The sequence below is a fragment of the Micromys minutus genome, assembly GCF_963924665.1.
Source record: "Micromys minutus genome assembly, chromosome: X".
In the NCBI taxonomy this organism is placed as follows: domain Eukaryota; kingdom Metazoa; phylum Chordata; class Mammalia; order Rodentia; family Muridae; genus Micromys; species Micromys minutus.
The window spans coordinates 126290005-126549042 of NC_137970.1; the positions used below are offsets into that span (position 1 = coordinate 126290005).

Genomic DNA, 259038 nt, shown 5'->3' on the forward strand with positions numbered 1-259038 from the left:
CATAGACCCAAAAATTGCCCTCTGCAGTAGCATGGATAAAGGTTTTATCTTAAGGTAGATAGTGCATAACAAATATTAAATATATGGACAGTCTTCTTTAAATGAACATAAATTTATTTTGGTTCCAATGCAAAATATTAGTATTAATAGCATCATGTAAAATCATGGCAAATTTCTGTCATAGTCATCATTTGGGATTTCCCTCTTGTTCTTGATTCACCTTGGCTGAGCAAAATGTCAGACAAACAAAGACAAGCTTTGTTTATGCTTTCTTAATATAGAGCTTTTCCTTGATTCATTATTCCCCCTCTATCTTTTTGGTTACAATACCACTAACACTGCAATAGTTAAGATGTCTTCTCCTGAACCACTGTGGTTAGCATAAGCTGAATTTATAAAATTATTTTCGATAACATTTTTAAAAGAAAGGCTGTAAAAGTATGAGTGCCTAAATTCACATCTCCAGGACCCTTGTCAAAAATATCTTGGAGCCCCAGTTGAAACCCTGTCTCAAAGAGTAAGGTAAAGTGTGGTAGAGGAAGGCATCTGACATTGTCCTCTGGCCTCCACAAACATATACATGCACTCATTCATGTATGCACACTTCTGCATATAAAAACACACATATATATACACAACATACACTATATCAATCAATCTGTATGACAAATGTGAAAGAATGTGTCATTATGTCTTGTCTAAATGAACCAGCTACAATAAGGTTCCCTGATACAACTAGCAGAAGTGCGCATTGGGTAACATTAAAAAATTATTTTGAATATTACACACCAATATTTGTTTTTCAAGACAGAGTTTCTCTGTGTAGTCCTGACTGTCCTGGAATACACTCTGAAGACCAGGCTGGCTTCAAACTGAGAGATCTTCTTGCCTCGGCCTCCAGAGTGTTGGGATTAAAGGCACATGCAAAGCTGTCTGACCATGTTTTAACAATTAGGTACACCAGCTTTCAACACAGGAGCCGCCGAAGAGCCACTTTAGATTCCATGCATAATACTGACGTTGTATTGATGTTAGTTTCACAATTGTGACAAATGCACCATGGAAGTGTTAGAGGTTAACATGAGGGAGACAGAGTGCAGGCCTATGGGAGCTCATTGTGCTATTTTTGTGGTTTCTCTATCAAACTAAAATTGTTTCATATCAAGCATTCATTGTTTTAAAATACTCTAGGGAAAGAGGAGAGAATAAATAGAAAGAACAGGTAAATCAGGACAATTAAAAATGATGCTTGGCGGTGGTGGCACAAGCGTTGAATCCCAGCACTTGGAAAGCAGAGGCAGGAAGATCTCTGAGTTCAAAGGCAGCCTGGTCTACAGAACAAGTTCTGAGAAAGCCAGGGCTGTCTCAAAAAATAAAAACAAAACCAAAACACCAACCAACCAACAAACAAAGAAAACCCAACAACAACAAAGACTCTGTAAGTAACAAATATGTGCATAAAGCGACACTCTGTATCATTAGCTATTAGGGAAATGTAAATCAAAACCATAATGAAGAATCACACCTCTCAGAATGGCTAGTACAAAAATAGTGACAGTAGTAAATGTGGGAAGAGATTGGTGACACTTATAGTCAGCATGGAAAATGGGGCAGCCAGTCTGAGAAAGACTGACAAAAGGTTTCTTATAAAAACAGACATGACATTGCTAGGTGGTGGGTTTGGCTCTGTGTCAGAGAGCTCAGCTAGTATGCATAAAACCCTGGGTTTTATCCCCAGTACTACATGCCTAAAAGAAAACAGACAGCTATGAAGAAATAGTTCCAAGCCTTTGGAGTGATGAATAATTAAACACTTTGATTGCTGTGTTGGTTTAATGAATCTATGTAAATAATGAAATTGCATAGAGCACACCCGAGAGTGCTTGAATGACAGAAGACTCTTGGAGTGGCTCCCCAAGGGTTCTAATACTGTGTTACCAAATGCTCATGCTGGTCAACTCCAGGGAGGAGTCACCAGTGTTCTCAAAGTTCCTCCAATGTATTCAGACATGGAATCCCAGAACTCAGGAGACAGGCCGGAAGATCACTGAATGTTCCAGGCCAGCATAGAAAGTTCCAGAGCTACATAGTGAGACTCTGCTTCAAAAATACAAAGCAAAATGGAAAAACAACCACAAAATTTTTTGAGAAAATATTCCAGACAGAAGATCACATTTATGAAAAATGTGAGTAAATCACTGAAAAGTGTTGACTCTACCTGATTGATCCATGGGCCTTCATTAACTATTCTTTACTTTTGTTTATGTTTGACCTTTACCATGATAAACTGTTTTCTTAAGAGTCACTGCTAAACAGATGTCTGCTGAATACATGAAGGATTAATGAGTAACCGTAGTCCAAACCTGTCCTTCTATAGATAATGGAAGAATCTAAAGGGGAGGTACTACTCAAGGGCACACAGAATACTCAAATTTCCTGATTATTACTTTTTATCTACATCTTTTAAAAATGTAGATCTTAAATTTTACACATGTGGTACATTTTTTTTGAAATAAATAAAAAGTGACTATTAACTGAAGGGTTCTAAAATAGAAGAGTAGGTCTTCCCAGGAGAAGAAGGGAGAGACTGAGGATGTTAGCTATACCCTGGGTAGAGGCTGGTGGGCCACTTGGAGCAGGTCAGGGGCTGTACTGTTAGGGATTTACTCCAGGGTGAAATCACTAGAATGCCTGGTGTATTTGAATGTCTTAGGAACATTTACACACCCAGAGGAGAGTATAGGGTTGAATTAGCGATAAGTGCGTGGGAAGCTAAGCAAACACCAGCCCAAAGGCCAATGATTAACTCCTGGGAAAACAGAATGCTGTTCAGGGAGAGAAAGCGCCTGGTCTACATGGCTTGCCTGTAAATGACATTTACAGGGCTGCATAATTTTCAAGAAAGAGAGAGCAATTTTTTTTCATAAAGAAGAACCTTGGAGGGTACACCCTACCTCTCAGTGGGGCAACTGTGAGCAAAAGCTAGGATCCAGACTGCGTGGTTACCACGCGGAGGCCCTGGTGGAACATACAGCTTGGCCTATTGCTCTGCACTCTGATTTAGCTGCTTTCTCCCTCAGAAAAGTCACCAGCACCTTTGCCTTTGGCTCACTCACATTTTAGATTTGCTTTCCAGTGCCTGGCCCTTCAGTTGTCCTGAGGAACATCTTAAACCTCAGACAACAACCTGCAGATGTTCCTAGCCATAAACACACCCTATCCACTCTGAGATAGGGACTCTTGCTCAGCCTTTGCTGTCAGAGGCTAAGTGACATAGAGAGAGGAAGATATTTGGCTTCTTAGTGTGAGCGATGCTGTAAGTTTTGTGTCTATTAGAGCCCAGTCTCTTCATAATTCAACTAGAATCAGACACTAACCAACAGCCCACAAAGTTGTTCTAAGAATTACAGTCCCTACACTGTGTGTGAGGTACACCGTGGTAGAAGCAGTAATGCCTAAAAGATCTGCTCATGTCCTGGAGTCTGTGGGGGTGGCCAGATGAAAACAAAGAGGCTGGAGCCATGGGTCAAAGATTAAGAGCACTGCCTGCTTTTCTAAAGGACCCAGTTCCATTCTTAGTACCCACATAACCAGCTTAAACTCTAGTTATTGAGGATCCAACACCCTCTTCTGGCATCCTTGGACACTAGGCACACATGTGCTATACAGACACATCTGTAGGCAGAACATCTATGCAGACTTTTTTTTATAAAGGTGGTTACCCGTCACAGTGGCACACACCTTAATCCCAAGACTCAAGAGGCAGAAACAGGTGGATCTCTGTAGGTTGAAGACTAGCCCAGTGTACAAAGGGAGTTCCAGGCCAGCCAGGGTTACACAGTGAGACCCTGACTCAAAATAGGAAAGTCTTTGCAAGTGTGTTTAAACAAAAGGCAGTAAAGTGATATCCTCGAAGCGGGCTTAAATCCAATGACAGGTATGATTATAAAAAAACAGAAGGAAGACAGAAGAAAAAGTCCACATGAAGAAGGAGACAGAAATTTGGGTAGTTGGGGCCACAAACAAAAGGATATCTAGAGCCTCCCAGGAGCTGACAGAGAGAGGAAATTTTCCCCTCTAATACCTGAAAAGGTAGTATAGCCTTATCTATACATCAGCTTCAGACCTGTGGCCTTCAGCCCAGAGGAGACCGTATTGTAACAGCTGTCCAAGGACACCTGTCTAATGGGAAGGACAGAAAGAGTGGAAACAGAACTGGAGTACTACATGTCATGGATTGTGGACCATTAACCACAGTCAACTCCACTCAGTGGTTTATGGCCAAGCAGCACAGGCCCTTACAGAACTGATCCATCCTCCAGGAGCTCCTGAATTAGAGAACAAACCCTCCAGACATCCTTTGGTAGGAGCATCTAATATTATTTTATTTCACACATATTATTTTACATAGGCCTTCTTTAGTCACTAGAGCCAAGCCAGGCTACAGAGAAAGGGTCTGGGAACACAGCTAGGGTTTGCCCTTCATTCTCTACCAGTCTACTCATAGGCTAATTCTCCAGACAGACTTCAGAAAGAATCATCTCCACATACAGACCCCATTGCTTCAGTGTTTTCTCAATAGTTTCCCGTTACCTGGCTCATTCCACACCTTATGGTCTTCGCTTATTCCTTTCTCTGCTGTGATCCTCCTCCAGGGTTGGTGCAGTTTAAGCTCTCTGATCCCTGACTTTGACCAGAAAAGGCAAGGGTACCAATAGTCCACCTCTATCCTTGGAGTTGTCCTTGGTAAAGACAGAAGGATGGCCCCATAGACAGCATTGAATGTAAAACCAAGAGAGACCCATACATGGAACTGGAGAAATGAGAAGATGGGAAAGCCATGGCTAAGCCAAGGTGCTGTTGGACAAAGGGCTCCCATAAACCATATACAGTGACGTTTAGCCAGATCCTCAAATCAATCCCTTGGGGGGTGAGTAGCCAAGGAGAAGCCAGAACTTCTAGTCCCTGGGATGGCCTCCAGGTGTGCCAGCAGTGCCATCTAGGGCCTGCTGGATGCCAAGTGAATAGGAAGTTGGCAAGTCAGGAGCCTTCTACCCCCATGCTGTCTCAGAAGGGTTTAGAGGTTGCTTGGGCCCAACTGTACATGGACTCTAGATAGCTTGCCTTTTGTATCAGTGCCTGGCTCCTGTACCTAAGTGTTGATGCTGTGGCAACAGGTCCTTGATTTTGTTAGAGTTTCTATTACAGCACCTGGTGTAACATTGCACATATGAGAGGCATTTGCATTTGCTGAATGAAAGAGTAGACAACTGAAAAAAACCTATACTTACTGTAAAAGCAGCGAATTAGCCCAGCAATGCAGCATTGTCACTGAAGTCTGCTGTGCCTCAATCCCTTTAAAGGGTAGCCTAAAAGAGAGGGGCGTGTCTGATGGCACATGGGAGCAAAGGACCAGCCACTCAAAACCAAGCATCCTGATGCTTAAGTTCCCCCAAGGTCAGACACCATGGGCCCCCATGGGGCACAGGACTGTCCTCTAATAATCTTCCCTGTGCATGGAGGATACATACAAACACTAAGGTTGCCCCTGAACAGCTGGGAAAGGAGAAATGGAAGGGCAGGGGTGAGGTCACAGTGTCCTCCTCGTGGCCATTGCTGAAGATTGCTACCCAGTTTGTCTGCTGCTCCCCAAATCAGTTCTTCATTTTTCAAGGCTAGCGTCAGACCACTGGAAAACATTGCAGTGCAGGGAACTGGTGCTGTCCTGGGCCAGTTATAGGTGCATGCTTCTGGGCTACCATGAAGGATAGGACACTCTGTCCCTTTCTCTTCTAGTAGCCTCAAGAGAGCACGAGTGAGGATTAACACACAGATACATAGAACTCACATACGTACACACACCATACACATGCATGCTTATATACACTCACACACAAGTATGCACACACCTGGCACTCTGCACACATATATGCCAATCCATACCACTGAAACATGTATGCACACATTGGCTCCTACCTTCCACAGTGTGTGAAAATCATTGATTCCAATGTACACGATGGCAGCTGAACTCTGAGCCATTTACATAACCAGGTCTTGTAAGGGGACAATTCTCAGGATTGTATGACTTATTCAGACTGTCCTTTGATTGTTGCTCGAGGAAGTGACTAGTCCCAGTGCCAGCATGGTAAAGAACAATCCTGGAGAGCCTTGATGCACCAGGGAAGGGGGATAGAACTCTTGGAGGGGGGACTAGAAATGGAACAACATTTGGAATGTAAATAAATAAAACAAGTTAAAAATAAAAATGAACAAGCACTGGGCACTTGTGGCTTGGCTCTGAGTAGTGCAGGTCTCTTTCCTTTATGCTACCAGAGTCAGGACTTCTGGGTCCTGCCCTTCCTCAACTACATTCCTACACTTACCACTTGGAGGCCAGCCTGCAAAGAGGAGGGTGGGGATGGAGGGAGAGGCAATGAAAGGGGATGCCACCAAGGACTGTCATGGCTATCTGTCACTCAGCCCAGACACAGTGCTCTGTATGTGTGAGTGTGTGGGCAGAGTGTATGAGTGGTAGCAGCAAGCAAGCAAGGTAGCATGTGTTACGTACACAGTCTGAATGGAGGACAGACTGACTGTGACTGCATTGTGGTAGGCAAGAGAACATCTGTGCCTGGAAGTACAAGGTCTGTATCTGTCAGTCTGTCTGTCTGTCCACATATGTACAAGTGAAAAGCCAGGGAATAAGCATACTGTGTCTCAGGGACTCCAGGAGCTGAACTGGGATTTGGGAAGTATCTACAGGCCTTGAACAAAAGGGACCTCTCGACTGACTCCTCCCCACACTTGCACAATACACAGAAGACCTGTGGCACAGTGCACTCCAGCCATAGACATATGCCGGATGTTTGCTATCTGCGCAGAAACATTCTGATACCTCCATACTCTTACTAGGTATGGTCTTTCTGCCTGATATGACTTTCTTCCCTGAGGCAGTTAGTGAACTGCTTCAACAGGAAACCAGGTGGACCACCTTCTGGGGCACTTTTTTTGGCCTGGTGGGGGGAATGTTACAAATGTGGGCGGAAATTGGTCATCAACTTCCCGGGTCTTCTTGTGTCCCAGAAACTACATTCAGACCGGGATTGATAGGAAAGTTGTAATTGAGGCAGCTTTTTTGTTTTGTTTTGATTTTTCAAGACAGGATTTCTTTGTGTAGCCCTGGCTGTTGTGGAACTCATTCTGTAGATCAGGCTGACCTCAAACTCAGAAATCCTCCTGCCTCTACCTCCTGAGTGCTGGTATTAAAGTTATATACAACTACAGCCTACTTTATACCCAGCTTTTTAACTGGGTACCAAGACTTAAACTTAAAAACAATGAAGCAAGCACTTTACTAACTGATACAACTCCTCAGACCCAACCTCTGTTATTTTTTTAAAATAATAATAAGACAGAAAATCAAATAAAATACAAAATAACTCAATGACACCATCAACAAATAGGATCAAAATATTTATAAAGATAATTATAAAGTACAGTGCTCAATAGTAGAATACAAATTGAAAAAGACCATATCCTAGGAAAACCTCAACAAACATTTTAAATTTTTAAAAATTTATTTATTAATTCACTTTACATCCTAATATCAGCTGCCCCTCTCCTCCTAGATACCCCCTCTCAAAGCTTCTCTTCACATTCCCCCCTCTCTTTCTCCTCAGAGAAAGGGGAGCCCCCAGTTTCCCATATCTGGCACCTCCAGTCTCTGTAGGACTAGACACATCCTCTCCCACTAAGGTCAGACAAGGAAGCCCAGTTAGGGAAACAAGATATACAGATAGGGATAAGATTCAGGGATAATCTCCACTCTAGTTGTTGGGAGACCTGCATGAAGATCAAGCTGCACGTCTGCTGCATGTGTGTGGGTTGGCTAGATCGACCTCTTGTATGTTCTTTGGTTAGTGGTTCAATCTATGGGAGCCACCAAGGGTCCAGGTTAGTTGACTCTGTAGGTCTTTCTGTGAAGTCCCTATCCTCTTCAGGTCCCCCAATCCTTTCCCTAACTCTTCCACAAGACTCTCAGCTTAATCCAACGTTTGGCTGTGGGTTTCTGCATGTGTTTCCATCTGTTGCTGGATGAAGCCTCTCAGGAGACAGTTATGCTAGGCTCCTGTCTGCATGTATAGCAGAGTGTCAGTAATAGTGTCGGGGCTGGCCCTTGGGATGGGTCTCAAATTGGACCAGATATTGGGTGGCCATTCCTTCTATATCTGCCCCGCACTGGCAAAAAAATGAGGACCCAAGGGAGGCAACCTTGGGTGTTGAATTTTTCTCAGAAGGGAAAATAAAATAGATATTGGAGGTGTATGGAGAGAGGGAACATGCATAATAAGTTTTTTAATTGAAATATAAACTCCAAATATATTGAGAATCAGGAATCTTCAGATGTTTAGAGCTCTTAAATTTCTCCAGATCTACCATAAAGTCTCAAGGGTTGAATTCAGTTCTGGGAGTACCTCTGGTTGATTAAATAACCCTGGCAAAAATCACTCAAAAGTCCTGAATCACAATGTTTTCTTCTATAGAAAATTAAGATCACCTACTTCATATAGATATTTTAGAATTAAGTGATATCATATATAAAAAACATTTTGGGAATGGTTTTCTAGAGTGAGGATTGCAAAATACCACCCACAAGGAGCCTTGAAACAACAGGCATTTATTTATTTTTCCCCTAGTCCAAAGGACAGGAGTCTGAGACATGGGTATTGACAGGACCTTCTGCCCCCGAAGACTCATGGGATGATATGTTCCTGGCCTTTGCTTGGATTCTGCTGGTTGGTCTGTGACCTTTGTTCTACTTTGTCTTGTAGATCTTTACCTTCGTCTTCTCACCTTCCTGTGTTTGAGTTCAAATTCCCCTCTTTTGTAACACTGGTCTTAATGGATTAGGAGCCCACCACCTTCCAGTCTGACTTCATCCTGCTGACTTTATCTGCAAAGAGCTGATTTCCAAATAAAGTCACATTCCCAGGTACTGGAGTCAGGACTTCAGTATATGAAAAACAACCCATGATAAGTTCCCTGTGAGTGTTATACTAGAAATGTTTGGGCTATCACTGTTATTGTTACCACCTATGGTTAGTTTAACCTCCTTGCCCACTTTCCCTTACCCACTTGTCACTATTCACTCCCAGCTTCCTGCTGCTCTGTTCCAGGCTTTGTTTCTGGCATTTTTCTTCCCAAAATGCACCCCAAGTGTTCTGTCAGATCCCTTCTGTTTTCTCTACCCCAACTTCCCTCTCCCACAGCCTCAGTGTTCTCAACCAGGCAACCTCTTTGTCCCTCAGTGGGACAGGAAGCATATTATTGTCTCTGTACAACAGACATGTGTGGTCATGCTATCATTATCTGGCTATAGGTCTCGTGTTCTTTAGTAAAACACACCAATCCCAGAACACTGGACAGAACCAGCCTTGTCACAGTATTCTACCCCATACTTCCTAGAGACCACAGCTCTTGGTGCATGTTTATGGATCTGTCTGGTGGAGTTCTGTGCTGCTATCAAGGGGCCCCATCCCTCACAGAGACATGTTCTCTCTCTTCCCTGATAACCACTCACTATTGTTTCCTTAGTAACAGAACAGAGGTCTGAGGCTAACTGGTCATGGAACCTGTGGCAGAGGTTTCCCAGGGACCACCAGCAGTTTGCCCTCCTCCTACAGTATCTGGGGGTTGGCCAGCTGAAGAGGGAAGGGGAGGCCTGTGGCCAGCAAAACCTTGACAAGCACACACTTGCCTCTCAAGACAGCCCCAGTCATCTGAAGTGCCCTGAGGTCCCAAAGAGATACCAGGCACCAGCTGAAGGGGGTAGAAGGTGAAAATACTGGGGAGGAGGAAGCTGGGGCTGGCATGAGGTGACTGAATATTTTCTGAGAAGGAAAGGGGCAAAAACAAAGACAGGAGTTCTGCTGCAGAGAGTAGTAATGGTAATAACAGGTGAGGGACAATGGGAAAGGAGCCTAAGGGGAGCCTTGACTGGGAGGACCAAAAGAGGCTGGAGCCTCTGAGACTGCCAAGCAGTGCCTTCAGGCTCTGGGGCATACCTGGGAATGAGGAGACAGAGATTTGAAGACAACCATCAGAACCTACCCCAGAGACTAGGAATCCTCGCCTGGAGGCCACAAGAGTTAATGAGGCAATTGGGTGCCTATTGACTGCCTGGGCAGAATTGGTAGCCTCAGGTAAATGACAGCAGCTACTGAAAGCAGCTGTCCTGTGACTGTGCTGGAATTGCTATTTATGGGCAGAGGTCTCCTGGAGGTGGGCTCCATTCTTGGGTTCCTCCATATTCTGGCGACCTAGTTCAGGCCTAATCATAGGGTACAGTTATGTGAGGTCCACTCTCTTTTCCAGGAATGGTGGTAGGATGCAAAGCAACACCTTGTGGTCCCAGATCCCGGGCCCTGCCTGAAACCAGCTGTTCACTGCCCTGTCCAGCTCCACACAGCATAAGAGTCCTATAGGGCAGGAGTCTCAAGCTTCCCAACTCTTTTTATTCATGGTCTCTACCCACCTTGTTAGAACCCTTCCAGGAGCCAGAATGGCTCAAGATACTAGAGACAGAGTATGGCCCTTTCTCAGGGTTGATGCAGGTAGGGTTTAAAAAAGAAGTGAACCATTTTCTAGAAGACAGGCAGACTGTGTGAGGATTGACAGGGTAGATAGGAGGGATGAGGTGGAATAAATGTGTTTTCTACATGCTGTTGATGTGAATTTGTGGGTCAGGAAGATGAATGACTAAGCTAAATAGTGGCCTCACAAAACATGAGTCCACCTGAAGCCTCAGAATGTGACCTTAGGTAGAATAAGGCAAAAGGACACTAAGTATCCCAGTGTATTCTGGAAACTGCAAATAAAAAGCTGGGGCTGGAATGTGGACAGGGAGGAAGTGGGAGAGGGGAGGCCAGAGGGGCACAAGAGCCAGGTCACGTAGGACCTGCAAACTGAACTTTGTTCTCAAGGCCACAAGAGACCATTGCGAGGCCCAAAAGGGAGGAGTGGCTTAGTATCTGTCTTAAGACAACCCCTCTGGCTTTGGGATGTGAATGGGGGCTGGGAAGAAGCTATTCTGAAGACAGAACAGTACAGGTCAGGAAGCAAGGAGGCATAGGACTTGACAGGAACCAAGAGGATATATGTATACATTTTCAAAGTCTATAACAGTATGTGGAAGTCATGGGGAGAGAGATCAGGCTGGAGGAAGAATTACCATGGACCCAATTTTGAACGAACATCTGAAGTGCCATGGGGCTTCCAGGTGGCAATAGCCAGGTGGAAGTCAGTGCTAGGACAAGATACTCAGAGACACTGGTGTCACAGTTTTTACCAAAGAAAGGACCTGAGATCATTCCGTGAGGACATGTACAGAGACATTAGAAGGCACAGAATGCCTAAAAAACAGACTGGGGCAACTGGCTAGGAGGAGGGAAAGCAAGAGAAGTAGGAATCTGCGAGGGAGAGACACTGCAGCCAGAGTATCAATGCAAGTGTAACTGAAGAGGTCCTGCCCACAGAGCTAGATTGTGGGAATCTTGGCAGGTAGGAAGATGGGTGGCCCTGCGTACAGTGGCTGGACAACAATACCATCCAGGTCCCAGAACTGCTGGGAACCAGAGTGAAGCAGCATTCGGGAGATTTGATGAGGGAGATGGTATGTGTGCATGTTGATGGGAAGATAGCAGGGTGGTGTTGCCTGTGCTGGTGGGCTGTAGGGCATGAAGAGGCTGACCTGAGACAAACTAATGGCTCCTGTGAGTCTAAACACCAGGTGGCCAGAAGGCAAACTGTTGCAATGCTCTGAGATATCCAGACCTCTCCACGCCCTATCCCTCCTGCCTATCCCTTATCAGAGCCATCTACCCCAGGGATAGACAGGGAGGGAGGGAGGCATAAGCCCAGTCACTGGGAGGAGCAAATCTGGCAGCCAAAGGTAGGGAAATGTGCCTCCACCACCCAGCAGTTTGACCACAGGGAAGGAGTCCCAGAAAGAAAGGTAGCTAATGCTGCCTGGCCTGGACTCTGAAGAGATGTGTGCAGGAAAATGTATACTACCCAAGGAGGACAGGCTTTGAATGTTACTCTTACTTATAGACTTCAGAGCCTTTATCAGACAGCCTAGAAACAGGTGGAGCTGTCACTGGGAGACAGTACATGAGGTACTCCTCTGGGACACAGAAATCTGAAATATGTTATGAGTGACCCAAAGAAAGCCACGCAACTGGGCCCAGTATGTCTGAAACAAAGACCTTAGGCTATGGGTCAGCATGTGGACATTGGTCAATGGCATAGGCAGAGAGGTATCCTTGAGAGTGTGAGAATGGAAAACAGACCCTATACCATGATACTAGTCGGTAAGAGTGATGTCCCAAATACGGAAGACATGATTTACCAACACTGCTTCTATAAACACAATTCGACAACCACTTACAAGCCTTGGTGCAAAACCTTCCACTGGTTAGCTTGTGTCATTCTTCTGGCAGCTCTGACCATTAGGAAGTCCTCCCAGGCTTGTAGACTTAGAAATTCTGTCCTTGACCCACCTCTTCCTCCACCGAAGCTGCAGAGACCAACTGTATTCAAGCCACACATGTTATGAGACACAGGCCTCATAACTCTGGCCAGTTCTCCACCTACATTACTCCAGAGCTGAGCTTTGCAAGTTTAAAGACTGGGTCATCCTCACAGTCACATCCCATGTTACTCATAGCAGCTCTCCCCAGAGGCTTCCACAGCTAGAAAACTAAGTCTTGGGTCTCTGTTCCTAGTATAACAACCAAGCACACATAGCCAACTGAAAAGATACCAGAGTCACCATGTTCTCTCTTCTTTCTATTAATTCTATCCCCAGTTCTTTGTAGCCAGGAGCAGAGAGAGCTAACTTCTTCCCTATCCTGATGGCTGAGTAGGGCCTTGCAGGATGCACTGAGACCTCAGGCCACTCCAAAGTCAGTTGGAAAGAGTGATCCCAGTCACTGAGTTCAGAGGTTACTTCACACTATATAGGCTGAGACCCAACTGATGAAGGCTGTTAATTTGGCATTGGCTTCTTGATTGGTAGTAGTGAAACTAACTCCATCACTTCTTCCTGTGCTCTAGTAACCTCTACCAGCTAATGTCATTGCTTACCCTCGTGGTCATCATGACTTGAATGTAACCTTCACACAAGTCCCCCAAGCTGCTCATTACCCAAATGCCTGTGGAAGAGGACTTCCTACACCCTGGGAAAGAGGGATAGCTGGAGCCAACAGAAAAGGCAGTTGGGATTCTCAGTGCTGCACAGGTCTCCCACAGTCTCCCTATGAGTCCTCTCCTCTTGCAACTGACATCAGAACCCTGATTTGGGCTGTCCATGGTTGCCTGTTTCACATATTGTCTTGTTTCTTGTGATGACAAGGCCTGACTGGCAAGGCACATTCCTGGCAGGGAATGGGAAGGTCATCCAAAGATGAGGCCAGAAAGGCTACTCACAGAGGCCTATCTCCTGGCCTAGGCAGAAAGCAATGGTTAACAGTGTCTAAACCAAGGGAGCTGGCATCTGTGTGTGCAATCTATTCCTTCTACCCCTGGTAGCTCATCTAGTTGCTGGTCTCCTTCGGTCCTTGACATCCCTTAAATAAGCCTAAAGGCCTTGTGCACAAGAACCACAGCTTCTGTTCATTCTCACCTCCCTTTGCCTGCCCAGCCAGTGGATGTGGGCAGCTGGCTTTCTCCTGATAAAAGGATTATATCATCTGTAATGTAGATACAAACACACTCAATACTTCTCTAAAGGGTATGACAAAGGGCGAGAGCATAGCAATTGCCAGAGGGAGTTGAAAACTGAACCTGGCTCCTGAGGTCCTGGCCTAGAAATCAACCACGATACAGACTGACTCTCCCTATCCCACACTCTCTCTCTCCTGTTCTCTCATCTCTCCTGTTCCTGCTTAGAACATGTACATCTGGAGCCCTAGGGCTCTACTATCTGGTTAGGCTGCTTTTGACCTTGTCTGCAAGTGCAGCTTGGGGAGCTGCCATCAGAGCCATTTTGTTTAACATGTCTAGGTATGGCCCTAAAGGGAGCCACTAGGCTCAGGAGCTTCTTCTAAATGGGACTATAATGTGCTTTTGAAAGTATTGTACATGGTTAAGGAAGGGATTGAGCTGAGCACAGAGCTAAGGCTGTTTATTCATAGATGGTGCCATGGTGGACTGGGACACATGTGATAGCAGATGGCTTCAGCCACAGGCATTCTTCTCTGTGTGATTCAAAGGTTTCCCAGAAATAAACTGCAGGGGTGCACACACACACACACACACACACACACACACACACATAAATCCAAAGAGTGCCCCAAGATGTGAACAGGGTGTCCATGTAAAAAGGCTTCCATCTGGGCACAGCACTCAGAGCACAATGCCATGAGGCATAGAAGGGACTATGAAGAGCTAGGAGGAGGATGAAACTCTAGGGAAAACAAGAGCCTTCCTCTCTGCCCAGCTTGGAAACCCTACACCAGGCCTGAGGCTTCAGTAGCCAATACTTTTCCATTCCTCTCCAACAGTTCCACTAACTTGGAGAGTGGCCTGCCATCCTAGCTCTTCCACCTTGCCTCGATCTGGAAGTTCCTGGGACTATTTTCAGTTTGGGGGGAGAGCAGCTGAGAGATTCAAGAGAGCATAGGGTCTGGAAAGGCAATAACATAGCCTCCTCCCAAGAGCTGTCTCCAAGCAATGGAAGAGAAAGGTGTGCTGATGGCCCTGTAGTAGTCCTGAGTGCTTTAGCCTTTTAGAAATCAAAGGGACTGAATGCAATAAACTGAGGAGGTGACAGAGAGAGGGCAAGGGATAGAAATGAGCAATCATCTTCTCCTAAGGTTGTCAGAGACCACCAGGACCTAAGCATGTAAACCTGACTGCTACAGAAATGAAGGCCAGCTGTGTTCCCAGGTCAGCAATGGGAACCTACACTCAAGTGTCTTGTCACAAACGCTTTAAGTTTATTTCTGCAATCTTAACAGAGAATAGGCTGGGCTGTGCTACTTGAGAAAAATCCCTAGAGATAGAAAGCTGACTATTTCCAGAAGCCAAGCAGACCTAAACATTTCAATTTCCCAGACATCTTCAGATCAGCCTGGCCCTTGATTTTCTTGTCTTACAGCAAAGAGTTGTTCTTGTTACCTAGAGAGCAGAGACCACTGTGGGAAGTCTGGGTGGGTGCTCTTCAAGGATGGGCCAGCAGAATCAATACAGATATACCCTCCCCCAGCCTCTCAATCCTGAGTCACTGATGTAGGGGTTGTTTCAAATCTGTCTTGAAACACATCTGAGTCAGTTCATCAGATGAGTGCCCAAGCCATATACAAAACTGCCCTGTGTCCTCTGTAAACAGAGGCAGGGAATGGCTGTCCTCATCTTTCCTGTTGTGTATTTTCCTGTGTTGACAGATAAAAAGATAAGAGTCCCTTTCGGTACATCACAGCTTTCAGCTTCTTAGGTTTCTAAAGAAAGGTCCCATAACCTTATAATAAGGCACAGTCAGGACTAGCAAAGAGTCGTGGGTCCAGAAGTAGGAAGGAACCAAAGGCAGGCCTGTGTGCCACCATTTTGGCAGTTGCAGCAGGATCCAGTCTTGAGCGCATAGGCCAGAGTGGAGTGAAGTAGTCTAGAGCGCAAGCTAACAGCCAGTCTGGTGTCTCTCAGGCAGGAAGGGGGTAATAATGCTGGCCTCTGCCTAGAAAAGGCTAACCTTTTGCTGAATCTGAGGTGAAGAGGGGCAACCAGGACACAAGAGCATGATGGTCATGCCAGGCTCTGGAATCCACACTCTGCTCTGGCTCACACATCAGTGTCTGATACTGCTGTATCTGGAGATTTCAGGATCTTGCTTCCCTTCCCAAACATACAGACCAAGAAACCAAATCTTAGAGACGGGAGACTTGGTTGCTGGAGGCCAAGCTTCTACTTTTCCTCTTCTGCAGGGGTAATGACTAAGGGGAATTATGCTGCAGACATGAGCCAACTCCCCAGCAGCCCAGCATCAAGGCCTCTCTTGGCTAACCCTCATCCATGAAGCTGCTGGCATCCCAGCATGCCTGGCCTCACTGGATTCTGCTCCTCATGAGCAGAGAAGCCAGCCCTTGGCAGTGCCTGACCAAAGACTGGTTCTAGTCATCTCCCCAATGTAGAACTTCCTGAGCTCACCCATGACGCCCTTGTGAGCTCTGGAAAGAACAAGCCCTTTTGAGTCCTTCTCCCCCAAAGCTAGAATTGAGACCCGGAACCAGCTGGTATCCTGTGCAAATGTTCTATGGTGGCTCTAGACTTCTGACTCAGTCAACTTGAAGCTAATACAACTTCACCACATTACTGGGCGGGCACCCCTTTCCAATCACTGCCTCAGTTGACCTAGCTGTAACGTGGGAAATGCCTCCCTTGACTTCCACAAAATTGATAGATGAGAATAAAATAAAGTCCTAGATGGGAATGCTTAGGACCTGTGATACAAAACAAAGTAAATGGGACCTAGTGTGAATATCCTTGTCCCCATAGGCTCCCAGGCCTCCCCCCAATGTCTTAGCTCCACTCTTTCCAGGCACTGAGGCTCACACGTTATTCATATTAGACAAAATTTGTCACATGAGAATAAAGGAAGACAGTGACAGGGGACACTGAGTAGAGGATTTGCAGCACTGTCATACCTTTAGGCCCACTTCATTGTGGGGACAGGAGGTGGTCCTGGAGACCAAGCTATGTCCTTTCCCTCTTGGGCCCCTTCATTCTGCTAGAAGCAAGGATGCCAGACTATTGTGTAATGGCTGCCCAAAACAAATGCAGACCGCTGTCAAACCTCCCCAAGATGGGGTTATGGGGATAAGTGTGCTTTGGTCGGGGTGGGGGCGGGGTATGGGACCACAGGGCCCATCATCAATCAAGCAGAAGTCGAGGAGGGCAAGGGCTTGCAGGTAGGTGGGAGGCGGATGGAGTATGGGAGGCAGAGAGAGACTGGACAGGCCTGGGCCCCTCCCTGATCCTTCACAGCGCGCGCAGCTGGCGACAGAACCCCTCCTGGGCAAGGGGCGGAGAAGGCCGCCACTGGAGGGGAGGAGGCGGCCACCGCGAGGCTGTGGTGGAGGCGGGATTTGGAATTTCCCTCCGCAGCTGCGGTAGTGGCAGCAGCCCCTAAGCTCCAAACGTGGCCGCCGCCCAGAGCCCTGGTGGCCTTTGCCTGTGACAGCGGAGCTTCTTACTGCCTGAGCTACGGAAACTTCCTGGCCACGAAGCACAGAGCCAGGGATCAAGCTGACACTAGCAGAGGTGAGGAGAACATGAGGAGCCCTGCCCTCCCCCACCTCACCCCCATCCATCCTTGCTGCCACCCCCCAAGTATGTTTCTCCACCGTGGACCCCCATAGTACGGTCAACCACATCCCAAAGACCTCGAGGCATCCTGGGGAACAAGAATCTACATTTCCCTGCCACCCTGTCCATGTGTCTTCCATGTCTCCTGCATTTCCACCAGCCTCATAGTCGTGGGCACACAGGTTTCTGTACTGTACATATCAGCAGCCCCCAACCTCACCACTATTCCCAACTCACCAACATCATCCCATCCACCCTGCCATGCCCCAGCACACACCCAGGTGCTGACACAGAGCCAACACATCCCTCGATGTCTGCACTAGCATAGTGCGCTCCCCCCCCCCAGTTCCTTGCTCTCGATCTCACCCCCCCAACTCCCCTACTGTCACAAACTTCCCATATGCCCATTACAGAACCCACCCACGTCCTGACAGTCCAGAGACACTGTAATCCACCCACTATAATACAAATGCACACCCCAGTGGCTGACACTTCCCGGTCCCCAGAAGGACACCTCCAGCATTCCCAACACCCCAACATACAGAAGCACCTGCTAGATTTCTAGGGCTTCAGCATCCTGCTCCACCCCCATCACAACTAGCCCTCAACACCCCCTCCATGACTCTGAGTCCCTCCCACCACCACCACCCCCCTCCCAATGCCTGGCACACAGGCTCTAAAGGCTGCAGCATTTGGTGGCATCCCTGCAAGGCAATGGCTCACTAGCTTAGGACATCCCTCCAGGTGCCTTCCTAAAAGGCATTGATATTCCCCCCAGAAACTGACTTGACCTCTTCTTCTCTAAGAAATAAAGAAGGCACTCGAGGCCCAAGGTACAGTACTTAGATGTGGAGGCAAGGGGCCGCTGGGATTGAAGAACGGGGGTGGGGGGTGGGAGGTATGCTGAAATGGAGGAGGCCTAGCTGGGACCAAAGGGGTCCAGAGCATAGTGGGTTGTTTCTTCAAGAGCTGAAGTCAACATGCACTATTTGTATCTCATCTTGCGCATATGTTTTAAGAAGTACTATATGTGCAAGTGTGAGAGTCTGGGAGGAGTGTGTGCTCGGTGGAGGACAAAACAGGAGCAGCACCCTCCTGGGCTCCCCCTGCAACGATTGGTTTCATTCATTCATTCATACCTTCTTTGTTAATGAGCATTTTTTCTGTGCGTGTACCAAGACCTCACTGGGGGTCTAGGGCCCGCTTGGGACAGGACACATGCTCCTTCCTGCCTTGAAGAAACTCCCAGTCCCGCGAGGAGCCCTACTAGGAAAATGATAAAGCCATTCCCAGCAGAAAGTGGGTTTTGTGGAAAAGACACTGGATTTTGGTAGAAACGATGTCTCTGGGAGTTGTGCTCCGGGCCATGTGACCAGGCAGCGACAACCGAAATCCTGCCACGGGGCTGGGGACAGGCAGGAATCCTGCATTTTGCTGCGATCAGTGCCGCTCTCGGTCATCTCGGGGGTGGGGGGCGGGGAGGGAGACCTGAGAGTGCCCACAGCACGCAGTGGGCCTGGGGGGGGGGTCGTTGGCCAGGCCAGGTCGGAAGCCTTGGGGTTCCCAGCCGGGACGACAGTGGGCTCAGCGCCCAATCTGCAGGGAGTGGTGAGTGCGTCGCCTGACTCCACGGGCCAAAGGGGGGCGGGGAGTGCCCCAAGTGCAGCGGCCTCCCCAAATCCTGACCGCTGGAGAAGTGAGAAGTGGGAGGGGCGGGGCCAGTGCTCAGGCAGAGGCTGCGGGAGGGGCGGTTAGTGGGGGAAGGGGGAGCTTGGCTGCACCGAACCCTGCAGTGCGGGGGTGGCAACAGGTTCCCATTTGTCCTGTTTGCTGGCACTGCGGTGAGGCAGCCATTGGGCACTTAGTACTGACTTTGGAGACTGGGCATCAGTCATCCTCCTAGGGTTGTGGCCTTGCCAGCAGGCGCCTAAAACTGGGTGTAGGGAAAGTACTCTTCAGGTGTGGACAGTAGAGCTGTTTGTCAACGCCTAGGCTTCCCTTTCCTTCATGGGGAGGTGCCTCTCTCCCATGCTCATCCCCTTGGCAGTTCCTACCACTTCCTCTAGAAAATCTACTCCTGAGAGCGCACCTAGATTTCTGGGACTACCAAAATTTTCCTCCGGTTGGAGATTCTTCCTCCAAGCACAGAGCCTCCAGGACTCGGAGGGTGGGATACTGTCTCTTTGGCTGTCTGCATCTGTGCCTCATGCCGCCACTACCCTGTCCACAACATAATCAAGCCCCAGTCAGGCCAACTTACAAGTGTGACATGTTGCAGAATTTCTTTGTTGTCTTCAACCTCTGCCCTACCCAAGGCCTTACCTACAAGTACAGTGGGGTATGGAGGAAGGACCCAGTCTAGATATCCATGCTAGGCAGCACCAGATGTTCACTTTTGACACTGTGGGACTAAGGGAGGAGGAAAAGGTTGAGAAGAATGAAATGAGCCCTGCTACAGAGCTGCTTCTTTGAGGCCACTGAAAGAGAATGAAGCTTACAGGTTTGCCTATGATACCAATGGAGCATATATAGGTGCTGGGGCATAAGCAGTCAGCAGAGGAGACCTGGGTTGGACTATGTCCATGAGGCCCCATTTGCCCAGAACCCTTGAATATCAACATTGGATCATCTTAGAAACAGGAATATGATGAGGCAGGGCTCAATATTCTGAGCTTAGTGGTATACTACAGTGGTAGAGAAAGGGGTTGTTGTTTTGTGTTGTTGAGACAGGGTTTCTTTGTGTAGCCCCAGTTCTCCTGGAACTAGCTCTGTAGACCAGGCTGGTCTCAAACTTACAAGAGATCCGAGTACCTCTGCTGATATTAAAGGTGTGCACCACCACCCCCTATTTCCAAAAGGGTGCCACCAAAACAAAATCCCCCCTAGGATAAGAACAGCACACATGAGTCACAGCAACTGTGCCAACTCTTGGTGTTCTCATTTTGAGAACATTCTACTAATGTAGTGACTGGGAAATATTTCCTTTTTTTTTTTTTTTTTTTTTTTTTTTTTTGAATTGGCTTCCCTTCCATGCCTGAGCTTCAACCTTTCCCCAAATATTCTTACCCCATCACATTCCTTCCTTCGGGCAGAGTCTGGAGTCCTTGAGTTCCTTACTCATTTATCTACGGGGTCTTAACCCTTTGATTATTTTGTGCGAGCTTTATCTTATCTGTTGTGTGTTTTCCTTTAACACTGTTATTTGCTTTTCTTGAGCTTTTAGCAGAGAAAGGACACATGGCCAGATGGGGCTTTTTTAGAAGCCTCCCCTGACTCTCCTTTCATTGTCAGCACTTATCACCCCGATATCTAGCCCAGTGCCTTTGCTTATTGTTAGTGTGTCCTCCTGGGCTGGAAGACCCAGGCAAGGAGAGCCTTTGTGTGTCTTTCCTGTTCATCACCTGTCTGGTGGGCTGGTCGGAGGCCATCAGCCTTCATAGACTGAATGGTTCTCTGGAATGAGGCAGGGTGGAGACAAGCTGAAGTTTCAGAAACGGGGACAGTAACTTGTATAGTCATGACCACTGGAAAAGCCAGAAGGAACATGGGGATGGGGACATATTGCAGTAAAACGACTTCCTGCCACGTGGATCCATCCAGGGGATTATAGGAAAGAGACTATGGGGAAGCGCCCGCCTCCATCTGATAAGAGCACAGTGTCTCAGTTTAGAGTTCAGTGCTCAGAATTCCTACGTACCTTCAGCTAGGGCTGTACAAATGAAGCCCAGATGGGAATAGCGCACCCAGGAGCTGCCTTGTGCCTTCAGATTTTTAATGGCATCTCACAGTAGAACACTTTAGAGGGCTCTGATTAGCCCATTATACAGATGGGGGCCATCTAGTTCCAGATAGTTCAGGATTATTGAGTTGTTTGAGACAGTTTCTGGTTCTGGGGCTCTGGGCTTTTGTCCCCACCCCTCTTCCTGCTTCCAGGGACCAGACTGGCGCCAAGCAGGGGCAACTGCAACATGTCCCCTGCTGGGCCCCCGACCTGCCCTTGGCCTCTGCCCCGACCCTGTCCCGCCTGGGTAGAAGTCCTAGCTCAGCCTGCGGTTTGCAACTCCCACCAGGCTATTAGTTAGCGCTGGTTGGCTCGCCTGCCCCTGAGCCCGTCCCACCGCCCCGCCCCGCCCCGCCCCGTCCCGCCCCTTTGAGGGGCTACTTAGTCGGTCCGAAGGCAGCGCCTTCCAAGGTGGAATCTGGATCCGGCTGCCAGGAAGCGGCCAGCGCACGAGTGGCGCGAGGCTTGGCTTCCACGTGCGAGCCTGCTCCACCACCCCGCCCTCTCCGATCGCCGGAGCCCGGGGACTCCGTCTCCATGAACGATACCTACGCCCTGCCGTGGCACTAGCTGTGGCCAGGACGTCCGCGTTTGGCTGCCTGCCTCTGGATCTCGCTCCAGGTCTCTCCTTTTGTTCTCTCCTGGGGTGGGTAGGAGTGGGGCCGAGTCAGCTCTTATGGACTCGCCAAGGCTTATCACCTCGGTGACCCTCTTATTCTCTGGGTCTTCCGGGACATAGAGGAGAGCCGGGCCTTGAACCCAACTTCTCTACACATCCAAAATCGAACTTCGGGAGTGATGGAGATCGGAGTAAATGAGAAAGTCAGAAAAGGGGTGTGGAGGGAACTGGTTTTACTCTTCTTAGCACCTCAGAGAACGCTTTCATTCAAGAGGTCGCTAGACGCCCAGCTATCTTCTGGGGTATGTCTCTTGGAAACTCCATCTAAGCGGGGCAGGGAGCAGCGCCCAAGTGGCGGCAGCCTCCGGTCTTTTTCCTGGGGGCGCCTTCCTTGGTGTTCTCACTGTGGGTGGAGCGCGGAGAGAAGCAGGCGGTAGAGGAATGTCCCTGCGGGGACACTGAGCTCCTGCCCTCAGGACAGGGGTTGACTTCCCGCCTCCGTAGCCTGGTCCACGCTGCGGGAGTAGAGACTAACTTGCCCTCACTCTGCGCCTTGCCTCTCTCCACAGCACCCGCTGCCCGACGTGCAGGACGGTGCGCGACCATGGAGAGTCTGAGTCGGTCATGCCTGTGGCTGCGTCAGGAGCTGTCGTCCCCGCGCCCACAGCTTCTGCTCCTGGACTGCCGCAGCCGGGAGCTGTATGAGTCGGCGCACATCTGCGGGGCGCTGAGCGTGGCCCTGCCCTCGCTGATGCTGCGCCGCCTGCGGAGGGGGAGCATGTCTGTGCGGTCGCTCTTGCCTGGGCCACCGCTGCAGCCTCCCCCACCGGCCCCTGTGCTCCTCTACGACCAGGGAAGTGACCAGTGCCAGCGTGAAGCAGCGGAGGCTGAGGCGGAGGCCGGAGCTGGGGCTGAGGCCGGAGCGGGAGCTGAGGCCGGAGCGGAGGCCGGAGTGGAAACTGAAGAGTGGGATGCTGACTCGGTGCTGGGCATTCTACTCCAGAAACTGCGGGATGAAGGCTACCCAGCATACTACCTACAGGGTAAGTGAGGGTCAGTGGTCTGAGAGAGGGAGAGGCCTCAGGTTAGGAGAAAAGGTCCTTTCCAAGGGGGTTTCATAATTTCTTTATCCGTCAGCGAACTCAATCTTACTTTGTCTAAAATGTAGGATAAGAGCCTGCCTCCTGATAACCTGCCAGACAACTTTTGGGGAGGCAGAGCTGAGCGTGACCTTGGGCAAGTCCTTCATCCCTCCAAGCCCATTTATAGGTCTGCAAAATGGGAGAATAGATCTGAAACAACCTGGTTCACAGAATACTGCCCCGGGACTAAGGGCTGCATTGGGCACTTACTATGCAAAGAAAAAGTCACAAGTGCTGAGTGAGGGTGGATGGGTGGCCATAGCACAGCACGTGTAATGCTCTAGTTTACACGAATCTGCTGGCTTGCGTGTTCCCTTTGGCAATATCTGCAACCCCCAACCCAGGGAGCTATGTAGGGTCAGCTCCCTACCTAGGGATGCTCGGCTGCCCAGAGGCTATATTAATAAGACCTCACCCTTCTTTCCTGACAGGTGGCTTCAGCAAATTCCAGGCAGAGTGTCCTCACCTGTGTGAAACCAGCTTCAGTGGTCGTGCTGGCTCAGGCCTGGGCTCAATGTCTAGCCCAGTGCCTGTGGTGGGGCTAGGTGGCCTGTGCTTGAGCTCTGATTTGTCTGATGTAGAATCTGAGGCTGACCGTGATACCTTGAGCTGTGGCCTAGATTCTGAGAGCACCACCTCCCCTCCAGCTGGGCTGCTACCACCCTTCCCAGTCCAGATCCTGCCTAATCTCTACCTAGGCAGTGCTCGAGATTCAGCCAATTTAGAGAGCCTGGCCAAGCTTGGCATCCGCTATATCCTCAATGTCACCCCCAACCTTCCTAACCTCTTTGAGAAGAATGGTGACTTCCACTACAAGCAGATCCCCATCTCTGACCACTGGAGCCAGAATCTGTCCCAGTTCTTTCCGGAGGCCATTGCATTCATTGGTGAGTCCTCCCTACTTTCCCCACCCCTCCTCCACTCTCTCCACCCACCAGACTGCTTCCTGGACTCCTCCTTACTCTGCATTCCCAGAGCCCACGTGACACTTGGGGAGGTGGGGGTAGAGTTCAGGTCAGCTGCCAGAGAGGCCTCTCAGATATGTTCTAAGCAGGGTGGGGAGGCGGTGATGATGATGACCCCAGAATTTACTTAGCTTTGGCCTCACTCATGTTGACCCTTAGGGGGTGTTTCTGTTCTCCCCTGTTCTACCTAGATGAGGCCTTGTCGCAGAATTGTGGAGTGCTCGTCCACTGTCTGGCAGGGGTCAGCCGCTCTGTCACTGTCACCGTGGCCTACCTCATGCAGAAGCTTCACCTCTCACTCAACGATGCCTACGACTTGGTCAAGCGGAAGAAATCTAACATCTCACCTAACTTCAACTTTATGGGGCAGCTGCTAGACTTTGAACGCAGCCTGCGCCTGGGGGAGAAGCGCTCTGGGGGGCGGGGCAGTGGGGGGCCAGAGTCCACTGTCTCAGACCCACCTTCCTTCTTTACTACTCCTACCAGCGATGGGGTCTTTGAGCTGGACCCCACATAGAGCTGTATGGAGCTGCTGGGCTGGTCCCTACTTATAACCCCTAGTATTAGCAGGGATGGGATGCAGCCACAATAATCAGGGAGAGGGGAAAAGGGAAGGGGGGGAGGGAAAGCTCAATACCTCATGTGGGGATGGTGGAGCAAGGCAGAAACTTGCCCTACCCACTCAAGGCAAGCCCCAGATTCTATTACACGTGCCTATGGGTGGGCCCGTGGCTACGGGCCTAACCCGCACCGCTCCAGGGCGGGACCATGCTCCAGAACCTGCCTCTTCTGTGACTGTTACTTTATTTTTTCAGGGTGGGAGTGGGGCTTCCTATCCAAGCGAACATTCCAGATTGCTGCCCAGGCCCTGGCTCTTCTTGCTGTTTCATACTTTGCCACAAGAACCTGCTCTTGTTTCCATACCTGTCCCTAAATGTCCACCTGTGGGAACAGACCTGACCACTTTGACTAGTGTAGAATCCTTCCTGCTTCTAAGGCTTAGACCTCTTGGAGCTGTGGGGTGTGGACCCAGAGACACACATCCACAGGGACAGCCTCTCTGGGTGGCTTTTTGCTGGGCAGTGTCACATGGGAGGGCATGGGCCTGGAAGCCAATGGGCGAGATCCCAGCCACACATCTGGTGCCCTGACTGTTTCTTTCCTCCTCCCCCAGATGTCTTGAGAGGATCACTGAGACTCTTTGTGACTGAGGGTGGTCAAACTGCCACCGGAGGAGATGGGGTCTCAGAGCGAGAGCTGAGGGGGAGGGAGGGAAAGATGAAGGCCTCAATTTTGCTGCTGTGTGTCTCACACAGCCACTGTTGGTTTGGGGGGCAGGGAAGGGGCCAAGCTGCAGACACACATGGTCATTCATTGCAGTCCACACCCCGTTGTAGACTGTGTGTGTGTGTGTTCACACATGCACACTAGCCTACTCACATACTCAGCCTGGAGCTGGCAGTACCTATGACAGCAGTACCATCTAGTCTTTGAGCCTGGAAAAAGTTGTGCTTCTTTGGTTTTGTAATTCACATCAAAATCACTTTCATTAATTGTTCCTCCTGAATAAACAGTTTATTTAAGGTACTGAACAGAGCGGTTGCTGCTTCTTGGGCTCCTTGGGGAAGGGAGGGAAAGGAAATTGGACTCCTTGGGGAAGGGAGGGAAAGGAAAGGGAAGCCTGCCCCTCACCGATCCATCCATCCATCGTTCCCCATCTGTAAACACTGCCTTTTGGCTACCAGGTCTCTCTCAACCCATTTGAACTCCTATTCTAGCACACACTTCAGGGAGCTAGGTACAACAATGAGCCAGACATGAAGAAGCTGCATGTTTGCAGCTGAATTTCCAGAGGGGAATGTGAAAAATGTCTGGCCAGTACCACAAATAGAATAGGGAATCAAATACCTCAGATCATTTATAAAGTTGCAAGTGACCCCCAAGCTGTGAGTCAAAGTTGGTGACCTGTATATTTTGCTGAGGGTGCCTAGGACTTCAGAAAAAAAAAAAAACATGGGCTATGTGTATCACAGTGTGGAAGAGACAAAGTGTAGGGAGAGCCCTAAGACTTCACTGGCCCATTAGAAATGTTAGGTAAAACCTACATATCTAAGTTTCAGGTATGGCTCCACTCAAAACTGCTAGTACCTTCCTCATGCATGAAAGCTGTGTTTTCAAAGCTTAGATATAAAGCAGAAGGGAAGCGCAGAGGGTGAGCAGGGAGGATGTATAGAGGAGAATGTGATGGAGGCTTGGTTGCTTTAGTGAGGTTTCCAGTTAGCACTAGGAATGCATGAGGCAGTATGCTTGTAGAGAGAGAAGATTGATTTCTGGTCTCATTTCAGGGTTCCAGGACATACCTGAAATGTGGGTGAAATTTAAAATCCTGTGGCCAAATGGCTGAGCTGATAAGAAAATAAGAGAAAGGCTCTGAGACAAAAGGAGGGGGAAAAAAAGTCACCAGTGAGGACAACCAGCTCAAAACTGCCTGGGGGCACCACCTGGGACCAGGAGCCTCTGCAGGAATGTAGCCTCCCATACCTGTTAAAACTGTGAAATTTTTCTTGTTCCTCCCCCACTCTCTCTGGCTTAGTCAAATGTAACCCTACCTGGCTTCAAATTTACTTAGTTCACTGTGAGACCGAGGATACCTTTGAATTTCTCCAGAGTGACAAGGAAGTACTACCACCACAGTAGACAAAGTGTTGCTCTAAGTCACTAAATTTATGGTAATTTATGACAGCAGCAAACAGATGCAGTAGATGACCTTGAAAAATATCCATATAGAAACAAGTGAGTATGCATACTTATCTTTAATTTAGATTTGGGTCAAAGTTGAATGAAAAGAAAAATAGCACCCCCTGATTACCAGGAGAAAGGAATCACTACAAATCTCCTGTAGTATAGTAGTGAAGTGGCAGGGAGAGGCCAAGTTTTATAGTGCTCACTTTTGGGGAGTCCATGCCTCTGGCCTGTGCGTCTCAGATTCTGTTTCCCCAAAGATGAGGCAGGATAACCACAGAGGATTCCCTTCCCCATTCACCCACAATACAGGTAGACCTTGCCTCAGCAGATTTTTTTTTTTTTTTTTTTTTTTTTTTTGAGGACAGGGCTTGTTAAGAACAGAATGCCTGGGGCTGGAGAAATGACTCGGCAGTTAAGAGCACTGACTGCTCTTCCAGAGGTCCTGAGTTCAAATCCCAGCAACCACATGGTGGCTCACAACCATCTGTAATGGGATCTGATGCCCTCTTCTGGTGTGTCTGAAGACAGCTATAGTGTACTTATATATAATAAATAAATAAATCTTTTTTAAAAAAAGAATAGAATACCTAGTTTCTCTTCCCCTGCTAGAAGCATGAGCTTGTTCTTTGTGGGAGCCCTATGAAGCTTATAAAGAAAAAGCTCCCAAGAGCACACAAAACTGCAAATTTTAATTGTCTGGTCTTTCTACTCTGGGCCTTTGCAATTGCACAATTTCTGTGGACCACATCTTCAATCGTTCTGAATGGAACAGAAGTTCCTTGGGTTCCTATGTGTGCCTTCCCCCCACTCCAACCTAATGAGGATGATTGATGGATTTGGATGAGTGCTTCATTTTCAGCTGCTTTGCCTTTGTATAGCATGACGTTAACTTCCCAACTCCTTCTGCAATGGACCACTCACGAGTTTTCTAAGACAACTTCTAGAGAGAATACAGAATACACTAATTCCAGACTAGAGGAAGAAAACACGAATGATGAAGAAAAAACCTCCATTAATGCAGAAGTCAAGAGAGAAATAAAGAAATAGAAACACTGGAATAAGTAGAAAGTGTAACATGACTCATGGGACAGCATTAAGCATCCAAGGTGTATAACTGGAGATATAAAGAATAAGAAAGAGAAACAAGCTACTGATGACTCTTCCTAGGAGAGATGGGAATAAACATGTATTCATCCCCTGACAACATATCAAATAAACAGTTTACCCAACTCTAGCTTAGTAAACCAATGAGCTTATTGGAGGTAACTTAAAGGGACATTGGTGACAGGTTACTTACAAGAGCTCCCTGAACAAGTTGCAGGCTACTTGGCCTACTAGAGAGTCTCTACTCAGACACTGTTTGCTGCTGAAGCTGGAGAGATGTCAGTGGGTAGGTAACTCTTGCACAGGACCTGGGTTAAGTTCCCAGCACCTACATCAGGGAACTCACAACAACCTGTAATTTTGTTCCCAGGAATTCAATGCACCCTTCTGGCCTCTATGGGGCATTTTATGCACATGGTACACATATATATACTCAGGCCCATACACACACACACACACACAAAACAACAAAATAAATCCTTGGCTGGATGGTGATGACACATGCTTTTAATCCTAGTACACAGAAAGCAGAGAGACAGATATATCTCTGAGTTGAAGGCCAGGCTGGTCTACAGAGGGAGTTACAGGACAGGACATCCAGGGCTACACAGAGAACCCTGTATCAGACAAAACAGAACAAAAATCAAAAGTGTTGAGGAGTGGAGAAATTGATCACTGCTTATCTAATCTTGGGGAGGAGCCTCATGAATTTTATTTCAAGAGCTTCCTAAGCCTTCTACGTTTTGTGAACTTCCTGAGCCTTCCAAGTTATCTTAGTCCTCTTGGAAGGAGTGTTTTCTATTGAACTATACTACATGAGCAGAATAAATATTTGAAAAACTACTAAGTTTTATTTTAAAAAATCAGATGAAAAAACTCAATAAACCCTACTAAGAAAAACTGGGTATAAGTTAATGTTTTGCTATAAAGACATACCTTGCAGAGGTTAATAATGAAGCAAAGAGGTGAATTTAGGTCACAGTTTTAAAAATTTAAAGTAGAAAAAACATAAAGAAGACTCTGAGGCAAGGGCCACCACTGAGCTGCATTGACTCAGAGCAGAGATAGCAATAGCACAAGTGACTATCGCATATCAAATCAGAAACAGAGAGACTATGGGTGCTAACCTTTTTAATTTTTATAACAGCCTATGCTAGATTTCAAGGGGTCACACAGAACTACTTCCCAGAAACACACCCCAAATGACCCAAGGACTTCTAGCAGGCCCCATTTCTTAAGGGCTCTACCACCATCCAGTCCTGCCACCCTGGAATCCAAGTCTTTCATCACATAAACCTTTGAGGGGGACACAATTAAACTATATCCCAATCATAGCAAACACAAAGAGATCCACTCATAGATACTTCACATTCACTGTTTAAAGACAAAGATATTCAAATTGAGAAAGTAGCAAGTTGAACTTTTGCTTTGGTCTGTCAGCAATTTCTTGTCTTGGGTGAGTAGACATTTGTTCATGTATACCAAGGAAAAAGTGTCACACAACATATGTACACATGTACATGCATGTGTATGTATGCACACACATAAATAAGAAACTGGGCCCTAACATCAAGTGATATACAAAAGTCAACTCAGAATATATGTAAGGGCTGGGGAGATGGCTCAGTGGTTCACAGCACTGACTGCTCTTCCAGAGGTCCTGAGTTCAATTCCCAGCAACCACATGATGGTTCACAACCATCTGTAATGAGATCTGATGCCTTTTTCTGATGTGTCTGAAGACAGCTACAGTGTACTCATATACATAAAATAAATACATCTTTTCTAAAAACTACTGTTTTGGGGTGATGGCCTCAACAAGATGTGGTGTTACCATATTGAAATCATAGCAGCTGTGATTACAGCAAGAAAGTCTCTAGATTAGCCCCCCAACAATTCCCTCTTAGAAGTGGGGATCTTCTTTGAAGATATATAAAAGTCTCACAATTTCTAAAGGAGGAAACATTCTTCATTAGTGTAGCTGCTGGCAAGTTACCCATAATCCTTGTAGGTAACCCCTCACCTATTCTCCTGTAAGTAACCCCAATTAAACTTACATTGCCCCATTGGTGGAATAATTCCTTCCACCTGTTGGTGCCTTATTTGGAGTGAATATGTGTTTATCCATATATTCTCAAAATAGTAATACTACCACATATAAGAAAATATGAGCATTAACTTTGTGATCAGAATTAGACAGTAGTTCATATATGACATTACTGTATAGCTATGTCCTCCAAACTGAAATATTACCTCCCAAAGAAAGGAGAGAAGCTCATGTAACATATTAGGTTCCGTAAAATAAATTTCTAAGGGTTTGAGAACTCAAAAACTTACAAGATTCTTTCCCCACAGTTAGAGAAGCAGCAAACAACTGTAGGCTGAGCTGCCAGAAAATTATGCAGGAAGCTCCAGAGATGTAGCTTTCATGAGTCATCCATCATCCATGCTGGGATGGGCTTTGCAGAGATACAGCTGTCTTTGAGTCACCCATGCTCCTGTAAGTAACCCTTCACCTGTGATCCTGTAAGAAACACCGGTAAACTCAGCAGTTTGTTGAGCTACAGTTGGTGGAATCTTTTCTTTAGTCTGTCATCAGTGCCTCATCCAAGATGAGCAGACGTTTGTTCATATCTCCCTCAGGGAAAGTCGGACAACATACATCACAAGCACAGGAAATGAAAGAAAACTATTGGAGTTTATCACAAGATTAAAACATTTGTGCATCAAAGAGTGAAAAGACAGCCCATGGAGTGGGAGAAAAAAACCTACAAATTGCATATCTGCTAAGGATCTACTAACTAGAAAATATAAAGAACTCATTAACATAAAGACAAATGATTAAAAACATGAACAAGTAGAGGACCAGAAGTCCAAGGCTAGGTAGGCTCAGTCATGTAACAAGTTTTGGGCCATTAGACTGACATAAGACCCTGTCTCAAATACACACACACACACACACACACACACACACACACACAAATAAATACATGAAAAGATGTGTAACATCATTGATCATCGAAGATGTGCAAACCAAAGCCATGAAATGCCCTTAAAGGACTGGGGAGGTGTGACTACTAATGGGTATGGGGTTTCCTTTTGTAGTAATTAGACAGTAGTGATTGTTGTGAAACTCATTGAACTGTACATAATATTGGGACTGAGAGTGAAGCAATATCTCATGTATCCCAGGATGAGTGCTAGAATTACAAGCCTATGCCATCATGCCTAGCCAAAATTTAAACTTTAAACCATTGAAATTTATACTGTGTGAGTGAATTCTATCCCAATAAAATTTAATTTTTATTTTCAGAAGGCTCTCAATGTATAGACCTGGTTGGCTAGAACTCCTATGTAGACCAGGCTGGCCCTAAACTTTCAGAGTTCTGCCTACCTCTGCCTCCCAGGGGCTGGGATTAAAGATCTGCACTACCACACTCAGCTTTTTTAAAAAAATTATTTCAATTTATGTGTATGAGTAGTTTGCCATCATGTATGTATGTGCACCACATACATGCCTAGGACTCCTCTGGAAATGGAGTTACTAATTGTTGTGGATCAGCTATGGGTGCTAGAAATTGAGCCTGCATCCTCTGCAAGGGCAAGTTCTCTTAACTGCTAAGCAATCTCTCCAGCCCTATAAAAATTTAATCTTGGAAAAGGATTTTTTAACTAGTAGGAAAACATCAACAAAAAGTAGTATTTGCTATATTTAATATCAACAAAGTGGATTTTAAGGCAAAGTCAACCCTACCATTTTTTAAAAATAAAGCATTGGACCAACCTGAAATGCAGAACTGAAAAGTAGATAAAGCAGCATGCCAAAAAAAAAAAAAAAAAAAAAAAAAAAAAATGCAAAAACAGTCTGGGAAGATGGCTCAGTGGTTAAGAGCACTGGCTGCTGCTGTTCTTCTGTAAGAGCTGGGATCAATTCTCAGTGCCCAAATGATGGCTAACACCCATCTATAATTCTAGTTCAAGGGATCTTTTGCCCTCTTCTGGCCTCTTCTGGCCTCTGAGAACACCAGGTGTGCACCTGGTGTGCAGATATGCATGCTGGCAAACACTCCCACACAGAAATTGATTTTTAAATATTTATAAAAGTTTTGCAAGAATAATCTGGTAAAATGCACTTGGGCTTCTGCTCAGACGATCATTCAAGGTAAGTAAGATACAGCCCCTAGGGAAGGGGAGCTATCAAAATCTCCTTAGATAGTGAGGGAGAAGACCTGAGGGTGAGGTTTTAATATTGAGCAGAATAGTCAGATAGAGTTGAAAATATTGAAAAGTACTTTAAAGAGGTAGTTTTGTTGGGCTGGGAAGTTGGTGAAACTTCCACAAGTTGTGAAAGCTCTAGCCATGAAAGTCTGACAACCTCAGTCTGATTCCATTACCACACATAAAGTTCTCACCTGGGGTTAGGTATGGAGACAGGAGACTTGGCTAAAGCTAAGCTTGCTTGGAGAATGTGGTTTCAACACAGCCTTTAGACATATGTGCCTGGCAGGAAGAAACTTGTGGCTAAGTTGCCAAGTCAGTCACTGTCTGTTCAAGGGACCTTCATCCTTAGCTCTTTCCTGGGCTCTTGGTCACATTCTTGACTTCCCCAGACCCACTCCTGTCCTTCCCCTGACAGCCCACCTTTACTGAGTACCACTTCAGTTAAAGGTTCTCTGTATCATGTGCCTTGTCCTTCATATGAACCCAGAAGTGCCCATGTCCCAATCACCATTCCTATTCCACTTCTGGGCCATTCTTCACCTAAACTCTAGAGGGATCTTATAGGGCCCAGATCTTATCACTACTTCTACCACAATTAGATTTTCTGGGTTTCTATTTAATGGCACATGAAGTCACAGAGGATGTTAACAGTTACACAAAATCATTTTCTTCTGTTACCCAATCCTTATGTCCCTCACACAGGATGATTCAGGGTGAGAGAATGGTTTTTAAGATTCTCACTCTGCCACAAGCTGTATATCCTTTGCTCAGTTACTCAGCTTTTATATTCCTCAGTTTCCCCACATTGATGTCAAGGGCGATGATAATGACAACAGCTGCCTCATTCACGAGTGAGCTTTAAGTGAATGCCCATTAAGCTTTCCAAAGGCTGGTATAATGTTAAGTGCCCAATCCTTGTCAGCTTCCTTTTTATTACAAGAGAAGCCTTCCATAAATATTAGCTTTCTAGATACATATGCTAAAAGAAGAGTGAAGCATAAATTGTATTTTTTCTCTACTTTTAGATCTCTCAAGCATCTTTAACTTACCATATCTAAAAGTGATCTCACTACCTCTCCCTCAAAGCCATTCTAGCTGAATCTTTCTCTAGACCTGTTGCCAAGGCTGTCCACCCAACTCCTAAAGAGCTCCTATCTCAGGTTGGGTATGAGATTCGGTTGGTAGAATGTCTGCCTACCATGTGCTAAATCCTGGGTTTAGTCCCAGCACCACATTGTACACCTGTAATTCCAGCACTCAGGGACAGGCAGAAATTCAGGGACTACCTCTTGTGTGTGTCATAAAAGAACATTGCCTTACCAGATCGTGGCCAAACAGAATTCATACAAATGTGAGTGACAGGGGTTTCAAAGAAGCTCAACTTGTAGGGCTATATATAGGAGCAGGTTTTGTTGTTATTTTGAGACTGTCCCTGAAACACTGTGCTCAGCCCCTGTTTTATACTACCTGACATTTTTGGAAAAAAAGAATTTGCCTTTATTTTATGTGCATTGGTGTTTTACCTGCATGTATGTCTATGTGAGTGTCAGATCTTGGAGTTACACAGCTATGAGCTGCTGTGTGAGTGCTAAGATTTGAACCCTGGTCCTCTGGAAGAGCAGTGAGTGCCCTTAACCACTGAGCAATCTCTCCACCCTGAGATTTGAACCCTGGACCTCTGGAAGAGCAGTGAGTGCCCTTAACCACTGAGCAATCTCTCCACCCTGAGTACTTGACTTTTACAGCCAGCTCTCACCCCAAACTGCTTTTGGAGAACACATCAGTAGCACCTTTGCTCACAGGCAAACCCCTTCCAGGTTTTGGTGTGGCTCCTTCCTCTGTTGACCAGCACCTGCAATGATGTCTCAGTACCCCTGCCTTCCAGTAATATACAGCGGAAACAGGCAATCCCTCTGCTAGGGGACCTAAAGCCCAACTCTCTCAAACTGCCCTCCTACAATGGGAAGATCTGGGAAAGATAAAAGACACACTGCCTCTGTATGACCCAGGGCTGTCCCTGGCACTTTACTCCAAAATGAGCAGGATGAACCTCTCTCCCCAGCTCAAATTTATCTAGGGCAAGATCTGGAGCCTTGGTGGGCAAGGAATGGATTTGAGCTGCTGCCTGGCACTAAAGGATTAAGAAGTGACTCATAAATGTCTAAACATGTGTCTGGGCGTCCCCTGCTGGCTGTGGGGCCATACTGCAATCTGGTCAAGGTCAATCTGTATCAAGGGGCCAGATGGCCTTATGCTTAGTCTGGAAGATCTGGTGGTCTGGACTGAGTGCTGATTCTTTCTGGAAGGCTGGCTCTGATGCTCATGTTAATGCCGCCAGAGTAGCTAGAATGCTTTTCCTGTGTATATTGTTCCCATAAAACTACCCTCTTCACCCACCAAGAGCCCCTTTGCAGAGTAGAAGTTCAATCAGTTCTGCATCAAAAAATTAAGAATGGATAGGTGTCCTACGTGACTGAAGGAACAAATGAGTAGCCAGGAAAAGGTGACCAAAAGAAAGTGAGGTCTCAAGACAGGTCACTGGATGTGAGTAAATCAAGATGTTGAGACCCATTTTTGGTACCAGATGTCTGGTTTCCCTCCACTGACCCCATAGGGGTAACAGCGGGACACTGGGCAATCGTGTAAGGATACATGGCCCAAAGCCTGAAGCACAGAATGGGCTGATGTGACCATGAGGATAGAAGAGAAAACTGTCTGCTTGCTTCCAGACCTCCTGGCTTTAATCCTGAAACCCAGAGTAGCCTTTGCCCCAGAAATCCAGGCCAGCACTATCTTGGGCCTCAGTGCCTCCCTTTGGAACTCAAAATTTGACAAAATAAGACTTCTCACACACATCCCAATCAGACTCTGTCATCCAGCTCACACACTGGAAGCTAGAGCAAGGGAGGAGGAAGAAAATTCTGGCTGAGGCCTACTCCTGACTGAGCCCAGCAAGACAGGCTTCTGGAATCCTGGCCTACTAGTAATAAATGGGGCTAGGACCACTAGAACCAGATGACAGCCCATAACCCATCACACTAGAAGCACCAGTGGAGGAAAAATTCCGAACTCTGGTCACTTTCAAACCCTTTCCAGCCCAAGATGGGGGAATCAGGAGTAAACTGCTGCTGCTGTTGAATTGTATGTGCGTCCTGCCATTGCCCCCTGCTGGCAGCCCGTTTTCTTGGTGGTATCCATTTTCTCTCACACCCTGGGCAACCAGGCAGCCAGGCAGCCAGGCAGCCTTTTGTTGGCAGTACTCTGAGGGTCAGAATCAGGAAGTCCTTGAACAATCCAGATTGCCTGTGCCATGATCCCAGCAAGGAGAAGTACAAGAGGCAAAGCACAAAAACAAGTGTAGACCCATTGGCAGCGAACTTGCATCCTTCATGTCCTTCCTTGAAGTGGTCCGCAACTCCATGTTCATCCCACACCCAGTTCAGCACCAAGGCATTGTTCTGTTTGTCTTTATTGGTTGGGAAGAGGAGGAACTAAAGGGTCACAACACGAGCAGGACCACCCACAGTCAGCAAAGCACAGAACAGCCACGCAATGCATATGTGCGTGCAAGGTGCAGGAAGGATGGCCCCCAAATCCACTTTTGAACACCTCCTCAGTTTCCATAGAGGGTGGTAGCAACATGGGGAAGGGAGCCTCAACCATAGGTAAGGATAGAGGTTGGGGGACATACTGGGGAAGCCCCATACCCCAGTGCCATGCATCACACCCACAGTCTCAGACTTTCTAGCAGAGGCCAGTTCTGGGACAAGGATTAGGGAAGGAGACCAAAAAGGGATGGAGGAAAGAAAAGCTAGGAGTCAGTCCACTTGGCCTTCCTTGGTATCCACCTGGGGTGGTGAGGAGGAGAAAGAAGCAGGGAAAGACAGGTTCAAGAGGTGCCCAGCTTTCCTGGATCCTTCCCAACATCTTATTCAAGCTTTCACTTCCCTTTCATAGAGACTCCATAGGGCCCTGCCCCTATCCTACTAGCATAAGAGGCCTGATGTACCCCTCTGCCCAACTTGTCCTTCTCTGACACTCTGCCCTTGGCTCTCCAGACCCCACTTAGTTCATTGCCACCCTCTAGGCTCCCTAAGAAGCTAGTTCCCAGAAGGTGCAGGGTACACACACCTGCTTGTCACCACTTGGGGGACTGGCTAGTCCCAAGGCCTGGGTGACTGTGACGGGTCATACCCTGCCTGGAGGCCTCCTCACCCTCTGGGCTCTGTCCCAGCTTACGGATGTGACGTAGAAATGATGTGGCATTGAATGCACGCTGTGGGAAAAGAGCAGGGTCAGGCCAAGCTGGGCCCAGCACCAAGACCCATTCTAAGACCACCATCAAGACTAGTGGCTACACCCCTAAACAGGTAATCTCTCTCTCTCTCCACACTCACCTTCCAGTGGGTCCTGGCAAAATTCTTCTGGATCTGCTCACTGACAGAACCCAGGATGTCTCTGTCCAAGGCTGCATCCCCAGAGATCCTAGAGGAAGGTTGGGAGTCAGCACAGGTGTTACTCTTGCCCCTGTGCCACATGCCAGGCATCCCACTCACCAAAGATGCTGTAAGGCCTGTTGGCAGGTGAACCTCTTCTGGGGATCACGTTCCAGAAGGTGCCGAATGAAGTCTTTGGCTGGAGCAGGGGCGAGGTCAGTCTGCCCTGTCCCTGGTCCCCTTTGTCAGTCCCCGGGATAGGGCCAGCCTTGCACTCACCTGATTCTGAGATGTCATCCCAAAAGGGGGAGTCAAACTCGTAGCTGGCCCTCAGAATCTGGCTGAAGAGTTCAGGATCGCTCTCATCATAGAAGGGGGGGTACCCACACAGCCTGGCACCCACAGATGAATCACCCAGTTGTCCACCCCTCCCCAACCCAGCAGGGACAGGCAGGTAGGAGTTGAGCCGTCGCAGCGGTCACTCACAGGATGTAGGAGATGACACCCAGGGCCCACACATCTACGGCCTTCCCGTAGGGTTTCTGCTCCAGGAGCTCTGGGGCTGGCGGCCAGAGGCAGACAGACAGACAAACATGTCTGCATAGGCATGCACACATGGCGTGCCCTTCAGGGCTACCTGATATACCTATTCAGCCCAAGGAGTAGACTGCCACGGGCAGCAGCTACCCCAGGTCCTGGAGCCTTGGCATCCCCTGGGTCACCAGCTCCCTCCCCCACAGTGAACCTTAGAGTGCTTCTCTCTTACCCACATATCCTGGGGTCCCACAGGCTGTGCCTAGCATGTTGCCAGCTTGTATTTTGGACAGGCCAAAGTCAGAGACCATGATCTTGGAGTCCTCAAAAGGTGTGGCATAGAGGAGGTTTTCAGGCTGTTGACACATGGGACCAGGGAAAGGACCTTTAATACTGAGAATGGCTTGAGCATTGGGATAGGGTGGGCCTCAGCACCCTTAATTTCCTCAGACCCAGATTGAAGTGAATGTTGAAAAAAATGACACTCGGGTCCAAAGATAAGGGTGGAGGCACAGCCAGGCACCTTGAGGTCCCGGTGCACAATGCCCAGGCTATGAAGGTAGGAGACAGCACCAAGGACCTGCCCTACAAGGTGGCTAGCATCCTTCTCGGTGTAGGAGCCCCGCTCCATGATTCGGTCAAACAGTTCACCACCTGTTACCCTGGAGGTAGAAGGAACAAGGCAGGAGGTCAACCGAACTAGGGATAGACTTGAACATTGCACCCTTCTGCCCAGCACCCCAGCAACCCTCCTTACAGCTCCATGGCCAAATAGAGATGGGAAGGGCTCTCATGGACGTCCTCCAGAGCCACAATGTTGGGGTGGCTAATCCTGAAACATAGAAAAGGCTCCTAATGGATCAAAGGAAACTCTTCATCTGGAAGAGCTCTGTCCTGAGCCTGCCCCTCTTCTCTTCCTTCACCTGGGCCCCTATTCCCTACCAGCCCCTGCGCTGACTAGCCCAGGCCTTTCTAGAACGCATACTTCTGTCGGCCATTTATAATGCACAGATGGATAGGGTGCCTCTAATGTTGCCATGGAGACATGCAGACTCAAAGGGGAAGTGATGCCTAAGCCCCTCCTGCAGATTGGCAACCAGGCCTAATGAGTCCAGAAGATTCAGCCTGGGTGGCTACAGGTCTCCCCAGCCCAAAGGGAAAGTGGGCACACCTGCGGAGTACCGCGATCTCATTCTCCACCAGGGCCTCCTTGCCCCGAAGTGCTTTCTTGGGAATGCACTTGAGGGCCACAAGGTGAGCAGAGCCCCTTTCCTGGGCCAGCATCACCTCGGAGAAGGCACCCCTGCCATAGAGTCACATGGTGGAAGGCAAGAAAAGAAGGAGAAAGTGCCAGTGAGCAGAGGATGAAGAGCAAAATGGAGGAGGTTCTCAGGCCATACCACCCACCCTAACACACACCCACAAGTGTGCACACACACATCTCCATACCACCTCACACAGGTTCACTTACACTGACACATTCACACACCACCTCCCACACAGAAAACAGCATACCTCACAATTTACCCCCATGTTCACACTCATACCACATACACGCCATTTACAAACTCCTTCGCACATTTTCTCACATGTGCACATGCCCCACATACACAAGCACTTATGCCCACAGCCCAGCATGCACACTCACGAGCCCAGCTTCTCCCGGATCTCATAGACACTGCTGATGTCCTCCGTCTGTTTCTTGAGCAGCAGCATGTCTGGGGGTGGGGAGATGGGGGATGGAGCGAGGCCCCTTGGCAACGTGCAGCTCCCTTGCCCACCAAGCCAAATAGTCCCCAACTCAAAATGGAGTCACCCACTCCCAAACCCAAGTACGCCTTACTCCTCCCCCATAGCCAGGGCCACACACACTCCCACTGAGGCAGACCACTGCATGTGGGCCTCCCACCCAGGTATGCTGCAGCCAGCCTGTGCTCCCCGCCCCAGCATCCTGAGCACACGTAGTGTTGGCCACCAACATTATGACACCCCCTTTTTCCACACATCGAGCCAGAACTGCCGGCTATTTTCCAGAAGGCTCCATACACTCCCATCCTGGTTCATCCGGCCCACCTCCACCCATAAGGCCCGTGCCCCTCCCCCACCAGACTTTCCACCATAGCTCACTCAGCTCCAGCACACACCCCGTAGGCTACCAACCCGCTGAATGCACCCGCGACCCTGCTTGCAGCCACCTGTCACGACCACAGTCACCCACGCAGCCACCTATCGCTGCTTGGGCCCTGCCGCCTCAGAGTGGGGGACTCCGCAACCTCGGCCGCCTGTGTCCAGAGCTGCGTGGGCCGTGCGCGTGCGGGCAGGGGGGCGCGCCGGGCGTCACAGGTGTGCGTGGGGGGGGTGGGCTGCGGAACTAGGGTGCCCTGGGCCCTGTACGCCCCAGCCTGCCCGCCCTGCTCGCCTGCTTGCCCCCAGAGCAGGGGTGCTGCAGACCTGCAGCTGCTGCCACCGCCGCCGCCTCTGCCGCAATGTCTCCTAGCGCAGTAGCTGTTGTGTCGCTGAGCCCCCCGCCCGCGCCCCGCCGGTCCCGCCCCCTCCGCGCGCGGCCCCGCGAGCCCTGGGCAGCAGAGCACGCAGTGGCTGTAGCCGCAGTACTGCAGGGAGCCTTGTAAGGCAATTACCGGGTTCTGGCCACCACTGTCTGACTCTTCGGTTATGCTTGCTGACTACTGGGTGCTCCAGTGCCCTGGTAGCCCAGTGAGTGGCCCCAGGGCCTTTGCACCACCGGTGACTTTGTCCAGAAGTGTTGCCATACATAGGCCTAGGTGTCTGCCTTCCTTGTTATAATATAATGTCCACAGATTATCCAGGACATTTGCTACGAAGGAAGCAGTCTCTTTTCCTAGTCCCTGCCAGCCCCTGAAACATTGATGCCAGCACACCCAAGTCTTCACCAGCTGCCTCCCTTTGCTTCAACCCTTACCTCCTGCCCCTCCTCTTTTGCATCATATCTCTCCCTTCTCTGGAGTTATGTGGCTCCCGAGACAGAGAGTAGGAGTCTTTGGCAGAGTAGGAATCTGATGACTCTGGCCCCCTTTTCTCCAACTCCCTTCCCTTTTTCAACCTCCTCTGCACCTGCCCTCTAGCCTTCACATGCACTGACCATCTTTGCCCAGATGTCTACTCAGCCCTTTCCATTAACTGGTCTGGCATACTACCTCTTCAGACAGGCCTCCCTTGCTTCTGCCTGCCAGTTCTCTAGCTCATGGCCCTGTCCTGTCTTCAGAGCACCTGACACTGCAAATCACCTTGCCAGGTCTTCTTCCCTAAAACAACTGACACAGCCCAGGTGAAGCACCCAAGAAATACTGGGGTCAACCTTCACCCCAAAATTTGAGGATCTCCCCACACCACTCTCACCCCATCCAGCCCTATTACAGTTCTGTGTCTTCCCTGCAGTGAGGGTCTGCTGACTGTCACAGGGGCACAATCCAGACAAGGCTGTGTGTCACAAGGCCTCTGCCAAATGACAGGGACTAAAGGTAACTTGTTGACTCTAGTGTTCTGAGCTCCTGCCTCCTGACCTTTTCCAGTTGCCTCTCTCAGTTAACTGAGCCTAGATACAATCCTGTCTACCTGATCAGGTGTCATGAAAAAGAGGGGAGCTGAAGGAGCACCACAGGACGATCTTCAAAGCCCTGATGATGAAAAGCAGAAAAGTAAAGTAACTGCTATTGTGAAAATATTAAATTTCACACACATACACTTGTTTCTGAATAACTGGAAACTGTCCACATTGGGCAAGATAAGGCTTAGAGACTCCTGGGGAGCAGCAAATGCCAACTAGAAGCCCTGTTTCCTGTTCTAGGGATGAGTATCTGCACATGTTGTGATTTTGTTTCTTTGGGGATTGGAATTTTTCTTTTTTCTTGTTGTGTAGTATGCTGGGTACTTTTATGTCAGCTTGACACAAGGTAGAGTTATCTAAAAGGACAAAAAGTTGGTTGAGAAAAATGCCTCCATAACATCCTGCTGTAAGGTACGTTCTTAATTAGTAAATGATGAGGCAGAGCTCAGCCCTTTGTGGATGGTGCCATCCCTAAACTGGTGGTCATGGGTGCTATAAGAAAGCAGGCTGACGGGTTGGAGAGATGGCTCAGCTGTTAAAGTCGAGGCTCACAACCTAAAATATAAAAAAGCTTCCACAGGAGGCCTACACGCCGCTGCTTGTGCCACTACCATGTCTCTAGTGATCCCTGAGAAATTCCAGCACATCTTGTGAGTACTCAACAACAATATCGGTGGAAAATAGCCTTCAACATCACTGTCATTAAGGGTGTAGGGCAGAGATATACCCATGTGGTGTTGAGGAAAGCAGACATTGACCTCACCGAGAGGGCTGGAGAACTCACCGAGGATGAGGTGGATCATGTGATCACCATCATGCAGAACCCACGACAGGACAAGATCCCAGGCTGGTTCTTGGACAGACAGAAAGATGGGAAGAATGGAAATACAGCCAGGTTTTGACCAACAGCCTAGACAACAAACTGAGTGAGGACCTGAAGAAAATCTGAGCCCATAGGGGGCTGCGCCACTTCTGGGGCCTTCTTGTCCGTGGTCAGCACACCAAGACCACTGGCCCCAGGGGCCTTACTGTGGGTGTATCCAAGAAGAAATGAGTCTCTGGGCCTTTGCTGTTAATAAATAGTTTATATACCATATATATGTATACACACACACACACACACACACATATATATATATATATATATATATATATATATATATATATATATATATATATATATGAAAGCAGGTTGAGCCAGACTCATAATAGATACAGCTGAGCATGCTTGCAGCTAACCATCAGACTGAATATGAGGAGCTCAATAAAGGTGCTAAAGAAAGGACTGAAGGAGCTGAAAGGGGTCGTAACCTCATGGGAAGAACAAAATTATCAACCAACAAACCCTCCACAACTCCCATGGACTAAAACACCAACCACTGAGCACACATGGAGAGACCTATGGCTCCAGGTGCATATGTAGCAGAGGATAGCAGTGTCTGGCATCAATGTGAAAAGAGGCCTTTGGTCCAGTGAGGGCAAGTTTTTGAAATAGGGGAATGCCAAGGCAATGGGGTGGAGAGAGTGATTAGGAGGGAGTGCACCTTCGTGAAGACAAGTGGAGGGGCATGGGGGGGAAGGGGATAACATTTCAAATGTAAATACAGAAAGTATCTAATAAAAAAAGAAAGAAAGAAAGAAGGCAGGCTGAGCAAGCCATAGTGAACAAGCTAGTAAGTAACATCCCTACATGGCCTCTACATCAACTCCTGCCTCCAGGTTCCTATACTGCTTGAGATCCAGTCCTGACTTCCTTCAGTAATGAACTGTTACCCAGAAGTATAAGCCAAATAAAACCTTTTCTTCCCAAGTTGCTTTTATAATGGTATTTTGTTGAAGCAATAGAAGCCTTAACTAGGATATGGGCGTTTTGTTTGTTTTTGAGATAGGATGTCATGTATTCCAAGATGACCTCAAACTCACCATATGAGTGAAGATGACCTTGAACCTCTGATCCTCCTACTTCTGCCTCCAAGTGCTGATATTATAGTCCTGTATCATCAGGCCCCTTCTTATGCAGTCTGGGGTTGGAACCAAGGGGTTTGTATATGTTAGGCTCAAACTCTGCCAACTAAGTTCCATTCTTAGTCCTTATGAAACAATTTGGATGTATGTGTTCAGCTTTATGTTAAAAATTTTACATGAAAGTGCAAGTGGCCTGTACTCCTGGCTACCTGGGAGACTGAAAAGGAGAATCACTCAGCCCAGGGTTTCAAGGGCAGTCTAAGCAACATACTGAGACCCCCATATACAGAAATGATTTCATAAGTTGGGCATGATAATACATCCCTGCAATCCCAACACTTGGGTAGTAGAGACTAGAGTTCCAGGTCAGCCTCAGTTAAATGACACCTGATAAAAAAATGCTATCCTTGATTTTGATTGACACCAGTTGTCTTGTGTTCTTTTGTATTACTGTAATAAAACACCATGACCAAGGCAACTTATAAAAGAGCCTAATTAACTTAGGACACATGGTTTCAGAGGGTTAGAGTCCGTGACCATTATGTTGGGAATCATAAAGGAGAGGGGCAGGCATGGAGCTGGTGCTCTAGTTCAGAGCTCACATCTTGATCTGCAAATAGGATGCAGAGAGAGGGAGAGTTTCACCAAAGGGGACCCAAGTATTCAAATATTTGAATCTATGGGGTCATTCTCATGTAAAATTTTTAATTATGCATTCAGTAATTATGGCCTTTGCAACTATTTAGATAGCCATCGAAGTACTATGTATGTCAACTTCAAAATACATATGTATGTGGTGACAGTGAATAAAGAACTTTGAAAATCAACTGAAGTTGCTGAAGAGATGACTTAGCTATTTTAAGGCTTGTTGCTCTTCCAGAGTACCTGAGCTCTTCTCCCAGTATCCACACAGGGTAGCTCACAACTGCTTATATATTCCAGCTCTAGATGATACAATGCCCTCTTGTGGTCTTCACAGGAACTTACAGGCATGAGCACAACCCACCACCATTCCATATTCATAATTAAAAATAAAATAAATATTTTAAATTATATTTTATGAATTCTTTGAAAATGTAATACATTTTGAATATACTCTCCCTGCCCCAAGTCTTTCCAGATCCACCCAATATTATTCAAAATACACTGAGAGCTCAAATAAGAAAATGAACAACGTAATTTTTAAAAACAAACGTATGAAGAGACAACTCACCAAACAAATGCAACAGGCAAATATGCATTTAAAAGGTGTTTACCACCATATCTCATTACCAAATTTCATAGTGTTTTTGGATACCTCTTAAAATGGCCAAAACCCGGAACACTGATATCAGGTAATGTTGTCAGGGACAGTGGGAATGAAAACTCTAACAGCCACTTTGGAAGTTTCTTTCTTTCTTTTAATCATTTTTACCTTGTTTGGTGCCACTCCACCTAGCAATTTTGTTGTTGCTTTTCTCAAGGCAGGGTTTCTCTATGTAGCCCTGGCTGTCCTGGAACTTGTGATGTAGAACAGGCTGGCCTTGAACTCAAGAGACACGTCTATTTCTGCCTTCAGAGTGATAGGATTAATGGCTTGTGCCACCACTGCCTGGAAGAAGCTTAATGATTTCTAATAAAGTTAAACTTGTTTTTACTGTATGGCCCAGTGATATGATTCCTTGGTGTTTATGACACATATGTGAAATCTTATGTCCACTTAAAACCCAGCAGCTTTATTCATAGTGAAGAATGGAAGCAAGCAAGATACCCTTTAGTCGCTCAAAGGGAAACTAGTCAGTGAGGAAGAAGAAAGAACAATGCCACCACACAGAGAAACTAAAAATTCTTCAAAATGTTTTGCTTATCCAGGCATGGTGCCACACAGTGGGGAAATAGAGGCAGAAAGACCAAGAGTCTAAGGTAATCTTTAGGTACACAGCAAGTTTGAGGCCAGTCTAAGATACATGAGACCTCGCTTCTACCCAGAAGCAAACAACATACTGCTAAGTGAAATAAACCAGTGGGAACAAACCACCTACAATAGACTCCATTTATAGAACATGTCAGAAAGGGCAAAGCTATTGAGACAAGAAACAAATCAGAAGTCATTAGGGAATGAGAAAGGACAGTGTTTTACTAGGAAAAAACAAAGGGGATTTTGAAAGCAGCAAAACCATTCTGTCTGGTGATGTCATAGTAAAGGGTTGACATTCAGCAGAAGTGTCTTGACAGTGGAGAAGGGAACTGTAGTATATACAAGCCCTGGTGATCTTCTAGGAGGTAGAGAGATTACAATATTGAGTGTAAATTGTGACAAAAAGAGCTTAAGTGTGTCATACATGTATAACATGTATATACATGTCTAAGGCATGGGAAAGGATTGATTTAAGTCACTGTACACAGGAATATGTGCATAAGACTAAGTGTGGCTGTGTAACAAACACAGGGCCCTGGGTTCCAACTCCAGCAATGCAAATTATGGTAGTAGCTGAAGGGAAGAAAATGATAAAATTATATTTTAATTAAAATTAATTCTAAAAACTAAAATAAATAAATACAGGTATTAAAACTTGAGCTGGAGAGATTGGTGAATCAGTAAAGTGCTTGCCACCCAAATATGAGGACCTGAGTTGTTGAAGTCCCCAGAACTCACTTAAAAAGCCAGTGCATGTGTTTAATCTCAGTTCTGGGGAGGCAAAGACAGGAAGATCTGTGGGACTTGATCACCATCAAGTAAGCACAAGTTCAGTGAGAAAACTTACCTCAAAAAAACAAAATAAATAAAGTGGAGGGCCAGCAAGATAGTTCACTAGATGCTTGATACCAGGTCCAATGACCTGACTTTCATCCCCACATGGTAGAGAGAACCAATTGTTCTATGCCTTCCATATGTTTGACGTGGCATATATAGACACAAAATAAATAAATAAATATATTTAAGAACTGTAAATAAAGAAATAAGTTGTGGAGTAAAATAGAAAGGAACACTCATAATTGATTTTTGGCCTCTGCGAATGCACATGTGCATTACACACATGCATACACACACACACACACACACACACACACACACAAATATAAGTACACATTAAAAAAGACTAAAATCAGATGGGCATGGCTGCACACATCTTTAATTTAGACATTTAGGGAACAGAAGCAAGCAGATCTTTTAAGAGTTCGAGACTAGCCTGATTTACATAGTCTTTTTAAAATACTAAAGGCAGATGAGGTGCAGTGGGAGGGTATGAGTTAACAATTGCAAGACCACTAGATCTTTATAGTGCAGTTAGAGAAGAAAAGGGTTGAGGCTAGGTTGATCTACATGGTAATGGATTAGAGTCAGAGACATCACTTTAAATTTCTATTTAGATTAATGCAGACACCAATGCATGTCTATTTATGGATAATGTACACAGTGATGACTTTTGCACAAGTCCAGAAACACTACTCCATAGCAATGAGCATTTCCAATGAATGACTCCTTGGAGAAATGGCTCATTCAAAATCCACAGCAGGAAATACATAAGCTGGGCATACAGCCAGAAAGCAAGCAAGTGCTCAAACAGGCATGTACATGCACACAAGTCCATGATACAGAAGTGGGTTGGGAAAAAAGATAAGTGGTATAGCACATGTCTGGCATGCATCAAACCATGGTCTTCCCCCTACAGAGCCAAGAAGCTATTTTTAAAGGTCCTATGTTGGCTCACAACTATCTGTAACTCCAGCTCCAGAGGATCAGATATCCTCTTCTGGTCTCAATCACACAAGTGGTGCACAGACATAACACCCATACATACAAAAATAATAAAACTTAAAAGGGCTCATGATAATTAACATTGGTTGTCAACTTGACGTGATCTAGAATCACTGGAAAAAAACAAGCCTCTGGGCATTCTTATGAGGTATTAACTAGATTAGGTTAATTGATGTTAGAAGCACCAATTTCATGGGCTAGGATCCAATACTGAAAAAGAGAAAAAAGAAAAACAGAGGAAGCATTCATAGATTCAAGACAAGACCAGCCTGGTCTACGTGTCATGTAAAGTTACAGACCAACTAGGGCTATGTAATTAAGACCCCATTTCAAAATTAACAAGTGAGAGCCAGATGTGGCGGCACACTCCTTTAATCACAGTGCAGAGAAGGCAGGAACAGGAAGATCTCTGTGAGTTTGAGGCCAGCCTGGTTTATATAGTAAGTTCTGGGACAGGCAAAGCTATATACAGGCCCTACCTAAAAACTGTAATAAATTATTTATTAACTAATAATATTATTAGTTAATATTATTGACTTTTTCTATCATGTTCACTGTGACTGTGAGGAGTCCTTTGTTTTGATGACTCTGATAGTTCTGAAGGAAGCTGATAGAGGTGGAATGCTAGCTAGGCCAATGTTGACAATGATGACATAATATCAGAGAATAAATAAAACTGCTGTGAAGAAGAATGTAATATAATCACCAGAAAGACTCCTGTCTGTTAAAGTTTGTGCTAACTGTCCATCAAAGGCTACAGATTAAAGGCTTGCTCCCCAGCCTATAGTGCTCTGGATAGGGGTGGAACCCTTAAAAGGTGGGGTTTAGTGAAAGGAAGTTAGGTCACTGTGCTATATCTTTGAAGACAATATTGGGGACCTCTTCTTATGGCTTTCTGGCCAAAATGAGACTGCCATGCTCCCTTACCATGGTGTTCTGCCTCACCACATGACAAACAGCATATTCAAGTGACTTTTGCCTGAAACTCCAAAAATTGTGAACTAAACTAATCCCACCTCTGTAAGTTGCTATGCCAAGATGTTAGTTACAGGAATGGCAAGTGACTGACAGAGTCCCAGGGAGAAAGAAATGATACTTTCCTTGTAAAAAGTGCAGTGTGGAAAGAGAAGGGGTCCCTTTGAAGAGAGAGAATCTGACACATCTCCACCAGACAGCCATTGTCAACATTGGCCTAGCTAGCATTCCACCTCTATCAGCTTCCTTCAGAACTATCAGAGTCATCAAAACAAAGGACTCCTCACAGTCACAGTGAACATGATAGAAAAAGTCAATGTTGTATCCTGGATGGAATCTTGGGACAGCAAAGAGACTTAAAAGAAATGCTGCAGAAAGCTAAATAAACTAGACTATAGTTAACTCACTAAGTGGGATAAGCATAGCATAAGGACTTTTGTGATATGGAAGAGGGATGTGAGAGTGCTCACTACTATCTCAGCCATTTTTTCTGTAAATCTAAAAAGAGTTTAAGCTGCATATAGTGTCCTGCATCTGGAATCCTAGCACTCTAGAGATGAAGACAGGAATATCAAAAGAACAAAATCACCCTCAGCTATACACTGGGTTCAAATCAGCCTGGACTAAATGAGATCTTGTCTCAAAATATTGGAATTTTTTCTCTAAGCCTGAATGTGGTAGCTCACATCTATAATCTCAGCACTCAGGAGGTTCAAGGCCAGCCACTATCCCACCCTGTGCCTCCCAAAAGGAAAAGTAGATCTTCAATAACAAAATGTGGTCTAATATTAAAAATTTATGTCAAAACATAAAACTTTAATCCTTTCAGATTGTCTGTGTGAGTGAGCACAGCTGGTAAACAAGGTAGGCTGTGCTAAGGAGGGGACTTCTGCCTTTCAGCAGTCCCTAGGCTTCTCTGCACCCCAGCTCCATGAATCTTGACCCCACCCCTATTTGTTCACCTTGCCCTACTGGTTTAAGAACTGGGAGTACAAAGCCCTGCCAGGTAGACACCAGCTTTCTGTTTGTTCCCAGCTCATTCTAATTCTAAAGCTTATTGTGCTGAACCCCCAGAAGAGAAGGTGCTCCAACTATGCCTTCAGTTGCCTAGCTTCTTACAGAATCATTGTAGGGGGTGATGACCTCTATTCAGCTTTCTCCCAGTCCATGACTACCTCAGGCCTGGACAGACTCTGGGTTCAACCTTAGTCTTGCTTGATGTTTGTCACCACTGGCCCATGGCAGCCCTCTCCCAGCTTGCTGCCTCCACCCCAGCCTGTTCTCAACTTCTACCCCAACTCCTAGAGGGATGTTCTCTGCACAGTTCAATGCCTTCAAGAGTGCTAGTTTGGAAGAGCCTATGGCTATCAGCTGAGATCCTGGGGAGAGTCCCAGCATGCTCTTCCCTAGCAACTACACTCTCCCTGACACCCCAGCAGGAGCATGCCTTGGAGACAGCCTGCCTAGGATCTGAAAGTCCAATGCCTTTATTTCCCCTAGTGCTCCACATCTCCTAGGAACTGTCCCTACACACACAAACTGTCCCCATCAGTACACACACTTCCACAGGTTGAAACACACCCCACAAGCACAGAGGCTGGTTGACTTTGGTTTTTGTTTTTTAGCTTCTTGGGAATGGCTCATGGGTAGCTAACAGGACAGTCATTTGCAGTGCCTCCTTTAGCGTCCTGACCATCAATTGAAAGTCAGTAAAGAAATGGAACCAATACCATTGCAGGATGCCAATGGGCAGGTGCTATGTCTTAGTTAGGGTTTTACTGCTGTGAACAGACACCATGATCAAGGCAGCTCTTAAAAGCACAGCATTTATTTGGAACTGGCTTACAGGTCCAAAGGTTCAGTCCATTATCATCAAGGCAGGAACATGGCAGTATCCAAGTAGGCATGGTGCAGGAGGAGCTAAGAGTTCTACATCATCTGAAGACTTCTAGCAGAATGCTGACTTCCAGGGAGCTAGGATGAGGGTCATAAAGCCCACACCCACAGTGACACACATACTCCAGCAAGGCCACATCTTCTAATAGTGCTACTCCCTGGGCCAAGCATACACAAACCATAACATGTGACCTAAGCCTGGGGCTAGTCATTAGAGTATGGACAGGTTCAGGCCCTAAGAAGATGAGGTAGTTAAGAAAACTGCTGCAGGAAAGACTGGCTGCAGGGAATCTAGCTAGGGTAACCCACAGACTGGAGGACAGCTGGAAGGTGGTGTCATTACTAGAAAAAGGGATAAGTGGGACTCCATGGAATCAGGTCTTGAGACCTGTCAAACTTATGCACCTGAGATGTAGAGGCCCAGTAATCCTCAAGGTCACATTGGTTATCCGCAATGCCCCTTCATTTCTGCTTCCCAATTGTCTCTACCCTGGAAATCTTCTGAACCCAGAAAAGCAGTGGCAGTCCCAGGTGCCTAAGCATGGGTGGCTGTTACCTTAAAGTACCTTTTTGTGCCTAGGGAAAAAAGATACTCTTTCCTTATGTTCCTGTACCTGGGCTTGGCACATGGCTCTTCACCTCCATCACAGGCCCAGGATGGAGGAATGCCCTTACTCTTGCACTTAGTCTTGACTTCTTGAACTCCAAACCTTCCCAACTTCTCATAGTGCCATCAGCTTACCCACATGTTTCTTGGGCTACTATGTTCTTTGTTTCCCATTCCTGCTCCCTGGACAAGCAGGATCTTAAATTCCCAAGAGTACCCACCCACACCCAGTTCCCACTTTTACAGCCTGATTTTCCTGTTATTGACTGGTCTCTGCCCATACCTGATCCAGATAACTGTTGCAGCAGCTCCTTTTCCTTTGCAGGTCTTTATTCTGCAAAGGTCTTCTGTACCCATTCCTTGGGATCCTCTTCTTTCCTCTCTTAAATGATCCTTTTCCTTGTTCCTTGGTTGGCCCATGTGTGCTATGAGTAACTCCTCTATAGCCTTTGTTTCTCCAGGAGGACTTTGGTCCCAAGCTGGGACAAAGATCACCCAAGATAGGGTTCTTTGATGAGCAAGGAGACTCTACCAGGACATAGGCATGTGACACACACGAACAGACACAGGGGGAGGGGAGGGAGGAGGGATATCATGCTCTTCCTGTTAGCCTGGGTGTAGATGCTGCCCCTCCCTCTTCCCTCACCTATCAGGCTCAATCTGGCTCTGGCTGGAACTGCTTTTCTTTCTAAAGCTGCCGGATGGCTACAGGCTTAGCATGATGGGATGAGCCATCTGGGGACTTTGGTGTCTGATCAGATCAAGGAGTTTGGGATTGAAATGGGCATGCCTCACCTTCCTAGTCCACCCCAGGCTAGTACTGGCTTTGGAAAATTCCCAAGTTGCTTAGCTGCTGATGGAGAGGCCTAGATGTCCCTGAAGTGCAGGCAGGTTACTGAACTTAGAGGGAGGGTCTGTACATCCACTAGGCACCAGGGGGCAGCCTTACCCTATTCTTACCCCAGTATCTATAGATCACACGCCCCTACCCACCCCCACATCAGGCGGACTGACCAGAGTTATCTTGAAATCTCCTTCTCTACCTTGGTGACAAATTGTAACTTTGATCTTAGACCAAGCTAAGCTACCCTTTGCACCCCCCCCCCCGAGACAAACAGAAATTGATCACACCCAGAGCTGACTCCTTGACCCTCGGCCTCTAGGTTGTATCTTTAAGGCCTAAATGTCTTGAGAAGACAAATCAGTGCTTCTGGCAAAGTTCCACAGAACTCCTGGAGGACATCTCCCCACTTCAGGCCAGCGCAGTGACAGCCCTACAGGAGGCAACCGCACAGGGCAATTACTTTGATGCAGGGACCAAGAAACTTGCACCTGGGTATCCAACTCTTCCTAGGTCCTAATTGGGACGTGAAGACAAAATATTAGGCAGGCTGGACGAACCTTGGTGAAGGATGGTCCACCAGGAAACGAGATTGCAGGCTAGAAAGAGTAGAGAGAAGGGAGAAGGACTAAGGATGTCTGGAGGTCAACTAGAGACTCCGTTTTCCTGGTGGTTCAGAAAAACCAGAGGGAACTTTGACCTGACCCGTGTCGGTGATCCGGGAATGAATGGCGGCTGGGACCACTGAAAAGAAAGTGCTGGCCAGCGCCCCAGGTAGCAGCCATCCTGCTCCCCACTGGAGCGGCGTCTCTTCCAGAGGAGGAGGTAGGCGGAGTGACAGGGAGGGCGGGATGGAGGGGGAGGGGGGACCAGCCGGGTCGTGGGGGTGGGGCGACAGTGACATCACCAGGAGTCGGTTCTTAAGCAGCAGCGGGTCGCGCTGGGGAAGAGAGAGACAGTTGGAGTGTCCTGGCGAGTCTCCGAGTCCGCCGCGGCCCGGAGAGCGGCTGTAGCCGCCGCCACCGGGAAGGAGGGGGCTAATCGTGCCCAGGACCACCGGAGCCGCCAGCGCCATCGGAGCTGCGGGCGAGCAGGACAGCCGCTTGGGGCTGGGCCGGGGCCGCGGGCCGCAGGCCCCTTGCTCCGGCCGCCGCTTGCAGACAGTGGGCGTCCGATGCCACCCGCGACGCGCTAGGGTGAGCCTCCGGCAGGGCTAGCAGTCGTTGCTGCAGCCGCCACCGCCGCCCGAGCCGCGGGCAGGAGTCTCGGGAGCCGCCGCCGCCCGGCCAGGCTCCGCCGCCGCCCGCGCGCTCCCGGGCCCCCGACACACATGAGATTCTTCAGGCTCACTTTCAAGTGCTTCGTGGACTGCTTCTGACTGCGCCGCCCCCGCCGTCCCGCACCCCTCCCGCCCGCCCGTCGCCCCGTCCCCCGGCCCGGCCGCCCCCGAGGCCCCCGGGCGGGCCCGCGCTTTCGGGGCCCTCTCTCCAGGTGCCACCGGAGCCCCTTGTCCGCCCGCCACCCTCGAGACGCCGCGACCCCTGGCCTGGCCTCGCGGCCCCAGGGGCCATGGCGAAGAAGAGCGCTGAAAACGGTATCTATAGCGTGTCTGGTGACGAGAAGAAGGGTCCTCTCATCGTGCCCGGGCCTGACGGTGCCCCGGCCAAGGGCGATGGCCCTGCGGGCCTGGGGGCGCCCGGCGGCCGCCTTGCCGTGCCGCCGCGAGAGACTTGGACACGCCAGATGGACTTCATCATGTCGTGCGTGGGCTTCGCCGTGGGCCTCGGTAACGTGTGGCGCTTCCCCTACCTGTGCTACAAGAACGGCGGAGGTGAGTGCCCCTGCCCCTGAGCATCCTGTCTTTTCATCAGAGATCAGTTCCCAACCCCAGCCTGCCACAGGCCCACCAGAGCAGTGGGGCAAAGTCCAGAGGGTAGAGAGGCCCGCCCAAAGTGGGTGGGGGCCGTGGTGCCCCCTGACCAACCAAGCGTTAGGTGACCCAGCACAGCAGCCTCCACCCCCCTCTCCGGTCATGTGCCTGGCAGTGTGGAGGGGAGGCAATCAAGGAGAGCTTCCAGATGAACTGAGGAGCTGCCTCCCAGACTTTCAGTCCAGATTGGGAGTGATTGGCCACTGAGGTGGGAAGGGAAGGCCTGCCCCCAGTGGAGGGGGCTCTAGGAGGTGAGGAGCCCTGGTTGCCCCCATGGGTCAGGCACACAAGTGACACATTGTGTAGACCCCCCCACGTATGCACCTAGGAATACACACACACAATGGGCCACTCTGTCCCTCCCCCACACTCTCCCCTCCCTCTTCTCCCTTCTCTCCTCTCCCCTCCCCTCTGGCCCAGGCTTGGAACACTGGGTGCTTGAGCCAGGCTTGGAAAGTCTGAGGCCTGGCCCGCCTGGCGCCGCCACTGGACAGGCTACATGCATATCCCATGCCCAGTTGCCTAGGCCCAGCTTAGCAACAGTAGTGGGTACCCGCCTGTCCTGGGACTGCAAAGCAGCACTGGATTTCTGGAGAGCTGAAGCAGCTCGGTGATGGGTGGGAAACTGAGTCCCAGAGTGGGGCCCCTGTCCAAGGTCACACATAGGTAGGATGCTGGGAGCAGTGAACTGCAGTTAACTCTGTCTCTGAGTAGCAGAGAGAGCTAGCTGATCATGTGCAGATAGGGGTCCTAGAGAGCAGAGAGGAGTAGGTCAGAACTGCTGCTCAGCTCTCCCCTCCTTCCTACCACTCCACATAATCACTGGAATACTGCCTCAGCCCCTTTCCTTGATGTGTCTCTCTTTGTTCTATACCAATACCCCCATAAGCAGAGAATTGCCACCTACCCAGCTTCCTCCTGGGACTTGCATGATTACAAAGTGCAGGGTAGTTTGGACTCACTGCCTTTGGACAACCCCCAAGCCTGAACACCCAGCCTCGCACACATGAACATATACCATAGCCATTCCTTCCTATTCTGCTGTCTGCCAGAAAGAACTGTGGCACAAGAGTTGGCCTATATGCATAAGCCTGTGTGCTTTCAGTGTCTGCTAGGTCACCCTAGATGTCTACAGGCTCAGACCTCAGTGAGCTAAGGGCTCCCCATGGTACAGGGAACACACTGGCTAGACACTGCTGATGTGCCTCCTTTCAACAGACCTAGAGCTCATCTCCTGAGATTGTTCACCTTGAGCCTCTGAGTCAGTGGCCACCCCTGCGCTGATTCACTCAGTGGAAAGTCATGGGACTGGGGTGCAAGCTGAAGCTGGGGCTCTGTCTGTCTGGGCCTTCTAGGACTTCTGAAGTCTGTGCTGGTGTGAAGCCTGGACAGCTTGGCTGATGTGTTTGGGTTAAGGCTCCTCCTGCTGCAGGAGGCAATTTGGACACATCCTGAGCCCACTCCATGTTTCCTCCTCCAGGTGTGTTCCTTATTCCCTATGTCCTGATTGCCCTGGTTGGAGGAATTCCCATTTTCTTCCTGGAAATCTCACTGGGCCAGTTCATGAAGGCCGGCAGCATCAATGTCTGGAACATCTGTCCCCTATTCAAAGGTGAGCTGCCCTGGACCAACTCTCAGTTCTCCATTTTTCAGACTACTGGGATGAGGGCCAGGGAACACAATATGGCTGTGACCCACTTGAAGAAGTCTTTTGATTCTTCAATGAACACTAGACTTGAGGGCTAGGTAATACCCCTCTGAGCTTAGGAGAGAGTCTGCAAGATACTGGATCACACAATTAATTTGAAGAGTCAGAAATTAGGGAGCAGGCTTGTTTTAAAAAGGAAAAGAATGGAGCAGAAACAGCTAAGCTTAGGGACAGAACCTGTTGGACACACTTGACTCACCTCAGAGGTCCTACTTACTGTCCTTGAAGAAGCTGGGCATACAGGGGTGAAGCAATTTGCCAAGGTTGCCTTCTGAAGGGGTATTTTCCACACTTCCTCAGGTTACTAGAAAGTTCTCCCAGCAGATGTATAATGGAGACTACTGGGTAACATGGGGTGGAGGCTGGCCTTCTGTGACTGCAGGGTGGTACTGGAACATGGGAAGGGGCAAGCATTTGAAACTGGATAGTCAACAAGATGTAGTAACGATCTAGGTAGGAGAGCTGCCTTTAGCTCTGGGCTAGGTGGAGGAGCTGAAGCACAGAGATAGTGGAGGAACATGGCAAATCTTAACTAGAGACAGACAGACAGGAAAGGTAGCCTAGAGTTGGGACACACAATTTTCAAGCCTAGAGTTGGGCTTGAAAAGCTTGGAGAAACAAACCTCTGGCTGGATGAAAAGAAGGAGAAGATACAGGGAGGGATGGAGGCATACAGGGAACAAGCTGTCAGGAACTTGGCAGGGATCAATGCCAGCTGTGGAAGGGGAGATAATGGAGGTGGTAGGAAATGACCACAAAGGAGCCCAGAAGGAGCAAAAGCTACTCACTCATCCTCAGGTCTGGGCTATGCCTCCATGGTGATTGTCTTCTACTGCAACACTTACTACATCATGGTGCTGGCCTGGGGCTTCTATTACCTGGTCAAGTCCTTTACTACCACTTTGCCGTGGGCTACGTGTGGCCACACCTGGAACACTCCTGACTGTGTGGAGATCTTTCGCCATGAAGACTGTGCCAATGCCAGCCTGGCCAACCTCACATGTGACCAGCTTGCTGACCGCCGGTCCCCTGTCATCGAGTTCTGGGAGTGAGTCAGGTGCCTGTGGGCCAAGCCCATCCTCTCTCATCCCTTGGGCTCTCCATATGTGGTCAAGCCCTAGGTGCACATGGCCAGAGATTCGAAACAAACCACTCCTGGGTTTTGTCTGTCCTCATCCTCCAGGAGTACCTAGGCCAGTCTTGGGGCTTGAATAGCAACATGACATTTGCTATTGTCTTGTCATGTTGATCTCATTATGGAGCTGAAACTACATATTTGTAGGTTGGGGTGAGGATGATGACCCAGGGTAGTCCTCCAGACACCTGATGGTAGGGCCTGGGCCAGGGCTGTGATGAGGGAGGACCTGCCAACTCCAAAGCAAATCCCAGTCACTGTGCCCTTTGTTGACATGGCCCTCAGGTGCCTTCCTTTCTTCTCTACCCTAGGAACAAAGTCTTGAGGCTCTCCACGGGGTTGGAGGTTCCAGGAGCCCTCAACTGGGAGGTGACCCTGTGCCTGCTGGCCTGCTGGGTGCTGGTCTACTTCTGTGTGTGGAAGGGGGTCAAGTCAACGGGAAAGGTATAAGTGGAGGCATGCAGGGTGGGGCAGCATTGCCTGGGAGGTGTACTTGTCTGCAAGGAACACAAATGACAATAGGAGGTGACTAGACTGAGGCTCAAACTTACAGAGGAGACAGGTTCTTAAACTCATACCTTTTCCCTCACCTGTTGGTGAGCATTCTTTCTCAATCTTCACCTCCAGGGACCTTCAGCCCTGAGAGTGAGATGTCCAGACAGTTACTACCCTTTCCCATCTGGGTTGGCCCTTTCCATTTCCTTCCTCTTCTACTGCCTCTCTCCTTCTGTTTCTTCCTACTCCTTGCCTAGATGCCTAAGTTGATTTTGTCACTCTGGGTGGACCTGATGTATGGAGGCTTTCACCTCTGTGATCCTCAGGCTCCCAAGGAAGACTCCTTCAGAGGTTTCCTCAGGTTACAGAGATAGATGAACCAACAAATTAAAATTGCTAATCCAGGGATATAGTCAGGTTCCTAGAGGTTCAAGCTCGCAGTGCATCAAGATTCCTTCACTGCAGGGTCCTCAAATGCTGAGTGTCTCCCTCCCTCCCTCCCTCTTTAGCAATAACACCAAGCTGCAAACCCAACTCTGTCTTTCTCTTGCCCAGCAGCCTACCAAGAATGACCTGGAGTTTGGGACCACAGGGCTCTGAGGGATATGTATTTATTATAATCCATGAAACATTGCTACGGGTTTTCTGTGCCCATACTTCCCATACCTTTCTGCCCCCATATAGGCATGCCCCATAGGAACAAACCCTGTGGACTGCTCTCCTTCATTAGACAGTAGATACACTTCAGGACCCTCACCTTGGAATGCTATGGCCCTATTTCTTCCCTCCTTTTACAGCTAACTAGAGCCTGCTATGAGGCTGCCTGGGCCCCATCATGGCTCCTAGCTTTCCTGGGGTAGACCCTCACTCAGGAATAGAATGAGTGCTACTGGCTTTCTTAATCCAAATTCTGAGCATGACTGCAATTTGGGGAGATGACTGTTGCCCATGTTATCAGCTCACAGTAGCACTGGAAACCAGCCACCAAGTTTAGGCAGGAGGCATCTTAAGGGGGAACAGGGATCCAGAGCCTCTCTGAGCACCCTGGCCCCCCAGATCGTGTACTTCACTGCTACATTCCCCTACGTGGTCCTCGTTGTGCTGCTGGTGCGAGGGGTGCTGCTGCCTGGAGCGCTGGATGGTATCATCTACTATCTCAAGCCTGACTGGTCAAAGCTAGGGTCCCCTCAGGTGAGGAAAGGTAGTTTGTGGCAACAGGGTTGGGAGATGCCACCTGTTGAGCAGGGTCCCTAGTGACTCTTCTCTTGACCCATCCCTTCCAGGTATGGATAGATGCTGGGACCCAGATTTTCTTCTCTTATGCCATCGGCCTGGGGGCCCTCACAGCCCTAGGCAGCTACAATCGCTTCAACAACAACTGCTACAAGTAGGCACCCGCCCCTGCCCTGCCTGCCCTGCCTTGCCCTGCCCTGGAGTAGTGAAACTGCTTAAACCAGAATATTCTGCCCCTCCACCCTCAGGGACGCCATCATCCTGGCACTCATCAACAGCGGGACCAGCTTCTTTGCTGGCTTTGTGGTCTTCTCCATCCTGGGCTTCATGGCCACAGAGCAGGGTGTGCATATCTCCAAGGTAGCAGAATCAGGTGAGCTACCTGACCTCAGCCAACCTCCAGAGCAGCAGAACTACTCTGACACATACACAAGCATTCTGACACGTGACAGATGAGTTCAGCTAACTCTGTGCAGCTGAGATGCATGACTCTATGCAGCAGGCAATTCTCTGGAGCTGGGGACCCTCTGTCACCCACCCCCAGGACTGCAGGGTGTATCCTCATGTTCATTGAGTGCTACAGAACAACCAGCAACTGCAATGGCTGCTGGAGCCCAGGGAGAGTAGTGTGAGTCAGGAGTCCTGCTAATACAGGGTGGGGCTGCCAGGGACCACAGCCTTTTAGAACTCTAGTGTGAGATGCCTGTAAGATCTTGATGGGCTTAGCTAGGCTGAGGCACAAATAGTCCTCAGATTTTTATTATTTTATCATCTGGGGGATGTGTGTGACCTTAAGCATTACGGTACTCAGAATGGTGCTGAGGACCAGTCTCACCCTGCATCTTTGCACTCAGGGCCTGGTCTAGCCTTCATTGCCTACCCACGGGCTGTCACACTGATGCCCGTGGCCCCGCTCTGGGCTGCCTTGTTCTTCTTCATGCTGCTGCTGCTCGGTCTGGACAGCCAGGTTTGCAGGAGCTCTAGGGCAGGAATGGGGTAGGGGCTGGTGGTGGTCAGGGGACTTGGCACATTGGGCAAGTGGTGCATGGGGACATGGAACACCTGTGCCTGAGATGCCTTGGTCACAGTTTGTAGGTGTGGAGGGCTTCATCACCGGGCTCCTGGATCTCCTCCCGGCCTCCTACTACTTCCGTTTCCAAAGGGAGATCTCCGTGGCCCTCTGCTGTGCCCTCTGCTTTGTTATTGATCTCTCCATGGTGACTGATGTGAGTGGGGGTAAGGTGGGTTACTGACAGTTTTCAGCCATGGGCCATCATTATCCCTGACCTGACTCTGTTCCTCAGGGCGGGATGTACGTCTTCCAGCTGTTTGACTACTACTCAGCTAGTGGCACTACCCTGCTCTGGCAAGCCTTTTGGGAGTGTGTGGTGGTGGCTTGGGTTTATGGTAGGTCAAAATGAAAGGTTGGGTTAGAAATTATGGGGTGGAATAGGAACGAATGGTCTCCAACTCTAGCCTTCCTGTCCACCTCATCCTGTTCCAGGAGCTGACCGATTCATGGATGACATTGCCTGTATGATTGGGTACCGACCTTGCCCCTGGATGAAATGGTGCTGGTCCTTCTTCACCCCACTGGTCTGCATGGTAAGGCTGGGGAAGTGAGCAAGTGGTGTGGTGTAGTGGGGCACCAGTGACTGCAGGCATCTGTGTCCACAGGGCATCTTCATCTTCAACGTTGTGTACTACGAGCCACTGGTCTACAACAATACCTACGTGTACCCATGGTGGGGTGAAGCTATGGGCTGGGCCTTTGCACTCTCTTCTATGCTCTGTGTGCCCCTCCACCTCCTGGGCTGTCTCCTCAGGGCAAAAGGAACCATGGCAGAGGTAAGGTTCCTACCTAATTCTTTCCTCAAAGGAACAGACTATCGCTCAGAAGCATGGCCAGCTCACATTGGAGGGGGTAATAGATGGAAGGAAAGCTAACCCATTTTTGCTTCATGTGGCAGCAAGGAAGCAAGAACCACCACTTACTTCCTTGACTCCACACAAGGACCACTTAACCCTGCTTCCCATTACAGGGAGCAGAGCCTAAAAAGGGTGCCCTAAGGGAAGCACACCTGCCTTGGGGGCAGATAGTAGGAGCTAGAAAGGTAGAAGCAGTTGCATGTGACCCATGGGAAGTTCAGCATACCCTCCTCTCTGACAGCGATGGCAGCACCTGACCGAACCTATCTGGGGCCTCCATCACTTGGAATACAGAGCTCAGGATGCAGATGTCAGGGGCCTGACCACCCTGACGCCCGTGTCTGAGAGCAGCAAGGTCGTGGTGGTGGAGAGTGTCATGTGACAGTCACCCCCAGCTCACATCACCAGCTCATCCTTTTGGTAGCCATAGCAGCCCCAGCTTTAGCCCCCACTCATCCCTCTGGGGGCTTGCCTTTCCTTAACAGTTTGGGGGTCTGCCTGCGGGGAGGGGAGGAAGCACCATGAGTGCTAACAAAAACAACCTTTTCCATTTTTAATAAAACACCAAAAATATCACAACCCACCAAAAATAGACGCCTCTCCTCCCCACCCCACAATCACGCTGGTATTTGCGTTGCTTCCAGGCCCCACCTCCTCTCCTTCTTCCCAATGCCCAGAACCCATCTCCTAGCCTTGCCAAGCCCACCTGCCTGCCTCCCAAGCTCTGCTCTATAACACACCTTTTCCCTAGAAATAACAGTGGCAGCTTGGGGAACAGGAGAGGAGGGAAAATAGGTAGGACAGGAGGGGAGGCAAGAGGGACAGTGGAACCAAGGTGAATATTTCAGCTGAATTAGACCCTTCCCACCCCTATTCTAGAAGCTAGAGAGCCAGTCAGCAATGGAACCTTGTGTTCCTGCGCCAATTGCCACCAATATTAATTGTGTGAGCTTGGGTCTGAGTGCATGTCTGTCTCTGTCTCTCTCTCTCTCTGTGTGTGTGTGTGTATGTGTGTGAGTATATGTCTGTAGATCTCTAATCTCTTAGTGAAGGTGAATACCAGAAGTAAACAGAGCCTCTGGGCAAAGGAGGCTTATATTTTGCACATTTTATAAAAAAAAAAAAAACTTGAGAGTGAGACTTCTGCTTGTATATTTCTAAAAAGCCCCCACCATCCCCACATTTCCACTCCTTTTCTTCACAGCTCCACCTTCTCTGATCCTAGCCAAGGAGTGTGAATTTATAGACTTAATTTTCATAGGCAAAACAAAAGCTTCAGGCTGTTGAGTATGTGAGTCTGTTTGTATGGATGTTCTGTACAGTCTCCAACCAGAGACTGGAGTGGGAAAGTGGGAGCCTCAATGGTGTCCCCACACCGTTCCTTTGCCTCTACATCTGTGGAGTGGAAGGCTGTAACATTGTCCCAGGGAATCTAGGTCTACTCACCTGACATGCTCAGACTTGCCTACACCCAGCTCCCTGGGCTGGGCATGATTGCAGGGATTTCCCATGGACACAACCCAGGGAAGGGATCCTGGGCATAGCTCCCACCTCCAAGCTAAAAGCTGATACTTTCGACATCTCAAGTCTTCCGTGTAGCAGCTTAAACCCATATCTGTGTCCCATCAAGCCTAAAACAGCCAAGTAGCCCTTAGAAAGGCTTCCTTCACAGAGCTGGACTAAACCAGGGAGGTGGGGCTGGGTAAGGGTGCAAGCCTTTGGGGACGTTCTTACTGTGCTAAAAAAGCCACTGCAAACATAGCAATAAAAACACTTCATTTTCCAGTTGGCTCCTGTTTCTGCTTCTCTGGAAGACGAATGAGGTGGGAATGCAGGTGTGGGAACCTTTCTCCTGCTCCAGCCTTGTATTCACTAAAGCCCATTCTGAGGGATTCTACACCTAGTACAATGTCATAAACTGGAAATAGAACAGGGAAGGAAGCCTCAATCCACTAGACTGAAGAGCATGGGGTGACAGTAAGTTCAGCAGGAACAAATGCAGCAGAAAAAGGCTGTAGCCAATGAGTTATTCCAAGAATTTTTCTAAACCAAGCATGGTGGCTCATGCCTATAAGCCCCAAACTTGAGATTCTGAGGCAGGGGGACCAAGAGAAGTATGTTTCTGAGCAAGTGGCCTTCTAAGATCTAAAAGTAGAGGGCACACTAGGATCACAGATAGTAAGAGGTAAGCTGAAGCAATGATTCAGGTAGGCATCAGAATCTGGACTTGTTTGGTGGCACTGAAGCTAGGTGGCAGAGGTTCTTTGGATTGGGGTCTTTCCTGGCAAGGCCAGAAGGGGCTGTGAATGACTACATGATGCAGGATTGAGGAATCAAGATAAACACTAGAGATTTGGCTTGAGCCACAGGAAGAACGGTGTTGCCAGGTCCTGTGATGGGGACAATTGGAGTTGGCTTTGGGCATGTCATCTGGGAAATGTCATCCAAGTAGAGATCTCTGGTTGGCAAATGGACACAGTACTTTGCAGTTCTACAAAGTCTGGCCTGGAGCTAAAACTTCTGAAGTACTTACCACATGAGTCCTGAGTCTGGAAGAGCTGGGGGTGGTGCTTTAGTGGGCACATAATACATCCTGGGCCCTAACTGGCCTTCAAGGGTCAAAGGTGATGGTGCTCTATGTATAGTTCACTGTGTGGCAGAGATTATGGGGACTCAGACAAGAGTGGTCTTGTGCAACTCTTATTAAAAGCCTCATCTTAAAAAATAGGAATTCAAACAGTCAGCTAGGCCAGGTTGCATCGGCCTGTCAAACTAGCTATTCAGGTGGCTGAAGCAGGAGGATCAAAAGTTCAAGGCTCTCTTACTAGCTGAAGATATGGTCAATGACAGCACATACAAAGCTCTCGGTTTAATTCCCAACATTGCTAAAGCTGGGGAGTGGGTGGAGTTAGCTGAGCCTGTCCATCCCAATGATTTGGGGGGCTATGGCACGGGGGAATTGCATAATCAGTTTTCCTGGGCTACCGGGCAAGTTTAAAACCATCCTGGACAACCTATGAAGATTGTTTCAAAACACATAAAGAGCAGGAGATACAGCTCAAAAATAAAACACTTGCCTAGCATGTGGAACACCCTGGACTCAATGCTAAATGGAGAAAGGGAGAGACCCAAATATGTACACAAATGGATGAACAAAGTATTGTTTATTCATAGGATGCAATTTTACTTAGCCTGAAAAAGGAAATTGATATATGCTGTATGGATGGTCCTGAAGGACATGATTGGAAAAATGAGCTACTTCTGAAAGAACATATGATTCTACTCACAAGAAACTTCTAGGGCAGTCAAATCTAGACCGAGTCGAATGATGAGGCTTAACCCCAGACCAGGGGCTGGGGTTTAGGGAACATGGTATCAAGTTCTACATGAGTAAAAACTTAATGGCATCAAAACTATGTGCTTAAAAATGGTAAAGATGTTTTAAGATGTTACAAGTATTTATGTTTTACCACAATATAAAAAGGTGATAGAGGACAGGTCTTGGAAAGGTGGGACCTAGTGCGCACAGGGCAGCCTCTGATGAGTAGATGGCGCCACAGGAGGGATGGTAACCAGACAACCCTAGTTCTGTTCTGTACAAAGTGGTTCTGTTCCATGAAGAACAGGAAGCAGTCATTGCCTGGTGCAGACTATAGCCTTCCTGCCCTCTTCTCAGCACTGGCCTTCAGTTTGTCTTCCTTTATGGGCCTCTGCTCTTGCTCAGAGTGCCGCTCCCAAACACTCATTTGCTTTTAACCCTCAATCTCAGCATGTTATCTTTAGCTGCAGATCTTCCTAAGGTTTACTAGAACACCCCCTGGCCTCACACCAACTAACTCCACCCAAGAGAAAGGAGCTCACAGCCTCAGGCTCTGTTCAGAATGAAAGCTCTCACCTCTCCTTCTCAGCAACCTGCCAACTTCAGAGGCAGAAAATGGTGACATCATAGAAGGCAACTTCACAGAGCTATGCTATTAAACTGGGTGCTACAACAATAGATTTCCTATTTACTCAGGAAACATGTTCCTATATAAAGGTTTAAGAAACTGAGATCAAAACATCCCAGTAGATTGAGAAAGTGTAATGGTAAACCATCAGGCAGGATGCCCCAGAAGCTGGGCCAAAGAGGGTAGTAGCCAGGGTCAGAGTGGAAAGGCAGGAGAGTTGATCTGGACTTTAGCCTTCCAAAGCACAGACAAGCGAGCTCAGGAAAACCCAAAGAGGTCCAGAACACTTCCTGAAAAAATAGACTAGTCCTAAGCCTTGGCATAGCAAACAGAGGGTGTTACCCAAATGTTCCTGTCCCCATGGGCACCACCACCTCTATCCTGCTGGGAAGGGGGTAGACTCCTCATAGGGCAGCCATGCTTTCAGGATGGGGAAGAATGACAGAATGCTTGAGAAGGCAGCTGCTTGGCCTAGTGTCATACAGGTCAGACAGGAGTAGGAACATAGTTAGCTATCAACATCTTCAGGAATAACTCCAATTCCAAAAGATACTTCTAACCTGCTCCCATAATTCCTCCTCCCAGTCTTCACAGACAGTAGGCATAGCGCACATCCTTCAAGGAAAGGCTGAGGGAGGAGGGTAGGGTGGGGGTGATAAGTACCTGATCAGGGATAGATCCTTTCTTGTGCCCTGCTAGAAAGGAATCTAGCTACAAGCTGATCTAAGGAAGCAAGCAGAGAGGTCATGGGAACTGTCAGCAAAGTAAGCCAAAGTGTAGAGGCAAAACCATATCTAGTAACTCTTCAGGGCTGGTGGGTAGTAAAGACCCAAGCACTATGCAGTTCTTTCTCTACTGCCTTGAAGCCCCTCTCCACTGCCTTGTTCTGCAGTAGCAAGCTCTAGGTCACTGCCAAGGGCAGTCTCCTTTCCCAGTCAGCATTAGTCAGAGGTCATGCTGTAAATCTTCAGGAGGAGGTTGGGCAGGGAGTGACTGGTGGCACTCTGCCACATTCTATCTGTCCTGAATGTGATGAATAAGAACTCAGAGAAGGCACCAGGAAGTCCTGCTGTTTTACTGAGCTTCCCAGACAGTTGCCAACTCCCAGGGAGACTGACAAGACAGACACTCCCCAAGAACCATAAAGTAAAGTTGTCCTGACTGAAAGGGGAAGGTAGGGTGGAGGCAGAGAGCAGGAGTTTTGAGTCCAAGTGTGAGTCTAGTCTTCAGGGGGTAAGAACAAGGAAAGGAAAAGTGTCACACGGAACCTCTGCAGCCTTCCTGGACACTCTTTGAGAGAGGAGCAGCAGAATCATCCCCAAAGCCTCAGACACAAACACTTTGTATTATAACAGTATTTATTCTCCTCAGGATAAAACAGTTGACCTGTTTCACAGCAGCCTCCTTTAGGACACATGGCAAAATAAAATGGGGTTCAACTGCAGGCCAGGCCACCAGTGGAAAGTGCCCTGGCCAGGCAAAACAGTGGCAAAGTTACTCTAAATGAACAACAATCAGGTCCCTTTTGGTATAAGAGCAGTATGTGTAATGGAGCCGAAATGATGATCTATAAGCCATGGAAGCAAACTGGGGAAGTAGAAGGGAATAAACCAAGTACTAGAGGGAAAGGCTGGGCTCCAAGGAAGCAGTAAGCATGGGTCAGGTAGAAGCCAGCTGCAGGTAGAGAAAAACCAAGCCTTTATTCTTCCTTCTTGTCTGAGGGACCATGTACCGATGCCTGGAAAAGGAAAGAAACCCCAAAGAACAAAGTTAGCAGGGCCTGAGCCCACCCCTTTGGCCTGTAGTACTATGCCCTCAAGCACTTGGTTCCGCACTCCTGTTAATAAGAAGTACCTAGGCTTCCTAGGAAAATGGATGCATCTAGAGAATATCATCCTGAGTGAGGTAACCCAGTCACAAAAGAACAGACATAATATGCAGTCACTGATAATTGGATACTAACCCCAGAAAGCTCTGAACACCCCAGAAACAACTCACAGACTGTGTGAAGTTCAAGAAAAACAAAGGCCAAAAAGTGAAAGCCTCAGTCCTTCTTAGGAAAAAAAAAATAAGTGTATAGCACCCTCTCAGAGTGGGGTACACCTAGACCTTAAATCATTAATAATCTAAGAGTTAGGAATATAGCCTTGTGGCAAGTTTTGGTATTCAAAGATCATTATGTTTAACCTATACACACCAAGAAAACTCTGACTGTTTTCATGTTACGTTCTGTCCTACATGTACTTTATGCTTATGGTAACTAGTGGGATTTCAATGCATGCTATCAAACTTCTAAAAGAATTAAGTACTGACAAAAGTATACTCATATAGTGTTATGCCAAAATGCTTTTAAAAATCTGTACATGTATCTCTCTTTTTAAAATAAAGTTTTAAGAAAAAAAAGTACCTAGGCAAACAAGGTGCCCTAATTTCAATAGTACCCTAAAGCTTGCCAGCCTATCCCACCCACCAGGGAAGACCCTGAACCTAATGCCAAGGGAGGACTAGCAGTTAGAGGAGTCCACTATAATGGGAACAGAACCAAGAACTCCTCCAAAGGACACAGTGGGCTAGTCTTTAAGTCTCAATTAGGGCCTTTTTATAATTGTTAACCTTCCAGTTAAAACCCAAATCCTTGGGGTTTGGGAGATAGCATCTGCCATAAAAGTATGAGGACCTGAGTTTAATCCCCAAACACATAAAGTCAGATACTCTACAAGTAGTAGAGCATACTTGTAATCCCACAGCTGGGGAGGCAGATTAGTTAAATTCCTGTAGCTAGGTAGCCAGTCTACTTTGTAAGCTCTAGGTAAATCAAATATCTGGTCTCATAAAATAAAATGGATAGCTCTTGAGGAGTCATACTCAAGGTTATCCTCTGGTGTTCATGATGCATATATGGACACACAGACCCAACTCTCAAGTTCTACCCAGATTGCCTGGTATATTCTAAGGGCCTGCAAATTCCCTGTGAGAATGGGCTGGTCCTCTTAACCACTACCGGACGTAAACCAAACAAATCTAGGGATCTTTTACTTGACTCCTTCTACTCACCTTCCTGACCACCTGAGCTTCCAGCTGTATCTGGAGTTGTGAGCCTAGCCTGAAAACTCTCCAGCCTCAGCTTCCTAAAGTACTGGCATTTTGGGTGTGGCCACCACACTCAGCTTTCCCAAGTATGTTCCTAATGAAACAACATACCACATCTGGGATGTCCTAGAATGTTAAATAACCCCTCTTTGGGGGTTTGAGACTAGATTTAAGGTAGGAAAGGTTCAGAGCAGTGAGTCAATCTACTAACAAGGGTTGCCCTTGAACCTTGCAGGTTCTAGCTCATGGTTCTAGTACTATACCACACCTCCTGCATGAAGGGTTCTGACAGCTACACTCAGCAACAAAGGAGGCAACAGGCTCCTTAGTACCCCTAGAAACTGTGCTGACCCTGACCCTAACCTGCTCTAACAGATAGAGAAACACTGACCTGCAGCTTGGCATGCTCTTCTAGCAGGCGGTCGTATTCTTTGGTAAGGCCCTCAGACTGCTTCTGCATAGCCAGGGCCTCGTTTTCAGCTTTCTCAAGTTCTAACAATACAAATGAATACAAGAAGAAATCAAAAGATTATCCAAGGGGGAGAAAAACCATACCTGCTTAAAACTGCTGTAAATCTGTCAGAGGTTATATAGATAAGGTTCTAATGTTTGTCAATGTTTCTGCCTTTATAAACCACCATAGGAGAGTTGTAAGGAAGAAATAACCCAACAGCTAGATGGAATGAAATGTCAGAGCACCAGCCCCATTAGTCCTTTAATGTAGGGACACTAACTGTTCCCAGTGAGAGGCAATGAGCAAAATCCTAGCATCAAGACCCCTAGTGACATTGGGCAACTTCTACAGTGCTGAATGAATCTGGAATTAATCTAGGAGTGAGGAGAGGGGAAAAGGGGAGAAAGGGAGAATAGACCACACAAATTTGTCCTGATTCTTTTTTGTTCTTGGCTCCAAGACATCTTGGGCCTCCCCCTGCCTGCCTGTCTTAACAGGAAACCCCTAGTGAGCACTACTAAAGCATGCACAGTAGCTGTTACAGCTTCTCCAAGGCCTGCTCAAATCACTAAGATGTTCTAGCAGTGAACTTGTTTGATCACATCTGGGTGTGTAGGTGCAGAGTGCTGTGCTATGTGTTAGTTTCCACCCAATTCTTGAGCATTTACATGAAGTATGCTATTAATACTTGATCCACAGGGGCATCAGTGGACAGTGGAGCTTTTAGGTGTAACAGGACAGCCATCCTCACTTTTCTTGGTGCTGGCCAGTTCATCTTTTAGCTTCTTCAGGTCATTCTTCAGGCTCTTGTTCTCCTCTAACTTTATTTCAGTACTTCCAACATCCAACTTGCTTCCATCCTCAGTAGCTCCCTAGGGAAAGTGCCAAGCACCTGGGTTATTCAGAAGGAAGTGAAGGTGAAGTTCCAGACCAGTGGTACTCTATAGAACACTGATTTCTCAAGCTACTCCAAGCAATTACTGTCCCTTTTGGAAATATCAAGATAAAACTGGTCCATTACAGAGCTCCAATGCATAGACCAGGATATTAGCTAGCTGCTGAGGAAAGGAACACCTGCTGCAAGCTCATTCACGAGCTATAAATTCTACCTACTCCGGTCCCTAGACTTACCTTCCCACCAGTAAAGTTCAATGGCTCTGTGTTTACCCATCTAACCAGTAACTCAACTTGCTGTCACCTGGAGCTCTCAGCCCAGATAAAGAACCACACCTATTCTTTTTCTTCCCTGACTCTTGCAGCTCACTACAGCCAATGACTCCAACTGCACCCCACCAATCTCTAAACCATCACTCCTTCGCAGCTTGGCGTACACTACACATCCTCTGCTTTTTCCCTAATACAAAGAAATCCATCAGCCTCATGTTCATAAAGGGTAGTAACTGACAACTAACTTCTAACGAATAAGGGTCTTCTTCAGCATAGGTCTCTGTTCCTAGAAAAACATTCTTATAAAACAAAACAAAACAGAAGAACTGCCACTGGAACCAGCATATGGAGACAAGGGTAATACCCTCTTCCTCCACTGTGTCCTCATGAAGAGAAGGTACCAGAGTTATCCTAGATCATTCCTACCCACTAAAAACTCCTTCATCAGGGACCAGCATTCTCACACATGCCCCAGCCTAATAGTCACTACTGTGGATCTTAGTGATGTGGCACTAGTATTGTGGTTCTGGGAATTCCACTCAGGTTTTAAGGACAGGCTTACCTTCTTTAGCTGATCATTCTCCTCCATGTATTTCTTGGCCGCCTCACTGGCACTTTCTGCTTGCTTTTTAAAGGCTTCATTGGAGGCCAGCAGTGTGGCCTGCTGGGAGATGAGAGTCACCAGGCGTCTAAGCAAGCTGCAATTGTTTACAAAAAGAAGGGAAAAGTGAGAAGCATGAGAGCAAAGGGCCTGGCAAGAACTCTTTTTGGCTGCTACCTGCTAGCCTGCCTCCAGCCTGGACCTGGTAACACAAAGTGGGGCTCAGGAACTGGCCTCTACCCACTCCCAACAGCTGCATTGGGCTCAGAGAATTATCTCAGGCAGGGATCAGAAGCAGGAGCACACCCAGGCATGGCCTAGCTATATAGCAATAGGTCTTGGAACACCAACACTTTCCAAGTGAGGGCCTAGATATGCTAGACAAGCCTCAGCACTCTTTTCCTTCCTGCGAGGCCAGGCTTGCCTCTCTAGGAGAACAATGTTAAGATAATAAATTTGGATACTTCCAACATGCCAAGTGAATTCCTCATAGCTACTTCATGAGGTAGTTACTACTAGTACTCTCATTTGACAAAAAAAAAAAAAAACAAAGTTTAGCAGGATGAAGCAATGTATCTAAGTTAAAGAAATGTCTAGGAGCCAGAAATACACATAGCTATAATTCCAACTCCCATCTACTGGACTCTAAAACCTACTTTGGGAAACATACTCTCTCAGCTTCCAGGTCTCAACATGAGTAGAAAAAAAAACCAACCAAACAAACAAAAAAACCCACAAAACTCTTCTCTAAATCTCCTTCCCAAACATAGCATACAACTAGGTGGGACAATGTATCTGTTATATAAGAGCACTCAAAGGTTTACATCAACTACTTGGGACGCAGGACATAGAATGAAGACATAGTTTTTACCTGTTTGTTACCTGTCTTTACAGCTGTAAAGGTAACCAGGTAAGTAGGTAGGGATAAGCACTGGACCCTGAACAATAGACTAAATGAGCAGAGAGAGGACAAAGGGACTTGCTAAAGCCTTGAGAAAAGCACTGCTCAAGCAGCCAGGAAAGGGGAGTACTTGCCCACGTGCCTTGGAAAATCTAGCCACAGTACTTAGAGTCAGGCAAAGTACACGCAGAGGCCTGAGAAAAACGGAAGAAAACATGCCCGATGCCTGTTCCAGGGCACTTAAACAAAAGTGCTTGCTTAGAAGAGTAGCAGCAGCCTTGGTGGCCTGCTCCAGGGCTGGCCTCTCTAGTCCCATCATTCATTGTCTGACTCTTGTCGTTCCCATCCGCAGCCTGGGCAGACAAGGAAACCAGAAGCACAGAGCAGGTGAGCTTTCTTCTCAGCCGCAGTCCATGCTCTGAAGGGCTCTAAGTACAAAGAACCCTTTTTGGGGAATGCACATGTGGAAAAGAGGGACTCTATGGGTCCTGCTTTGGGGAGAAGCTCCCAGGGGTCCTTGGTAACACAGAGAGAGCCAAGCTGCTGATTTCTGGCATGAGAGGAGAGTTTCCAGTGACATGTGCTCTCTAAAATTAGCGGCCCAGACCTCGTGGTCTAGAGCTCAGGTTTCCCTGCTGCAGCCCAGAGCTGCCCACCAGCCTGCCCCCCACTGGGTTAGAGCACTGAAAAAGTAGAAGCTACCAAGCAGCCAGAAAGAAGTCATGGGCACGACACATAGTGGCCAGAAATTAGAGAGACACCAGTAAGAAAGGCAAGTGTGACTAACCCTAAGTCCCAGCACAGAAGCTTCCTGGTTCCTGAACAGGTCCCTGTAAAGTTAAAGAGGGCCCTCCCCATAGCTAGAAATGAAGGGAGGAGCATGTGTGCCACCTGGTGGTAGAGATGGGACCGATGGGCACTGCTGGGCCCTAGCAAAGATGAGAGAATAAAACCAAGGTTTGTCACCCCTACCTGGCCAGGCAAATGGCTGCTAGAGAGTGTCCACAGCTGTCACCCTAGTTACCAAGGGAAGCCAGCCAGTTGGTAGATAACTGCCACAACCATAAAGACGGTCCCATCAGGAATGACAGTCTCAGCGCAACAACTCTATTCAGTCATATCGTAGGCCTTCCTCAGATGTTATAAACTAGGGTTTCTTAGATAGTCCAGAATACTCACAGAATACAGCATCAACAAAAATCCAAACATAAGACCATGAACAGTGTCTGTTCACAATTCTGGTGCTTGGTTTGCAGCCATTAACAAGACAATCACATTTGCCAACTTGGTCCTGATTTTTCCTCCTGTAGCCAACTGTCATGGACATTTTCCCCACCTCCCTCCCAGGGCACCCTAGTTGTCCACCAAGGGCAAACACTCTAATTGCACCTCCAACACATACACTGACAGTTCTTTCATACCATCTGTGTTGGAGCTAGGCCTCTAATCCATCCAGGATTTATTGTGGCTCGTTTTCCCTAGTATGCTGCATTTCTCACCCTTGTCCACAACTTCTCATCAACTTTCTTGTCATCCACCTTTTTTTCCTTCCCTGCTTTTGTCCTCTAACTGCCTCATCCTTCGAGCACTTGAGTTTTCAGAGGATATGCATTCTGTAATATATGCTGTTACTGTTGGTTTTAAGAGATCTCCCATTTGCTACATTCTTCTTCAGGTATCTATTCTGCAGTCTGTATTTTCTTCCAACTAGCTTTATCCCCTAAAGGGTCTATTTGCCACAGGACTCATAACAACAACCTACTACTAAACATCAGATTTTGATGTTACACAAACCCTCCAAACATAGCCTGCCAAGATGGGTCTCCCCTTACTCCATCAGAACCAGCTATCAAGTGTGTCTCTGAAGTAGAGGCTCTTGCTCCTTGTCCTTTATCCCAAGTCACTATCAATGCTTTCCTTGTCAACTCCAGAGGATGCTCTCTAGCCATTCCACAGTCAGAACCTGGTGTTTCCTCCCTGCTGGCATCTGTACAGCGTTCCCATCCACTCCAGAACTGACAAATTTGCTCCTCTGGTTGAACTACTGTTTGGGAGTAATGCCAAGCCCTTACTATCCCTATAACATGCCTATTTCTACATATTAGACACTATATCCTTCCTAGCCAGCTCAACCATCATCTCCCTCAGGAAAGCCTTTCCTGTTAAGGAGGTACCCTCTTACAGCAGCCCCCAATACATCATAGGCTCTGTATTCACTCTCTTTGGATATTTAGTCATCTGATTGTCCTATCAGGCTATAAACACCTTTAGGCTGGGCCCTATACATGTCATCTCTATTTCCCAGACTAGGTACAATGAAAAGAAACCTTCCAGGTGACCTAATTTTACTCCTGGAACAGAGAACACTCTCTGTTAAGTAAAGGAGTATACTTGAGAGGCTGCTTGTCAGGTTCAAGCCTGCCCCCTTTCTCTTGTTAAACCCATATCTACCTGGCAGCCTGGCACTGGGGACTGGGGGTGGGGCATAAGCTGATGTAGCACTAATCACCCTAACAGAGGAGACAAAAGACAACAGCAGGGGGGTGTTGTCTGAGACTCGGTCAATAAGCAAGCTGGGTCTGTGGCTGAAGTGGCAGCTGAGAAGCCACATGGGAAATTTGATTCACTACCTCAAGCTGATGAGAGACCTAAGATCCGGCTTCCACCCCAAACCTTAGTGACCTGGCAAGACAGATTAGGCAATTAGGCCCTTTCCTAGTGTGCTGCTCAGCATTTGCTAGCCCAAGAAACCAGACTTCTGGAATATTTTACTGCTTTTCCACCTAAAAATCTCTCAAGCACTCTCTACATTGTTCTCTATATGGCATTTGTTAGGCACCTAAAACTGAGTGAGGCATATGGTAAACAGGAACAAGCTTCAGAACTTCCATACTCTAATCCAAAAACACAACAGCCTACAGCAATCAGAAATGACCACTTCTTGGCCTATATTTCTGTATAGATAGCATCAATCTCTGTTTTATCTCCTGAAGATATGCCCAGATTAACTGCTTATGCCTATTCACTTAAAAAGCATAGATGAAGCCGGATGGTGGTGGCACATACCTGTAATCCCAGCACTGAGTTTGAGGTCAGCCTGGTCTACAGAGCCAGTTCCAGGACAACCAGGGCTACACAGAGAAACCCTGACTTGAAATACAAAGAAAAAACAAAAACTAACAAAGCATAGGTGAAAACCCAAGAGCCAAAGAAAATGCCTAAAGATCTAGAGTAGTTACTGACAATAGCTCAGGATTCATATTAACTGAATCCAAGCACAGATACAAAGCCCAAAAAACAAAACTTAACAGAATACAGATGTGTCCTTGGCACAAATACTTTAACTCAAAACTTGGGATTTCTGGTAAAAATGTTCTTGGATGCTAAGCAGAGCAATCATGCTTTTGTAAAATGGCTGAGCACACAAGAGAAGGCAGGAGAAATGAAATCAATCTCTCTGACAAAACTTCACAGGCACTTTTCACCTATGTGCCCCAGGAGGAAAAAATATGAACAAGAAGTGGAAGAAAGAACATGTCCAAACTGAAAGAATCCATGATGTGGTCCAGAAAAGCCTGCAGACATAAGCTGTATACACTAGCTTATCTATACTTGCCACGTACACATGCCAAGTAGGACTTTGGTGTCATAGTGCCACCTGCTGACTTTATACTGTCAGTCTAGGAAAGTCCTACAGTGTGGCCATAGACTTGGGACTCTCTGTGAATATGCCTCAACTATTGGAAGAGAAGATGAGGTGGCTACTCTGTCAAGGAACCACAACTAGGAGATGTTCAGGCAAGACTTCAGGTAATACAAAGTGGTGGTACCAGGGGTTCCATTACCCCACCCTCTCTCAACCTAAAGCACCAAGAGTCATTAGAATAAGGAACACCAGATATGCTCAAGAAAAGAGTATATAAACATTCACAAAATTATCCAAATGAGACTTACATGACTGACTCACGACAGAGAGTAGAGCATATTCCTGTGCAAGGATCTGTATCAAGTCTCTATGTCCAAAAAGACATTATCAGAAAGGTCCCATGGCTAGGGCACAGTAAACAAAATAGACAGAACAAGGCTATAACAGTAGTAGAGGCTTCTGCCAGTGGACATAAAGAGTAACAGTGACTCTTCTGTGTGGTAGTAGTCCTATGGGTACAAGAAGAGAGGTTTAGAGAAAAGTAATACCCATAGGTGGTGTCATGACTACAGTTTAAGACTTGAAAAGAATAGTTCCAGAAGCAACTGAGGAAGAATATGAAAGCTTGTTAAAATTACTTAAGATAGTGACAATGGCAACTATGTAATTCTGTGTTTTTCATTAGAATTGCACAAGATACATAGGATGAGACAGGACACACTGTACCTTCAGTTCCTGGGTTCAGAGACAAGGTTAAGGTAGTATTTTTCTTTTCTTTTGAAGATTTATTTCTTTTATATATATGAATACACTGTAAGCTGTCTTCAGACACAGCAGAAGAGGGCATCAGATCTCATTACAGATGGTTGTGAGCCACCATGTGGTTGCTGGGAAGTGAACTCAGAATCTCTGGAAGAGCAGTCAGTGCTCTTAACTGCTGAGCCATCTCTCCAGCCCAAAGTAGTGGTTTTTAAGCACAGAGGAAAAAAACCCCAAGAGCAGGAAAGTGATCCAAGTCTTATGTAAATAGGTGGCAGAAGCAGGCTAACCCCATGGGTTCTGAATTTAGCCTAGCAGAAATCATCCCCCATGGGATGTACCTGGCTCTTTTACCACTAGCATTCAAACTTCCCAGTTCTCCTCTCTTTTGCAGCTCCTAGGCCTCCTACTCTTTCTGGAATACACTCAGTCCTGACTGACTATGCCCAATCCAGAACTCTCTTCCTACCTCACCCCCTTATTTTGTTTTTTTGAGACAGGATTTCTCTATGTAGCCCTGGATGTCCAGAATGGTCTACAGAAGGAGTTGTAGGACAGCCAGGGCTACACAGAGAAACCCTGTCTCAAAAAACCAGAAAATAAACTTGTGGTTTTGCTCACAAAGCCAAGAGTCTTATGCACAAGAGGCAATCCTGCTACCAGTAAGTCATACTCTCGGTCCCTGAGAAATAACTATTAATGTGAAGGTAAAATGTTGAAGTACACATCTTCCTGAAATGTAAAGGGAAGGTTCTGAAATCCATTGGAGGGGGCAACTTCTAACCCTATATAGCCCTGGCAGTATCTGCTTCTGCTGCCTGGTACTGGGATTATGGGAAATATCAAGTGGAGTCTCCAGGTGTGATGGTTTTTATATGCTCAGTCTAGGGAATGGCACTATTAGCACTTGAGAGGCAGAGGCAAGTAAATCTTTGTGAGTTTGATGCCAACCTGGGCTTCATAATGAGACCCTGTCTCAAAAAATAAGTACAATTATAAACAGGGCTAGAGTGGTGGCTCAGTGGATTAAAAGCACTTACTATGTAAGCATAAGGATTTCAATTCAGATTCTAGCCCCAAGTAAAAAGCAGGCCATGGCTACATGCACCTGTAATCATAGTACTCTGGAGGACAGAGATAAGAGGACTTCAAAGGCTTGCTTGCCACTAACATTGAATGCCAGCCTAATTTCAGGCTCAGTGAGAGAACCTATCTCAAGAGAGAATAATATGAAAAGTGACAGGGCCAGATACTGATCTCCTCCTCTGGCCTACACACCCCTACACACGCATGCACACAAGCATGCACCATGCACACTCACAAAGTGGTCGTAACATTTTAGAGAGCGTATTTTCCTATTTTTGCTAATTTAAAGTCTCATTTGGGTGAACCAAAGGCTAAGTGCAGTTATTTGAGAGGACTTGTCTCCCAGCAGCCAATGGGCTCTACCTACCTCTAACCTGTCTTCCATCTATTAGTGACCTGTGATGTAAAGAGTAGGGCAGGAGGCTAGGTACAGGAACATCAGGGGGTCCAGTCTTCTCTCTCACTAGGAAGTGGGCTAAGAAGCAGGCAAGGAAGCGGGAAACTGGAAGGAAAATGGTTTCCATCTTGAATGGTCAAGTGTTGGACAGCTAAAATCAGTCCCCATGGAGATTGTCTTTCATAACAGATTTCTTCTGAGGAATAGCAGAATTTGTGGGGATTTTTTCCCTCAAAACTCTGCTTCAGCAAGATGTGAAGAAAAGAGGCTAAAGGAGCCCCTCTGATTCCAGATACATTGATGGATGAGGGCCACCAGAAAACCCTCCATGGAGAATGGGTCAGATTAGTTACCTTCATGGCCCCAGCCCTCCTCTAGTGGCTGGTGAACGAGGAAGGCAAATGTCTGCTTTGAGAAGCAGACAACTAGACATACACACGAATAGAAGGAAGCCATCAAGAGGTGAGAAGCAACTCATGCAGAAGAAGATGGTGTATGTATAAACAAGGATTGCTCTGTGTCCTCACAGATGAATGAAGAATTCCCTCTGCAGGATCTGGTCTGACTGATATGCACTTCTATAAATGTACATGTTTGTCTCCGTATCTTTTTTGTATAGTCTACTAAAGTATTAATATAGATTTAAGAAGTAAATATTTTGGGCTGGAGAGATGGCTCAGTGGTTAAGAGCACTGGCTGCTCTTCCAGAGGTCCTGAGTTCAATTCCCAGCATGGTGGTTCACGACCATCTGTAATGGGATCTGATGCCCTCTTCTGCTGTGTCTGAAGACAGCTACAGTGTACTCATATACATAATTTTTTTATAAAAAGAAATAGTTTTAGGTTGCAAAAAAAAGAGTTTATTTTAATATGAAAAGAACCCTGGGCTCAATTTTTATCACTACAAAAAACAAAAAACAAAAAAAAAAAAAAAAAAAAAAAACAAAAAAACACTACCATTTTACTTCCTGATCTTCAGATATATGAAAAGTAGTAAGATATTATAGTCATCACATAAGTCTTACAAGACTAACATAAACATGGAAGTGGAGCTTAACCCACAAACTGTGCCAATTTAAAAAAAAAAAAGGAAAAAAGCATGTGATCTGTGGCTGAATGTGAGCTAAACTCATTCATCCTGACTTAACAGCTTCAAGGAATATATTCACTACAAGGAATATGGTATCTGAATCAAGTCAGACATGGGTGGGCTCTGGGTATAGCAGTCATTTCTGAGTGTCCTCTACAAAGGTCCACCTAATAATAAAGGATTGTTAAGGTCCCTCCTGGTTTCAAATAGAACCAAAAACAAAACAAAACACACATATCCCGTACACACACACCATGCAGTTGACCAACATCCTAGATAAGCCCTTGTTTGAGAGAAAGGCTAATTATTTAAAGCCACACAGCTGCTAGGAGAGAAGCATGGGTATGGAACACAAGCCCCCTGACCTCCTAATTCCTGTTTTATTATCCATACAACAACAGGAGATGTCTGCTATCCAGCAATGCTTCCACAGAACATGAACATCTCTCTGCCCTAACTCAAACATGATACACTAAAGGTAATTCAGTGTGTTATCTCCCATTCTACTACCTTATTTGCCTTTCGTGAAGCAACCCAGCAATATCCTGCATATAGTAATGCTCCATGGTTTGCTAAAAGCTCTACAAAAATTTTTCATAAAACAATCAGATTTGACACAGTAAAGAAAGAGACATTACTCTTGATAGTCCACATGAATGCACATACATACCTACCATCCATTAAAAATATACAAGAGGAGTTTGTGAAATACCTCAATGTTAAAAAGTATTTGCAATAATGAGGACATATGTTCAGACCCCCAGAACTTATGTAAAGACCAGGTGTGGTGGCATATAGCTATAACCCCAGGGCAGGACTGGTGGAAGAAGGATAAAGGCAGATCCCTAGAGTTCTCTGGTTAGCCAGACTATCTAAAACAATGAGGTCCAGGCTCAGTGAAGAGACTCAATCTCCAAAAGGAGGAGGAAGAAGAAGAAAGAGGAAGAGGAGGAGGAAAAAAGGAAGAAAATTTATACATGATGGTGTGCAGCGATATAAACAGCTATATAATCCCAGTTCTTGGGAGACTGAGGCAGGATGGTGAATGTACAGCCCTGTCTCAAAAACACCAAAAAAGGCAAAGTGATAGTTCTTCTAACGCCAGCACTGAGACAGAATCAGGTTAATCTGAGTTTACAGACAGCCTGGCCTATATAGAGTTCCAGATCAGCCAGGGTTACACATTAAAATATTACCTCTTTAAAAAAAAGAAAAAGGTACCTAAGTTTGAAGGGGATTATATAGACCCAAACCAAAGGTATAAAAGGTATTAGCCTATTATTTTACTATTAGGGCCAACCAATACTGTTTGTTGGCAGATTGAAGAACATACTTCTAAAAGAAAGCAGGAAGACTACTGGCAATCTAAAGCTAGTCTACCTCAAATAAGTAAACAATTAATTAATTCAAAGTCCAGAAACATCCCTAATATTACCTGTAACCATTTCTGAGAATAAGACTACAAGGGAGGTTGACATTTCTTCTTTTTTAAAAACTATGTCAAGGGCCTTGCATATGCTAAGCTCTTAACTCTAAACATATCCACAGCCTGAAATTTCCGAATGATCCCCCCCCCAATATTTATATTTTCTTTCTTCCTCTGTCCCCCTCTCCCATTTGTGTATAAAATTGTGTCTATACACACCAGTAAAGGCCAAGGAAAGACATGCCCCAGTGAGCCTCCTGTCTCTACTGGCTCACAGCAGTCTAGCTATAAGCCTATTTAACTGACATGCTTAGCTCTTTGCATAACTGATGATTTACATAACTAATGATTTGAACTCAGGTTCTCATACTTGAAAAAGAAAGGATCAAAGTTCCTTAGGGTTACAACCACTATCATAGAATCTGAACTTTAGACCATTGATGTGTTGCATTTCTAGCAAAATTCCAGAAACAAATAAATATGAGCAACTGATCTTTGGAACTGCTGCATCTTTTTACAAGATGTGGCACAAAACACCCCTCTTGTGACTAGATGGAGCCACAGGAGGATGTCATAGGCACAAGACAGCTGACACAGCTCACAGAAGCTGCTTAAGCAATCTGAGCAAGATGTTAAATCAGCCATTTTTTGTCTTGCCTTGTATGCTGGTCAATGGAAAAGAAGTGTAAACAGCAGTTATCAACAGATATACGATTAGGACTGTTGAAACAGGTAACAACCTAACAGAACTCTAGTGTTCTACTCCGAGTATCACTCTGGGAATACTGGATGATATGAAATATAATTTTATCTGAAGCTACCCATTTAGATTAGAAAATACTGCATTTGTCAACTTAAAGATGGTCCTACTGTTTGACCACTATTGTAGAATACACAAGTCCATGGGTTTCATCCTCAGCACAAGGGGGTAAAAACAGAAATGTGTACCCAGAAGTGAGGATACATGTACTAACAGTTTGTTCAACAATATACTACATATGAAAAGGTTCTGCTGAAATTATAGTTTAACTTTTGCCTATAGTAAAGACACAATTGAATCAGAAGTAAACTGTACATTAGAACTGCAGAATTCACAGTGAAAGGTTTAGCAGAACTTTTTACAGATCATAGCAAGCTACTTAAAAAACAAATCATCAAAAAACAAAAAAAAAAAATATAGGGCTGGAGGTTATGGATTAGAGACAGAGTAAATACCCAGTGTGCAAGAGGCTCTGGGTTCAATCTCCAGCACTGAAAAAGAAAAACAGGGCTGGAGAGATGGCTCAGTGGTTAAGAGCACTGATGGATCCAGAGGTCCTGAGTTCAATTCCCAGCAACCACATGGTGGCTCACAGCCATCTGTAATGATATCTGATGCCCTCTTCTGGTGTGTCTGAAGACCGCTATAGTGTAGCCAATATATACTCAATCAAAGTATAATAAATAAATAAAATCTTTAAAAAAAAGAAAAACAATAGAGTATCTAATTAAAAAACGAAAAGAAAAAGAGAAAAAAAGAGAAAGACATTCAACTTCCAAAGCTCAAAGCTTTCCACTAAGAGAGAAATATTCACAGCATATTTTTTTCTTACAAGCATATATCTGATGAAAATACACGCATAAGTTAAATCACAATGGGCACATTTATCAACACAGTAATACCTCTTTAAGAAGCTTAAAGATACCCGAAAAGATGATACTGTGATCACAGGAGATGACAACTCCATGTATGCTACTACCCCTGAAAATCTTGTATGAGGTAAGATGTAGGGGTAGAAAAGGCAATTCTGATGATTCTGACCTTACACAGCCTTGGACTGATTCTGTTTGTATCTTGGTTTTAACAAAAAGTTTAAAATATTAAAAAAGGTAATCTTATTAATAAAGATTTTTTGCACAACTATCTGATGGGCTATATTTATTATATATGCATTATTATAAGCCAAAAACTTGAATTTAAAAGCAGCCTACCTGTGCAGTGTTTATAAAGTTTATAGTACAGTATTCCCACTCACTTCTCAGCCCCTCTTGCAACCTTACCCAGAGCAATGGCCTATACTGGAAGGTACATTCATACCCGTAAAGACACACTGAGTTTTAGTTTTGTGTACTTTATCTTTCATTAATTTCTTAAAGTTTATTTATTTTATTTATGTATGCATGTTTTTGTTTATATGTATATGTACCATGTACATACTTAGTGCCCACAGAGGTGAAAGAGGGTATCAGGCTGGAGAGATAGCTTGGTTGGTAAGAACAGTATCTGTTTTTCCAGAGGACTTGGATTTAATTCCCAGGATCCACATGGCAGCATGCATATAGCGCACAAACACACCCAAAGACAAGACACTCATATACAGTAAGTAAATGAATAAAGTCAATCTTGGTAGTGCATACATACCTTTATTCTTAGCACTTGGAAGGCAGAGGCAGGCTGATGATCCCTTTGAGTTCAAAGCCAGTTTGGGCTATACAAAGATTTCCAGGATAGCCAGAGCTACATAGTGAAACTCTATCTTAGAGGGAAAAAAAATGAGGCTATCAGATTGTCTGGAACTGGTATTATGGATGGATGTAACCACCATGTGGGTATTGGGAATCAAACTTCTTACATCCTCTGCAAAAGTGAGTGCTTTTAACTGCTGATCACTTTTATCTGTTTTTGTTTATTTGTTTATTTATTTTGTTGTTGGTAGTGGTTTCTTTTTGTTTTTAATGCTGAGGACCGACTAAACTACAGGTTCCTTCCTTGCCTACAAGTTTTTTTGCCACTAATTCAACTAAGCTGTAACAAGCCCCATTCCCCCACCCCAAGTTTTTGTGTTCCTACTTAACTCAGTCTTCCTTGCCCTTGATGAACCCTGCATGCATATTTATAAATGTCTTCCCATTAAAAATTCAAGTCTCACATTCTGGCCAGTCCTATCAGTGGGGCCATCTAGACAGCTGGGATTCTGAAAGGCCATTCATCTACTTGCTATTTCTGTTAGTGTCTACTTCTTACCATATCTGCTCACCATCCCCTTATCTGCACAGAATAAGTCAAGGATGGACAGAAAGCCTCATATGGCCTCTACCGGAATGGCACTTATCTGCAAAGTAGCACGCTTGTGAATTAGGACTACACTTAAGTACGCTGGTTAGGCCAGCACCCTGACCATACTTTAGCACTGGATCCATGAAAATATTTAGCCTGCAAACACTGCTGAGAATCTTATGTTTGATCCATGGAAGGAAGGAATATAACATACAGAAGTCTTTGGTAATTCTGATTCCTTCTTTCGCAAAAGCATACAAACCTTTCTAGAATATGACTTCAGAATGAATTCAAATCTTCCCATTCTAGTTGTTTTCCATACACTCTCTCTACTTGGCAACTGGGAAGGAAGTAAGCATGTTTGTTGCCTTCCGACATTTACCCATTCTGCAGCTCAAGGATCAGTGGCAGTTCCATCACTAACTAGCTGATCTTACAGTTTCTGGATATAATTTCATCATGCTTAAATGAAGTTAAATTGTTTAGAGAAGCTTGGCATTTTGGTGGAGACTTATAAGGTTTCATTCTGTCCTCCAATCCTTTATTTACTTAATATAGCCATGTAAAGCCTGCTTTCTGCCCAGTTCTTTTCATGAAGAATTAACAGCAGGTTTTCACTCTCCACACTCTGTGTGTAAATTAGAGATGTCACCTAGGGCCCTGCCCATACTAGGCACTCTGTCACTGAGCTAAATACACCCACCAGCTCCATCCCCATCATATTATTTTTAAAACTCTACATATTTAGAGTATGCGTCAACCTCTTCTAACATTCTCATTTCCTGACTTTCCTAAATTTAAAGATGCTAAGCTTTAAGATGATCAAGCATACTACTTTAAGCCAAGCAGGTTGACATGTACTTAATAATCCCAGTTACTCAGAAGGCTGAAGCAGAGGAATGGTAAATTTGAAAACCAGCTCAGGCAACTTGGTGATACCCCATTTCAAAAGCAAAGAGGTCTAGAGAGATGGTTTGATGGCTAGGAGTACCTGCTTTTTACAGAGGACATGGATATAATTCCCAGCACGCGCGCGCGCACGCACACACACACACACACACACACACACATACAGTCTCACAACTATCCATAACCATAGTACTAGAGGATCTAACCAGAGGCATACACGTGGTGCACATACATGCATACAGGCTAAACATTCTTATGCAATAAGTAAAAGTAAATAAATCTAAAAAGAAAATTTTTATGTAAAGCAAAGGACTCAAGCAGTACAAAGCTCAGCAGTGCAATGCATGCCTACTATGCAAGAGGCCCTGAGTTCAAGTCTTGGTACCATAAAAATATTTAACACTTACATGGAAATTAATCTTTAAAATGCTTTAAGAGTTGAAAGTGAAGGTAGGAATACCCAAGATACAATCCACAGACCACATGAAGCTCAAGAAGTTGGAAGACCAAGGAGTGGATGCTTCAGTCCCTCTTAGAAGGGGGAACAAAATATTTACAGGAGGAAATACAGAGACAAAGTATAGAGCAGAGACTGAAGAAAAGGTCATCTAGAGACTGTCCTACCAGGGATCCATCCCATATGCAGACACCAAACCCAGTCAATATTGTGGATGCCAAGAACTGCTTGCTGATAGGAGCCTGATATGGATGTCTCCTGAGAGGCTCTGCCAGAACTTTAGTGATACAAAGATGCTTGCAGCTAATTGTCAGACTGAACACGGGAATCCCAATGGAGGAGTTAGAGGAAGGAGTGAAGGGGCTGAAGGGGTTAGCAACCCCATAGGTAGAACAATATCAATCAACCAGATCCCCCCAGAGCTCCCAGGGACTAAGCCACCAACCAAAGAGTACACATGAAGGGACCCATGGCTCCAGCCGCATATGGAGCAGAGGATGGCATTGTTAAGCATCAATGAGAGGAGAGGCCCTTGGCCCTGTGAAGGCTCAATGCTCCAGTGTAGGGGAATGCCAGGGTGGGGAGATGGAAGGGAGTGGGTAGGTTGATGGGGGAATACTCTCATAGAGGCAAGGGGAGGGGGGAAGAGATAGGGAGATTCTAGAAGGGGAACCATGAAAGGGGATAACATTTGAAATATTCATTAAAAAAAATGACTGGGGAAAAAAATGAAGGTAGTACCAAAGCATAACATGGTTTGTATTTGTGGAGCTCTAAGTTGCACATACATACACTGATAACTCAATACACTAAAACACTAAGGAAATATAAAAGTAAGTGGACACACACACACCCTTACTTGCCTCCATATTTCACTCTCCTCAACTGAGATCCAGAAAAACCAAGATTATCTGACCTCACTGTTTCTGGAAAGCTAAAATATAGACAGGTAGTCATACTAATGAATAGTGAAACACAACACGACAGATAATTAAGAGGATAAAAACTCCTTTAATCAGTAAATCTTGAGTCTTTTGGTCCAAAGCCAGGTGGGAATTACTATATTTGAACCTAACCTGAGAACCCACACATTCTTATGGTACCACTGTCTGAACAGTCTCTAAAATTCATGTGTTAAGCTAATCTCCATTGTGGTGATACAAAGAGTTAAAACCTATTGGGAAATCATTAAGCTTAGAGGGGTTCTGTCCTCATAAATGAATTAATATCTTATAAAGGTCCACAAGAAACTAGCTTGAGCTTTTTATGCTGTTGCTATGTGAGAACAGTATTCTTCCCCCTCGAGATAATACAGCATCAAGGTACCATTTCAGAAGCAGAAAACAGCCCTCACTAGACACTAAGCCTGTCCAAGCCTTGACGTGCTAGCCCCTAGAACAGTGAGAAAATACATTTCTTTTTACCACAGAACAAATAAACTGAGATAATTGGCCCTGAACTACAGAGCAACCAACATTTTAGGTTTGTTTTGTTGTGTTATTCTAGGGAACAAACCTAGGGTCTTGCATATACCAAGCAAATACTTTACCACTGGTCTATATTCCCAGCCTATTACTGATACCTTCTTAATACTGTCACCTGCTCTGGCCTGAGCATATGTCTATCTATTCCTCTGCTAGGTCCTTGGATCAAAGCCCATGGGTGAAAATGGAAGCAGAAAACAAGGTTCTGACTCTAATAGGCATTTTCTACTCATTTGATCTTACCCAATTACCCACCCTTGTAGTCTTAGCCAAGGCTCTCCATCTTGCAAGAAATGTTGAGAAATACTCAAAGCACCACAGGTCACAACATGCTCTTAAATACAAATTTACACTAGGGAAGGCCCTGAAGACCATGTCAGTTTTAATCCATTCATGCTACTTCTGCCCACTTTACCCAACTCAGTACCCCATATACAAAAGGCCCCAAACCAGTTAGTTCCTTATAAGGTCCAAAGATCCTTTCCCAGAGGGAAAGCTTTGCCACTTCAATCTACAAGCAAACAGAGCACAAGATAGTAATACATTTAACCCACCATAAAATGTGTAAGATGGAGTTTTCTGCCAAGCATAATATCACACAGCTTTAATTTCATCACTTGGGAGGCAGAGACAGAGACAGGTGGATCTTTAATGAGCTTAAGGCCAGCCTTGTCCACATAATGAGTTCCAGGGCAGCCAAGCCAATGATACATATACTGAGACTCTTTCTCAAAAAAAAAAAAAAAAAAAAACCAGTAAGGTCTTCTGGAATTTGTTCTACCCCACCCCCACCCCACCCCACCCCCAACTTTGTCTCCTTGCTGCCTCTGGAAGTTAGGGGACATTTATGTGGTTTACCAAACACAAGCAGGGTCTTTGGGCCCAGGATACACAAAGGAGTGACAGGAGAGGGCCAAACACAGCTCTATATCCTTGGCTAGCCCAGGCCTTCCTCCACAAGCCCCTGGTCCCTCCCTACTCACAATGATAGCAGCAAAGAAAATCCAGCAATATAGAGATTCCTCTGAGCACGGAAAAGCTTCATGTGGAAGTGCTCCATGGCACCTGGATTGTTCTGGAGATTCACCTTCTCTGTCACATCATCATATTTCCGGATCTCCCGTACAGCATCTACAGTAGAGCAGAGATGGGCATTTGGATATCACTTTGATAAGGAAAACGGGTAGGAAGATAAGCCAGACTCTTCTCCTTCAAATCCATCTTCTTCATTAGCACTAATTCTACACACACCCTTTATGAGAGGCTTTATTAAAGTTGCCAGCACATTCTCCTCTTAACTGTTTACATATCAAGCCCCACCATACTCTAGTTAGATCATGTGTGTGTGCACTATACTTCAAGATGTTCTTTAAGGTTGAAGCATTGCTGGTAATAGGGACAGATTCCCTTTCATATGATGCTCCCAACCTCAGTTTGTTGTTTTCTTTCAAGCTGAAGTGCTAGCCACTCAACTGATAAGTCAGAGGTCCTGCTGGTAGAATGCTCACAATAATTGTTCAGGACGCATGGGCTACAGTGAGCATTATTATGTTTTAGTTTATCAAAAAGAACGTCATGCGCTGAGGAGATGGCTCTGACCACCTGAGTTCAATCTCCAGGACACATAAGGTAGAAAGACAGAGCTAATTCTTTTGCTACTTACCCTCTGACCTCTGCATGTACACTATGGCATGCATGTGTTCCTCATCCCTGATAAACTGTAATTAAAGTTTTTTAAAGATGAATTCATGCTTATCAAAAATTCAAACTAAATAATTGTTTAAATAAGTCTCTTAATAAAGTCACCTACGGCTGGATATTTACATATGTAAATACAGAGTTCTCAGATTTAAAGTCAATTGTCAAACCACACTACTTTATTTATTTATTTATTTATTTATTTATTTATTTATTTACTTTATCTGCTTTGTAACATAAATTTGACTGAAATTATCTTCAATCCATGTTTCCTGTCCATCTTTTTCACAGCAGACTACAAATTGAGAGCAAAAGAATTCTCTTTTATATCCCCTAGACTCTACCACAAGGCACAGCACAAAGTCTACTATGAGTAAGCAACCTCTGCTCCCACAAGAGCCACTGTCAGATGCATAATGGTCTAGCTTAATAATACATATCCTCAGAATCTTTGATCTGTAATGCAAAAATGGAACCTTAGTGTATTTACCAATCTCCCCCATTCCTTACCTCAAAGTGTTCTAGATACTTGGTGGCACATACCTTTAATCCCAGGTCGAGGCAGACAGATCTCTGAGTTTGAAGCCAACCTAGTCTATGTATATCAGCCAAGGAAGGCTACACAATGAAACACTACCTCTATGAATTTATTTCATAGAATCATTAGTATAAAAATGCAAGGGTGCCTATAAAGTAGGAATTAAGCTCTGGTATAATTATGGGAGAATATGATACATTATTTAATTAGAAAACAAGCTAAAATATTTTTACATTGTTTCTTATATTTAGAAATCCCATTATTCCAGGGACTACCTTGTTAAATAACCAAGAGGAGAGTTGGAATAAGAGACACTGTGTGCTATCAATCCAAGAGCAGCAGAACCCAGCTCTTCCTCTCAGGTCTTAGTCAATACAGGTAAATCTACCCTTCTTTATCTCTCATAGAAAAAGCTGATCTAGGTTCCTTCCAGTGAGGAAGGGCTCTGGCTGAAGATGCCCACTATCTTCACAGTATTGTTATATCAACCAGCACCTCTATCTGTATATGTGTAGACTTTTCTAGTTATGCTTTTTAAATCTTCATGTGTACAATGTGCACTTGTGTATTTGTGTGTGGATACAGAATGTATCCGAGAACACCTGTGGAAAAAAGTCAGAAGACAACCTCAAGTATCAGTCCTTGCCTTCTACCTGCCAAGCTTCCAAGGATTCTTCTCTCTGTAGAAGTTCTAGGATTATAGAGGCTCATATCCAACATCTGGCTTTTATGTGGGGTCTGGAAATTTGAAATCAAATCCTCATACTTGCTTTTATCCAGTGAACCATCTTCCTATCCTCCTAGGTTATGCTTCTAACATTAAAGTTGGAAGCTGCTAGTCATCAGAACCATATTCATCCCTAGAATTCCTAAACTGAACACACCTGCATTTCCCTGATCTCCAAAAACAACCGAGTTCTTGTCAGTCAACTAATAGCTTCTAGATAAGTCTCTCTCTGGCCCACTAGAATGTACTAGGAAATCAAAGACTCTAGTTAGGGGACAGGGTAAGACTGACAAATTAATCCCAACATGTGCCTTGACTCTACATTTCTTGGCTCTACCTGAAGTCAAAAGCAAGCATACAACCCTATTTTAAAAAATTATTTGTATAGCCTGGCATGTTATGAAGTTCAACTCTAAGCAGCATCGGTTTCTATCCCAGAAGCTGCCCAGAACCTAAATGGAAAAAGCTGCCTCTTTGAATCTTGTTAAAAGCATTTCAAGAGGTTATATGAGGAGCTAGCATCCAACAGTGGTGCCTGGGAACCTACAGGCCACATCTTGCCTGTTCAGAAGTTCAACCTATACAAATTCCATCAAGCACTGAACATTAAAGGGAAATGACCAATGCAGCAGCCCACTGTGTTTCTGCTAGGAACTTGAAAGGAGTACTCTATGCCTAATTGGACATCACATCTCTAAAACAGGATGTGATGTTTCACAGCAGAGTCAAGGAAAGGGGAAGTAGTCCAAGGAGGGAAACGTACTTATTGCTTACTATAGCAAAATAACAAACACTCAACAGCCAGACAAGAGCTTTACTAGTTCCTTGTCTCTATATGATCCCACTACCACCTCACTGTAAAATGTTCCCCATCTATCTTTTTGTTGAGACAGGGTCTTTCTATGTATCCCTGGCTATCTGGAAATTTCTATGTAGAACAGGCTGGCCTCAAATTTACAAATATCAGGCAGCCAATGGTGGCACACTCCTTTAATTCTAGCCCTCAGAAGGCAGAGGCAGGCAGATCTCTGTAAATTTGAAGCCAGACTGGTCTACAGATTGAATGCCAGGGCTACAAAGAAAACCCCTGCTTTGAAAAACAACAAAACAAAACAAACAAAATACCCAACTCACAAAGATTCGCCTGCTACAAAGGAATGCACCACCACTCTTGTCTCCCTCCATCCACAGCCTGCCTGCCCTTTGAACCATTTATCTTTCAAAGTCTCGTGAATATGCATATTAAAGCTAAGGTATAAAACTATACAGCTGAAAGAACTGGAAAGACTTTACATCTGTGCATATGCAAAAAGGTCTTAGAGCTCTGTCTTGAAGACAGTCATACTTTCAAACACCTTGTTTACTACCTCACTTTAAGATAAGACAGAACCCTTTTTCCAGCTAGGCTATTTACTTGGTTGTTCAGTTCTGTACTTGGAAGCCCTGTGTCCCCAGGCATGCTAGTACATATATGTAACCCCAGTACTCAAGTGACTGAGCCAGGAAGATCAAGAGCTTAATGCCAAACTGGGAAGTGGTGGTACACATGTTTAATCCCAGCACTTAGGAGGCAGAGGCTGGTGGATGACTGCGTTTGAGGTTAACAGAGTTCCAGGAGAACTAAGACAGAGAAACCCTGTCTCGAAAAAATGTAATGACAACCTAGACTACAGAGTGAGACTGTCTCAAAAGAAGAGACAAATAAGGTCAGGTGTCTTTTTTTAAGATGAGAAAACATCTTAAAACAAACAAAAGCAGCCAGACACCTTTTTAATCTCAGAAATCCGAAGCAGATGGATTCTATGAATTCAAGGCCAATTTGGTCTACAGAGCAATTTCCTGAGAGTCAGGACCATAGAAACTGTCTCAAACAAAACAAAACAAAAAATAATGACAATGATAGAAAAAAGTAAAAGACAAATTAAAAAAAAAAGAAGCCTGATATTAGTCTTCAAGGGAGAAAGCCATACTACTATTTACATGCCAGTAAGCAACACTATTTTGATCAGGGTCACAGACTAATTAGCTTCACTTAGTATCAGTTCCAAAATAACTAGGGTAGGGTACCTTGGTAACAAATATAGTCATAAAAGTATATAAAGGTCATTGAGTATAAGTCCATATGGACTGCTATAGGAGGAACCTCTTGAAATGAATGAAGATCCTGCTAATAGCAAGCACTTCCTCAACAGATTATCAAAAGGGCACTTAATGAGTTTGTTTCTGAGAAAGCTTGTTTTCCAGTGTGGCACAGATCTTTAGAAGCCATGACACAGGATCTGGTCAGGTAGCAACCTCCTGCTGCAGCTCACTCACCAATGACTAACAGCACAAGGATGACGATAAGAACCACAAAGAAAGTGTTGCCATAGATCACTACCAACTCGACCAGACGGGATTTAAAAATCTTCTGCCATCTGTGAAAGAAATGAAGACAGATATTGAAGAAAATGAACTTTTGCAATACAAACTCTGAGCAAAACAAAAGGACAGCTTTGTGCTCTTCTGTAGTGGCCAAAAGGCCCCATACAAAAATCAGCCTCAGTTACTGCTTATGTTTTTTCCTATTTATTAAGTTCAAGAGTATTTAGAAAAAGATGTTTGTGCATGTGTAGAAACACCTGGAAAGTCAGTCTTAAAACACTGGCAGTTTCTAGTACTTTCATCATACTTCCCTTTGTATAGTTGAAGCACCTACTACAAACATGGTTTTAAGACAGGGTCTCCCTATGTAGCTCTGGCTGTTCAGTACTACTAACTTACTAGACCAGATTATCCTCAAGCTCACAGAGATCCACCTGCCACTCTCTCCCAATGCTAGGATTAAAGAAGTGTGCCACTATGCCTGGCTTCCCTTTGTCTAAAATGTGACAACCTTTTTTTTTTTTTGGTCTAGATTCCTACCACCCTATATTATAAAGGAATCTAGACTCTCCATCATTTTTATGAACAAATACTTAAGATATAGCTCTAAAAAGAGCCTTTGGAAGGAGTTCCATACTGTTAAAAAATCAGCAAGCTAGATTGATCATGGTGGTGTATGCCCTTTAATCCCATCACTTGAAAGGCAAAGGCAGGTGGATCTCTGTGAGTTGGAGGTCAAACTGGGTCTACACTGCTAGTCCCGAGCCTACATAGGAAGACAGATGCAATGTTAAAAAAATCAACAGTTTGTTAGAAACATGACCTAACAGGATTCTGAATTTAAATTTAGTGTTTTAAGTTGACCTTAATCAGTCTCCACTTATTGCTTTTTTTTCCCAATTTTTCTATGTGTTGGTATCTATGTACATACATGTTTGTGCCTGTGCATGAGTGTATGGGCCTTAAGTGGGTATCTTCTCTAATCATTCTCTATTTTTTCCCAATGGTCTCAATGAACCTAGAGCTTACTGATTCAGCTAGACTGGCTAGGATCCTCCTGATCTTTGCCTCTAACAAACTATTACAAAAGTGTGTCATCATGTCCATATTTTACATAGATGATAGAGATAAAACTCAGATTTTCAGTTTATACTTGTTCAGCAAGCACTTTATTTACAGAGCCATCTCCCTAATACCTTTTGAGACAAGGTCTCATGTAGCTCAAACTAAAATCAAATTTGTAGCGAAGACAGGCCTTGAATTCCTAATCCTGCCTTCACCTCCTAAGTGGTAGAACAAATTTAGTTGTCCTAGAGAGCATTCACGACTACATAAAGACTACAAAACAAGCGTTTTGGTCTCTGCATTTCCTGTTAATTAAATGTCAATGTGGGTTTTGGCAAGAATATTCCTTAGGTATTAATTATGGTGATTTTATAACATCCTAATATAAATAGGAATAGTGTTCATGTACTACAAATTATTTAAAAATTAACATCTAAACTTTTAGCAAATCTTGTTTTTTATTAAAAGGGAATATGGATTCATTTTTCATAGGCTGAGTAATGCTTATGAGCCTACTAAGCAACACCAGTAGGAGCTGGTTAGGAGGTCAAAAGTCAGCAAATCAACAACAACGTAAGCCAATGGTGCAAGTAGTCTAGTTTCCACACAACTACCCCCACAGCCTTGAGGCCCAAGGGTAGGCAAGAAAATATTACTCAAAAAAGTTAAAGATATATTTTCCTTTGCAAAGACCAGAAGACAGTGTGCACAGGAAAGCAACTGAAGAGGTAACAAAGCAAAACAGTGTTCATGATTGGTGATTTAAAAAAAAAAAAAAAAAAAAAAAAAAAAAAAAAAAAAAACTCCTGTCACCCTTACTCAAGACTGGTTTTACTTGTTTCCATGTAGCCTCAATTTCAAGGTCCACCAATTCTGCACACAGAAACTACAAGGTTCAGGGTTTGATAGCACCCTCCTCACATGCTCGCTTTGTTGCTCCACTAGCCATACCTTTTGGGAGAAATGAAGGGAATGCAGAGAAGCAACACAGCAAAGACTTCTGCGTAGAGGAAGGTGGCAACTGCAGTCCACTGCAGACTCATCCTGTAACTTTAAGGTTTCCAACAGATGGATGGGAGCCTGTTTCCTGGCAGGACACAGAAGGAACAAGAGGAACCATGAGAGCTAGGAAGTAACTGACATCTAGATCAGTAACCCTGAAGAGGCTGAGGCTGCTACTCTTCACAACAGACCACAGGACTATGCTTCAGAGCTTTTGAAAACACTGCTCAATTAACCCAAGAGCAGATACTTGACCAATGATGCCAACCAGCCAACAAACATCCCTGGAACAGTTACTTGTGACCCTTCAGTAAGTGTGTTACTATGACTAGATATTTTTGTTAATGATTCCTTTCCCCGGGGGAGTCCAAGAGACTTAGCCCTGTTTAAGAAAATGTTTCTCACAAGAACCTTCTCAACACCCATCAGGCTTCCTTCCAAGTCTAGAAACCTCTGCTGCAGGAGCTACATGTCTTTCAGCTACAGTGTGACTGGGACTGCACTGTTCATACATGTATTTTCTGCAAACGCCACCCCTCTGCACCACAAAGGAGGCCCATTTCCTCCAACAATTATGAGGGGCAGGTAAACCTAGTAACCTTCAGTCTCCTTCTAAAGCTGCTTTTTGAGAACTAAACAGGCCTTTCTAATGCTCCCACGAATGCACAGGGTGTAAGGCCTCCACGTACTCTCAAAAGGCCCACAAGAGCGACTCCTAGAGGGCGGGAATCCAGGCCAAAAGCAAACACAAGTCTCCACAGAGCACGTCAAGGCCTTACCAGGAGAAAGTTCCAGAACACAAAGTCTCTCCCAAAGCTAGGAGACCTCTCTGCATCCTAGTAAGCCACAACGCCCAAGTCCATCGCGCCAGGTGGCCTTCGAGGAGCTGGGCCTACCAGGGCAGTTCTTCCGGGTGGGACTTCTCTACCGACCCCCGTCCTCGCGCCCCCTAGAGTCCCCGCTCCACCTGCCTCCACACCATCCCTCTGCCTGATTCTGCCCTAAACTCCCAAATCAGCCCGGATCAGCCTACGCTTCCCAGAACCCACAGTCTTTTTACGATGCTCGCTTTGGGATGCTTGCTTTCCTCCCTCATAAAGGGATGGGGAGCACCTCGGTGGTCCTAAAGTCGGTCATGCACGCGGACCCAGCTTACCGAGTTTCAGCCTTCTCGCACGCCCCACTGCAACTACCAAACTCTCACCAATGCTGAGGTCCGCCCCCTAGCCCGCGGCCGGAAACCGGAAACGCGCGTCGAGCCCCGCCTACAAGTCGTTAGAGGCCCCTAAGGACTCCGCCCATTGTCGTTTCCCGCCCCGCCCATAGGGCGCGGCTCGCTGCCAAGGTCTTGAAAGGAAGTAGAGGCTGGCGGGTGACTGCCGCGCCTCTGACACTTCGAACACGCAGGGGTGGAGCTTGGAGGAGCCTTGGCGGGAATGCTAGGGCCGCTTCTTTAACCTACGCGGACGTGATTGTCTCCGTAGTCGGAGAGGGGGAGGGGCCCAGCGGTAGGGTGAAAACGGGGTGGGGCGCTACTAGCCTGGACTCCGCCTCTTGACCCAACTCCGCCTCCTCTCCCCCCACCACCACCCCTGGGGAGGGGTAGGTGGGTGGGGATTCTGGGCCTTGGTGTGGAAGCCGTCGTTACAGCCAGGCTGCAGAGCGGACAAACAAGCCTGGTGCCCCGGGGAGGGGCGTCACCGGGAGGGGGGGCGAGGGGGGAGGAGCACTAAGTGGAGGGAGGTGGAAGGGAAGAGACAACCTCTCTGCTGAAGACCTCTCGAGGCTCTGACCTCAGGGGCTAAGGGACAATCTGTAGAGGGAAGCCAGTTTCCTCCACCCTGGCTGCCTGAAGAGGCCACGACCCTGGAGGATTCCAACCCAACCGATCCAGGGGCCCCAGCACCACCCCGAGGGCCTAAAACAACAGTCTCAGGGACCACTTCAAGGTTTCCAGTTGCCTAGACAACAAGCCCTGGGTCAAAGCAACAGCCCTTCCAGGATCTGCCCGCAACTGTAGCCTCGGGCAGCAGTTCCAGCCCTCAACCTGCTCACCAGTCCAGGTGACATGCCGGTGCTCTCCACTCCCCGGCCCTCGCGGGTGACCACGCTGAAGCGCACAGCTGTGGTCCTGGCCCTCACAGCCTATGGAGTCCACAAAATCTACCCTCTAGTACGGCAGTGTCTGACTCCTGCCAGAGGTCCTCAGGTGCCAGCTGGGGAGCCCACGCAAGAGGCCTCTGGGACCACCACAGCCAAGGCTGGCATGAACCGGGTATTCCTGCAGCGGCTCCTGGTGCTCCTGAGGCTGCTGTTCCCCCGAGTCTTGTGCCGGGAAACAGGGCTGCTGGCCCTCCATTCTGCTGCCCTGGTAAGCCGAACTTTCCTCTCTGTGTATGTTGCCCGCTTGGACGGCAGACTGGCCCGCTGCATTGTACGTAAGGACCCGCGGGCCTTTAGCTGGCAACTACTGCAGTGGCTCCTCATCGCCCTTCCTGCCACTTTCATCAACAGTGCCATCCGCTACCTAGAGGGCCAGCTGGCTCTTTCTTTCCGAAGCCGTCTAGTAGCTCATGCCTATGGCCTCTACTTCTCCCAGCAGACTTACTACCGAGTAAGCAACATGGATGGACGGCTTCGAAACCCTGACCAGTCTCTGACAGAGGATGTGGTAGCCTTTGCTGCCTCTGTAGCCCATCTCTATTCCAACCTGACCAAGCCACTCCTGGATGTGGCTGTGACCTCCTACACTCTCCTTCGAGCTGCCCGATCCCGAGGAGCTGGCACAGCCTGGCCCTCAGCCATCGCTGGTCTGGTGGTGTTCCTCACAGCCAACGTGCTTCGAGCCTTCTCTCCCAAGTTTGGGGAGCTAGTGGCAGAGGAGGCACGACGAAAGGGGGAACTACGCTACATGCACTCTCGTGTGGTGGCCAACTCAGAGGAAATTGCCTTCTACGGGGGCCATGAGGTGGGGGCAGGTTGAGATGCACTTATATAGCAGAGGAGGTGGCTGGGAGACCTATTGCAGCCAGCTGTAAGCAGTAAGGAAAGCCCAAGGCCTCCTCAGGCTGATGTTAAAGTTGTGCATAGGCACTGGGACAAGCTTGGAGGTAGACCTTGGATGGCTATATTCTTAAGATGCAGAAATGGAGAAATGGCACCATTGGGTGGGAACTTCCCTGTGCTGGCTGCCTGCAATCTCCAAGCCACTTCTGCTTCCTTGGTAAATTGTCTTGGATTTGGAGCTTTGAATTCTACTACATCATGGTTTGTGCTGCTATTGGTCCAGTTTACTCCAATCTTGCAGTCAACCATTTCTACAGCCAACTGGGAGGAATTAGACTCCTACCATCTGGGAGCATAGGACACCACCTAACCACTCTTGCCTCTCTGGGTCCTTTGAAGGCTGGCGTCCAGCAGAGTTGGCTGGCTTGGCTGTCTGGTATTATGGGCATGACTCAGCCCAAGCAGAGGTTAACAAGCAGAGCTTAGCACAGCGGCTGCAGCAACAGTGTTGCTACTCAGGGTCAAGGCTGTCAGAACCCCAGGCATATCTGTTTAGTGACTGACAGGCTTGTTAAGCAACCTGCCTAGTTGCCTCCCTCCCTCCCAGGGACAGGGATGCCTAGCCCCAGCCTCTGCCATAGAGGCCTGACAACCTTCCTCTCCCCCCACCCCCAACCCCTGGTGCCCTACCCCCAGTGTAGCTACTCTTCCACCCAGATCCCAGCCACTTTATATGTGGGCTGGGGCCAGGGGAGTCTGGCAGACACTGGGAAAGGCTACTTTAAGCCAGTGTAAACTTTATTCTCTGGCAGCCCCTCCCCTTCTTTGTGCCTGTGGTTGCAGCTGCCTCAGGCCTCGTTCTGCCTACTGGTTTCGGTTCTCCAGTGCTTGGGGCGGGGGAGGGATACAAAAGCACCCATTTCGTGAAGGCCGGTATGTTTCCTGGGTCAAGTAGCCACTTGCCCCAGGACCTTGTCCCATTGGCTGCATTTCATATAGACAATCAGTTTTGTCCTTGACTTTTAGAAAGGATTTGTCTCTACATTCTGCAAAGAAAGTTATCGCTGGCCCTGGTCAGGTTTCAGATTAGGAGAAAAAGTGCATCACCCTTACTATAACCCCTCTCCTATTCTATTCTGAATGCTGGGATGCAGGGCTTTGGCAAGCTGTGGGGGGGGGGGGACCAGTCAGGCTTTTGGCACAATACCTGTAGCTATACCATGAACCTTAGCTGGCACTGCTACCAGCTTGAGGCATGAACCTAGATTGCCAGGGTGGTGCTGCAAAGGTGGTGCACTCACTTCAGGAATGAAAGGCTGGGTTTTTGAAAAGTTGGGCTATATGAGTAATTCTAGGCAGAGGGCACAAAAGAGAGAACACTGGTATTTAAAAAGACTTCCTCTGGGCTAGCTTCAGGAAATAGCACATTAAACAATAGAGTTCACTTGCTGGGACCCAGAGACCAAGTGTAAACCCTTGGCCTGCTTGTCTAAGCCTCATTTGTAAAGCTGTATGGCGTGATGGGCCACCATGGGTGGATTGACTACCCTTGTTGTATAGACACATGCCCCACTCCAGTCTCACTGGTTGCTGTACTGTGGACATGGGCCTGGATTCAAGTCAAGAGTTTATGAAAAAGGGACTAACTGGCTTGCTGGCAGGAAACAGCAGGGTATAATATTCTTACTAGAATTTCAGATAGTACACATGCATATGTACATACATGTGTACAAACCTCCTGCTTAAAAGAACAAAGTAAATCTTAAGTTATCTTCATTGGTAAGAATCTGGTTATTAGGCTGAGGCAGGAGGTTCATTGTGAGTTCAAGGCCAGCTTGGGCTACATAGTGAGTTTCTCAGCTACAGAGCAAGGCTGTCTCAAAACAACATAAAAGCCAAGCGTGGTGGTGCATACTTTTAATCCCAGCACTTGAGAAGCAGAGACAGGAAAATTGCCACAAATTTGAGGTTGGCCCTGATCTACATAAAGAATTCTAGACCAGCCAGGGCTATATAATGAGACCCTCTCTCAAAAAAAAAAAAAAAACACAAAAATAAACAAAAGTCTGGTTCTCTAAGGCTGGACTATAGCTCAGTGGTAGAGTGATTCTGCACCTAACACACTCAAGGCCTAGAATGCCCAAGGTTCTAGGTTCTATTCACAGTATCTCAAAACTAACTAAATATGTGGTTCTCTTAACAGCCCAGATCATGCAGTCCACATTTCTACACTCCTTGCTACTTCCAGGCAATATGAGCTTGGGCAGGTCACTTTCTCTGTCTTCTGTGTCCTATAATAGACATGAGAATATGCACAATAAAGTGTGTGGCAGTAAATTAGAAGAAAGAAGACAAACAGTGCTGGGGGGTTGGGGGGACAGAACAATTCAAAATACTTCAGTCACCTTGCCATGACTACTTTTGGATACTTCTAGAATCCTTTGAGGCCTATCTGACTGCAGTTCCCATCAGGGTTAAGAGCATATTCACCTGCTTTTAGTGGGAAATTCAGTTTAAGTTTCTCACAGAAAAGAGCCTGGAAAAGTAGCAGGAAATGGGGATTGTTGACTGAGTTTTACAAAACCAAGAACTTTATCATTTGTTCCCATGTGCTGCTCTTTGAGCTATTGATCATGATGTCTGGGGTGGGGAGGCACTATGAAGGATCATGAAGAAATGGGGTCAGCAGAAGATGAAAGACAGCTACCCTCAGGGGCCTGGATCCAGAAACTGCCCAGGCAGGGTACATAGGGGGAAGTGGTGAGTGTCCCAACCACAGTAGTAATTGAGAGGGTAAGAGGTTCCCTATAACATCAGACAGTCCCTTACCATCAACCCTATTTGAGGCTTGGCCCCACCACAAATACAATCCCCAAGTCAGCATGTCTGTGGGTCATACTTGAGGTCTCTTACCATCACCTCCCAATAGTTGTCACATTTGAATATCTATTGACCTTACAGGTGGAGCTGGCACTACTACAGCACTCCTATCAAGACCTGGCTTCACAGATCAACCTCATCCTGCTAGAACGCCTATGGTATGTCATGCTGGAACAGTTCCTCATGAAATATGTGTGGAGTGCATCTGGCCTGCTCATGGTAGCTGTCCCCATCATCACTGCCACTGGCTATGCAGAGTCAGGTAAGAGCCAAAGCTCCAGGGACTAGGGCCCAAAACTCAGCCAGCCCACTTTCCCTTTCTTCCTGAGTAAATTTGGGGCCCTACTGGCCTTGAGATTATCAGAAGTCAGACATTGCTTGGAGCTCTTTGCTGTCACATGTGCATCTCATACATAGTTCTTGGTGCCAAGAATCCTAGCAAAAGACCACATTCTAGGAACACTACATACAACTGCTCCAAATGTATATATCCTTTACCCACCTGTCCCTAACCCAATTTTAATTGGAGATGAGCATAAAAAGTGGTTTGGATGAGCCCCTTCATGACCCCAGCCTTGGTTTCTTCCAAACAATGGTTCTTACAAATTGCCAGGGTAAAGAGGCTAAAGAGGCCTTTGGGAAGTAGGAAGCCTGCTCTACCTGCTACTTTAGGAGTGGTCATGTTGTCTTTATTTCTGTTTGTTCATCTACTGATTTGCAGTTTATTCATTCAACTTTTAGTGAATGCCCATGAAAAGGTAGACATGTGACCTTGAAAGCCTCTTCAGGTTAATTAATAGCTCCCCTCCTCCTGAGCCTTAGAATAGTTTACCTAGAGAAGCAACCCCCATGACATCTGTCATTGACCAGCCTAAAGTTTAGTTTCATGAGTTTTTCTTTTTGTTTTGTTTTTGTTTTTAAAGATTTATTTATTTATTTATTTATTTATTTATTTATTTATTATAAGTACACTGTAGCTGTCTTCAGACACACCAGAAGAGGGCATCAGATCCCATTACAGATGATTGTGAGCCACCATGTGGTTGCTGGGAATTGAACTCAGGACCTCTGGAAGAGCAGTTAGTGTTCTTAACTGCTGAGCCATCTCTCCAGCCCCTTCATGAGTTTTTCTGACTATCATGTGCTTTTCATTCTCTATTCTTTGTGATGTGTATAAACTCACTCGTGTGGATACTGATTTCTGTGCTCAGCATTCCCTTTCTATATTTCAATCATCTTTCCTGATAGACTTATGTCAGAAGTCACTCTTCTTCTAGTTTGTTTTGATTTGAAATGGAGTCTCTCTTTGTAGCCCATACTAGCCTCAAACCTGCCATCCACCTGCCTCAGCTGCCCTAATGCTGGGATTACACTGTGTCTGGCTAAAAAGTTCTTTTAGCTAGAGTATCATGGATTCTTTTTCAATTAACTTGTCTGAAAATATCTTGAACATTATTCCTGAGCTAGTTAGATTAAGCATAAAAACTTAGTGGAAAGTTAATTTCTTCCAGTCATTTGATAAGATTTCATTGTCATCTCACTTCTTGCATGTGTGTTTATTTTATAAATCAATTTAAATTATTAGTATTGTGAATTTTTCTCTCTAGGTATCTTTATCATTTTCTTTCTTGGTATTCAGCTTTAGTTCAATGTTTAGGTTTCTGCTTCTCCTGCATCAGATTTGGGTTTCTTTCAAATATGCATGTTTCTCTTTTTAAATTTTTTAATTTTATGTGTATGAGTGATTTGCCTCTGTATATGTTTGTGTACCAAGTGCATGCCTGGTACCTGAAGAAGGCAGAAGAGGGTATCAGATCCCCTGAAATTTGGAGTACACACAGTTGTAACTTCTAAATGTAGGTGGTCTGCAAGAGCAATGTCTTAGTTACTTTTTCTATTTCTGTGAAGAAACACCATGACCAAGGCAATTTATAAATGAAATCATTTATCCAGGTGTGGTACCACATGCCTTTAATCCCAGCACTTGTGGATCTCTGAGTTTGAGGCCAGCCTGCTCTACATAGTGAGTTCCAGGACAGTCAGGGCTACACAGAGAGACCCTATCTCCAAAACAACACAAAAAAGCATTTAATTGGGGTCTTGCTTATAGTTTCAAAGGATGAGTTCATGACCATCATGACAGAGAACATGCAGCCAGGAAGCAGGCATGGCACTGGCACTTACTCAGAACTTACAAATTGGAGGTAGAGACCCAGAGAAACCTCAAAGCCCACCCCACTCCCTTTAACACAACTCCTCCCACAAGGTTATACTTCCTAATCCTACCCAAAACAGTTCCACCAACTAGGGATCAAGCATTGAAAAATATGAGTCAATGAGGGGCATTTTCTTTTTTTTTATTTTTTCTTTTTTTCTTTTTTTTTGGCGGGGGGCATTTTCATTCAAGCCATCACAAGCAGTAATTGCTCTTAACCACTGAGCCTATTTAGTTTTATCAGCTTCTCTGTCTTTCTCTTAATTTAATTATTCTCCAGGTCACCTGTTGTTCTTCATTCAGTCATATACAACTTGAATTTAAAACCATTTAACTATTTCTGCCACCAGACCTTTATGTGCTTTGCCTTACTGCTCTCCCAAGTACTACCTTTCTATGTGTGTCACTTTGTATGCTTTCTTTCCCTCACCTTTTATGATGAGCTAGATAAAGGATGCATATGTGATATTTCAGGTGTTTCAAGGAAAAGCCTGAAAATCACTGGAGATGATTTTAGATAAGCTTTGTTTTAATGGTCTGCAATGGCAGCCCTAGGGCTGGAAAGGGGGTGGGAATTACGTATCTTCTATGTTCCTCCTGCCAAGCCTTAACTCCAAAGATCTTAGGAGGTTCTGCCTCTAGAACATGCTAGCTGCCAAAATGTCCTGGCCACACGACCTATGGACTCCTTTCCTTTGTCTCACTGTCAAATGAAAAGTTGTAGGGACATTGGGAAGGAAGTCTAGTGTTCCTGCTGCCTACTGGAGCCAAGTCTTTGAAGACACAACAGAAAAGGGGGATATCTAGACTTAGCTCACCACACTGTTAGCACATTTGTCCCCTGTCCCTGTACCCCCTGGCCATTTCCTGGAACAGACCCAAAAGGCATCCATTCATCCATCCATCCAGTTACTTTTCCAACTTGAACTTTTCTGAGCTGACTCTTTACCTTTCCTCCCTGTAACCAACCCCTGCCATCAATCTATATGAGGGTCACATATATGCCAGATACTTCCCACAGCCCCTAGAGTCCTGACCAGTTGATGACTCCTCAGTGGGCACTCATTATTTACCCATCTGCACCAAAGGGCCCTTAGAGCTGGCTTCCTCCCTGTTCCCCACCATCATTTCCAGGTTCTAGGTTTATGTGTAAACCTTGCTCTGGGACTGGCAAGATGGTTTAACAGGTAAAGGTGCTTACCCTGAAAACCTGACAATCTGAGTTTGATTTGTTTGTTTCTTTGTTTGTTTGGTTAGTTGTTTGGGGGTGTTTTATTTTTTTGAGACATGGTTTTTTGTGTAGTCCTGACTGTCCTGGAATTCTCTCTGTAGATCAGGCTGGCCTCAAACTGACAGAGATCCATCTTCCTCTACCTCCTGAGTGTTGGATTAAAGGTTTGTGCCACCATTTCCAGGCCTAAGTTTGATTTCTGGAGCCTACATAAAAGTTGAGAGAACCCACTCCACAAAGTTGTCCTCTAACTTCTACATGTATGCTATAGTACATGTGTACCCACACATTATATATACATACACATATACATATAATAACAACAGCAACAATAATAAAAATGCCTTAAAGCTTTACTCTTCTGTAGATCACAAAGTCAAGAAAGTTGAAGCTTTCAACTAAGAAGAGTTTGAGGGATAAAAACTCTGACCAAAAACAAAAAACAAACAAACAAACAAAAAACAGGATAGCCAGATGTGATGGCAAATGCTTTATTTTTTAGATATTTATTTATTTATGTATATGAGTACACTGTAGCTGTCTTCAGACACAACAGAAGAGGGCATCAGATCCCATTGCAGATGGTTGTGAGACACCATGTGGTTGCTGGGAATTGAACTCAGAACCTCTGGAAGAGTAGTCGGTACTCTTAACTGCTGAGTCGTCTCTCCAGCCCAAGTGGTAAATGCTTTTAATTCCAGCACTTGGGAGACAGAGGCAGGTGGATCTCTGTGAATTCAAAGATAGCCTGATCCACAAAGTGAGTTATAGTGCAGCCAGAACTCATATATAGAGAAACTCTGTCTCATAAATTAGAACGAAGCAAAACAAAAACAGCTTTAGATAGAAGTGTCTCTCATGAGAAATCAGAAGTTAGAGATCAAGGTGCAGAGCAGGTTGTGAGGATGTGAGTGGTGGGCAGCAAGGTCTCATACATGCTAGGCAGGCACTTTACAACTGAACTACATCCCCATTCCTTACGGTCTTGATTTCTCTGTTTACCTTGTATGGATGAATGATACACAGCACAGAGAGCCCAGATCCATCTTTCTTAACTGGTAACCAAAACTAACACACTTGGGAAATTTATCATTAGATCAACTGGGCCAGCCCCCTCAGAGTAACCTAGTTTTCAATGACCTTTCTGGCAATGAGTCCTGAGTGGATGAGACAGGGTACACAGGGTCTCTGAGTGTTGAGGTGGTATGGGAGGAGACAAAACACTTCAAAAACAAAACTCACTGGGTAGATGAAGAAATCCAGCTGTTCAGAAGGTAGGGGCATTTCTAGTTGATAGAAGCTACTTATGCCAAGAAATAAAGCTGTATGCCTGGTTGCTCTTTTTTTTTTTTTTTATCTTTTGTACTTATGTGTACATGGGGGTGCTGATATCTTAAGAGGCCCAAAGCACTGAATCCCCTGGAATGGGAATGACAGGCAGTTGGAAGCCACCTACTTGACACGGGTTTTGGAAATCAAACTCAGATCCTCAGGAGTAGTAAGCACTTTTAACCACTGAGCTGTCTATCTAAATCCTTTTCTTAATGGATGTTATTAAGATGTGATTTACAGACCATACAATTCAGCCTTTTTAAACATGTACCTCAGTTTTTAAAATGTACTCACATTTGTGCAGCCATCACCACTATCAAAGTTCAGAACATTTTGAAACATAAAGGAAACTCCTTATCAATTATTAGTCACTCCTAATCTTCCTTCTCTCCACTCCTGGTACCCTCTAATCTGCCTTCTATCTCTATGGATTTGCTTATTCTACATATCATCAAATAGAAATGGAATCCTATGGTATGTGACCTTTGCTGTCTGATTTCTTTCTCTGAGCATAATTGTTTCAAGGTTCATCTATGTTGGAAGATGAACCAGTTCTTTATTCCCTCTTATGGCTGACTAATATTTCATTGTATGTATATACCACAATTTCTCTTTATGTTCTTCTGAGACAGGTATGTGTCATCATATCTGGCCTAATATAATTGTTTTTTAATTGTATATTCATTATAAATAGTGATAGGTTTCATAAAGAAAAGACTGTTTGTTTGTTCAAGAAAGGATTTTTCTGTATAGCCCTAGCTCTCCTGGAACTCACTCTGTAAACCAGGCTGGCCTTGAGCACACAGAGATCCACCTGCCTCTGCCTCCCAAGCACTGAGATTACAAGTGTGTACTATCATGCCCAGCTTTCATAAAGATGATTTCATTCCCAGATTTACCTTCTTTTACATTCTCCTGTGTTTCTCCCTGTTCCTACTAGTCTCTGTTTTCATGAATTTTAGAAAACATATTTGTCTTTCTGAGTCTAGTATATTTTGCTTAGTTTGATGATCTTTTTCTTTATAGCTGAATAAAATTTCATTGTATATGTGTGCCACATTTTCATTATCCTTTAGTCTGTTGATGGACATCTACGCTAGTTGCATTTCTTGACTATTGTGAATAGTTCAGCAATAAACATGGATGTGAAAGTATCTCTCTGTGGTAGGACTTAGAGTCCTACCTATATGTCTTGTAGTAGGTACAGATAAGTCATATGGGAATTCCATTTTTCAGTTTTTTCAGGAGCCTCCACATCCTTTTAGGATTTGTTGTCATATCTTTTATTTGTTGTTTGTTTGTTTACTTACTTATTTTTTGTTTTTTTCAAGGGAATATTTTCCTATGTATCCCTGACTATCCTAGAACTTTCATTATTGACAAGTCTGGCTTCAAACTCAGAGATTTTCCTGCTTCTGCCTCCCAAGTGCTAAAGGCATGTGCTATACTGCCTGGCCTTCCTTTTTATTTTTTAAGAGGAGGGTTTCCACTTTGTACCTCTGGATGTCGGAACTTGATGGTAACATTCTCTAGAATGATGGAATTTTAATAGTTTTGACATGCATTTCCTTGGTAGCCAGGATGTTCAATGTTTTATTTAATTATTTATTATTTATTATTGTACACCCATGTATATGATATGGTGGACACATGTGACAGAATGTATGTGTAAGTCAGAGGACTTTGTGGAATCAGTTCTCTTTTACCTTACATGGGTTCCAGGGATTGAACTCAGATCATCAAACATACACAGCAGCAAACACTTTACCAACTAGCCATTCCATTGTCCTGGTATGGTCAACATTTTGTGTACATTTATTGACCATTTGTATTTTGTCTTTTGAGACTTGTATGCTAATTGAATTTTCCCATTTCTTAACTAGATTGCTTGTTGTTTTATTTGGTATTTAATTTTGTTGTTTTTAGACAAGGTCTTATACTATGTGTTGGGTTTAATGGTTGAGGGTTCCCGCTTAACCCACACACTTAGCTGGACAGGTGTTGGGTTGTGGGAACCCGGGGGACACTACTCCGGGGGTGGGGAAGTACAGTCTGAGGTGCAGGACAGACAGCTGGAGCTGGCTCGGGAGTTTCAGCCTGCAATAAGACCGAACCATCTGGTTCTTGGACACCTAGGTGCTGCTGGATGCTGAGGAAGCCTAAGAACAGAGTAGGGGCCCATGGACCAGGTCTAGCCCAGGGCAGAGAGGAGAGAAGGGAAGCTCTGGCTGATAGTGGGGGGGGGGTGTCCTTATCTTTATTCCGGTGGGCTATAGGCTTGAGTTTGGTGGCAGCCATGGCTTGGGATGTAGGGAGGCCTTCTACAGGAGATTAGAAGGTAGCTCTGTAGGTGAAGGGCTTCTTTCTCTACAACTCCTGACAGTGGCTCCCGATGAAAAGAGACAGTCCATGGTTTTAAGGCATTTATTTTCATGGAGGAAAGTGGATGAGTAAAACTATACCCCAGCTTCTCAGGATGGGCCTGAGATTAAACACCTTTTGCAGGAAGGAGTGTCTAGGAAGAAAGGCTAATTGACTAAGCCTCCAGGCCTTTAGGTTCCTCATTATAATGAAGATCGGTCTTGAGCCTACACATCCTTACCTGTGGAGGAGCTTTGGACATTGACTGATGGCCACGAATCTATGGAGGGCTGTAGCTAGTGACAGACAACTGGTTTCCTGGGAGTTTTAGGGAAATACCTACCATCCCTTAGGATCACTGGGGTTTCAAACCTCTTAACCTGGAACCAGGATACCTTTCACAGCCCATGGCCCAACAACTATGTAGCTTTGGCTGGTCTGGAGCTCGTTTTCTAGGACAGGCTGGCCTCAAAAATCACAGAAATCCATGTCTACTTCCCAAATGCTGAAACTAAGCATGTGGCTCAACATGCCCAGCCAGCCTGTAAATTTTTTCTTTTTCTTTTGAGTTAGGGTTTTATGTAGCTAAGGTTGTCCTGAAATTCATTATGTAGCCAAGGAGGGCCTTAAACTTTTGATCCTCACCTTCTACCTCCCAAGTGTTGGGATTTCAAGAGTGTACCCTTATACCAAAATACAAAAAGTATTTGATTCATTTGGAATTAAATTTTTATAAAGTGAGAGATATGATTTTTTTTGTTCTTCTACAAGATATATTTGAATGTCTTTATTGATTCATCCATTACCAGACAGGCTGGTTGTTTCCACATTTTGGCTATCATGAACAACACTACTGTGAACATTCCATACCAGTTTCTATGTGAATTCAAAATTTTGTTTCTCCAGGGTGCATAGCTAGGAAAGAAATTCCTAGGTCCTTTGGTAACTGACTATTTAACTTTGTAAGAAACTGCTAAGTGCTTTTCCATTTGATCTCCTCCCAGCCATAGATGGGGGTCCCAGTTCTCAACTGGCCAATGTCTGCCCTTACTTCCCTTTGCTCCAACTTTCCTTGTCAAGATGACATGTTATTTCTTGGCAATATCAGTTTCCTTAATGATTAATGATGTCAAATATCTTTTTATAAACTTAATGTGATGAGGAAGTACACATGCTACACATATGTAGAGGTCAGAAGGCAACTTTTGGGAGTCAGTTCTCAACTTTCACCATACAGACCCTGGAGCTCAAACTTACTTAGGTCATTAGGCTTGGTGACCAACACCTTAACCAGCTGAGCCACCTCAGCAACACACCTTACTGCTCTTTATATGTCTTTTATTCTAAGCTATTTTACACTAGCTCTGGTTGGCCTTGAACGTGTGGCATTCCTCTTGTCTCAGTAGCCTTTGGACTACTGAGAAACCAGGCAAATATATATGTATATGTTTTACATTTATATAATTTAGATCCTTTGCCATCTGTGTGTAGTCAAGATCCTCCTGCTTCCATCATCCAAGTGCTGGGTTGTTCTGAGCTAAGAAAAATTTTAGAGGACTACAACTCTACTAGCCATGTGGTTTAGAAGTATTCTTTCCCTGTCTGTATATTGTTTGCCTTTGCACTTTACTGATGAAGTCCCTTTGTGCTCAAAAATATTTAATTTTGAAGTTCAGGTTGACCTATTTTTATTGTTTGTGTTTCTGGTTTCATAGCTAAGAAATCAAATGTTACCCATTTTTTTCCTGTGAGTTTTCATTTGTGCTATGAGATGGAGAACATAAATGCTTTGTACATCTATCAGTCATAACATGGTATGCACAATATTCATCTTTTTTGTAGTGACTCTATGACTTTCCACTGTCTTTCCTAACCCAACCTTGGCTTTCAGACTCAGAAGCCATGAAAAAAGCAGCCTTGGAAATGAAGGAAGAGGAACTGGTTAGTGAGCGTACAGAAGCCTTCACCATTGCCCGAAACCTTCTTACAGCTGCTGCAGATGCCACTGAGAGGATCATGTCATCCTACAAGGAGGTAACCCCAGTGCAGCTCCTACCCTGCCTTCTCTTCCACTCCTGAACTGAATGGGGTTGAGCCCATGTCATCCTCCTTATAGGTGACAGAACTGGCTGGCTACACAGCCAGGGTGTACGAGATGTTCCAGGTATTTGAAGATGTTCAACACTGTCGTTTTAAGAGGACAGGAGATCTAAAGGAAGCTCAGGCTGGGCCTGGGGTCATGGTACAGTCTGGTGTCCATCTAGAAGGGCCACTGAAGATCCAAGGTAAGGTAGTCTCTGTGCAGAGTACTTTCTCTGCCTTTCTACCCACTGTTTTGTCTCCTCCCATACCACCTCAACACTCAGACCCTGTGTACCCTGTCTCATCCACTCAGGACTCATTGCCAGAAAGGTCATTGAAAACTAGGTTACTCTGAGGGGGCTGGCCCAGTTGATCTAATGATAAATTTCCCAAGTGTGTTAGTTTTGGTTACCAGTTAAGAAAGATGGATCTGGGCTCTCTGTGCTGTGTATCATTCATCCATACAAGGTAAACAGAGAAATCAAGACCGTAAGGAATGGGGATATAGTTCAGTTGTAAAGTGCCTGCCTAGCATGTATGAGACCTTAGGTTTATTCCCTAACACTGCAATAAAATCAAAAGATTTACATGGCTAGGGATAGAGCTCAGTTAGTGTTTTACTAGTGTACACAAATCCCTTGGTTTGATCCATACTATCACATAAAGCAGGCATGGTATTGTCGAGGTCAGCATTCTGTCTAAGTAAATAAATAAGATATTTAAAAATAAATAAAATGTTTAAATCCATAAGTGATGGCTAATGCCTGTAATCCCCGCATTTGTGAGGCTAAAGCAGGATTGCTGTATATTTAAGGCCAGTGAGGACTTTAGTTCTAGACTACTCTGTTTCAAAAAGAAACAAAAGAAAAAAGAAGTCAAGACAGAGTGCAAGCACAAAAAGTCCAGCCACCTGCCAGTTCACAGAAGTCAAGATACTGCAGCAAAGGAGCCCAGGCATCTAAACTGATCTTACAATGTTGCCAAGAAGGGTCTTGGTTCAAGACTATCAAATGGTAACAGCTTGGGGCATGTTACTTGACTCTGGGGTTATCAACCTGTTGGAAGACCTCTGTTTTTCCATGGGACCTGGTCCACACCATACCTAGCTTTTGGGAATCCAGGGGCCTATTATTAAGATAGGAAGTAGGGTTAAGCAGCAGGAGACAGGAAAGCAGAAAAATGCTGTGCTCCTGTCCTTCCATGCCTTCTTTCTACAGGTCAGGTGGTGGATGTGGAGCAGGGGATCATCTGTGAGAACATCCCTATCATCACACCCACTGGAGAGGTGGTGGTGGCCAGCCTCAACATCAGGGTAGGTCAAGTAGAGAAGCATCCCTAACCTGAAGTGCTAACCAATCTGAGCCAAGTAGCTGGGGACAAGGTTCACTTCCCAGATTATCTGGCCACCTGAATCTATGAACCCTAGCCCTTGGCTCACTTAGCTGTGCTAGCAGTGACATTGTCTCTAGCCACGTGAAAGATAGGCCAAGGTGAAGCTGAGAGAGCAACATATCTCTCTGACCATGAGTCTTGAAGCAATAGTATGAATGCTGATAAAAGAGACTAACAATTGCTATCAGACTAGGGTTGTCCAAGGGTTACCCAAGTGCCCCTAGTCTGATGATTTGTCCACCCCACCAGGTCTCCCTGAACTGTGGGCTAGGTATTTGAAAACAAAGATAAATCAGAGAGTGGGATGACCTTAAGAACCCACTGTGGTGGTGCATACCTTTAATCCTAGCAGTTGGGACACATAGGTAGGCAAATCTCTGTGAGTTTGAGGCCAGTTTGATCTACATAGTGAATTCAAAGACAGCCAGGGCTACACAGAGAAACTATCTTGAAAAACCAAAGTAAATAAATAAACAAATTAAAAAATGTTCCTAGTTAAATTCTGATCTTGTAAGGACCACAAAAAGGTTGATAATCCTTTGATGAGAAGATACCCTATAAAGCTTTTCCTCAAAGCATAGGAAGTGGACACAACAGGAGTTAGGGCCTGAGAGACAAAGGGGCCAGGGTCTGCCTCCTAGCAAGGGAGGAAGCTGGAAAGAGCCAAGATAAAAAAGAGGAATATCAGGCTCCTGCCTTTCCTTGAGGAGGGGGGTTGCTGAGCCTGGAGAGGAAGAAGAAGGGCAAGATTATTGAAAGCCAATTGAGGCAGCGGACATAACATGCTCCATAAAACAGTACAATATAGTAATGGTACCTGATGAATCCAAGGTATATAGTTTCCTGACTGACTCAAGGAAGAAACAATAGGAAGCAAAGACAGTGAACAGACTACAGCTGGGTAGATAGCAAGGCTGCCAAGGAATCAAGGTAGAAGAGTAGGGATGGGGTCCTGAAGGAACCTGAAACTTTTTGTCACTCCTGTCCTCCAGAGCCAACTGTTTCATGCTGGTGAGTATCCGGGAGCTGCCCTAAACAATGCCTCCTGGGCTCAGTAGCATTATCACCAGAAATGGACTCCTTCTATTTTCTGGATGCCGGAAGTCTAATTTCAAGGAGCAGGAAGGTTCCTTCTTGGAGAGAATGTGTACCCTGAGTCTTGTCTGACATCTGGTTTCCTGATACTCCTTAGTGTTCCTGGGATTCTGCTATGTTACTCTACTTTCTGCCTCTATCCTCACACACATACATATCCCTTTGTGTCTGTCTAGTCAAATCTTCCCTCTTTGTAAGGTCTCCAGCCATGTTGGATTTGGCCCATTCCCCTCCAGTATGCCTTAGTGTCTGTTTAGCTAATTACATGTGCAATGACAGGTTCCACTCTGAGCAGTAGGACATGGGACTTCAGATAAATTCAAGGAGCATAGGTCAACCTGTCACACTACTCAAGGTAAATTAAAGGCCAGAACCTAGATCCTCTTAGGAGACCTATGAAGCAACAGTCTTATTATTGCTTGTAGATGAAGAAACACCTACACTAAAAGAAGGAAGGAACTGAGAATGATGGTGCTAGGGACAACTGCGCCATCTCTGCTGCAGAGTGCTGTGCCACCTCTGTGACCCAACTCTCTGACTAGCTAGCAGAGGCACTAAATAAACTAACCCCTCCTTCCTGCCAGAACTCCAGTGCGCCAGGGGTTGGTTAGCCTTTTACATCTAGAACGTCCCCCCAACCCCAAAAAAGAAAAAAAAATTCCCCAGGAGGTTGCATGTGTGTGAGTATGTGTATGAGTGTGTGTGTGTGTGTGTGTGTGTGTGTGTGTGTGTGTGTGTGTGTGTGAAAGACAGACAGACAGATAGAGAGGTCTCATTGTATAGCTCTTATATTTCCCAAATGTCCAGATTAGAGCCATGGGCTACTTCTCCTGCTTCCCTACATAGTACTAGAAAACTTCTTGGCACTACACTTGGATCCCACTGAAGTAGAGTTAGAAGGAATAGAGAATCCTTAGGAGTATCCTAAAATGTACTCACTCATTTGACCATAGCAAAAGAAGAAGTGGTCCCTGTGTTTGGCTTTCACTATCTAGGCATGTTGGGGCCTTAGGAGACAGAACCAAGTCTTGTCCATTCCCCTGTATTCAACTGAGGTGTTGAATATTGCATACTGTACCCCATCACCCCATCTCTATGGCCTTGTAGTCACTTGCCAAGAAATCAAGAATGGGCTTCGTAACACACACTTATAATCTCAGCCCTTGGAGATCTAAGTTAAGAAGACTAAGTTCCAGACCAGCCTGGTCAACATTAGCAAGACCCTTCCCACCTGACAGCCTTATGTATAGAAAGATAGCTTGCTTGTTCTTTTTGCTTCCTTCCTCCCTCATTCTCTTCTTTCCTTCTTCCCCCTTTCTCCCCCTCCCTTTCCTTTCCCCCTCTCTTTTTTGAGACAGGATCTCATGTTTCCCAGGTTGGCCTTGAACTGACTGTGTAGCCAAGGGTTGAAGTTGAATAACACTTGATCCTCCTGTTTCCACCTCTCAAGTTTTGGATTACAAGTATGAATGGTTTAAGTGGTACTGAGGATTGAATTTATAGTCTGATCTTTGTTCAGCAAGCACCTCCCTATCAACTGAGCTACATCTCCATCCCAGATATGAAAGGCTTTATGAGACTGGGAAGGAGGCCACAGTGATCCAGAGTGTGGGGAAAGAGACTTAAGCTCTGGATGCCATGTCCTGATGCTTCCACAGGTGGAGGAAGGAATGCACCTGCTCATCACAGGCCCCAATGGCTGTGGCAAGAGTTCTCTGTTCCGAATCCTAGGTGGACTCTGGCCCACATATAGTGGTGTACTCTATAAGCCCCCACCCCAGCGCATGTTCTATATCCCTCAGAGGTAAGTACAACTATTTGCTGTGTCTTATACCTCTTTACATCTGTGTTACACTAGAGTCCACATCTTATGAGAGGATGTCCAGATGTTAACCAGTCCAATATCCAGGAGCACAAACTAGTCCATTTCAGATGCGGGGAGGAGGATCTTACATCTTAAGCTCATATCCACAGTTGAGGGTGATAAACATACTGTGTCCATGCACATATGTGAGTATATGGACATGTTAGTTGGGAGAGTGCCTGGGTGTGGTATGGCAGCAGTTAGAAAGCACTCTGGAGCCTACTAAGGCACAGAGCAGCACTGGGAAATAGGACTACCTTGCCCCTAGTGGACATGCAGCTTTCTCACAGGCCCTACATGTCCGTGGGCTCCCTGCGTGACCAAGTGATCTATCCTGACTCTGCGGAAGACATGCGGAGGAAGGGCTGCTCGGAGCAGCAGCTGGAATCCATCCTGGGCATCGTGCATCTCCGCCACATCCTGCAACGGGAGGGAGGTAGGGGCAGAACACAGAAGTACCCTTTGTCCGAAGACTCTGATGGGGAAACTGTTGCCAACCTACCTCTAGCCTCTACCCCAAGTAACGGGACAAGAGTTACCTCAGCATCCAGGAGTTTAAAGTGCCTGCGAGGAAGGAAGGGTAAACAGGTTGCTAGGATGCCAGGAAAAGGAACTTATAGCAGAGCACTTGCTTCATTGAGTGCCTAGGAAACCCTCTGTCAAATAAAAGAGCAACCTATGACAGTCACCCTATTGGGTAGCCAGATGGTACCAGAACAGGTTGAAACTGGGGCTTAAGAAATGTTGACTGCCCTTGTGAGACACTGGAAGCTCTGAGGCTTTAGGTAACCAATTGACAGATCAGTTTTATGTTTGAGCAAGCTTACCCATCTCTGGGTAGGGTAGGATGGCCATGTACATGTTTCTATTTAAACAGAGGAGTGGAGACCAGAGTCATGGGTGATTCTGAGGAGAGCCCTTAAGAGGAAAGGACAAGTAGCAAAAGAAACTCTGGTTGCCTTGAATGACTAGTATCTGTGGCCAACCATTGCAACATTTTAGGATTGAATTCATCTCTGAATAACAGTACCATGCTAGTCCCCTTAGTGGTTCCAAACATTTACAGGTTTAGCCTACTGTGCTATAAATCCCAAAAGAAACAGACCAGAGTTGGGTGTTGTTCACTATAGACTACAGGATATAGGCTTTTGCACCAATTTATGGTTCTGTGCATGGCTTCCATTCTTAAAGTCACCTTATAACCCAATATGACTGCTGTGGACATCACATCCAGTCCATAGACTGTTGGATAGAGAAAGTGGTGAAGGAAAGAAATAAAGAATACTTACCTTCTGTGTTCCTAGAAGGTTCCATGGGTACTGCATGTATGACAGTGGCTAGAATTAGCACTATGTTTTTACCCTTCACCATAGGGCAAGCTAAAGTGTTTCACATGCCCTGAGGACAGTTCTAGTCATGTAGAAACACAGGATGGTTGATAGGAGAGGACTTCTGCCACAGAGTTCTGACAAATCACCTTCCTTACATGTTCACTCAGTCCTCTAAGCCAGTGAAATGTCACCAGGCCAAGAGATGTGGCCCAGTTCCTCTGGTGAAGAGCCTTGTTATAGAGCACTCTAACCATCCCTGGGGATCTTTGACTTCATCACTTGCTGCCTGCTGAGGACAGTGCTGACAGGTTCTTCCCTGGCAACCTATTAGGTGCTCTGGGACTGCCATGACTAAGGGCTACAGACCCACTAGCTTCAACAGAGAACTTTGTTTTCTGGCATTCTAGAGTCAGATTTGTGTGTGGCAATGATAGATAGCTCCTTCACACACTATGAGGAAGGACATACCAAGAGAGTCTGCTCAGCTAGTAGTGAGCCAACTTCTCGCTGTGTATCTTCAAAACATCTTCCCTCTATACATGTCTCTGTGTTTAAATTTTCATTTTCTATAAAGATGCCAGTTATACTGGATTAGGGTTCACCCTCTTGAACTCAACCTGAGCACATTTGGAAAAATTGTCTCTCTAAATCCTACTGGGGGGTAAGACCGTAGCATGAGTTTTGAAGGGGGGTTTGTTCCAAGTCTTTCAGTTATTAATGTTACAGGCAGATGAGGACACAGAACAGAAATCTGCAGCCAGAGAAGTTCTGCCAGGGTCAAATGTATCTCATTTAACCCCGACCCTACCCCGACTCCCATTGTGTTTCCGTTGAATTGAGCTAAGTTCTTCACCTCCTGCCCAGGTTGGGAGGCTGTGTGTGACTGGAAGGACATCCTGTCTGGTGGTGAGAAACAGAGGATTGGTATGGCACGCATGTTCTACCACAGGTGAGCATGGTGGTGACTTTAAAGGACATTCAGTAATTTGGACCCAACAAGAAAGAGAAAATGGGTGCTCCCAGTAGGAGGAAGACAGCTACATGAAGGAGATTCACCTCTCACCCTAACCCTCCCCCAGCGCAGCAGGGCTATGGGTCATAAGTGATTGACCAGGGGTTGGAAGTTGGACATTGGGGGGGGGGAATTCACAGCTTTCCCCTTCACCCATCCCCACCCTAAGGCCCAAGTACGCCCTCCTGGATGAGTGCACTAGTGCCGTGAGCATTGATGTGGAAGGCAAGATCTTCCAAGCAGCCAAAGATGCTGGTATCTCACTGCTATCCATCACGCATCGACCCTCCCTATGGTAGGTGCTCTTGGAATTGTGGGTAAGGCTGCCACCTGAAGTGAGTAAGCAGCTGTGACAGTTTTCTATCTCTCTCCTGTTCAGGAAGTACCACACACACTTGCTGCAGTTTGATGGGGAGGGAGGCTGGAAGTTTGAGAAGCTGGATTCTGCTGTCCGCCTGACCCTGACTGAAGAGAAGCAGCGCCTGGAGCAGCAACTGGCAGGCATCCCCAAGATGCAGGGGCGCCTTCAGGAGCTCCGCCAGATCCTTGGCGAAGCTGCAGCCCCAGTTCAGGCTCTGGTCCCAGGCATCTCCACCTGACTGGGGGCCTTCTTATCCCCAGCTCCCACCCTTCTCCAAGCTCTCGGATCACATGAAGGAAGCTGCAGCTCCTCCCTCCCCTCACTGCCCTGCATGCCTTCCCCTCCTAAGCCTTCTAACCAATTACCTGCTTTCCCTGAAGACTCCACTCTGGGTCAAGTAGATATGAATGGGGACACTCTGCATTCCACCTTCACTCTGGGAACTGTGCCCTGTTCAGGGCAATGTGTCTTTCACTTTTCTCTGGGGAGGGATGGAGGGTTTAGAAGGCCCCCAGTCCTGACTCTACACCAGTATGGCTGAGCCATAGAAAGTAAGCAGGAGCTGCCCCCTTACTGCCAGCAGCCAGAATGGGTGGCAAGCCTGGTGGTTGTGGGTCACATCCCTCCAGAAACCCAAATCCTCATCGTTGCTTTGATCCATCCCTTTGTTGCCATACCCTAGGGTGGCCAACCATTGCCCCTGTCCTACAGGACACACCCTGCCATAAAACAGCCTAATGGGGCCCAGGGTTATACGGCGCCCAAAGTGTGCCCTTCCCCATGGTTTCCTCCAGAATGTCAGTGTTCCTTCTGAGCCACAAGAAGAATGTAGCCCTGGCCCTCCCACTCCTCCACCTCTGCAACCTAATTTATTGGACTCCCAGTTTATAGCTGTCTACATTTCCAATGAGTACCCTGCCAGCACAGGAGGTGACTGGGTAGTCCCTTCAATCTACCCAATCTCCGGTGCCAAACCTGGCCCCTCACCAGCCTATACTGCCAGTTGCTACTGGGGGTGCCCTCTGCCAGCTAGGCAGGAGTGAGGGCACCATGTTCCCAGATCAGTGCCAAAGAGGGGTCACAGGAGGTGCTGTGTCTGCTAAACCAGCCCTCACCAAGAAGGACCCCCCCCACACACACACACACCCTACTGCCACTGTGTGCCTTTCCTGGCCCCACAGCCTTCTGGCTGTGGTGCCCCACCCCTACTCAGTCCTCTCAGTAAAAAAATCTCTGGAAATTACAATCCTGCCTCCTGAACATGGTGTCTGGTAGAAATTCTAGGGAGTAAGCAAGGTGTGGTGGTACCTTTAATCTTGACACTCTGGAGGCAGAGGCAGGAGGATCTCTGCAAGTTAAAGGCTAGCCCGGTTTACATAGTTTCAAAACAGCTAGTGAGACACTGTCTCAAAAAAAAAAAAAAAGGCAACAACAATAAGAGTTCTGGGGAGAGTTCAGAATGTTGATAGAAAAAGAGGAGACCTGCTCCCAAACATGGGCCCAAGTGAAAAACTAGTCAGCTGGTGACTCCATGGGACTAAAAAGAGTCAGTGTTCTCTGATTATACCTTTAGTACCATAGGGCTGTAGAGTTGATAATCATTGCTCAGAAATAATACTTGAGGCCAAATGACTTTGAGCCCATTGCTGGAGATACGATACCTCTGCCAAGTCTCTGCAGGGGAATGCAGAAAGCAATGCTATAGAAACCCAGAGAGGTAAACCGAGCACTGAGAGAGCCACAGGAAAGAAGTGATTCCTGGATTGAGTTGCACTGGTACTTCTGAACCTTCTAGGAAGAGGAAAAAGCTTGTCCAAGGACCAGGGGTGTGTCCAAAGAAAAATACAGGGGGAAGAAAAGGTCTGGACTGAGGCAAAAGGTCACTGAGGAGATCTATGTAGGATGAGAATGGCCTTGGGTCTGCCTAAAGCAGGCCATGGAGCTGTGTGTGTGGACACTTGCTGCTGGAGATACACCAGACAACTGCTGCTAGGAATGGAGAGGTGATGTTCTCATAAAGCTAAGCTGAGTTCCCACATTCCCACCTTCAAGTCATACCAAAAGAACCTAGTCAGAAACCCATATAGATGTTTACTGTGTGGATTCTACACAGTATACACAGGAGCCTAAGTACCCAGCAAAAGATGGACAAACATGCATATTCATTCATACAATAGAACATTATTTGACCATAAAAGGCTGTGAAACAGCAACACATGCTACAATATATGCAAACATTAAGGACATGCTACTGATATAAAGAAACCAAGGACACAAGTCCAAGTATTATATGATTGCATTTAAATGAAATATTCAGAACAGACAAATTAATAACATAAAGCAAATCAGACAAACAAAAGGAAGGGAGAAAGACTTCCAGAAGCTGAGTATGGTAGTGCATGTCTACTGTAGACAGCCAATCAGGGGTGCATAGCTACCACCTGTCTCAGCACTCCCCACACTGTGTAGGCACATACACATGAAAAGATGCTTCACCTTCGGTATATAACCAAGAGCAGAGCAGAAAATCTGTGGAAATGCAAATTAAAGTCACATTGAATTACCTTTGAGCAGTGATTGGCAAAAATTTGAAACTCCAACAGTGGCAGTTGTTGACACAGATGTGGAACAAAGGAACTTTTCAAGCTGTTGCAGATGAACTGGGAAAGCCCTTTGGAAAATAATAGGTATTTTCTGCTGTGATAATTCAGTTTATAGTTAAGAGGTTACTCCTAGTCTCTCTCTGGAGGACTTAAGAACACTAAAGTTTACCTGTAAAGCCACTCTGTTTCTGGAAGGCAAAAGCCTAAAACAATCTAAATAAATACCCATTATTAGAACAGAAAAAGTAAAACAGTAAGAGTCACATACTGAAATAACACATAGCAACACAAATGAACAGGCTGAGTCTGTACGCATTAGCTTTAATACCTGTCACAAATGTAACATAGAGCGAAAAAAGTGAGTTTTAAATGAAAGACACATCCTGAAATTTACACAAAATTTAAAAATTCCTGCACGGGGGACCAAAACTATGGATGATTCAGTGGTAGAGTGCTTGGGAAGCATTTGTCTTGAACATCACAAACTAACAATAATGCTTCATGACTTGAACCACACAGTGAGCCTCACCGACAGCTAATGGGAACAAAATACACATTCTTTTATATTTTTAAAAAGTATTTATTTTATGTATGTATATGAGTGTTTTGCCTACATGTGTGTCTTGTTTATGAAGTGCATGCAGTGCCCACAGAGGCCAGAAGATATCAGATCCCCTGGAATTAGAGCTACAGATGTTTGTAAGCCTCTATGTAGGTAATGGGAATCAAACTCAAGCACTCCAGAAAAGCAGTCCATGTTCTTATTCAGTGACCTATCTACAGTTTTAGAATACAAATTTTTTAAAAAATATAGACTTCAATAAGTGTTAATACATGTGCAAGTAGTTTGGTGTGGTGGTACACGCTTTTAATCCCAGCACTGGGGACACAGAGACAGGCAGATCTCTGTGAGTTTAAGGCTAGCCTGGTCTACAAAGTGAGTTTTAAGACAGCCATCGGGCGAGGCACTTAGAGTTGCCTGGGGTAGGACACAGAGAGAATCGCCAGGACTGGGTAAGCAGAAGGGGACACAGTAGTATCAGGAGATAAAGCCAACCAGCCATGTGAGTTTCTGAGTAAGTGGACACTGGCTACTTCCCTGATTGGGCCTGGGATAATAGGGAAAGATTAGGAGTGCTCAGCCTTTGAGTTAGCCAAGGCATTTTAAAATTAATTGGTGTGTGTGTGTGTGTGTGTGTGTGTGTGTGTGTGTGTGTGTGTGTGTGTGTGTGTGTGTGGTGTGTTTTCCATTTGAGGATCCAAAATAGTTCCTGGGTGGAGCAGCCAAAAACTCACTGTAGCACATTTTCCCTCGTGAATTTTCTTCCTAGCTGTATCCCAGAATCCTTTCTCTCTCCTAGATGTTCCAGTCTATTTCCTGACAAATCCATAGGCCATAGGCTTTTAAATTGACAGATGATGCATCTAAACAATATACAAGATATTCTCTCTACAATTCCTCTTTTGTTCAGTAAAAGACTCTTTTTCTTTCAAATATAAATTAAATACAGTTGTAATGATTACAAGACAATCATGAAAACTATAAGGCATGATATACATTTACTTTGTCCAGTCCATAGTATTTGGCAACTTTAGAAAATATTATATATAATGTATTCTATTTTGTTTGTGTTTATGTTTAAAGTTTTTTACCTAACTCAATTTCTATCTGTACTTGCACTACCATCCTAAAAACATCTTCTTAGACCTAAACATTTTCCTAAATGCTGAACAACTTAAGTTTTTTAAAGAATTATTTATTTATTCTATGTATATAACTGCACTGTAGCTGTCTTCAGACACACACCAGAAGAAGGCATCAGATCCCATTACAGATGGTTGTGAGCCACCATGTGGTTGCTGGGAATTGAACTCAGGACTTCTGGAAGAGCAGTCAGTGCTCTTAACCACTGAGCCATCTCTCCAGTCTCTTAAGTGTAATTCTGAAATTAAAACTATCTAGTTTTTAACCCCATCAAAATCCTAAGAAGGAATAAATATTATTTCAGATTTGAGTATGTAGTAAGTACAGGAACACAGCTTCCAAAAATTATAGAAATGATAGAGACAGCTGATTCCTGGATAGTCCCCAATATTCTCTATGATGCTGGAACATATATCTTTAGCCTTCTGGCCTGGAATATCTAGAAGTTGATTTGTGTCACTGTCAAAAAGAGATCTTAAATTAATAAAATAATGTTTAAATGCCATATTCTATGAGTCTCTGAGATTTTTGAAGACCATCTATCTATTCATAGCATATCTGAACAAGTAATATGATGTATATTTCTGTGATAATCTACACTAGTATCTAACATGACTTTGATCGACTGACCATTAACTTGTAGTATTTAATTATCTTAAACAGTTTGTAATAGCAGCTATTAAAAGCACTGAGACTAAACCTTGTATATTTAAATGAGTTCATAGGCACTTTGCCTAAGAGTTGAAACTCATATATTATTTTTAATGATGTATTTATTTATGTATATGAGTACACTGTCGCTGTTTTCAGACACACCAGAAGAGGGCATTAGATCTTATTACAGATAACTGTGAGCCACCATGTGGTTGCTGGGATTTGAACTCAGGACCTCTGGAAGAGAAGCCAGTGCTCTTAACCACTGAGCCATCTTTCCAGCCTGAAACTCATATATTATGTTGTAGCAAAATTAATCTTAAATTTTGTGTCAATATACAAAGATTTATACTAATGAAAACCTTAAACTTGTATCAATATATAAAATTCTGTACCAATGTAACAAAATATAACCTCAATTTTGCATTAAAATACAAAGATCTCTACCAATGCAAGATAATGACTATAAAATATTTTTTTGGTTTAAGAGTAGATTCAGTAATTTACCCCATTTGCCTAATATTTTTATATTTCTTTTTAACCCCTTACCCTTTATCTAAGAAAGAAAGGATAGAGAAGAAAGAAAAGATAGAAATTCTTGAATCTAAGCTTCCTTCCTATTTAGCTTCCTCCCTGCTTAAGGCCATTATTATTTGTAAATCATCCCTTAAGGACTGGAGCTCTTCCAGAGGTCCTGAGTTCAAATCCCAGCAACCACATGGTGGCTCACAGCCATCTGTAATGAGATCTGATGCCCTCTTCTGGTGTGTCTGGAGACAGATACAGTGTACTCATATATAATAAATAAATAAGTAAATATTTTTAAAAAATATAGACTGATTCAATCCAGCAGCCCCTTTACTATTTAAGTGTACTCTATTTTGACCTCTCTCAAAGAGGATATCCCGTATCACCATAACCATTGAACTTATAGCCATCTTCATTTTGATAATTTAAAAACTATTATTATTATTATTATTATTATTATATTGAAATATGGTTTCTCTGTGTAGCTCAGGCTGAACTGCTAAAAAAAAAAACTGTATAGTATTGGTACAGAAACAGGAAGGTAGATCAATGGAATAGAATTGAAGACCCAAAAGAACCCACATATCTATCGTCACTTGATCTTTGACAAAGGAGCTAAAACCATCCAGTGGGGGGGGGGGATAGCATTTAAACAAATGGTGCTGGTCCAACTACAGGTCAGCATGTAGAAGAATGCAAATCGATCCATTCTTATCACCTTGTACAAAGTTCAAGTCCAAGGATCAAGGACCTCCACATAAAATGAGATACACTCAACCTAATAGAAGAGAAAGTGGGGAAGAGCCTCAAACACATGGGCACAGGGGAAATTTTCCTGTACAAAACACCCATGGCTTATGCTCTAAGATCAAGAATCAACAAATGGTTTCCCAGTGTAGGGGAACTCCAAGGTGCTGAGGTGGGAAAGGGTGGTTGGGAGAGGGAGCACCTTCATGGGGGCACTGGGAGGGGGGATGGGATTGAGGGAAGGGGATAACAACCAAAATGTAAATATAGAGAATATCCAATAAAAAAAAAAAGAATCAGCAAATGGGACCTCATAAAACTGACAAGCTTCTGTAAGGCAAAGAACACTGTCATTAGGACAAAATGGCAAACAACAAAATGGGAGATCTTTGCCAATCCTACATCCGATAGAGGGTTAATATCCAACATATACAAAGAACTCAAGAAGTTAGACTCTAGAGAATCAAACAATCCTATTTTAAAAAAATGGGGGACAGAGCTAAACAAAGAATTCTCAACTGAGGAATATAGAATGGCTGAGAAGCACCTAAAGAAATATTTATTTCTATTTATTTCTAAGTGGAAAACTCTGAAATTATATACATATAAGAAACACTAAATGAACTGAGCATATATATATATATATATATATATAATTTTTAAAAAGAGGTCATGAAAAATTTTCATGTGCATCTGTGTTTTGCCTGCATGTATGAAGCATGTGTGAGGGTACCACATCCCTGAAATTGAAGTTACAGATAGCTGTGAACTGCCATGTGGTTGCTGGGAATTGAACCCAGGACCTCTGGAAGCAGCCAGTACTTTTAACCACTGAGTAATCTTCCCAGTCCCTAAGGTTATAGATTTAAGAGGAACTGGTGGGGGGGGCATGTGGGAGAGGCTGGAGGGAGTAAAGAAAATTAGGGTAATGTTGTATTTAATTATATTTGAATTTTTAAAAACAATGCTTAGCAATCACAAAAACTTTATTCAATAAAATACATTTTAATGATAAATAAAATAAATAAAAGGAGAAACCTTTGGGCTGGAGAGATGGCTCAGCAGTTAAGAGCACTGGGTGCTTATCCAGAGGTCCTAAGTTCAAATCCCAGCAACTACGTGGTGACTTCCAACCATCTACTGTGGGATCTGATGCCCTCTTCTGGTGTGCAGGCATATATGCAGACAAAATATTATATACATAATAAATAAGTCTTTTTTTTAATGTCCTTTATAAGAGTTACCTTGGTGCAGGGGGGAGAGTTGCCTTGGTCATGGTGTCTCTTCACAGCAGTAAAACCCTAACTAAAACACTTATATGTATGTGCTACATTATCATTATTCAGTCATCATTGAAGGACATTAAGGTTGTTTCCATTTCCAAGCTATTGTGAATAGAGTAGTAATGGACATGACTGAGAAGACATGAATGAGAAGACGGTATGGATTGGGAGGTCATGGGAAACCACTGAACTAGAGCTTGATGAAGGAAGTGAAATGTCTGGCTATGTAGTGTATGTGATTATTTTGTGTTGCATAACTAATTAGGGGGCTTATCCCTACAAAAGGCTAATTCTCTTTCAGTAGTCATTAGCTCTCTATTCTTCTTTTAAAATTTTTAATTTAAAAAAATGTTTCTTCTTGAGAAGCATTATTTTATTAACTTTTACAACAGTATTGGTTTTTGAAAATTCATACAAGATATTTTGATCATGTTTTTCCCTTCCCTCAACTCATCCCAGTTCCTCCCCTCTACCTGACCCACTCACATTTATGTTTTCCTTTTTTCTGTATTTAAAACATACCACAAAACAAATATATAAACAATCTAAACAAACAAACAAACAAATAAGACAAAGATATCAAACACAAAGTCCCTCCCCACAACACAAATACTAAATGGACGTGTCGCCTCAATATATCCAATAACACTCCACTAGAGAACACAGATTTTAACTTCGATGAAAGGTATAAATTACAGGTAGCCTCTAGGATAGGGATGGGAGTCCATGTCCACTCACCTTGCACCATGTTAGAACAACATGTAGCTTGAAAATATGTGTACATTTTGTGTGTTCTGCCACAGTCTTTGTGAACTCACTTGTGTATCCATCCATCCTTTTGTGCCTAGAAGGCATTGTTAAGGCATCATGTTAAAATTTTGTCATAAATGAACATATTCTCTTTTATATGTCAAGATTATCTGTTCCCATTGTAGGATATTTATCACATAAATATATGATATAAGGAGATTTTCACTCTGTGGATGATTTATTACCACATTCGTCATATGTATTTATATGGTGGGTGAGAAAATGAAACACTATTGTTTTCTATGGCAGAAGTTTGTGTGGGGTTTATTCTGTACCTATAATGAAAGGATTGTAGTGAAAGCACAAACTATTTTATTGTTACATTTTATTCCATTGGACAAGAAGCCTGTTAACATTTTTCTAAAATGAGGTGTGGGGTATCATGGAAGCCTTGTCCAGCTGCCTTGAGAGGTTAGTCTGTGGCTCCTGGGCCACTGTGTGCCTTTCAGTTCCTGAGAAACCAAACATTCTCTCATTCAGTGAAGCATTCGGGCTGCCCATGTTTCTCTGTGTTCCCTAGATATCATCAAAGCCTATAGAACCTTTGCTGAACAATTAATCTTAAACATTAATCTATGTGCCCTGTATAGCCTGCATACATCATTATATTCTAGCAACTACTATTGAAACATTCCTGGCAACCTCGATTAAATTCTGATTTTGTAAGGGTATAAAAACTCTCTGATTGCTTACAATAAACTTGTCACAGCCTCAGTCTTTTTTTGCATAATACATATTTATTAGAATAATTAGTGCAAAGGTCTATAACAAAATATCTGAGGAACCCTGAAACTTCTCCTACATTCAAATTATTAAATGCAACATTGATTAGTCACACAATTTTTAATGACAATAAGGACTATGACTCTATTTTTTAATTGAACAACTTTATTTTAAAAAACAAAGATAAATGTACAGATTTTAAGCATTTTTGCATAAAAGTATACGGATACATTTTGTTAGTACTTGATTTTTTTTTAAAGGTTTGATAGTATGCACTAAAATCTTACTAGTTACAATGAGCATAAAGTACATGTAAAACAAAATGTAACCTGGAAATAGTCAAAGTTTTCTTGTTGTGTAAAGATTAAGCATAATGGTTTTTCATTTTCTTTTTTCTTTTTTTTTTTTTTTGGCCTTTGTTTTTTCTTGAACTTCATATAGTCTGTGAGTTGTTTCTAGGGTGTTCACAGCCTCAGTCTTGCTGTGATTTTTCAAGAAGAAGAATAGGAAGAGGAAGAACAACAAAAACAAGAAGAAACAAACAAACAAAAAAAAACCAAAACCCCTCTTTTTGGATTGACTTTTCCAACCTGGATCAGGTTACCAGGAGGTCCATTTTCAGCATAATTAAAACTCAGTATGAATTGAGGAAAGTTTCTAGGCAACAATCATTCCCATCCAGGTATCCAGGCAACAATCGTTCCAGTTCTAGGTACACCATAAAGCTTAAGGTGTGACTACTTAGAAACTCCTTTAAAATATAATGTGGTCTTTGAGATAGCATAGAGGTCAGCAGGCCATAAAATACCCGTGACATCTCCAAGGATGGGTTTTATTAACTGGGAGATAAGGAGGGAGAGTCTGGGATAAACATTCTGGGTAATTTGGAAAAGGTCAGCCTTTATAGCAAAAAAGGTGAGGTTTGCCTCCACAGATAGCAAAAAGACTACCAGATTGTTAACAAAAGCCACTCTCAGATTTCTGGTCAGAAAAACAGGTATTTTATCTCCACTATTGAGGATAGGCCCTTTGTATGTTTAACATTCCTGGTTTCCTAGTGCTCTGTGGGCTCGAGGACCTTTATGCCCCCAACAGTGCAGAAAGTTGAACTTGTTGGGTGTGGTGGCTCATGCCTGTAATTCTTGAACTTGAAAGAGGCAAGAGGATTAGGAATTCAGTGATATCCTAGATTTTAAAAAATAAATTTTTAGACAGTAGTTCAGTAGAACAGTGTAAGCAAGGCCCTGAGGTCCATTTCCAATAAACACATAGAAAATTGGATAGTCCTAGAAGAAGGGAGCACTAACTATAACTATAACTCCAGTTCCAGGAGATCTGACTCCCTCACACAGACATACATGAAGGCAAAGATAGAAATGAAGAGCAAATAATAAAATCTTAAAAAAAAATAGCCGAGTGTAATGGCACATGCCTTTAATCCTGGCACTATGGAGGCAGAAACAAAAGATGCCCTGTGAGCTCAAGGCCAGCCTGGTCTACAAAGTGAGTTCCAGGATAGCCAGGGCTGTTACACAAGGCAATCCTGTCTCAAAAAATCATACACACATACATTTTCATATGTGTATGCACATTTTAAAAAAACAGACCAAAAATCTGTTATCACACTGTCTTAGTCTTTCTATTCCTGCACAAACATCATGACCAAGAAGCAAGTTGGGGAGGAAAGGGTTTATTCAGCTCACACTTCGATATCACTGTTTATCACCAAAGGAAGTCAGGACTGGAACCCAAGGAGGTCAGGAAGCAGATGCTGATGCAGAGGCCATGGAGGGATGTTACTTACTGGCTTGCTTACCCTGGCTTGCTCAGCCTGCTTTCTTATAGAACCCAGGTCTACCACAATGGGCTGGGCCCTCCTCCCTTGATCACTAGTTGAGAAAATGCCTTACAGCTGGATCTCATGGAGGCATTTCCTCAAGGGAGGCTCCTTTCTCTGTGATAACTCCAGCTTGTGTAAAGTTGACACACAACCAGCCAGGACACACACTAAATATACTCCATCTCTTAGTTCTGCATTCATATTTACACAAATAAAAAGAAAAGCAAAGAAGGGCAGAGCATTGGCTCTATGGTATGAGGGAAAAGGCCATATGGTGGCTCCCAGGGTATAGGAGGTATGGTTCTCCAGCTGCTTGGCTTTATTATCATTCCTTAGATGATTCCTGGGAAGGGATTGTGTTCTCTTCTGTGTATTGACTTCCACAAGAAGAAAAAAACATATTTACAACTGAAAGCAGATGATCCAGGTTGGGTGTGGCTTCATGATGGAGTGCTTGACTGTGTGAGGTGGTGGAATTAACTGAGCAGTAAGCCACTGCACCTGGTTATGACCTACTAATTTTAATCATACTCAATAAATAATAGAAGAAAACATACCAGTTGTGATGGTTCATGCCCATAGGATATATTGAAGAGGCTAGGCTAACTGAGTTCAATTCCCAGACCCAAATGGTAGAAGGAGAATTTTTTGTCCTCTGACTTTAAGATATTTCTCTCTCTCACTCACTCTCTCTCTCACGCACATGCACACATATACATGACAATTTAAAATGTTTTTGAAGGGCTGGAGAGATGGCTAAGTGGTTAACAGCACTGACTGCTCTTCCACAGGTTCTGAGTTCAATTCCCAGCAACCACATGGTGACTCACAGCCATCTGTAATGGGATCTGATGCCCTCTTCTGGTGTGTCTGAAGACAGCTACTGTGTATTCACATACATAAAGTAAATAAATAAATCTTTAAAAATGTTTTTAAAGACATAGGTTTGGTTCCCAGAACCCACAACCACCTGTAACTCCACTTCCTAAGATATCAATGCTTTGTTCTGGTTTCCATGGGCCCTGCATGGATGTACATGAAGGATATGATTTAAATAAATAGCAAACTTAAAGAATTAAAAAATTCTTAATTACTGTGGTAGTTCATGCCTTTTAATCTCAGGAGGTAAAGGCACAAGGATCTCTGTGAGTTCAAGTCCAGTATGGTCTACATAGTAAGGTCCACGACAACCAGAGGTACATAGTGAGACCCTATAGATGATGATGATGATGATGATGATGATGATGATGATGATGATGATGATGATGATGATGATGATCAAATAAAAATTGAAGCCAGAGTCACATGTGGTGGTTTGTACCTGTAATTGAAGCATTTGGGAAGCTGGAGGGGCAGAAAGAAGAGAAAAAGGACTGAAAATGTCCCTGTTTTTGCCTCATGGGTTGCTGTTGCTAGGAATAGCTAGGGAGCTAAGGTGAGTGCTGAGTTAAAGAATGTCAGGTGACTGATAAACATCTCTCTTGGCTTTTCCTGTGGGTGGTCCATAGGACAAGGAAGGCAAGAATGTAGAAAAACAAGTTACTTAAGCTTTGGGAAATTACTTAGTTTGGGTAACTTTAATGGTTTAAGTAAAACGGAGGAGGTTTAAAAATGCTATGTCAGGCTGGAGAGATGGCTCAGTGGTTAAGAGCACTGACTGCTCTTCCAGAAGTCCTGAATTCAAATCCCAGCAACCACATGGTGGCTCACAACCATCTGCAATGGGATCTGATGCCCTCTTCTGGTGTGTCTGAAGACAGCTACACTGTACTCACATTTATAAAATAAATAAATACATCTTTTAAAAAAAGACCAGCCAGTAGGCAAATATATGGGACATTTTATTGATTCATGATTGATGTGGAAGGGCCCAGCGCTGGAAAAGTGGTCCTTGTTTGTATAAAAAGTTAGTTAAACAAGCCATGGAGAGCACAGTAGTAAACAGCATTACTTCATGGTCCCTGCTTGAGTTCCTCAGTGATGGACTGTGACAAGGAACAAGCTGAAATAAACTGTTTTCTTCCCAAGTGGCTTTTGTTAATGTCATTTATGACAGCAACAAAAAGCAAACTAGGACACCTATCAACTGGCAGCCAAGCCTTTAAAAAGATTCCTTAGAAGATATTTCAGATTCAAACCATAATATCATACTAAATAAAACATTAAACTATTTATTTTTCCTATTAGACATTGTATGAAGGAAGGAAGGAAAGAAAACAGAAAAGAATGCCTAGAAAATAACATGAATAAGCTCTGAATATCCAAGTAACAACTCACAGACATTATGAAGCTCAAAAAGAAGGAAGGCCAAAATGGGGATGCCTCAGTTCTTCTTAGAAAAAAAAGAAAGAAAAGAAAAAAATGCATATTCTTCATATATTATTATGTAAAAAAGTTGTGAGCTATAATAAATAATATTTTATAAAATAAATAAATAAATAAAAAGAAAATAACATGAAAAATACATAGAAAAGTTGGCCAAGCTTGATGGTAATTCCAGTACTCTGGATTAATTTAAGAACAGCCACTGTATTAGAATATATTATGAGAGACTCTGTCTCAAACAAAACAAAAACACAAAGTACATATACTGAGGATACAGTTCAGCAATAGAGCACGTGCCTGGTATCCCTGAATATAGGTTTATATTTTTCTACCTACTTTAATAAAGGGTCCAACCTCTCCTCTAGCCCACCATCCACCAGAAGACCTGGAAGAGAAAAGTTATTAGGACATGGAGGGGTGGGCTTGTTCAGCGATAATACTTTGGGAGCGAGCTCCATCTTTGTTGTCAGGATATCAGCAGTTCAGTCCAATAGCAAACACCAAATATAAATCAGCAGCTGCAGTCCGGTCAACTCAGCAGTCACCACACACAAAGCAACAAGGGCAGTTCAATCCTGAAGAAACTGCAAAGGTTACCAACAAGCTCAAGCTGTGGCAACAAGCTGCAGAAACTCATGAACAGTTCTTAGGTAGGTGAGTTTGCTCTATGGCATCACCACAAGTGGATCTCAGCAACTCAATGTAAGGTGAACCAATACATGAATGTTAGTGAAGAATAGCGAGACAGAGCAAAGCAAACCAATGCTCTAACTCCCACAGTCAATGGGGTCAGATTTATACTCCTTCTTCATGCATCCTTTCACATGTTTGCTATAGCAAAACACCCTTTCACCTGTGTCTGTTTCAGCAAAACATTCTTTCACATGTCTGCTTTAGCAAAATCTCCTTTCACCAGTGTGCACCAACAAAACATCATTTGACATAGCTTGACTTTACAAAGAAACCAGAAGTTTCCACTTCATATCCCTCCTTCTGTTTAAGAACTGTCCCTTTCTCTAACATTAACAATCTATACACAATAGAAATGGTTATAAGAACCATCACATTGTAAATAAATGCCTTATATACAATCTAGTCAAACAATATTCTAACAAAATAATCTTCAATTCTATCAATATACACTAATTCAACAAAAAAACTTAAATTTCTATTAATATCCACGAATTCAGTAACATTCAACTTTTAGGGATATGTAAGGCATGTCTGTGCTCAGATCTGTCGCTATACTTCCTTCTGTATAAGATCAGAAATATCTAATTTTGATTTTCTTGCTTGCTTGGTACTTCCTGACTGACCAAAGGAAAATGGCTCATGTTTTTTGCTGTGGGGCCTCAAGCTGATGGGCCCCTCTGTTTGTTTCCTTACCTTGTATGTCTCTCTTGGACTGGCAATTCATCAACTACTGTTTAGGCTTTCCACAGCAGCTATAATACCCTGGAAGTCTCTGTACCTCACAGTAACCAGCACCTGCTTATTCTCTTCTACAATTACCATATTCTCTAGAGTCAATGTACCTATTATTTTAGGCTCTGAATCTTTTAGCCTTACAATTTCATTGGAAATACCAAATTGACCACAATCAAAACATCAAACATTTTGGTTCCCAATATTTCTAGCTACAATTTGCCCTATGATATTGGCACTCTGCTGCTGAGAACCGATGCCAGTTGTTTCCTTATTCATTCATCCACATGCTTTCAATGGTCTGATCGCTCTCTTAACATGAGGGCCTAGGATCATACACAAAAATATATGTAGAAGCCAGGTGATAGTGACACACACCTTTAATTCCAGCACTCTGGAGGCAGAAGCAGGCAGATCTCTGAGTTCAATGCCAACCTGGTTTATAGAATGAGTTCCTAGACAGGCAGGGCTACACAGAGATACCCTGTCTCAGTCTCGAAAAACCACACACACACACACACACACACACACACACACACACACAAACACACAATTAAGCTGACTTTTCTCATGAAAGCCTGCTGTGCAATGGTTGCAAATGGCAGGTTCCTTGGAGGTGAATTCACCCCGCTGCAATGATTACAAACAGTAGGCTCCTTGAGGGTGAATTCACCATTACCTATATGGATTTCCCTAAGAGACCTTGGAGACAATTTCCTGTCAGTTATTCAAGTCTCTGATTTCCAGGCTGCCCCCAATCTAGGGTTCATACAGGATATCCCCAGGTCAGAGTGGCCAGGATTCACACTTGTGGAGTCATCAAGTCCACCTGAATCATGCTTCAGAATAAGGAACACATGATTAAGGCCCTAGGTGAAGAAGCCAACTTCAAGATGTCTCCCACTTTCTTGACCTGGTCCTCCTAACTGAGTTCTTTTTCCTCCTCCACCCCCACCCTCTAGAGCCATATCTCAAAGATTTGGTGCTTCGTTAAGTTGAAGACAGATTGATCTGAAGACATAGCAGCTGAGAATTGGCTCATTCCTGATGACTGTGGTGTTGAGTTCATCACCAATTGTAAGTCCCAGGACAAATGGCAGGCCCTGTCCTCTGGAGGGTTTCCACTGTGTTACTCTCCTATACACCACCAAATCATGTTCAGTAATAAATCTTGCATCCTGTCTGAATTTTTTTAAAAAAATAGAATAAGAAGATGAAGAAACTGAAAGCTAGCAGTCAAGCTAGGCCTCGTGGCACTCACTGGTAATCCTAGCATTCAAGAGGTAGGCAAGAGAATCAAGGTTCCTAAGTTTTGAGACTAGTTTGAGCTACACTGCTGGATCTTGTCTCAAGAAAAACACAAAACAGTGGGCTGGGGATATAGCCCATTTGAGAGACTCCTTACCAACATGCCTAGAGCATTTGGTTAGGTCTTCATAAACTATATAGTCATCTCTGATGTGGATTACTCTCTTCTGTGAGCCATTCTTTCTCTTAACTTTAGTGCTTAAAATCCATACTTAAATTCCTTCAATAAACTCCAACTCTGCCAAGTATGGTATTATATACCTTTTATCCCAGCACTTAGGAAACAGAAGCAGGAGGATTTTTGTGAGTTAGAAGCCACAGACCAACCAGGGCTATACAGTGAGACCCTGTTTCCAAAAGAAAGTGCTAAATGTTGAGGCTAAAGAGATGACTCAGTAGTTAAGAGTACTGGATACTCTTGCAAAGGGCCTAGGTTCTGTTCCTAGTACCCACATGGCAGCTCACAACTGTTTGTAACTCTCCTTCCAGGGAATCTGATGCTCTCTTCTAGCCTTCATGCACCAGGCATAAATGTGGGGTACAGCCATACATGCAGACAAAACAACCATATACATATATTTTTAAATCAAGGCCAAGTGCACTGACAGTATCAAAGACACCACATCTACAGTGTCAGTGGGGTTTGGTAGAGGCAGAAAGTTTATATCTCTTCTGATCAGTCAGTGAGTTTCTTGCCAGCATCTGGAAATCCAGGCACACAGCCAGGAGATGGCACCAGACCAGTAAAGGCTGCCTCCCTATCTATCAACAAGAGTCACATACAGCTGGTCTGTGGAGGACTTGCATAGAGCAGAGTGACACATGTGCAAAGGAACCATGTGCAGGATAGTAACAACATAATTTCCTTTGTGTAAGATGTTTGCTCCTGGAGTCAACATAGGCCACTGATGTTACCAGCTGCATTTGTTTCTGTCTGCTGCAGAGGCGGGGTGAGGGTGGGGCATATAAAAGTCTAAGCAGGGCATTCACATGTGTGGTTACAAAGAATAAGGCTGCTTGTCTACAGATGCATTTTCATCCATGAAGGAAGACATTCTCAAAACTGAACTGAAGATGTTTGTGTTTTCTTCTTTTTATTTTCTCTTTATTCTCTCTCCTTTCTTCTCTTTCCTTTTCTCTTCCTCCTCCTCTTCATCTCTTTCTTTTCTGGATAGACTTTCACTATATAGCTCTGGAACTTTCTATATAAATCATCATCAGCACTCGGGTCACCTTAATCCAAGCTATCATCTCAAATCCAGAAGACCTCATTAGCCTGTTTGTATGCTCCTTCATCTTTATTCTCACTGTTATTGAGAAAGGACATCCCAGGGTAGAGCTCCCATAGTCTCTATAGTCTCTCATCTTCGCTACTTGTGCCTATTCAGTACCAGGCTTTCAATATCTTATGTCTACACCACCAGACACATTTGTAATGCACTTCTCTCTCTCTCTCTCTCTCTCTCTCTCTCTCTCTCTCTCTCTCTCTCTCTCTCTCTCTCTCTCTCTCTCTCTCTCTCTCTCTCTCTCTCAATGCATATGTTTCCTTCCATGGCCACAGCATCTCTGGTCCAGCCTCCTCATATTCTCTGTCCCAGGGTCCTCTGCTCTCTGCTTTTATTTGACCAAATGCAAAGCTGTTGAGAAAGCAAGCCCAAATTCTGGAGCTCAGCAGCTGTGATGACGATTAGCCTTTACATCCTTGCAGCCCACCCTTCACCAATCTTATGCTCCAGTAAGAGGACAAACACTTGTTTCCTCAACAGAACAGGGTCATGTCACCTATTTCCTCCCTGCCCTATACCCACCAAGGTTCACATGGCCAGATGGACATAGGTTGGAACTCTTAGTCTTGCCACTAACTAGCTGTGAAACTTTCCTTGCCTTAGTTTTCCCACTTGTTCATGGAGGAAATGACCAAAGCTCTTTCTGGAGTCATTGGGAGGACAAAATGTGTTAATATCATTGTATATTAACCTTTTCTTTTTCTCTAGATGGTCAATGGGCACTTTGTGTGAAGCTAGGAAATGCCCACCTTGGATGGTGACCTGTTTTTAGCAGCTCCATTTGTGTGCCTATAGCCAGTCCTCTCATACACCTGCTGAAGCAAGCAAAGGGGAGTCAAAATTCTGCCTTGTGCTGTTGGGCAAAGGGGCAGGCCAGGATGGTTTGGGTTCCCACCCTGGGGCAGCTAAGATGTGTTGGGCTAGGTATGATTGCATTGGCAGGCAGGAGAGCTTCACTGGGACCGTTCCTGGAACAGAAGCTACTCTTTAGATCACTGGTGGCCCACCAGGTAAGTAGGAGCTAGGACTGGTTTAGGCACCATGTGCAAGAACAACTGGGCCTAAGGACACTGCTTCAAGGCTGCTAAGGACAGGGAGAAGCAAGTGTCTGTAGGGCTGACTAAGCTAGAGACAAGCAAGGTTGGTCAGGCAACACTGATACCTGTGTGATACCTGCAGGCATGATGTCGGGGGGGGGTTAGCAGTGGAGCTAGGAGAGCAAAATCTAAATTTCTGATGCAAAATGAGAGAATTGGCACCATCCTGGAGTGGGGTGCAATGTAAGGAGGCTGCCTGCTTGGTTCCCCACCTGCATAGTCAACCAACCTGCTCAGCTAGATGGAAGGGCCACCTGCCACTTCACCATGTAGCTTGCTGCTACTGTGAACTATAGACGTAGCAAAGACTCTAAACTAAGGAAAGGTGTCCCTGAACAGCAGACCTTTAGGCTAGCTGGTTCCAAGGTGACCCATGAGAGCAGCAAGGGAGCCAGCTGCTATTGGCACTCCCTTCCTTCCTATAGTGGAAGAGTCCAGGCCCATCCTGGGAGAAGGTCTGAAGCCTAGGGCTCAATTTTGGCAAAGTTCCCTGTGGTCTCCCTGCCTCGGTCCCTCCCATGCATTATCCTCTTATGGTTTTCCCCACTTCCATTCTGTACCTGGCACGACTTTGCCAGTCCTTGGGGATAGAACTGGATGGGGACAATCTTCTGTCAGGCCAGTAGGCGGGGAGGGGGGGAGCATAAGGGGAAGGTCTTCTCCATGAGCTGTCTTTGTCAGTGCCTCCTCTGCCTTAGCCTGGACAAAGGCAGGCATTGACAGCTGGGACTGGCACTTCAGCCAGGACCAAGGCTACTGAGGCTGAGGCTAAAGCTGGCATTTCAGGGTCTCAGTGCTTTTGGCCCTATGATGGTGGCTTAAGGGTTACCTTGTGCTCCTTAGAAGGACCCAAAGAAACTCAGGTAGGGGGCAGTCTGCAGTGGCACAGGAGTTGTGGACCACATGGGGGAAACTGGCTCAAGGAAACCCTGTCCCTTTGTCTCTACATCCTAAGGGTTTTTTTCCCTGGAGACAGGGAGTTGCAGGGAGCTCTCTGACTAGAACAGCCAGAGTGGGGGGTAAGAACACCAGATAGCAGGTCCCTGGCCTGGGTCTCTGGACAGAGGGGACATTGTTGGGGTGGAGGCAGGGCTGCCTTGGCCAGGCCACTATTGACAAAGCTGCCAGCTGTGGTGGAGCCCGGTCTCCAGGCCCTTGTCCCCTCCCCTGCCTCCTTCCTCCCCCAGGGCCACCATGAATGGGACTGAGCCTCAACTGTCTCCCTCCCACTCAGGACAATGCCCCCCACAGCCATTTTGTGCCCGTTGCCACTGCCCTGAAGCAACTGATGTGAGGAGACCCCATTTCTTCACTCCGTAGTGGTGGTAAGTATCCGGGCCCAAAGGTTTCCCTGAGAGATGCAGAGAGGGATAAATTTGCCTGAACTAGGGAGCTTCCATCTCCTCTTCCTTTTTGAATAACAACTCCCATCTCCCCCATTACACACATCCAACTCTGTCACAGAGAAACTGTCTTTCCTGACTGTGCTCTTGAAATAAAGGGACCTGGGGTCTTTCTGAGTAGCAGTGGGTGGTGGGTGGCTTCTGGCTGGCATATGCCCACATGACTAGCTGTGTAGATCCCAATTCAGTTCAGGATCTGTCACCAGCTCTACTCAAGGTTAAATCTATCTGAATGTCTCCTAATTAGGCAGCTGGTCAATGGCTGCTGCTGCCTGCTCTGGGAGGAAAGCTGGGAACTGACTCCTGTCCTCAGTGCCTGATTCAGGGTCCCCTCTGCTCACACCTGAAGCTACCTTTGCCCTCTTTCCCTTTCTCCAAACTTTCTCTCAGAGCTCTCTTCATCAGTGCTCCTACATTGAGGACCCCTCTAAGTGCTGGGTTTCCTCAGACTCTAGTTGCTGGGGTCTATTGCTCTTGTACCCCGAGCTGCCTCCTAATGCCTCAGATTTCCCCTAGAATCCTCCAGGCTAGCTCAAGGCTTTCCTACTACCCCTATACTGGCCACTCAATGGTGGTCTAAAGCCCTGCCCTGGCCACCTGTTCATCACTGTTTTGGGAGTAGTGTGCCTATGTCTGGCTGCATCTTGGCCAGAAGCCAAAGCTCTTCTTGGTTGTCTTGTCCAGTTAGTGAAGGTTCCTGTGTGAAGCTGGTTCTGACTCCATAGAGTGGGTATCTGTCCCTGTCCCTTTTGCCATGGGTATCCTGTCTTTTTTTTTAAATTTATTTTATGTATATGAGTACACTGTAGCTGTCTTCAGACACATCAGAAGAGGGCATCAGATCCCATTACAGATGGTTGTGAGACACCATGTGGTTGCTGGGATTTGAACTCAGGACTTTTGGAAGAGCAGTCAGTGTTCTTAACTGCCGAGTCATTTCTCCAGCCCCTGGGTATCCTGTCTCTCTCTACACATGATGACATGGTTTCTCTTATCATCATGTCTCTTATTGGCTAGGTGACCATGTCTAGTTGCTTCTCAGGATCTGTTTTCTTTCTAGTCTACATGTATATAAAGCAGAAGATGAAAGAATTCTTTCCTTATGTGTGCCTTCATCCCCATCCTGTCCCTTTCTCCATCTCTAGGACACCCCCTTTGTCCTTTCTGTCCTCTTCCTTGCTGCCTCCCTTTGAGTGCCACCCACTCTCCCTCTCTTTCTCTCTATTCTCCTTTGCCTTCCTCTGGTCATGTCTCCTTCCTAGTTTAGCTCCCATTTTCTCCCATGCCTACTTCTGCCTGTTGAAGAATGAAGCATCTTCAGCATTCTCCCATCAGGTCTTATGCTGACTGACTTTCTCCAGGCTCCTGTGATGGCTCCCTGGTCTTCCTTCAGCCTCCACCTTCTGCTGCTGTTCCTGTGGCTGCTGCCCTTGACTAGGGCCCATCGCTTCTCTGTACCAAACACCAGCTTCAACCACCTGGTGCTGGCACCAGACCAGGGCAAACTCTACGTGGGTGCAGTGAATCACCTCTTCCAGCTCAGCCCTGAGCTGAAGATGGAGTCTGTGGCTGTCACTGGCCCTGTCATTGACAGTCCTGATTGTGTGCCTTTCCGTGACCTGGCTGAGTGCCCACAGGCCCAGCTCACTGACAATGCCAACCAGCTCTTGCTGGTAAGCAGCAGGGCACAGGAGCTGGTGGCTTGTGGGCAAGTGAGGCAGGGTGTGTGTGAGAAACGGCGCCTTGGGGATGTGACTCAAGTGCTGTACCAAGCTGAGGACCCTGGCGATGGGCAGTTTGTGGCTGCCAGTACCCTGGGAGTGACCACAGTAGGCCTGGTGATGCCCTTGCCGGGTCAAGACCTCCTGCTGGTGGCCAGAGGCCTTGCAGGCAAGCTGTCAGCAGGAGTGCCACCCCTAACTGTGCGCCAGCTGGCTGGGTCACAGCCTTTCTCCAGTGAAGGTTTGGGAAGGCTTGTGGTGGGTGACTTTTCAGACTATAACAATAGCTATGTAGGGGCTTTTTCTGATGCTCATTTTGCCTACTTTGTTTTCCGTCGCCGTGGGGCTCGGGCCCAGGCTGAGTACCGCTCCTATGTAGCTCGAGTCTGCCTCGGAGATGTCAACCTTTATTCCTATGTGGAAGTGCCCCTTACCTGCCATGGCCAGGGCCTTATCCAGGCTGCCTTCCTTGCTCCGGACACCTTGCTAGGTGCATTTTCAGCAGGCACAAGTCAGGCACAGGCGGCTCTGTGTGCCTTTCCGTTAGTTAACCTGGACAGGAGTATGGAACAAGCCAGACGACTTTGCTATACTACTGGTGGTCAGGGTCCCAGCGGCATGGAAGAAGCCACTGTGGAATATGGTGTCACATCCCGTTGTGTCACTCTGCCTCCTGTGAGTGGTGAGAGCCTGGCTCCCAAATTTTGACTGAGGGTTCTATCTTTACTGTCTGTGCCTTGCCCTGCTTTGTCAGCCCTTTCCTTCTGTGATATGGAACAGAGTACTCTCCAAGAATACCTACTGGTTCACCTCTTAGCTGAGTATCAATAGGTAGCAGATGGCTCTGTCTCGCAGCTCTGATCGCTCTCAGCCTTTCAATTCCTCCTAACTCCTTTCTCACTGGCTGTGGGGTAACCTCTGCTCCCAGGGGAGGGCCTACCCACCTGGTACTGAGAATTGATTCTCTATACTTTGCCTATCTAGGACTCCCCTGAGTCATACCCCTGTGGTGATGAACACACCCCCAGCCCCATCGCAGGCCGCCAACCCCTGGAGGCCCAGCCTCTGCTGCAGCTGGAACAGCCCATCAGTGCAGTGGCTGCTCTCCAGACAGATGGGCACACGATAGCCTTCCTGGGAGACACTCAGGGCCAACTACATAAGGTGAGATCCTGGCCACTGGGAGTGGTTTTGGATGGTCTTTACACTTTCAGGCTGTGTCCCACTGTGGGTCAGAAGGCCTCATTGTACCTGGGTATCTGGTAGGACCCACCTCCTGTTCTGGTTCTCAAATGAGAAACTACCTAGGAACCTCTGCAGGCAGCTGTGTTTTCTCTAACCAATGAGGGTGGTGCTGAAGGTGGATGGGGATGATATGTAGGTAGGCCCAGAGGACCTGATGCACAGAAGTAGCCTGGACCCAGGATTCTCTCTAAGGTAAAACATACCTTCCAGTAAACTTTTTGTCTTTATATCTGCCCTTCCTATATGGTAGAATGGCCTGGTATTCAAGAACCTCAGCCAGGGCTTTTCTGTTGCCCTAGCCTTGTTACTTTCTAGAGAATGGCATAACCTTGAGGGTCCTGAATGAGAAAAAGTGACATGTACCTTAATGGCCTATCAGGAGGGGGTGTCTGGCACTAGGGTAATAGACTACTTCCTGGGAGTCTTTATGCACATCTAAAGGAGCCAGGGAAACATGTGCCTACAATGGAGCTAGTCATTGTTTGGCAGGATGGCCCAGTTTTATCTTTGTGCCCCTACCCAGGTCTTTCTAAACAGTTCCCATGGCCAGGTATACCATTCCCAGCAAGTGGGGCCCCCAGGCTCAGCCATCAGCCCAGACCTGCTGGTAGACAACAGTGGAGACCACCTTTATGTCCTGACTGCCCAACAGGTAAGGCTTGTCTCTGGGGCTGGATGGGATATGTCTAAAAGGCTCACATCTTTATAACCACCTTTATCTCTCCCTTACTGCCCATCTAGGTAGACCGGATACTTGTGGCAACCTGTCCTCAGTTTCCTAACTGCACTACCTGCCTCCAGACCAGGGACCCACTGTGTGGCTGGTGCATCCTTCAAGGCAGGTGAGCATGGGCCCAGGCTTGAACTGATAGACACTGGGGGTCCAGGAAGCTGTCCATAGAAGCATTTGTAGGCATGCCAAGAGGCCAAATTTGCTCAGTGTTGCTGAGCTCCTTGATACTGTCTCAGATCATTGGATCACTGTTTGCCTTTCACTCCTGTAACCTTACCTCAAACCAGGCCTCTGATCTCTCCCAGGACCCATAACTTGCTGCTGGTGTTCCTTGGCCCACTCTAGCTTTCCTCTAACCTGGGCTGTCAGCCCAGGATTTATTTATCAAAACCTGAAGTATAGGCTTGGTATATATCTCAGTTAGTGAAGTGTTTGTCTAGCATGCATAAAACTCCGGGTTCAACTCCTACCACATATAAATTAGGCATGGTGCATGCATGGTAGTGCATACTTGTAATCCCAGAACTTGGGAGGTGGAGGCAGGAAGACTAGAAATCCAAGGCTACCTTCAGCTACAGTTTCAGGCTTACCTGGCATACAGGAACCCTTGTTGGAAGAGGGGTGATGAGGGAGAAAGGAATGAAGAAAGGAAAAGGGGAGAAACAAAGGAAGAAAGAAAGACAGAAAGAAAGGAGAAAAGAAGGAAGGAAAGAAGGAAGGAAGGGAGAGAGGAAGGGAAGAAGCCAGTGTTTTCTTCTTATAAGTAAGGCAACAACTTGGCCATGAAGCCCTATGTTCCTTTCACTCCTCCTTACTGCACTCCAGCCAGGCCATCCTCCTAACCTCATGCCAGGAAACCTGAGACTCACAAGGTGAGTCAATGGGTCCTCTGCCTGGCAGGTGTACTCGGAAGGGCCAGTGTGTTCGGGCAGCCCAGCCAAACCAGTGGCTGTGGAGCTATGAAGACAACCACTGCCTTCACATCCAGAGTTTGCTACCAGCCCAGCACCCCCGTCAGGAACAGGGCCAGGTGAGGTACTGACACTGCCAATCTTGTGGCTAATGTGGCCATTTCCTGTGGGAGCACAGTGTTAGCTGTTTCCTATTTATTTCTGCCCTAGCTGCCTCTGCCCACCACCCCAACATGACACACCACTCTGCTCTAGATCCATTTCCCTGCATCTCATGTGTCACAGATCACTCTGTCTATTCCTCGGCTGCCCACCCTGGCCATGGATGAATACTTTCACTGTGTCTTTGGGGACTACAACAGTCTGGCTCAGGTGGAAGGGCATCATGTGGTCTGTGCCACCCCTCCTCAAGATCAGATGCCACCTAATCCTCCAGGTTCAGGTGAGTGGACCCTTCAGGAGGGATCCTAGGGAGGAACTGCAGTGGGAAAGAGCTACAAGACCTTCTCTGCCACCACTATTTCCTTCCAGATCATGTCACCTTGCTCCTGGCCCTGATGTTTGAGGATGTGGTATTGGCTGCCACCACATTTTCCTTCTATGACTGCAGTGCTGTTCAGACCTTGGAAGTGGCTGCCCCGTGAGTTCCTGAGCCTGGCTCCTGATGGGTAAAGGTGGAAATCCCAGATGGCACGTAGCCTGAAAACTTCCCTGCCCTTTCAGGTGCCGTGCTTGTGTGAGCAGCCTGTGGTGGTGCCATTGGTGCCCCCAGAGTAGCCAGTGTGTATATGGAAAGCACTGCCCAGAGGGTGAAAAGGCTGTCTACAGTGCCCACGAGGTGGGTATGACTGACATACAAGCTCCTTGCACCTGATTAATCCAGAAGGCCACCCTAGCAGGACAGTGCCTGAGCCACCCAGGAATAATCTCATGCAATTTTGAAGAGCTAAGGCTGTCCTTTCCCTAGGTGGACATCCTGGTTCGTGGCCCAGAGGCTTGTCCCCAGGTTGAGGGTCTAGCAAGTCCCCAGTTGGTGCCTGTGGGCTGGGAGAGCCATGTGACCCTGCATATTCAGAACCTTCACTATTTCCAAGTGAGTAGTCAGATACATGGGGGAATGATGGAAGACTAGACAATGTCCACAAGACTAACATTATGACATCTGCCCCTTCTAGGGTCTGCCTGCCATGTACTACTGCTGGCTAGAGCTGCCTGGAAAACTGCAAAAGCTACCTGCCTCCCTAGAGGAGACATCCAGGGACTCCGGCCTCATTCACTGCCAGGCCCAGCAGGTGAAAGGCTGCTTGGTGTCTTAGGCAGCCCCCATCCACTCAAATGATCACACACACACACACACACACACACACACACACACACACACAGCTGTGCCCAGTCCCAGTCCCTCTTCCTCTTACCATTAGTTACAAAAGCCCACTCTGTGCTATACAGAGGACTACCACATCCGTTCTAAGGAGGTATTTTAAAGGAAGCAGGGGGCAGAGATATCCAAAGTCAGGGGTAAACACTGACCCCTGCCCTCTGCCCACAGTTCCACCCCTCTATGTCTCAGTGGGAGCTCCCAGTGCCCATCTATGTAACCAGGGGTGAGATCCAGCGGCTGGACAATACCGGTGATCTTCATGGTGAGCCCCAGGTGACAAGGCAGGTAGGGGCAGGATATGCAGCTCATTGGCAGTGGCTCAACATGCTGTTCTACCTTCCCTAGTGACTCTATATGACTGTGCCATGGGTCACCCTGACTGCAGCCATTGTCAGGCAGCCAATGGGAGCCTGAGTTGCTTGTGGTGTGGTGATGGCCAGCCTGCCTGCCGATATGGGCCACTGTGCCCACCAGGTGCTGTGGAACAGCTATGCCCTATACCCAGCATTGATGTGGTGAGACTCTTCTCTGTAGACTCTAGCTTCCCCACTTCCCCACTTGCCTCCACTGTCTGTTACTCCCTCATATCAAGCTGCTTGCCTCAGACTCCCAATCCCTAGTAGATTGGTCTAAACATTTTCCAGCAGTTAGCTGACTGGACACCACCACTGCAGAATGGGATGTGGGTTTGGAGAATCCTATCTGCCATCCTTCTCTGCTACAGATTGAACCCCTGACTGGTCCCCCAGAAGGTGGATTGGCCATCACCATCCTGGGTTCCAACCTGGGCCAGGCCTTTAATGATGTGCGAAATGCTGTGACTGTGGCTGGCCAGCCCTGCTACCCTGACCCTTCTCTCTACCGCATCTCTGCCCGGTGAGGTTCTGTAGCAGGCTGGGGAGAAGTGGGATGCTATCCAGAGTAGGCCTTCAGAAACTGGTCACCCAGAAAGAGGGGAGGCTTTAAGACAAGAAATGTAAGGCTCTGGGTCAGAACACAAAAGGGAAAGAGGCAGCAGAGGAGGAACAGGCTCCAGGCAGTCCTAGGCTCCCCCAGGGCTTGAGCAGCTACCATACCTTGATTCACTAGGATTATATGTGTGACATCTCCTGCTCCTAATGGCACTACTGGACCAGTCCAAGTGGCCATTAAGAGTCGTCCTCCTGGTATCTCGACCCAGCACTTCACCTACCAGGTCAGTAACTCCCCTAAGGTGGGAAGGAAGACATCAGACTGGATCCAGAGGGCAGCAGGAAGCACTGCTGCTGTGTCTAAGAAGGAAGCCACATGATCTCAGTGGAGAGCAGGCTGGGGACAGTGTTGTCATGACAAGGACGGTGGCACTGGCAGCTGTCCAGAGGCAGGCAGGCAGTGAATAAACAAGAACAACAGACAGCCAGGGTAAAGAACACATACAATTTGTTGCAACCCTGGTAAGAGATGAGAAGAAAGTAGGGATACCCTCAGATGCTAGCCTGAGCCCTGGGCATGTAGATCACTGTGGAGTGGAAAGCCCAGGGTGAAAGTAGGAGGCAGGGGGTGGGTTATGACAAGTTCTGTTATAGTGCCCCAAGTTGGTGACTGGACCCTAGAGCTTAGAGCTTGGGAGGTCCCAGGTGCAAACTGCTCAAGAGAGAGAAAGTGATAGCAATGGCAGGGATAGACAGGAAGAAAGCTAACCTATGCAAAACTGAAGAAAGGCATAGCACTTCAGAAAGAAAGATGCAGTCTACTGAGGATCCTGACTAAAGAGACCAACGAGTGGGCCTGTACCTCAATGCTGGAGGGTCTTGAGGATGGGCCCTGTGTCTACTCCAGTCTACCCTGTTCCCCAGGACCCTGTCCTGCTGAGCTTGAATCCTCAGTGGGGCCCCCAGGCAGGAGGCACCCAGCTCACCATCCATGGGCAGTACCTCCAGACAGGAGGCAACGTCAGTGCCTTTGTGGGTGACCAACCTTGCCCTATGTAAGTATCCAACCCAGCTCAACTATTCCAGGCTTGGCCACTCTCAACTGGAGGACCCTCTTATTCAATGGGCCAGTGTATTCAAGGCTTCCTTGAAATTCTTAGAGAAGTGGTACCATACCTATCCCTAGTAATCTCTGCCCCTACTGAGGGAAGCACGTGGGCCTCTTCCTGGAGGACTGAACCTCTCACTAGGGCTGAGCCCAAAGTGAGAACATATCCACTCCACTGCAGCCAGGAGCCTGTGTGTCCTGAAATCATCATATGCCACACCATGCCCCAGACAGAGCCAGGAGAAGCAGTCGTCTTCGTAGTATTTGGCCATGTTGAACGCAAACTACTCACCACCCCTTTTCGATACACTGCCAACCCCCAAGTGGTGGAAGCAGAGCCTAGTGTCAGCTTCCGGGGGTGAGTTCTTGGCCAACTCACATTGAACCATTTGAAAGATGGGGTACTGGGGCTGAACTACCTAAGATCCTCTTAACTCTTTTGACTTTAATCCTGGTACAGAGGTGGACGAGTGATTCGAGTCAGGGGTACAGGCTTAGATGTTGTATGGCAGCCCTTGCTGTCTGTGTGGCTGGAGGATGAGCCCCGAGTGAAGACTTTGGGGGTCCAGGCCCAGGATGTGAACCCAAGTAGGAGTTGTGGTGCCCCTGCTGCAGATCCCCAGGCTTGTGTCTATCTTGAGAGCGGCTTACTACAGGTGAGTCTCCCACCTCCAGCAGAGAATGCTCAGTGAGGGGCAAGGGAGGTTGCCAGGACCACTGACTGACTGATCTGTATCACTGCTCCTCAGTGCTCCACCCTGTGCTCTGTCAACTCATCCAGCCTCCTCCTGTGCCACAGTCCAGCGGTGCCAGATGGAGCACTCCCAAAGCGAGTCTTCTTTGCCCTAGACAACATGCAAGTAGACTTTGCCAGTGCTAGTGGGGGCCAGGGATTCCTATACCAGCCTAACCCTCGCCTGGCTCCACTCAGTCATGAGGGGATTACTCACCCCTACCGCCTCAAGCCAGGCCATGTCCTGGATGTGGAGGTAAGTGTGACACCAGCCAGGCACTGCCTAAACACTCACCATCCTGAGGAGGATGGGATGGGATGAGATCCGTGGAGGGGTCCCACAGGCTCAGGCTCCTGCTTGTGTCCCAGGGAGAGGGCCTCAATCTGGGAATCAGCAAGGAGGAGGTGCAGGTGCATATTGGAGATGGAGAGTGCCTGGTGAAGACACTGACGCTTACTCACTTGTACTGTGAGCCACCCCCACAAGCCCCTCAGCCCACCAATGGTTCAGGCACCCTGCTGCAGTTTGTGGTAAGTGTGCGACCCTGGTGGATGGGCTGTGTGCTGCAGGCACACGCTCAGGAGCCCTGTTCCCCCAGGTGCAGATGGGCAATGTGCGCCTGGCTCTAGGCCCTGTCCAGTATGAAGCAGAGCCCATGATGTCCACCTTTCCTGTGGAGGCCCAGGTGGGCCTGGGCATGGGTACTGCCATGCTGATTGCTGCAGTGCTCCTCCTCACCTTCATGTACAGGTGAGGATATTCCCTCATCAGTACATGTGGGCAAATTTCCCATGGCAGGCCCTAGGCCAGTGGCTATCCTTGTACGGGCCTGTGGCTATGCTGGCCTCTTTCTCCAGGCACAAGAGCAAGCAGGCATTGCGAGACTATCAGAAGGTGCTTGTACAGTTGGAGAACCTGGAGACTGGTGTGGGTGACCAGTGCCGCAAGGAGTTCACAGGTGTGTGGGGATACAGGTGGGAGGACAGGGCATTCACCAGACCTAAATCTACATCTTGATGGGTCCTGGCCTGCAGACCTGATGACTGAGATGACAGACCTCACCAGTGACCTAGAGGCCAGTGGGATTCCCTTCCTGGATTACAGAACATATGCTGAGCGTGCCTTCTTCCCCGGTCATGTTGGCTGCCCACTGCAGTCAGTGCTCGAGGGGCCTATAGAAGAGGGTCGCCGTATCACCATGTGCCAGGGTCTCACACAACTCTCCAATTTGCTCAACAGCAAGCTCTTCCTTCTCACAGTGAGAGCCACATGGATGGTGGGGACAGGAAGGGCAGGGGAGTCTAAGCTGGTAGGGAGATGGGGCTGGGGACTGGTCAGACCCAGGTAGAGACACGGTCATAGGAAGAGGGTGAGTATGGTGCTTTGGAGAATGAATACCAACTTCCTCTCTAGCTCATCCACACCTTAGAGGAGCAGCCAACCTTCTCCCAGAGGGACCGCTGCCATGTGGCGTCACTACTTTCTCTGGCTCTGCACAGCAAGCTTGAATATTTGACTGACATCATGAGAACTCTGCTTGGTGACCTAGCAGCTCATTATGTACACAAGAACCCCAAGCTCATGTTACGCAGGTTGGCCTTGACCTAAATATGCAGGCAGGGGCAGGGGCAGGGGCTTATCTCTAACTCATTGCCAATACATGTGGTGTGGGATCTGGTCCTGAAGTCAGGAGCCAGGAACTCCAGGAGTGAGGTCAGAGATGATTTGAGGACTATCCTCACCAGGGTCTTGGGGCTTCTTCCATACAGGACAGAGAACATGGTAGAGAAGCTGCTCACCAACTGGCTATCTATCTGTCTCTATGCCTTCTTAAAGGTGAGGAGCACTGTCCAGCATTTAGGAGCTTCTGCCTGGTTGTGGTCTCCATAACTAATACCCAAATCACTAAGACTTAGGGTGGGCCATCAGATGAAGGTCATAAGATCCTTTTCTCTGCTCAATGGACCTATAAGAGGTCCAAGACAAGAGAGTTCTGGAAAGGGAGGGTATTGTGCTCCTTCTCCAGCTGACTGTTAAGTAGGGACAAAAAGGGCTTGGGGCCCAGCCCAGGGACCTGTGACGGCTGGCTGGCCTTTGCAAATCCTTGCAATAGGCTACTAGCTGCCCCTCCTAGTCCCACCATGCCCTATACTGGGCCTTGCTGGATCCACTAGTCTGTAGCCAATGGCTGGCCCATTTTAATGGTTGTAGGAAGTGGCTGGCGAGCCATTGTACATGCTCTTCCGGGCCATCAAGTACCAGGTGGACAAAGGCCCTGTGGACGCTGTGACAGGCAAGGCAAAACGAACTCTGAATGACAGTCACCTGCTACGAGAGGATGTGGAGTTTCGGCCCCTGACCCTGATGGCACTGGTAGGACCAGGGGCTGGTGGGGCAACAGGAAACAGTGAAGTGCATAGAGTGCCAGCCCGGGTGCTTGATACAGACACCATCACCCAAGTCAAGGAGAAGGTGTTGGATCAAATCTACAAGGGAACCCCCTTCTCCCAGAGGCCTTCAGTGCACTCCCTAGACCTTGGTAAGAAAGCCAGCCTTACTCTCTCCTGCTCACTCACTGCTCCTCCCACAGCAGCAGCTGTTCAGCTACTACTAATGAGAAACTCAGTAAGTAGGCTGTGTGCTTATGGGCTTCTCTGGGTCCTTCTAGAGTGGCGCTCAGGCCTAGCTGGTCACCTAACCCTGTCAGATGAGGACTTGACCTCTGTGACTCAAAACCACTGGAAGAGACTCAACACCCTACAACACTACAAGGTGCTAATGGGTGGCAGCAGGACAAGGTAGATGGGACAGGGGCTGCCTCTAGGATCAATCTGTGATCTCATTCCCACCTTCAGGTCCCAGATGGAGCAACAGTGGTACTCATTCCTCAGCTGCACAATGATAGCACTGTCTCCCAGAGTATGGGCCAGTCTGGCTGCCCTTCTGGAGAGAGTGAGTCTCTTGGTCCAGACATTTCCATCTGCCAGGAACCCCAGCACTGCTCAGGTAGCCCAGGGTTAAATTCATTAAAGCCCCAGGCTGGGCCAGCGGAAGTCCTGGCTACCATATCTGCCTCATCTAGGTTCCCCACCCCTCCTTGTCAGTGGGATAGCCAGATCTCCAGGCTGAACCAAGATGTGGAAATTTTGGAAACATGGGGTGTTAGGCTGAGAAAGTTCCTAGGCCATCTCTCTTGTTCCCTACCTTCTCCCTCCTTGCTCTTTCCTCACCCCATCCTAAGAGAAGTGTGGGTTGTGTATCTTTGGTTGCATATTGAGGGCAGGAACACAAGACAGAGGTGACGCTTCTGTGCTCTTAGACACTCCCATGCTAGAAGATGGTGAGGAAGGTGGAGTTCGGCTCTGGCACCTGGTAAAGGCCACTGAAGAGACAGAAGGGGCCAAAGTGCGACGCAGCAGCCTCCGGGAACGAGAACGAGAACGGGCACGAGCCAAGGCCATTCCTGAAATCTATCTTACTCGCTTACTTTCAATGAAGGTTGGTGAAGCCAGAGTAGTCAGGCAGTGGAGCAGGGTTGTCAAGACATGGTGACTGAGTTTGGGAAGAGGTGTGGTTCTGGTGAGGCAGGGGGTAGCACCCTTTACATCCTACTGTCACATAGTCCTCATAACCCACCTACAGGGCACCCTGCAGAAGTTTGTGGATGACACCTTCCAGGCCATTCTTAGCATGAATCGACCTGTGCCTATTGCTGTTAAGTACCTATTTGACTTCTTGGATGAGCTGGCAGAGAAACATGGCATTGAAGATCCAGAAACCCTGCACATTTGGAAGACAAACAGGTACCTTTCCTGTTGACTTCTCTCCTTCCCACTGTGTGTGGAATTTCAGAGGGACAAGAACATTATGACAGGGTAGCAGGTCCAGAATAGGAATCCAAGCTTTATAGCATCACCCTAAGTTTCTGCTCTCACTCTACAGCCTAGACTAATAATAGGAGTGTCCAGGCTCAGATCACTTGGGCCACGAGGACAGCTTTCCGTGGAAAACAAAGCCTGAGTTTACTGCTGCCTAGGTCCCCAGCTCTAAGACAGACATCCATGTGGAGGAGTGGGGAGCTGGAACACAAGGGGAAGAGGCCACAATGGCAGGCTGGTCCTCATCCCCATACCTGACCTGTGCCTCCAGCCTACTACTGCGATTCTGGGTGAATGCCTTGAAGAACCCACAGCTCATCTTTGATGTACGAGTGTCAGACAATGAGGATGCCATCTTGGCTGTCATTGCACAGACCTTCATCGATTCCTGCATGGTCTCGGAGCATAAAGTGGGCCGGGTGAGGGCAGAAGCAGGAAACCAGAGGCAAATAGAAGAGTTTGTGGGGAGTGCAGAGCCTGAGTGCTGAGAGGGATGGTGTCACGGAAGTAGGAGGTGGTAGTGTGTGTGTGGTTCTGCTACCTCCCTGTTTACACTTCTCACCTCCTCTACCTGGAATAGGATTCCCCAGTGAACAAACTGCTCTATGCCCGGGAGATCCCTCGTTACAAGCAGATGGTAGAGAAGTAAGTATCAGAGCCTTTGGGGTTGGGGATCAGAGATGCAGGACCCTAACCCTGCTGACTTTTCCAGGTACTATGCGGACATTCGCCAGAGCTCTCCAGCGAGCTATCAAGAAATGAACTCAGCTCTGGCTGAACTCTCTGGGGTGAGACATGGCCCAAGGGACCTAGTCCTCCACATTTAGGGGGAAAGTAACTGGCAGAGTAAAAGTGGAGAGCCTTGGGTCTTAAGGTCTGGGATAAGGAACTCACTGCCCCACATGCTACCCATAGAATTATACCTCTGCTCCCCACTGTCTGGAGGCTCTTCGAGAACTTTACAACCACATCCACAGGTATTATGACCAGGTGAGGCCAGAACATTCTTGAGGGGAGAGGGCAAGCACTTGGAGGAGGTGTATCCAAGATAATGGCCCACAGAACCTCCCTGACAGTGTGGGGGATGTTTGGGGATAGCCCAATTCAGATAGAAGGAAGAAAGGATGGGAGCCATCCTGTGCTGAAAGGACCCAGATTGGGAAATGGTCTTGGTTTTTACCTAGGTCTCCCTGGGCAGGACTGTTTCCCCAGGCACTTGTTGAGATAGAATAAGGAATGATGGCCCTCAGTTGATAGGCAGAGGGGTGGGATTTCAAACAGGTGTACTCTGCTATCCTGACAGATCATCAGTGCCCTGGAGGAGGACCCTGTGGCCCAGAAGATGCAGCTGGCTTGCCGCCTGCAGCAGGTCGCTGCCTTGGTGGAGTACAAAGTGACTGATCTGTGAACTAGGGCCACAGCAATCACCTGAGACCTTCCAACTTATAGAACAGTGAGCAGGAGCCACCACCAAAGTACCATATGACCCTGATTAAGCAGTAACCGAGGAGGAGGACAGCAAGGCTATCTAGAGTACCTACCACCCCCATCTGCTTGATTCTAATTTATAATAATCCCTACCCTTTTTCCTACTGTATTTATTTGCTTGCTGGAAAATCACATCTGGAAATAAAGTAGAAACACATTTTTTTAAAAAAAAAAAAAACAATCTCAATCTGCTGCCCCTGACTTTTGCCAAGTGTCAGCTCTCAGTATTACCTGGACTTGAGGTGAAAGGCATGTGTGGAGATTATACGGGAACCATCTGCCTTCTTGCCACTTCTCCCAATACCAGGGTTCACTCCCCAGACATGCCCAGGTTCTGCACAGGGCTTCTCTACAAGCCTTTCTTCTATATACCTTTGTCCTTGGTCCAGTTGTCCAATCTGGCACCCTTGGGGAAAGAAGAGATAATTAGCCCCTTCATACGTTGCCCTGTCCCTCCTTTCCTGACCTCCCAGGCCCTGCAGGGAACTGTACTCTCCATCTATGCCTGTCCCACCCATACCAGTTCTTTCTTATCATGGAACACTGGACAAAGTGTCTCCTACTTTGAGATAAGTACTGCCACTGCCAAGGCCCCTCCATTTCATTCAGTTTCTGGCTAGCCTCCTATCTTCACTTTTGTCCCTTTATTCTCATCTAAAAGCAATTAGAGTAGGCTCTCTCACAGTTTCATCTCATTCTGTTTTAATTTTATGTATATGGATGGTTTGCCTGCATGTATGTCTATATACTCCTTGTGCCAGGAAGATGAGAAGAGGGTGTCAGTCTTCTGGGAACTGGAGTTGTAGACATGTAAGCTGCCATATAGATGTTAGGAACTGAACATGGATAAAAGCAGCCACTATTGTTAACCACTGAGACATCTCTCCAGGCCATTTTTATTTTTCTATTTTTATTTTTTTAAGATATATTTATTTATTTTATGTATATGAGTACACTGTAACTGTCTTCAGACATACCAGAAGAAGGATCCCATTACAGAAGGTTGTGAGCCACCATGTGGTTACTGGGAATTGAACTCAGGACCTCTGGAAGAGCGGTCAGTGCTCTTAACCGCTGAGCCATTTTTATTTTTAAAGATAGGGTTTTATGCATGTCCAGATGGCCTTGAACTTGCTATGTAGCTGAGCATAACCTGAAACTTCTGAGTACTTCTTGAGTACTGAGATTACACATTCCACCACAACTTGTTTATTAAGTACTGGGCATCATCCTACCATCTTTAGAAAGAACAAAAGTACTTATCCACTTTTCTGGAACTTTCTGGTGGCACCCATAAACTCCAGATAAGGTTCTCAGTTATTTTCCCAGGTCCTAGCATTCTTAGCACACTGGCATATTGTGCCCTGAATGCTTCTGGAGATGTAATGCTTCCTGGTTCTCTCAAGATGCACAGGATCCCTCAGTTACTAGTTAGCTAATGGGCAACAACTGTGGGTTTTTTCTTCTCCTGGTGGACATGGCAGAGTTGGCCCAAATGAGAACCTGAAAATGTTGGAGACAGCAAGGCAGAAGTGGCCAGCTCTAGAGCTAGGGCATGTTATGCAAGTCTGAAGAGCCTGTTGCCTCTGATGGGAGGAATGAGTTGCCTTTAGCCTTTGCCCTTGACCCCTGCTCAGACACATAAAAGGGAGATCTGGGCTCCCATCTGTATGGGGGGGGGGGGTATCTATGAGTTACAAAAGAGCTGGGATCAGGTTGAGAATGAACATAACATGGGGTTCAGATGAGATTGGTGGGGGTCACCTCCAAAAGGATACTCATACAGGTTAAGTGAGAAGTTCAAGAATGCATCAAGTACCCTGCAGCATTTGGAGAGAGCTCAGCCTAAGGACCTGGTCACCATATCAACTCCATTCTTTCATAGGGCCTTCCCCTCCCTATAGCCTTAACATACAGGAGCTCCAGACAGTTCCACCTCCATGTAGATGTCTTCCTTGGCTAGTTCTACACTGTGGGGAATCAGCCTAGGGACTAAGTTGCCATCATAACTGCAGTTTGGTGGCTCCCTCTGTCTCTAGAGTGTGGGTGAAAACAGAAGAGGGTGTTTGGTCTAGGAGCTGGGCTCTCCAGGGCTGCCATCAGTGCACTCCCCCCTCCCTGTTCTGCATACCTTGCCCACAGCTGAGCAGCTGGGAGGCTATTTATAAAGGCGGGTGAGATCAGCGGCAGAAGCTATAAATGCACTGGCCACGGCTGGGCCCCACAGGAACAGCGGTCCAGTACACCAGAGCTTTGGGCTGCGACACCAGGATGAGTGCCAGTGCCAGTGGTAGTGGTGGTGTGGACTGTGGTGGCAGCAGTAGCAGGTATGACCAGGCTGGGGAGACTGGGGTCCCCTGCACCTTGTGTGCTTACAGTTTGTATCCTTCCTCTTCACCCACAGCTCTCAGACTTCCTGTGGGCCTGAGTCCTCGGGCTCTGAATTAGCTCCAGCTACACCAGCACCTCGTTTGCTGCAGGGATTCCTGGGCTCTGATGATGAGGAGCAGGAAGACCCTAAGGACTATTGCAAGGGTTAGACCTGGCCTTGACTGCATGTGACCAACCAGATTGCCACTGCAAGGGCTTAGGACAGCTTGGGAGTAAAAAGTTGCCAAGACTAGGCCCATATGAGGCAGATGACCAGCAGGACATTGCTATTGAGGTATAGGGGAGAGATATCCTACTCTGATCTATTGGCTCCCTTCTGCAGGTGGTTACTACCCAGTGAAGATTGGCGATTTGTTCAATGGGCGGTACCATGTGGTACGAAAGCTTGGCTGGGGCCATTTCTCTACTGTCTGGCTCTGCTGGGATATTCAGTGAGTGACTGAGATCTGCCCGTGGGTTTGGTTGAGGCCTCCACTGTGACCATGTGACTCTGGCAAGGTCTGACTGCCTATGAGGGTCTCCATATTACAGGCGCAAGCGCTTTGTGGCCCTGAAAGTAGTGAAGAGTGCAGGACATTACACAGAGACAGCCGTGGATGAGATCAAGCTCCTGAAATGTGTGAGGCACCTCCCCTACTGTTCCTGGCCCCTTGAACTACCTTAGGCCTGGCAATGTGGGTGCAGGGCCTGCTGGGGCCCTGCAGAGGGGGGTGGGGCTCCCAGAGGGGGCAGGCTCCATCTGGCTCTGCCAAGTAAAAGGACCCAGAGAGCAGAGGCCTGAAAGAGGCAGCTGGCTCTCTTTAAGTGGGCCCCAGCTAGACTGGGAAAGGAGGCCAGAAGTGCTTCAGGGGGTATGAGCAGAGCAGTTGTTGAGGAGCAGGTTGGAGTCATCTGTGGCTCCTTGCCTTGTGTTCCAGGTCCGGGACAGTGACCCTAGTGACCCCAAAAGAGAGACCATTGTTCAACTTATTGATGACTTCAGGATCTCGGGAGTTAATGGAGTCCGTATCCTTTGCAGAATGAGCAATATGGCAGTCAAAGAGCCACATTGCACCATGGGATTTAGCCCTTGCAGGAAAAACCTATTAAACAACTCCATTCCTTTGGGCACTTGTGTTTCTGAGTAGGGGGAACACAGGTAATTAGGTTGACAGTGATTATCTGCTGAGTGACTTCCAAATATAAAAGGCTACTTTAGAAGCCTACTTGGGCAGAAGAGTAAGGTTGGAGTGATATATCTGTAGGATGACAAGAGGTACCATCCCAACTGGCACATCTTTGTAAGTTGTAGAATCATTCTAAATAATAAACTGGGACAGTGGTGGCCACCAAAATGGTCTAGGGAAAGCCCTACTTCTATGACCTCCCCATTTCTGGAGTCTAGGTGCTTCCATGATGGAGGGTAGATAAGCCAGTGTCTTAGCTGTGTGTTGGTGACTGCCCTTTACTCCAGGTCTAGATGTATGCATGGTGCTAGAGGTCCTGGGACACCAGCTCCTCAAGTGGATTATCAAGTCCAACTATCAGGGTCTGCCTGTGCCCTGTGTTAAGAGCATCGTTAGGCAGGTAGGTGCTGGCCCCCATGCTGTTCAGGTTGACTGGGTATGGTTGTTAGGGTTCAGCTGTAGCTTTTGCCAGGTGCTGCATGGTCTGGATTACCTCCACACTAAGTGCAAGATCATCCACACGGACATCAAGCCTGAGAACATCCTACTGTGTGTTGGAGATGCCTACATCAGGCGCCTGGCTGCTGAAGCCACAGAGTGGCAGCAGTCAGGGGCCCAGCCCCCATCCCGCTCCACAGGTACCAAGTGCATGTATGGGGACTGGCATCAGGACTCTGGACCTCAATCCCTACCTGAATTACTATTCTTTTATTCTCTTTCCATCCCTCACACCCAGTCAGCACTGCCCCCCAGGAGGTCTTGGTAAGTTGTGGCACCCTCTTCTTTCCCTGTCTCATCTTCCAATCCAAGCCAGATGAGGTCATGTCATCAGAACTTGGCTCCTCAGCCACATTTGTTCCATTTTTGAAATTCTAAAAAGCTGGGTACCTGAGATCATGTGCTCCAAACTGCCTCTGGTAGCCAATAGGCCCACTACCACCTCAATGGAAGGATACTGTGCCTTCCCCACATGGCTACTTCAGGCAGCTTCATCTAGTGCTGGGAGTAGACAAGGAGCAGTTTAGGGCAGACCCACCAGGTTCTCCCCAAACCACAAAGCTTTAAGAAGTAGGGGCATCAGAGAGGCAGAGAAATGGATGTGGGGCTGGGACTAAGGGTGAGACAGAAGATAGCAACCATATTCTGATATCCAGGGGAGTTAGCTCTGGGGTTCAGGGCTGGGTAAAGAAACCTGGCAGGTGACCCTGACTCTCGCAGCAGACTGGTAAGCTGTCCAAAAACAAGAGGAAGAAGATGAGGCGCAAAAGGAAGCAACAGAAGCGGCTGCTGGAGGAGCGGCTGAGGGACTTGCAGAGGCTGGAGGCTATGGAGGCTGCAGTTCAAGCTGAGGGTAAGGGGCCAGAGATGGCACTGGGCCCACGAAGCATGCATGTGAGCTGCAGGCTTCTACTTATGTGCCCTTTGTCCCTTCTCCCCAGACTCCAGCTCAAGACTAGAGCAGGGCAGTGGCTCCACCTCTTCTTCAGGCTGCCACCCGGAGGGCACCAGGGCTGGCCCCTCTCCAGCCTCTTCTTCCCCTGTGCCTGGGGGAGAACGAAGCCTTAGTCCCAGCTCGCAGACCTCAGGCTTCTCAGGGTCCCTGTTCTCCATGGCTTCCTGCTCCATCCTCTCAGGTTCATCTAATCAGCGCGAGACTGGGGGTCTTCTGTCTCCTAGCAGTAAGTGTGGGGTACAGTGGGTAGTATACAGCCAGGACCAGGAAGAGCAGGGCCAGATCAGTCTCTTCCTCCTCTTCTTTTCTCAGCACCATTTGGTGCTTCCAACCTCCTGGTGAACCCCCTGGAGCCCCAAAATGCAGACAAGATCAAGATCAAGATTGCAGACCTTGGCAATGCCTGCTGGGTGGTACGCTCAACATCTTGGAATGAGAGGGTGCTTGGTCTTGTGGAGCCCTACCCTAGGTCTGTCACCTTTAATATAACTAAGAGCTGTTTTTTTTGCCAAGTAGCAGAGTCCTGTCTGGACAGAACTGTACCCTTGGCAATGGTCAGGTGCTACTAGAAAGGGGCTATCCTCTGGTCACCTAAACAGACTCCCTCCTGGGACATCTGAGGAACTCTAAGAACCAGAGTGAGCTCCATGAAGCTCAGATGCATGGACCAAAAGCAGGAGTGGGGCTGTGGGGGCAGGCTAGCCTGGGACCAGGCTCCTTTTCCCACGGGGGCTCCCTTTTCCTCCAGCACAAGCACTTCACTGAGGATATTCAGACTCGGCAGTACAGGGCCGTGGAGGTGCTGATTGGTGCTGAGTATGGCCCCCCAGCTGACATCTGGAGCACAGCATGCATGGTATGCTAGTTTAGCTGCCTCCATGCCTAGGACCAGGCACCTGCTAAAGCCTTACTTTCCCCCTCCTTTCCAGGCTTTTGAGCTGGCCACTGGTGACTACCTATTTGAGCCTCACTCTGGAGAAGACTACAGTCGTGATGAGGGTAGGGAAGGCAGGCCCTGGCCTTGGTTTCAGGATCTTCAGCTGCCCCACCCCAACTCCCAATCTTCTCTTTGCCCACAGACCACATTGCTCATATCGTGGAACTTCTAGGAGACATCCCTCCAGCTTTTGCCCTCTCAGGCAGATATTCACGGGAGTTCTTCAATCGTAGAGGTGGGGATTGAGTAGGCTAGGAGAGCAGAGGGAAGGTCAAGGACCTTGATTCTGAGAGAGAAAACAACAGGTGCCTGTTGTAGGTACAACTACAGGTACCAGCCTATCTGGGAACACTGCCTAATGTTGCTCACTCTCTAGGAGAGCTGCGGCACATCCACAACCTCAAGCACTGGGGCCTGTATGAGGTACTTATGGAGAAGTACGAGTGGCCCCTGGAGCAGGCCACACAGTTCAGTGCCTTCCTGTTGCCTATGATGGAGTACATCCCTGAGAAGCGGGCCAGTGCTGCCGACTGCCTCCAGCACCCCTGGCTTAACCCCTAGGTCTTGCTGCAGTTCTGGACAGTAGGGGCTATGCTAGCTCTCAGTGCCTTGAGGGAAAGCAGGCAACTTCTTCCATTCTGTGGAACTGCTCTCCCAACCTGCTGAGTGCTATTGTGCTCGCCTCCAAGGCAGGATGAGATGCTAGGGCAAGGCCCATATCTCAGCCTGACTACTTGTGATCCTTCTAAAGGGTCCTGAATGGGGAAAACTGCCTGTCTGTTTCTTAATAAAGTGGGAACCGAAATGCCAGTGTCTTGGATTAAGGGAAGAACAGGGCCAAGTTCTGGAACAGAAGTGGCTTTATTCTGGAGCCTATCCCCCAATCTAGCTGGAGTGATAAAGTGAGAAGGGAGTCCTATAGACAGGCTGAGCAAACTGCAGGGATAGCTAAGCCTCCACAGCCCGTCCATTAATGATGCGGATGTGACGAATGATGTCCTGGATGGCTTGGGATGTGGTTCCCTGGCCTCCAATGTCTGGGGTATGCATCTGTAGAAAAACAGGAAGCTTGGACACATCAGGCCAACATCTGCCATAACCCCATGATATCCCAGGGCCACCCACTGTTTCCTATAGTTGGAAAGACCCAGAAACCTTACCCTATCTGATACCACCCTCCCTTTAAAGGCCGCATCCAGTATTAGTCACTGCCTGAAGCATATAGGGTTGGTCAGACCAGTATAACATGGGGTGGATGAAGAGAGACTAGAGGTGGGACAAGGAGGGGGCAAGAGGAGCCTTACACTTTCATTGTCCATGGATGCTAAGACAGCTTTGCGGATAGAGGTGGCATAGGAGTGAAGCCTAGAGGATGAAGAGAATGAGGCTTTGATTGTCAATGCGTAGGGGCTAGTCAGAGAATTCATGATCAGACATTAGGAACCCACTTACTTGAGGTGGTCTAGCATCATGCAACTTGCTAACAGTGTGGCAGTAGGGTTAGCAATGTTCTTATTGGCAATACTTTTGCCTGTGTTCCTTGTGGCCTGGTAAAGAGAAGAAGGAAGTAGTTGGAAAAATATAAGAATTCAGGGTAGATGATTCTACTCATGTACCATAAACAGTAGAGGCACATCCCAGACATAGCAAATGAAGGCATATTAGGGCTTCAGGGAGATGCTCATGGGTCTGGGTTTCCTTTAAAAACCTTTAGCCATTAAGCAGTACCAACGGCTGCACAACACTGTGGGATACCAACTGACACAATGCTACTATAAGAGAAAGATAGCAGAGTTGTGTCTGGCTACTCACTGTCTCGAATACCGCATACACGTGGCCATAGTTGGCCCCAGCCACAAGGCCTGGGCCTCCAACTAGTCCTGCACAGACGTTGTTCACAATGTTACCATAGAGATTAGGCATCACCATGACATCAAATTGCTGAGGCCGGGATACCAGCTGTGGGAAAAGAAAGGAACTGAGTTTTAGAAGCCATAAGAACTAAGGGTGGGCAGAAGGCTGTGGAGCTAACTGGGTTAATTACCTGCATTGTCGTGTTGTCCACAATCATGCTGTCAAAGGTGATCTGAGGGTAGCGGGCTGCCACTTCCCTGCAGCACTGGAGGAAGAGTCCATCACCCAGTTTCCTAGATGATGAGGAGATATAAGACACCAGCTTGACCTCTCACTAGTCATAAAACCCTGAGGACTAACTTGTAACCTGTTCTCCAGATGGAAAAACAAGCATAATCCCATCTATCTCACCTCCCCCATGGATGCAGTGTAGTGAAACATAGAAACTCAGGGACAACAGGACACAGTCCTATGTATGGCCCTTCCATCTGCCTTGGCAGGAGAGTATGGAGTAAACATACATGATGTTGGCCTTGTGCACAGCCGTCACTTTCTTACGCCCACTCTCCTGGGCCAGCTTGAAGGCATATTCAGCAATGCGCAGGGACTTGGCTTTGGTGATAATCTTCAAGCTCTCCACCACTCCTGCCACGCTCTGAGAAGAGGCCAGGGGACAAAAGGCTTGATGGGAGTACTACAGGATGCAGCCTTATTACTAAGTATATCTGGCTTTTCCAGCCCTTTGAGTGGCAGTACCTTACCTTGTTTCTGAAGTTCTCTCAACTCTGACCCTGGCCATAATCAATGCCACCTCCCCAAGAGGGTAAAGTAGCTTTGCCTACCTCATGCTCCAGGCTGCTGTACTCGCCTTCTGTGTTTTCCCGCACAATGAGGATGTCTATGTCTTTGTGTCGGGTCACCACTCCTGGCAGGCTCTTACAGTGGATGACATTGGCATAGAGGTCTAGGCTGGTGCTGGGAGAGTGATAAGGAAAAAGTCAAAACAGGCCCAACTAGCAACTAACCAGTGTCATAAACACCAGAACAGCCCACCCTAGCTGTCACTGAGCCACCATTCTATGTACACGGCTCTTACCGAAGGATGTTGTTCCGGGATTTGTGGGATGGTGGCAAGTTATGATTTGTTTCAATGTTGCCTACAAGACAAAAGCAAACAAGATAGGCAAGTTAGAGGAGAATTCTATGGACTCAGCTATGTTGACACATCCCCCTACCTGATCTAGAAAATGTTCACCAAAGGTTGATCCAACTGGAAAACAACATTTTCAGAAGCAAAATAGTTCATTGAACTCTAGGATGTACCTGCCATTGTGAGTTCTATGAGGGAATGGGGTGTATGTAAGCTGGATAGCCAAGTGACCTTGGTTAGGGTTACTGCCAGGTCCCAAACTGAGATGCTATCCATGCTTAGCTCAGGAACAGGTGCAGGTTGTCTGGAAAAGGTCCCAACTAGGCCATAGCATGTCTGGACCACAGTGGCCCAGACATCTAGAGGAAGGAAACCAGAGGGCCAGTGAGGCCAGTAAGGCAGTATCTGCTGGAAAGGTAATTAGACAGTGCCAAACAAAAAAGCCCCAACTCCCAAGCTGTTCCCTGCCCAGAATTACTTCACCCAGAGTGCTTATGGCATCCTATGACTCGTATAAGGCCCATTTAATGCCAATACATTCCTTACACAGAGCAGTGGATGGGCTAAAGTTCATAGAATAATTAATGTTTAAGGATGTGCACCAAACCAAGGTAAAACCCAGAAATGATTGCTATAATCCTTATGTATAATGTCCATGACTATGCTACTTGGTGCCAAAGCAGCAGCAGAGGAGCAACTTATAACTCTGCTCTTTTGAAGAAAAACCATGGGTTCAAGCAGATTCTAACAGAGGCATGGTGAAGTGAAGGAGGAGGTGGGAAAAAGCCACTGAGTAAGCTTATATAGATAACAGCCATGCTGTCAACAGCCCCACAAAAGTCAGTATATAACCAAAAGGAATCATGTATAACACTCCAACCTGGACCCTGAACTCACCCTTCAGGGCCACACGGTTCCGGCGGATAGCCATGATGGCATTGCGGATGTCCTCCTCATCAGCGTTGGAGCTTACATGCACCTCTTCAAAGTCAACTGGCACACATGCATGCCTACAATAGAATAAGGCTAAAGATGCTGGCCTAGGGCCTTCCACACACCCTCCTAAAGCTTACACCAGTATTTCCCGTGTTGCTTCCCACCTTGACCTGGCTCCAGCTAAGAGGGAACTGGGCCCATCTATACCAAACAAGAGGGTCACAAAGTTTTTGGGGATTTCCAGCTGGGTCTGGGATACAATCTTCCCTGGGAGGGAAAGCAAGGTCCAGGCCTTCCATACCTGAATACAGACTTAACATGCAACATGAGCTCTGGGCCGATGCCATCCCCTGGGATCATAGTCACTGTATGCCGACCACCATACTTAGCAGATGGAGGCTGGAAGAAAAGAGAGGGTGAAGGTAAGCCTTTGGATACCCCAATGTACACCCTAGCTTGAGTCCGTTCCCTTCTTCCCACCAGCACCAACCCACAGGCCAGCCAAGGCAGAGTTGCTGTCCTGAGGATCCTTATCAGCAACCACCACCCCTCAAACCCACCTGCATTTGGGTTAACCCCAAAGCAACTAAGAGCCCCTCAAATCTAATTCAGAGAATACTCACAATTGTTTGTTGCTAGAGGGAAGACAGAAAGGAAGAACATGGATCAGCCAAGGTTGGAGGAACAAGACTGTGACTAGGGAACTGGGATCTTTTCCCTGGGGACACCATCTAACACAACTCGGAGAAAGGGGAGGTGAGAGTGACTTCTGGAGACCATGTATGCCTCAGAGGGAAGAACAGGAAGGCCAGGGAGCAAAGACACAAGGCATGTGTACATGGGCACGTGTACACCTAACACACATAGTCTCATATACACTCATTATGTGCACACACACACACACTTGTGCACACATGGAAATATATGAGCACAGATCTCCTCCACATGTATGTGTGCATATACAAACACACATCCAAGGCAGGTACTTACTGAGGAAATGCTTCTTCGGGGGGCCTCATGGGCAGCCAGAACCTGTCAAAAAGAACCCAGATGTCAATGTTGGCTGTCCAGCACCAAAAGTCAAGTTGCCAAGAGCTAGGAACTGATACCAGTAAATAATAGTTCACAATGTGTCTAGGACATTCCAAAGCCTCTATTCTCAACAGCTGTCCCACAAGAGCACCAGACAAAGTTGTCCCAACACTTCACTATCCTTGTGGGTCAACACAATAAAAGCTGTATGAGCCAGGCATGAAAGTTTTAATTCCAGCATCCAGGAGGCGGAGGCAAATAGATCTCTGTGAGTTCAAGGCCTTGGTCTACATAGTGAGTTCCAGGCCAATCACATTGATAGAGTGAGGCCTTGTCTCTAAAACTAGAACTGTATGTCCCCATCCCACTTTTATATTGGCTTCTGATTCTCTTTTGGCCAATTATTATTGTTCTTGTTGTTGTTCCATGTATTAGGAGAAAGACTGGCAAACTTGACATGTTGCAAAAGGAAACTCTCAGCAAGGCACCAACTCCGAGCAATAATTTCATGTCTTTACTCATTTTTCCTTATTACAAAGCCAATACAGGGTCAGTATAGTAAATGCAAATGAAAAGGTAAAGAGGAAATACCACCCCAATGTCCTAAGGTAAGCACTGTCACCTCTAAGGAATGGTCCTACAGAACAGAAATAGAAATCAAAATGTCTAGAAAAATACAGCCATTTCTGGAAGACTGATGACAGATACTTTCACAAGGAACTGTAAGATGTTTTGTGGTATAGCCTGAATGATTGGTAAATGTTCCAAATACCATGAGTGGGAAGCAGCTACGTTTGGCCATGCTGGTGACAGTTTCAGAGAAAAAGCTATTTAGGCCAAATGGACCAGGTGCTAAGAAGTGACCCACTGTCCTGTAGGGAGAGGCCTTGTCCTCAGCTCCACAGGAAAGCTTTCCTCCCCTCCCTGCTGTGTCCCACTCATTTAGGAGTACCTGAGGAAGTAGTGGCATAGTACAGCCAAGTTCTTCCTTGTAACTTAAGGATTCTTTGCCACTTACCCATTAGACAGTAGCACAATGTTCTATCCAATAGCTGAGATACTGTAGCCATTTTCTAAAGAGGCACGCTTCTTTCAGAAAGACTAGAAGGCTAAGGTAGAGTCTTATCATTCCCTTCTGGGTTTCCCTGGCCCACAGTTACAAGAGGCTCAGTTATCTAGGCACTTACAATGCAGGAATGCCACTGAACAGCCCAAGTCAAGAGGTATGAAGATTGACCACTAGGACAGAGCCCTAAGAGTCCCTCACTATATATGCAGCCACATGCATACTTGTTTTCTTTCTAGTGCTTGCCAATATCAGATTCATCGTGTCTGTAGGGTCTCCACGCCTTCCTTGAGAAGGTAGCATAGATTTCCCTTCTTTCTAGGAGTCTCCCTAGACTTCTAAATTCTACTTATATCCTACCACTTACTCCTCTAAGAGGCATCACTTTACCTGATCATCACCAACTTGCTTTCTTCCTAGCCTATGAGAACACAGCACATGTTTGTCTCCCCCTCTACTCCCCCTCCACAAGATCAAACATAGCACCTGGTCCAGAGCTGGGACCACAAAGTACATTTTCTAGGTGAATCACAAAATGAAGAAACACATGGAGACCAAGGATATCAGAGACCAAATCCACCATCTGCTACTCTAGAAATGGCTTTGGATCTACATAAAAAAAAATCCATGGAACAGAAGCAAGGCATGGCAGCACACACCTGTAGTCCTAGTACCTAGAAGATAGAAGCAGGAGGATCAGAAATTCAACATCATCCTCATATACAGAGAGATCTTAAGGCCAGTCTGAGCTACATGATACTTTGCTTCGAAAAACAAAAGGTGGAGTGAGGATGGAGGCATTAACTTCATTTGACTGCTGAAAGACTTAACCAAAAGGAGGTATTCAAGCTGATCACAAGCCTCTCAGTCATAGTTCAAAACCAGCATCCTTGGGAAATGCAAGGATGATCCCTGTAACTCCCAGTAGTTAATTACTCCTGGACTTTAGCTGTGGCAATGACCCAGCCTTCTAAGAGCCTAGTGGCTCAAAATCTGTGCAAACTGTTCACAGATGACAACATCATTGCTAGGGTTGAACCTATCCCATAGGTGCTTCCTATGCCATATGTTGCAGAGGGCATTGTCCCCTGATCAGGGGCCAGTGGTTGGGAAGTTTTCTAGGACTGGGACAATGCCCATATACACATATGGGTAGTTTCTTTTAGAGAGTTACAGAGCTCCCCCTCTTGAGTCCAGGTAGTCCAATCAAAGAACCCAAGTATGAAATAGGTTGAGGAGAGCACACGTTTTCTGCCTAGTCATTATTTCTGCTAGTCTGCAGAAAGACAAAGGTCCTGAGTAGTTCAATCTCCTGCTGATGGGCTCCCATACTTGATGTTTTCCTAAGGCTTCTTTCTTTGTCATGTTTGTGTTTGGTCAACTGCCAATAATGATAGCATGATTTCCCAGGGGATGACAACCAGCAGGACTCAAGACATTGGGTTCTCTATATGGGTTCCTAAACCCAGGACAATCAGTCTCAGGGCAAAGCCCTGCCTGGCCACCAATCATTTTACTGCCACCTAGTCCCATCTCAACAAAGACACACAAATATTCAGAAAGAAAGGTCTTCATTAAGAGTTTACAGAAGGGCTATAGAGGTGGCTCAGCAGTTAAGAACACTGACTGCTCTTCCAGAGGTCCTGAGTTCAACTCCCGGCAACCACATGGTGTCTCGCAACCATCTGTAATAGGATCTGATGCCTTCTTATGGTGTGTCTGAAGACAGCCACACTATATTCATACATAAAATAAATAATTTTTTATTTAAAAAAAAAGTTTACAGAAGCCTAGCTGCTGGAGCCATCAGGGCCTCTGGTAATCCTCTATATGCTGTTAGTCTTTCCTCAGCAATATGGAAGAAGCTATAGCACACATGTGTGGCAATCAGAAGATGATTTTGTGGGGTCCTTTTTTTCCTTGCATTTTACAAGAACTCTAAGGCTCAAACTTGGTATTCCAAGCTTGGATGCAGTTGCCTTTACCCACTGAGATATCTGGCTGAATCAGACATCCCAATTTTAAATAGAATTTCATAATATATGCAGCTCCTTTCTCCAGACAACAGAGAAAAATGTGGTAAGCAGAAGAGACTGCAGGGAAAAAACATGGCATTCTGGAAGGTCAGAGTTAGCAAATGCTTTTAGAACATGAAGTCCTCTCTCCTCACTGAAACCCAGAGAGAGAAGAGAACTGGCCTAATGCCATATTCTGGGTCAGTGGAAGAGCAAGGCCTGGAGGTCATAGCTCTTATTCCCCAGAGCTAGTTGTTGGTTTTCTGGTGCTAAGCAGTGCCACCCAAGAGCTAAACTAGTTAACCAAGATTCCAAAGAAAGAACCAGGAAAACAAAGCCCTGGAGGCTTCTAGTCTCAGAACTCTGGTTCACTTTCATTACAGAGGCTTGGGCTTGCTTGTTGGCCTTTTGGCTAGAATCAAGTATCAAGGCAGAAGATCTGGAGGGATCAAGAATTATTGATAGCCAGATGATGGCGGTGCATGCCTTTAATTAATCCCAGCACTTTGGAGGCAGAGGCAAGAGGACTTTTGAGTTCAAGGCCAGCCTGGTCTACAGTTTCAGGCTATACAGAGAAGTCGTGAGTCCGACAAGACAGACTGGGGGTGGGGGTGGGGGTGGGGGATGGGGTACAGACAGAGAGACAGAGAGATTATACCGGTAAAGTCTGATTTTCCACCTCCACTAGGACAAAACAGTCTGAGAGAGAAAACCAAGAAGGAATTGAGTCTGGAAACCAGACACAACCAGCCTAGATGGTATATGCAAGGTGGACCAAGACACGTGGACTCTTTAAAAGGACTTCCACAAGGACACTATGGAGGGGACACCTAGCTACTGTGGTCTACCTTCCCAACCCTTCCGGAGGAGCCCCTGTCACCAGTCACAGAGGAGCCAGACCAAAGTCAATTTCAGCCAACCTCCTCACAGACAGCAGAATCGGCCAATGAACCCCAGAGTGTAGCCCTCTCCCCGCCTCCTAAGGTTCGCACAGCCAATCGAATTCCAGGTTTGCTTAAAGAGAGGTTACCCGAATCTGGGTCTTAGTCTTGAGTGTTAAGTCCCTCTGTGCTGCAACTGTCCCACCGCCCATTCACCACTCACCTCCCAAGGACGGCAGAGGAGAGCTGGCTTGAGTTTTGCAGCACCGCCAACAGCTATCGCTACCTTCAGCGCCATGACGAAAAGTGAGGACCTCTACAGGTCAAAACGTTAAGCACCGTTCTCGCGACAGTTCGGAACCACGACGAGAAATCCGGGGTACGTGGTGGGGGTGAGAAAAGGCTAGCACCACGCACGCGCACGGTTTACACCGGTTCCTACGCCCCCTTCCGGTGCCTGGAGCACTGTCGCCGCCATCTTGGGGAGGGGAAGGCAGTGTAGAGGGAAGTGAGACCGGTTGGGACTCTGGCTAGGGAAGCGGACACGTCAGTCCCGCCAGCGACGTCACCATGCCCGATCCAGCCCACCGACGCACGATTGGGTGCTGAGGCCGCTTACGCGTCGCGCTTCCTCGTCTGCCCCGCATGTTCAGGGCGTCTTGCTCTCTTTTCCCCTCGGCAGAGAAGAGGCGATGGCGGCGATGGCATCTTTCGGCGCCCTGGCGCTACTCCTGCTGTCCGGCTTATCTTGCTGCTCAGGTAGCGGCCTGGCCGGAGCTTGTTTCGGGCGCGCCCCTGTCCCTTGGCAGGTGGTGCTGGGGGAGGAAGGGTGTGCGCGAGGTGGGGATCTGGCCCTTCCCTGGGCTCGTCGCTACCGGCGGGATCTTCCCCCAATGGGTGTCGTGTCGTGGCGACCGAAGCACCACACACAAGTTTACCCGGCAGCCAGGTAGCTGGAAGAAATTCCCTTGTCTGCTTTTGGGAGAGCCTCAAAGCAGCTCCGTGCTCTGATCACCAGCTTCAGTAGGGAAGGTGATATGTCCCTGGTTCCTGTGTGTGTCAGAAGGTAGTCGCACAAGAGCTGGCAGCGAGGAACCAATGCTGCATAGGCCAGGCTTCTCAGAGAGAAAGCTAAGAGAGGGAGCAAGAACACTCCAGGCAGATCAGAGTAAGGGCACGAGGCAAGTTAGATAGGGAACCAAAGAAGTAAGCAAGGGACTTTAGTGCCCAGAGCCTCGACTTTTCATGAAGCCCTGATATATCCATCCCAACGGTATTAGTAGAATTGAACTCTGCACAGACCCATTGATATTTGTTAGCCATTTATAACTTCTGGTGGTGGGATTGAGCTCATTTTGGAGTCTGGGCATGTTTTTTGAAAGTTGTTAGCCCCTCAGACCTGAGAACCTGAACCAATGAGGATTTGGTTTCTGTACACATAGGTAGCCCCTGGCCATCCCTTCTACTCACCGCTCAGAGAATTCTCCAGTCTGTTGCTAGCAGTGTGTTCAAAAGATAAATCTGACTGTAAAACCTATTAGGGCTCTATAGTGTCCACAGGGAAAGGCCCAGCTTAGCAGATCACAGACTGGTTGGTGGAATATTATGGCCTTTGAGAACCATTCCCAGGCATTTTCCTCTTGCTATTCATGCCAGTACAAGGCCTTCTCCAGCTTAGTTGGTCATTCTTTCAAGACACCACATTTGGTGAACAGTTGGATGAGAACTTTGCCTCAGAGGTAAAGTCCTTTGCTTACAGGGACAAGTTTGGTGTTTGGGCCCAGAGTTTACTTCTCTCAGGAAATACTAAAACTAGTTTTGACATTCTGTCAGCTGGATGGGTCTAGAGACCCTTACCTTGAAAGTCCCTGTGTGTTGACAGCACCCTGTTTAGTGTCTGCAGAATGCTTTCAGTGGGCCATTGAGGAAGTGCGTGGCTCCGTGGCTCTGAATTGAGGCTGCCTTGGCCCACCTGGGCTTCTGGGGATACTCCAGGAGCAGATGAGCTGCTTTGTGGCCTCCCTGTCCTGTCATTGAATCGGATGCTAATTTAATAAACAGCCCCCTGCCTGCCTCAAACACTCCTGCTCCTCCCATATTGTTGCATCAAGGCTCACCTCTGCAGACCTTTCCCTACTTCATCCTGGCCTGTCTCAACAGTCCTCACTGCCCCCCTCCACTATAATTCTGACTGAATACTAGGATCCATCTCCCAGACCCTATCTTCTGTCAGGAATAGAAGAATTTGTGTATCCTCAGCTCACCAAGTCTGAGAGGTGGAGCCAGAGTAAGCCCTTTTGCCTTTTGCCTGGAACACACAAATTGGCTTTGCCTCCTCCCCACAGCAGAGGCCTGCCTGGAACCCCAGATCAACCCTTCTTACTATACAACTTCAGATGCCGTCATTTCTACAGAGACTGTATTCATCGTGGAGATCTCACTGACCTGCAAGAACAGGGTCCAGGTGAGACAGTAGGGACTCAGCAGAGAGGGTGCAGGGGAAGAGATGAGGGTGGTAGTACTCTTTCACTGGCAGTTGACAGTGACCTGAGGATCCTATCAACAGGGAGAATAAGGATTCCAATTCACAGGGTGCAGGAGAGATGAGGGCACAGCGAGGCCAGATCCTAGCAAGTACTTCAAGAGCATTTTCCTGACCTGCTTGGTATGCTTTGCCTCCATGCAGTAATGTGGGTAGATACCCCACTGTTTCCTGGATGAATGTCTGGAATGGGAGAAAGAACTAGGGTCAGGCCCCTCTATCTATCTTTCTGGTTATAGTTTGCCTGAGTGTGTGTATGAATGTTCTGTAAGTTTAAAATAGAGAAACCCCAGCCTGAACCCTTAACCTACTCTTCTAAAAGTCTGAAGAAAGAAATTGGAATCTTGGGTGGGGGTGGGGGTGGGGGGACAATACTCCTATGGTTAACACCTCATTTGGAACCTCCTTCTCAAGCTCCTAGAAATAACAAGGCCATTTTTTATAATCTTACCCCTGAGTACAGCTAGCAGGCTTGTTGTGGGTTAGGATAAACTGGTTATAAGGGAGATGTAGTTCTATTCACCTCTAGGGAAACAGATGAAGGAAAACGAGACAGTGTCCATGGGTGAGGCCTAACATGGCTGTGGGCTGTGGCAGGTTTATTTCTTGAGTCTTCCATGGCAACCCCTACCAACATAATATAGCCTTCTGCTGGCCTACTTTCCCTTCCCAGTCATAGTACTGCTTTGGGCAGCACAATGGGGGATTCTATGTATGCACAGAGAAGGGAGGAAAATGTGATTCTTGCTTTTATTATCCCCACCCCATCCAGAACATGGCTCTTTATGCCGACGTTAGTGGAAAACAATTTCCTGTAACCCGTGGCCAGGATGTGGGTCGATATCAGGTAAGGGATACTGTATCCAGGGTTGTTGGGGAAATGGTTCAAAGCAGGGTTAGATAACAAAGATTTAAGCACTGTTCATGATGGTATTGTGCCAGCACTAGCAGAGTAATCCCCCATGTATCTGCTATGCCTGCCCCTTACCAAACACCCAACCAGGTGTCCTGGAGCCTGGAGCACAAGAGCGCCCATGCAGGCACCTATGAGGTCAGATTCTTCGATGAAGAGTCCTACAGCCTCCTAAGGAAGGCAAGTATCATCTGGAAATCCTCTGAGGCCCCAAGGAGGGAGGGCATGCCCCATTTCTGGTCATTCTATATTCCCCTTCTGCAACATCAGCACTCTAGGGGCCAGGACCAGCCAAGTGGTCATCTCCCTTTATCTGGCACCTCACCCAGCACTTCTTGACCCTAGCACCTCCCTTACAGGCTCAAAGAAATAATGAGGACGTTTCCATCATCCCACCACTATTCACAGTCAGTGTGGACCATCGGGTAAGTGCCCTTGTCTTGGAAGCAAAGAATACAGGGCACACCTCATCTTTTTGGGTTGTCTAAGGAAAAGCTCTGATCCTCTGCAGCCCAGATTCTGTGTGTCCTGAGAACAAGTGATTGAGGGTGACAGCTTCACTCCCTGGCACTCCCCTGAGCTGTCTTTTGGTCTTTTTTCTTTTTCTTTTTGCAGGGTACCTGGAATGGGCCTTGGGTCTCCACGGAGGTGCTGGCTGCAGCAATTGGCATAGTGATCTACTACCTAGCTTTCAGTGCAAAGAGCCACATCCAGGCCTGAGGACAGCAACCTCAGCCCTCCAATGCTTCTTTCAATAAACAGTCACTGTTTGACATCAATACATTCAAGACACGGGGCTCCTGTGTCTATGGCGAGAGCTGGGGATCCAGCTGCCTTTGTCTGCCTGGACAGCATAGTAATACTGAGCAGAGCTATATTTCCCCCAATGTCTTCTGTTTTCTGTCCTTGTCCTAATTATCAGAATGGCTTAGCTCTTGGTCTTCTCTTTTCTAGTGTGTGGCCTCCTTAAAATAAGACTATCTTGGCTGGGTAGTGGTGGTGGAAACCTTTAATCCTGGCACTCAGAAAGCAGAGGCAGGTGGATCACTGAGTTCAAGGCCAGCCTGGTTTACATAGTGAGTTCCCAGACAGCCAGGGTTACACAGAGAAACCCTATCTTGGGGGTGAAAAAGGAAGAAATACCGTCTTTTATTTCCTCACCAGTCTCCAGGGCAGAGCTAGGTCACCCTTTGGCTTTTGTCAGGAAATATTCTCATAGCATAGGGCTGCAGGACCCTGTAAGTCTCTTGGACTTTTTTGGGTTGGAGGGCTTTTATTGCAGCTGTGATTGGGAATGGCACCTCTTTCATTTTCTCTCAGATTTGGCAGTCAAACCATTATTACCAAGTTATAACTAGCCTCAATCTTTGTGTTGTCTCCTGTATGTAGGCTGATCATAATTGCATGCAAGTGCTAATGCACTTCAAGTTGTCATATGTAACACCTGCCTTAAGCATAGAAGAACACTCCTTCTGGACTACCATACCTTAACCCTAGCCACTCCATGTTTCTTCCTGGTCTGCTGCTGCTCACAGCATCCAGTTTAGTGCTGGATTTTTGAAGTACAGCCTCCCAAGTGTACCCTGTTCTCCACTGAGGTGTCTGCTCACAAGGGTTATGAGCCAGAAAGCCCTGATTGCAATAGTGCTCCATGTCATCTTTTTCACAGGCTGGACACCGTCCACTTGATTAGTGTTCTTAGTGCCATGAAAGGCTAGTTGGGAAGAGTCTAGAAACAAGTCTCAAGTAAATGCATCCTACTACATTCATAAAGCCACTTTTTAGTGCTTTCTCTAGGTCATTCAGCAAGCTGGCCGTACCCTAAGAGCTCCTTAACCTTTGTGGGTGGTTGGGTGTTAGCTAGGGGATTGGAAGGTGCCCTGGGTGATATGAACACAGCTTATGATTCAAGTTCATCCAAGACGAGGTGTCTGCTATCCCCAGTTCTTGGGATGGATCTGGGATGCACTAGGAAGTAGTACTGAGACTATTAGAATTGAACGCTAGGTAAGCAACAGGCTCAAGAAAGGCCAGAAGTGGGAGCAGTAGCTTCTCCCTTTAGTGACTAAGGAACAAATGGCAAGTGACTTTCTGTGTTCTGCCAGTAGTTTGTATAGTTAGGCAATGGTAACAGCTGTGTCTGGTTCTGGTTCCACAACCTAGCCAGATGGTAATGACAGCCAAATGTGAAGTTGATGTCCCAAGCTATGAGTAACCCAGTACTGTCAGCTGCCCTGGTGTCACCTCTCCCTGAGTGAGTCAACACAATATAAGCCTTGGAACAGTATCAGCCCACTTCCAGGTCATGAGAACCCACCATCAGAGAATAGGGTGACTCCAGAAGTTTCCAGTAGCAGAAGGGATGCTCAAGGAATACTTGACCTTGGTCTCCTTCACTGAAAGGACCAGGGAGCTAGAGAGTATAGCTATCTTTTACTACTTTGTGAGTTCCTCTTTATTTCAGCCCCCTAATACCAGATAGCAGAGGATAGAAAAGAAAGGAGTAGTCATTAGATTACTTGTTGATCAGATTTCTTGGGGAACGTTTGATCAGGTTAATTTGTTTCTTTACAGTACTTAAATGTTAACTTGATGGGCTGGAGAGATGGCTCAGTGGTTCAAAGCACTGACTGTTTTTCCAGAGGTCCTTAGTTCAATTCCCAGCAACTACATGGTGGCTCACAACCATCTGTAATGGAATCTGATGCCCTCTTCTGGTTTGTTTGAAGACAGCAACAATGTACTCATAAATTTGAAAAAAAAGTAACTTGATCAACAACTCACCCCGTCTCTTGGGCCCTAGCATTTATATACCCTTTGAAAAGTCCCCTAAATTCTAAAGATCACATAATCAAAAACTATCTGCAGCTGGCAAAACCATGCCTCAGCTAGAGCATGTATAAAATGATAGTTGCTATGGACAATCTGAAGCAGCCCCTTACTCCGCCCCCAAGATTGAAATGAAAATATGTTCTGTGTTTTTCAAAGAATCCAAAGCTATAGGAAAGGCCCCTAAAAGAATCTGGAACTTGTATCTAGCCCCCACCTTCTCATTCTCATCATTCAAGCTTTTATTCTCTCCATACTCATACCAGCAGGACTGTCATGTGTATTCCCACCCTGACCCAGCAACAGGACTCAGCTTCTAGGAATGGGCCCTTAGATTTCCCATTCACACACATCTTGGCATCTTGCCCACCACCAATTTTCTGTAGAAATCTGGGCATTCAGGAACAAATGTACTGACATTTCCAAGCACAAATAGTATGATGGCAATGAACACAAATCTACATCAACAGAGTAAAAAGGCAGCTTGCTTTATTCTTGGGATGTAGATGGGGAGCAGGGGCATCCTGTAGCATCCAATGAGCTTCACCATGCCTGAGAGGCATCAAACAAGTGGCACATTTAAAAATTACAACACCTGGGAAAGATTCTAGGCATGTCTATCAGCCCACCTTCCTTTCATTAGGCCCAGGCCTCCCAACTCCCACAATGTCATCTCTAGGCGAGGTCTATGTTGTTCATTGGGTTTGGCCTTCCTTGCTTAGGCCACTGAGAAGAGTGGCTCTGCTCCAGATGGCATAGACATTCTTTTTGCATGGATACTGTGCCCAAAATCCCTGTGATCTCTCTCCTTCAGTCACTGGTGAGAGAAGTGGGCCTCATGGTTAAGCCTTGAAAGGCAAGGCAGATTCCCCCCTGCTATTCCTTAGGGTAGAGGCCACCAGGACAGCTGCTTTTTATTCCTCCCCATCCTCTTCCTTCCCCTCCCACCCAACCCTCCCTCTTTTCCTCCCCCCAACCTCCTTCTCAGCCAGCACTCAGTGGGGTCCACCTTTGTCAGGCTGCCTCAAGGAGCTGCCAGCCCCCAGAGCAGGTTCACAAAACAGAAAACAACTATTGGCAAGCACAGAAAAGAAGAAAAACTACAAAATTCAGGGTTGCCTTTGCCTACAAATAATTGCAGCTCCTAGGAGGGGAGAGGTCATTCTCAGCATGAAGCTGGACATTCTCTTGTGCTTAGGACAGTCCGCCTCACCTCTCTGCACTGACTTCCCTGTCTCCAAGAACATAACAAGAATACCATGTGTAAGGACACAGTGGTGCCCTTTATGGGTATGACTCTATGCTGGTTGTTGGCATAGATTCTTGGGGAGAGGAAACTAGATGTAAGAGAAGTGTCCCTTCTTGGGGCTTTCTATTACCAAAGTCCTGTGCACACATACATATACAGGTAGGAGTGTGCATGAGCACAGCGTGCAAGCACACACATCGACACACACTAGATTCTAAGGGGAGGTGAGGGTCAGGCTCTCTAGGCCTGGGCTCCTGCTGGAGCAGCTCAGACAGTGGTGACAGAGAGCAGAGGGTTGTAGATCCTTTTTCCATCAGCTGAGCGGGCACCATGGGCCAACATCTCCTGGATAGTGATCCAGTTGTCCAGGATCTTCTTGTTTCGTTTCTTCATGGTCTTACGGTGGCTCAGGGCAATGATGTTGAGCTCCGGTTTGCCGTCACCATTCTGCTGCTCCCTTAGACATTCCAGACGGCTCTGCATCATGAACTCACGCCGCTTCCGTTGCTCCCGTGCTCGGATCAGGTGTTGCTTCCTCTCTTCTTTGCTCCAGTAGCGACCCATCTTCATCTCACTTACTGCATCATCATCAGTGGTCATACCACTGCGCTCCTCTCGGATCTTCAGGGCCCTGGCCTTCAGCAGCCGGTCTCGCACAGGCCTCTTAGCCACATAGCGGGTCCCATCGCTTCGCACTTTTACCTTCCACTCCATGCGGGGTGCTTCAACAGCTGCAGCCACCACTCCTCCCACCCGAGGACCACTAGCCAAGCTCAAGGAGCCATGGCCCAGATCCTCCAGGGTGCGTGGCGGGGCCAACTGCACACAGCTATGGTATTGCTCGATCTCCTGGCCACGATGGCGCCTTGAGAGGTAAGGGCTACCTTCAGGGCCCACACGCTCCAGAGTAACACTTGTCTTGGTGCTGCGGCGGACACGCTCTTCTGTGTGCTGTCTCCGGCCCACTTCAGAATTCCGAGAGAGTGATCGGAACTTCGCTGGGCTCCCTGGTGAAGGAGCTCCCTTGAGGTGGGTGGTGACAGGAGGGCCAGAAGGGGTCCGGTTCAAGTTGGTATTGCCAGCAGCAGATCGCTTCAGGGGGCTCTCTGGCAGAGGCTCCAAAAGCAGTGGAGTGCTGCGGCAGCTCTCCCCAGTGTTGTAGGCGCTGGTGCTATCCTTGTCTGATTTCTCTGGCAGTTCAGAGATATCAGATAGCTCATGCTTTTTGGGCTCACTGGCTGCTAGGTCATAGAGACTCTCCTCCTCCAGCAGCCAAGCCTTCATACAGCGCTCCCGCAACTGCTGCATCTTCTGTGCCCGTAAGATATTTCGGCACTTGAACTCTAGGTGCCGAAGCTCTTCCTCCAGCATGGCCATCTCATGGCCTAGGCTCTCATTACGGTTGACATCTAGGGCACTGTTGCCACTGGAGGCCCGGGAGAAAAAGATGCCCAGCTGGTTGCCATTTTCCAGGTGGCATTTGATCTCCAGCAGCTCCCGGTAGCGTTCATACTCTTCATCAGTGAGCCCAGGCAAGTCAGCCCCTCCCAGCCCTGCCCCTTCAGCTAGCAGAGAATCCATGCTGAAGTGGAAGTCCCTACTCTGTAGGGCATCCCCTTGTAGACCGAACTTGCGCAGGCTTCCAGGAGTGTTGGTGGTACTGGGAGGTTCATCCCCCAGCAAGTCATGTTCAGAGCTCTCTTCATTTCGGGTACTCTCATCAGTCCGGCCCACCCCACTGTCCAGGTCCTGGCTGTTGCTCAAGCCTGGGCCCCCATCAGGAGCCCCCTTCTCATCATTTCCAGTCTGGGAAAGAAATGACAAACACAGTCAGTTAGGTTCCCACAGACAAGTGGTCTGCAAAAGGACTAAAAAGAGTTCACAGCTTGCTCCTCTCCGGACCCATGCTGGAAGACAGTAAACAGTTCCTTTCTTTTTCCTCCCTCTTTCCCTCCCCAGTGAGCAGGTCTTCTTCCTTCCTTACCTGCTGGGCAGGGGGGGACTTTAGCTTCCGGGCACGAAGTTCCCCTTCATTCTCAGATCCAAAGTCATCTAGGAAGTCATCTCTGTCACTGTCTTTCCACCGCTTTGCTAGCTGCAAGGGTAGCCAACACTTTAAAGACCTCCCCAATGCCCCTCTACCTTGCCCTAGACCCTATGAACCCAGTGAAGTAAAACAGACAAGCACCTTTCAAGACAGAACCCTGTGTCACTCTTTCAGACAGACATACACACCTGGCTCTCAGGCCGGGCCACCAGCAGGGAGATATTGGTGTTCTCCTCCTGGCTCAGAATGGCTACTGCCTCCTCTCGGTTTTGGACATCCATTCCATTAATCTGCAGAGGTTCAGGAGACAGTCAACAAGAAAGCTAGTGGAGGACTCCTGCTGTGCTAAGGACAGGGTCTTGAACTCTGGGAAGGCATAAATTATCAGAATGCATTGGTGGAAATGATGGCCTAGCCTATATAAGAGCATATGTACTCAGAGAATGGAGGAATAGAAGTGGAGGGTAAAGAGGGCAGGGAGCTGCTGGCAGGAATACATGGGAGCTACTAAGGGCAGTTAAGCAGAACAGAGATGAGATTTGGCACAGGACATGGTAGGTTCCAGGATAGAAGGCCAGGTTCTCAGCAGAAAAGATCTAGGAATGGGTTGAGGAGAGGGAAGGACAGGCATGGCAGCCTGACTTCTAGTGCTCACCTGGATGATTCTGTCTCCCTCACGGATCCGGCCATCTTTGGCTGCAATGCTGTTGGGATTTACCTGCAGGACACATGCATCTTGGGGACTTGGGCACCTATGGTGCATTTTTCTGTGTGTGTGTGTGTGTGTGTGTGTGTGTGTGTGTGCGCAAGTAGGGGAAATAGCATCAGCTTGGGATGCTCCCAAGGCAAATGCCAGGCTTACTCACTTTCCCACTTCACCTCAGACTAGCAGCTTCTAAGCTCTAGGAAGCAAGGGTTGGACAGTGGGCCCAGACAGTTTGCTCCCTCAGCTTGGAAGATACAGGGTGACCAGAAGCAGCTCCCTAGCCCCTAGACAGCATTTCAGTGGCTTTGCCTCTATCCCTTGTACTGTAACTTTGCGCATCAAAGTCTTTCTTTTTTACAGTGCTAAGGAATCTACAGCTTTGTGTATGGTAGGAAATCACTTTACCACTTAGCTATACTCCCAACTTCATTGAAGCTTTCTTTTACTTTTTCATTTTTATTGGGTTATTTTTTTTTTTTTTGCATGTATGTACACGCTGAGTGGAGTCCAAAAGAAGGTATTGGATCCTCTGGAACTGGAGTCAGAGGTGGTTGTGAGACATCCTGTGTGAATTCTGGGAACTGAACTCAGGTCCTCTGGAAAAGCAGTAAGAATCATCCTTCTAGAACACTTTCCACATACATACCCCCTTTTTAACAGTCTCACTATATAGCTCTAATGAACTTCAAAGCTCACAGAAACCTACCTGCCTTTGCCTTCTGACTGCCTGAGTTAACCACACCCAACTTGTTTTTTAAACAGGGTCTCATGTAGTTCAGGCTGACTTTGAACTATGTAGCCAAGGGTGACCTTTATCTCCTGACGCTACAAAGTGCTGGAATTACGGAGGCATAAACTTCCACACCCAGCTCAGAGACTTTTCTTTTTTGGGGGGAGTGAGGGGAAAGGAGCTAGGCACTGGCATGTGGCTAGATGGTTCTACATAATGAAAATATATCAAGTGTTGGGTGTTCTGAGCAGTAGGACCTTTTCCATTTGGAAGAGTAGCTTTAGTAGCACACATAGACATCTGCCAAAGGTAAGAAAATGGGGAGAGAATGGGGGAAGGTGGGCCCCATTAAATCCTTGATGTCTGGGTACTGGTCAGCAGGACTGTCTCCCTGGATATACTGAAACCATAGCCACCCTGGCCTTGACACCAACAACCTACTGTGATACCTAGGGGGTAGGTTAGGACCTCTGGGCAGCCTTAAATCCTGGACAAGCTTTGTGGAAAGACCACAGAGCTAGACTAGAGCAGTTCTGGGGTTCTGTGTGCCAAAGCCTGCTGTAGCACCTCTTCATACCTCTCCAACGTAGATGCCTAGGTCCTCCTCATCATCTGTGCGATAGCACACCATCAGGCCCAGCTTGTCTTGGTGGCTGTTTTTACACAGCTCCACCTCCTGCCACAAGAGGTAGGGGAGGAAGTAGAGGTATAAAGAACTGGAGTGTATAAGCAAGGATGCCTGCAGCCTTGGCCCAGACCCTTGCCCCTATCGCCCCCTTGCCTTCTGCTTCAGTTATCTGAACTGAGTGTGTAGCCCTTCCCTTTGAGGTTTCCCTTCTCTTACCATCCTAAATGTGTGAGTGTTCAGTGGTTTCCCTACCAGGAAACGCCCAAATCACAAGATGTACAGGACACACAGGACACAGACATGCGTGGGACGCAAAGTCACCAACAGAGACAGAAGGAACAAATACACTACCTCACCCACACCCTCCCTGACTCAGGCTGCTCTCTACTGGGAAAGGTCATGAGGCCCAGCCACCAGGGGGCAGCAGGAGCCAAGCCTGGGCAGAGCAGCAGACTCTTGGTGGCTGCAGGTTCCAGCCAGCCAGGCCAGCCAGGCCAGCCACTAGGCTCACCTCGTACTCCAGCTCGTCCATTCGCTCTGCCTCCTGCGGACCGCCCTCCATGAACTCCGCTGGGTCATAATACTCATGGCTGATGGGGGGGCTGCCCAGGAGAAGGGGGGGATCAGATGGGCCATCTGCTTCCTTGGTACCCTAGCCCTAGCTACAAGCTGGCTAGTCCCAGTATAGTAAGCAGAGAACCCTGTTCTAAATGTACTTTCTGGAAAAGGTAGCCAAGCTACTATGTCTAGAACCCTCCTCTCTGAGCAAAACAAATGCTGTGCAAAGATTGGGAATGCTCCCCAGATGTGCTCACAGGCCTAAGGACCTAAGCAGGTACACCTAGCTCTCCCCATCCCAACTCTCAGACCAGAGATTGACTTCTCTAAAGCTCTAAGTGCCCAAGCTGCCTCTGGCACTGTATCCATTCATGCAGAACCCTCAGGAGTTACCCAGATTTTCTGCAAATCAGCATTCTTCTGCCTTCAGGGAGGGGTTGCCCTCCTTGCCCCAAAGTTAAAACTGACTGCTCACTGCTCTATGGCTTACCTCTCTGAACAAAAGGCTTCCCAGGACCACCTCCCTACAGCCACCGTAGGATTAGCAGAATGAGTCAGTGCTGCTCACATGGTCACAGCGACCAGGCCAGGATGGAAGGCCCTTCCTTCTTCTTAGAGGGCCAAAGAAAGAAGCCGAAGAGATGGAGGAAATTCAGAGCAAGTAGAAGAATGGGACAGACAAGGTATGCAAGAAGATTCAAGGAGAGATGCTTGTGAGGAGGCAGAAACGATGGCAGCAGAAGAAAGAGGATGAAGGAGCAGCTGGGTCCCAGGCACATAAGCTTCCCCTCAGCCTTTCTGCCAGCTGGTGCCAAGCCAGAGGCCTGTAGGTTCTGAGCCTCAGTGCCATGGTCAGCTCTAGTGGTCAAGCCTGCTTCCTGCCCAAGAGTGGCAGCTGAATTGTATCTCCCCACCATGGCTAGAGCTGCAGAAAGCCGCCTGTGGGTCACATGGGGAGAGCTGCCCAGTTGAAATGTCCTCTCTGGAGGCAGGGCCCAGGCCCTCCTGAGGGCAACTCACAGCTCAGAGAGGACGTACGGCTCCAAGATGCCCATGGGTGGGGTGGGCGGGCGCAGCTTGCCCAGCGCCATGATATGCTCGAAGGTGATGTCGGTCTGAGTGCCACTGTCCACCAGCTGAAGGTCATGGCAGGAGCTGTCCCCCCGCAGACGGGGGCTGCGTCTCAGCACCTGGATCACCAGGGGCTCCTTGGAGGCACGCAGGGCCTCTAGAGTTTGCTCCTGAGACAGCTTGGAGAGCTCCTTTCCGTTCACCTGTGGCAGAGATATGCCTCTGTGAGAACCCTCAAGAGCTGACTTCTCCCCTCCGGAAGTAAAGTCCAGCAGGACCCTGAACTGCTAACCAGCACCCAGACCTGTTCAACCAAGGAATGTGCTCTCCACCCACAGCCCTAACTATCCCCTAGTGCCCTCCTTCCCATTTGTCAGCCTTCAACCCAGAGTTCTGTCTGTGTTGCTGAAATTCCCTCAAAGCCGGGTAGGTGGCTGAGTATCTGTACACAATCTGAAAGTCCTGCTATCACCTCAAAACATCTGCAGTTCCTCCTCCACCAGGAACCATCCAGAGCTCATTGACTCCCCCACAGGATCTTTCTTCTGGCAGCACCGAGGCCAGATATAGGCCAGAGTTAACAACTAGTGGACTGCAGAGTTCTTTGATAATAATGGAGACAAACTAGGCAGCCTCAGTGACTGTCGATTTGTACCACCCAACACTGGGGCCAGAAGATAGCTGAGTTGAAGAAAGCAACAAACATAGGGAAGAGAAAATGGAGAAAACAGTAAAATGTACAAGGCTGTTCCTTCTGCTGACAACATATTTCCTGAAAAGAAAAAGGTCTCCTGACATTAAAAAGGTCTGAAATTGCAAAGTGTCCTTTAAAAGGTGCTAAATAATGGCCAACACAATTTTTTTGGGCACTTGCTATACACTGGGTTGCAGGCAGGGCCCCTTAAAGTGAGTCCTCATCTAGCCCTGGCAACTTTAAGGGAGACACAGATATTGCCTCTGTTGAGCAGATGAAGAAAGTGAGGCTCAGCCAGGTGAACAAACTGAGACAAGTAGAGCCTGCACAGTGGCCACTACACAGGGAGGATGCCTGAGGCAGAAGCAGGACTGGGAAGAGCAGAATGATGGGGTTGAGGAGATGTCTTTCAGACAGAAGCAGGCTGAGACCCTGGGTGAGAAAGGAAAAAGGCCATTACTGAGTGGGCAAGCAGGCAGGCAGCCTCAGCTGGGTGTCAAGCAAGTGCCCCTTGGCAAAAGGCTGACCTCAGCCCAACCAGAATCTCTTAAGGTCTTCCTTGGAAATTGACAAGATGAGGAGTGGGGGGGAGAACAAACAGGTGCTACCAAAATTTAGGGTACTTGTCCAAGTCCAGCCAAAAAAAAAAAAAAAAAAAAGCAGGAGGAAGCAGTTTCTAGAGATGGCAGTTGCTGAAAAACTGGACTAAGCAAGAGTATACCCATTGATCCCTACTGTGATGAGAATGGAACCAGCAATCACTCCCACCTAGAAGGGAGGTAGGCAGCGTCTTCAAGTTGGTGCAAAGAAAGTGATGGACCAAAAACAGAGGTGACACTTGGGAGGCTACGGAGAATTACTATGAATTTGAGGCTAGTCCGACATACTGTCCTACTCTCCCCCCCGACCCCCCCTTGTGTGTGTATATGTGTGTGTGTGTGTGTGTGTGTGTGTGTGTGTGTGAAAGAACTGGGCATGCTGGCTTATGCCTTTAATACAAGACCTCAGAACAAGCTCAAAGTCATCCTCAGCTACATAGGTTACAAGAGAACCTGTCAGACAGAACACAGAAGGAAGAGGGAGGGGAAAAAAACAAGTGAGGAGGCTAGTTTTCTTAGGACACAGAATAAGGAAGAAAGTACTTGGAAAGGACTAAAAATAACCCTTTTGCTATCTATGACTGTGTAGATAGCACATGCAGTTGTAGATAGTTGTAAATCCTCTGCTTTGCCTAGTTGTCCCAACATTTGCAAAGATCCTGTGCCGTGCACTCACAGCATCAGCACCTGCCTGTTTCTTTTTTCTTCTGCCCTTTTAACCCTCTAACACTTGATTAGGGAGGAAAAGGGTAAAGAGGAAAGGATAGAGATCCCTGAATAAAGTCAGGAGCCAGAAAGGGGGTGATGTTACACTGCTTCCTGCTGATTAGAGGCATCAAGTTCCCTGGGGCAAGTTTGATCTTCACCATCAGGATATCTAATTTCTTCTTATTGTTTCTTCTTTACTTAACAAAACAGAACCAACAACAACCAACCAACAACCCACCTATCAGAGCTCTAGCATTAATATACCCCCTGAAGGTCCCCAGAATTCCAAATGTCACACAATTGCAGAAAATATTTGCAGCTAGCAAAACCATGCTCCTGCTAGAGCAGGAGGCAAATCATAGTCAGGTGCTGTGGACAATCTGAAGCAGCCCCTCTACTGCAATCTCCTTTAAAACCCTCCACCTGCTCCTGCAGTCTGTGTTGTTGACTCTGCACCACCTGCCTCCAGCCCCCAAGGACAGGTAGGGTCGCACAGCAAACAGCCCAGGGCACAGGCAACACCCCACATTCCTACAACTGGGATTAAAATGAACACACATACCTATTTCTGTGTTTTTAAAAGAAAACAGATTCTTACTATATCCCCCCTCTTCTGTTTTAAGCCACTAATTGTGCTGTGTGTATCTGGAAATTATAAACAGAAAAAAAATACCTTGGGTAATTTCTTTTAGACCTATATTTTCATGTTCTAAAATGCAATTTATAAAAACTTCCATTTTTGTTGCGAGTCATACCTGTAATTCTAGCATTTGGGAGGTGAAAGCAGGAAGATCAGGAGTTGGATGTCAACCTGGGCTACCAAAAAAGCAAAAACAACAAAACTTCTACTTTGTCTGAAGAGACACCAGTCTATTGTGGAACATTTTTAAACTGTAAAAAATCAAAATTGCTTGTGATCTCAGGAATGTATGTTGTAATGTAGCCCTGCAGGCATACTTCCAGCCTTTTCTTTATGTGTGTTATGAGGTAGCGGTAGGTCCTTCAAACCCTACTGGCCTAGATAGAACCTACTATATAGTAAGAAGACCATTTCCAGTTTTTGGTATAAAGAATATAACAAAGATATATTTGTGGTATCTTTTGTGTATCTGTGTAATTTGTAGTTATCCCAAGTCTTTTTTGAAGTAGAATTATTGAAACATCTTCAAGAGACAGCTTCTTTCAGGAAAAACATTTTCTAGGAAAGTATTTCTTAAAAAAATAATTTAGATGGATCTGGGTCTAGTGGCACAGAGCACTCAGGAAGCGCAGAGGAATCAGGACTTTAAGGTTAGCCTCCTCTATATGGAGAAATAAGAGATTAGTCTGGGCTACATGAGATCCTGATTCAAAAAAGGGGTAGGGAAAAAGAAGGTAAGAGAGGGGAAGGTCAGAAAAGCACTGCATCTACTACTGTAGAGGCCATAGTTACAGACAGGCTAGGGAAGGGACTATGTATGTACAGAACACCAGCTAGATACCAGCCAGGCACCAGCCAAGATGTATTGGGAAAAGCCTTTGACAAGGATATGAGAAGTGGTCTCCACAGCAGTGGCCAGAGCCGGCTGTTAAAAGCAGACATTAATACCAGCATTGTGACTGAGAAATTTGCAACAGAATGAGCAGAATTAAAAACAAAGGCAATAAAGACTAAAGCCTTCTGGCTCTCTAATTGCTTTTGTGTGTCTGGAAGTAAACACTTGATGGTGTGTGGCTGTACATTTCTTCACCCTGCTCAGTGGTAACTCATAGTAGTGACTTGAAATGAGCTAAAGTAGAGGATACACCACAGAAATCAGCCAGTGTCCCAGCTCACTACTTAGTTTTGTTTTGTAATATCTGCTAGCTAATCACTACTCAAGTGGAAACAAAGAAGCAGAAGATGTCAGAGATGATCTGGGGATTTCTGTGTGGAAGAAGTTACCCTGAAAATCCCAGGGCAGAAAGACAAGCAGAAGCACAGGGTAAGATGTTCAGGTAACACAGAACTGCAGAAATGCCTTTCTCCCTGGAATCATTAAGTTACCCAGCAGCAGTGTTACTATGGAAACCAGACACTGGGAAGAGCTTGCAGAGCAGGGATGTGGGGGCTGGGAACCCAGTTTTAGCACCTTAGAAAAGGAATCATCAAAGAGAAGGGCCAGAGGGCTCTCCTGGCCCAAGTGGTGGCCATACCCATTGGACTCTTCTCCCATTTCTTCTTCAGGTCATGGTGATTCTTAAGAACTAGTGAAGATAGGAGAGAAACTGTGACAAGGAAGAAGTCCTTCTAGAGTGAACAGGTAAAGGGCTCCTAATAAGAGGAAAATACATGAGACACTGTGCAGAGTAGTGTAGGGCCAGAGATGACAGCAGCTCTTATCCTGCATGGAATCTTGCCTGGTCCCCAACTGTTATGAGGCATTTTTGATCTTCAGAATACTGTTCTGTAGAAAGTATTCAGGCCTAGGAGTGTGGCTTAGCATGCACAAGGCCCTGGGTTCCATTTTCAGGGCTGGAACAAAAATGGCATAGAAATCCAGTCGTGCTTCCACCAGCCTCCCCTTTGGCCTCACAGGCAACGTGTGGTAGTTTAAATAGGTGGGCCCCATAGGCTCCTGTGCTTGAATACTTGGCTCATAAGGAGTGGCACTATTAGGGGGTGTGACCTTGTTGGAGTATGTGTGTCACTATACAGACAGGTTTTGAGGTCTCATATGTTTAAACTAGGCCTAATGGGGCAATCTCCTGCTGTCTGCAGATCAAGATGTATAGATCAGCTCCTTCTTCAGCACCGTGTTTGCTTCCCTGTCACCATGCTCTTGCCATGACAGTAATGGACTAAACATTTGAACTGTAAGCCAGTCCAAAAGTAAATGTTTTTCCTTTATAAAAGTTGTCATGGTCATGGTGTCTCTTCACAGCAATAGAAACCCAAATGCTGAAACTCAGCTATAAGACACTCGGGATGCCCTCTGCACTCATATATTTCTTGCTATCACCCAATACAAGCTCCACCAAACAAATCAAAACAGACCAGAGATATAATTGGGACAAGGCAAACATCCTGCCTTGGGGATAAGTAAACAGTGTGTATATGGGATGTAGGGAAGAGAGGACACTCTAAAGATGAAAACTGGGGGAACACCAATAGAGACAAGAGGCTGCATAAGACACTGCAGTAAGAAAACAAAACTCAGTAGCTACTTAGCAAAGGACATCAAAGGGCAGCAAAGCTATTCAGGTGAAAGGTGGACCCAAACCAGTCTAATACTAGATGAAAAGGATGACTGTTAGGATTCTTAGCACAGGGACACCAAACCATCAAGAGCATGTATGTATTCCACATTCCAGACTAGAGCATGTGTAATCTAGACTAAGCATTTATATCCTGGTCACAGGAGCCAAACAAATTGGCCATTAGTAGAAGAAGCACAGTGCACAGACAGGAAGGAACTGTGCCATTTATGGAAGAACATGTGTTTCTTTTTGCAAGGGAATTAAGACTAATCTCACTAAATTACTTAGGCTAGTCTCTTAACTCTGTAGCAGAGGCTAGCCTATAAATCTTTTTCATCTTCCTGCCTGTACCAAGTTATACCATTATAGGTACACACCACTATCTGATTCACACCTAACTTCTTTTTTAAAAAGATTTATTTATTCTAAGTACACTGTTGTTATCATCAGACACTCCAGAAGAGGGCATTAGATCCCATTACAGATAGTTGTGAGCCACCATGTGGTTGCTGGGAATTGAACTCAGGACCTCTGGAAGAACAGTCAGTGCTCTTAACCACTGAGCCATCTCTCCAGCCCCACACCTAGTTTCTTAAAGGCACCAGCAATAGAAAACCTACATGAAAATCACTACACAAAATCTTCCTTCAACACCTGCTTGTCATTTCTTGCCTCTCATTCTGCAACATCATGCAAGTTCAAGAAGTAATGTTCCACTGTTAAAACAACTAACCTGTCTGTTACCCAAACTGCTATGGGATCTGCACTGTGTCCTAGAAACAGGAAGGCAAATGGGTTGAATAGACACCTAACAGAGCACAGTAAAGAACCCATCCAAAATTATAATTTTATGTCAACTTGACAGAAGTTGAAATCATTTGCCAGATTGTTCTTTGGGCAAGCCTGTGGCATATTTTTTTCACTTATGATTGATGCAGGTGGACCCATCCCACAGGGGGACAATGCCACCCCTAGCTGGTAGTTCTCGGTATGACAAGAAAGTAGAATAAGAAAGCTATGGGAGGCTGGACAGTGGTGGCACATGCCTTTAACCCCAGGATTCAGAGGGCAGAAGCAGAGGAATGGATCTGTGAGTTCAAGGCCAGCCTACAGAGTAAGTTCCAGGACATCCAGGGCTACACAAAGAAAACCTGTCTCAAAACAAACATACAAACAAAAAAGAAAACCATGAGAAACAAAGTTAGTAGGCAGCACCCCTCCATGGCCTCTGCATGAACTGAAGTTCCTGCCTCCAGGTTCTTGACCTAACTTCCTTTGTTTATGAACCATGATGTGAAAGTGTAAGTTGAAATAAACCATTCTCCTTTATATCACAGCAATAAAAACCCTAAGAATAACACATTTTAAGAAAAATGTGGGCACTTCAGGGAAAGAGGCAAGTTGACTGCTATAAGTTGAAGGTCACTCTGGTCTATGCTAGGGCTGTACAATGAGGCTCTGACTCAGAGGGAGTGGTGGACAGAGACAGACAGACAGACAGACACACACACACACACACACACACACACACACACACACACGGGGGGGGGGGAAGAGAAAGAAGAAAAATGCTGGAGGGTGAACACTTGTAATTCCAGAGCTGAGGAGGTGAGACAGTAGGCTGACCTGGGGTTCACTGACCAGCCATCATAGCTAAATCAACAGTTGAACATCAAGCCAGATGAAACCCTATCTCAAAAACCAAGGTGGAGGGGTAGAGAGATGGTCCAATGGTTAAGAACACTGATTGAAAACAAAACAAAAAAGAACACTGCTCTTCCAGGACCTGTATTCAATTCTCAGTATTCATATGGAAGTTGACAACCACCAAAAATTCCTATCCCAAGGAATTCAACACTCATTTCTGGCCTCCATGGACACTGTATACATGTGGTACACAGATATACATGTAGGCAAAGCACTCACACAAATAAAATAACATAAATAAAGTAGAAGGCCAGGCACATTGGCATACTCCTATAATTCCAGTAATGGGAGGTGGAAGCAAGAGTATCAAGAGTTTAAGATTATCTTCACAATTATTTAGAGTCCAGCTTGGAGTACATGATACCTTGCTTAAGAGGGGGAGGGGAGGGAGGAAGAAGAGGACCAGAACCTCCTCCTCCAAGATGAAGAAAAGCTGGGGAGATAGTTCTGAAAGCATAAGATTCTGAGCTCAAATGGCCAGTACCCATGTAAAAGCTGGTAGTGATAGCATGTGCCAATAGCACCAGAACTGGGGCAATGAGGGAGGAAGATCCTGGAAGCTCATTGGCTGGTTCACTGAGAGTGAAGAATGATAGAATTACATCTGGCATACTTCTCTGGCCTCCACATGCATGCAAACAGGCACAAACACCAGCACACACATGTACATGCAATACACATACTGCTTAGAAATTAAAACAAATTGAACAAAGTGGAGGCTAGGGGATGGCTCATAGGTGCAATGGCTAGTTTTGGTTGCTAACTTGACTACATCTGGATAAATCATTTGACAAGGAAAGACTTAGCCTAAACCTAGGCCATACCTTCTGATGACAGCCCACATAAAAAGACATGAACAAAGGAGGTTTCTTCCTTGCTGCCTGACTGCTCTCACATTCATTGGCAAGTTTATCTATCCTGATGTAGAGACATTCCTTTGCTGGCATTTTGGCCTTCTGCTTCAAAATTCCAATATGGACTGAAGACCAGCAGCTCTCTACAACTTCCCTGAAACCACCCATACCAATGGGGGGGGGGACTGAGAAAGAAAAGAAAAGGATGAAACATATGAGGGTCAAACAAGGTATTAAAGAGGGTAGCACACAAGAACAATGATGAATCAACAACATTGAATTGTAATGAAAGCTTATACTAAACGTGCTAATTTAAAAATATTTTAAATAAATTGCTTCTGAGCCAGGTATGGTGACTCAAACTTCTAAATGCCAGTACTTAGGAAGTAGGAGCAGGAGGATCAAGAGTTCAAACGTAGTTGGGTAGTCGTAGTCCATGCCTTGTTTTTTTAAAGATTTATATATTTACTTTTATGTATGTAAAAAAATACCAGAAGAGGGCATCAGATCCCATTACAGATGTTGTGAGCCACCATGTGGTTGCTAAGAATTGAACTCATAACCTTTTAGAAGGGCAGCCAGTGTTCTTAACCGCTGAGCCATCTCTCCAGCCTGGCCCATACCCTTAATCCCAACATTCAAGACTAAGTAGTAAGTTTGACGGGCAGCCTGAAATACATGAGATTCTGACTCAAAGAAAAAAAACACCAAAAAGTTTCTGGACTTGGAGTGTAGTTTAGCAACAGAGCAATTGCCTAATAGCATCTCCATCACTGGGGGATGTAGGAAATTAAAAAAGCATTTCCTTCATTAAATACAAGCCTTCCTCCTTTGGAACAATGTTTAAAAATCTACTTTGTTCCCAGTAATATAAAAGTGACAGCTGCTAAAGGAAATTATTGTCAAAAAACAAAACAAAAAATGTTTCCTTTATCAAGTATAATCTACCTACTTTATAACAATCCAGAAGAATACTTACCTCCCAACACTTCACATACTTCTAAATGTACTTCAGTCCCTAATACAATTTATTGCTTGCATTTCCCAAGGCCTGTGTTGGCCTTAGTTTTTGTGCACAGTCACAATATCTTTTTTGAAACAATAGAAGAACTTGAAGCAATACACAGAGGATACAGAACATCTTAAGATCTGTACTTAAGTCCCCATCAACTGCCACCCAGAAACACCAGTCCCTGCCCAATGACTGTTTCCTTTGGATGACAGACTCATTTCAAGTCTATTCATTTCCCAATTTGTTACTGAGTTTGGAACCCTTGGCTGGGACAGGGATTCTAAGCACAGTAGTCACCTCAAGACATCATGGCACTAGGCACTCCTCATTCCAAGCTGATTTAGTATCCTCTCCAAACACATAGTCAATAGAATTTTATCTCAAAGTATAAAATAGTCAATTTTCTGTAAAGTAACTAGAAAGGTCTTTGAGTAAAGGCAACTATTATTCAAATTTAATTGCAAGAATATTTGTATCAGTGTTATTATTATGGTAGAATATACCTAACACAAAATTCAGTACTTTTTAAATATACAACCAAGCTGAACATAGTGGCACATGCATTTAGTTTAAGCATTTGGAAGACAGAGACAGGCAGATCTCTGTAAGTTCAAAACAGCCTGATTCACATAGTGAGTACCAGGCCAGCCAGAAGCACCCAGTGAGACCCTGACTGAAAAAAATAATAAAAAAATTAATCTAAAAAGTTTTTATTGACCTGGGTAACCAACGGCCTTTGGAGCAACACGCCTAAGTTTTATTGTGACCACTGTGATATGTATCTTACCCACGATTCTCCATCTGAGAGAAAGATACACTGTAGTGGTGGGAAACTCAGAGGCCATGATCCCACCTCCCCTCAGTCTCCAGGGTCCTCCTCCTCCTGGTATGATGCCTGTGGGACCAGCTCCTGGGATGAGACCACCCATGGGAGGCCACTTGCCCATGTTGCCTGGGCCTCCAATGATGAGACTTTCTGCCAGACCTATGATGGTGCCCACATGGCCTGGCATGACCCTGCCATAGATAAGAGCAGAAGCATTCTTTATGGTTTTGTTGTTCTTGTTGTTTCACCAGGAGATTTTGGTGCTGAGCTTGAGTGTTTACTAGATGCAGGACAAGGAACTTCCTTCCTAACAGAGAATGCTTCTGGAGGGGGAGGTGATTAAAAAAAAGTGCAGTTTTTACTTATCTTGTGAAACGTGAAAATAAAATTGTCAGCTCTTTTAGTTAAAAAAAATTTTTGTTTAAATACCCAAACACAAAATCTTTAGAGAATCTATAATGCTATACAACCACCTGCATTAATACAATACTATTATTTTATTTCAAATTCAAATTACCTAGAGCATTTAAAAAAAAAATTTTCAGACAGGGTCTCAGTAATCCAGGCTAGCCTTGAACCCTTGAACTCCTTGTGTCCTGTCTCTTCCTTCCCAATGCTGAGATTATGCATTGTGAATAGAGGATAAGTGGGGAAAGTGGGGTCCTGTCAGAGGTACCCAGACTGGGCAAAGCACTGGTGATTCCTGGAAGATGGGGAAGAGTTCTGCTCCCACCCTAGACTAAAACAGTTGAAAAGTAAAGCAAAGACTAGTGGCAGCTGCTTCTCTGTGGAGCAGAGGGCTTGGAGCATAGTGTCCTGTCCCCATGCTCAGGAAAGTGTGGCCCACACCTTTAATCTAAGTTTGAGGTCTGCCGAGTAAGTTCCAAGACAGCCACAGGGAAACCCTGTTTCAAAAAAAAAAAAAAAAAAAAAAAAACAAAAAACAAAAAACAAAAAAAAAAAAAGCAAAATAAAAGAGTACAATTGAAAGTGATGGGACAGGGCAGATGGTTATATCTAACGCTATGTGGCAAACGGACATGAATAAGGCTCTAAGTCAGTTGGGGTCCCCTGAGTACATAGAATCCATGTAAAGTGGATTATTATTGTGCCACAAAATGGAAAATGAACTGCTAAGATATGCCCAAACATGGATGGACCTTTAAAATGGTTTATATTAAGCAAAAGAAAGCAAACACAAAGGCACATATTGTACGGCATTCCATTGAAATGGAACGTCTCCATCAGTCAAATCCATGGGGACAGAAAACAGTATAATGGTTGCCAGGAGCCGGAGGAAGGTGAGTGAGGAGTGGCAGTTTAATGGGTTCATTTTCTTTGGAGGTATTGAACATGCTATGGAATGAGAGTACTAGTGGTTGAACATTGTGAATAGATGAAAAAAATCACTAATAACATTTTACATTATGTGTATTTTACCACAATAAAAGTGAAAGCTATTGCTGATATCCACAGAGACCAAGGGTGTCCTTACAAAAGAAGGCTGAGGGACACTCCATGGTTGAGGCTTAACTGGAAATGGAAATGCTTGCTTGCTTCTTTTTCACACAGGATCTTGCTTATCATGTATTCTCTCTGTAGTGGATATTATCTTTAAACTCCTGTTCCTCTTTCCTTTGCCATCTAAGTACTCAGATTACAAACTGGTTCGCCATATAGGGCTAAGTGTGTTTCCTTCCTTGCAGCTTAAAAGTCCTGCGACCCACAAGTGTCTCTGATGTCTCATTACACCTACAGTTATAAAACAAGAGCCAGCAATTTGCATATCCTGCAAGCATTGCTGCTGGGGTTTAATTTTTGAGACAGGGTCTCACTATACACCCCTGGCTGTCCTGAAATTCACTATGTAAACCAGGCTGGCCAAAATCTCAGAGTGCTAGGATTAAAAGCCAGAGTCACAACACCCAGAGGTTGCTGAATTTAATTACAAATGGTTCTTGAGTTGAGATCTCATAAGAAAGTGGCCATGAAAAGAAAAAAAAAAAAAAAAAAAAAAAAAATAGAGTCCTTTGACATTGAATTGTTGGAAAGAGATTAGAGCTCTAAAGTCATCAAGAGAGAGAATCAAGAACAAGAAATCAGACTTTGGAGGGGACAAAATAGATGGAGAAGAAACTGACCTGAACAAGACAGACCAAAAAGCTCAGTCTGAGTAGGCACAACCTTTTTCGGAAGCTTTTGCAGGCGGATGAGGACAATTCAGAACACCTGCTCCCTTTGATTTTAAGTTGTCTTTGGGGAGAGGGCGTGGAGGGGCACTTGGTGGGATGGGGATTAATGCTGATAATGATTACTGAAGGAAAAAACAATTCCTAAAGCCAGAGGTAGGGAATGACTAGGAACCAAGACCTTGAGAAGGTGGGGTCACGCTGCAGCGGCAGGGGCCCTAGGAGTATTCGCCCCGCCTTCTGAATCCGAAGCTGCAGACAAAGGGAGTGTGGCGGCGGCAGCGGCGAGGAGGAGGCAGGCACACGGAGGCCCCCAGCACCAATCCTTCACCGGGAGAGTAAGGCCCTACCTAAGGACACCTACAGCTTTATTGTGCGTTGCTTGGCCTGACCTCATAGCACACAGGGCTGGACTGCTTTCCTACTAGTGTGTGGTCTCCAGAAACATAAGGGAGGGGTGGGGCCAAAAGAGGTTGGGATATCCTGCAAGGCCTGAGACTTCCTATGTGGCTTGAGAAATGGTCCTTTGCATTCTCATGAATAACGCAAGTGGTAGCTGGTAAAAGTACATCATTTCTAGGGAACCCAAGTGCCACAATCAATCTGGCCTCCCCATTCTTCAGATGAGAACTCAGAGGCTGGGAAAGAAAAGAAACTGGAAAGTTAGCCTCCAGTTCCCACGGACTATTAATCCGTTCTGCTTTCTGGGATATACTGGAGATACCTTGGAAGCAGCTTCCTAGCTCATACATGTTACTGGAAGACTGAAGTGAGCAGATCAGAGTGAAAAGAAATCCCAAGGAAACACAGCGGGTCTTCAACATTCTGAGTTTATCTCCCATAGTGGCCCAACGTAAGTTCCCATTTATGTTTTTCCAATTTGCGTTTCGAAAACTGTTAACTTCCAAGGATAAACATCTGCATGTTTCCTTTACCCAGATCTTCCCAGAATGCACACCTGCTCTCACTTACAAACTTTCAGAAGCATCTTAAAACCCCAAACTACCACTCCATTCACCTTATCATGTAATTTACCACAGATCCCACCTGGCATTTCTGAATCTCCAGTTTTACCATGATACCCTTATAATTTCTTCTAATCGTGAATCAAATCAAGAAACATACATCACTTTTGTCCCTTATCTACTTTAGTCGAAAACAACCTATCCAGTTTTTCTTTTTCACTTTTCACGATATGGGACTCTTGGCACAGTCCTTATAGAACAATATCCCAAAATCTATACTTGCTGACTTGTTCTCTGTGATGAGACTCAGGTTAATCGTTTTGGCAAGAGCATCAGCCATGTGATTACAGTGTCCTCACTTATACCCCACTGTATTCCAAGGTTGGAGATGTCCAATTTCATTACATAGTCAAAGTAGTGGCTGCAGGTCTCTCTTATAAGGTGTACTTTGTGACAGGGTCTTGCCATAAAACCCAGGCTAGCCAGCCTCCTGTCTCTGCTTCCCTAATCTTGGGATTATACTTGTACTACTATGGCTGTCATAAGGTGCACTTTATTTCTTATTCACAGTAACAGAAGCCGACCCTTGCCTAAATGAATCATTCCACTGGTAGCTATCAAATGGCTTAATTTCTAGTACAGACACAGCACACATTCCACCCACATCTGCCAACTGGGGAAAGGGTGTTGGCTGCTCACCACTCCCAATCTCTGTACCCATCCTTTTTTATCCATCTCTCTAGGGCTGGAAGCACCTGCAAGACCTTTATGAGTAGCTGGTAAAGTGGTAACTTCAGAGTTGTCTATATGTTCCAAAAGAAAGTGGGTGGTGGAAAGAAAGCCAGCCACACATGGCACAGAAGAATAGATTGTTTTCTATCCTGGTTTTGTGATTTAATAGGTCTATGGTGAGGTCTTACCACTTCCTCCTGATACTGACAAAACCTGAGGCTTTCTCTAACCTTCCCCAAATTCCTGTCTGAAGCCCTCAAACCATCCGGAAAGTTAAGTTCACTTCCATTCCAGTGTGTGAGAAGGAAATGAAGACTCCAGGAACAGCCGCTTCCCATCCCACTCACCCCCACCTCACTTAATCTGTATTTACATTTGAACAAGGATCTCCCTCTGGTGGGGGTGGAGTCTGGCCTGGGGCTTTAGAGGGGATAAACCTGGGGTGGAGGGGGTCATGCACTGAGAAACAAACAACAAACAAGACTCTTCCACAAAAACTCCTTTAGAAACTAGACCAGGCTCTAGCTAGCACCTTTCTTCTCCAAAGCAGCAGTGTGGGTAATGCTGTCTGGTAGTTGGCTGAGATTTCCCTACCCCCCCCTGCCTTTTCAGAGGCCAGCTGCCCCTCCACAACTTTGTAGTTCTGCCTAGGAAGCAGACAAAAAGAAGGAATGCCCTATAAGATCCATAGCCAACTTCCTGAAACCATACCCTTTGGGTGTTTGCTCAGTTTTCTTGTGTACAATAAATATTAGCAGCAGAGAGCCAAAGCTTCCACCACCTCCTGCCAGCCTGGCAAATAGAGGGTAAGGTCCACAACCAGAATGTTATCTGTTCCAAGCACTAGTGAAGATCACACAAAATGCATTATGAGAAGGATAAGTTTTTTGGCATCTAGTCCTGCACCTTCTTAGCCTGTTTCTTCTGTGCAAAAAGACAAATTATGCCTCTACTGTTGTCCCTGTTCCTCTCCTAACTCACCCTGCATGCTATATGTATGTCTTCACAATTGTCCAGCCCTTTTCTGGGTTTTTTTTTTTCTCCCTTTTCTTTCTCATTAGAGAAACTCTCAGAATAGGGTATGACAGTCTTCGGTCACTGGATGTTAAACAGGTCCTGTTCTATGTCTAAGGAACAACTGAATGGACTGCAGCAACAATAGCTTTCTTCTGCCTCTGGTATCCCAGGGACCCAGTGTTGACCATGAAGGAGATATATGCTTATCCACTATAAACAAATGTTTTCACCCATACATACCAGCTGGAGAAATTGAGGCACACAGCCATACAGGGACTTGTCCACAGGTAAGAATTAGGATCAGAACTACTCTTAACCAACTACAGCATCAACCTGAATTGACCATGGAAATACCCTCACAGGTCACAGGGCCAAACAGAAACATATTCTCTGTAAACACAAAATTCTTAGTTTTGAAGTTAATTGAGTTATGATTACCATATGGTAACTGCATGTATTTGGAATGTGAAGTGAAACAGGTTTTGTATATTATTACATCTACATACCTACAACTACTAATGTGTTTCTGTCACAATTTATTTCAATAAATGATCTGTGCCTATCCCAGGAATCTATATGGTTTAAAAACAAAACAAAACAAAACAAAAAGCTGTCTGGACTCAGGAGGCAGAGGCAGGTAAATCTGTGAGTTCAGGGCCAGTCTGGTCTAGAGACAGTTCAATTACAGCCAGGGCTACACAGAGAAACCCTGTCTCAAAAAATAAAATGGTAACAAGAAGAAGAGGAAGACCTGTCACCCTTCCCCTAATGTAATAGTTTGGCATAATGTTCCCAGAAGGAAAGCAAGTTAACATGTCAACATCACAGAAGAAAAGGCAAGTTTAGAAAGACCAGAATAGAATTTGGGATCTGATTAGAAAAGTGCATGAGAAGGGGGTCTACTCATTTAGAATGGGAGTGGCAAACAAAAACATAAGGAAAACCTCTGGAAAGATGCTTTGTAGCATGGTCCCAGATTCATGCTGCTTCTAATCTTTGCACCTTTCCTTGATACCTCAACATTCAGCCATCCTTTTTGTCTTATTTCACAAGCATACTCATTCCTGTACTCCATTCAGCCTTATGTCCTGACATCCTACACTAAAGGGCCTGTAAGAGATCTTATCAAATAGATTACAAAATAACACAATCATCTCAATACTGACATAAAAAGCATTTATCAAAATAACAATCTCTCACCTGGGACTCCAACACTGAGGCAGGAAGATCAAAAATTTGGGGCCTCTACTTTATAACATAATCCTGTATAATAATAATAATAATAATAATAATAATAATAATAATAATAATAATAATAATAATAATAATAATAATAATAATAAAGGATGGAGAAATGACTCAGCAGTTCAAAGTACTTGTTGCACTTCCAGAAGATTCAAATTTGATTCTCAGTACCCACACTGTGGCTCACAATTGTCTGTAATTCTGGTTCTAGGGAATTTGATGGATGGCCAGGGGAACAGCAAAGAATGAATATGGTACAGACATTCAAACAGGCAAAATACTCATACATATACAGTAAATTATTAATTTAAAAAGATACCCTTCTCCTTATGGTAGAAAAGTGAACACTTTTCCCCACCTCCACCACTAAAAAACAAAACAAGTAGTTCGATGTCTTGGCACTGAGAAAGACAAAAATGAATCTTAGAAAACAATTCCAAGCCTAGCATAATGGCTCATGCACTTGACTTGAGGCAGGAGGACTGTTATGAGTTCAAGCCCAGACTGCTACATTGTAAGTAATAGACTAGCCTGGGATACAGCTATACCACCTTAAAACAAAATTCCATTTACAATAGCCTCAAAAAGAATAAAATACTTAGGCTGGAGAAATGGTTTGTTAGTTAATAGCATTGGCTGCTCTTGTAGAGGACCCAATTTTAGTTCTCAGCACCCACATGGCTTATGAATGATTGTAATACCAGTTCCAGATGACCCTTCAGTCCCAGGGATCTGATGCCCTCTATGGCCTTTTAGGGAACGAGGTACCTGAAATAAACACATTCATGCACGAAAAATGCTCATGTACAATTAAAAATAATAATAAAATCCTAACATAAAAAATTTTAGGGCTGAAGACATGGCTCAGAGGTTAAGAGCATTGACTGTTCTTCCAGAGGTATAGAGTTCAAATCCCAGCAACCACATGGTGGCTCACAGCCATTTATAATGAGATCTGATGCCCTATTCTGGTGTGTCTGAAGACAGCTACAGTGTAGTCATATAAATAAAAATAAATAAATCTTTAAAAAAATTTAATCTAACAAAGGAAATACAAGCCATGTTTGAAATAAAGATTTGGCCCAAATAAATAGGCAATAAATACTCTACAATCTGATTTAATTCCACCCATCAAAATTCTAGTTTATTTTCAGAAAACAAGATGATCCCAAAATTCACATGGAAAGAAATGAGACCCATTAATGCCAAAACATTCTTTAAAAAGAGATAAAATTGGAAGACTAACTACTTCCTAACTTTAAAACTTCCTAGAATGTTCCACCATAATAGCATAAAGACACACTTTTGCAAAACAGATATGTAAATGAGCAATAAGCACAAGAAAAGATGCTTTACAGAATTTAGCCAATAGATATGCAAATCACCAAATCCACAATGAGAGGAGGGGGGTATGACTCCTTAGTAGAGGAGCATGTGCAAGTCCTTGGCTTCTATCTCCAGCACTATATCTAAGCAAACAAACAAACAAACAAAACTCCACTGAAAGATGCCATTTTATCACTAGAAAATTACAAGTGTTAACAAGCATGTGGAGAAATTGGAGCCATTATATATTGCTGGTGTTATTGTTAAATAGTACCATCACCGAGTAGTGACTGTACTTCTATAAGTTACCATATAATCCAGCAACTCCATTTTTAGGTATTACTCAAAAGAATTGAAAGCAGGAATTCAGAGATCTATATACCAGAATTAATTGTCCCATTATCCACAATAGCCAAAAGCACTGAATTGTGTACTCTTTGAAAAGATATATTGTATGGCCTGTGAATTTGATGTCAATAAAACTATGATTTTCTTTGAAGTTCTAGTGTGTCAAGGTGAGAAAGTCTGTACTGGCAAGTTGTAGAGTTCATGAGTATACATGGATGAAGTCATTTTGAAAGTACAAGGAGTGGGCTAGACAGAGGGCTCAGCAATTAGGGGTGCTGACTGTTCTTCCAGAGGACCTGGGTTACGGTCTAGTGCCCATGTGGTAGATCTGGGTGCCTGTAACCCCAAGATCTGACACTGTCACAGATATGCATACAGGTGTACATAAAATAACGGTAAATACATTTAAGAAAGAAAGAAAAAACGGAGAGACAGGGAGAAAACCACGAAATATGGAGGAAGCACACATGTTTAAGGATCTCAGGAAGCAGAATAGGGATACTGGAAACTGCCAGGGTTTTCAGGACAAAAGCTGAAGGAAACTCTCCTTAAGACCTATATGAGCATCCATCTCCCATAAGCTCCTCACCTGGGCTACCTAATAGATTTTACTGCTTTCCATATATTATTTCTATATTCATTCATTTTGTTTTTACTTAATTTGAAAGGATAGTTCTGCCTTTAAAAACCATCTGGTCTCCAATTGGGCCAAGGAGAACCAAGAAAATGAAAGTTTGTGTCCAAACTTTTAAAAAGTAGCATCTCTTGGGGGCTGAACACAGAGGATGAAGGTTGCTCTGCAGTGGCCTGCTTTCTAACCAGCCACCTAGTTAGTACAGGGCAATTTTTTTTTCTGTAAGAGGTTGGTCTCTCTTTTAAGTAAGAAATCCAGCAGGGACTCTCACTTAGGGTCACCTCAGCCTTCCTGCCCATTGAAACCTCAATGGAAGCAGTCCTAGTTCTGAAATCCAATGGGTTCTGCCGAACCTATTTTGTCAGTACCAAGCTAGGTCATCGGAGATTCATATTCCACTAGGCATGGCAATGGACAAGCGAGAGCTCCAAACAGTAGGAACAAGAGGAGAAACAACAGTGATGTGGCAGGTTTGGCTGAGGGCAGATAACAGGAGACCACATATAGTCAAATAGAGGCCAGAAATGCCAGCAGGCTTGGACAATACCTCCCCCAACCTGGCTCTCCATGCCCACCCTCTCTTGCCCATTACCTCCTATTCTTGCTAATGAAGAAGGTAAGATCACAGCAAAAATGCTGGGCTCTGAAGCCACCTCAATACCACCCCACTACTATGATTGACACAAACTCCCCTGCTACTTCCGCCACATTCCTGAAGGGAGTTTCCTCTATTCATCCAGGAGCCTACTACAGGTTCTCCCCCAGAAAACACTAGCGTGCACTTAATTCCCAGGTCCTGATCAACAAGTTGAATAGCTGAGGCACAAGTCACTAGAATCACTTGTTTGCTCCCACTTTGGCTCCTGGTCCTGACTCTCTCTGATAGATACACTCAGCCCTAGTATGTCTCAGTGCACATTATCCGGGCCACATTTCACTAAAGTACTATCAGGGTGCACACACAGAGAGTATACACTCGCGGGGCTGGCGAGCCTCCGCGCACACACAGACGGGGCACAGGCACGCACTCACGTAGTCACGCCACGCACAGGCAAGGAAACCCCACTCGTGGCTGAGTTGCTGGCTCAAGGTGCAAGTGGGCAGCAGGGTGTCTTCTCCCGCCCCGCACGCGTCGCTCTCAATGCCCTCCTTGTCCTCAAGGCCCAATAGGCCAAAGAGAATGCCAGCAGTCAGAGCACTGCTGGGCACCACCATCCCGGCGTCACCCACTCACCCAAAATGCCCGAGACCCTGGAATCTCTAGTCGTGTCGTGACTGAGTCAGACTAGAGAGTAGATGCGAGAATGGGTACCCAAACCCAGCTCCATTGACGACGTTTAGAATCTGGCCTTTCAGGACCAGGATTCGGCCTCTATCCCTCGGGCACTTCACTGCTTCTTTGGTTCTGGGTCCAACCAGGGAAGCATGTGCCCGGAATCCAGGCCGTTGCTATGTAACCTTCATCCCGCGCGGGCTACTTCGCACCTCGCTGTCCCGGGACAGAATCTTAACTTCCCACCTGGGCTGATCTGGACATATGGCTTGTGGTCTTTACTCACTCAGGGTGGCAGGTGATGTGCTTTGAACACCTATCTTCTTCACCCAGTTCCTTCCATCCATGGATGGTTCCCACAGGGCGCCAGCATCCAGCAACCCGTAATGTGAGGGCGAGATCAGCTCCCTACCTTTTTCTCTCGAGCCCTCTGGCCTTCCCACACCTGCCTTTCTTACTCCACCTGGCCCTCCCCCTCGGGTTTACAATTTTTCTACATCCAGCTGCGCCCCCCCCTCGCCCCAGCAGCCTAGGCGCCCTACCTGAAGCATCACTTTGTATTGCTCCTCCGGTTTCTGGACCACGCACATATTACATCCCATGGTGCTGGCCGGCGAGGGAAAGAGGAGAGAGGGAAGAGGAAGGGGTCTTTCACTGGTCAGCGCGTGGGACCACGGGTCCCGGGCCTGGGCCCGGGGCCATACCCTACCACGGGGGGCCGAGCCGCCTAGCGGGGGAGGGGGGCACGCCCCTAAGAGGAAGGCAGCTCCACGCCTCTCGACTTAACTCTTTGCTGGCCGAGGCCAGACTCAGGCATGCTCCTTCGCACCCAGCCAGGGGAAAAAAGGACGGCGGGGGGATGGGCGGGCGCGCCGGGCGTTGCCTGGCTACAGCCCCCCCTACCCCAAGAGGCGCAGGAGCGCGCCTGCCCGCCGGGGCCTTCAGGGACTGTCAGGGGCCGTGGGCCACACGGCTCCCCGCCCGCGGGGCCCGCCGCTGCCGCTGCCTTTGCCGCTGCCTTCTCCGGCTCCCGCCCATGGCCATCAGCCCGAGGAGTCCAGCCTCCGGGCTTGGCGACGTGGCCCGGCTAGCCGACGGAGAGGCGGCCAGGCCCGCGCCTGCTGTAGCCTCTCGGGGTCCCGCTTCTCCAGCTCACGGCGGTCTCAGAGCCTGGCCCACAGCCGGTCGCTTGTCTCTAGCTCCTGCCTGGGACGCCGGGAACGAGCGCGCGCGCCCACAGCAACAGCGGGGGTGGTGTGCGGGGACGGGGCGCACGCGCGTGGGAGAAGCAGAGACTGGGTGCGGGCGGGAGCGGTAGGGGGGCCTCAGGAATAGGCGCAGGGAGCTGAGGGCGGGGCCTGAATCCCTGGGACCAGATAACGCCTATGTCCAATGGCTAGGTGTCTAGCAGACCTTTCTGCTAGGTGTATCCCTGAAAAAGAGGGTCCTGTCTGAAGAAACATCCCTGGACTCCTGGAGAGAGTTCAGGGCCTCAAGGAGAGGCTATTTCACCCTTTTCCCAGGTTCTGAACGTATCAGCCCCAATGTCTGTACTCTTTCTTCTTTCTCTCTTTAAAAACTGGTTCCGTGCTTTTAACTGAGCCTTTCCCTTGCTATTTTTGAAACGGATACCTTTGTTTAGAGGAAAAACGTGGGATGCTGTAGCTGGCAAGAGGAGAACGACAACGAAGCCTCATTCTTTGGGGCCTTCATGGATACCTGCCCCCCTTCTTGCCCTGGTACTGCTGTCTGTTTCTCAGTTCCAGCCTTCGCTCCTCATACTTCTCCTTTAGCCTCTCCATCTCTATCTCTTCCCTCCCACAGACTGCCCCTCTTCTTGGATAAGCCAGAAGAAAAGATGGCCTTTGGCTAGAAAACAATGACCAATTGAAAGCTAGGTTCCCAGGGGCTGCCTGAGAGAGCTGCTCAGCTCTCTTACCTGCAGAAGATCCCTTGATAAAATTGTCTGGTACTTTATCCCCAGGCTCTGGTGAGTGAGAGGATTTATAACAGCATAGAAATGTTTAATTAACATTATTGGGGGAGGTTGCTTCAATACTTTTCCTTTCCATCCCCACTTTGGTTCAAAATAAACAGGAATAGCCTGGAATCCACAAAGGAAGTGTGAGTGTCTTTCCCAGAAAGCAAAACTTAGGCCTTTCAGGAGATGGCCAGTAGATCTTCCTGAGGAATACCCTTTCTGAGAGCTCAGTATAAGTGTCTGTGGATGGGAGGTTCTGTGTTTAGATCAGCCTTAGGAAGAGGAGATGGACTTCCACCATTGTTAGGGCCACAACACAGTCCCCTTTGCCCTGTAATTTGAGTTTCCTCATGCCTTGAGTATGAGGTCTAGATCACCTTACTTCAAGAGCAGTTTGGGGCTGGAGAGATGGCTCAGTGGTTAAGAGCACTGACTGCTCTTCCAGAGGTTCTGAGTTCAAATCCCAGAAATTATATCATAGCTCACAACCATCTATCTTCAGTCATCCTCTACTTTCTATATGAACATACTTTGTTCCCTTGTTGGAAAGAACACAAGATTTGCTTTTGTGGTCTTTTAAATTCAAAGAGTCATGTTATTTGTTAATCACCAGCATTTGCCTGTCCAAAGTTCTCTTTCACTTTGTCTATTTTTCTTTAAAAAAGAAGTTGCAAGCCAGGCATGATAACACAGGCCTTTAATTCCAGCAGTCAAGAGGCAGAAGCAGATGGATCTCTGTGAGTTCAAGGCCAGCCTGATCTACAGAGTAAATTCCAAGACAACCAGGGCTACAATAGTAGCCTATCTCAAAAATCAAAACAAGAAAGAAAAAAAAGCTGGAAGGATGACATGATGGACTGAAAACTCAGCACTTGGAAGCCAGAGGCAGGAGGGTTATAAAATTTTAGAGGTCAGCCCACTCTATGCAGCTAGTTGCAAGCCAGCCAGAGCTAAATCAAAACCCTATCTTAAAAGCTGAAAGAATAAGATCAGTGGTAAAGTGAGTACTTAGCATGACAGAGGTCCTGGTTTCAATCCCTAGCACTAAAAAAATATGTTTTTTAATTAAGTAAAATAAGGTAGAGAACAATTGAGGCAAACAACTGATGTTGATGTCCTGCCTCCACATACATACACACATACCATGCACACCTAAGCAGGTATATATATACACACACACTACATAAAAACAAACAGAACAGAATAGCACATGTATGTAATCTTATTATTTGAGAGTTGAGTTTAAGGTAAGACTACTTAAAAAAAAGAACTTAAAATAACCTGCCTTTTGAGTACTGAGAGTAAAGATATGTGCCTCCATGCCCAGCATAAAAATTTTAAATTAGTTTCTTGTTGGATTATAGGTAAGAATTTAAGAGAAAGAGATACATGAGATTTTTGTCTCAAAAGCAAAAGGCTAGGATTGGTGGCCAGTAGAGGCAGGCAGATCTCTGTGAGTTCAAGACTGCCCAGGTTTATTTAGCAAAGTCCAGGCCAGCTAGAGTTATACAGTGATACCCTGTCTCATAAATAAATAAATAAATAAATAAATAGATAAATAAATAAATAAATAAATAGAAAGGTTAGACATTTAACCTCAGTAGTAGAGCACTTGGCCTGAAAGTGCACAATCCTGGCTTCAGTTTCTAGCATAGGGCAGAATTCAAGGAAACAAAAAGAGAGCTATGACAACTCTATCATTTGACAACATCACCATCCCACATTTCTAAATAAAAATCAAATCAAGTAAATAGATTCTGGGTGTTAGCATTTCTTCTAGGCTCCACCCAACAGTTACCTAGCAACAGACAGGTAAGAGCCTGGCTTGCTGTAGGTTTGGCTCTCTCTCCTCTCCCCCCCTCCGCTCCCCTTCCCTTTCCTCCCCTCCCCTCCCTTCCTTTCCACCCCCCACAGGTTCCCAGCCAAGCTCTTCTCTTTTGTCCCCTTTCTTTCTCTGCCTTCTCATCCCCCTTTCCATGCCCCTAAATAAACTTCATTTTATACTAGACCCATCCTATGGCTGGTTGGGGTTGGAGGTATGCCTCAGCATGAGTCCGCTATGGCACCCCCTCCTGACACATCATGCCACCACATTACAAAACATATCACTGGGGATACGGGGATACGGGGGGGGGGGGGAAGCAGTGATATGAGACCAAGAAGAGTCTGTTTCAGAATTAAGTCACAACTGTCCTATAGTTCCAGTTTCAGGGTATCCAACACCCTCTTTTGACCTTTTAGGGTAACAGGCACAAACATGGTGCGCACATATATGTAGGCAAAACAACCAAACACATAAAATAAATCTTAAATCTTTCTCCAGAGTTTATTAGCACAAGAAACAAATTATCGTGGTTTTCAGCATGAGGTGCTTTTAGAGTTTTTCAGAGTTACAGATAACAAGGCAGTGCTAGGACTCTTCCCCTCCCCAACTGTGTGGCCTGACACCTGCTGTTTTCGGAATTCTGGGAGTTTGGGAAGTTGCAAGCAGCATGTGACTGAGCCCAAATCTCAAACCTCAGAATATTCATTAAATAAAGTTTTGTGTCCTGAACCAATGAGATGGAGAAGTTGGGAAGGAGGCAAGTCCCGGCCTAGGGAAAAAGACACGGAAATTTATCCTAATAAGGGAACTTAAAAAGCCAGTCTTGCCTGATAGGCAGAAGTGAAAAAAGCCTTTAATCCCAGCACTTATAGGCAGATATCTGTAAATTTGAGGCTAGCCTGTTGTGCATAGTGAGTTCAAAGACAGCTATCATTATGGAGAGAAAACCTGTCTCTAATTAATTAGTCAGAACACATGTGGCTGTAGCAGAAGAACTGGGTTCAATTTCCCAGCATAGATATGTTGGTTCAAAACCATCCAAAACTCCAGTTCTGGGTGATCTGACACTCTCCTCTGACTATCACAGGTGTTAGGATTCTGTAAACCCCACCCCTTAGTTACCTGGCTTTAGCCAGGAATGTTCTTCCCCAGTTACCAAACACTAAAAAAGGGGCTGCTTGCCCCCTCCTCTCTCTCTTGCTTCTCTTGCCCTCCTCTCTCTATTGCTTTTCTTGCTCTCCTCTCTCTCTCTTGGTCTCTTGCTCTCCCCCCTCTCTTCCCCCTCTCTCTCCATGTTCTCATGGCCGGCCTCTACTCCTCTACTTCTCTATTCCTCTCGTGTCTCTCTCTCTCTGCCTCTACCACCCTCTTAACTTCCCCACAACCTGAATAAACTCTATTCTGTACTATACAGTCATGTGGCTGGTCCCTCAGGGGGAAGGGATTCCCAACATGGGCCCCTCAGAGGCATCTCCCTTGCCCCAAGGTCTCTCCGCACCTCCATGAGCCATATCCCCATCCCCCACTCTCTTCATCCTTTTCCTAACATTGGTGCCTAAAAACAGGATGTCATCTTTTAACAACATTGGTGCCCCATGTGAGGACATTAGATTTCCTTACAACTGGATATCTCTTTTTCCTTTCAATGGGCACCAGGTACATACATGTTGTACAAACATATATGAAGGCAAAACATCTATACTCATAAGATAAATATATGTTTTCCAAAAACTGCTTTGTTTTCACAAATTCATTGAATTATCTTCTTTGGATTGGTTGGTTGGTTTTTGGAGACCGTGTTTCTCTGTGTAGCCCTGGCTGTCCTGGAACTCATTCTGTAGACCTGGCTGACCTCAAACTCCACCTATCTCTGCCTTCTTAGTGCTGGGATTAAAGGTGTGTGCCAAGATCAGGAGATTTTTACTTTGTGTCAGAATAGGTCTGTAACTGTTATAGTGACAATATTGGAATTTTGGTTTCTTTGAAAAGCACAGAAATGTTATAAGAATGTTATAAGAATATAATTAAATTAATTACAATTTAATCCCAATTGTAGGAATGTGGGGTGTTGCCTGTGCCCTGGGCTGTTTGCTGTGCGACCCTACCTGTCCTTGGGGGCTGGAGGCAGGTGGTGCAGAGTCAACAACACAGACTGCAGGAGCAGGTGGAGGGTTTTAAAGGAGATTGCAGTAGAGGGGCTGCTTCAGATTGTCCACAGCACCTGACTATGATTTGCCTCCTGCTCTAGCAGGAGCATGGTTTTGCTAGCTGCAAATATTTTCTGCAATTGTGTGACATTTGGAATTCTGGGGACCTTCAGGGGGTATATTAATGCTAGAGCTCTGATAGGTGGGTTGTTGGTTGGTTGTTGTTGGTTCTGTTTTGTTAAGTAAAGAAGAAACAATAAGAAGAAATTAGATATCCTGATGGTGAAGATCAAACTTGCCCCAGGGAACTTGATGCCTCTAATCAGCAGGAAGCAGTGTAACATCACCCCCTTTCTGGCTCCTGACTTTATTCAGGGATCTCTATCCTTTCCTCTTTACCCTTTTCCTCCCTAATCAAGTGTTAGAGGGTTAAAAGGGCAGAAGAAAAAAAGGATGGAGAAGGGTGGAAGAAAAAGCCCACAAAGCAGTAAAAGATAGCTACACACTGTGCTGAGACAGGTTAAAAAATGTTTTTCCATTCCTAAGACAGCTACTGAGACTGACTGAGAATGTGGTTGTCAGTTAAGACCACCACCACAGGTGTGGATGAAGAGAGCCGGGATCTGTCAGCTTTTCTCAATGGAAGACTGTGGCTGCTCTTTTCTGAGCAGTGTTTATGACCCCATTATAGATCCAGACTTTGCTTTCTATTATATCAGGCCTTACTTAGGGGCTCCTGCTAGATGTTTAAGATGGTGAGTACAAGGTCAGGGTCTCCATGAGACCTTGTTGCCAGCAAAAAAACTGGCTGGGCATTGGAGTTTGTCTCTATAGCCCTAGCATATGGGAGGCTGAGGCAGGAGCATTAATATGACTTTGAAGCTAGTTTGAGCTACAAAATGAGACTCTTGTCTCAACCAAAAAACGAAACAGAACAGAACTTGGAAACCTCTCAATGAGTAGTGAGTGCTTTTAACTACTAAGTATCTCCCTAGCCCCACTGGTTCTTAATTTTTAAATTCTTAAAAAAGATTTATTTTAATATATAACTACACTGTAGCTGTCCTCAGACACACCAGAAAAGGACATCAGATCCCATTACAGATGGTTGTGAGCCACCATGTGGTTGCTGGGAATTAAACTCAGGACCTCTGGAAGAGCAGTCAGTGCTCTTAACCACTAAGCCATCTCTCCAGCCCCTTAAAATTCTTTATATATTCTAGATGGTAATGTTCTGTAGATCTGTAGTTGGTGAAGATTTTTTTACTCCGTTCAGTAGTATATCTTTTTTCTCTTGGTTTTTTTGTTTGTTTTGTTTTGTTTTGCTATGTAAAGATTTTTTGGTTTTGATTTTGTCGATTTTTTTTGCTATTATTTCCTGAACTACCAGAGTTATTTTTAGAAAGTCCCTATCTGTACCTATATCTTGAAGTTTTTTCTTCTAATAATTTCAGAGCTTGAAATTTCAGATTAAGATTTTAAGAGACTAGGAGTTAGTTAGACTCTCCTGGTAGGCAGAAAAATGGAGAGATGGGCCATGATAATAGAGGTGGTAAATTTCCAAGGTGGCACACTCCTGACTTGAGACAAAAGTCTGGCAGCTTGCTTTTGTTTCCCACCAGCAGGCCTCTTGTTGGTGGAGTGGCTCAACAAGTTCAAGGCCTGATCAGGATTTGTTGTTACACAATTGCCTTTTAATTCTAGAACTGGCTGTGAAAATGAACCTGATCTAGATCCCTAGATTTTATCAGTATTAGCTTTTGTCAATAGAGCTGTGTAGTACAGTTTGAATTCAGGTGTGGCAATAACTCCAGCATTGTTTTGTTTTGATTTTCATATAGCATTATTTTGGCTATTGGTTTTCTCAAAAGTGTATTCATAATATAATTGGAAGGGTCAAAATACCCTCATACACTGGGTGTGGTGTTACACACTTTCAATCCCAGCACTCAGAAAGCAGAAGACAACCTGGTCTACAGAGTGAGTTCTCAGACAGTGAAGGGTCAAAACAGAGGAAACCTGACTTGGAAAAACAAGAAAGATACCCTCACTATGCTTGGACTCTTATTGCTACCTATCAGCAACTTCCTATTTGGTTTTCATTATCCATTCCAACATTGATATTTGCTGCAGCTGCTTTGACTTTGGCAAAAATGTACCTGGTGCCCAGGAAAAAAAGAGATGGCTCAGTACATCAGTGGTAGAGTATTGTTTTGAGACAGGTTGACTCCATGACAGGCTTCAGATTGGCAGTCCAGGAGACTAGGCCTAAGAACTGGCCATTTCCAGGCAAATACAGACCTCAGAAGTTGCCCAGCCACCTGGCCTGAGTCAAGGACAATGGGTCAGAAGCAGTTTCCAGATTTCCTCAGCTACTTCCTCGGTAACAGTTTCCAGCTCCAATACTCTGGTGATGGAATGTCTCTAGAGATGGATCAAGATAAAGGTCACCTACCTGGAATCCCCTAACTTGCCTTAAATCAGACCTTCGAGCTCACTTTGTTATCTCTATCTTGATAGTGGGAGACCCCAGCATGCTGGACTTCTGCAGAATAAAATACACTTTGTGTTTACATACTATTGAGTCTGGGGTATCATTCTTTGGTGAATCATGGATCCTTACAGTTTGAGACCCTGGGTTGAGTCCCTAGTACTTCCCTGAAAATGCTGTACCATTGTGCCTTATGAGGTTTTCAATATTTTCATTTAGGCAAGAAGGGTTTATTGTAGCCTAGGCTTGCCTTGAACTCCCAACCTTCCTGCTCCCATGCCCATTGTCCTGTGAGGTAATATTACAGGTATGTACCACAAAATATTTTGGTCCAGTTTGAAGACTGCACTGAAGCAAGCATTTGCTTAGAGGAATTTTTCCTCAACATTGATGCTTAGATTACACAAATTCATTTATGGAAAGTTGCTTTTGTAAGACCCAAATTGAGTTTTAAGTATTTGAGGCTCCCATGAATGAGACAAGAGATCGGGATTGATGCAAAAGCAAGAGTTCTATTAGTCCAGTGCACTGGGGTGGCCTACATCCAGAGGAGAGGCGACCCTAAAAGGCTGTTATAAGCAGTTTTTATAATTTTTAGGGGTACAGGTTACATCAGCAAGGTTACAGTTAAACTTACTGGCTAAGCATAGTGACCTTTGAATCTATTGGCTAGTGAGCATATGACAGGAATTCAAACTCTGTCTGGGACCAGAGGATCAGGTGACTATCAGTCAGTACATTCTGCGGGTTTCCAAGAATGTTCCTGCTCCTCCCAAGAACTGTGGGTGGAAAATGAAACTTGGCCTAGCTGTGAACTGAGGCGCTGGGTATAAGGCTGGCAAAAGCCCCTAGGGTCCTTTATTTCTTTCCATGTACATGCCAGCACTTAAGAGACAGGTGGATTTGATGCCAACCCAGTCCACACAGTGATTTCTAAGATAGCCAGACTGCATAATAAATAAACCCTATCTTTAAAAACAAAAAAGAAAGTTGCTTTCTTGATGGATATGAAGACCTTCCACTCATACCCCTCAAAGCCTCTCCACAAATATAGAGGAGAAAGGAAGCAGGTGTCTTTGGTCAGAAAATGGGGTCAGGGGCTAGAGAGATGGCTCAGTGGTTAAGAACACTGACTGCTCTTCTAGGGTCCTGAGTTCAATTCCCAGCAACCACATGGTGGCTCACAACCATCTGTAATGAGATCTGATGCCCTCTTCTGGTGTGTCTGAAGACAGCTACTGTGTACTTATTAAATAAATAAATATTTAAAGAAAAAAAAGAAAAAGAAAATGGGCTCAGAGAAATGAAATTTGGAAGTCTGCCTACCAGTACATCACCTTCCATAATGAGCCATTATTACATTTCAAAGAGCTAGCTATCAGTCCCCAAAGAAAGGAAATCTCCCTTTGTGGGAAAGTGAGCCATAGCTTCTTTAGCCATTAAAAATGATTTACATAGACTGAAAAGAATGGAGAAAGGAATTCAATAAGGGAACTGAAAGGATCAAAAGCAGCCTTCCCTTTCTTTTCAACCAAGATCTTAAGCCTGTTGTTTTGAATTTTATTTGCCTTTAACAATATCCTTCTTGGGTTTTTACAAAATAGAAGCTTCACAATATTTCATTATGTCCATTGTTGCTCTTACCTTTCCTCGACTTGTTACAGAGCCTAGCTCTGCAACTAGCCAGTAAAACACATAAGCAAAGCAATGACCAGAATTTCAATTTTCAGTTATTTACAGAACAATACCTGCCATGGGAGAGATACATTTAAACACATCATACCCATGTGGAGGACTAAGTCACCTGCTAAGTAAGCTATCTGCAAATGTTTTCCCTCCTTATACGTTAATTTTACTAGCTGCTCTGACCTGTTTATTGCTTGAGACTTCAAATGGCTTACTGTGTGATTGTTATTTCATAGTCACCAGTAATGTTTGCAAATTCCAAACCTCAGGAATAGCTTTAACTCTCAAGTCTTATAACTTTAAGAGTTGTTTGTTTCGGTGTTTGGTTTGGTTTTGTTCTGTTTTAGAGACAGGGTCTTTCTACATAGCCCTGGCTGTCCTAAACTCAAGAGAGATCTGTCTACCTCTTTCTCCTGTGTGCTGGAATTAAAGGTATGTGCCACTAAACCTGGCCATACATTTTTTTAAAGATTTATTTATTTCTTTATATGAGTACACTGTCTTCAGACACACCAGAAGAGGGCATCAGATCCCATTACAGATGGCTGTGAGCCACCATGTGGTTGCTCAGGACCTCTGGAAGAGTAGGACCTCTGGAAGAGCTCTTAACTGCTGAGCCATCTCTCCAGCCCCGCTTGCCCTACGTTTTTTAACTAAGAGTTTTCCTTATGAAGTCCCAAAACATAACTCTTGGGCTTTCATCAAGTAATAAGTAGTATCATATTTACATGAAAATCTAGGCACTTAAGCGATTGCTTGATTTCCTAAATAACAAGTCTTTATGTGAACTCGAAAGCTCACTGAACATTAACTCTTGTGGAAGTTGGCCTATGCTCCAGGGCAAAGACTGAACTTAGAACCTTTAATATTCTTAATATGGGACTGGAGAGATGGCTCACACTGACTGTTTTTCCAGAGGTCCTGAGTTCAATTCCCAGCAACCACATGGAGCCTCACAACCATCTGTAATGGGATCTGTTGCCCTCTTCTGGTATGTCTGAGGTCAGTGACAGTGTACTCATATATATGAGGTACAGGTTTCTCTGTGTAGTGCTGGATGTCCTGGAACTTGCTTTGTACTTCAGGCTGGCTTCAAACTCAGAGATCCACCTACCCCTGCCTCCCAGGTTCTGGAATTAAAGGAATATACCAGCACTACCCTTAACACTGCCTAGCTACTACTTTTTTTTATATCAGTCCTTCCAAAATGAGTATTCAGCTTTATGACAGCCAATTAAATCTGTCTGAATAACAATCTATGTCCTGCCACTGTTAATCCCACAAATGCTAGGAGAAAAACCACTGACCCAAATCATGTTCAAACTAATTATAGAAAGCAATTAAGTTAAGCTTTTAAGTTCACATATGCAGGCTGCCTCCTCCTAACGTGGGGTTCAAAAGATTGAACATGGGGAAGTTAAGGGCTGGTTGGTTTGGTTTTTAAGACAGGGATTCTCGGGGCTGGAGAGATGGCTCAGTGGTTAAGAGCACTGACTGCTCTTCCAGAGGTTCTGAGTTCAATTCCCAGCAACCACATGGTGGCTCACAACCATCTGTAATGGGATCTGATGCCCTCTTCAGGTGTGTCTGAAGACAGCAACTGTGTACTCACACACATAAAGTAAATCTTAAAGGTAACTAGAACCTGCCTTTCTAGAGGTGGCACCTTAGCTAGGTGATTGACCCAGCCCAGCTGGAATGTTCTTTTTTTTTCCCCAGGTGAGAGATGTCATTTCTTTTTTTTTTTTTTTTTTTATGTTTTTGGTTGTGAGCCTGGCTTTTAATGGCTGAGCCATTGCTCCAGCCTGAGACGTTATTTTCTTGACCAGAAAGAGAGTTTCCCTCATCTGTGAACTCTAGTGCAAGTACCAAGGGCTCTTCAGTATCCTTTTACGGTAGCCTCAGTCCAACCTTCCTTAAGTGGCTGTCTTCCTTAGGCAGAATGATATTCCAAAGGCAACCAATTGGGTTGGCTGATTTTGAAGGACTATTTCCAGATGCTTCTGACTTCACAGTTTCTAGGAATATGCTTATGTTTTGGGGTCATACTAATGGCCCAGCCATCAGCAAAGTCTCATCTTTTGGAAACATTTTTTTTCAATTGTGGTTCCTATAGTTTGTGTCAAGTTAACAAAAGAACAAGAACAGTGTTTTAGGGTTTCTACTGCTGTGAAGATACACCATGACCACAGCAACTATTATAAAAGAAAGCATTTAATTGGGGCTGTCTTACAGTTTAAATGTTTAATCCTTTATCATTATGATGGGAACATGACAGTGTCCAGGCAGGCATAGTGCAAGAAAGGTAGTTGAGAGTCTACATCCAGATTGGCTACAAAATGAGAGAATATTGGGCCTAGTTTGAGAATCTAAAACCTCAAAGACTGTTCCCAGTGACCTATTCTAAGGCCATACCTCTGGATCCTTGTCAAGTAGTTCTACTCCCTGATGACCAAGCATTCAAAGATATATGCTTATGGGAGCCATTCATATTCAAACCACTTCAGAAACCTACCACTAACCAGTTCCACCCCCTCATGCCTGAGCCTACAAATGTCTCATTTTAGCCCCTAGTTAATGACACTCTGTGAGTACATATGTTATTGGAATCCCCACTTTCCCTTTCTTTAGATCAGTACCAAAAATAAATGAGCTATTGATCCATAAAATATATGTAGGGGACTCTAATGCATAATACTACTTGAAAGAAAGCAATCTTAAAAGGCTTCAGACTATGTGACCTTCTATAAAGGAATAAAGCAACGTAACAGTAAAAAAAATAATAATCAGTACTTGTGAAGAATTTGGAAGGGAGAGATGAGTGGATACAGAGGACTTTCAGGATGCTGGAATAGTGGGGACATGTTGCAGTAAATATTAAATAAAAATAATGCTTCTCTCTTTATCGGGCCCCAAGGTCTCACTCCGAGAGCCCGATTCTAGTACAGAGCCACATGTGCCTCTGTCGCCCAGTCCGAGCCGCCACCCGGGTCTCACTCTGTCCGCATTCTCCCTTCTCTTGGTGGTTTTCCTCTGCCTTCCCTATTGCCTCTGTCCCGGGGTGTTTCTTAACCCCCAAATCCCACACAAACACAACTCTATAGTCCAACAAGGTTTATGTATTCAACTCTCAATCCATAACCCCTCTACAGAAGATTACATCAAATAGACAAAGATAGAAACTGCCCTTCTATATGAAATATTAGACCTATAAAATACTTAATGTTCATAGCTATTTAACACCAATTAATATCACCTGGGTCTAGCTCATCCAAAGTCCATCTTGGAACTTCTCTTCCATTCTCCTCCCTCCTCTGACCTCTCCTCTCTGTTCCTCTCTTTCCATCTCCCTTACCCTGCCTAGTTACTGACTTTCCTTTATTTTTCTAATTAAAATGAAAAGGTTCAGATGAAGTCACCTCATGAGTATGCAACTAGGCAGCCTTCTTGAGGAAGTGGAATTAACATTAAAATATGAACAGCTTCAGGACAATCTACAGGGACATGTGACTATCATGTGTCTAAATGCATAAACTTTACTAACTTTACTACACCAAGACTGATCTGCTAAAGTGAATGATGGGTTATTGGCGATAATAAAGGGCCAATGTTAAGTTCATGGATGAATGAACTTAAAACAGATGCTGCTCATGGGAATAACATATGGGAGATCTGTGGAAAAATCTCTACCCTTTCCTTTCATTTTTGCTGCAACCCTAAAACTATTAGAAAAAGGGAGAGTTTTTAAACAATATTTTATTCTTTAAGTTTTTTATTATGTGTGTGTATGTGTGCATTTTTTTGCTTATATACCACATGGATACCTGGTGCCCTTGGCTCCCCTAGGGCTGAAATTACAGTTTTGAGCCACTATGTGGGTTTTGAAAATTGAACTCAGGTCTCTGGAAGAGCAGCCAGTCCTCTTAATTGTTGAGCCATCTCTCCAGTTTCATATTTATTTTATTAATTGCACACATGTATGTATGTCTGTGTCTGTGTTGTGCCTCTGTGTTTGAAAATGTATGGTGGCTCCTGAGGAGGAATTAGACTCCCCAGGAGGGGTTGGAGTCAAAGGAGGTTTTATATAAGTCCTCTGCAAGAATATTAAATGCTCTTAACAACTGACCCATCTCTCCAGCACCAAGAAAGTTTACTTTTAAGACCTGAAGGGCTAAGGATATAGCTTACTGGTAGTATGCTTACTATCTAAGCACAAGTCTTATAGTCCTGTCACTGAGAGAAAAAGGGGTTCAGGAATGATGTCATATGCCTATAATCTCAGTAATTGAGAGACAGAGGAAAGAGGATACAAAATTCTAGATTTTGTGTGTATATGTACATATAATATGAGTAATAAATTTAAACTTACCATCAATTTAGTTATTTTTGAGGCAGGGTCATGACATATAGCCCTAGCTGTCCTGGTAACTAGGTTCTTCCCAGGTATTGGTATTACAGGTATGTGCCCCCCTACCAGATGATCTCACATTTTAGTTTTTTGTTTTATTTTTTGTTTCTTTTAAAGATTTTTCATTATATGTAAGTATATTAAAGCTGTTTTCAGACACAGCAGAAGAGGGCATCAGATCCTATTACAGATGGTTGTGAGCCACCATGTGGTTGCTGGGACTTGAACTCAGAACCTCTGGAAGGGCAGTCAGTGCTCTTAACCACTGAGACATCTCTCCAGCCCTGCTTGTTTTTGATACAGGGTCTCAATGTAATGTTGCCTGTCCTAGAGCTCACTGTGTTGAATAGGCTGGCCTGGAATTCAGAGATCTGCCTAACTCTGCCTCCTGAGCTATGGGATTAAAGTGTTTCACTACACCTGGATGAAGCTTAACATGTTCAACATCTACTCCCATACTTTAAATGAATATTTAATGTGTGTGCATATGTATGCATGTGCTTTTGAATGACATGACAAATATAAGGAGATCATAGGACAGCCTGCAGGAATTGATTCTCTTCTTTCTATCATGAAGATTCCAAGTACCAAACACAAATTGTCAGATTTGTGGGCAAAAGCTTTATACACAGAGGCAGCTTGCCAATATGTGAAGTTGAAACTTTGGTTTCTTTAGAAAGTCAGTTGTGTTGGATGGTGTTTTGCTGGGGCAGACACATGAAGGAGTATTTTCCTGGCTGCTTTCTACCATCTTCAAAGTTGCTGCTAAACTACAGGCTGGGGCTGGTACCATGGCAACATAAATATAATGCCAGTAAAATAATTCAAAACCTTTCTCTTTTACTCCAACCTTCTAATCTCCCTCAACCAACTCGCTAGCAATGCCTAACAGTCAGATGACAATGAAAAAGTGTGAATGTGGTGTCAATGTATCATTATTAGCCTCTTACAGAACAGAGTATGGTGTGGTCCCCCTTCCACCTGCCTGGCTTTGTGACATCAATTCAAAGCTTTCTTTGTACACATGAATTTCCCTCAGCAGTAACAGTAAAGTTTATGGTTTTGCTTAACAAAATGCCAATAGTTTTTATACTAATGTGTTCTGACCTTGCCCCAAGAGGTGAGAATGCAGTCCCCATAGTCTTGGTAACTGTCTTAAATTACACTCACAGTGAAGATTGTGTTAGTCTTTCCTCTAAGCCATGGCCTGGATACTTAATTATAAGGTTAACCATCAAAATAGTTGCTGCTTAATACAAGGAACCCAAATAAGGGATTCAGAATACCAATTAGTTAATGATATGTTACATAGTAATAAAATTGAGGAAGTAATTATATATTACTGCTCTTATTTATATATTGGGAATTAAAATGGATTTTTGGTTTTTTTCCCATTGGTATTGGGTATTGAATTCAGAAGCTGTGCATGCTCTACAACTCTAGCCGATAATTGTTATACATTCTTTCTCTTACTTTGCATAGTTTTGTTTTGTTTGTTTTTTAAGAGATGGTTTTATATAGCCTAATGTCCTCAAATTCATTATAAGCTGAGGTTGACTTTGAATTAATTGTTCACCTCCCAAATTCAAAGATTACAGATGAAGGAGTGTTTTCCTCAAGTGGACACAGGTGAAAGACTAAGGCAGACTCATGAAGGAACATTTCACTGAAGCAGACACAGGAGGAAGGATGTTCCACTAAAGCAAGCATATGGAAGGACACATGATGAAGGATTTTTTGCTAACAACATTCATGAATTGGTCTGCCTTACATTGTGTAGTTGAGCTGCATTTGTTGGGACTCCATAGAGAGAAATGCACCAAAAAACTTTTGGTGGTATACTTCAGTTCCTTGCCATTTCTGTGGATGATTATCAGGGTGATGTCAGCTAAGTCAATGTTGATACAAGACACAAGCTGAGGCAAGACACACGAAAGACGTGAAGTTTGGAGGATAGAAAAAGGAATTGACAGTGACCAAGGATGAGCTTGGTTAGCTGTGCAATGCTTGTGAGTCTCGAATCTTCATTGTTCTTTCCTTTCAAGAGAGGCACAGTCAAGAACTTCTCCTGGTGTTCCTCCTGGTACCTCCTGCTGACTCAGTCAGGACTGAGACATAGCTGTTGCTACTAGGTCATGTCACTATTGCTGCTAACCGGACTCTACTAAAATGGACTGCTGGGGTATTTGCAAATGGATTGAGCTGCCACTCATGCTGACCTGTGAACTGAACTGTTGATTTCCAGACAACACAAACTGGAGTTGCTCCAAAGAGCCTTTCTAAACAGGTACTTCCCCTGTACCCTTTCTTTTCTACTACCTCTGGTGGGTGGTGGGCTACAAAGGAGGTTAAAGCATTTAAGGGACATCATTAAAAATAAGATTTGAAATAATTAAAGTTATAGGGAGATAAGACCAGCTTGGGTTATTGAAACTCATTCGAGAGAGAGACAGACAGACAGAGAGAGAGAGAGAGAGAGAGAGAGAGAGAGAGAGAGAGAGAGAGAGAGAGAGAGAGATTCCAGCATTTGGGAGGCTGAGGCAGAAGGATCAGCATAGGTTGGCAAAAGAGGCCTATAAATGGGTCTCAAAAAAGCAACAAAAGTAAACAACACAAAAGACACAGGTTCTGACCTTCTGAAGGAATAGTTTTTTGGAGTTACATCTAGCTGTGCATGGTGTTTCACTTTTATCTCAGCATGTAGCGTCAGAAGCAGGAGGTTTTCTGTGAGTTCAAGGCTAACTTGGTCTACATAGTGAGTTCTAGGCCAACCAGGGCTACATAGTGAGACCCCTTTCTCAAAACAAAACAAAAAGAAAACAACAAAACAAAACAAAATACAGAGTCAATATCTCTAAGCCTGATTTGGGTGATTCCCTCTCAACTGGTCAGGGAGCCATAGGAATGGATTGAGAGAGAGAGGATGTCCTGCTACAAGGTTGGTATTACAGAAACTAAAGCCGCTTACTTATGTCATTGGAGGTTCATGTTTTGTTTTCTTTTTTGAGACAGGGTTTCTCTGTGTAGCTCTGACTGTTCTGGAACTCACTCTGTAGATCAAGCTGGCCTCGAACTCACAGAGAATGACTGGCCTCAGCCTCTGGAGTGCTGGGATTAGAGACATGTGCCACTGCCACCCTACTTCATTCTTTGTATCAAGTGAGAGTTGTTACTTTGAACTCTGAACAATGATTCCTTTATGGGCACTTGTCACAAGTTCCACCCTATATGTCCTTTACATAGTATTAGACCTACCTGACCATAAAAACCAAATGGGTAGGTTTAGTTTTGTTTTGTTTACTGAGGCTTAAACCCAGGGCTAAGCATATGCTATACTCTACCTCTTAACTATATTCCTGGCCCAATACGGCCCAACTGGAAAGATAGATTTTACTGCAGCCTCCTGCCATGCCCCCCTCATCTAAAGAAAAAAACTGGCAGCCTATGGATGACACAGTAAATGAGTCAACATACTATCCTTGTTATACTTCAGTTTCCAAAAAGTTCACCAAATATTGTCTTCAGAAATAGGCAGTACAAGGTGCAGTGTCTTTATCTTGCTTCCATTCAGAACATAGAACTTCCAGAAACTATGCTGAACTTCAGGGCTGCTGAGTTTCCAAGGGCTGTGTTTCCCTTGATATAGTTTATATCCGCCTCATTTGAGGTTTCTCAAGTGCTTTGTGCTCTTGAGTATAGTGGAGCATACCTTTAGTCATAGCTTTGGAGAGGCAGATTTTCATCAGTTTCAGGCTAGCCTGGTTTATGTATTGAGTTCCAGGCCAGCTAAGACTATGTAATGAGACTCAGTTTCAAAATAAAATGAATTAAAGCATCTTGTGCTTATCCTTTACCATAATACTAGTACTTCCACACTGTCCATGTAGAAAGTGGCAACTGCAAGTTCCGAGAATATTGAGCTATGAGTTGCAAATAAGCCTGAGCTACATAGTGAGACTGTCTCAAAAACAAACAAGGGCTGGTGAAATGGCTGAATGGGTAAAGCCATTTTTCCAAGACTAACAACCAAAAAATTCATTAAGTACACAATGTAGTGCAAACACTCATTTCAATAAAGTCTACCCAACACATCATACTACATCCTGTTTGGCATGACATCCTTAGGATTCATTTATATATTTATTCCCTCAGATTGTTTCCCATATTTATTAGCACATCCCTTAACTGGTTATGGTAGCTCATACCTGTAATCCCACTGTGATGCTCAATATTGGTGTCAAATTGATTGCATTTGGAAACTGCTAAAACTAAGCTGACAGGCACTCCTGTGAGATTTTTTAAAATCAGATTATTGAATTAGGAAGACCTACTCTGAATATGGCCCATACCCAAAAAAGACATGGAAGAAGTGGAAGAAGGAAACTTTCCTTTTTGCTTACATGCCCTAACTCTTGCTGGCAAGTTATCTGTCTTGTTGCTGAGGCTGTTACTAAATCCAACTTCCTTAAGATTCCAACTGTTTAGTTAGGGTTTCTATTGCTGTAGACACTATGGCCATGGCCACTTTTATAAAGGAAAACATTTAAATTAGATCTGCCTTATAGTTTCAGAGGTTTAGTTCATTATTGTCTTGAGGAGAAGCATGGCAATATGTAGGCAGACATGGTGCTGGAGAAGAAACTGAGAGTTCTATACTTCATGGGTAGCAGAAGAAGACTGAGCATAGGAGACCTTAAAGTCCTTCTCCCTCACAGTGATACACTTCTACAAGGCCATACCTAATCCAAAAAGGCTAAACTTCCTAATAGTGTCACTCCAAAGGGACAAGCATTCAAACACGTGTCTATGGGAACCATTCCTATTCAAATCACCACACCAACATAGCTAAAAGCTAACAGATCTCTTGGAATTCCCTGGGACTCCAGCACCAGATTGGGACTGCAGAAATATTCATCCAAGTGAACTGAACAACTAGCAGGTTCTTGGCCTTCCTGTTATGAGACAGCTATTGATGGCCTATGTCTGGTCCCCAAGTGCTGAGATTAGAAGCTTTTGCTGCCACCCCCTGGCTAATTGTGTCATTAAAAAAATAGTCTGGGAGGTAACCCAGGCAGGCCTAAAGGCTCTCTGAATAGAGGTACAGACAGGTCTGTTATCCTGAACATGTAACCTTCACTTGGCACTCCCTGCAGCTCCTTCTGACCTGACAGTCATCTGTGTTCTGCTTCTGAAAGCAGCAGCCAGCGGCTTCTCCCATACTTCCATGCCACACCTCACCTTTGCCCTTCTCCCAATTACTTGGCAAGAACAGAAGTTGGAGAATGTTAGCTGAGCTGCCATGTACCTGAATCAAAAGACTTAATGTAGGAGAGTCAGTAAACACATTGGGGATGGCACATAGCAGGCTGATGTTTGGAATAGAGATAGTGAAAGGGAAACAGGGTTCTTAAGGAATAGGAACAGAAAACTGGCCAGGAGCTTGGAAGTACACATTAGGAGCATTAGGACTGGAGATTTTTGACTCTGTTTTGGCTGTTATAGCAAAACAAGAGCTAAAGAAAAGCAAAGGCAAGACTGTGGTTAATCACAGCGTATGGAGGGGAGTGGGTGTCCTCAGTGGAAAAGCCTGGGACTGGGCTGGTAGTGAGAACAAGAGGAAAGACATTTTGTTTTTGGAAACAGGGTGCTCTGGATGTACTGGAACTCACCATGTAGATTAGGCTGGCCTCAAACTAAGAAGAGATCCACCTGCCTCTGCTTCCTGAGTGTTGGAATTAAAGGTGCACAGCCATTTTTTCTTTTGAAGTTTTTCACTGATTCTGTCATTAATAAAGTAGCTGGTAGCTATAATTTTAGCACTCTCAAGGCTGAAATGGAAGCATTGTATGTAGGCCTCAAATCCTAGCTACTTGGAAGGGCAAAGTAGAAAAATCACAAGTTCAAGGCCAGCCTGGGTTACATAGTGACCTCAGGGCCAGTCTGGGAAATTTAGTGAGACCTTATATCAAATAAGAAGTGAAAAGAGGGCTGGGGAGGTAACTCAGCGTATTGTTTGCCTAGTAAGGTTCTAATCCCTAGTACTGGGCACTCCAAGGATAGAATGACATCAAGTACAACATACTGGTTTACCTGAATCCTGAGTTCTAAGTGGACACTTATAAGTGGCTTTAATTGCTGTGTCTTATTGGTAATAAAGAGGCTCCCAGGTATGGGCCAGTAGGTTGCAGACTAGACTGGAGACTGAGGGCTCCAAGACTTTAGGGTCCTCAGCCACATTCTGCTCCTTTAGGCAACATTTACCTGCTTTAGGAGATATTTACCTCCTTTAGGAATTGAGGGTCCAGGGACTGGAGAGATGGCTCAATGGTTAAGAGCACTGACTGCTCTTCCAGGGGTCCTGAGTTCAACCCCCAGCAACCGCATGGTGGCTCACAACCATCTGTAGTGGGATCTGATGCCCTCTTCTGGTGTATCTGAAGACAGCTATAGTGTACTTATATATAATAAATAAATAAACCCTTTTTTTTTTTTAAAAAGGAATGGAGGGTCCTAACAATGAGGGCTAAAGCTTTTCTATCAAAAGGTCATCAGTGCAAAGGGAACTCTAAGGCTCACCGTGTGATAATAACATCCAAGGGAAACAGATAACAAAGCCTGGCAGTGGGGCGGGATGCCCAAACTGTGAGAAGAAGCAGGAAAGTCAGGGCTGGGACTGTGGGACAGGGCTGATCACAGATATCAGGGCAACCCTGCCCAGGATGGAGGCTCCACAGCATGGGGCATGTATAAGAGAGTAAGAGCTTATCAGTAAAATGATGAAGGAGTCTCTTCATTTCCAGATTTTTATTTGCCTGTTATAATTCTGATATTATGTACATATACATATATATATTTGTTTTTTTTTTTTGTAGTGGGCTCATCAACAGACCAAGCAAAGGCATACAGGGAGGCCACAGCTGCTGGGCAGGAGCACAGCAGTGCTGGGAGAGCCAATCTTTGCTTTTTTGTCTGCTTTTATTTTTCTTGGAGTGAGATCATCAAAGCTAACTGCTATAAAATGGAGAAACCACCTAGAGACTCAGACATCTGCCTACACACTAGTGGCATATGGGGAAAGGGCAACAGCACAAACTTTCAAAGTCACGGTGTATTTACATTCCCAACGTGAGGAACAGGGGAAGGGGCCGAGGACGAGAACTGGGGACAGGCAGGGCTGCTAAGGGGTTCTGGGGTATGGTGGCAGCAGGGAAAAGCCTAGCCAATGCCAGTAGGAAGAGGTGTGCCTATCTCCAGCAATGAGAGAAGCCACTTTGATGTTGTCTTGTGGGTATCAAAGGCAATATGAGTGTGTGCATGTGTGTGCGTGCACATGCATTCTCGAATGTCTCCTGAAAGGTGTAATAGCAATGGGAGGAGGGTGCTAAGGGGGTGGGGAATGACTCTGGGCTTTCCAGATGGCCTCCTCTACACAGGTGGCCAGCTTGCTCAGGTCCCCATCCTGATTGAATCAAAATGGCAAAGAAAAGGGAGCAGATGGTGGGGACAGAGTTCTGTCTCCTGTCAGGCTAGCCAGGGAGAAAGAAAAGGTGCCAACCTAGTCCTGAGGAGACCCCACCATGCCTGTTTTCAGTCAGAACGTGAGGACAGCTTCTCAGAGATGGCTCAGAGGACTCTCCTTTGTCTTCTCCCACAAACTGTGGCCTCTCTGTCTAAATGGGTCGGCAAGGCAGCACCTGAAGATCCCTGATATGGGAGTGAACTGCCCCAAGCTGGGGCAAAGCAGCGTATGCCCAGGATAGGGTGCAGCTGGGTTTTGGCAATAAAGAGGGTAGCAGGTGGTAAGAAAGAGACTCGAAGCCACAGTTCTCTCCTCCGATCCAGTCAAGTCTTCCATGCGCTGTGGAAGAAGGAAGGACCTCGATCCCAAAGTCAGCAGGCCAGTGGCATGGTGCATTGGCCAGGTATCTTGGCCCCTGGCTCTCCTGCACCTCTGGCCCTGGGCCCAGCTTGGCCCTGCCTCACATGGCTGGACCTCACTATTCTAGGGCTACTGCAGGATTGATAGGAGAGGTAGCCCCTGAGCTGTCATTGCCTCCTGCTGCCTCCTTCTCTTTCTTGCCACTGTACTGGCCGATGAAAGAGCCATCCTCATTGAACTGGACGTCCACACTGCCCCCATAATCAGCCAGGCTGTCATCACTGCCTAGGGGTTTGATGTCTCCATTGAGAGATGGCTGGCTGCTACCAAAGGCCTTCTCTTCATTGTCACTGTATGGAGAGAAGGTGGGGTGTGAGTAGGGCCCTGGCAGGATACCCTAGCAGGTCACACTAGTAAGTTCTTGCCCTCTTTTATTTTTCTGTCCATAAAGGAAGTTTTGGGACTCATCCTGACACACTTCTAGGAGGTCAAGCTCTATGAATGATGCCACAGGGCTTGTACCTACTGCTGGAGCTTCACTTGGGGTTAAAGGCAGCCAGAAGAGTGACAGACAGCCCAGAAACTAGGGTCTTAACACAAGAATATCTGGGTAATGTTGGCCTCTCCCTAAAAGGATAACTGATGAACCAAAGGAAAAGTGGGGGTACCTTCCTCCCCAGTCTCTGAGCTATAACTGTTCATCCCTACTGTCCCACCTTACCTCTCCAGGGACCTGAAGTCACCCGAAGCACAAAAAAGAGAGAGAAGTTGAGTAAGAAGCAAAGATCAAGCAGAGCTGGGCCAACCCCTACTTCTGTTCCTGCTCACCTGTACTCGCCGAAGGTCTCGTCTTTCATGGGCCGGGCCTCGGAATCTACCTGAGTGTCTTCCTTGTCCTTCACTACAGACATAGCAGAGAAATCAACTTTTCTTGCCCACCCCCAGATTATGGATTGCTTTGTGATAAGAGCTCTCAGCACTGTCTTGACATCATTTAAAAACCTTCAGAGTGACCCACCCAACCTATGTAGATCCAGCTGCCACTGGTGTAGGCCTCTGTGGCCCCAGCCTGGGAAGAAGTCATCTTTGAGCTCTGACATAGACCCTACCTCTATGACTATGCTTGTCATGGAACTCCCAAGTTTGGGGTCTTGGGGTAAGGAGGGTTTTTTTTTCTCTACTTTCAGCTATAGCATCTTACCCGAGCCTGCTCAGTTTCCAGGTTACCTGAGTATTTGCCGCCCTTGCTGCGTTTGATGAAGCAGAGGATGAGCAGGATAAGGAGCAAGAGAATGATAGCGCTGACAAAGGCGATGAACCAGCCCTCCGAGGCAAAGCTACCTGTAGTAGAAACTCGCACGGGGCCTGAAGGCACAGAGTAAGAAGAAGACAAAGCCCAGGCCCTGGGATGAGCTATACTGCTAACAGGCATGCTACATTCCTAAGCCTGAGTAGCAGCCTCTAAATTAAGGCATTTAGGTCCTAAATGCTCAGGACCCATTTGAAGCTATAGGGGAATTTTGGGGCCAGGAGGTGCCACAGCAGCAGATGAGGAGGGGGGAGAAGAGAGCCCTCTGTAAATGGTATAGGGAAAGGTACACTGGCCAAAGCACACCCAGATTTCTGGGAGTCACAGGGCTGTTAAGGGCTGCATGCAACAAACCAGCAGTGGTGCCCAAGGCTTCCTGGCAGAGGATGTTGGCCCTGGTGCCTCACCAGTGCCATTAGTCTTCACAGCCAGATGATGCAGGAGGACCTTCTCCTTCATCAGGTGGATCTCATATTTGGTGTCAGGCTGTAGGTCCCACTGTGTGTAGGAGCTCTGATTGTAGCTGACATACTGAGGCTGAAGCTGATGATCAGGGCTCACTTTCCCTTCTGTACAGATGAGGCATGGTGGTAGAGGGACTCAGCAAGAGGACTAGACACATTAGGGGTAGGGACAGAGCCTTAGCTCTCTACCCCAAAGCTATCTCTGCACTTACCTGGCAAGGCTTTGAACAAGATATGGAACCTGAAATTGCACTGGCCCTTCCGAGGGACCCAGGAGACAACGCTGTAGTTTTCACCTGCTGTGGCTGAGATGTTGCCAAAATCTGGCTTTCCTGGAGAATGTAGGAGCATTCAAAGGCCCACTCTCCTGAGCTTAGCCTCCCGGTCAACCTCCTCCCTTGGTCAAGCACAAGATAACAGTCAAGACTAACACCACCAAATCCCTTGCTTCAGCTCACCAAACATGGCCATAGTGCCTCCTTCACGCACAATGGCCTCACCAGGACCCTGCTGGGTAGTGGCCTGAAGCTGGAAGCGGTACTGTAGATCAGGGTTGAGGTTGGTGAGATTATGTGTCCGGAGCTCTGGGTCCGAAAGGTTGAAGAACAACTGCTCTTTGTTTTCCCCATTCACTGTGGAAAGAAGTAAGAGGCTGGCTTCAGTTACCAGCTTGGGCCTTTTCTAGGTCTCCCAGCCTCCATTCCAGGTACGATGCACGCACAGGGATGGTAAGAGAGCAGGTAGCCAGTGAGCACTCCATTGTGGCTAAGTGGTGGCTGCCAGTGCAGTAGCAGGCTAGTGTCTGACTGGCACTCCAGGTGTAATGCCTCAGGGTGGCCAGGCACTGTGGAAATACAGAAGGGTAGAAGGTCCTCATCTGAGTCCAAGGAGAAGGGGCAGGGGGTACAGGTACAGGGTAGGGTGGCATGCAGACTCACCTCCCTCTGGGGTGCTGAAGGTCCATTCACTTGCAGGCCCCAAGCCCCGTCCATTAAAGGCCTGTACCTCCACATGATAAGAGCTGTAAGGACGCAAACCACTAAGGATGGCACTGGTGGTATTCGCAGGTACCACCATGTGGTTTTTGTGGACATGCCTCTTGCTGTGCTTTTTCTGACTGCCCTTCCACCAGTATGATACCTGTCCAGAGGGTCAACAAACCTCATAAGGGTAGAAGTCACCTATTGGACAGGACCTCCAAGACATGTTCCTCACCACCCTTATCATAGACCCTTTTCCCCCATTCCAAGAACTTCCAGAAGAGCTTCTTACAGACAACAGAGTCCCCACCCTCAGTACTCTCACATTCCCTTTTAGTTCTCCCCATACCCTGAATCCTTACATTGTATCCCCTGAGGTGGCCTTTAACCTGGGCCAAGTCCACAGGCCTCCACCTGACCAGCACAGTGCTTGAGTTGAAGATTGTGATGTCTTCAAGCTCAGGGCTCGCCTGGGGGTCTGAAAACATCCAGTTATTTGGAGAAGACACAGGCCTTCACCCGAGCCAGCAGATCAAACTCCTTCCCACAGGAAAGTGGGCTGCATGCCACATAAGAAGCTATTCAGTTATGAATGGGTCTCTCCAGGAAGAAAGTAGTAACTTACACACACACACACACACACACACACACACAAACACAAAAAAAATCTTGACTGGGTGCTCAAAATTACTATTTGATGATGGTCCAGACTCAAGGAAACTCACAAGGCATCAAAACCTGTTTTGATAACTAGCTCTTAGTTGACATGCTGAGACTGAAGTGAGTTGAATTCTTTTATATTTTGAAATATTTGCAAATAATAATAATAAGATGTCTTGAGGATAAGTTCAATTCTAAATCTACAGGGTTTATCTCTGTAGTCTGGGCTGTCCTAGAATTCACTATGTATCCTAGAGCATCCTCTCATTTTTGCCTCAGCTTCTAGAATGCCACACTTAACTATACCAATATGTATATAATTTAGAGATAGTCTCCTGGAACTCAGGATGGCCTCAAACTCTATATGTAGTGAGCATGGCTCTAAACTTCAAGTCCTCCTGTCATCACTTCCTATGTGTTAGGATTACAGGTATACACCACCATGCTTGCTTTATATGGTGCTGGGGATCCAATCTAGCCTTTGTGAATGTCAGGCAAGCATTGTACCAAATAAGTTACATCCCACCTTATATATACTACCATATTTTTAGCAAGCTTGTGTTTTCACTGACTCCACACAAAAAGTCGTGTGGAATTTCCCACTTTGGGTGCCATATTTCAGCTCCTGGAACATCTCAGAGTTGGGATTTTCTGTTGAGGGATACTCAGCCTATACCAGGTACTTCCTGGACCAGAGAGAGGAAATGCTGCCAAATATAGTGCTGGTTCACTCAACTGCCATTTCTGCTAATGGTGAAAGTGTAGCAATTTGAGCTGTGCAGAATTTCATAACATCACAGTATCTACAGGAAAGCATGCCCTTGCTTGTAAGAATTGTATACTGATCACTGAGGGGTGGGGCTGGCAATGGCAATGGCAAATGGAGTGAAATACACATGTGCACAAGATAACGTGCATGAGGATTCCAGTCCCCAGCCCTCAAGCCCTGGCATGTGGGCCAGGCTCACTCCAATACTCACAGTCTTCCCCCGAATAGCCAATGGTGACCTGGGGCTCGGGGCCCTTGCCTTGGTTGTTCACTGCCTGGACTTTGATCTCATAAGGCACAAATGTGGAAGTGTTAGACACCACCAGGAAGGGGTCGCTCACGGTCTGTTCCTTCCAGTTCTCCTGCTTGCCCTGTGGACGCCACTGTACACGATACTGAATCTGGGGGGCATTCCAATCCATCCACCGAAGGGGCTGGGGGAGACCAGTAGATAAGAAGCCCATTGGCCAAGAGCTTCCATCTTCTCTGCCTTGTCCTCCAGCCCAGATATTATCCCTCAGGCATTGGCTTCCTCTTTAGTATAGCCAAATGATAGCAAATAGCTGGGTCCTGGCTTTGTATCCACAGTGCAAATCAGAGTAGGGAACCTCACCTTCCATGTGATGACCATATTGTTGGTCTCATTCCCTTCCCCTCTCACATCCACAGGGTTCTTCTCTGGAGCTGAAAGTAATGTGTCAACCTATCAGTGCTACAGCAAGGACAAGGAACAAATGGCCCATTCTGGCTCCTGAAGCAATAAGCCAGCAGCCCCAAGAGTACAACAATGGCCTTCTTGTTGCCCCTGGAACTCTGGAATCAGGGAGCATGGGCACAGCATGCCCTTTCTATACACTACCCATAAACCCTGGGGCACAGTGACTGCCATCCCTTTCAGGTGATTTGGGAGAGAATGCTCCCTGGCTTACCTGCCTCAGGTGTGACCACAGTCTCAGAAACAGGGCTGGGCTCTCCAGGACCATATTTGTTAATGGCAGTGACGCGAAAGGTGTAGTGAACATAGGGAGACAGCTTGAGGGTAGTAGAGGTCTGATTTCCTGGCACCTTGCCCAGACTGAACCATTTCTCAGGAGCCATTTCCTTGTCCTCAAATTCAATGTCATACTCTGCCAAGAAGCAAATTCACAGCAAAGTAATGATCATATAGTATATCTTAGTGGGGAGGGCAATGGGGAAGTAGGTGCTATAAAGGAACACAAGCCCCTGGAAAGCAAATATGTGCTTTAATGAGGCACGGTATCCTGTGGCTATGGTTCTGAGAGAGAGGAAGATCTGAGGAAGAGGGACAGCTGGCAAGGGCAGTGCAGGGGATGCCACACTCAGGTCTCTTACTCTCAATGGGAGAGTTGTGGTCTTCAGCAGGGCTCCAAGACAAGTGCACCTGGCTCTGCTTCAGCAGGTGTCGATTGGACAGCTCCAGGTGAGGTACTGGGCCAGGGCTCCCTAAGGGTCACAGAAGGTGGATTCTCATGGAAGGTGGATTGTCTGGATTCCTTAAGAGCCATCCACATGCCCTCACCTCCAACTCAGTATGACTGAGGGAGCATGGGCATGATGGATCAGAAGATAGGTACCCTTTGTACCTAACTCTATATTAGGACTTACCCACCACTAAGAGCTGTGCCCTGCTCTCCACTTTATCCAGTTCAGTGCTGGCTACACAACTGTAGTTGCCCTGGTCACTGTAGTCCAGGCTCTGGATGACCAGTTGTCCATCTTCTATGAAATACCTAGAGGTAGGGACATACATGCCCCTTAGTGGCAGATAAACCACTGTCTGCCTTTTCTAACCCTTTCCCTTGTCCCACCATGAACTTCCTCCTTTAAGAAGTTCCTCCTGCCAAGACAAGGCTAGGAGATCTGATTCTCAGTTTTTCTGTCTTCCCCCTTCTACCTAGCCCATTTTAGGGCTCAGGGCCCTCACTTGTCACTGTCTCCACGTTCCTGGAGGTCTCTCCCATCTTCACGCCAAGTGATGCTGGCCTGCAAAGAGGGGTCAAAGGAGGCCTGGCACGTGAATGTCACCCTTGCACCTTTCTTCTCAATTGTGCTCCGGGGCCCCTGTGTGATCTGGGTTGCTTCTAAGGGAAACAAAGGGGAAGGGAGGTCACTTCGATGTTCTCCACAGACTTTGACTCTACCTCTCAGGAAATCTGACAGTCATGTGTGCTCATCATCTAACCTTTAACCTGTAGGTTAGCCAAAATGGTCACATTGTTCTGGTCATTGGCAGCCTGGCAGAAATAGCGTCCAGTGTCATTGGCTTGGAGGTCTCTGATGCCCAGCGTTCCATTGGCATAGGGGAAAAATCGTTCATCCTGAAGCACCGTGGTTCCTTCCTCATCCAGCCTAGAGTAAGCAGAGAGTCTGGCTTGGACCAACCATTTTGGCCTCCCTGCCCTCCTGGGATCTTTAGATGAGAAGATATCTTAGAAGCCTCCATAAGATGGGCACACTCACCACTGGACACTGGGAACAGGAGCTCCAAAGGCTTTGCATAACAAGTAAGCAGTACTGCCTTCAACTGCCATGTATGTCTGATTGTCTTTTGTTAGGATCCTGGCTGGCAGCTCTATGGAAAGAATAGTCTCAGGAGACAGGGTAGAACTAGAGGTTCCAAGTATAGAAGAATCCAGTAACTCCCCAGATGGCACACACAGACCTTTAAGAACCATGTTTTTTGGCTTCCCCATTCTAGGCTGTCCCTCTCAGCCTTGGTTAAATGGTCTCCTTAGCCTTGTATGTACTTCAACCACCAGGATTCTACAAAGTATTGAAGGCTCAAAGAGCAGTTAGCATCTTCCCCAAAACCTTCTCTGCCCAGCCCTAAATCTTCCTGAATATCTGTGACAGAAGTCATCAGGCTATCCTGGGTTACATCTTGTCCAGGGCATACCTCTGCTCAGACATGATGACAAGACTCTGCTCATTTTATGGCTCCCACTTCCAACTATTATGAGAATGGAAGAAAGATGGGGTGAAGGCCTTAGAAAGGAGCAAGGCAGCCCCAAGAAGCTATGCCCCAATCAGCTGCTGGCTGAGTAGTTTTGATGAACTGAAAGGACAGACTAGAAGCTATAAGGCAATGCTAAGCAAGTAGGTGGAAGGGAAGAAGGGACAGAGGCAGGCAGGCAGGAGATAAGGTCACTGCACTTACGGACAACATAGATATAGGCATTGGCTAGCAGGAGCCCGTGCTGGTTGCGAGCTTCACACTGGGTCACCATTGTGTCACTTGGTTGCACATTACTCAGGATCAAAGACCCCTGCTCAATTCGGTACTTCTGGTCCTTGTTCACCTCTGTATGCAACAGGCAGAGCCCAAAGGCTCAGGTCAGAACATTGAGCTTTGCTGAAAGCCCTTCTCACCCTCCTCTTCCTTTGATGTTTTTCTGTACTCCCTATACACCCAACCACTGCTGAGACCCTACTTACCCTCCATAGACATTCCATTGATTCTCCAGGTGACCTCTGGTTGGGGCCTGCCCTGGACTTGGCAGTCTAGGCGGACAGTCTCTCCTGGCCCATACAAATGGCTCTGGGGCTTCTGCAGCCAGTATGGGGCAGCTGAGCAGGAGGAAAAAGTAGCCTGAGCCTGAACCCTGTTCTGGCCCTAAGTGCAGGCCCTGCCCTCTCCCGTGACAGTGGACATTGCAGGCCATCAACCCTGAAATCCATTCTGAGGAGCCTGTGGAAGCTGGGAAAGGATGTACCATGCCCATACCTTCCACAGTGACATAGTAGGCATGCCGGGCACTGCCCAGTGAGTTCTCTGCAAGGCAAGTATACTCGCCATCATCTTCCTCGCCTACATTGAGCAGCTGAAGGGTCTTGTTGTGGTTTTGGTAGATAACACGGTCTGTTGGCATAGGGTCACTGGGGTGCAGCCACCTGATGGTGGGTGTAGGGCTGCCCAGGTTCATAGTGCCAAGGGAGAAGAGAAGGGAGAGACAACAAAACCACTCAGCCCTGAGGCATAAACCTGTTGGGGGCCACCAAGCACCAGCCCTCCACCCTAGAAACCCACACTCACAATCCCTCAGCAATGCACTCCAGGACTAATGACTGGCCCTGCAAGGCCACCAGGTGGCTGCTGGAGTTTGTGGGGAAGAGTAGGCGTGGCTTCCGGTCAATCATGCTGTTGGCTACCACGAGAAAAGGAGTCAGTCATCAGATTTAGAGAAATTGAAGCAAAAGAATCATCAGTTCAAGGCCATCTTGGTCTACAGAGTGAAACTATTTTTTAAAGTTTGTCCTAGCTACATGTGATAACAAATGATTTCAATCCCAGTGTCTGGGAAACAGAAGCAGACAGATTTCTTTGAGTTTGAGACCATTCTGATCTGCATAGCAAGTTCCAGGCCAGCCAGGGCTACAGAGTAAGACTGTCTCAAACCAAAAATCAATCAAACAACCAAACAAAAAGGCATCTAACTATCTCTGTTCTCACCACATAGGAAAGGGTCTTAGTGGGTACAGTTAAGAGCCATGCTGCCTTATGAGGGCATTTGTGGTTGTGTGCCCCTTTTCTTGGGGGCTAGGCTGGAAGTTAAGAAAAGAGTGGGATATGGTTATTAAAGATACTGGGACTCACTGGGCTTGACCCGGAGGTCAATAGGTTCCTTTTGAATGATGGTCCGGGTGCCAGGGAAGTGGGCATTGCAGATGTAGTCTGAATGATTGTCCGAGGTAAGCACATTGGCAAAATATAGGTCTCCATTCTGGCCCATGGACACCCTCTCATCTTGTTTGATGTGAAAAATCTCTGCAAAAGAAGTGACAAGGAGATGGAGGTGGGAGTCTGTTGGGGAAGACCCCCAACCCCATGTTCCAGGCAGCAGCTCCTTCTGTCACCCACTGCTATTCATCCAGTAGATCCTAAGTGGGGCTGCACTGGGTGGCGGGTTGCAAGGTAGAACTACTGATTCTCCTTCCTCCACTTCCACAGGTTTTACAGTCTCCTTCGGCCATTTGGGAGCGCCTAGAAAGGACAGAGACTGGCATTTTCATCTTGAGACAGGAAAGAGAGACAGGGGAGGTCATGGTGATTCACAAGGGTGTGAAAGGGCCAGGTGGAAGTTCACATAAAGGGAGGCAAAAATTCTGGATATTTCTGAGGCTCATAGTGGGCATGGGAGCCCCACAGCAAAGAGATGGTAAGCAGGAGGCCAACTGACCAAGAAGGGTTAATTCACCACAATTCTAAGCCCTCCCACCCACCCTGAGGAAAGGACAAGAATGGTGGGGGGAGGCTGAGGTACAGCTGTGGGGGAGGGGAGCTACGGAGGGATGCAGGAGCCACAGACCCTTCCATCATCTTGACACAGGAAACCATGGCAACGGTTCCCAAGGTAACTGAAGAAGAGAGTGCTTCAGGAGGCAGAAAACTCAGTGAGGATGGAATGCAGAGGGAAAACCCCAGGGAAAGGGCGACACATATAAAGACACAGCTCTAGAAGCAGAAACCAGGAATGAAAAGGATGGAGAAGCCAAGTTAGAGATACAGAAGTAGTGGAAGGCAGCAGAGACAAAAGTGGGAAAACCAGGAAAAGATAAATGGCAGAGATGACAAAGATAAGCTAAAAAGTAGAAGGGGAAAACCCAGGCAGAAATAGCAGCTACAAATATCAAGCCAGGAAGTGACCCAGACAGAGACAGGTGGGCAGACAGGAAGGCAAAGTAGACCCAGGGCAGTCATCCACCTATTCAAGCCAGTCCATGCTCCCAGCCCACCAGCAGTGATTACAAGATAGGTACCAAGAAAGACTAATAGAAAGGAGGGGCAATGAGGTAACAAAAAGTTCAGTAAAAAAAGAAGGTGAAAGGGTGGAATAGACTACTGGAGAAAATAGAAAAGGACAATGGGGACAGCTAGGGTGGAGTGAGGGCTGTCAGGGTACCTAGGCACCTCAATCACAATATAGCCAGCTAAGGTGACAGTGGTTGCCAGTCAGGCCCCCACTCAGCTCCCAGAATCTAAGGACCTTCCTTTCAGGTACCCCAAACCCCTTCTGGCCCTGCTGTGCTTCGCACCCTCAGCCACGAGCTGGATCTCATGCGACATGGCAGTTCCTAGTTTATTGCTGGCATAGCAGCGATAGATGCCCTGAAACCTCTGGGCAAAGCTGTTGTTGCCTTCGATGGTGAAGGAGCCAGAATAAGGTGCCTCGTGCACCACTACACCCAATTCTTCCTTGGGTTTGAAGTGGATGCCATCTTTCGTCCAGCGGAACCTGTGGGCAGAGCATGGATAAGAGGTTCTAGCACTCAAAACATGCTGCAACATGATAGGGGTGAGTGTTCATGAAGTCAGGGAACCCCAGCTGGTGGGCCCAGAGTGGACAGGGACTCAAGAGTCACAACCCAGATCTGAGGCTTCTAGACTCAGAAGTTAGGTGACCCAGGGAGGCCTGGGGGTTAGAGGCTGAGGTCAGCTGTCATCAACAGAGGGTCAGAGGGTGGGAGCCACTTACTCCACTTGGGGTCTGCCTCTGGCTTCACATTTGAGGCTTATGTCATCTGTTGGGAAGACAACCAGGCGCCGTGGAGACTGTTCTGTGATGACAGGCGGCTCCAGTACTGGAAACAAAATAAAAATGGGGAAATTTGTGTCTGGCTGATACTATAGCCTCAACCTCTGTTTGAACCTGAGGATAGCAGGGCACTTAGGAAGCCCATGGCAGTGAGGATATGTTGCAAAGGAGAAGCTAAGAAACACAGGGAGTCAGAAATGGACACATGAGGAACAGGGAAAAGATACTAATAGAAGTTAGAGAAAGGAGAAAGAGAGAGAAATAAAGACAGAAAAAGACAAGACAAACAAAGGCACAGAGAGAATAGTCTATGGACATATTATCCCAAATATATCTGATCTCAGAAGCTAAGTAGGCCTGATTAGTACTTGAATAAGAGAGATAGAAAGAACAAAAAGTCAAAAGAGACAAAAACAAAACAGATAAAACAAGAAGGGCAGCTCCAGCCAAGCTGTGGGGGCACATACCTTTAACTCCAGCATTCAAAGGGCAAAAGCAGACAGATCTCTGGGTTCCAGGCCAGCCTGATCTACAGAGTTTCAGGACAGCCAGGGCTACATGGAAAGACCCTGTCTTTAATACCACCCGCCAAAGAAGGGTAATGCCTAGTGGGAAGAGATGGCACCAGAGTGACAGCAATAGACAGAAACAATGTGAGAATGACAGAAATTCCAACAAAAACAGAGACAGAGCAAAAATGCTAAACTCAGGTGAGAGAAGAAGCCAAGAAGAGCCTCTGGATTGAGTTAAAGGGACAAGAGACAAGAGCCTGAGCCAAAAAAAAAAAAAAAAAAAAAAAAAAAAAAAAAAAGAAAAGAAAAAGAAAAAGCCCCAACCACACCCATTTACAGTACTACAGGAAAAGTGTGTTCTCCAATATACAGAACAAAGGTGTGCTACCTCAGCCCAAGGCCCCTCCACCTCACTGTTTGTGGCCTTTAAGTTTGCTCCCCCACTCCTCCAACTTACCATGGTGTCCTTTATCTGAGAATCCAGACAGCAAGGGAGAGAAGGGAGAGAAATGCTTAGAGCAGTCCCAATAGGGCCTGATGGCAGGAGAAAAAACAAGCTGGAGCAGACTCCCATGGAGAAGAGACATGGAAAGGTTATTAAAATTCAGGGGCACTGAACAGAATTCCTGGACAGCACTATGTCCAACAAGAAAGGCTTTACCAGATATAGCCCCAGGATTTGTAGACCCAGAAATACAAAACTTTTGTCTTTAGAAAAGGGTGTTGTTATAGCCCCTGGGAAGGATGGATAAGGCCCACAGAACTAAACTCTTCTTCCAAGATGCCTTGGAAGATTTGGAGGCAGACAGCCTGGCAACTGGCACCCTCCCCTGCTCCAGCCCACTTCCCTCCTAATCCAATTAGTGCAGCTCAGTGTTTTCAATTAGGAAGGCCCAGTCTTCAGAGCCCGGCGCCCCTCCTCCTCAAGCCCTCCCAAAGGCCCTGCTAGCATCAGTCTCCATAGCCCTCAGGACCTGCACCAGCCAGCCTTCTCTCCCTCTTTCCTCCCAGGAGGCCACTAAGCTCCCTGGGGCAGAGGGGCTATCCCAACCCCAGGATTCAACTGAGCAGCAAAGGAATGGAGAAAGGGGATATGAGGGAACAAGAACACTGGGTTGGCTCTGAAAGCTTTGTCTCTTCAGACTTCAGCATAAGGCTCCCAGAAGAGAAAAAGGGACTCCCTAGGAACAACACAGAGATCTATGATCTGGGGAGGAGCCAAGCTGAGAGCAAGAGAATGACAGCAGTGACAAAATAAGGTGAATCAACTTAGTGGAAGAAATAAAAAGAGAGACAAAGGATCCTGTAGAGGCTGGCCAAGGAGAAATGGAGGGCAGGTCTCAATAGGTAGACAGCATATCTGCCTACTGCATCTCAGAGTCAGTACCAAGGGCTAGTCATTGCCCAGGGAAGCCTCAGAGCTGCTTTGGTTTCTGGCCTAGTTATCGGTCTTCACTGCCATTTTTTAAAAAAATTCACCCTGCCCCCACCATACAAAAGACATACCTAGGCAAGATAGGCCAGCCCATCTGGTAGCAGGACAGGCTGATACCCAGCATAAGGCCTTGGCACTTTAGACTAGAAAGCAGACCTTGAAAAGTAAGTGAAAGATGGAGAAAGAAGGACCACTATATTTCTATAAATGTGCAAAAGTTAGGGTCTGGCACATGTGTGGATGTCCTGGAATGTGTATATCCAGTATCTGTGGGTGTATATGTGTACACCTGGACCTTAATAGAACACATATACTTGTATTTATGTGCTTACACAGTTCTGTGTTATACAGTCCCCATGTCTGTATAGACAATTGCTCCTTGATTTCTGTGTAAATAACTGCTCCTTTAAGTGTAAATCACCAGTGTGTATTTCTGTTGGTGTGTCCTATTCCATTCATATCTCTGTGCCTAGTTGGAACAAGGTCTGTTTCATATTCCCAGCACACTTATATGTCCCTAAGTGTCGCTTTAGGATAAGGAATGGGTGTAGGGATTTCTGTGTCCGTGTCTTAACCTCTGTGCCATCAATTTCTCTTCACCCTTTCCAAAGTTTGCTATACCCTGATGTCAAGTGCCTCTCAAGTTCACCTCTCTTGGCTCCTATCTCATTCTTGGCAATCTTCCCCACACCTGATCTGGGCTTGCCTCTCTTTATATCCAGGTTCAGAGATAAAGATAAAGTGGACAAGAATTAAAGCCTAGTAACTCAATATGCGTAAACACCATTATATATGGTACTCTCTGAAATGCATTCCTACAGGATACCAACCACTTAATGCAGTGTACCTACAACTCTTGCTGAAACTTGAGAGGAAATCGCATCACAGTAAACATACCCTTCATATGCAAACATGCTCTACTCAATCATACACATGTACATCCATCCTACTAGAAAGAAACCTTATAAGCAAATACCTGTACATCCCCACAAACCTGACCTCTAAATAAGTTAGAGTGACTCACAAACTTACTGAAATAGGAAATTGAAATCATATCTAGCAAGTCGTCTACTAGGTTAAAACACACACATCATACACACACACAAATGAACAAGCCAACTCAAAAGCCTAGTCCCATTCTACAGCTACACTCCACAATAGCCACATACTTATCTGTGATAGTCCTCCAAGCATCACAGACACATGTTCCAGACCTTTTCCAATGCCTCCAAATAATTACACCCCCAAAAGAATTCAGAAAGCTGTTGAGTCAAGATCTGGTGTTTTCAAGGTGTCTTTTCCTGTGTCAGTTAAGAGACAAGACTACCCAGTACCTAAGATAGGAAAAAGCCAGAATCTTAGGACTGCCCATTCTCCTGGCTGCTATATCCATGGGGTGTGTTCAGAAGGAATGGAAGCAGAGAAGGGAGTGGATTTGGAAAGGGTGCTCATCCTAAAGGAGAGCAGAGGAAAGGGACCAGAGGATTTCTTGCACGGTCTGCTGTCCGTGGTGCTGGAGGCATCATATGTTCCTGTCCATGGTGCTGACACTTCCCATGCTTTCTTTCTGATCCTTCTAAAGGTAAAGAGAGTCCTGGGTAGCTCTTGCCCACCCCATGCTACAGAATAAGTGAAGGCTAAAAATGGGGAGAAAGTGAAAAGATAAAAAGATAAAGAAGATCTCAGCTCAGCAGCGGTAGGAGGTGCTGAAGCTCCCTCCAGTTACTCACATTCATCAGGAATCTGTATGAGCAGGCAGGGGCTGCAGAGGAGGAGAGGCCACACATACTGCAGCACCACAACCATCTTCCTGTCAGCTCAGCAGCTCGGTGCAGCACAACTGGCCAGATTCCACTCACCTTCCTGCTGATGGTTGGTTTCCAGCAGTAGCTGCTGACAATGGGGGGGGGGGGCACTGAGAGAAGGGAGGAGAGAGGGTGGGGGAGGAGAGAGAAAGAGTGGATGGGCAGCCATTAGTGACTAACATCTAAGCCCAGATCTTGGCCCCAGCCCCAGCTGGCTAGCTTATCCCTGCCCCCATTTTCCTCCACCCTACTATTTACACAAGCAATTCCACCTCGGATGGAGAAATCTTTAAGAGACACCACATTGGTTGGGACTCCAGATTCCCTTTCATTTTCTTTTTTTGGTTTGTACCTTTCTGCCAGTTATCTCTCCAGCACCAACTTGTTACCACAATTAACTCCCCTGTGGGTACCATCAGCCATGTGTGTGTTGATATACCTACCTGTAAGCAGGTGTTAAAGGGCCTGTGCATAGATGCAGATCTGCATGTGTGGAGTATTTATGTGGTTATGCATGCATACATTGATGTGTGTGTGTGTGTAGAGGAATCAGTGTGTTGCTAATAGCTTTTTCTGTGTCTGAAAGAGCCTGTGGAAGACGAATCCCTGTGACTCTAGCTCACACACATGAATGTAAAGAATGTTTCTTGTAGTTTCATTGTTAACTTTCCAAGAGCTGACCGATCCTTGGAAGCTATCGGCACCTATAAGTTTGTGACTTGGGGAACAGGGTAGGAAAGTAGAAAATGGGCCCAAGATAGCTGCAATTCATTGAACAGAAAAGGAAGAGAGGATGAAAAATAAAGCCTGCTCTTAAGAACTGGAAGAAAAGAAAAAACAGCATTTTCTTGCTACTCTTTAGCCCCCAGAGGGCAATAGTAGGAGCTATGTCCTTCCTATTGCTACATGTTCCAGGCTAGGGTCATTAAAAGTTTTGGGACATTTTCTTTCCAAGACATCTCTCATCTGGCAGTCTCAGCATCTGGTTCTTTTGTTGAGTCTTCAGAGTTCAACTGCTAGATGCATCCACTTCAAGCCCAAGTCATTCCAAGTATGTTCCCCTGGATGATACTTGGGGTCCAAGACAAGGATTAGGAGAAGAAATAGACTTCTAAGAAAACAGGCTACTTTGACTGATATGAAATAGGAAAAGGTGATGATCAAACGAACATTCAGACCAAGGAAGAGCTAGTGTTGTTAGGTAACTGAATTAGATGCCCTGAACCCCAATCTGAATATCCTCAATAAATTCATCCAACCAGTATCTTATCAAAGTAAAGTACCTCATCTAGAATACCCGAGTTTTAAAAACAAGTAAGCAGGGCCCATAAGATGGTTCCATGGATAAATATGCTTGCCACCAAACCAGTTAGCATGAGTTCATGAGTTTGCTCTCTGTTGCCCACATGATGTAAGGAGAGGACTTATTTGAACAAATTGTTCTCTGATCTCCAAGTAAGCATCCTGGCATAAACACAGAAATTAATAAATATAAAAGAAAAATTAAAACACCCAAAAGGAAGGTCAAAAGTCCCAGATTATCATGTTAAGGCATCTGAACTCTATTCGGAGGCAGCCAGGAGTCACAAATCAATTTCACATAAGGGGGTGATCTAAGAGTAGCAGTCAACTTGTAGCTTTGCCCTTCAAAGCTGTTGAGGGTGGCAGATCACCAGAGTGGGTCAACATAGCTGGCCTGGAGGCCAAGGGAATGATTTAAACAGTAGGAAATGGAAAATGGATGATTAGTCCAAACCTTCAAGAGCTGAGCTGGGGCCCAGAATAGAACAGTGGTTTTGTTTTACGAACACCTCCCCCAACAAAGCCAGTGATAGCAGGGCCAGGCAGCCCCAGGCAGCCTTAGTCTTCACTTCAAGGCCTGTAGGAAGCAGTGGGAGACTTAGATCAGAGAGTAAGGGATCAAACAACAGCCTTGGGAGCTCTGAGCCCTGGTCTGAGGTGGGGGTGGGGTGAAGACTGGAGCAAGGAAAGCTCAAAGAAGAACTGTCCTGTCTGGGAGGATGCTTTGATTCTCTGTGTGTTGAACTGGTGATTTCTACCAAGCCACTTCCTCATTTTCCTCCAAACCTATGATCCCAGAATGAGGTTTGGTATGCATACAAAGTGAGGAGCAAGGGGTGGGAATATTGTGTTATCCTTGCATGTGTCACATTCTGGATCTATCTTAATAACTGCACATTCAATTTATTTTTATGTCTCCTAGTATTATTTGTTATCTGTCTTGCCACTGGTCTGGACATTTAGAGATGGGTATGAAGGAGCCAGAAGATTGAGAAGCCTTTGACAGATGTGGGGGTCTCTTCTGTCTCTCTTCCCACAGCTGCTGAGTCTCTGATCTCTCACCATTCCTCAGGCAATTATAGAGAGAGCTAAGGTTGTTAGCTCAGCAGGCCTTGACCCCCTCAGCAGCACTATGGAGGGCAAAATGAGGGGGGTAACTATTCTACAGATGGAGCCAAGGCCCAGCCAGCCAAGGGTGATAGACAGAGTGAGAAAAAGGCAGGAGGAAGCAGGAGAGTCTGAGAAGCAGTGTTAGGGGGCTGGGAAGAGATGACAAAGACAGCTGTTAGAAGACTAGATAACCAAGAGATAAATAATATGGAAAAATATAGAAACAGAGATCTGGGCAGTAAGGACGGGGGGGGGGGAAGCAAAATCAATACAAATAATGAGAGACAGGTGGAAAAAGCAGTGCAGAAAGAGAAGGGTGAGGGCTAGGCATGTACACCTGCATGCAGGCCACTGCTACCTCCTTTTGCAGTAGTCCCAGTTCCTGGGTGGGTTGGGGAGGGAGAGGTGCCAGGTGAGGGTTAGGGGGAAAAGAAACAATGAGTCTCGGTCAGTGTAAGGGGTTTCTCTGCTTGAAGGTCAATCTGGGTCCAGAAGCAAGGCAGGGAGAGTAGAGATGCTGAGCACTGAGGACAGAGAAAAAGCACCACAATGACTGTGGTAAGCCCCTGCTCACTTATGGAGTAGGAAGACAGTTGTAAGATAAGATAAATGATTCACTGTTGGCTAATGCACATGTGCCAGAGAACAGGTTGAGGTTCCTACAGAGAGTAGGCTTATGAGAAAGAAAAGCCCCTAGAGAAGAAATTCAGCAGATCCTTTCAAGATTGCTGCTTAGTGCACACTGGCACAGAATAGGCAGCCACCTGACTGGGGGAAGTGCACAAAAAAATCACAGGCACAATAGTTAGTGTGTGTGTGTGTGTGTGTGTGTGTGTGTGTGTGTGTGTGTGTGTGTATACCAATCATGTACAACTATCACTGTGCACACCTACCATACAGCTGTGGAGTGTAAGACAAAGGTGAGAATGTTCCCAAGTGAAGCCAGCCTCCAATTATCCTACCCACAGTGTGGCAAATCTTAAATGGTCAGGGAGAAAAATTGGTATAGCAAGTATTGGGAGGGGCAAGACCAGGAGATGAGAGTCAAGACAGGGCTCAATAAAAGCTCTTAAGGAGCCTCACCTTGGCCATTCTGTGTCTTGCCTGAGTCCCATGGGGAGTCCTCTTGTCTACACCACACCATGTCACTGTCATCAGTGCTGCATTGCAAAGCCAATTGCCAGGAAAGACGGGTCTGAGAGGTCATAGTATCTGGCTGAGACTTAGGGTCATTGTTCAACCTCTGAAAACTCCCTCTCTCTCTCCCTCCCTCTCTCTCTCTGTCTCTCTCTCCCCCTCCCTTCCTCCCTTGCCCCCCCTCTGTCTCATGATACAATGTAAATGCACTTGTAATCCATGCCTAACCAGCTCCAGGACTGCCACTGTTGGTTTTTCCCAAAGGAAGCAGGAAGAGGGCCCTTCAAAGGTGGATCAAATAGTCTCCAAGCTTCCTTCCTACTCAGTGCTAGGGAAATGGGGGCAGTACTGAGGGCTCAGTGCTCTGGGTATCTATCAGGAACAGAATGGGTGGCAGGTATCTATCCCTCAGGCCTGGGAGGAAGTAGAAGTCATTTGGTATTCTGTTGATAGTGGCATGAAGGTATCAGTGTCACCTAAACCTTATTCACTATGCCCCTTTAAAGCTTTCTTCCAACCAAATAGGTTGTAGCTGTTGGGTTTCTATGGTGATGGGGCCTGACAGCAAAAGTGGGGGAAACCTTGTTGTAAAGAAGACTGCTTGAGAAAGCCCCTATAGGTACCTGGAAGCCCAGACTCCTCTCTATCTCCTCCTTAAGGGGAGATTGAAGAATATGCACCCCATTCAGTCTCAGCCTTCCTTATCCCAGCCCCCTCATCCTGCCTGAGGCTTCTGTCTCCAAGGCAACTAAAACTCACCTGTTAAGTTATTCTTAAATGAAAGGGAGCAGATGGAGGTTAACCCTTTGTGAGGAAGGGAGGGAGGATCTTCTTCATTGGCTAGTTCCATTTGATACTCCCTCAACCATGATCTCTGTCAGCTCCATTTTCTTAAGTGAACTCATAGTGCTTACCACCTACTAGGGACTCTTCTAAGCACTTTTTCACAGTCTCATTTTATTGTTATTAGCTCCATTTGCCAAGTGACAAAATTGAGGCCCAGCGCTGAACTGTGTGCAGAGCTGCCATAGGCACTCAGTAGGGTCGGTGTTTTAAATGGTGTAGAGGCTCCAGAAGCTACCAAAAGCTCCTCCAATATCCTAATTTGTTTCTGCTTGGATCCTATAAAACCAGAGGCCTGGTCAAGGATGGTCTCCAAACTATTCTGTACCCTGGGGAAGGGCTGATTTGCTAAACAAATGTAGAAGATAGGGAATGGAGTATTGGGAGGACAGGCATGAGGAAGTCCCATGTAAGCAACAGTATATTTTCATGGAGCAGGCCTGACCCAAACAACCTATCTACCCTTATACTTGGATTCCCCTCAAGCCTGAAGCTCTCTCTGTGAGACTCATATAACACCATTTCATCCAAGTACTCAATTTAAGAGAAGGCTAATTGATTTTCTTGTTAGACTCAGAGTCAAGCTGGGTTTCTTTGTCCCCTCACTACTAGCCCAAATCTCAACCAAAGACACACAAAGGTCCCTCTCTCCAGGCAGAGCTTAGGGACAGCAATAACTGTTTCTGTACTGAGGGGTAACAGAGACCAATCAGGAACCAGAATTCACCCCAACAGAGCACAGACCAGGATTTTTTCCAGACCCTTAAAGGCAGAGCCACAAAGCAGCAGCAGGTATCAGGGCTCTCCTGGTCCTGAATTTTATGGGTCAGGAAGGATGAGCCTCACACTAAGGAGCTTAGGGAGCCAGGCCAGAGGAGACAACATGGATTCATTATGTGGGTACGGGCCACCAAACAAATAGACAATCTATGTGAACTAGATGTTGTGAGTAAATGTGATGAACAGAGCAGCAGCTGATTTGTCTGTGATTCCAAAATGACTCCTGGAAGTGGCTCAGACACTACCAGGCCCCCAGCAGACAAGACTCTTCTTGGGGCTTCTATTCCAAGGGTTAAAGGTCAGAAGAGGCACAGGAAGCCTGGGAGTGGACAATGGTGCTTCTGTCCTCCCTATGGCCTAAGCATTCCTAAGGCATGAATGAAGCCATCTGGGGAGGGAACCCAAGGAAATAGCCAAACCCTGGCCTGGTCAGAGGCTCTACCCCCCACAAGAACCAGTGCTGCATTAGCCAGCCACCACTCCTGTCCCACCCCTTCCCAGCATAGACTGTTAGAGCCACTGATTTTTTTTTTTAGATTTATGTATTTTATGTATGCGATGGCACTGTCTTCAGACACACCAGAAGAGAGCATCAGATCCCATTACAGATGGTTGTGAGCCACCATGTGGTTGCTGGGAATTGAACTCAGGATCTCTGGAAGAGCAGTCAGTGCTCTTAACCACCAAGCCAGCCCTGTTAGAGCCATTGAAGAGACCCATGTTGACACAGGAAGACGTGCATGTGTGCATGCTGTCTCTCAAGAACATAAATACAGATATATAAAATATGCACAGACAACCAAATAGGAGCCCAATGCAAGCAAACAAGACTAATGGAATTTACACAAATACACACATGTGACCAGATACAGGAGCCTCACACATGCAAATAAAAATACTAGAACACGAACACACGGGCTCAAAGCTTCCCAGCAACCCAACTTTCCCATGCAGACCTCCAAACTAGGATTACCCTTCCATATTTCTGCCTGGCACTGGATGCTTTATACTGGAGTTCTGAGAAGGGAAGGGACTCATAAAGAGACAGACCTCCTTCTTCAAATTCTATCTTCAGACCAAAATTAAAACAGATAAACTCTAAAGTCCCCATAGACAAGTGCATATTCTACTGCCTTCCTGCCCCACTACCCATCTGCTGGGTTATGAAACTGCTGCTACTACGTTTAGGTTCCAGGGACTAGCACAAGTTGCTGAGTGGAGATGGAGTAGCCTTGCAGCTTAACCTGGAAAAGCTGTGGCAAGCTCCTAGGGCCTTGGGTTGAGAGCAGTGAACAAAGAAAAACTCCCAGAAAGGCCAGCAGAGCAGATCTTCCCCCTTGGCAAAAGAACTCCCACCCTCCTCTGACTCCTCCCTCTTTCTCCAGCCACAGCCTTTAGGAAGCCACAGAGACCCTGTTGATATTTGGGAAGCAGGCAGGGTGGTCATCAGGTGCTCTTCTCTACCCTCCAAGTTGGGCAAAGCCATATGGGAATGTCTCAGCCCAATTCAGGGACATGGAGACAACTGAGGTACACTAAAACTCATCCCTATTATGGGGACTAGCAACTCTGTGCCAAGTTCATAGCCATCAGGAGTTACTGAGAGAGGGTAACGCCTTAGGGGAAGTACAAGGTGAAGCAAAGAAATACAAGATAAACAAAAGGGCAATCAGAGTTAAGGGCACCAAATGGAAGGGGAAGTGAGCAGACAGGGGCAGGGAGGAGGAAAGACAGAGGAGAAGACAGGGGTTGAGGGGGGAGGTTGTATCTTTACTTTCTATGGACAAATGAGGAAGAAAGGGAATGGCCAGTGAAAGAATAGCAATGTTAGGGGGATGCAAGGAGCCTGGGAAAGCAGAAAAAATGGCCAGATTAGCGCAAGTGACAGATGGAAAGGTTATAGGACCTGAGGGATGGGGCTAATGAGGGCCCATTCTAGTTGGCCCCATACAGGGACCCAAGCCTTCCCCATGATGGGAACAGGTGACAGGGCAAAAACACTGCCATCTTGGGACAATAGTCCAGGAATTTAGACCCACTCCCAGAGGCAGAACTACAAACGACCCTCTCACACCTTGTCCCTAAAGGGAGGCCTGGCATGGGACCTCAATTCTACTCCGCACCCTGGACACATGTGGTGATCAGATCATTGGGCTAGGTCATTCTTGCAAGGTCATGTCACTCTCACAGTCTAGAGGAGCACCTAGTTGTTGTTTTGGTTGGTACCATTTGCTGTGAAAGAAATCCTGCAAATATCAATGAACCACCACTGCTCATATGACAGCCAGCAAAGCTGAAGCTCAAGTCTGGTATGGTGGCACAGGCCAATCATTCCAGCATTAGGAAAGGTTGAGGCATGAGGGTTGCTTTAAGCTTAAGATCAGCTTCAGCTACATAGTGAGTACTAGATCACCCAAAGTAACACAGTGAAATTTTGAAAAGAAATTGTGAGGCAGAGGCATGTGATTTCTGAATTTGAGGCCATTCTGGTCTTAAAGAGAGCATTCTAGGACAGCCAGGGCTATGCAGAGAAACTGTCTCAAAATTTAGAAAATCAGAAAGGAAGGAAAGAGGAAGGAAGGAAGGAAAGAAGGAAGGAAGGAAGGAAGGAAGGAAGGGAGTAGGATTGAAGCTCCTACAGGTGAGGACCTGACTAGAGTCATTGAACTGGGCAACAGCCAATATGGCACACTCATATGTCCCCTTCACCCTGCCTAGCCAATCATGGAAAGTGCTTCTCAGAGAAAGTACCTATCCTTCAGTGACAGAAGAGTACAGTCTTAGAAAAAGCCAACTGGGGAACATGACAGGGCTCCCCTGTCTGCTAGCCTTCTTTCACTATTTTCCTTTTTCCTTTCAAATTACCATGAAGGAAATAAAAGGGAAATCTGTATTTCAAAGGAACAGGATGGTATTGGTGGCTGGTAACATACATGTACAGTCTGGCCCAAGTAGGCACTCAGAGTGAAAAAATCTATCTAGCAAATGGCTACCCACCTATGGTTGCTTAGTCCCTGGGTAGTCATTCTGTGAATAGCCCCCATGCCTGGCCCTGGTGCTCTGCAGAAGGCTAGAGGCTGGGGACTGGCAGAGGAGTCTCTTGGGAGTAGGTAGTAGCAATCCAGGAGGGCTGTGCTTTGATGAATGTCGAATGTGTTTCCCTCTCCTCGGTAATCAGATCACAGGCAATTCCTAATTTCTTTTGTTCTTCTCTATTTCAAATGTAATTCAATAAGTTGCTCCCGTGTTTTTCAAATGTACTATAGCAAGATATATTGCTTTGGGGATTGTACATACAAAAAATAATACAGAATGACAGACATTGGAATATAGCAAGGAGGAAGAGAAGTGGGGACTTCCCAGTCCCAGCCCTGTCACCAACTCGACATGTGGCCACAGACCTTTGAAGGTGACATAAAGCTTGGTGCCTGAATGATAAGCATGTATATACAGTGATGCATAGATGTTGGGCTAAGTGAGAAGCTAGGTTTGTCAAGTCCCACCATCTGCAGCAAGGAGCTCATCAGAGGTGAGGCCCTGGGCAAGCCCCACCCTAGCCACCCTACAAAAGGCCCATAAAGGTGGGAAGAAAGGCTGCTGGATCTATTCATCACAAGGGCCATGTGAGTCAGCAAAGATAACACTAGGCTGCTAGTAACCTCTACCACTGGAGTTACATTAATCAGGATCAAGACATCTACCTGAAAGGAGTGCTAGGCCCCCAGGTGGTCCTGCCTCCCTGAGACAGATGGATTCCTGAGACAGATGGATAGGGGTTCTAAATAGTAAGGAGCAGTGGCTTATATCTCTTGTTCTTTTCAATCCCTGTCAATTAACACCCTAAAACTCTGAACCATATAGAAGGGAATAGGGTATGGAAAGATCCCTCCTCCCATAATTAAACAGTGTAAAACAATGTCCAAAATGCTCCAGTCTCTACAGAAAGAGTCCCAGGCACCTTGCTTCCAGAAGTCCCTGGTCATGAGCCAATGAGGCCCTTCTTTCCTTATTTTTACCTGATGGACCCATGGTCTACACCCTTGTGCACCCACAGGCACGTTAATGGGTGCCCAAATCCATCTCTCTTATAGTGTAGCCTTTATTGGCCAAAGAACTGAGGTTCTGGGCCTGAGAGGAGACTGGTTTTGCAGCACATTTGAGGGGATCCCCGGAGGGAACTGGAAAGGAGGAGGTAAAGAACAAAGCCCCCTCCCCACTTTGGGGTGGAGGGGCAGGCAGCGCCCATCCCTGTTCTTTCTCCCCCTCCCACTGCCGGAGGAGCTTAGCTCAAACTCCCCCACACCACACTAGACACTGGGTTCTCTCCCACCCCACCCACAATCAGGACTTTAGAATGAGAATAAGAAACAGCCACGCCCAGAGCCACACCCCAAACCGTCGACTGGGTTAGATGGACATTCTACTGGGATCACGTTTCCTTCCTTACACACCCATACACCCACAGGGATATGCCAACTTCAGCCCCACTTACCCACACAGAACCTGCCTGACCACTCCTGTGCCCCTCAATAAGCATGCATTTAGGGAACCGCCCAGTTACCCCTCACCTGTCGAGCTCTGGCACCTAGCCACTTTCTCCAATCCCATTTCAGACCGCAGTGCTCAGAGCCTGGTGCCTAACATGGGTGGGGCTCCAGCCTTCCTACGCTCTACGGAGGAGGCACGAAACCCGCTCTCTCTGCGCCCAAGGCAGGGCTGGGTCTGGAACGCAGATGATCGCTGCTGCGGCCAAGGGGACAAACCAGCCCGCCTTACCTGCGCCACTCGGGTTGCCAGCCTAGTCTCTGTGCACGCCGGCCTCCGACCCGCCACCCAGCGATGCCGCTGCCAACGCGGATGTTGCTGCTGCTGCTACTGCGGCGGCGGCGGCGGTGGCGGCGGCGGCGGCGGGCGGGGCAGCGTGCGCAGGGAGGTGGGGGAAGAAGAGGGAGGGGGAAGGAGTGAGATCACCTCCCCCGCAGAAGGCCCCGCCTCGCCACACCCTCGCTCCTTGTTTTATCTGAGCCCGGTCGCAGAGCCCGGCGCGTGATAGGGACCTCTCAGGGGTCCTCTCTAGGAGCCCTAGCAGTCCCAGAATCCTCGAGAGGAGGGTGACCCCAACCTCACTATCAGGGAATCCCCGCCGCCCTTGAGCCTGTATTGGAAATCATTTGCAGAAAGTATTCTCAGGATCCCGAGGCTGGACAGTTGGGGAGAGAGGATCCAGACTGGGAACCAGATTACCTAGCCTACCACTTGGTCTTCAGGGGCTCTGGCCAGTAATGGCCATTCATATACAATTAGGTCCGGGCCGCGCCCTGATCATGTGTTTTTGAATGTCTCCTCACCCTCAGGGCAGAACTCGGATAACCTGGAGCTCCTCTTCGTGTCCCTGCCCACCCAGGACGCTAGGTCAGGGTTCTTCAGAAATGTGCTTATGAACCTGAGTCCCCAGGCTACGAAGGGAGTGTGGCGAGGCATAGGCTTTCTGCACAGGGCACAGTCCCTACCAAACACTAGGTCCGAGACTAGGCTTGAGGGGGAAAGTTCGCAGAGAGGGCGCCGCGACCCGAATCCCCCTACTCCTGGTCTTCCTCCCACTTCCCTGCTGCTCAGTGCCTTATTTCTTTGTCCTCGGGATTGGCCTCTTCCTGACCTTTCTTGCCCGCCCTACTCTAGCTTATAGCCCTTTGGGGAAAGCTTCTGGAAAAAAGGAGCTCTTCCCAGTGGCGCCAGCTCCCAGGCTCATATGGTTGTGACCTCCCAAGCGAGGCGAAACAGAGGGGGCTAGAATTCCAAAGTGTGTTGAGCTAGCTAAAGCCGCAGGGCAAGGAAGGCCTAGGGCCCAGATGGTAGATTGCAGCCCTGGTAGGTACGGTATTTTTATGGGCATGCCTGTTACTCAGTGAAGCATTCGGTAGGCCTGCCAACACTCCCCCAGTGGTGCAGTGCCCTGATCCCATGAAAACACTTTTGGCACTCTGGCCTGGTCTCTCTCCTCATATGATCACCCCCTGCCAGCTTTCTTTCTCATGAAAGAAAAACTTGGGGGGGCACCTACTAGCACTCTGTGAAGGTCTGGATGTCGATGGAGCCTTTAGAAAGAGTCGTCTAAATGAAGGTGGAGGCCTAAACAGAGAGCTCAGAGGACACTACACCTACAGGCCTGCAGCTTGGCTCAGATGGATTCAAAACGAAGCTGCCAACAGTACTCATGAGGCTTTACTGGTTCAAGTCTTCAGGAGACAGCAGAGGAGACTGGACCAGGCAGCTAGGTCATGAAGCCAGGGGCCTTTTTAGCTGGGCAGAGAATGGTATTTTCCATGAGGCACTGAACTGAGATCAGCTTCTTGACTACACTGATGTAAGAGCGATAGGCCACAAAATTGGCCTCTCCTCTCCAGCTGTTCCCTCCCCTGCCTTCCTCTAAGACTGCACCCCAAATGGACCTAATCTAGGGTTGATGCTGTTCTGGAGCTCACTCTATGGCTGGGTTCCACTTTAAACCTACATGGCCCTGTCTCAGCCTGCTGAGTGCTGGGATTATAGGTGTTCACCATGCCTAGCTCTGTTTGCAAAGCCTAGACACAAGTTTTATTTTATCTCTCAAAAATCTTTCTCTTTTAAATGTCAGCACTTGGGAGGCAAAGGCAAACATATAAATTTGAGGCCAACCTGGCTTACAAAGTGAGTTCCAGGCCAGCCAAGGCTATATAGTGAGACCTTGTCTCAAAAAATTTTTTTTCTAAAAAAAAAAAAAAAAACCCAAAAAACAAAACTACTTGCTAAGCATGGTAGCACTCACCTTTATCACAATACTTGGGAAACAGAAACAGATAGATCTCTGACTTCTTCATCATCTTGGTCTACAAAACAACTTCCAGGGCAGCCAGAACTGTAATACAGAGAAACTATGTCTCTAAAAACAAAACCAAAAAATATCAATCAAAAAGTAAAAATCCACTTGCTTGACATGATGATACATACCTATAATTCTGGCACTGGAAGGCAAAACAGGGAAATCTTAAGTTTGACATCAAATTGGGAGGCCCTCAAAAAGAAAAAAGAAAACACACACACACACCAAAAATAGCCATGAAATTTAACTTATAGTGAAGTTGACCCTTTGACACACATAGTTTCAGGAAGATTTTTGGTTATTTGGTTTTTCTTTTCTGTTACTCTGTTCTGTTCTGTGTTTTGTTTTGTTTGATGAAATAGAGTCTCACTCTATAGACCAGGGTCCAACTCACAGAGATCTGGCTTCTCAAGTGCTGGGATTAAAGGTGTGAGCCACTGCTGGTCTGAAAGTTTTTATTTTGCTGATTAAGAAACAAATTAGGGGGCTAGAGAGATGGCTCAGTGGTTAAGAGCACTGACTGCTCTTCCAGAGGTCCTGAGTTTAATTCCCAGCAACTGCATGGTGGCTCACAACCGTCTGTAATGGGATCTGTTGCCCTTTTCTGTTGTGTCTGAAGACAGAGACAGTGTACTTATATATAATAAATAAATAAATCTTTGTAAAAAGACATAAAAATTATTTTTAATCATGTGCTTGTGTATGGGTATGTGTATACTTGTGCCCAAAGGGGTGAGGATCCCCCAGGATCTGGAATTATAAGCAGTTATGAGTTGCTTGATAAAGATGCTGGGAGTTGAACTAGAATTGCTATCTCTCTCTAGCCTCTGTGTTTTAGTTTGCTTGGTTCTATACTCACTATCCTGACTCAGCTTTCCCAGTACTGGGATTAATGACATGTGTACCTTAGTTTGATGAGTTTTTGATACTTAATATTGTAGTTACCACCAAAATCAAGCCTCAAAACATTTCCATTACCTTCTCAAATTCTCCCAAGTTCTTTTACAGATATCTACTCCCTTCATACTCTGGCCTCTGACTTCCACTGATCTGTATGCTATCTTTTCTGAAATCATTTTTTAGAGATTTATTTATTTATTATATATAAATAGGTACACTGTAGCTGTCTTCAGACACACCAGAAGAGGGCAACAGATCCCATTATGGATGGTTGTGAGCCACCATGTGGTTGCTGGGAACTGAACTCAGGACCCCTCGAAGAGCAGTCAGTGCTCTTAACCACTGACCCATCTCTCCAGCCCTCTAAAATTCTTTTTAAATGGAATCATACAGTATTTGTTCTTTTATGTAGCTTAATTCACAAAGCATAGCTTTTGAAATTAACCACTCCAATCACCTACCTCTGTCTTCTGCATGTGCGCACATGTCTCTGTATGTGTTATCAGTTCCTTTACATTGCTGAGTAATAGTCCAGTGTTTGAATGGATCATACTACGTTTAACGGTTTATTCACTGAGGATAGCTACCTAGTATTGAGTTGCTGGATTGAATAGTAAATTCATATTATAGTTGATCTAATTTAAACTTATCCCCTACTAGCTTACAAATGAATGAGAATCAGAATATGGTTATTTTATTTGGCTTTGACAATTAATTGGGGGTAACCACTAATTTACTTTTCTAACTGCTTGACTGGTTACTTCCCCATTGATGTACTCCAAATATTTACCATTTCTCCTGCCTATGTGCTCATGGTTCATCTCTTCTCATGGCAGCTTCCTCCTCTTTCTGCGTCCTTTCTCCTCTTACCTGGCTGTGTAACCCCCAACCAGGTAATTAAAAACCCACCTACCTCTAATCCCTCCAGTAATTGGCTATAACTATTTTTACTTAACAAATATTTTTCAATTAAGGAATGAGTTTTGTATGACAAAAGTGGTAACTATGAGAATTCACGTGTAGGCAACTAGACTTTCCAGTAGGTACAGAATTTAGCATTATAATACATAGCAACAGACCAAGCCTCAACATATATTCACCCATTTTTATCTTATTTTTTTACACCTCCCCCCTCTGTCTCTCTCTGTCTTTCTGTCTCTCTCTGTCTATCTCTCTGTGTGTCTGTCTCTCTCGCTGTCTCTGTCTGTCTCTCTCTGTCTTTCTTTCTGTCTGTCTCTCTGTCTCTGTCTGTCTCTCTCTGTGTGTCTCTCTGTCTGTCTGTCTGCCTCTCTATCTCTGTCTCTCTCTATGTCTCTCTGTGTCTCTCCGTGTCTCTCTCTCTCTTTTAACTTTATTTTAAAAAACAAAGATAAAAGAAAAAAATTTTAAACATTTTTGCATAAATGAATACAAATACAATTGTGTCAGTGCTTGGCTTTTTATGTCCTTTTTTTTTTTTTAAGGTTTGATACTCTGCATTAAGGTCTTACTAGTTACAATGAGCAAAAAGTACATGTAAAACAGGATGTAACCCGGAATTAGTCAACGTTTTCTTGGTGTGTAAGGATTGAGCATGATGTCTTTTTGTTTGTTTGTTTTGTTTTATTTTGTTTTTTTCTTGAACTTCACACAGTCTGTGAGTTATTTCTGGGGCAGTCTGAGCCTCTGAGGTTAGCATCCCACTATCAGTGACTGCATATTATGTCTGTTCTTTTGTGACAGGGTTATCTCACTCAGGATGATATTCTCTAGATGCATCCATTTTTTTAAGAATTTGGTTAAGTCATTGTTTCTGATGGCTGAGTAGTATTCCATTGTGTAAATGTACTGCAATTTTTGTATCCATTCATCTACTGAAGGACATCTGGGTTCTTTCCAGCTTCTGGCTATTATAAAAAGAGCTGCTATGAACATTGTGGTGCATGTATCTTTGTTGTATATTGGAGTGTCTCTGGGGTATATGCCCAGAAGTGGAATAGCTGGATCTTCAGTTAGTACTATGTCCAATTTTCTGAGGAACCGCCAGACTGATTTCCAGAGTGGTTGTATCAGTTTACAACCCCACCAACAGTGGAGAAGTGTTCCTCTTTCTCCGCAACATCACCAGCATCTGCTGTCATCTGAGTTTTGGATCATGGCTATTCTAATATCTAATAAAGTAAATTTCCAACCAAAAGTTATCAAAAAAGATAAGGAAGGATACTTTTTACTCATTACAGGGGAAATTTGTCAGGAGGAACTCTCAATCTTTAAAATATATGCTCCAGATACAAAAGCACCCACATTCATAAAAGAAACCCTACTAAAGCTCAAAAAATACATTTCACCCCACACAATAATAGTGGGAGACTTTAATACCCAACTCTCACCAATGGACAGATCATGGAAACAGAAACTGAATAAGGACACTGTAAAACTAGCAGAGCCTATGAACCTCCTGGAATTAATAGATATCTACAGAACATATCATCCTAAAGTAAAAGAATACACCTTCTTCTCAGCACCCCATGGCACCTTCTCGAAAATTGGCCACATAATTGGACACAGAACGAGCCTCAGTTGATATAAGAAGATTGAAATACTCCCATGCATCCTCTCAGATCACCATGGTCTAAGGCTGGTCTTTAACAACAACGAAGACAACAAAAAGCCCACATACACATGGAAACTAAACAACACTCTGTTAAACAATAGCAGGGTCAAAGAAGAAATAAAGAAAGAAATTAAGGATTTTCTAGAATTCAATGAAAACAAAAACACAACATACCCAAACCTATGGGATGCAATGAAAGCAGTACTGAGAGGAAAACTCATAACCCTGAGCGCTTCCAAAAAGAAACTGGAGAGAGCTTACATCAGCAACTTGACAGCACAGCTAAAAGCTCTAGAACAAAAGGAAGCAGATACACCCAAGATGAGTAGACAGCAAGAAATAATCAAACTTAGGGCAGAAATCGAACAAATAGAAACAAAACGAACCATTGAAAGAATCAACAAAACCAAGAGCTGGTTCTTTGAGAAAATCAACAAGATTGATAAACCCTTAGCCAGACTAACTAGAGGGCAAAGAGAGAGTATACAAATTAACAAAATCAGAAAGGAAAATGGAGACATAACAACTGAAACTGAGGAAATTCAAGAAATCATCAGATCCTACTACAAAAGCCTATACTCCACAAAGTTGGAAAATCTGGAGGAAATGGATGAATTCTTAAACAGATACAACATCCTAAAGTTAAACCAGGACCAAGTAAACTATCTAAATAATCCCATAACACCTAAAGAAATAGAAGAAGTCATCAAAAGCCTCCCAACCAAAAAGAGCCCAGGTCCAGACGGGTTCAGTGCAGAATTTTATCAGACATTTATTGCGGACATAACACCAATACTCTCCAAACTATTCCACAAGATAGAATCAGATGGAATACTACCTAACTCATTTTTTGAGGCTACAATAACCCTCGTTCCTAAACCACACAAAGACCCTACGAGGAAAGAGAACTTCAGACCAATCTCACTTATGAACATTGATGCAAAAATACTCAACAAAATCCTTGCAAACCGAATCCAAGAACACATCAAAACAATCATTCACCATGACCAAGTAGGCTTCATCCCGGGGATGCAGGGATGGTTTAATATAAGGAAATCCATCAGTGTAATCCACCATATAAACAAACTCAAAGAACAAAATCACATGGTCATCTCACTAGATGCTGAGAAAGCATTTGACAAAATTCATCACCCCTTCATGTTAAAAGTCCTGGAAAGAACAGGAATCCAAGGTCTATACCTAAACATAGTAAAAGCAATATACAGCAAACCAACAGCCAACATCAAACTTAACGGTGGGAAACTTGAAGCAATCCCACTAAAATCAGGGACTAGACAAGGCTGCCCACTCTCCCCCTACCTATTCAACATGGAAGTCCTGGCTGGAGCAATTAGACAGCAAATGGAGATCAAGGGGATACAAATCGGAAAGGAAGAAGTAAAAACATCACTCTTTGCCGATGACATGATAGTGTACTTAAGTGACCCCAAAAATTCCACCAGAGAACTCCTACAGCTGATAAACAAGTTCAGCAATGTGGCTGGATATAAAATTAACTCAAACAAATCAGTAGCCTTCCTATATTCAAAGGACAAACGTGGAGAAAGAAATTAGGGAAAAGATACCCTTCACAATAGTCACAAAAACTATGAAATACCTTGGTGTGACTCTAACTAAGCAAGTGAAGGACCTGTATGACAAGAACTTCAAACCTCTAAAGAAGGAAATCGAGGAAGATCTCAGAAAATGGAAAGATTTCCCATGCTCATGGATTGGAAGGATCAACATTGTAAAAATGGCCATCCTACCAAAAGCAATCTACAGGTTCAATGCAATCCCCATCAAAATTCCAACCCAGTTCTTCATTGAGTTGGAAAGAGCAATGTGCAATTTCATCTAGAATAACAAAAGACCTAGAATAGTGAAATACATCCTCAACAACAAGAAAACATCTGCGGGAATCACTATCCCTGACCTCAAGCTATATTACAAGGCAATTGTGCTAAAAACTGCATGGTACTGGTACAGAAATAGGCACGTGGATCAATAGAATAGAATAGAAGATCCAGAAATGAGCCCTTACGTATATGGTCACATGATTTTTGACAAAGGAGCTGTAAACATTCAATGGAAAAAGGACAGCCTATTCAACAAATGGTGCTGGTCCAACTGGCACTCAGCATGCAAAAGAATGAAAATAGACCCTTTCTTATCTCCTTGTACAAATCTCAAGTGTAAGTGGATCAAATATCTCCACATTAAACCAGATACACTGAAACTATTAGATGAGAAAGTAGGGAAAACCTTAGAACACATAGGCACAGGAGAAAATTTTCTGAACAAAACACCAGTGGCTCAAGCTCTAAGGTCAAAGATTAACAAATGGGACTTAATGAGATTGCAAAGTTTCTGTAAGGCTAAAGACACTGTCAAGAAAACAAAACGGCAGCCAACAGAATGGGAAAAGATCTTTACCAACTCCACATCAGATAGAGGCCTAATATCCAAGGTATACAAAGAACTCAAAAAGCTAGACACTAGAGAATCAAACAACCCTATTAAAAATGGGGTACAGAGCTAAACAAAACGTTCTCAGTTGAGGAATATCGAATGGCTGAGAAACATCTAAGGAAGTGCTCGACATCCTTAGCCATCAGGGAAATGCAAATCAAAACAACCCTGAGATTCCATTTTTATCTTATAACCGCAGAGTTTGTAGCTAGGTATGGTAAAGCATACCTGAAATCTTACTACCTAGGAACCAGAGACAGAAAGATTAGGAATTCATGACCAACCTCCAGACTATATATTGAGTTCTGAGCCATGTCTCAAGTTGATTTCCATCCATGATGCTTGCTGTAGTATTTGGATTAACTGGTGCAAGCTCATTGTGTGCTTTCTACTTTCCCTGTTTCCTAAGTTCTCCTTCTTGCCCCAAATTCCTATCAGTGAAGAGCAAGAGGCAAGAGGTAGAAATCTGTGCTGTAACCATCTATTGAAAGTGATTTGGTGCAGAAACTTGAACACTTAGCCAGCTGTTTGATGGGTTGTCAAAAAGGGCTCAGGGCTAGAGCCCTAGCTTCCTAGGGCATCTGCTGCATTTGCCACCATTGGAAAGGTGGATAATTACCAGGCTGCAGAACAGCCTATGAGCTCAATAATAATACAACAATGAGTTCAATAAGACATAGCAATGGATATACATATAACAGATACAATATTCAACAAACTAAATGCTGTCATTGTCAAAAGTGACCCTCACACCAAGTGGGAGAGGACAGACATAGAAATGTCTTTGGCATCTAGCAGAAACAGAATTCCATTAGCAGAAATGCAGCCTCCTCTGTCATCAGTGTCTGTCACATGAACACACTTGGCTCCCACAGCCATATTTGTCTCCCAAAGCCCAGGTGTATGGAAGTCTAGGAATTTCCAGCATCTACTGACTAAGAGATGGGAATGAGTCAGGTGTAGTGGCCCACACCTTTAATTCCAGAATTCAGGAGACAGAGTTAGATCTCTGAGCTCCAGACCAGCCAGTGTACAGAGCAAGTTCTAGGATAGCACTTACTGCTCTTGCACAGGATCTAAATTCAGTTTCCAGTACCCACATCAGAGAGTTCACAACTGTCAGTAATATCATCTCCAGGAAATCAGATAATTTCTCTGGAATGGCCCCTCTCAATTAAATAATAAAGAGGCTGAGAGCAAACCCAAGTACACTCTCTTGGTCATCTTGGATTAAATATGCTTTCTACTTGTTTTATAGTAGTTTAGTATAGCTATTTTACTACCCTGAATTCTTATTTATTTATGTTTTTTGAAACAGGGTTTCTCTGTGTAACAGCCTGGCTGTCCTGGAACTCACTCTGTAGACTAGGCTGGCCTTGAACTCCCAAAGATCTGCCTGCCTCTGTCTCCAGGGTGCTGAGATTAAAGGAATGCCCCATTACATGCATTCTTAACAAAGTGTAAAGTTAATATCTCAACTCTGGTGGTTATAATGTAGGTATACAAATTCCCTGATATTCCTCTCTCGAAAGGTGGCACCCCAGGTGTGGCAGTATGCGGCGCGCTCCTCGACCAGCGAGGAAAGACGACCACCACCAGAGGATTCTTCTCAGATCACGCTTTATTGTGGGAGCCTCTTGATTGAAGGGGAGAGCAGGAAGCGAGGGGCCCGAACTACCCTAGCTGTCCGCTTATATAGGGAGAAGCGCATATGGGCTTGCCATGATTGGTTGTCACCAGTCTGCTGACACCAGAGGCCTCGGGATTGGCCAGAGATAGGTTATGTACTGCGCATGAGCAGGGTGCAGCGCCTTAGCTGACAAGAACATTACTATATATGGAGTTGTTTACCTCAAACCATGAGGGAGCCAGCGCCATCTTGTAATGGTGTCCGCATTTGGCTCCCCACAGTTCCCCCTTCTGTTTTAACTTGAGCACAAGCAACATCGGACTTACTCCCGTACAAGTCCCCACCTCATGATGTGTGGACTGCTCGAAGGAGGCCGTGTCCAAGGCGCACCTTCTCCCGTGCAATTGGAACTAGCCCAGGGAGGTGCAAAGGCTACGCCAAAGACCGGGTTTTACATGCGCTTTCCCCAGTGCAATGAGACAACGTGGTCTCGTAGGGGTGCAAAGGCCACATGTGCAACCTAACTTAAGTGCTCTTTAAGGCTGAGAGCCAAATTTGGGGTGAGGCACCATCCTCCAATGCAGCGAATGCCTGGGTAATAGCAACCTTATCTCGCTGATTTTGGGCGCGCAGCTGGCACACCAACCATAGACAAAGTATGCAACCTCCCAGACAGCAAGCTATAAACAACCCCACCCCCACCCATTCTTTAAAGTAGGACACAGCAGAGGAGAGCCAAGAGGTAAGTCCCTCAGCAAATCCAGGATCTACGCGAGTAGCATTGATGGCAGTCACTGCTCTTCTTAGTTTGTCAAGGTTGGCATTGAAATTTTTGGACCAATATGGGCTTGGGGAACACTGATAATATTCCCCATCTCAGGTCCACTGCGGTCTTGGTTGCCATTGCTGTCAGTGACAGGAGCAGCAGGGACATCTTCTACCGAGGTCGACTCATTCTTGACGGGGCGCGTCAGCCGGGCTGGGACCCAATGAGGTGTTTCCTTTCCCTGGGGGAAAACACAAACAGCTCCCCTGGATCTCGATATAACCAGATCCAGTCTATATCATTTATTATCCAGCACATCTTTCCACATAACTAGCCTCTCCTCATCCGGTGGTCCCTCAGAGGCATGCCTGTCTGTGGCTGATTTTTCCATCATCATTTAGATGCAAAAAATTAAGGGCAAAGAGTGCAAGAGAGACTCTTTCCCAGGGGGTAGCTCCTTCTGCTATATCCCCTTTTTGTTTTTGTAAACATCTTTAAGATTTTTATTGGCCCTTTCAACCATGCCTTGGCCTTGAGGATTATAGGGCAATCCTGTCAGGAGTGAAACTCCCATGTGATGGCAAAATTGCTTGAATTTTGCCGAAGTATAGGCAGGACCATTATCTGTTTTTAACACTTTAGGTATGCCCCATGCACTCCACACTTCAAGACAATGAGTAATAACATGAGAGGCCTTTTCTCCCGATAAAGGAGAAGCAAAAATAACTCTTGAACAGGTATCAATGGACACATGTAAAAGATACTGAGATACTGAGCATTCGGCTCCCCACAGCAGTATATGCCTGTAATCCCAGCAGTCTATATACTGAGACAGGAAAATTACAACATTTGAAGCCAACCTAGGCTGCATAAGGAGACCGTCTGTAAAAACAAAGAGAAGTGTTTATAGGGAACCTTGGTATCAGCTCAGACAAGATCTCCTCAATACCAAGTTCTCAGCACAAAGGATCTTTATTTTTCCCAGAGGAACAGAGGGCAGGGAATGAGAGACAAAGACAGGAGATAGAGGAGATGGTAAAAGGGGAAGGAATGGGAGGGGTGTTAAGAGGTATTTGTCCTGGAACGGGGTGGGGGATAGAAGGAAGGGGTGGACAAAGGAATGTCTCTGGATAGAGAGGAGACACATGTTGCACAGAGGCAAGTGTCGGTATATAAAGGTAAAATGGGAAACCTTGTGTTAGAATGAGGTGTTTAATTTTAATTGGACATGTTAATTAGGTGAGCCAAAGGGGGCTTTTGATTGCTGGACTTCAATACTTTGAAGGATGGACCTTGGTAATCAGCCTCGGCAGGAGGAAGTGGCCAAATAAGGAAACAGACCTTGATGACTAGCTGTAGGAATATAACCTAATGAGTTTTAGCAAGGCAGAGGGAATGGGGGAGAAGGGCGAGGCCTGCCAGAGCCATGCCAGTCATGCTAGGGCTAGTATCCCTTCAGTGGTGATGTGGCTTAGTTATTAGAGTTTTTGTCTATTCTGCAGAAGGCACCAGGTTCAATCCCCAGTACTTTTTGAACTTAATATTGTAGGGCATGCCTATAATCCTAACACTCAGGCTATGAAGGCAAGAGGATCACAAGTTCTAGGTCATCCTTGGCTACATATTAAGTTCAAGGTCAACTATTAGATACATGAGACTCTGTTTCAAAAGACAACCAAGAAATCAGTATCTTCATCATCTTCCTCATCTTCCTCAGTTTGGCTTTTATTACCATATATCACCATTCCTGTGTCAGTGATTCATATCCCAAACAACATCCCAACCTTTTGGTTTCTTCAGCATTTTTGTTCTTCCAACACTATTATTCTCTTTCTTTAAAAAAAAAATTATTTTAGGGTCCAGCATGGTGGCACAAACCTTTAATCTCAACACTCAGGAGGCAGAAGCAGTTGGATCTCTTGAGTTTGAAATTCTGCAGAGTCAGTTTCATCACAGCCATTAATTACTACAAAGTGATAACCTGTCTCAAAAACAAAACACCCCAAAATAAAAAAAAAACATTTTAGATTTACTTATTTTATTTTACACATGTAAGTGTTTGCCTGCATCTGTGTACCATGTGTGTGCAGTTCCTGCAGAAGTCCCTAGAACTGGAGTTAACGATGGTTGTGGGAGGTGGAAATTGAACTTGGATCATCTATCTGCAAGAGCTGTCAATACTCTAATCTCTGAACTAAGTCCCTTTCTTTGGCTTTTGTTTTGTTTTTCTTGAGACAAGGTCTCACTACATAACCTTATCTACCTTGGAACCTGTTCTGTAAATTGGGTTTACCTCAATCTCACAGAGATCTGCCCACTTCTGCCTCTTGTCTACACGGCCCCTCCCTCCTATATGTGTATCTGTCTGTCTTGAACAGTCTTTGTTGTTTTCTTATATCTCTTGTTCATTGTTTTGTTGGAAGCAGAGTCTCATGTAGCCCTGGTTGACCTTGAACTCTTTCTGCCTCAGCCTTCCAAATACAGAATTACAGATGTGCCCTACCATGCCCAGCATTCCTAAATCATGCCAACCTCATCTATTTCTCCTCTGTCTCAATTGCTCTAACCTGTTCGTCACAAATGCTTACCCTCTGTTCTTAGCCTCATACTTTTCCTTTCCATACTCTGTAGCATCCTTTACTCCTGAGTCTGGACCTCAAGTCCAGTCTCAGGGCTAAATGGATGATTCTCTATTGAGTGTTGGCCCATTTAGTTCCTTGAGTGCTGCCAGCCAGCTTCAGGTCTCAGCCTAAAGATCTTCCTTGGGACCAATCCCAGGACACAGGCTGTCCTGGAACTCAGGCTGTAGACCAGACTGGCTTTGAACTCACAGATATCCACCTGCCCACTGCCTCCCCAGTGCTGGGATTAAAGGTGAGCACCACCAAACCTGGGACATCTAGAGTTTCTATATTTCATTTTTTGTTTTTGTTTTTCAAGACAGGGTTTCTTTGTGTAACACCCCAGGACAGGAGCGTGTGAACTCATTCTGTAGACCAGGCTGGCTTCAAACTAACAGGGGTTCACCTGCCTCAGCCTCCTAAGAACTGGGATTAAAGGTGTATGCCACTACACCCAGCCTCTTTTTACTGTTATTGTTGTTATTATTATTTAAGATAGGGCTTCTCTCACTAAATTTCCAGGCTGGCCTTGAATTTATGATCTTCCTGTCTTAGCTTCTTGAGGAGCTAGGATTATAAGCCTGGGCTACCATGCCCAACATAATAAGATAGCCAAAGATCACCTGACTTCTGAGGCAAGCCTCTATCCTAACAGCATGAAAGAGAAATTACAATTGTAAAAATACATACTTTTTCTGAGTCAAGCATGATAGCTCACATCTCTAATCCTAACCCCAAGGAGGCTCAGACAGGTGTATAATTATAAATTTGAGGTGACCTATATTTTATATATTACATACCAGGATTATATATTGGATACCAGGCTAACTACAGTTACACAGCAAGATCCTTTCTCAAAAGCAAGCAAACTAAAAGGAAAATAAACTCTGATTTTTTAATTAGTTCATATTACTATTGCTGTAATGAAACACCATGACCAAAAGCAACTTAGACAGGAAAGGGTTTATTTGGCTTACATATCTGGAGTCTGAAGATCACTGTGGGAAGTTGAGGCAGGAAGAACTCAAACCTGAGAGAGCCTGGAAGCAGAAGCTGATGCAGAGACCATAGAAAATGCTACTTACTGCTTGTTCACCTCATAGCTTGCTCAGTTTGCTTGTGAATCTTGTCACTGGGTTTCCTGAACCTCCCATGTTTCAGGAGTTTCTTTGTAAGTTTACTTAGTTTGTTTTATGAGCATTCCCTCTTCAGAAAGAATGATTTAATTCAAATGAACTTGTTACACTAGGCCAGCACCAAGTGCTGTGATAGTGCTCACTTGAGAGCAAATGGTGAAAGCCAAAAGCAACTAAACCACTATCAGCAGACAAGTGGATTAAAAAGAAAATTGGTACTAAGCCATAAAAATACTGGCTGGGGATGGAGCTCAGTTGGAAAAGTATTTGCCTATCACCTACAAATCCCTGAGTTCCATTCTCAATACTGCAAAGACCCCTTGTGATGGTACACTCCTATAATCACAGGTAGAGGCAGGGGCATTGGAAGTTCTAGGTCATCAGTTTTTGACTAGTATGACTATATCTTCTCATGGGGTGGTAGGGAAGTTAGACAGTGGACCTGGTTGTGATGGGTGAGTGCACCAGCTAATAAGGCAGAAGTTGCATGCATTGACTTTTCTGAGCCAGTCTTAGAAATCAAGCAGCACTTTGGCAGATTTTCTTAATCACAAGCAATGCACAAACCTACTCAGGTTGTAGGGGGAAGTGTTAAATTCCACCTCTTGATGGAAGGTGGCATGGCTCCTGGAAAACATGTGGGATGGAGATATTGTTGGGGCTACCTTGGAAGGCTACAATCTGCCACACACAGGTTAAAAGGCAGAGAGTATTAGCCTTAAACAAAGCATCTATATGGTATTTCCACGAAGCACTTTTAAACATAAGTACATGTGGAAAGTAAAAATGATATATAAAGGAAAGCTGGTATGGCTGTATAAATACTGAACGGAGTAGAATTTAGCATAACGAGTGTTACCAGAAGAGGAACACTGAAAGGTGACAAATAACAAGACCAAATCCCTCAAATACATGAAGCAAAAGTTGTTCCCTCTAAATGTCTTTAGAAATAAACAAATCCCCAACACTGACACTGTAATATATGTTTTTCAGGTGTTGATCAAATAGGGAAGAAAATATTCAGCCAGAACACTATTATCAAGAAAATTGATGTGATTGATATTTAGAGAGCACTACATCCCCAAATAGTGTTCGTTAGTGCAGATAGAAAATTTAGGAATATCAATGAACACCAATAAAGGATAAAGGACTTGGATATCACTTCACTGTGAAGTTGAATTAAAGAGCAACAACAATGGACTGGAGTAGAGGGATGGCTTACTGAGTAAAGGTGTCTATCACCAAACCCGATAACCTGAGTTTGATTCCCAAGACTCACAGGCTGGAAGGAGAAAAATGACTCCACAGTTGTCCTCTGACACACACACACACACACACACACAAACATTGTGAATACACACTGTACATACACACACGCGCGCGCGCGCACACACACACACACACACACACACACACACTGTGGTATACACCCCCACTCTCACATAAATAAATGTAATAAAATAAATTTTAAAATCAACAATGAGGGCTGGAGAGATGGCTCAGTGGTTAAGAGCACTGACTGCTCTTCCAGAGGTCCTGAGTTCAATTCCCAGCAACCACATGGTGGCTCACAACCGTCTGTAATGGTATCTGATGCCTTCTTCTGGTGTGTCTGAAGACAGCTACAGTGTACTCATAGATGATAAATAAATAAATCTTTAAAATTAACAGTGAAGCCGGACATGGTGTTGCATGTTTTAAATTCCAGCATTCAAAAGGCAGAAGCAGATGGATCTCTGTGATTTCAGGATTTGAGTCTCTCTGTCTCAACAAACAAGCAAACAAACACAAAAGAACAAGGCATGGTGGTGTATGTGTATAATGCCTGAGAGGTAGAAACAGATGGATATAATTAGTGCCTATAACACTTGGGAGGTAGAAGCAGATGGAGGTCTGTGAGGTCAAGACCAGCCTGGTCTAAACAGTGAGTTTTAGGAAAACCAGGGCTATATAAAGAGACCCTGTCTCAAAAACAAACAAAACAAAACAAAAGTAAAGCATGTTGCTACATGCCTGTAATCCCAGCACTTGGGAAACAGAGTCCATGCAAGTTTGAGGCCAGTTTAATTTACTTAGGGAGTTCTAGGCTTACCAGGAGACCTTATCTTAAAAACAGAAAAACGCAAAGAATCTCCCCAAAAGCAATATATATATGTGTGTGTGTGACGGTGTCTATATGTACAGTGTATATTGGGTGATGTGTACCTCTGTGTAGCATATATGGGATGTGGAGGTCTGAGCTACATGGTGTGTATGTACAAGGATGGGGTGAGGCATGCATTATTCCATGCCTCTTAAAAAGGCATCTACCCCATGTCTGTTCTACCCCAAGGGGCTGGGAGGGGTTGGAGCCCCACCAGACTCTCTGGGCAGTAAGAGACCTTGACTATTGGCAAGATCCTTGGTCCTGGTCCATGGTAGTGTTGTTTTAGTTGCTATCCTTGCAGGTCAAGAGGAGAAAACAGGGAGAAAAGAAACTTGGCCTTTAGAGGGTGAGCAGGGTACACAGCCTGGGACTGAATGGAACTAACTTGAACAGTAAGGGAGCCATAAAAGGAAAATGAGCTGGGGTGAGTTACAGATGGCAGGAATCGGGAGTGTGTGGGAGAGAGAGACCTAGACATCTGGGTCCTTAAGCTCTCTACTCTCAGGTTCTTTCACATGGAAACTTGGACCCCTAGGCTTACTGTTAGTGCACAAATGTATTGAGTCTTCATGTTGTGTGAAACATGTATGTGTGTATGAAGGGGGTAAGGCAGGTAAGCATACTTGAGGTCAGTCTGAAAGCTTTCCTCCTGGGGCAAATAATTGTGGGTAGGGTATAAGAAAGAGGGTGGGGGTGTTCCTGGGTCCTACAGGTCCCTGGGGGAGAAAGCTAGATCACAAAGGGACACATTTACCCTGGCTTAGACCCCATCCTACCCCTTCCCTTCATGTCCTTCATCTCTGGGTAGTCAATCTTAATTGAGAAGAGGCTCAAATGGACCTGAGAGGTTCTACCATCTCCAGATTGTTCACCATTCATTGCCAGGGGACAAAGACAAAAAAAGGAACATAGCTTGGATAAGGGAGGTAAGGATTTGCCATGAAAAAGTAGTGATTCTGGGTCAGGTCCAGCCATTCATTTCCAGTCTCAGTTTCCCACTTAGGAGATGAGGTGCTGCATTAAATAGCTTCTCATAGCACTGCCACACCACATGTTCTAGAAAGGTGGGCCTATGGAATAGGAGAAGGCAGGATGAAAGTTGCTGCTGAATTAATCTTGGGACTGGGCTTGAGGGGGGTGGTCCTGGGGACTGACCAAAGACGCTTGAGGCAGGAAAGGAAATTACTTCCTGGTGGATGAAGGAAGGAGGCCAGGGGAGGTGCAAGGCTAGGGGTGGCGCATGAGGGAAAGGAGGGGGGGAAGTCTCCTGTGCAGGTCATTCCCTGAGGCTGGGTTGGGGCGGGGCCGACAATGGAGAGCAGATCTGAGCGCTGGGCCACCTTCACGCTGCTGCCCAAGTGCCCAGAAGCTCAGGAGCTGAAGCAGGTAAGGGGCTACAAAAGAGCTTTGAGAAGCACACTTGGTCTGTCTTGCCCCATCTTTATCCCCCAGATGGTGGTCTATCTAAGAGGCTGTCTAGACAGGGGGGACCTGAATGTTTACCTCTGATCCCTAATCACCAGTCTGGCTCTTGT

At 45.9% G+C, this 259038-nt stretch overlaps 11 protein-coding genes and 1 pseudogene across 21 annotated transcripts; 7 read left to right on the plus strand and 5 right to left on the minus strand.

The window, feature by feature from the left end:
* Nucleotides 1-21565: 21565 nt before the first annotated feature.
* DUSP9 (dual specificity phosphatase 9) lies at nucleotides 21566-24385 on the plus strand (the record flags this gene model as incomplete). The annotated part of the gene is made up of 4 exons (XM_080910942.1): nucleotides 21566-21763; nucleotides 22331-22804; nucleotides 23335-23790; nucleotides 24060-24385. The coding sequence occupies exons 2-4, from the start codon at nucleotides 22366-22368 to the stop codon at nucleotides 24383-24385; spliced, it is 1221 nt and encodes a 406-aa protein (XP_080767068.1). The 5' UTR covers nucleotides 21566-21763; nucleotides 22331-22365.
* Nucleotides 24386-35453: 11068 nt separating this feature from the next.
* PNCK (pregnancy up-regulated nonubiquitous CaM kinase) lies at nucleotides 35454-38624 on the minus strand (the record flags this gene model as incomplete). The annotated part of the gene is made up of 11 exons (XM_080910723.1): nucleotides 35454-35786; nucleotides 36070-36214; nucleotides 36336-36423; nucleotides 36495-36573; nucleotides 36654-36766; nucleotides 36861-36936; nucleotides 37141-37264; nucleotides 37432-37570; nucleotides 37666-37740; nucleotides 38080-38211; nucleotides 38557-38624. 10 exons carry the CDS (start codon nucleotides 38622-38624, stop codon nucleotides 36077-36079), a joined length of 1032 nt encoding a protein of 343 aa, XP_080766849.1. The 3' UTR covers nucleotides 35454-35786; nucleotides 36070-36076.
* A 2482-nt stretch (nucleotides 38625-41106) lies between these two features.
* On the plus strand, nucleotides 41107-41548 carry LOC308414652 (small ribosomal subunit protein uS13-like; annotated as a pseudogene). Its single transcript has one exon. The product of its transcript is annotated as a small ribosomal subunit protein uS13-like (transcript).
* A 9919-nt stretch (nucleotides 41549-51467) lies between these two features.
* On the plus strand, nucleotides 51468-60732 carry SLC6A8 (solute carrier family 6 member 8). The gene is made up of 13 exons (XM_080910609.1): nucleotides 51468-52348; nucleotides 53928-54059; nucleotides 54954-55203; nucleotides 55602-55734; nucleotides 56842-56976; nucleotides 57069-57172; nucleotides 57267-57391; nucleotides 57873-57985; nucleotides 58107-58244; nucleotides 58323-58425; nucleotides 58523-58623; nucleotides 58696-58866; nucleotides 59189-60732. Exons 1-13 carry the CDS (start codon nucleotides 52087-52089, stop codon nucleotides 59327-59329), a joined length of 1908 nt encoding a protein of 635 aa, XP_080766735.1. The 5' UTR covers nucleotides 51468-52086; the 3' UTR covers nucleotides 59330-60732.
* Nucleotides 60733-64256: 3524 nt separating this feature from the next.
* BCAP31 (B cell receptor associated protein 31) lies at nucleotides 64257-92040 on the minus strand. The gene is made up of 8 exons (XM_080909779.1): nucleotides 91949-92040; nucleotides 90742-90877; nucleotides 88678-88778; nucleotides 84382-84529; nucleotides 68168-68303; nucleotides 67190-67310; nucleotides 66376-66476; nucleotides 64257-64632 (listed from the first exon to the last, which is right to left on the minus strand). Exons 2-8 carry the CDS (start codon nucleotides 90831-90833, stop codon nucleotides 64594-64596), a joined length of 738 nt encoding a protein of 245 aa, XP_080765905.1. The 5' UTR covers nucleotides 90834-90877; nucleotides 91949-92040; the 3' UTR covers nucleotides 64257-64593.
* Nucleotides 92041-92548: 508 nt separating this feature from the next.
* On the plus strand, nucleotides 92549-114161 carry ABCD1 (ATP binding cassette subfamily D member 1). 2 transcript variants are annotated; one of them, XM_080909997.1, is made up of 10 exons: nucleotides 92549-93760; nucleotides 96760-96940; nucleotides 105709-105851; nucleotides 105934-106102; nucleotides 107117-107211; nucleotides 110045-110190; nucleotides 110541-110686; nucleotides 112446-112530; nucleotides 112763-112888; nucleotides 112973-114161. In XM_080909997.1, the coding sequence occupies exons 1-10, from the start codon at nucleotides 92861-92863 to the stop codon at nucleotides 113190-113192; spliced, it is 2211 nt and encodes a 736-aa protein (XP_080766123.1). In that variant the 5' UTR covers nucleotides 92549-92860; the 3' UTR covers nucleotides 113193-114161. The 2 variants fall into 2 exon arrangements, with proteins under 2 accessions (XP_080766123.1, XP_080766124.1); XM_080909998.1 differs by having other exon boundaries at nucleotides 92549-93163.
* A 19870-nt stretch (nucleotides 114162-134031) lies between these two features.
* PLXNB3 (plexin B3) lies at nucleotides 134032-146739 on the plus strand (the record flags this gene model as incomplete). The annotated part of the gene is made up of 34 exons (XM_080910694.1): nucleotides 134032-135087; nucleotides 135397-135576; nucleotides 136181-136309; nucleotides 136399-136499; nucleotides 137291-137420; nucleotides 137587-137743; nucleotides 137833-137941; nucleotides 138025-138139; nucleotides 138269-138394; nucleotides 138477-138593; nucleotides 138851-138944; nucleotides 139028-139197; nucleotides 139407-139558; nucleotides 139772-139877; nucleotides 140518-140648; nucleotides 140883-141059; nucleotides 141162-141357; nucleotides 141451-141690; nucleotides 141804-141965; nucleotides 142034-142185; nucleotides 142293-142393; nucleotides 142470-142693; nucleotides 142849-143027; nucleotides 143205-143271; nucleotides 143647-143974; nucleotides 144104-144207; nucleotides 144291-144387; nucleotides 144755-144933; nucleotides 145078-145238; nucleotides 145585-145732; nucleotides 145894-145958; nucleotides 146026-146101; nucleotides 146229-146303; nucleotides 146617-146739. The coding sequence occupies 34 exons, from the start codon at nucleotides 134032-134034 to the stop codon at nucleotides 146719-146721; spliced, it is 5709 nt and encodes a 1902-aa protein (XP_080766820.1). The 3' UTR covers nucleotides 146722-146739.
* A 2266-nt stretch (nucleotides 146740-149005) lies between these two features.
* On the plus strand, nucleotides 149006-153541 carry SRPK3 (SRSF protein kinase 3). 4 transcript variants are annotated; one of them, XM_080910554.1, is made up of 15 exons: nucleotides 149006-149128; nucleotides 149206-149336; nucleotides 149515-149623; nucleotides 149724-149811; nucleotides 150110-150197; nucleotides 150652-150758; nucleotides 150831-150996; nucleotides 151095-151120; nucleotides 151580-151709; nucleotides 151798-152037; nucleotides 152124-152224; nucleotides 152560-152667; nucleotides 152741-152810; nucleotides 152891-152983; nucleotides 153125-153541. In XM_080910554.1, the coding sequence occupies exons 1-15, from the start codon at nucleotides 149073-149075 to the stop codon at nucleotides 153307-153309; spliced, it is 1698 nt and encodes a 565-aa protein (XP_080766680.1). In that variant the 5' UTR covers nucleotides 149006-149072; the 3' UTR covers nucleotides 153310-153541. The 4 variants fall into 4 exon arrangements, with proteins under 4 accessions (XP_080766680.1, XP_080766678.1, XP_080766679.1 ...); XM_080910555.1 differs by having other exon boundaries at nucleotides 149007-149128; nucleotides 151577-151709; XM_080910552.1 differs by having other exon boundaries at nucleotides 150652-150996; nucleotides 151577-151709.
* A 49-nt stretch (nucleotides 153542-153590) lies between these two features.
* Nucleotides 153591-162055, minus strand: IDH3G (isocitrate dehydrogenase (NAD(+)) 3 non-catalytic subunit gamma). The gene is made up of 13 exons (XM_080910344.1): nucleotides 161906-162055; nucleotides 157679-157720; nucleotides 157312-157323; nucleotides 156990-157087; nucleotides 156650-156762; nucleotides 155699-155759; nucleotides 155445-155577; nucleotides 155124-155257; nucleotides 154793-154895; nucleotides 154561-154707; nucleotides 154201-154295; nucleotides 154053-154113; nucleotides 153591-153798 (listed from the first exon to the last, which is right to left on the minus strand). The coding sequence occupies exons 1-13, from the start codon at nucleotides 161978-161980 to the stop codon at nucleotides 153697-153699; spliced, it is 1176 nt and encodes a 391-aa protein (XP_080766470.1). The 5' UTR covers nucleotides 161981-162055; the 3' UTR covers nucleotides 153591-153696.
* Nucleotides 161939-165925, plus strand: SSR4 (signal sequence receptor subunit 4). 5 transcript variants are annotated; one of them, XM_080910340.1, is made up of 6 exons: nucleotides 161939-162061; nucleotides 164031-164146; nucleotides 164997-165071; nucleotides 165228-165317; nucleotides 165497-165562; nucleotides 165753-165925. In XM_080910340.1, exons 3-6 carry the CDS (start codon nucleotides 165000-165002, stop codon nucleotides 165855-165857), a joined length of 333 nt encoding a protein of 110 aa, XP_080766466.1. In that variant the 5' UTR covers nucleotides 161939-162061; nucleotides 164031-164146; nucleotides 164997-164999; the 3' UTR covers nucleotides 165858-165925. The 5 variants fall into 5 exon arrangements, with proteins under 5 accessions (XP_080766466.1, XP_080766468.1, XP_080766467.1 ...); XM_080910342.1 differs by lacking the exon at nucleotides 161939-162061 and adding an exon at nucleotides 162098-162441 and having other exon boundaries at nucleotides 165483-165562; XM_080910341.1 differs by lacking the exon at nucleotides 161939-162061 and adding an exon at nucleotides 162104-162441 and having other exon boundaries at nucleotides 164028-164146; nucleotides 165483-165562.
* A 3017-nt stretch (nucleotides 165926-168942) lies between these two features.
* PDZD4 (PDZ domain containing 4) lies at nucleotides 168943-195470 on the minus strand. The gene is given in 9 exon segments (XM_080910006.1): nucleotides 168943-171021; nucleotides 171200-171310; nucleotides 171451-171552; nucleotides 171918-171980; nucleotides 173276-173374; nucleotides 173838-173971; nucleotides 173974-173978; nucleotides 174905-175158; nucleotides 194846-195470. Coding segments are annotated over 9 exon segments (2367 nt in total). The 5' UTR covers nucleotides 194906-195470; the 3' UTR covers nucleotides 168943-169482.
* Nucleotides 195471-215685: 20215 nt separating this feature from the next.
* On the minus strand, nucleotides 215686-231257 carry L1CAM (L1 cell adhesion molecule). Of its 2 annotated transcripts, XM_080910976.1 has the most exons (26): nucleotides 231134-231257; nucleotides 227397-227502; nucleotides 226957-227156; nucleotides 225782-225904; nucleotides 225518-225688; nucleotides 224957-225068; nucleotides 224648-224832; nucleotides 224359-224490; nucleotides 224081-224224; nucleotides 223384-223495; nucleotides 223106-223272; nucleotides 222848-223004; nucleotides 222529-222653; nucleotides 222256-222366; nucleotides 221832-222029; nucleotides 221516-221586; nucleotides 221114-221336; nucleotides 219836-219951; nucleotides 219432-219633; nucleotides 219215-219337; nucleotides 218952-219125; nucleotides 218706-218825; nucleotides 218437-218598; nucleotides 217948-218085; nucleotides 217549-217621; nucleotides 215686-217070 (listed from the first exon to the last, which is right to left on the minus strand). In XM_080910976.1, the coding sequence occupies exons 1-26, from the start codon at nucleotides 231207-231209 to the stop codon at nucleotides 216839-216841; spliced, it is 3753 nt and encodes a 1250-aa protein (XP_080767102.1). In that variant the 5' UTR covers nucleotides 231210-231257; the 3' UTR covers nucleotides 215686-216838. The 2 variants fall into 2 exon arrangements, with proteins under 2 accessions (XP_080767102.1, XP_080767103.1); XM_080910977.1 differs by lacking the exon at nucleotides 217948-218085.
* Between the last annotated feature and the right edge of the window lie 27781 nt (nucleotides 231258-259038).

Excerpts from the sequence above, each read along its gene's own strand:
- IDH3G (XM_080910344.1), bottom strand. The coding sequence starts at position 161,980 with ATGGCGCTGAAGGTAGCGATAGCTGTTGGCGGTGCTGCAAAACTCAAG. Across the intron at positions 154,708-154,792 it reads TGGACAACACGACAATGCAG|CTGGTATCCCGGCCTCAGCA; the intron begins GTAATTAACCCA and ends CTTTTCCCACAG. Across the intron at positions 153,799-154,052 it reads CATCCATGGACAATGAAAGT|ATGCATACCCCAGACATTGG; the intron begins GTAAGGCTCCTC and ends GTTTTTCTACAG.
- ABCD1 (XM_080909997.1), top strand. The coding sequence starts at position 92,861 with ATGCCGGTGCTCTCCACTCCCCGGCCCTCGCGGGTGACCACGCTGAAG. Across the intron at positions 93,761-96,759 it reads CCTTCTACGGGGGCCATGAG|GTGGAGCTGGCACTACTACA; the intron begins GTGGGGGCAGGT and ends TTGACCTTACAG. Across the intron at positions 112,889-112,972 it reads ACGCATCGACCCTCCCTATG|GAAGTACCACACACACTTGC; the intron begins GTAGGTGCTCTT and ends TCTCCTGTTCAG.
- BCAP31 (XM_080909779.1), bottom strand. The coding sequence starts at position 90,833 with ATGAGTCTGCAGTGGACTGCAGTTGCCACCTTCCTCTACGCAGAAGTC. Across the intron at positions 67,311-68,167 it reads AGAATGATCAGCTAAAGAAG|GGAGCTACTGAGGATGGAAG; the intron begins GTAAGCCTGTCC and ends CACTTTCCCTAG. Across the intron at positions 64,633-66,375 it reads AAGAGCATGCCAAGCTGCAG|GCATCGGTACATGGTCCCTC; the intron begins GTCAGTGTTTCT and ends TTCCTTTTCCAG.
- L1CAM (XM_080910976.1), bottom strand. The coding sequence starts at position 231,209 with ATGGTTGTGGTGCTGCAGTATGTGTGGCCTCTCCTCCTCTGCAGCCCC. Across the intron at positions 227,503-231,133 it reads CATACAGATTCCTGATGAAT|TACTGGAGCCGCCTGTCATC; the intron begins GTGAGTAACTGG and ends TTTTGTTTCCAG. Across the intron at positions 219,126-219,214 it reads CCTGCTCTCTTACCATCCCT|TGAATGGGGAAAACAAAGAG; the intron begins GTGCGTGCATCG and ends TTCTTTCCACAG.
- SRPK3 (XM_080910552.1), top strand. The coding sequence starts at position 149,073 with ATGAGTGCCAGTGCCAGTGGTAGTGGTGGTGTGGACTGTGGTGGCAGC. Across the intron at positions 149,337-149,514 it reads CCCTAAGGACTATTGCAAGG|GTGGTTACTACCCAGTGAAG; the intron begins GTTAGACCTGGC and ends TCCCTTCTGCAG. Across the intron at positions 152,811-152,890 it reads AGACTACAGTCGTGATGAGG|ACCACATTGCTCATATCGTG; the intron begins GTAGGGAAGGCA and ends CTTTGCCCACAG.
- SLC6A8 (XM_080910609.1), top strand. The coding sequence starts at position 52,087 with ATGGCGAAGAAGAGCGCTGAAAACGGTATCTATAGCGTGTCTGGTGAC. Across the intron at positions 57,173-57,266 it reads TTCAACAACAACTGCTACAA|GGACGCCATCATCCTGGCAC; the intron begins GTAGGCACCCGC and ends CTCCACCCTCAG. Across the intron at positions 57,986-58,106 it reads TGCTCGGTCTGGACAGCCAG|TTTGTAGGTGTGGAGGGCTT; the intron begins GTTTGCAGGAGC and ends CCTTGGTCACAG.
- SSR4 (XM_080910338.1), top strand. The coding sequence starts at position 162,375 with ATGGCGGCGATGGCATCTTTCGGCGCCCTGGCGCTACTCCTGCTGTCC. Across the intron at positions 162,442-164,027 it reads CGGCTTATCTTGCTGCTCAG|CAGAGGCCTGCCTGGAACCC; the intron begins GTAGCGGCCTGG and ends TCCTCCCCACAG. Across the intron at positions 165,563-165,752 it reads CAGTCAGTGTGGACCATCGG|GGTACCTGGAATGGGCCTTG; the intron begins GTAAGTGCCCTT and ends TTCTTTTTGCAG.